Here is a 211,117-nt window from a genome sequence, read left to right as displayed (position 1 = left end):
TCTGCAGGGTTGTTTCTCACATATTTCGTCACTCTTCTCTCCCAGTTGATGTTGCACAGTGTTTTTTTTTTTTTTCCCTTTCTTAAATCTGCTCTCACAGAGGTTCAGCTCTGGCCAGAACAGGTCCATTTTGGAGCCAGTTGGAGCTGGCTCTTTTCTAACATGGGCCAGCTTCTGGTCCCTTCACAGATGCCACCCTTGCAGCCCCCCTGCTACCAAACCCTTACCACATAAATGCAATACACCTGTCAGCATCATGGCCTGCTAGTGTCAGTGCCTCTGGTGCTGGACTGTAGACCAGGAGACTGTTCTAGCTCTCTAGGGTGGGAGACGTGGAGGCGTGTATAGGCAGTTTGGCCTGTACACCCCAGCTAAGGTGTCACAGGGATTTCCTTGTCCCCTCTGAGGAGCTGGGGCAAGTCCCTTCACCTGGGCCCGAAGGAGCTTGTGGATGTCGCAGAGGTCCGGGGGAAGGAATGAGATGTCTGGTAGGCTAGACAAAGTGTGCTTGTGGCTGTGCAGCCTGCAGAGGGTTTGGTGTGGCTGAAGTGTGGGAATAGGCTTGGGAGTGGGCAGGTGGTTGTATCTTGCTTGGGATGTGGCAGCTGTGTTGAAGGGGAAGCTGAGGGGGGGTGAAGTCATCATCTTGCCAATAAGTGAGTTGCTTGTGTTGCACAAAGCAGGTGAAGTTTGTAAAGTGTGCAAGGTGGTGGCAGAATAAGATGCCAGCAAGAGTAGCGGTGGGAAGACTACTGCTATTCAAAAAAGGAGACTGAGCAGCTGATAGTTACTGTGGCACAGTGGGGTGTGCTTAAAAGCACACAGGAGAAATCCTTTCTCCTATCTATGCTCGTACTACCTTGGAACCGCCTGAGCCCGTCTGATCGCGGAAACTAAGCAGGCTTGGGCTTGGCTAGTACTCGGATGGGAGACCGCGCAGGAATACCTAGCTTTGTAGGCCATTGCATTCTGTTTGGCACTTCTATTTCCGAGGCCGCACGGTGGCTCTGCCCCTTTTCATCCTTCCCCTTTTCCTTTTCGGGCCGGCCAGGCGGCGGCGCGGGGCGGAGCAGGCCCGGCGGGCGGGCGGTCAGCTGACGGCGCCGGCTGCGGGCAAGGCGGGCCGGGTAGGAGCACACCGGCCGCCCTTGCCGCCCGGCATGCTGCGGCTCCTGCTCCCGGTGGCCGGCCTGGCGACGGTCCTCAGGGCCGCGGTGAGTCGAGTCGAGTCCCGTCCCGTCCCGTCCCGTCCCGTCCCCCGGGCCGTTGGGGGCGGCTGTTAGCGGGAGTGGTGTGAGGGTCGTTGGGGATGGGTGGGTAGAAAATGGCGTTTCTAGGGGCTTCCCCTACAGGAGGAGGGTGCTGCCAGGTGTGCACAGCCTTCATCACGGCTTTTATTTCCTCCCCATGGCCGCTGGGCCATTCTTAATTCACTTTTGAAGGGCGGGTGGCTATTTCGATTGGTCCCACCAGCAGGGGCTGGATCCTTCCCTCTTTGCGCCCCTGGGGGAGTCACTCTCCTGCAGGGGTGCTGCCTGGGCACCTACATCCCGGTAATACCCGCCCTGTCTGGCCGAAGCGGTTCTGCTGGGTGCACCCCATCCCTCGTTTAGACCTGCTTTTGAAAGAATTAATATATCCTGAGGCCTAATTAAGAAAGCCTGGGAGGGGAAGGGGGGTGGAAGTCGAACTGCTGTTACATGCTAGGGACACCGTGTTAGCTGGTCCCATGGGGCAGCTGGCTCTTCTTGTGGGGTGCCACCACAGGGAGCTGTGTGTTCCCATTTCTGCCCTTCCTTAGCTTTGACTCCCTTGTTGTAGCTTGCTGGAGCTGCACCACTGCCTAACTGGAGGCCTAGATAAACTCTGAGGCTTGCCACATGTTGTGGGAGCTGTGCTTTGTCACTTAGGCCTTGAGCTCAAAGCAAAGTCTTGCTTTTTTCTTGATATTTGTTAATTGAGAAATGCACAGAAGGCTAAAGCTGTGTGAAAAGCAGCATGACCTCATGGGATATATTTATCTAAAGGAATTCAGTGATAGTAATTGTGGTTGCTGGGAGGGGTAGGGTTATGACTGAGCCTTGGGGGACTGTGAAGGTAATGATAAGAAAGGGGAACTGATTCCAACTTCAGTGGTGTGAGGAGTGCTTGGCAAATGTAGTTTAACAGTTGAATCTAGCAGATTGGTTTAAAGCAGGTAAGATACTTGAAAAAATATACAGTGCATTTTAGTAATTAAGTAATTTCCTGCTATAGGAGGTTGTAGAAGCAAACAGGATTCAACAAAAAAGATAAAACAAATTGAAATATATCAGGCTCATAAATAACATGCAAAAAGGACTAGGCAGGGGTGTGCCTTCTAACACCCCTAATGTAACAGTTCTATCACCTGGAGTAGTAGAGGATGAGCAGACCACAGGCAGTGGCCAGGATCGCATTCCTTTAAACAACAATCCTTATTGCTGTTGTCCAGGCAGAATGTAGCCTTGTGTTTAGAGAACCATGGACGTGAACCAGTAGGACACTTCCTATGTTCTTATCTTCCTAGCTTTATTTACTTTCTGCAGAGGCATGCATGTAAAATAGCATTGTTTTTTTAAGAATGGTGTAACAGCTGTGAGGCCTTGAGGAACTGAGACTTGGACACACACTTTCTTTCTTAACCCATTGTTCGTTGACCAAGCAACGAGAGAAGGGGTCTTTCTAAAGGTTGCTCTAGTCCTCAGAAATACAGCAGGGACCTATCATCACAGAGTTGCTAACATCCTTTTAAGTTAGGGAAAGTATGTGCTACAGATAAGCAAATTGGCAAGCTTAGGTTTGTAGGCTTCTGGCCTCAAGCTCACTGCAGAGCCCTATGAGGCTGCTTTCATGACCCAGTTCTGAGATATTTTTGGCTGTACTGATTGCTTATTTTTTCTCTAGCTAAGTACAGACTGAAGCGGTTTGGAAGAAAGCATATATTCCTGCATGGCTTTAAATAAGGTATTTCTGTTATCTCAAACTTGGTCAATATTGTATGTTATGAAAGACTTCCAAATGTTTTTCATCTATGGTTAACGTAAAACAGTAGGTTTATTTTAAATAGAAATACACAAACTGTGCAAAAATAGAAACACTGTACTCTTGGCAAAATACAGAGCAAAACAGGGATTTCCAGTATAATTCAGACGTAACTTGCTTGTTTGTTTTCAATCTGGAAGCGGAGATGCATTAGGTTTACACAGCCCATTGTTTTAATCCCTTTTCAATTTAGTTGCATCCTGTTAGGATGCCAGGATATCCTAAAATAGGTGTCAAGTCTTAGGAACTGTACATGTAGTGGGAGTGAGCAGGAAGTGAGTAGCAAAACACAACGTGGGTTTCACCAGTCCTACCAATTTTGAGGGCTTTGAGGAATTCTTGTTCCCCAAGGGATATTTCCACATACATCACCTGCAGTTTCTAGGACCACAGCTGTATCTGGCTAGCTGTTTCAGTGGGTATTTCCCTGCTGCAGTTGTGTGTGTCTGTAGACCCTCGTGTTCAGTCAGAATGATGCATGGTGATATGTGCTTTTGTGATGGAGCCAGATGCTTGGGAAAAAGAACATAAAACACGTGTGCTAAGTTCAGAGCAGAAGCAGCTTGGTCACAGAATCTGTATAGGGCTTTCAAATACTATAATGACTGTTTGCAAATAGTTTGGTGACTGTTACCAGCAGTTGTTGCATCACTGTTGTGATCTATTGTCAAATGTTTTTAGGAAGACTTAATGAGGAAATAGCAATGAAAAAGAACGGGGAGGAACCATTGAGGCTGGAGGGCAGAGAACTTGGAAACAAACTGTCAGAGCAGAGTATTTTCAGTTGACTATTTATCCCATGTTAGGAAATTTCTTCCCTGTCTTTATTGTAGTAATTCTCTATGACCCAGTATCCTGGGTAGTGCGTGCAGCCTAGCAGACCCCTACTGCAGTCTGGGAAAAAGGGAATGTATGTAATATTTTAAAATGGCTGATACTGGTTCCTGGTTGCAGGCTTCATTAACCCAAGGCATCCCTTCATAATCACATTATTTTCTACTGGAGACTCCTACAGAGCAGAAGGGAACGATCAGGAAGCAAAGATGATCTCTGTCAAGCAACTGCCCCTTGAAGCAAAGGCTGCAGTGGCTGCAGGAGTGGTTTTCTTCTCCATGATGTTATCGCGGAGCTATCTGACAGAACAACTGGAGCTCAAGACGCGGCGTTGGCTTCTAAGGCTGCAGATGGCACTGTTTGCTAATGCTCTCATGTTGATAGGATCTCTTCATGTTTGGAGAAGCACAGTCACCATGTTCTACAGGTCTTCAGCTGCCAGCTGCTTCTGTTTCATGCCATGGAAAATAGCTGTGCTGATGTTTCTAGCTTTGGCTCATTCAAGCTTCTTTACGTTGCTATTTCTTGTTGCGGAAGAGCCATATTTCTTTTCTTTAGCTGCCTACACTTGCCTGGGGGCCTATATCATTCTCATCTTCTTCCTCTTTGCTCTAGGCTCTGTAGAGCAGGCTTATAAGTTCTTGGCTGGGAGAGGCACTAAGGCAGGCAGCAGCAATAAGAACAGCAGAACAGCCGTGAAGCCAGTTTTGGCAGTCACGCTGACTGTTGGGCTGACTGTCATCGGGCTGTTAAATGCTTCCCAGCCTCCTACTGTGAATTCAGTGGAGATTCCAGTTTGCAAGCTGCCCTCAACAATGAACAATCTGAAAGTGGTGTTGCTTTCAGATATCCACCTGGGGCCTACAGTTGGGAAGACCAAGCTTGCAATGATTGTGCAAATGGTTAAGGCTTTGAAACCGGATATCACAGTGATTGTTGGTGACCTGACTGACTCCGAGGTTGAGATCATACGACCAGCTGTTGAGCCTCTTGGAGAACTTAATTCCCCTCTGGGGACTTACTTTGTCACAGGAAACCATGAGTACTACACATCAGATGTTGGCAACTGGTTTGAGCTGTTAAAATCATTTAACATTCGTCCACTCCATAATGAGAATGTGAAGATTGTTTCACCAAAGAGCCCTGATGATTGGTTCTGTCTGGCTGGTGTTGATGATATTGAGGCAGATGTATTGCGCTACTCAGGGCATGGCATGGATTTAAGAAAAGCTCTCAGAGGTTGTAGCAGTGAGCATGCGATTGTGCTGCTAGCTCATCAGCCAGTTGCTGCAAAGTGGGCCCTTCAGGAGAGACCAGACATAAATTTAATCCTCTCAGGCCATACTCATGGAGGGCAAATGTTCCCACTAAATGCTGGGGCTTATTTTCTGAATCCTTTCTTTGTTGGCTTGTACAAAGTTGGGCAGAACACCTTTGTCTACGTCAGCCCAGGGACGATGTACTTTGGAATACCCATGAGGTTGGGCAGCAGAGCTGAAATAACTGAGATAATTCTACGGTCTCCTTGAGGAGTTTCACATTTGACAGACTTCTGCAATCATTTTTGGTCAGTATATTGGCTCTTCTGCTCGGAAAGCAAATCCTTTTTCAGGGAAGTAATAGAAATGTGTCAGGATGGACTACCTCAGGTTCTGTTAAGTCTGAGGAGAAAACTAAATCTATCTTAGGTGTATGAAACAAATGCTAAAATACTGAAGAAATTAACACAAAGTTCGTTATTACGGAGATTCTGCGTTTAAAGATAACACTGCCGTGGAGATGATGCATGTACTGTGCATGTTTAGTAATACCTGTGTCCTGTGGCTAAATCACGTTTCACTGTTTATTACACATGAGGCAGCTGCCTTATCAAATCTCAGACCAGTGAAGGTTCTGATCTCTTGCAGTGAAATCACACCTGCATGTTTTGCAGAAGGGACTACGGAGTGTCCAGAGAGTATCCATTCCAAAAGTCTTACACCAGAAAAGTTACAGGAAAGGAACAGTTATATTTCTTTGATTGAGGCTGGATTTCTTTAGGATGTCTTTACCGCACTGCCTGTGTGCAGCATGCAGTGGGGCTCCAGGTCTGGGCTGCTTACCAATACTGTGAGGTGTTAGGCAGCAGTTCCTGAAAAGCAGTTTTTTCACAATTGAAAAGTTGGGGAAGCTGATAGTAAAGGATCAAAATAGCTGTCTTTCTGCAGGCGTTTTCCTCAGAATAACTGGGCATCTAGTAATTACTGAAAGCAGCTCTAATAAAAGCAAATGAAAAAGAAACTTTTAATTAACATAATTTGTGTTGCTGCTTGAGCATTCAGTACCTCCTTTTGTAAAGCCCAAAGCTGAAATAATCAGCTCAGTTTGTATTTTTTGTTTATGCTTAATTTCTCTTCTGTGATTTATCTTTTATGAGAGTAAGGGGATGTTATTTGAAAGTGATGCAAATGATATTCAGTGGGTTAATGCTTGAACTTTGTTTAATGTTTTGATATTTCAAGTAAGTGATGTCTTCTTTAAGAAAACTAAACACTGCAGCAAGTGACTTTCCTTAATAGCATTTGCATATCAATGTCCTTATTGTATGATAAGCACATAGCAGAATAACTACTACAGGATAATGAGCTATGGGGAATTCATCTCTGCCTTTCCTAGAAGGGCTTAACACAAATTAATAGCACTGGGAAATATGAATTATTAGAAAATCTTAAAAACATGTTTATTTTCATGGCTCATACAGGAAAGGCAGGTTGTAAATTAATATTTGTATGTTGCCGAGGCTGATGAAACAGTTTTCTTCTGCACATCTCCCCCTCCTTCCCTTTCACCTCAATGCAGCTATATGAAATGCCACAAACAACACAAGCCATGGGACAAACGAGTTCCATGCTTGCAGAGACAAAGCTGAGGATGGCAGGACCAGAACTGTGGTGTTCAGTGTTTTCCTGCCTTCCCATGTGATCCTGAGCCAGACACTCTTCTGTTTTACTCTTCAGTGCCTGTTCCTGTTTTCAGTGCCTGTTTTCATTTTGTGGGAGAGGTATGTATGTGGGGGTATTTGAAGAGTACCATGAGCTTTGTAAGGGTGAGAAGTTCTGTAGGTGAAATTTCAAAGTCTCACTTCATCCATTCCCTTGAACCCCCAAGGTGGAGTTTTTAACTACTTAGCTTTTTTGGTATCCTATTCCTCTGTGCGAAGATCTTGCATTTTTACTAGCAGGAATACTGAGAGATACTGTAAGAACATACTAGCAAATGTGTCGTGCACTGGAAGATTGGTGGAAGAGCTAGAGAAGCCAGTCCTCTTAGTCAGAAAACCGAACGCCTGACCCACCAGGCTCTTTACTTGTTGGACTAGATCATTCTGTTTCCCAGTACCTATAACTTTGTAATTTTTTTCTCATGCTTATGCAAAAATATATACTCTTGCTCAAGTATCCTGCAACTTTCACATGTATTTAGCACTTCCCACTGTCCACACAGTGTCCTTTTGGGATTCTTTTCCATCACTTAGTTTAAAATAGCCTTAAGTAGAAAGAATCTCGATAGCTTGTAACCCTCTGTGTTACATCAAAATGCCTTAATTTGAAAGCTGTGTTCTGGATTGGGTAATGTAGGGTATTCCCTCTAGGCCAGTAGTCCTGGGGTTTTGGTGTATTTACAGCCTTTAACTTGTTATTTTGAGAGTTATTGTGTTAAGACAAATTTCTTTGCTAGTTTCCTTATCAGGAGGCTTTTGTGACTGGCTTTAGATGGCATTAATTTCTAGCAACAAGTTGCCAGTCTTTTTATTTATTTTTCCTCCTCCTGCTCTGCTTTTTATTTCTCTCCTCATTCTGTCCAAATGTGTACAGAAACCTGGCTGAAGTGATCCTTCTGTCCCCGGAGTACGCAGATTACTTCTGCATTACTTTGTGTGTATGTGCTCCTCTTTGCATTCTCTCAGGAGCAGATGTGGTTAGACTATCATTTCAAAAATGTATTAAGTTCTCTCAAAGTAATTTAGTTATTTTTTAAAAAACTGCTTCTGAAAGTTTGGTTGTTTGATGATTAGTAACACTTAAAATGTTTATTTCTGTGCCAAAAAACTTCAAAGCCTTTTCCTACTTTTTTTTTTTAATTATATATGGAAAATATCTTATATCAACCATCTTCTTGATAGTAAGAGGAATAAATCTTTTCTAAAAGCTCTCAAAGACAGCAATCCCTAATTGTCCTTTGAGGATTTTTCTATGCTTGTTCCAATTTGACTCATATATGAGTGATTTAGATCTGTGTTCACTATTACAGATGACAAAAGTTGCTTTGCTGCTTATTTTTTATTTTTTTTATTTTTATTTTTTTTTATGTTGAATGTATTTGATCTGGAGAACTTAACTAAAGGAATTTCTTCCTACAGAAGGCCAGTTCATTTGGGGGATTGGCTGGGGCCAGGGTTTATTACCGTCAGGATAATACCAGAATAGTAAAATCACTTTGTGAAAGTTATATTTATTACAGTATATAATCAGTGGAGGTTGGTTTTGGAAATATGTAAATTGTGGTATAACAAATGCTTTAAATGTTGGGATTTAATAAAAACTTTATTACCAAGAAAGAAGCCTCTAATGACCTTTTATTCTGTACTAGTATTTATTGTAGCAGATCACACTGAATAGTTTTAATACCTTAGTTCTATTTATGAGAAAAAAGCTGCTGACTGTAAATCTGACTAGGTTTGGAAAAATCTTACACCCTTGCTGCTAATGAGGTGTGGAGGAAAGTGGTAAAAGTAAGGCTGCTGTTAAATTTGCCCAGTGCCTACTACTATTGGGAAGAAGTGTGGGCTGAAGAGATGAGGACATGGGGCAAAGAAAACCACTTTAAGAGCAGAGAAAGGATACAGAGCTGTTGGTTTTGGATGGGAGGAGAGGGTGCTGGGGAAGGGAGCAGCAGGGTTGTGATTCTCAGTTTTGATGGGGGTGGAGAAAGACGTGTTCTGGCTTTGAATGATCATCATGAGATGCTAGAAACGCAAAGAAGATTTGTATCCACATTTGTGTCCTTTCCAAACAAGGGGAAAAAACTCAATTTTCTAAATTTGAAGAATGAGATTCTAGTGGCTTTTAAATGACTAACAGGTTTATGTGCTGGAACTATGAAATTTCTTTTAATAAAGTTGGGAGAAACACATTAAAAAACATTGAAAGAGCATTAATGCCGCAAAAGTGGCTACCTACTTGATTTAAGAAAGGACAGATTCTCTAGTGCCTCCCTTTTCCATGTGAGTGTATTCTGAATGCAGCATTATATCATTGTCTCTAAGGGCTTAAATCTTTTATCTGACCATTATTATGGTGTGATATGAATGAACTGGCATCCAAAACAGTAGAGAGCATTTGTGCTTGTTGAATGTGCTTACCAAATAAGTAGCTTCGCTACCACATCTTCTAGGGAGGTGCAGGGAATTCATTCCTGCTGTATATTCACAACCATGAGTACACAATATTGGTTGAACCAGACAAATTCACGGCGAGAACTGTTTAGGCATCATTGTGAGCCCTACAGTGTATGCTGTAAGAAATGGCTGAAGTTGTGCATTGACAATAAAACAATGTTGCATAGTTGATCATGAAGGGAAGTTTGTTTACAATGGGAAACAAATGAGGTAAATCAGAATAAGTACTCAGGAAGCCCTCCTCATATCATGAGGTGTATGTGTTAGGATGGTAATTTACAGTTACTTTCACAGCTTTAAATGGTAACTGGTGATACTTCTGGATGAATGTCTTCTTTTCATTGAAGAAATCCCCATTTCTCTGCCAGTGGTGTCTGTCCCCTGAGAGTGGATCTTTGTAAACAGTTGGTTCAGGGTGCAGCATCTCTCAGCAGCAGTCTGCTGTAGATAGGGTGAGTGCCTTTGCCATAGGTTAGTCTGGGGAAGAGGGTTGAACTCTCTTTCAGAGGGGAAGAGGGGAGCAACAGCAGTTGGGCTGTGCTACTTTGTCTCCAGGACTTTTACTAGTTGAATGTGGAAGGTAAAATTAAAAACACTGTATGGAGTCAGGAAATCAAATGCAACCATAATGGTTTTTTAATGTTTTCTTTTTTTTTTTTGGTAATGCTTCTCCCCTTACATTTAGTATTATTGCAAAATTGTGTTGGTGCCACCTGGGTTTGGCGTTTCGTTTAGTCATGATCATTATGGAGTACTTGGCTCTGCAGTAATGCTAGGACTTGTCATGGTACACTAGAGGAATAAATGTCAAAAGAATGTGAAAAGCTTTCTTGCTGTTCTTAAGGGTGAATTGTTTTCTTATGGAATACATACAGTACAATTCCATCTTAGTGCAGCATTCCCAGGAATCAGCATGTAGGTTATAAATCAAAAATCTGCAGTGTCACTTAGGTCTGCATTGAAAGAAAAGTAAGCAGGTGGTACATACCTGTGCGTTTTCTGCAGTGAAGCTTAACAGTGTGAAGTTATGACAACAACGTAATTCCTGAGGAGAATCCCCACATTGGACTCAATGATCCTTATGGGTTCCTTCCAACTTGGGTTATTCAATGATGTGAATTATTCTTGTTCCAGATCAGTTGGTGTTATACTGTTTGTACTTTGCTCTGTAAGGTCCTGATTTCTGCTGAAAACCTGGCATGTCTGTACCTTTGCTTAGACAACAATTATTTAAACATTCAGGGAACTATTTTTGCTAAGGATGTGTTTGTGTCTATCTGTGGGATCAGGGCTTAAAAAGCTTCCATTATGCAATACTTTGCAGTCCCTTCAGTCTCCCAGTCCTTATTGCTCTTTCAGCTCTGGACTACATCTTTTCTGTTATAGGTCCATGACACAAACAATTTTACTTGTTCACTGTTAGCAGAATGTTTTAGATTACTATGTTCAAATAAGATGCTCTCCACAACTTTATTTTAGGTTTTCTGTGGGGACTGTGTGTTTACCACAGTTGTACCACCCCACTGTAGTCACCTCCTCCTTGGAGTCTGTAGTCTTCAAATGTTTGTAGAGTCTTATCTCACTGAGTTGCTCTTTTTAATGATGGTCTAGGGATAGGCATGTTTACTCAGCAATTTCTTCCTCCAGTTTTCTGCAGTGTGTGTGTATGTATTAAAAAAAAAAAAAGGCACTTTGTACTCTATCTGGTAGTTTGTGCTCTTGTTCTTTTGGACTTTGACACATTAGTCTGGCTCCTTTTTGCTGTCGTGCTGCAAAAAGAGTATACTCTTGGTTGATGGTAGTGTCCAGTTGTTGGCCAGGAGTCTCAGTATTGGCAGTATCTGCTACATGCCACTTCTTCCATTCCTTTCACTTTACTCTTCCTGTAGTTGTACACACTATTACAGCAGAATTGTCCAGAAAGAAGTGGTTACAATGTGAAAGTTTTTCAAAACCATATGTGGTCTGTTAGTCCCTACTTACCCTTGGGCAGAAGTCCTTAGATGGTGGATGGCTCTTGTGTAGTTGGGGGTCACCAGGATTTATACAGTAGTCTACATGTCTGTTGTATTTCTTCATCACTTTTATTTCATGGAGACAATTTCCTAAGTGTTAAGCTCTGCTCTTAGTATGAGGCAGGCCAAGGCCCACCTTTTTGAGAATAAAATAGGCCAGTGCCATTCAACAGATTTTAATTTACAGTATTAAAAGATGCACTTCATTTGTAGTAGTGTAATGTCCAGTGAAACGTGGGATTTGTTGGGCTGACTTCTGCATTATTTTCTGATAGGTATGGAGAACTAACTGATTAGCAGTTGCTGACTTGGTGTTTTATTTCATAAATCCCTTCTGATCTTTTATCGAAAGGATTCCTTTTTTTATGTACTCAGCAATGAATCTAATAAAATGCAAATGCCAAGTCATAGAAAGTCATAGAATGTGAAGACAAACTTAACCAACTACTTAGTGCATTGTGGAGGACAAAAGTGGTGCTGTTGATAGGGTTGCCAAAGATATTTGGTGGGATGTAAGATGCAATGTGTTAAAGTTTGAAAAAAATTAAAAAATATTGAAGGTTTTTAAAGGCGTAGGGCCAGGCACTTAACAAAAGATCAATAATAATAATAAAAAAAAGGTCTTGGTGTTTTGCTTGTTTTCCACAAGTTACTGGAAGCAAAAGAAGTTCTGCTGTTGGTCATAGTAGTTCGTGTCATAGTGAATTTAGGCTCACTTGATGAGTAATCCCAGTAATCTTGAAGTTAAGGTACGTTTCTTTTGGGTCAGAGGTGCAGATTCTTGTTAATTTTCATGCTTCAAGTTCATTGTTCATAAATGTTCAAGGTTTGCTTAGCTGGAAAAGTACTGAAAGTAGGACTTTGTCCAAAAATGACAAATTGTTAGTGATTTACATAAAGGTAAGTTTACTAGACTGATGTACCAAACACTTTCTTACTTACTAGAAACTAGGCTTTCAATCCTGCACATACCAGTGCCCTGGAGCGTTTAGAATGTGGTATTTGTTCCTTGAAAGCTCCCAGCTGGCTCTTGTTTCTAGACTTGAGTTTGACATTAAGTTGGAAATCAGGTTGTATTTTCCAGAAGTTTAGTGAGTTGAAGCATCGAGTGAGAAGTGTTGACATTCGTCAAATCAATATACCCCTGTTGAACTCATCAGCACTTCCACTGGTGTAAGCAACTGCGAAATGTGTCACTGTAGAAAGATGGTAGTATATATCCACGTGCTAAAAGTGGAGGATGCATGCAGCATGTTTCAGTGTAGCGGTGAATCCTGTCCATGCAGGCTGCAATCCTGTCTGCATGGCTGACAGATGTGTTGTAGTCCTTTGGTATATGTGTAGCTTGTGGAAAGCCATTCAGTAGCTATTTTAACACCATTGTACCTTCTATTGTGGACAACCCACAGATATTGTATAGACCGTTCTCAGTGTCTCTCATGGCAGAAAAAGCTTATATTGTGTAACTTTTATTTTTAATTTTTATTTGGTACACAGAATATATCCCAGAGGACTTTTGGGATTGATTATGGCTGCAACTGCTTTGTCAAGGATGGACGCCCTTTCCGTTACATCTCCGGTAGCATTCACTACTCACGGATTCCCCGGTATTACTGGAAGGACCGTCTCTTGAAGATGAAGATGGCAGGGCTGGATGCAATTCAAACGTAAGTAGCTGTTGACTTCCAAAATGATTTGTAGTCTTCAGAGACCCACAAAAAGTAGTTAAGGGAAATGCTGCCATTGCTGCTTATTTATTGTTTTTTTTAAAGTAGTAGGTGAGAAGGCTCTGGAAATGAAAGGTGGTACAGGATGACTTCTCACAGCATAGGTTGGGACAACAGCAGCTAACAATCTTGCTTCTTTGCTGATAGGTGATGCTTATTGCTTCAATGCCCAGGATGCAAATGTGACGCGAAACCTGTGAACTTTGGTAACTAAGGAACAGTTTGATCATGTGCTCTTTCTCTGCCAAAGGACACGGTAATCTCTTGTCAACAGGCAGGCTAGATGAGAGGGGACTGTAAAGTTTTAATATGCCCTAAGTTGTATTGCCCTGAAGCCTTGAAAATGTTGGCAAAGGCTTTAGTAATATTTAAAGCTATTTCACCAGAAGTGTTTTAATTTAGGGAAATAGTTGCAAAGTAGGGGTACTTTTTTTTTTTAAAAAAAAGAAACAACAAAAAACCAAACAAACAAAAACAACCCCTCTACCTCCTAAAAATAAGTTTAAATTGCTTTCAGTTGTGTCTACCCAACCTTTAGCCCATCATTCTTGTCTTTTCTTTTGAGGTTTGAGTCCTTATTACAACTGGTGAGAGAAGAAAAAAAAATTAGCCAACTCTTCTTATTTTTGCCAAAGCTTCTGTGGCAAGGGAAGAAGAATGGTAGAAAAGTGTATAGGCACAGTCTTTTCAAGCAATGTTTGCAATTAGCATGCATGGTTTTATTTCTTTTTTAAATCATTGCAGGGCTTGGAGCTTCTTTTTGAAACAGCCTCCTTGCATGCTACAGACTGCTAGACAGTGGCAGACTCTGGCAGTGGTAGACTCTGGCAATGCAGAGCCTGTAGACTGGGGCAGTTTGTTCAGTGGGAGCATTGCACCATCTATGCTTCCCCTCCATCGAAACCTGTGTTTTGTTTATCATGCAAGTTGCAGAGTTACTTTGTATGCTTGGAGGCATGATTAGTATGGGCTGGTATGTGGAGAAGAGATGGAGAGATGTCAGAGAAGGAATTTTTTTTTCAAACTTAGGTTTCTGAGTCGTGTCTTTTTGTTTCCCATAGAACTCTTCCCTGTGTTGTGACAGTGCATTGACTTTTTTTCTTTGTTTTGTTTTGATTAAACCAAACAAGCAAGTTCTCTCTTGCTACATAAAGCCAATAGGATTAAGTAGCACACTTGCTCAGGAATGTTAGGACAGAGTTGCTGGAAATGCCCATGTAAAAATTATTTTGCTGTAATAAAAATAATCAGACAGACCTAAAAATTATATCGTTTGATGTCTGGGTCCTGAGACTGACTCTGACTCCAGTGATCTATAGCATTTTATACTTCACTTTCGTCACTGATTTATGGGAATGACCCCATAAATCACCTGACAACCCCCATATGTCTGACAACCCCCATATGTCTTCAATGCCCTCACTTCATTTCCAGCTTTTTCAAGCAATCTTTGAAATTGCCTGTTCGTTTCTCTGCTGCATGACTAGTCTTTTGATATAGGAATCTTTCTTTTTTCCCTTTCTCTGTAACTCTATTGTCAAATGGCAAAATTGCTGCAGGTTTTTTTTCCTGTTGCTTTTTTCTTCCATTCATAATTCATAATCTGTCACTGAAGTGTATCTTTTTTCCTTCAATTTTTCCCCTATTTTTCTTTTGTTGAAAAAATTCCTATGTCCTACTGCAAGTTTCCTGCAGTGCAGGAAGAAGTGGAGACTGTCTCGTGTTACTGGTGTTGACTGGTCTCTGTTGGTCTTAGGAGAGTTGAGCTGTTTGTGTTCAGGTGCAAAAGGTATGGTCCAGCAGCTAGTGTCTCCTTGAGGTTTTGTGATTTGCTGCTGCAGTCTTAGCTGTTTTTGCTGGTTCATTGATTGCAGATAACAGATTTTTCACAACCTCAATTTGTCCTTGTAGAACAGTTTGGGATTCTTGAACTTTTTCTCCCCACCATTGTTTACTTTTGAATTTTTTTCTGCTGTGGTGAGAGATAGGTCCTAAATGTGTATCTTACAAGCAAAAGGTACCTCTGTGCCTTGCATTTTCTCTCTGCCCCCTTCTTCTTCCCCCTCCCTTAAAAAACAAAACAAAACAAAAAAACCCACTTGCTTTTCTTTAGACTTTGCAGATAATTAAGTTGTACTGCTCTTGATTTTTGACATGAAGCAATGAATTTCCATGTTAACTCAAATAACTCACTGTGATTTTTTTTTGTAAAAATGGCACTGGTCTAGATTATTCTTCAATTTTATTTGTTTTCCTTTCTCTCTTGACTACTGTTTCATGGATCAGTAAAACTGTTAGAAAGGTATTGAGATACCAGTTATGTGAAGTCGTTCTGGAATGGGCAGCAGTGATGCCAGACCTTCTGAGAGATTGTTGCCATAGGACACATGGGCATCCACAGCTTCTCTGGGCAACCTGTCCCAGTGCCTCACCACCCTCACAGTGAAGAATTTCTTACTTATATCTAATCTAAATCTACTTTTTAAAAAAATTACTTTATTTTAAAGCCTTTGTCCTGTCACTACACTCCCTGATAAAGAGTCCCTCTCCATCTTTCTTGTAGGCCCCCCTTTGGGTACTAGAAGGCTGCTGTAAGGTCTCCCCAGAGCCTTGTTTTCTCCAGGCTGAACAACCCCAACTCTCTCAGCTTAATTCATAAGAGAGATGCTCCAGCCCTCTGATCATCCTTGTGGCCATTCTCTGGACTCAAACATCTTAAGCAATAACAGAATATGAGAAAACAGGTAACAGGAAGCTTGAACTTGCATCAAAGCTGAAAGTATCAAGGCCTAAAACTTCCAAATAGCAGGATAAAATGCGATGCTGTGCTTGGTGTGACACTTCAGAAGATGAGGTATTGCACCTAGGAATTCCCTTCCCCATCTCCGCAGGTAGCATGCAGAGGCACCTGGCTACCCAAATGTAATTGTCCTTGTGTTCAGTTCCTGAACTGTGATCTGCCAACTAGAAACAGACACTATCGTAAACATTTGAGTAGGACTGAAAGGTGTCTTTTTTTTTTGTTCTTCATGGAGGAGATCAACAATGAACCACTAGATGGAGCTAAGCATATGCAGGACTGGAAAATGGAGAAGGTTTCTGGAAGAATCGGCAGTTACTTTACAGGCTTATAAAGTTATGGAAGAATTTTGGGCATTTTATTTGTTTTACTGTATTTGTTGACTAACGACCAAGAAACTAAATCTCTAGAAACTCCCTCAAAGAAAGAGCTGCTGTTTAGAGTATTTGCTCATTAAAAAAAAAAAAAGCACAACTTACTCTGTAAAAAATGTTTAGCATATTTAAAGTGCTGCTCTATTACTTATGAAACTAGTACTCAGTATTTAATTTTACACAATGTGGAAAAAAACCCACAGGTATTACAGAGAGAAATATACTATAAACTATGGTAGCAAAAGTGGTATTTTTTGTCTGTTGGCATATCTCTGAAACACAAGAGAAAAACCTGTGACTTTTAAAGAAAAAGGTGGTTATAGGATAAAGCTTAGAAATTGTATGTAAATGGAGAGCAAGTGCTATTACTCAAATGAAAAAATACTGTTTCAGGTATGAAAAAGGAATGCCACATTCCTTTATAAATTCATTATTCTGTGGCTAATGCAGTACATTATTAGGAACTGACGATACATTTGTACAATAGTATATAGGAATTATACATTGCTAAAACTAAAAGTTTTGAAGTAAAATGATTTGAGGTCATAGCTAGCTGTAGAAAATATATCGAGGGATTTAAATTTATTAGTAACAATTTTTAAAGCAGTCTCTGAGATGCTTTCATATCACGGTTCATTCTGTAGCGTTTCACATAAATTTTTCTCCACTTTCTTCTCCACTAAAATTTGCCTTTTTTCTGGCCTTGTGAGACAGCATGGGACATGCATTAAAACTATTTCTGGAAGAATTTTCTGTCTTATTCCATCTTGAGTCTAAGGGAGCTTGAGAAACCCTTCTGTTCCCATCTCAGCCACCATTGGGCATATTTAGACCTTCAGACTTGTTACTAGGATAAATTCTTAAAATTTTCCCATTTTTTCATAAATTACAGTTTAAAAGGTGTAGTTAAAGTGCAGTTAGAATACTTTTGTGTTAACCTGTAATTTACTTACCAGTAATAAATAACTTGTTCAGTAGCCTGAAAAGGAAAGTGTATAAAGAATTACTGTCTTTCTGTAGAAGTCTTTTAGATGGTGCGAAACTTGTAATGAAATTAATACCTACTTGTCTTTATTTAGCTAAAACAGGTGCAGCTCTGCTAGAAGCATTTTTCAGTGAATGAGTTGCTACATAAACAGGCACGTTAATTCAACCCAGATAGAGATTTATCTCTATTGCAGGGTTGTCAAAGATTCATAGTCTGATGGTATTTTATGGTAAAAACTGCAACCCCTTTTTCCTATTAGTGTCACTGCCCTATGTCTTCCTTCTCATTTTATACTTTTGTCTGTGCCTTTTCCTTTGCAAGAGAGAAGTAGAAAGCGATAACTCTGAAGTTCTTGTTGATATCAGGCCTTGTTGCTCATTAATGAATAATAAACATTAGTCATGTTTGCTGATGGACTTGAGATTGCTCTGCCTTTACTTCTTAGCAAAATGCTGTGCGTTATACCAGCCAGATTTCAACAGAAGCTTTGGACATAGTTAAACCTACCAAAGAGACTTGGCATACTCCACAAAATATCCAATAATATCCGCCCCCCCCCCCCCCCCCCCAAATGTCAGTTGTTATTCTGTAGTTATTTTTTATTTGATGCTAATGTTCATACCAACTAGCCTGTTTTCTTCTTGTTTGCTTATAGGAACAGCAGGTACCAAAAGCATTGCTAAGTCAAGATACATCACTCCTTTTCCTTAATCCTTTAGGCCAACTTCCCTTTGAAAGAATAAAACTAGGTTTATCTGTTCTTCACAAGTCCATTTTGTTTACCACATCACTGTTACTTTTTAGATACAAATCATTCAGTAGCTTTTCTGGCATTTTTCGTAGGCATGGAGTTAGGTTGGCCTGTAATTTTTTTGTATATTTTCCCACTATTCTTTTTCTGCTTTGTAAGAAAGATAGTATTTTGAGTCATATATAGGTAATACAGAAGAATTTTGTATTTCGAAGCAATAGTTTTGAAAATAACATAGCTATTAGAGCTGAAGGCAAACCAAAATTATTCCACAGTAATAACCTAGATAATGGTATAATGGAAAGGGAAAGCAAGTATAATATGATACTGGATTTTTTTGAGGTAAGTTGTTTGTTTGTTTGTTTTAAATAGTTATCTACTTTGATTTAAAACATCACCAATCAGCTTGCTCCTCTGCTTGAAATCTAGGTAAATTGCACAAAACCAAATTAATGTTGAATGTATTTTCATGTGGTTTGCATATTCATTAAGTGCACATTTACTTTGTTCTGAAAAAAAAGTGAGTTAATTGAGTACTTTGGAAACAACTAGATTGGCAAAGAAATAAAATATACAGAGTGGAAAATGTGCATTTTGGTGTCTGACCATGTTGCTTAGACTCTATAATAGCATACAAATTTTAAGCTTTGGCTTTTCAAACAGGGGCTTAAGGTTCTGGCATTTGTGAGGAAATATTAACTAATGTTAATGATATATTGAAGCGTTATTTTTTTTTGTATTTGTTCATGTGTATATATTTCTGAGTGTGGTGTTTTCAATATCGTGTTCATGTGAGGGTTCCTGTTTTTCTTGATTGTTGAAAGCAGTGTTTTCTGCACTTTCTTTTCCTCTTGGGTAGTTCTTACAAAATTAACTCTGGAACCTACAAACAAACCCAAACAATAAGAAAAGTGTTGCTCAAGAGGTTCTTTGCTTGACTAACCACAGTTTTGGTTTTAGAAATTTTTCTCAAGTCTGCACTATATGGAGCAGTGGCAGCAGTCCTATTAGAGGGATCACAAACCTGGGTGCAGAAAGTAAATGCATGGAGAATGAGTTTTCCTATTCTCTCGAATCCTTATTTAAGCTGTATCCAACCTTAATTTTAATGTCTGTTCCTGCTATGACTGCCACTTAGCACATTCCTAAGGCAAATCTCTCATCGCCTTTCTGCAAGTGCTATAAGATACAACAGTTCTCCTAATAGTTGTTAGGTAACATGTTTCTTTATTATCTTGCAACTGAGAGTATTTTTATCTTCTGGGAGATATTCTGCATTGAGGTTGTGGTTTCTGGAGTCCTGGAAATAGGAAAGGGGTGTTTTCTCAAATCCTGATCTGCTTATTTGGCAGTTTTATTACTTGGTTGAAATGAGGCTCAACTTTGTCCAGGTTTCCAAGCACCTTAGCATCCTCTTCTGTGACCATTCATCCCATGTTGTTTTTCCAGCACCCGCATTGCTTTGGGTCAGTGAAGACTTTTAGGACCTAGATGTAGTATCATTTGAGGCTTACACATTTTGAAGGTCTATGTAGTGGCAACAGTATGGACCTGTCAGCCAAGCTGGTGTGCCCGTGTAAACTGGGTGGTAAATCTGCTAAGGGCTGCATGATTCTTTCTGTAAGCTTATTTCTGACCACCACTTGTGTGGGTATTCATCTCTGCACAAATCTACTGCCACTATACTACTGGCAGCTGACTCTTAACTACTTAAATTTTGGAATAGATGTTATGATTTCAAAATGGCAGTACCAAAATGTGTTTTTGGATGGATATGGACTCCTTCAGACTTAGTGCAAAGTAATAAGCCTTATTTCGTTACTCATTTTAATACCTTCTGCCACAGGAAGTACTCTAGAATTCTTTCTGTATTTTACTGATCTGAAGACCAGTTTGGACCAGGTTTACAGATCCCTGGGGTGTGTAGTGCAAATAATTATTTGGAGTTCTGGTTTAGTCTTAGTTTCTTAATGGAAAATGACGTTCTCTTTCTATAGGTATGTGCCCTGGAACTACCATGAACCCCAGATGGGTGTGTATGATTTCTCTGGTGACAGAGATCTGGAGTATTTCCTGCAGCTTGCTGATGAAACTGGCTTGCTGGTGATCCTGAGAGCTGGACCTTACATCTGTGCAGAATGGGATATGGTACAGCCTTTTGTTACAACTATGTTGTTACAACTATCTTGTTTCTAGAGTAAATCTAATGCAAGTATTTCTGTCTTAAAGTAGACAAACATACTAATGTCCTAGACAAGACTCTTGGTTTAGCATATTTAAACCCACGTGTCCTAAGTGACTTCTTACAATGCAACTTAGTAGTTGTGCTGTTCCATGGGAAATTATGACTTGCTTATGTAAAACAAATCTTCAGTTTCGGTACATGTTTTGATAACATGTTGAATTCTTCTTATATCCTAAAAACAATCACTGAAACGGTTCTGATTTTTTTCCCAGGGAGGTCTTCCAGCATGGCTGTTGGAGAAAGAATCTATTGTTCTCAGGTCTTCTGATTCAGGTAAGAGCATCAGAAAGGACTGGCAAAAATATAATTCAGCAGCAAACTGACTTGCTCTTTGAGGTTATTTCCAGGTAATTCGTATTTCAAGATTGTGATTAAAAATTGTGTGTTCAATAAATAGGTGGAATAAACAAAACAGGGTTGAAAATCATGCGTCTTCTGTGATTACAGAATTGTAAGACTTAGCCCTTCAGGTTCTTGTAGATGCTTCTTATCCTAGAACCAGTGCTTTCTCAGCAGTTGATTTGCCAAGAAAATGAATGTACAAATTATGCAGTCTGCTTCTTCATTCCTCCCTTTCCAGACCTTTTCTGAGGAACTTCTGAAACAACCATCAGTTTCAACCAAACTTCAAAACTGTTATGTTTCAAACCTATTAACAAGTTTTGTAAAATTGGTAATGTTGGTTTATTGTTACCATTGAAGAAAAGGCAGGTAGCTCTCAGCATTGAGTTTTTCAGCAGTCAGCTGGCTCTTCTTTGTGGGGTTCTTCCTGCCTGCTCAGTGTGCATGTAAGTCCAGAGCTAGTTAGAGCACTCTTATGTGCTACCTGGTCATGGACAGGATGTGTAAAGATAAGATGAGACAGGATATTAATGTGGTTGTTGGGGAGAGAATAAGGGGACAAAGACATAGATCCATACTGTACCTGACTTCTGCTCATTGTGGGAGAAATTATCTGTTTAAAAGAGTAGTCCAGATGTAGCTACATTTGTTGAAATGCATTAGGACAACTTCTGTGATGACATTGAAGTCTTTCTGGTGATTTTCAAAGTTCATCAGTATTTAAATGTTTTATTATTTAGTAAACTGCACTGGAAGCTGACACTTTTAAACAAGTGTAAGAGCACATTAGTTCATTAAATGACGTTCTAAATACATTAAGTGTATCAGAAATTTATATTTATGCATTTTACTTGGTAAAAAGTACCTTTATACAATAAAACAACAACAACAAAAACACGTAAAGAAGTAGAAAAATAATGAACCATTTATACTTTCTGTATTACAGATTACCTGGCAGCAGTAGAGAAATGGATGAGTGTCCTTTTGCCAAAGATGAAGCCTCACCTCTATCAAAACGGAGGTCCAATCATCATGGTGCAGGTAAAAGGGGATTTATGAAAATCAAATAAACCCGAGCAGCACAGATGCTTATATTGTTCTTGTGGATGTTCCATGGGTATTGGGTAGTAATGTACACAGAAGTTCCTTAGCAGCTTCAGGTAGCTGCAAGAATCAGTGGAGTCCCTTATCGTGAAGAACTGAATGCACTGTCTGCAGAATTCAGAGTGCACTTGTCTGCTCTGTCAAAGTTGCTTCCCACAATTACAGAAAGCCGTAGAGGAAACTCGTGGAGTTTTTTAGATGTGATTCTTAATCCAGTTCTCACGTAAGGCCAAAATATATTAGTTACGTGAAACCATCTGACAGGAGGGCTTGCTGCAGATAGAAGCAAAACCAGTATGAAATAAGCCTAAAACTTGTTACAAGAACAGTTTCAAAATTTAGGCTTTTCAGTTCTTAGCACATAACTTGAGCTGTAAATGTTTCAGGACACAGTGCTGTGCATTCGAGGTGGATAGTTTCTTTTAAACTACTAGGTAGGTGGTAGTATTTTTCCATTTTCTTAGCATTTGGCCATAGCAAAAGCTCTGTGATTCTTATTTTAAACTCCCTGTCTTGCTTGAATATGATAGGAGACTCTTCTTAAAAAATTTTCCAAGATGATTGTTCTTTAATAATGTGTTATCTCTATTCAGCGAAAGCACTGAGTTAGAAATAAGATGTTTATAACAGGAGTTTCAGAAATAGCATTCAGGTGTGTGTGGCATTGGATCTGGAGCTTGAAAGGCAATCCCCTTAAGAAAGGGACAGGATATGTACCTCTCATTAGCAGCAGGGTTGTCTCTTTCCCCTCAGTCTTTTGAGTCTGTTGCAGAGCTTTATTCATATATCTCTGCTCTGGAAGTCCAGTTCCACTGCAGTTCTGATCATGTTATATGACCTGTTCTATGCTTTTATTGCTCTCTTTGGGAGGTAGGTCATAGCTCTTCATTTTGAATAGGGACTATGTTTTGATTACTGTTGCGAAGTAGTTAGGGTAGATATTTTATGTGGAGTTGAAGGCTGATTTTGTAGGAAAATTACCCCCACACAGTGACTGCTGCAGTGTAAGATACAGGTGAGATGAATGAGTGCCTACAAGTGGTCCCTTTTGTTATTCTTCAGGTCTGGAATTCAAGTGGCATTTTCAGCATTGCTATCAAAGGAAGAGGAGGGGTAGATTTGGACTTCCCTTTTTCGGAGTTGGATGCAGACTGGAATTGGCTACTGCTTTACTGACTTGCTTTCTCTGTGCAGGTAGAGAATGAGTATGGAAGCTACTTTGCTTGCGACTACGATTATCTGCGTTCTCTTCAGAAACTCTTTCGCCAGCATCTTGGGGATGAGGTGGTACTGTTCACAACTGATGGTGCAAGCCAGCTTTACTTGAGATGTGGAGCTCTTCAGGGTTTTTACGCAACAGTGGACTTTGCCCCAGGTTGGAGAGAGCTGTTTGTTACCAAAAAATTAATTAGAAATGTGCACACTGCGATAATTTGCAGTGATACAGGCCTGAAGAATGGCCAGGCAACCGTAGTGTGTTCAGAAAGTGCCCGTTTGATAGAACAGGAGAGCGAATGCTGTGAACATTCATATACTGCACAGACTTGACAAAATAGGCTTAAGGCACAAGAAACAAACCCCAAGATAGGTTTTTTCTTTTTTTTTTGTCTTGTGGCTTCTAATGTGCATTATTCTCTCTACAGTCAAAGATATATGTCTAGTAGGAATCCATTTTCTTATAAATGGATCGAAATTAAGAACTCCTTCATGTATGTCATTTATGAGATGATGAGCTGCTTATGGAAGTAATTTCCAGTCCCTGTGCTTGAGCCAGTAGGGTTGCTCAGAGGTGAAACTCCTCTTTACAGACTGCCTAGCTTTTGTTCTTCCCCATCATCTTGCTTCCACAAGCCCAGGCCTATAGTTTCCAATGTCTGAGTAGTAATTCTGTCACATCTCAGTTTTATGTTTCCAGGATGTCATTTCTGAGAAGAGCTGGGTTTTCAGAGGATGTGTCTTAAAAGCAGAGATGTGTGTGCGTGCTTGCATATGTCATAGATGATACAATAGAATGGCTGGGTTTGGAAGGGACCTTAAAGTTCCAACCCCCTGTCATGGGCAGGGATGCCACCTGCTAAATCAGGTTGCCCAGGGCCTCATCATGTATGCATTTATGTATATATTTTAACTAAGTTCTGCAACTTGAGCACTAGAATCAAGTGTATAGATTCCTGTATTTTCTGAAGTAAGGTTCTTGTCTCTCTTTTTGCTAGATGTTGGAAGGGAGATGAGAAACCTATTTCAGTAAAATGAGGTCTGCAAAAGTCATGGATGTAGCAACTCAATCTTACTTCCATCTGTTTATAGGTGGCAATGTCACAGCAGCATTCTTAGCTCAAAGGAGCAGTGAACCTACAGGCCCTTTGGTATGTCTTTTCACTTAAATTCTTTTATCATTCCTAGTCTTAGTGGCTAATAATAGAGGAGTTGGCAACAGTGGACAGTTTCTTAAGGACATACTTACAAAGATGTCATTTCCATGTCAGTCAGAAAAACTGAACTGAGGAGCTTATCTGTGTGTAGGTCAAATCCACATTAACTGCTGTTCTGCAAATATTAGTATAGTCTTAGAAGATACTAATTTTCAGTATTTTTCCTTGCTAAGACAAATGTTTACAAAGCAGCGGAAACAGTAAGTATGATTAGATGTGAGTTAGTCAGCTACATGTGTGGGTGGAAGTTAAAAGCCAAATTAAAAGGGCAGGTTAAAAGTTGCTTCCTGTTTTCAGCTACCCTAGAGTTTCTACACAAGCTATAATGGGATGTGAGATCACTGGAAGACATTTTGACAAAGGTAGAAGGCCTTTGAGGGTGCAAGCTTATTTCTGTGCTACGCAATTGTTTAGAACAGAGTTTCAGTGTTTGAAAGATTTATTTTATGTTACATCTGGTCTACATATATTAATCGAAAGAGAATGTATTCCTTCCATCATTTATTTTTGTGCCAAACATCTGAGCTTAGCGTTTAGCATCAACACGTTCAGTTTGATGGGTTCTAAGGAAATGCATACTCTCTGGTACTTAAGCAATCATTTTCGAAGTGTACACATAAAATTATTTAAACAATTCTCTATTATCTTTGAGTTATCTTCTGGAAAGGACTGATTTTAATATATACTCTGCTATATTTATTGTAATTTTAAAATGTCTAAAATGAGTCAAGGTACCTTTTTCCTTCCTTTACAGTTAGTAACCTAAGTCACATTGTGTTCTGTTCTTGTTTCCTCTTCATGTTTTCCCTTCCTTTTTTGCCCTTCCTCCTTTCAGGTTAATTCTGAGTTTTATACTGGATGGTTGGATCACTGGGGGCACCGTCATTCTGTTGTGCCTGCACAAACCATAGCTAAAACACTTAATGAAATCCTGGCATGTGGTGCTAATGTTAACCTGTAAGTGTGTGTTCAGTAGATGATAATTTGGGGGGAGATTTTTTTTCCCAATTCAGCACAACCTGATTTAATTGGATGGCTTTTTTGTTTGTTTTTAGGTACATGTTTATAGGTGGAACTAACTTTGCCTATTGGAATGGTAAGAAATAATTTAAATGATTCTGATGATATAGGGGAACTGCTTATGTGTTAGATAGTAAAAGAATAAGCTATGCCTGCTTTCACATGGCAAAAGATGACTGCATTAGCAGTTCTCTGTCTATTGCCAGTACGTTCTACTAAACTGGCATGGTATTTACCTTTGCAAAGGGTACTTCTGCTTTACTCAATACTGTGAAACTCTTGAAAGGTGGATACATTTGTTTCTCTCCAGAATATTTCTGAAGCCCGTGTAACACAGCAGTGTGAGCTCAGAAGGATGTTGTCTTCCACAGGGAATATATTCTTTATGCTGAATCCCAAGTGCCAAGGTCTACTTTGAATCTAAAAATGTAGTACAGTCCAGTTGTGACTGGAGAGAATTCTGAAAGTTGAACCGCTTGGAGAGAGAAAACAACAACAAAAAAAACCCAACCACAATTCTTTCACCATTTTTATTGCTTTTTTTCCCCACCTCTCTTAGGTGCCAATATGCCTTATATGCCACAGCCCACTAGTTATGACTATGATGCTCCACTGAGTGAAGCAGGGGATCTGACTGAAAAATATTTTGCCTTGAGGGAAGTCATTGGTATGGTGAGTGTCCCTAGGATATGTTTAGAATGGTTCTTTGAAATAGAATGGTTCTTTGAAACATTCTGGGTGTACTGCAAACTCTTGCTCTTGTGTTGTTTTAATTTGCTTCTGGATTTACTGTTCTCTGTAGGTAAAGGAAGTAAATTGGCACAAGGTGGTTAGGCCAACTCAACTGTTTGTTGTTTAAAAAAAAAGTGGGGGGGGAGATCTTGTACCTCTCTGGTTGTACCTCTACTGTCCTAAAGGCTCCCTCCTTTTCAGAGGAAGGGATCCAGTTGCAAGTCTGACACTGAAATGATTCAACTCTGCTTTTTTGCTGGGTTTGCATTCTTTCAATTTGAGATCAGTAAGCTGATTTGCCTTACTTGATCAGATGAGAACCAGTGATGGCAGAAGGGGAGCAGAGGGAGACAGGAAGCATATGTCTGAGAGTAGAGATGGAGGAGAAGTGAGCAGGGCTTTTCCCTTGCAGCATTGATCAGGCACTGAGCTCAGGCTGGTCACTTGGTGTCAGCCTGGTAGTGCTGCAGCTTTGATCTTTGGCTGCCTGTCATATGCTTCACGTTGTGTTTCTGTGTCTCTATAAGAAGGAGCATGCTTATCCAAATGAACACATCTTGCTTTTGTGATGCCACAAATGATAGATCATGGGTGGTACCAACTTTGCTGTAAAAATGCTTTGAAGTGGGTGGTATTTCTACAAACTGGAGTTTGAAGTGAAATATGGAAATTGTATCTGGATTTTGAATAGACTTGCATTGAACACCGTTCAGATAAGGCTTAAAAAAAGTCCCTGGGAATCTCAAGGCTAACTCTTATACTTTTTGCCCTTTTGCAGGTCAAAAACATTCATGTGCACTAGGAGATACTCTTTTGGTGGGAGTAGGTCTCCTGAAATTGTTACCCTGTTTCTAGGGTAAAGCATACCTTTATCTCCCTACCTGTAGAAGGCCTGCGGTGGAGTATTTTCTACCATGTCTCCATTATCCCTAAGCTTTCCATTCATGGGGTAATTTTGAGAGCCTTTCAAGGGGAACATACTGTCTTGACGCAGCTTTTCTCAAGAGAAGAATTCCCAAACTTCCTGTTTTTGAGTTGTTTTCTTCAAGGCAAGATCCCTATCAGAAATTTAAGTAGTGTTCTAGTGCAATGAGATAGCTTTGATAAGATCCGAAGCGTTAAGTGTAAACTAAGGTGTGTTGGGTCATGGTACAGCTTTTTTGGTGTGGTTTCTTTATCTTTTAACCTTCAATATCCATAGGATCTTGGTGAAGCTTTCCTGTCTCTGCTGTGGCTTCTCAACCCATAATAAATAGTCTATCAACTCCGTAGTTTGAGGTGAAGCTGACAGAAGAAAATGAAGTTGCCTGTAACTAATCACTGCATTCAGAATGTTAGCTGTGCTACAAGACTAGCTCACTTTAATCTTCCTTAACTGTTTCTTTCGGGTAATAAATGTAATAAAGAAGAAGGCTTTCAATCTAAAAAAAAAAAAAAAAAAACTATTTCAATTGCTGACAGCATTTTATAATTTTTACCATTTCGGCTGTAATTTTCTACTTTAGATTTCTTGTCTTGGGTGAATATAGTTTTTTTTTTTTTTTTTTTTTAAGAAAACTGTTTTGATTATTTTCAAATAGAGAGAGGAAGAAGTAAACCTGTTACCAGAAATATCAGTCAGGCTTTCATCAGTTCATAGTTGAGATTTGGCATGAGGGCATTGGGAATTATACTGCTGTTATTTGTTTAAAAAAATAAAATAGAACAACTAAACAAAAAGTTGTCTTGGTGCAGAGGCAAGCTTTAGAGCATGAGTTTTGTGCTGGATATAACACGTCTAAGCCCAGCAAATTATACTTTATGAAAAACCTTTTGTTTTAACTTGAAAGTGTCCCTGTAGTAAATACAATAATAGATAGGAAGAGTAGGCATAAAGCAAGGAACAAATAGTGGGAGGAGAGGGAGAAGGGGACAGTATGAGAAGAAGGTAACAAGGGTGTAGGCTCAGAAAGGAGGGGACTGGGGTACATGTCAGAGAGTTCTTGTCTAAATTTGCCTCTGCTTAGAGGTGTCCAAGAAAGCGATGGTCATCCTTTGCCCCTCCTCTCTCTAGAAATGCAGTAAGCTGATCTCAGGTGGTTATTGCTAGAGTTGTAGGGCACGAAGTGAACACAAGTAGCCTGACAGTCAGAGTGCTTCCCTGTCAGGTTTTCAGGTTTCTGTGGGACTGACAGCTAGTTGTCTAGTCCAGGAGCAGAGGGAAGCTGGGGAGGTTTGCTCATGGGTTTGTGGAGCTGTGGGGGAGGCTATGGTTGCCTGCTGCTATAGGGTTTGGAGGCTTCAGGTCTCCTTGGACTTTTTTTTTTTTTTTTTAAATCACTTCCATATTTTTGTTTCTGCAATAGCTTCCTGCTGGTCTAGCATGCTGAAACGGCCTGGCAAATAGGTCTGTTGATGCCTGGTGGTGGGGGAGAATATGTGAATACAGGCCAAGGGAAGGTGGGACCATATCTGCTGTCTAAGCTGATGTGGAGCTCTGCAGCCTGGAAAGCTGGTGGGGGCACCAGAACCTGGGATGAGAGGAGTGCATCAGATGGATACGTATGGGTGGGGTAAGAGGTGGTAAACTCCATAAACTGAGGCTGTCAAATGTATTGCTTGCCAATGCAGGATCCAGTACCAGGAGTATGGCAGCACAGAGGGGGTGTACTGGATGGGGTGAAGGCTGCAGCAGTTCAGTATGTCCCCTGAGGGCCCCTGGCAAGTGAAGCATAACTGAATGAATGGGTCTGTTTGACAAACTGGCTGTGGCTTATGTGGCATGTGAGGAGAGCAACTTGAAGCTGTTAAGACTGTCTTCATCTGAATTTTTCTACAGCCTCCTTTTTCTGTTTTCTGAGCTACTGGGGAGTAGAGGGTGCCCCAGCAGCCTGGTAGCTGCTAGCAAAGTTATTTTCTGCTGGCTGTGAGTTTTTCACAAGCAATTCTAAAAGAAACCAACCCAGGCAGTAATGGGTTAGCAGGCATGTGTGCGCACGCTGTGCATGGAGTATAACACTGAAAAAAAGACATAAAGCTAGTAATTCCCTTATGGAAGTGCCACTAAAGGAAGATGGAAGGGTCAGATGGAAATATTGCCCTGCAGACTTGGAAACGTTAACTCAAGCTCCCATTGACTTGGGGATGACTCGGGAAGGGCTGTAGGAGATGGTAATGCAAGCTGTAGCCACAGGAGGGCTCCAAGAACACTGATTCTTTGCAGCTCCTTAACTATGCTGCTGTTTTTTTCTTTATGGTTACCTCTAGGTGAGTATTTACTAAAAAATTAGGCTTACTACGTGTGAACAAGTAAGGTGGATTTTTTTAAACTTACTTTTGAGGCTAGATGCAGGTGTAATCCACTAGTGAGATTATCTACTTCTAGCTAAAGTTCTACTTCTGTAAGTTGTAAAGTAGAAAGTGAGAATTCATTTAAAACATGTTCATATTTAAGTTTCATGTGCATTTTTTTCTCTTTCCCTTTCTAGTATAACCAGTTACCAGAAGGTCTTATCCCTCCAACAACATCCAAATTTGCATATGGGAAAGTTCACTTGCAAAAGGTAAATTAACATCTGTAATATGCAAAGTATGTCTTTCTGTAATGCTGCATGTTTGCTTATTTGCAAAAATTGTGTTTGAGAGTATCATGGCAGTCTCTAGATACTGTACAAAATAGGAAGGAAAACCTTGAAAACAAACTGTCAGGAAGGAGAGAACAGAGCTTGGGAATTAAAAATCATGCCCTTCCTGGAAAATGAATAGATATGTTATCTGAATATAAAAAGATAATTTTTACTTTATTCTGTATGTACATGAAGTTTTACTGAACTGAAATGAATATATTCGTAACATAAGAAAATCATAGTTGTCTGAAAACTCTTGTATGTAAAGTAGCTGGGGGAACGGTAGCACAAGAGGTATGTTTCTGTAGCTAGAGATGCCTCTAAGGGTGAATAAATGGGTAGGATCTATGTATCTTTTAGGTAAATACTTTGAATTGTATGGAACACTTTCAATACATTTGAAACTCTTGTCAATACAGTTTCTTGCAAGATCTGTGAAAATCTGTAGCTATTGAAAGAAAGTAGTTTCCTGTCAAGGGAAAAGTGTGCAGACCCCAATCTTGTTAATTCCCCCTCTGACAACACAGGTGTAACTGGTCAGCACATGAGTAGCTGGGATTTGTCCGTAGCACCATCAATTAGTGCTGTGAATGGTTCTGTGAAATATAGTTGACAACTAGTGTCCTGCAATGAGTGCAGAATGTGGTTTAGGGGATTGAAGAGACAAACAGGTATTAACTTGGCTTTATTCATTCTGCTGCTTGCAGTCTAGTTGTTTTGAGATGGTGGGTTACTGTGGTTGGTGTACTGGATACTGTATTTCATAACATTTTGATTTATATTTTGTACTGTTAATTTGACAGACACCATTTCAGTCAATGACATATCTGATCTGTTATGCGCTGCAGCTGAAATGTTGCAAAATTTGGTAGTGATAAGGCTTTACAGGCTTTTTCAAGTCATCCTACTCAAGTGGTGGGCAGGAATCATTTTTTTGTAAAAATGATTCACCAGTGAAGCTGACACAGATCTATATCATTTTCAACTACCTCTGAGTATCTTCAGACCTTTTAGGCCAGGGTTGCCGTATGAGGTTTCACTGAACTGGCTTATATTTGGTAGTGACTAATTATATGCTGTTATCTACGCACCCGCCACTTCTGCTGCTGTCGTGGGTTGCAGACACTTGCGAGCCTTGCAATTAGATGTTGACTCTCTGTTTTCTCACGGATTATGACATTCAGATAGGGCTGTCCAATTTCACAGGAAAGACTTTCTCTTTCCTGCCTTCAGGAACAGAAAGCTGCAGGGCAGCTGGGTCAGAAACCTGCCTTAAAAAGGAGAAGCCAGGACAAATGACTTACACAAATATCACTGCTTTGACCTGGCTCTCACACTGGAAACCCTGTCACCTACTACACTTCCTGATTTTTTTGAGGAGAAGTGTGTTACTCTGTACCCACCAGTCCTAGGAAGCAAGATGGCATCTCTAAACTCACAGGTGTGAGGTTCCTATCATTGTCTGTGCATATATTGCCATCTGTACCAAAAGCTTCTAGAATTGTATAATGGGAAGAAAGCTGTTTTCTGCTCTGCAAACCCACTGTTTAACTGCAGCTGCTGTTTACTGCTCTGTTTGGTTAAACTGCAACATGGAACAAACCTCAAATCACAGAGGGTTTGTACTGTCTTGGTCAAAGTTCTCCTCTCAACTCCGTGACGCATTCTCACCGCTGCTGTGACAAGATCCGATATACCTTGTTGTCTGAAGAAGCATGAATGTGTCAGAGGGGGAATATTCAAATATTCATGATGCTTGGGTGTCCCTTCCAAATCAAGATATTCTATGATTCTATAATAGCAATCTTTCCAGCCATATTGTTATAACAGTGCTATAACAGGCACTATGTGAAAGTTTTGTTGTACAGTAAGGGTTCAGCAGTTAGTCTGCTATGCAAAGGGTCAAATCCACTGCTGTGAACCACCTCCTGTGATCCTTTTGCATAAAGGAAGAGGGAATGGAGACTCATGAAACCAGAGGAGGCTGCTCTCTAAATTTTTCCACCAGATATTCTGTGACAATTCAGTACCTGATCACCTGTTTAAGACATGTACTTGAGGAAAAGAGATCTTTGCCCATAGCCATCTAACTGATTTTTAGAGCTTTGCCATTCCCTGATCAGGCAGGTGTTCATCTAGAGCTACTGAATGATTTTAAAGAATTATCTTGGAGGTAATAAAATCCATTAAGAGATGTCTGGGGACGATGGCATTGCTATGGAAGAGGACAGGAAAGCAGGCAATGAGGAAAAAGCTTGTTGTAGAGATGGAAAAGAAGTGTTGAAGGTGAGGAATGAACGCAGGCAAAGGAAGAATGGCAGTAGATGTGCTCAAGAAATGTGAGCAAGAAGATGGGGTTTAAGACCCGGAACGTGGGGAGCATTCTTTCTGTAGGCAAATTGAGTCATAGTTAAGCTGAGGCAGGGGAGGTTTAGGCTGGGCAGCAGGAAGAGGTTCTTCACTGCGAGGGTGGTTGCACACTGGAACAGGCTCCCAGTGAAGTAGTCACTGCACCAAGCCTGTCTGAATTTAAGAAGAGATTGGACTGTGCACTTAGTCACATAGTCTAAGCTTTTGGGTAGACCTATGTGGTGCCAGGAGTTGGACTTGATGATCCTTATGGGTCCCTTCCAACTCGGGATATTCTGTGATTCTATGATTCTATGATCTGCAGTGTGTCTGGTGGCAGTGCAGGCTTGTGAGCAGGTGGTTGCTTCCGGTCACCATTTGGTGGGCACTAAGGAGTGCTTGGTTACAAGGAAATGCCTGCCCCAGCAGTGCAGCCTACTAACTTGTAGATTCTGGAGTTGTACGTGGTTCCTGGACTGTGGGGAGCTCAGGCAATACCAAACACCAGGATAGCAGGCAGCAGAGATGTTTGAGCTGGGGGCAGAGTTGAAGGGTAGAAATGGGTTAAGCAAACAGGATGCTGCTGGTTGGAGCTATTTTTTTGGAGTTTCTTTTTTCATATTTAGTCTTTCACTTTGAAGACCTTCCTCTGGAGGTTCCGAAAGTGTTACTGTCATTTGTTAGTCATCTGTTGGTGGGGTTTTTGTGTTTTGTTTTTGTTTTTACAGGTCATTTTTAAAAATTCTTGACAGTATTTGTAATTTTTTAAATTTACTATTTCTGTTGTGATACGGATTATCCACTAAGTAGCAATCATTAGGAACCTGCAGTAAAACCAGATCTTGCTTTTTTTCTGTACAGAACACTTAAGAGTGATAAAGTGAATAAAAGTAATCCATTAAAGTTGCAAAGAAACGACTTTCTACCAACCCAGTATGTAAATGAATCATATGTGGTCTACCTATGTGAAAAACAGAAGCCCCCTTGGTAGCGGGATCTTAAAAGAAAGTGAGGCAGACACCTTAACAAGCTAATAGTCAGTTCAGCAAGGCAAAAAGCAGCACTTATTGCCAGTTAGTAGGTCATTCAGGTGACCGTGTGCAAGTTAACATCACTTATGTTCATTTTTAATTTCATTGTCTGCCTGGGGTCTAGACTATGAATGTTCATAGGGTTTTTGCTTGGTTCTATCTTATCAGCTCCGTCAGTGTCTCTGCAAAGATAACCATCTCTTTAAAGATGCCATCGATTCCATCTCCTGTGGCCTACTGGGTCCCGCATTACAGTTTAACATTGCAAATGCTGAGCATTTGGGGAATTTTACTCTTTGAAAACTGGTTGTTATTTTAAGTAAAGCGCTTAAGATGAAAACAGAGGAGCAAGCTACTTTTCATCAAAAATTTGGAAGCTATCATTTGTCTGACAGTCTTTTGCCACGGTGAAGGTGCTTAGCTATGGGCTAGCGAAGGAGATCCAACCTCCAGGAATCGATGGCGTTACCCTATTACCCTTTATGTGCTTATGGCTGCCTCCTGCTTTCTTGTTCCTAATTAAAGCTGAGATAAGCTCACTTCAAAAGTCCATTTAGATCTATGTGCATATACTGAAGAAATAATTTCATGTACATGGGTGATTCAGGATGACTTCTGTTGCATATGGAAGGATTTTACACAAAATAGTGTATATTTTAATATTTCACCAGTGCGTATTTTCATATATCCTGTGCAAAAATTTAATAGTTCTGATATTGAAGTAACCTAAGAAGTTTGTAGAATATTCAGTTTTTCATTATTTTAAATGCCTGATTATTTTTTTTTTAATTTTGTTGTTGTTGTTTTATAAGTAATTGAAAGCAAATCTGCATTTGGGAAATGTTTTGAATACTTAATCTGTAATTAACACTGAAAAGTGACAATACTTATGGTGAAACAAACTGAGATCTTGTTTAAAACATGAATACAAATGGCTTTTTGAGTTTGTAAGATACTAGGCATATTGTGTGCATCTTAACTAACATATCAAATGAATAGTGGACTTTGAGAAAGAATTGTAGGTGAGTTGAAAACTTCTATAATCAAAAAAGGAAATTGCAGATGGCAACAAAAGGCAATGTAATTGTACATATGTAAATCCTTATTCAGCAAGGTATTTAAGCATGTGACTAGCCTATACCTTGCTGCCAGTCTCAATAAACTCAATCCATCTACTCATACACTAAATTACAGCCTTAGGGTTTCTAAAATCATTTAAGACTAAATAGAGTAAATTCAGCATGGATAACTATTGATGGAACCAAATTCTATTTCTAATTATCTCAGAATGATTCTAGAGTAACTTGCTGGAAATCAGTGGTACTTTCCTTAGCTTAATGTAAGTATAATGGAGTAAAAAATCAATAATGTAGTTGTTTCTTATTAGTTGTCCAGAGTTATAGTGTTTGCCTATAGAATGTTACTGAGAAACTCACAGGTTAGTTCTCATTAAATAATGAGTCACTTTTACGAATGCATAGAAAATTTAAAGGGCCTGGATTTTTAAAACATTCCTCTGTACATTGTTTTCTTTCAGATTTCATCTGTTCTTTGTACTGTCTTGTATTAGTAATGTGCCTGTAAAGGTGATGTAAGGGCTTAGGATTTCTTTGCTTTCCTATTGGAGAGATGTAGCTATCTGGCAAGGTGTTATATTTAGAATGAATTTCACTGACTTTCATGTATCTGCTTTTTATGTGCTGCAGGTGGGCACTGTGGTGGAGTTTCTTGACAGGTTGTCACCTGCTGGACCAGTGAAAAGCACTTTCCCACTAACCTTTGTTCAGCTAAAGCAGGTAAGGATTCCTTTGGTAGGCAATTTGCAGCCATTTTGTCAAATTTAGCTGAACAACCCTCTGTGGAATGGCTCCTCGTATGTCCAGTGTCTTATGCCTTATCTCAGCACAGGAAGTAATAGTGTTTTAAAGGTGTTCAGGATTTTTGAACAGGAGACCTCTCCATATTTGTCAGTGCTCTTGTTTTGCAACTAAGGTTTTCCTCTTTTCATGAATGTAGATATATATGGTGTCCAGGCTTTCTCCTTTATCTGTCTTCTCTCTGAACTACTCATTTTCATGTTTGTGAGATCTTTTTTTCCCTTGTACTACCTTTTTCTTCAGTATTTTTTCCTTTTTTCCCTCTTTTCCCCTCTCTTCCTCTATCAGAATGAGAACAATGGCTGAAGCACTGCTTTCTTCATGCAGGTCAGGGAGCCTGGAGTTGTCAAATGTAATCCATTTGACACTTCTGTGGGCCCTCTACTTATTTTTAATCTTTTTCTTTTAGTAAAAGTATGGTGGGTCAAGGGAATGTGATAAGGGAACGACCTGTGGAATTGCAAACCCCTGCCAAAGGCATTCACCCCACTAGCTGAGATAGGAAATTTTTTTTTGTATTTTCCTATGGCTTCTGCTGACTCCCGTTCTCTCCTCTGTTCTCTGTCTTGCTGCATCAGTTTCCCTGTCAATTTTGATGACTTCCTCAGAGTAAAAGATGTTTCCCTTGCTGCTGAGTGACTCTGTTTTTCCACTAAGTGTATATGGCTCCCTGATCACTTCTGTACTGAATATAACAGAGAATGGAGTATCGGTGCTGATTGTCTGCAGCTGTAATAAACTACGGAGAGAATGTGATGATGGTAGCTGGGGGAGGGAGAAAAGGGAGAGTATGCAGTTCAGCAGGTGCCTATGACATTTTCTAAGGCATTAGTCAAGTAAGGATTCAAAGCTTGTATTTTTCCCTTCCAAGCCATTAATAGAGAGAAGTGTGAGAGAAGCTGCAGCTAGTAGGACATATTAGCTGGATGTAATTTCTTGTGGGTTCTTCTCTCATCCTCTGCCCTTCCCGCTGTTAGTACCCTGTTTAGGAAAACAGCTGAGATGGCAGCCAGTGGTGCTGCATAGGTTCTCTCCACTTATTTTCTTTTTTCTCATTTTTCTGGGCACCTTGTTACAAATGTAATGTAATTGTAGGAATTGTAGCGGACTGGAAATGGTTTACTCTCTCTTCTTCCTGCCACACTTTAATCCAGATAAATGGTTTTGTGGCTACTGACAATGCGATTGTTTCTTGGTTTTAATTTGTTTCACTTTTGTGCTGAGAAAAAATATCTAACAACTGATACTTTTTTCTTTACTGATGGGAGGAACCTGATGAAAAAATACTCTGAAATGTTCCTGATGTAAAGCAGATAGTTTGTGAAATAAACAATATCGAACTGATGAATATGTCAGTTGACAAGTGCACTTTGAATTTTCTTATACAAAATCAGTTATGAAGGGATTTTCCAAATATTTTAATCAATTTTAATGAAGAAATGATGCTGTCAGTCATTAACTTCTGTTTTTATTGAGGAAATGCCTTTGCAGCCAAGACCCTTGTCTTTTAAAGTTATGTAAATGTACTGATGAAACAAGTTTAAAAAAAAAAAAAAGGAAACTGTGGAATTTACACCCATTGCTTAAAGGTCAAAGTGAACTCTAATCTGAAGCTGCTATCTCTGATAGATGCTATCTGAAGTGAATGAAAGTTGATGTTTCAATCTGAGTGTGTAGGCAGGAATGTGGGATATATCTAATTCTTGACCTGAACTGAAGCTGTATAATAACTTGGTTCATTAATCTGGGGATTTTTTTCTTTTCTTAGTATTTTGGGTTTGTACTGTACAGAACTAAGCTTCCAAAAAACTGTACGGAGCCAACACAACTGTCTTCACCTTTAAATGGAGTCCATGATCGTGCATATGTTTCCGTGGATGGGGTAAACATTGTTTGCTGGTATACATTTTTGCCACGAATGGCCTTCATGAGATAGATGAATACAATCTGCCTTTTTTCTCTTTTCTACGTCTTAACAAAAACAAATTTATTAAATAAAATTATTTAATAAATTGAAAGAAGTATAGAAGTATACTGTAGATTCGTACTAAATGTTCCTAATATTTCAGGAAATATGAGTATTTATCTGTCTCTTCTAAGGAACGTGTAATTGTTTCCACTTTTGAGATGTGAATGTTTATATAAATTCATGACTTCATTGAAAAAATAGCTAGTAGAAGAGGGCTTGCTTGCAGGCTTTTGAACTGCAGTAATGATATATACACTTAATGGCTATCTACAGTGTTTTTATGGATGTTTTACTTCCCCCCCCCCCTTGGAGGGGGGAAGGGAGCTGGGGGGAGTAGAAGCCCTAACATACATCTTATGTTATGAAAATGGCTTCTGATCACAAGTTTTATATAGAAAAAAAAAAATATATTGTACAGGATATAAACTTTGCCTTTCTTTCCTTAAATAGCATTTTGTTCTTGCTTAATAAGAATTAATAGTAATTCATGGACTTTGATAGTCCATTTTTTAATTATTCTTTGATCAGTGCTGATTGTCATCACCATTGTGGCCATGTCAAGTTCTTTGTTCCTAATGTTGTTAGAATGGGAACAAATAAAGTTAAATATTGATGTGAGTTTAAATAGAAGATGAATCATCTTTTTATCTCTGACACTTGCAAAATCTTTTTAGTTACCAGGTTAAATCTGTGAACTTTTTGTGAATCAGGTGCACCAAAAGCTACTAGAATTCTAAAAGTTGATTTAGTTAATTTAACTAAGGAAAGAGATGTCATCAGCTAGATGAATACAGCTGATGTGCCTAGTAGTATATCCAGTAGATGTACTGAAATAGAAATACTGACAAACCTGCTTTTTGTGTGATTGTGTATGTATGTATTTGCATACAAGAGGAGGAAAGGAAAATATATATTTTACTTTTGGTTGTTTGTTTCCTTTCTCTACTTTATCTTCATGTAAGTTGAAGAGACAAATGATGGGGTTTTGTTGGTTCAGTGGCTGTTTTCTTCTTTTGATGTAATTTATATAGGTTCTTCAAGGCATCCTTGAAAGGGATAAATCGCTAATGATAAATATAACTGGGAAGGCTGGAGCAAATATGGATATCTTGGTAGAGAATATGGGCCGAGTCAACTATGGTAGATACAATAATGACTTCAAGGTAAGTAGAATCTATGAAGTAACTAGATAATTTTTTATGGGTTAAAAAACATGGGTTAGAAACAGCAAAAGGATCAGGATTACGCAGCTGTAACTTTACCTTAAAATATAACTCCTCACTAGTTTTCATGTGAGTTTTCTGGTCACAGAAATCAAAGTGGAATAAAAAACTTAGACATCTTTTTTGTTGGTTCACGTGTGTTGTTAGACAAAGTGTCACCCACAAGACTTTCAGGCTGAGTTGAATCTGTAGCTAAAATTTTAAGGTATGCAAAGCTGTTTGGATAAGTTCAAAAATAGGCTGGAGATCAGTCTAGTCTTGGTCATATTTTGGGGCTTTTGACTCCTGAGGTAGTGCTTCTGTGTGTATTTGTGTATATTTACTTTTGTACCTCTTGCCATGTTCTATTCACTTGTCAGTAGTGTATTCTTGCAATATTTTCAGTTTGGCTAAGAGAGGCTGTCTTACAAGCACTTTACCATGCAACATTGCCAATTCAGGTTTGTACTGACCTGGAATTATCAGAAAGCTTATGAACACTTCCATGCTATGCTTTGGAACTATCAGTGCCCTGCCATTAGGGGCAATACCACTAAGGTAACACTAAGAAAGGCAGGAGCAAAAAGGAAGCTTATCTGGTTTTGGAATTAAAGGGGTCCCCAGTGCTGTGTGATGTTTTCTAATGAGGGGGAAGGGAGAGAACTATTACAGAGGCCAGTCTTGTGGTGTGTTTCTGCAGTGGTCAGTGCCATGGCATGCTATCTTTGTTAGTTTTTGATATTACTAGGTTGCAAATACTACCAAGTATGACAGAAAGCTTTCTCATTAAGATGAGAATTGCAGGCCCTTAACTGCAAGAACCTTTTGTGTAGACTCCCCTTGGATTTGACTTGACCTAAATTGATTTGGCAGTGTTCTTTCAGAAAGATGGTCAAATGTTTAATGACTAGAGATTTATTACTGGTGATTATGGTGCCTTTTGGTGCTGCAGTTGACAGCAGGTAAATTAGAAGCTCCTGTTTCCTCTCAGACTTGTCCAAAGTATTACTTGGTTTGTTTGAATGCAGCATCACAGGAATGATGTATGCTGACCTGTACTATTTAGTTATTAGTTAAGGGCACATGTGCTGTGAGGAAGTAGGACTTTTAAAGTTATAAGCAGGGGGAAAAAAGTAAAATCAAGTGTGTATGAATTTTTCTGAGCCTTGCTGATGAGGTCACAAACTCTGGTTGAGTTTGGTCATTTTGCAGAATACAGTTTAGTCACAGAACGTACATTGGTAAGTCTTACAAGATCACCGTTAGGCAGAATTGACTGTTTTCACACTTGTGTTTTGCTGCCATGAGAAGGATGGGCCTGATTGCATTCTTAAAGAAGGTTGTATTGGTTATGATTAAGCAGCAGAGAAGAATTGAAGCTCGGGTTTGGTTTAAAGGGGACTAGTTGACCAGTTATCTTAGTGTGCTGTGATATGGATTTCTAGGTGTATCTCCAGTTATTCTAAGACTCCGGTCAAGGCAAAGCAATATAACTTTTAGGATGTATAAAAGTCTGTGAATTAAAAGTATGAGCAACTGTTTTCTGTGGCATATAAATTCAGTGGGTAGCAGTAGTGCCAACTCTGTTCATACTGTCTTTTCAAGGATCCTCTTTTTATGAGTGGCAAGAGAGGGCAGCTAGTTCCCCAGTGTTCTGCCTTTATATATAGGCAGCAGAAATGTGTTTATTTAATAATCAGGCCAGGTGATAAGGAAATCTATGTGCTTACTGATAAACTATGGTAACAGAATAAAGGGTTAAAGGTTGGAGTAAGGAGGTGCTCAGTGCTGTTGTGATTGAGTTGCAATTTACACAAACCAGGATTTCAACCTTTTAAAGGCTGAGTAAAAAAGACTGAGTAAAAGCAAATTTAGTAGACACATTGTGAGAAGACACAGTGAGAACAATCCTCTAAAAGCTCGAGCCTTTCACACAGAAGAGGGAGACTTTCTCCACATAGCTTTGGAAACTGTACTTTGCTTTTTCCCATAGACTCCCTCACCCTGTTTCTTAAGGCAGGTGTTTTTTGTGTTGATTTTGAAAACGGGGAATAGTTGTGCATAGGTTATTCGTTATTCTGTGACTTCATAAATAACTTCATATATAACATCAGGGAAGAGGTTTCCATTTGAAGCCTTACAGAAGCCTTGCACTTTCAAGAAAATCTGAATTTTGTTCAGCTGCTTTTTCTTACTTTTTTTTTTTTTGAATTTGAAGTGGAACTAGTCATCTAGCTTTTGGGAAAGAATCTTAAGAGGGTTTTGGTTTTAAAACATCCTGCTGATCTAAGTGTCCTTAAAGGAAACAAAGGAAAGAAGAGTGTGTTTTCTGTTTTTCTTCTTTTTTTTTTAATATGCTCACTGCCACCTATATCTTTGTTTTACTTGGCAAATTCATGTCCATATCTGGACTATTGCGTATGCATTTTTACACAGACCAAAGTAAGAGTGCTTGTAGGCACTTCATTTCATTCAAAAATTACACCATACATAACACTTGAAGATGGGTTTAGGGAGGCAGGTTGCAAAGTTTTGGCTAAAGCTATGCTGCAATACTTCAGCTGATTGTCAGACAAAGTAAAGTCTAGGTTGAAGAGAAGTTTTGCTGTTTAACTCTGTGCAGATAATTTATTTTGATATAAGAAAAATAAGTTATGAAGTGGCCATCGAGGTAAAGGAATAGAGAACATATTAGTGTATCTACTGATGTCTAGGCTTGTGGAGTCAGTGTAATGCTTAGTAGATATCAGAACAGATATACTATTTACTATAAGCCCTCCACAGCCATAGAAAATATGGCTTTGCTTGTGACTTTGCTTTTAGAACTTCTTTTTCCTGTTCAACTTGTGGTATTTGCAACAGAACTTAAGTTGCACTTACAAACAGCTTTTATGCAGGGTCTACTCAGGAGATTATATGGATGTAGCGGTGTTGGTTTAAAATCAATTCCTTGCATTGCACTGAAACACAATTTTAGAAACTGTTACTGTAACACAATTAGGAATTGAGTTCAGGAGAAACTTAATGTTCCTTTTACTATTCTTAAATCATGAATCTTACCTTGCCTTTGTACTCACTGTGTGAGTACCTTGGTGTTCTTCAAGGGTGCACATAGTTCCATAGAATTGAAACGGGTCTCTGTGGGCTTGAAGTTGACTGTAAGCTTAAAATATTTCACTGAATTGGGGTCATGAAGCATGCGCCTTGGTTTTGTGATTCTATATGTTAGCTGTAGAAGACCTGTAGGAAGTGAATACTGCTTTCTCTGCTATTGTGCAGGTTAATGTCTTGGGTTAGTGACTCAGTGTTACCAAATCTCTTGATGGTATCTCAAAACTTGAGCAATTTAATGCTTTTTCTGCTATTTATTAAGCCGTATGTTTTTGAATCATGTTCGTGTTAAAGCAAAATAGAAATCTTAAGTTAAATTAAAAAAAAAAAATGAAAAGGAAAATCGGGCATTGATGAAAGCTTAAAACTGTGAAGGAGTGCAACGCTTTCGTAGAGAATAAATAAAATGCTTTATTCTTGAGCAAAGCTTATAACTTGGTGAAAACCAGATGCTTGTTTTTCCACACAGATTGGCAGCTGTTGGAAGTACTTTGATTCAAACATGCTTTTAGTCCTGACTGATTTATGGTTGCAGCTGAGTAACTTCAATAACATGAAGCTAATTATGTTGCATTTTTTTCTTCTTCCTAGGGTCTAGTTTCAAATTTAACTCTTGATCAAGATATACTTGTTGAATGGGAAATCTATCCTCTAGACATAGATGGAGCAGTGAACCATTCCATTCATGGCTACCCTGACCGACCAAAGAGATCTGTTGGCAATCCAGTGAGTTATGAAACACCTACTTTTTACACCGGTACACTTTTAATTCCTGGCGGGATTCCAGACTTGCCACAAGACACCTATGTCAACTTTCCTGGCTGGACAAAGGTACAAATTTTTGCTGTAAAAAGTTGAGGTCCACTCATAGAGAGATACTGAAAGTTCTATGGAAGGTCAAAATCCACCTCTCTTAGGCTGGATAGAAGGAGGTTATAATGGCAGGGTGAGCCAAATACATTTAAATGACTAGGAAATGTATTCCTTGGTAGAAGTAAATCTGGAGATAAACCATTAAGAAGAGTGAAATTTATAATCCAAAGGCACATCGTATTGGTCTAGGAAGGGGAGAATCACATAAAAAACCCTGTAGTTTTTCCTAGAGTGAGAAAGATCAACTGTCAGACTTCACAGAAATGCTGCATTTAGTGGTAGGGTTTTGGATTTTTTTGTCTCAATGTGTTGTATAAACAGTTTTTGGAGGGATAGAATGAATTACATGCCTTGAGGTGAAACAGTTTTTATTCTGGAGAAAGTGAGATGCTACAGGACACTTCCCTGATTACACTGATTAATTAAAAGTAACTAAGAACGTATTTTTGTTGCTGTGTGAGAAATATGGATCCTGTTACAAAGCACAGGGGGAGTTGGACACTGCTAGTAGCATGCCCGTGAGTATGGATCCAGACAGTGTTACAGAATCACAGAATCATCTAGATTGGAAGAGACCTCCAAGATCACCTAGTCCAACCTCTGACCTAACACTAACAAGTCCTCCACTAAACCATATCACTAAGCTCTACATCTAAACGTCTTTTAAAGACCTCCAGGGATGGTGACTCAACCACTTCCCTGGGCAGCCCATTCCAATGCCTAACAACCCTTTCGGTAAAGAAGTTCTTCCTAATATCCAACCTAAACCTCCCCTGGCGCAACTTTAGCCCATTCCCCCTCGTCCTGTCACCAAGCATGTGGGAGAACAGACCAACACCCACCACGCTACAGCCTCCTTTAAAGGTACCTATAGAGAACGATAAGGTTGCCCCTGAGCCTCCTCTTCTCCAGGCTGAACAACCCCAGCTCCCTCAGCCGCTGCTCGTAAGGCTTGTTCTCCAGACCCCTCACCAGCTTCATTGCCCTTCTCTGGGCTCGCTCGAGCACCTTGATGTCCTTCTTGTAGTGAGGGGCCCAAAACTGAACACAGTACTCAAGGTGCAGCCTCACCAGAGCTGAGTAAAGGGGGACAATCACTTCCCTAGTCCTGCTGGCCACACTGTTTCTTATACAAGCCAGGATGCTGTTGGCCTTCTTGGCCACCTGAGCACACTGCTGGCTCACATTCAGCCGACTATCAACCAGTACTCCCAGGTCCTTCTCCGCCAGGCAGCTTTCCAACCACTCATCTCCCAGCCTGTAGTGCTGCTTGGGGTTGTTGTGCCCCAGGTGCAGGACCCGGCACTTGGCCTTGTTGAACTTCACACAGTTGGCCTCAGCCCATCGGTCCAGCCTATCCAGATCCTCCTGCAGAGCCTTCCTTCCCTCGAGCAGATCGACACACGCACCTAACTTGGTTGTCATCTGCAAACTTACTGAGGGTGCACTCGATCCCCTCATCCAGATCATCGATAAAGATATTAAAGAGAATCGGTCCTAGTACTGAGCCCTGGGGGACTCCACTAGTGACTGGCCTCCAGCTGGATTTAACCCCATTCACCACGACTCTTTGGGCCCGACTACCCAGCCAGTTTCTAATCCAACGAAGCATATGCCAGTCCAAGCTAAGAGCAGCCACTTTCTTGAGGAGAATGCTGTGGGAAACAGTGTCAAAAGCCTTACTGAAGTCAAGGTAGATCACATCCACAGCCTTCCCCTCATCCACGAAGCATGTCACTTTGTCATAGAAGGAGATCAGATTCGTCAAGCAGGACCTGCCTTTCATAAACCCATGCTGACTGGGCCTGATCGCCTGGTTGTCCTGCAAGTGCCACATGATGACACTCAAGATAATCTGCTCCATGAGCTTCCTTGGCACTGTGGTCAAACTAACAGGCCTATAGTTTCCCGGGTCTACCTTCTGGCCCTTCTTGTAGATGGGCATCACGTTTGCTAGCCACCAGTCGACTGGGACCTCCCCTGATAGCCAGGACTGCTGATAAATGATGGAAAGTGCCTTGGCCAGTTCTTCCGCCAGTTCTCTCAGTACCCTCGGGTGGATCCCATCCAGCCCCATCGACCTGTGTACATCTAAGTGCTGTAGCAGGTCGCCAACCATTTCCTTGTGGATTGTGAGGGCCACAGTCTGCTCCCCATCCCTTTCCACCAGCTCAGGGTACTGGGTATCTAGAGAACAACTGGTCTTGCTGCTAAAGACTGAGACAAAGAAGGCATTAAGCACCTCAGCCTTTTCCTCATCTCTCGTCACTAAGTTTTCCCCCGCATCCAGTAAAGGATGGAGATTCTCCTTAGTCCTCCTTTTTGTTAATGTATTTATAAAAACATTTTCTATTATCTTTAACGGCAGTAGCCAGATTGAGCTCCAGGTGAGCTTTGACCTTTCTAATTTTGTCCCTACACATCCTTACAACATCCTTATAATCCTTCTGAGTGGCCTGCCCTCTTTTCCAAAGATCATAAACCCTCTTTTTTTCCCTAAGCTCTAGCCACAACTTTCTGTTCAGCCCGGCCGGTCTTCTTCTGCACCAGCTTGTCTTTGGGCACGTGGGGACAGACCACTCCTGAGCCATTAAGATTTCCTTCTTGAGGAGTGCCCAGCCTTCCTGGACTCCTCTGCCCTTCAGAACCGCCTCCCAAGGGACTCTGCCAACCAGTGTCCTGAACAGCTCAAAGTCTGCCCTCTGGAAGTCCAAGACAGCAGTTTTACTGGTCCCCCTCCTGACTTCGCCAAGAATAGAGAATTCTACCATTCTGTGGTCACTCTGCCCAAGACAGCTCCCGACCACCACATCTCCCACCAGTCCTTCTCTGTTTGTGAAGAGAAGGTCTAGTGGGGCACCTCCCCTGGTAGGCTCACTAACCAGCTGCGTCAGGAAACTATCTTCCACGTTCTCCAGAAACCTCCTAGACTGCTTCCTGTGAGCTGTTAATGCCTGTCTTCTGGAGTTTACCTGTAACTGGACTGAGTAGGTCAAATTGTGACTGACCAATCTCATGGCCTTCTATGAAGGAGTGACTGTATCAGTTGACAAGGGAAGACCAACTAATGTCATCTACCTGGACTTCTGTAAGGCCTTTGGCAGGGTCCCATGCAATGTCCTGATCTCCAGATTGGAGAAAGATGGATTTGAAGGGTGGGCCATTCAGTGGCTAAGGAATTGGCTGAAGGGCTGCAGCCAGAGAGTTGCCACCAGTTGCTGCCATGTCGAGGTAGAGCCCAGTGATAAGTGGTGTTCCTCAGGGGTCTGTCTTGGGACTGCTGCTGCTTAATATCATTACCAGTGACATAGACAGTAGGATTGAGTGCATCCTAAGCAAGTTTGCAGATGACACCAAGCTGAGTGGTGCAGTTGATACACCAGAAGGAAGGGATGCCATCCAAAGGGGCCTGGACAAGCTTGAGAAGTGGGCTCATGTGAACCTAATCAGGTTCAACCAGTCCAGGTGCAAGGTGCTGCACCTGGGTCAGGGGAATCCCAGACATGAGGACAGACTGGGAGAAGAGCTTACTGAGAGCAGCCCTGCAGAGAAGGACTTTGGGGTTCTGGTGGATGAAAAAAGCCAGCAGTGCGTGCTTGCGGCCCAGAAGGCCAACTGCGTCCTGGGCTGCATCAACAGAGGGGTGGCCAGCAGGGCAAGGGAGGGGACTGTGCCCTTCTCTGCCCTTGCGATGCCCTACCTGGAGTGCTGTGTCCAGGTCCGGGGCCCCCAGAACAAGAAGGATGTGGAGCTGTTGGGTCCAGAGGAGGGCCACAAAGATGCTCAGAGGGAGCATCGCTTCTACGAAGAAAAGCTGAGAGGGCTACAGTTGTTCAGCCTGGAGAAGAGAAGGCTATGTGGAGACCTCATTGCAGCTTTTTGGTAATATTGAAATGGGTCTTATAAAAAAGATAGTGACTTTTTACCCATGCAGATAGTGATAGGACAAGGGGGAATGGTCTTAAACTAAAAGAGGATAGATTTTGACTAGACATAAGGAGGAAATTCTTCACTCGGGGGTGGTGACGCACCAGAACAGGCTGCCCAGAGAAGCTGTGGATGCCCCATCCCTGGAAGTGTTCAAGGCCAGGTTGGACGGGGCTTTGGGCAGCCTGTTCGAGATCATGGTGGCATCCCTGCCTGTGGCAGGGGAGTTGGAACTGGGTGATCTTTAAGGTCCCTTCCAACCCAAGTCATTTTACGATCAGAGAGCACTGCAATGAGAAGTTTGTGTGCAGACCTGAATGGTAACTTCTGATAGGGCTGGAGAATAGCTAGAACAGAAGAGTATGTTTTCACATTGCCGTGGTTGAAACAGCATACAAGATGAGTATGCAGCTGGAGGGAGGCACAGACAGCAGAACGTGTGCACTGAAGTGCCACTCCTCTTAGAGGCCTAAGCATTCAACTTTAGGCTTCAAGAGTGCTGGTGTTAGGTAGCGAAGTTAATCGTAGCGAAGTTAATCCTTTCTGAAGCAGTTTACTTACTGTTATTAAAACAGAGTAGGAGATGGAGGTGCTGGTGATCTATCTAGAGCTTTGCAGTGGTTAAAGCACTTCGCAATATGCAGAAGACTGATTCATTGCAGACATTTAATGTTGCAGGCACTGAGCTTGGATGAGGAAGTCTCTTAGTCCCTGTTCCTATATATGTACATATCTTACACAATCACAGAATAAAATCCAACAATAGCTATTTGCACAGGAACTGGAATCTGGGACTTTTCCAGTAAATTCTGTGACCCAGTGAATCACAAACCATCTTCCTGTCTTTGAAATGGCAAATGAGTCCATTCTTAAGAATTCTTATGTTTCAGTGGGAATCTTTTTCCCTGACCTATTGGACATAGAAATTTGTTTTATATGGTCTGTATACTATCTGAAGAGGTCAAAGTGAAGAGATCCCAGAGAAACTGTAAATATGGTTATTGGATTGATCCTTCATCTTTGTAGAGATTGGACCAAAGTTTTAAATAAGATACCCAGGAGTAATAAGATTGAGGTGAAACTGGGTGCGGGGAGAAGAAAGGCAGAAACTCAGACTTCTAGATAACTTTACCAATGAGCAATGCCTATAAGGTAGAGGGCTGTAAGAGTCTGAATTCTACTCAAGTCCCATTGGATCTGGGCCTTAATTCCTTGAGGCACAGCTGTATAAATTGCTGATAACAAGGTGTGGAGAGGGACTTCTAATAGGAGCTAAAGGTGTTTGAGTATTTGAAAAACTGTGCAAACAACTCTTAAGAAAACGTGCAGTTTTAATGATTATCTTGCCTTTTCATATTAAGACAGAGAATATGACATGCTGGACAGCCCAGAAGAAGGATGTGGCATTAACAGTCATGTCTGATGGTTGTAGCTCAGTTGCCTGCTGTGGTTTTTAAAAGCTTCGCTATTAATAAAATTTCCCCCACCTTCACTTAATGAAGCATGGTTGCGCTTAAGAGTATGTCCTTCTGGATGTATGGTCAGATTTATTGTGTGTGTTTTTTTTTTGGTTTTTTTTTTAAATTTTGAGTCAGGATTGTTCTTTATTTCTATGGAATCATGGGTTGTAGCTGCTGACCCTAATAAAGGAAATCTTTCTGAAGATAGAGATCTATTCCCTATCTCTTTTTTTTTTTTTTTCAAAGGTATGCTTGTTGGCAGCATGTATGATGCTATGTTTTCCTATTTTGGGATGTACAAACTCCTGAATATGCAGTCTTTAGAAATTGTAGTGTTAATATAATGTTCCAAATGGCAGTTGGGAAGTGAGAAAAGAAATTCATAGTTTTCTTGGAAAACTGAATTATAACCAGAGATTGATTAAGATCAGAAACAGACCTGTGTGATTGTACCTGCTGTGTTGGAACTCTAATGCAGCTGATTCCTACACTATACTCCTACTTCCCAGAGGGTTATAGTCACCCTGTATAGTAGCTAGTCTACTGTGTAGTGGGTACATCTGCAAATGCATCTTGTGGGGGGATAGCTTGCATTAATGCTATATTCTCTTCTAAAAGTAGTATAGAAGCAAAGTAAAGAGCTTGAATAAATAGTTCTTCTCTTGTCCTTTAATACAGCAGAAACACGCCACAAAGTGAGATGAACTTGATTTAAATATTAAAAAAAAGTTTAAAGTCAAAGTTTATTAACATCTTGGCACCGTAAAAGATAGGATCTTACACTGAGATAGTGGATACAGAGACAAAATAACTCATCTGCATTTGCAACTATACAATCTCCTTATAAAACTTCTCTCACAAGTTTCATAAAAATAATTTTCGTAAATGCTTGAAAAAGAAAAAAGAATTACCTCCAAAATACCTTGAACAGTAATATTTTAGTATACTACAATTGTGCTTTTATAAATCTTTTATGAATATTATTTGATTTTTAATTATCCCACACAATGTTAAAAATCACCAAGAGTGCAATGAGTCCTTATTTTCCAGTGACTCTGGAAAATCACTCCAGTGATTTTATTATTTTTATCAATTTACATCTATGCCACAAGTGAGTTTGTTTTTCCTCTACGTTCTGATTAGCAGAGGCCACAGCAAGAGGGAAAACAGATGAAGTTATCTGTTCCCATCCTCTTCCTTGCTTGCCAAACCGTCAATTTTCTGACATGGTGAAAAGGATGCTTAAGAGGAAAAAAAGCAAGTGGTTTGTCCAAATCAGCTTATGTCTTGTTTAATGAATCAAGATTCCATTCAATTCAGGAATCCCTTTATAATTCTGCTGAACATTTGGCAGCTCATCAATTTAAAGACTTTTGGAAACACCTGCACTTGTTTCACTCCAATGTCTCTACTTTCTGGTGTATAAATGACTTCTTTTATTTCCTTTTTACTTGCCTAATTTTTTCTATTTTTAACTTGGGATATTTATAATATTAGAAAAGTATTTTGTTCTGGCCACTTCCATTAAAAAAGTAATTTGAAGAGTTTGTATGACAAATTAACTACAATGTCATTGAATTTACATTAATAATAGCAAAACATCAAAGATTCTCTGTTGTAACTAACTAAAACAAAATACAGCGCTCTTGCAGTATCATTTCACAATTTATTTTGCTGACTAAGCTATTGCAAGTATAATAGACGTCTGAATGTCATGTGTCTAGACAAGCTGTATATATTTTTCTTGAAATCATAGAACAGGAAAGCAGCGTGAAGATAGCATAGTATTACACTTCTGCAGAGAACAATTAACAGAATTAGGATCTGCTTTCTTCTTTTGTGAGTTCTTTCTCTTTTTAACAATCAGCTTCAAGTAAATACAATTTTCAGGGTTTGCTTTGGTCTGAAACTTGGCACAAAATTCAGTGTCAGGAACCTGCAATTCTGTTTTCTAAAGTATTGTCATATTTGGCATGACTGCAGTATCTGACCACTTTGTTTTTAAATATCAACTCATCAAGGAATTTAGATTCTTTTTACTATTTGTAGCAATTTCTTCAACAGATTATCTGTCCTTGTGTTCTATTGAACTGAAATATCGAGAAAATGCAGTTACTATGTGAAATGTGTTATGCTTAATGTTATTTAGATGTTTGATCTCTGTCAAATTAAAACTTCATTATATTTTCTCTTTCTTTTAACAGGGGCAAATTTGGATCAATGGCTTTAATCTTGGTCGCTACTGGCCAGCCCGTGGTCCTCAGTTGACCCTTTTTGTTCCAAGGAATATACTTGTTTCATCAGTGCCAAATAACATAACAGTACTGGAACTGGAACATTCTCACTGTAGCACCCAGGCATGCGAGATAGAATTTGTAGACAAACCGGTTATCAATGCAACTACACAGTACGAAAATGTTCCCCCCCCACTCTTTTTTAGAGACATGTGGCTGAACTATCTATAATGATTTGAGCGTTTCCTTATCTTCCCCCCAGTTTGCTTCTTTTTCCCTTTAAACATACTTCCCTTTTTTAAAGAGTCAGTGTAAATTAGTAAGATGTTTAGCAGAGACAGCTTCTTAAATTCAAATATTTTTTTTCAGGCTGGCCAGAGTTAAATACTGAAATTCTCTTCAAAAAGAAAAGTTGTAGCTTTAGAGTTTGCCTTGAACTGTGAAACTGAACTCATCTAGAAGATTATTTTAGCATCAAAGTATATTGAAAATGCATAGAATCATAGACTATCCCGAGTTGGAAGGGACCCATAAGGATCATCAAGTCCAACTCCTGGCACCGCACAGGTCTACCCAAAAGCTTAGACTATGTGACTAAGTGCACAGTCCAATTGCTTCTTAAACTCCAACAGGCTTGGTGTAGTGACTACTTCACTGGGGAGCCTGTTCCAGTGTGCGACCACCCTCTCACTGAAGAACCTCTTGCTGATGTCCAGCCTAAACATCCCCTGCCTCAGCTTAACACCGTTCCCGTGGGTCCTATCACTGGTGTTTACGGAGAATAGGTCACCTGCCTCTCCACTCCCCCTCATGAGGAAGCTGTAGACCACAATGAGGTCTCCCTCAGCCTCCTCTTCTCCAGGCTGAACAGGCCCAGTGACCTCAGCCTCTCCTCATACGTCTTCCCCTCTAGGCCCTTCACCATCTTCGTAGCCCTCCTCTGGACACTCTCCAAGTTTAATGTCCTTTTTGTACTGTGGTGCCCAGAACTGCACACAGTACTTGAGGTGAGGCCGCACCAGTGCGGAGTAGAGCAGGACAATCACTTCCCTCGACTGACTAGCAATGCCATGCTTGATGCACCCCAGGATACCGTTGGCCCTCCTGGCTGCCAGGGCACACTGCTGGCTTATATTCAACTTGCTGTCAACCACAACTCCCAGATCCCTCTCTGTGGGGCTGCTCTCCAGCATCTCGTCACCCAGTCTGTACATCTAGCCAGGGTTGCCCCATCCCAGGTGCAGGACCCGGCACTTGCTCTTGTTAAACTTCATGTGGTTGGTGATCACCCAGCTCTCCAATCTGTCCAGATCTCTCTGCAAGGCCTTTCCACCCTCATCCGAGTCCACAACTCCTCCAAGTTTGGTGTTGTCGGCAAATTTGCTCAAAACACCTTCTAGTCCTACATCCAAATCGTTTACAAAAACAGTGAAAAGGACTGGCTCTAAAATGGAGCCTTTGGGGACCCCACTAGTGACCATCCACCAGCCAGATGTGTCCCCATTTACCACAACCTTTTGAGCCCTGCCTGTCAGCCAATTGCTCACCCATCATATGATGTTTTTGTTGCTTTTTTGTAGGCTGTTTGCATTACAGGAACCTTCTGCTTTTTTTTTTAACCATCTTTTGCAACTGAAGAGAAGCCTACAAAAGGGCTGCACAGTCCCATGACCCTGCTGGTTACTCATGAATGCTGGTAGGTCCATGCTGCCAATGGACAAGACAACTTTCAGCTGATTTTTGTTACCTGTTTAGTATCAGTATCATTTTATTCTGCACTGACTGCCGACGTTGAATGGACCTGCTTTTTCCACCTCCATGCAAATGACCTCTGAAAAAATCCATTTGGTTTCCTATGGGAGCAGTGACAAATGTGGAAGAGAGCACTCATGCAAGCTGATCCAAACAGCAGTAATGTGGACAGTGGAGAGCAATCTTGTAGTCTGCTTCTATCCTCTCTTTGAAAGCCATTTGACTGCTTCATGTCTACTATCTCCAGAGACTTAAATTAAATTGGCAATTACAAGAACAGTAGTGAAATTTAGGCTGTTTTGGTTGGACCATAGCCTCTGATTAACTTGCCTGCAGAATATAGTCTTAAAATAAGCCATTTTTCCTTTTAACTGATTTTTTTTTAATGGGCCTGTAATGCCTCTTCTCCATAGGCCAGAACCTTCAAAGTAGAAGAGAATTCAAATTCTTTGAATACAAAAAGAGAATTCAAATTTTTTAACTTAAGTCATGCCTTGTGTTTTGTTCCAGTAAACTGATAATCTAATCCAGTAAACTGACAATCTAAGTGCCTGGTATTTGCAAAAATATGCAGTCGTTGTTGGAAAAGCTGACTTTCTACAGCAGGCTGAATCTTCTTTTTGATTCTTAGCATTTTGATGTCAATCATGCAAACTCTTTGGTGAGATGTAAACAAAATATTAAGATGACAAAATCAAATATTTTCATAATCTGTGGTTGTTCCCTTTTGATTTGTCTCATGTTATTAAAATGGTTCTTTAAAGATTAAATCCTTCCTGTGTTTGTTTCGGAGGGAGCAAGTGGAGGAGGAAGAGTGATTAAAATATTAAGTGAGAAATGAGGTTGTAAAGTCTCTATGGACAAGGAGTTCTTGTTGATGTCTCATTTGTTTTGTTCTGAAGACTTGCGGAAAGTGAAGCAAAACAAAATATTTGTAAGAGGCTGCGAGGTCCTCTGAGGTGCCACCCTCTTCTGAGATAGCCAGTGCAAAAACCTGACTCTTTCTTCTCAGTTAATGCAGACTGCTACCCTCACCTGAGGAGAGAGTAGAAAGGATCACCACTACATTATCAAAACCTCTGCTATGTGGTTGATGAGCTGACTGCCACAGGGACTTTCAAACCACTCCTGTGCGGTTCACTTGAGCCACAGAACTCCTAGTCTGAAATTCTTACCTCAAATGCCAAGTCATACAGCTGGGAGCTGCGTGTGCAGTACTTGAAACACTTCATTTTCTGTTCTGACCCTGGTTCTTTTTATTCTTTACATCATCCTTATGCAGACCTTGGAAAATGCTCTGCAGCTAGTTTATTATGAAGTATTAGTTACCTCAGAGCCAGGTCTCGAATGTAAGGAATGGAACAGAATTAGTTTCATACTGGTTGTGGGTTTTGTGGCTTGAAGTGTACAGAATGACAGTACTTATTTAGATGCAATTCCTACAACAGTTCAGTACTTTGACAGCCAGGAGTAATTTTATTTTTGTGTTGATTAGTGCTGTAAAGAGTGGAAAAGATCAATTTGTAGTTCTTATCACTTCATTTGTTTTTCCATTGCATTAGTGAAAAAAATGTAGTATAATCCATTATATTTATTTTTGTCATATCTCCATGTAATATTACAAGCATGAAGGTTTTGTATCAAGGATTGCAAATATTAATCTATATAAATGTAACACTACCAGGAACAACATGATAAAACAAGGTTTTTCAAGTAGGGATCTAGATAGCTTCAATAACACACCTGCCTATTTACTGCTTTCTGTGAAGTGATCTGTTGTCTACAGAAAGGGACTGAAAGTTAGGGCCCTGATTCCTAATCCTGGTGTGCATACAATAAAAAAACAGGTTGCCAAATGGTGTGGCATTTATGTGAGTACACAGAAGGAAGATCTCTCTGAGGAGGAGCATTCAGAATGCATCGCTACCAAGGAGAGCCTGTTGCCTCCTGCTGTTCCTTCACCCATGGGTGTGTCCGTGGGTGCTGCAGGTTTGTCTTCTGCCCTGCCTGTGTCATGCTGTGGGCATCTGCATCTGCACATTTGCTGCTGCTGCATGGCTGGGGCTTATCCTAGATTTCCTAGCTTTGGTGTGCAGTCTTCCTGGGACTAGTTTCCCCATGCTGTCAGAAGTTTGCCTGCAAAGTGCAGCTGTAGGAGGCTCAGTTTAGCAGAGGTATTTTTCCAGAACCAGAGTGGGATTTGTAAGCTTAAACCACATTCCTGCCTACGCACGAATGAAGACCTTTTAAATGTTACTTGGGATGAATGAGCAAGGAGGTGAACATGGACTGGTGAACGGTGTGCACTATGTGGTTGAATTCTTAACGTATTGATAAGACTACCATTTCCCTTATGTTCATAGCATAATAATAAATCTAAATGTTAACCAACACTTCAGTCCCTCAAAACTTCAGTCCCTGAGTCTAACAAGGTTGAGACTTGGCCTTCTCCATGTTCTGTTAGCCTCTCAATGCCCTTTGTTGATCTTTGCAGGCAGCACTCTCACCTTTTTGAGTTCTCCCAACTTTCTGAGTGCTCCACAGTGTCCCTGCTTCCTTTTGTAGTTTTTGGATGATGTTTGCACATTTTGAATGTTAACATCAGTATGAATCTAGAAAATATTCCTGACTGAGCAGCAAATACTATCCACCTGGCCAATATCCATCAGGTGTTCAGAAAAGGCAATTACAGAGAAAGAATCTCGTGTTTAACAGCATGCTCCACAGGAGATGACACACTATTATCCAGGTCAGGAAGATGACCTGTTAACAAAGCACTCAGTTTGGACTGCAAGGGGAAGGAGTCTATCCTCAGGGCTCAAAGGGTTGTGGTAAATGGGGCCACATCAGGCTGGTGGGTGGTCACTAGTGGGGTCCCCAAAGGCTCCATTTTAGAGCCAGTCCTTTTCACTGTTTTTGTAAACGATTTGGATGTAGGACTAGAAGGTGTTTTGAGCAAATTTGCCGACAACACCAAACTTGGAGGAGTTGTGGACTCGGATGAGGGTGGAAAGGCCTTGCAGAGAGATCTGGACAGATTGGAGAGCTGGGTGATCACCAACCACATGAAGTTTAACAAGAGCAAGTGCCGGGTCCTGCACCTGGGATGGGGCAACCCTGGCTAGATGTACAGACTGGGTGACGAGATGCTGGAGAGCAGCCCCACAGAGAGGGATCTGGGAGTTGTGGTTGACAGCAAGTTGAATATAAGCCAGCAGTGTGCCCTGGCAGCCAGGAGGGCCAACCGTATCCTGGGGTGCATCAAGCATGGCATTGCTAGTCAGTCGAGGGAAGTGATTGTCCTGCTCTACTCTGCGCTGGTGCGGCCTCACCTCAAGTACTGTGTGCAGTTCTGAGCACCACAGTACAAAAAGGACATTAAACTTGGAGAGTGTCCAGAGGAGGGCTACGAAGATGGTGAAGGGCCTAGAGGGGAAGACGTATGAGGAGAGGCTGAGGTCACTGGGCCTGTTCAGCCTGGAGAAGAGGAGGCTGAGGTGGGACCTCATTGTGGTCTACAGCTTCCTCGTGAGGGGGAGTGGAGGGGCAGGCACCAATTTATTCTCTTTAGTAACCAGTGATAAGACCCGCGGGAGTAGTGTCAAGCTGAGGCTGGGGATGTTTAGGCTGGACACCAGCAAGAGGTTCTTCAGTGAGAGGGTGGTCGCACACTGGAACAGGCTCCCAGTGAAGTAGTCACTGCACCAAGCCTGTTGGAGTTTAAGAAGCAATTGGACTGTGCACTTAGTCACATAGTCTAAACTTTTGGGTAGACCTGTGCAGTGCCAGGAGTTGGACTAGGTGATCCTTATGGGTCCTTTCCAACTCGGGATAGTCTATGATTTTATGATTCTATTCACTTTGGGGGAAGGAGTCTCTTCTCTTTGGGTGGGCTTGGTCACTTTGCTTTAATTGGATGACTACCATACTATTGCAATCTTCTTGTATTCTAATTTTGGACATGTTCAAATTACTGAGGACAACAACCTCTCAGTATATGTAAAGTTGATATTCTGACACTTCCTGGAAACCCATCCATGTTTGAGCAAATACCTTGCAGTGTTGAAAAATCTTAGCGTGGGCCTCTGACATTGACTTGGTTACTTACTGGGCATTGTTACCTCTACCAGCAGGAAAATACCTGAAAATGTTTGTTACATGGCTTTGCAATTGCTCATCTTCCCTTCTCTGCTTGCCAATGCTCTCACACAACTTCCCAAAGAAATCTGATTGATGTGTAGTCACTGCATTTTCTCTTTAGTTTGTTCTTGTATGCATCTTTACAAGGTTTCAAACAACATTTTAACAGATAATACAAGGTAAAAGTTTTATGAGAGGTGATCTAGCCATGTGCCTCTCTACCCTAAGCCAACATAATTTGTACCTCAAGTATCGCCAGCTCATTTAAACTCTTTTTCATTATTTCCTGAGATGGAGACTCCAGTTTTTCCTAGGGCAAGCTATTCCAGTGTTTACTAGTGTTTATTAGGAAACTTGTCAACAGCTAAATGAAAATCACATTGCTGTATATAAGCCAACTATCACTTTTACCATCTGCAGTTGACATAAAGTATTTCTTTGTGCTGTGAGACTTCTGTGCCATCTCTGTTATCTTACCTCCAGGATGGACTGGATTTACAGAAATATAAAGAGGTGCAGAGCAATGTAGAGAAGTTGGAGCAAGGATGCAAAGGGCGCTAGATTCTCCTCAGTGACACAGTCCAGGTTCTGCAGCAGTTTTTCTGAAAGAAACAAGGGTTGCAAGAAAGCTACGTTGGAAGCCATGACTTAAAAGTATGGTAGCCAACCTCAAGTTCCTGTCAGAAAGACTGCATGACAAAAGGGACTGGATAGTATAGAAGGATGGGGTCTACTTTAATGATTCTCAATGAGAAAGTAAAACTGGGTGGGAGATGATCTTGGGACTCATACAAAGGGCTGAATGGAAAAATGTTGGGAAGATGTCACAGGGATCTTTGTCCTGCTTTTCATAACATACATATGTTTAAATAACATACATATGTTTAAAAATCCCTTTTCAGAAGGGATTTTCTGTTGCTTATTATATTATCAAAGATGGGAGTAGTGAACTGGAGTTCCCAGCTTTGGGGGTAATCTTGAAGGTATGTGTTACCTACAGATGCTTCACAGAACCAGTCCTAGTTTCAGTGCAAGCCCCTTTCAGTAGGATATATGGTCTGTGTGGCTAAGGAATCAGGGATGTATTTAAGAATTCTTGTTGTGAGCCTTAGCACATATACTCGGTTCCCAAGGGGCAGGTGTATATAGCACTCAAAAGTCAGGGTCTTAGGGAGGTCCCACTTTTAATTGTGTTGTGTTGTAATGGGAAGCACCGTCTTGCTCATAAAACTCCCCAGCATGCATTCATACCAAGACGCTTGCAGTCTGCTAAGATCCCTATCTTGCACTTTGGTAATGTGTTTACACCTGCATGTCTGTAACTTAGCCTTTTTAATTTTTTGGCGAGTAGGGAAGGTAAATCCTAAGTGGAGCTGGGAATTGAGTTTGAAATTCTCCAATAATTCTCCAATAGAAGGGGTCTTTGAGTAGATCTGTTGAATACTGGTGCAAATCCTGTAGGAAAAATACAGCCAGTATCTGTTCTTCAAAAGTACTTTTCTGTTAAGTCTCTACAGTCATTCTAAATGTATGCACTATATTTCTTTAAGCTTAGTGCTTGGGTAGGGTTAATACTGCTACACTGATATTGACTGGGCATTTTCAGTATTGTCTGCAGTTGTGGGCCAGAGCACAGCTCTGAGCACAGTGTGGAGAGATGTCTAGCAATTGTGGGTTATCTCTCTAATGCTTTATATAAGGAATGATTCCTTTCTGTTTCCTCTTTCTTTCTTCCTTGTGTCTTATTGGTTCTTCCTTCTTTCTGTTTCCTCTTTCTTTCTTCCTTGTGTCTTATTGGTTCTTCCTTCTGTACCAGGGAACTTTTGAATGTAGAGGAACCCCAATAATTTCCTTCAATGTGTCTTCAGTTGCCTGAAGTGATCCCCACCCCTTGCACCTAGCCATCATTAGTTTGCAAGCTGGATGAAGATGCCTTTTGCAGGTCCTATAAATCTTCATCAGGTACACACAGTGAATGCCCTTTGGATCACTACTCTAGAATTAGCCAAAAGTTGGGAATTCTGCAATAGCGCTCTCAAAAGCACTTGCCTTGCGAAACAGCAAGTGGCTCTGTGTTGTGTGTGGTGATGATGACTGTGCAGGATCTGCAGGTATTCCTGCACTATGGGTGAAGGGGCCTTCTGTAGTGTTGGCAGAATTGTTGAGAATATGAAGGAAAAGAAATTAATAGCTCACTCTTTGCCTTCTTTAGGCCCTGGAAGACTTTAGCCTCTGACATAAAGATAGGCCTGGGCACACACTCTATGTACCTTCTTTCAAGCTTACTTTTTTATTTTTCTGCTCAGTTTTAGGATGTGGTTTACATTAATCATGAATAGGTAGATCCTGTGCTATGAAAAACCTGAGAACTTAGCACTGAACACATAAGTGCTAGGGGTTAGCACGATTTCCTGCAAAACTTTGCTGAAGTAGTGACTTCTGCCACATTGCATTCCTATATTGCTTTTTTGGTTCTTTGACCCAGAGTAAACATCTACATCATAAGCCAACCTTAAAACAATGCGAGTCTTTTGACTACAGCACCTGCAGACATGGCTTTATTTAAGGCATTGAGTCCATCTAGTGCACGTTGAAATTAAAAAATAAAAAATAAAGTGCTGCTGGTTGGTATCTGCTGAAGCAGCTATTTTTTCACTTGTCCACATCTAGCCTCTCTGGTCCATTCGTCTTGACTCAGAGGTGTTGAAGAAAACCTATTGCTTCTACAGATCCTTTCTAATTTCAACTGTCTGACACCAACAGACAGCCAGTGCTTTAGTATTAGCCAAACTTTGGACTCCTCTTCCACCCTTTTTTCAATAAAAGTTAAGATAGCAACCAGAAAAACACCTAAGCTTGATTACCCATCCTAGGAAATGAAAGAAACTTGGGTAGAAGGTGCCAGTAATTGAAATGCACGTGTATAGAAGCTAGTATGCTGAAATAACCCAAAAGACACTTTAAAAAAAATCTGATGAATAGAGTCTGTGCAAAGATAATAAAATGAGATTACTGTAGTAGTGTACCTGACTTATATGCAGCTAGTTCCTAGTTTCTATTTTACATACAGTACCACACAGTGTTGGAGGGGATGTTTAAGCATTACAGAGATGCAAGCAAACAAGAATATTAAGGGTTCCAAAACATCATCTGAATAAGAAACCTTGTGAAGACAAAGGGGAAAGCACAATAGTTTCTCAGAAAAACAGCAGTGGTTTTTAGGGTTACTTTTTCTTTTTTCTTCCCCAAACCCAAGCAAGCTCGGAGGGGAAAGAAAATTTCTTTTTTAGTGCCTCCAACCACCAACAACTAGCTACAGGCTATGGCATTGCATCTCACTGAAATGGAGAAGGTGAATGGTGCTGAGCTCTGTAGTTTTCATAGCCACAAGTGGAAAATTTTACATGAGCTGGGGTGAAGATTCAACCCCCCTGCTTGGATGTGCAGGGTGGGAAAAATATCCAAATCCTAACAAAAAAACCTGCCCAACTGTTAAGGTTGTGAACACTCAGCTCTGATGGTACTTGCTGCCCAGGTACTTATCGCTATCTTGCTTTACATATTACCCTTGGAATTAAAGGCAGAAAACATACTTTTTTTCTGAAAATTCTCAATATGCATCACATATTTTCAGTTCTTCACAAAATAATAAGGCTAGGTGATGCCTGCTTTGGTTTCACTCTAGTTTCTAGTGAGCAAGTGTCTTCTTTGGAATACAACCACGCTGTTGTACTTGTCCTGCAGAGTGGGTGCAAGAACATTCAGGGATTCCCACCATTTCTCTTCTCTCTGTGTTGTGAGTTTGTCAAGGGTCTGCCTCATCAGTGCAGCAGATGAGAATTTGCTCATTTTTGCACAATTTTGTCTCTGAGGCTGAGGCCTTCAGTCTTAAGTTAATCCTAAAATACACAGAGCTCAGCTCTTCTTTTGTTTTCTTTTTCTCATTTAATAGCAACGTGTTTTTTTTTTTCATATAGGTGTAGTGGTACTGGTTTTGACTATTGTCCATCTAGCCCTGTACCCTCTTTTGAATGTGAGCATAGCCAATAATTTCTTTTTAAGTTTCAGCACCTGAAACTTTCAGGTGAAGTCTTTTTTTCTTACTAAATTGAGCTGGCATTTCAGTGGAAGAGACTCAGCTTTGACTGCTGATTCAGCGGCGAGCTGCTCAGTCGCCATGACTTGGTTTGCAAGAAATCCCCCAAACTCTAAAACTTACACTGTGCATGCTGGTGTATAGCAATCAGGATTATTTAAGAACATCATCTATTTTTTTGATCACCTTGGTCTGTGCTCTTTCATTTATTTGATTTTTGGGCTTACTCATTGTCAGCGTGTATGGCTTTTGATGTGAAAATTTGATACTTGTTTGACTTGGAAAGAATGTTCCTATTCTTATGAAGTGCTTATTTTTTTCCTGCTATCTGTTTTAGTGTGTTCATGCAAATTGCTGAAACCCCCTAATGATTACAAATGTCAAAATGTGAAGTAAATCAGGCAGGCACATCTAAAAGGGGTAAGGTTTCTGTTTGCAAACCTTCATGATTCAAGCAGTAATTGGCTATTGACTGAGAAACGTAAGGAAGAAATTGTTCAAAAACAAAGGCTTGTTTTAGAATCATCCCTTATGAAGTTGTTTTCATCTTAAGTGGAAGAAGATGAAATTCTTAAGGCAAGACATCTAATAATGAACACAGATTTTCTTCTGTACAATAACAAATGCTTAGTTTCATGCTAGTACTCTTAATCTGCAAAATGCCTTTGTTTTACAAAGGAGGGCACAGTATTTATTTTATATATTTATATATTTATATACTATATATATTATATATATTTATTTATATTTTACCGATGTAAGAGCTGAGTAGACTGAGAACCTTGGCAAGGCTGAAAACAAACTTAAAAACTTTTTTTGTAGTTGTTGTTGTTGGTGGTTTGTTTGTGTGTTTTTTTGTTTGTTTGCATGTTTGTTTTTTCTCCAGGGAGAAGTATAGGTTAAGGGTGCTATTTTGGGCATACTGGCTGTGTGACAGATAGCAACAGACCTGGTTAGGCAACTTATACAAGGTTTAAGTCTGCACCTTGTTATGATACGGAAGTGGAAACAGTGGAAGCTGTCTAGTAAGCAGCAGGTAATAGTGTTGTTTTTCTTTTTTTCCTAAGCACAACCAGTGTCCGTTCAACACGACTAGCTGATGGGTCTGTGCCAGGTCTCCTCCTGGAGCCTCAGCAGCTGCTTGTGTTGGAGTAAACACATCTAGCTTGTCCCATGCACCAACTAGGGAGATATGGCTTCTGCTGTAAAGGATCTCACAGACCATTTAAAAAAAAATTGTTTTATTTTTGCTAAAGCAGTACCTTTGTGGGATCTTACAGTTGCAGGTCTAGAAAACATGACAGATTTTGCTCGGAGGCTGTGTTAAAATAGACATTGATACAAGCTACTTTTATAATAAATAAATAGTAAATACTATTTACTCAATTATTAGGGACTATCAGCTTTTCTACAACTAATTATGTACAAATACTTGACATTTTGAGAACTCTTTTTACTTTTTTTTTCCCTCCAGGAACCTGAGAGCCCATATATAGCCAATGTTTTATATTGGCATGACACTTAATGTGTTGGGCATAGATATGGTCATGTGTCCTCCTGAAAATCCAAGCCATGTTTAGTCATTCCATATATTATGATTGATTTTTTTTATTGTGAGAACATCTTCAGTGCTATTATATATGAATCAGCATTTTATTATGAATTACCTTACAGAAAAGGTGATCTACTTTTTTTCCATCTGACCCAATTAGTAGTTGCCCTCAATCTGTACATACCAATTCCTGGTATTACAAGAAAAAAAAAAACAACAATACCTGAAGAAAAATTCTGCAGAAGCTTGGATATCTAATGCTGAGCTTGCTTTCTGGGGCCCTGGCTCAAATTGTTAAATAACTGGAATTTAACAATTGACTTTTAAAAATGCTGATTTGAGGTTTGATCAATTTAATTTTATTCACATATTCCTATTTTGATAGTCAATAAGGCTCTGTAGTTTTTTACATGACTTTCATGAGGAACTTTGAAATTATCTCCATCAGAAGGAAATTTTTATAAGAATTTGGAGTAGAAATAATGAAATACTTAAATTCAAATATGATAAAAATAGGCTGCACTTGTTCTAAAATAGTTTGACTTTGAAGCTGAAACAAAATCTAAGCAATAGCATTGGTTTAGGTGTTGCTCTTTCATCGATGCCATCACAAATCCATATTCTCCATTGTTCAGATTTTCGTGAACTTGCCTTTTCTAATGCAAAATGTTTTGCTAGTGTAGTCACAACCCAGACATCCTACTTGTGTGATCACTGTGTGCGGAGAACTTGAGCGTTAGCTGATGAGGAGGTGAATGGATTTACTTTTAACTCTGTGTAACTGTGGGAGAGGAGGGCTGTGGCGCATGTGTTCATGTGAGAAGCAAGAGTGGGAGCAGGTGGAAGCCAACTTCCCGGGGGCGGGAGGTGTTGGCAGTTCCCTGGTATTTCTGATGAAAAGAAGTGAGTACTGACCTGAATTATGCATGGGTAGCTCAGCGAAGCAGAGCTGAGGAGCAAACGGCCTACATCCAAACTTCTTTTTTTCTTTCATTTTCTAAACTTTTCAGCCCCTTCTCTGTAGCAGGGCAAGTCTTTTGTCCAACACTTCATGTGATGAGTTTTACTCTTCTAGAAGTGCCAACAGGAATTTTGAAAGTAAGGGCAGACCTGTGCTCTGCAAACTCTCAGCAGAGCTTGTCTGCAGGACCTGCAGGCAACGTTGTTCCTTGCAGTCAACCAGCCTTGTTTTCTTTTCATTCCTGGTCCTTGTGAATGAGCAACGAGGAGTTGAAGTGCATAAACAACAAGGAAAGCCATCCTCTCTCTTTCTTGTCTGCAAGCTCTTTACACCTTTCCCACATACTTTAGTAGCGGAAAAGGCAAGTCACTCTGTCTGCGGTCATGGTCTTACTTGTGGTCAAATTTCAGTTTACCAGTTATGAGCAAGTATTGAGATCTGTTGTGGTCTTTGTTTGCTTTGATTAAGATGCTTTTGTGCTACTACTAGCTAGTAGAGCTCTTTCTATTTGTGGTTGATGGAGACTGGGTAAGAGTCAGGGAGGAACCTTCTCCTCTCTTACCTGCCCCAAACCATAATACTTCTCTGGGGATATTTAGCATAGTGCAAAGTCACAGTGCAAAAGAGACAAATATGCTTTTTTCTTACAGGGATGTTCAGCTGCCTTTCCAATCAGCTATCCCAAGTATATAAATCTCATCCCGAACTTGTCTGTTCAGAGCTACTTGTAAAATGCTGATGAAATGCCCCGACCTCTTTTGAGTAAGAGTGGATCTGGTAATGTAGGTCTTCATTCAGTCTTTGTTGTCTTACAGTACGCTAGTAACACTGAGACTGCCTTTTATGAGGGTTTTGTATCTGTGGAAACAAATCAGATTCTTGAAGATCAGATTCTTGATTATTTGCTGTAGTTGTTAAAAGCAAAAACAAGGAAACAAAGACCTTCCTGGAATTTCCAAAAATTCTTAGTGTCCTAGTAGTTTTTATTTTGCAGCACCCAGAATGAAAAGCTTGCAGCATTTAGCTCAGCTGCTGCACATACTGAATGTATGCTGTTACTTAGAAACATTAAAACACGGAGAAACTTCAGCCATTCCAAGATGACTCGAAACAAAAACACCAACGCAAAAACTAAAGGTGTATGATACATCGATCAACCATGTACTCGGTCTGTGTTTACACAGAGGGTGCAAATTTTTTTTTCTTTCAGTAATCTGCAAACAGGATCCTTGCTCACTGGTGTTTTAAGACAGACAACACCCTCTACACCAGTGAAGAACATAATGTATTGGCATTACCACATCATCTTCATCCATTTACCTCCAGATACCCTTCATATTAATCCACAGCCCTCCTCACACAACCTGGATGCAGATTGGAACCTTCCTAATTGGGACCTCTCAGATTTGGCTACCAGAAAGGGCACAGTGTGGGCAGCTCTGATCTAGAGTCTTCTTCACTGAGCTGAAATACAAATCCTCCCCAAGGAGAGCTGGGTGTGCCCTGAGAGTCTGTCAAAAACGTGCACCGTGTTCATATGGCTGAGCTCTTGCTCTGTGCCATAATTCCCTTAGCTATAAGATGGCAGCTTCTTTTTTTTTTTTTTTTTAATGGACCCATGTTGTGTAAGAGAAGGAGTTACTGTTTTCAGTGGAGATATCACACATTACTATTTTCAGTGGAGATATCACATGCTACTATTTCTGAGAGTTCAAAGGAGGACCAGAAACTAATGAAGAGAAAACCTTTGATCTGGAACACGGAGCATGGCTTGTGAGCAGCCTTCTTTTGAGCTGAGCATATGAAGGATCTGTGGAGGGTTATGTTCCTCCAAGGGAAAGAGTATAGCAGCATTTGGTAGTTGTGCCTGTGCTCTGTCAAGGAGTTGGGAAAGGAGCTGGATTTTGCCGGTCTGAAACAGATAAAGGGCTTTTCCACTTTTGAGCCTTGTTTTTGCAAGAGATGTCTTTGACTTGATTACTGTCCTGTAAGATTGGATTTTGTTCACTTTATTTTTCTGATGGATGTTGCCTCTGAACGACTGTGAAAAAGAAAATCTTCCTGGAAGCATCTAACTTGGTGTGTACCCACTTGATAGTGCTTGCTCTATCCAGGGTGATTCTCTATGACTGCCAGTGACACTGACATACATCATTGCTGTGTTACAGTAAGATTACTGCAGATGTGATCAGTACTACACCACCTTTGGGTGCTTTTATCAGATATGTGAATGCAAGGAATCTCATTGCAATCATATTGACTACTCATTTCCAGTCTTCTGCTTAAAAACTTATTTCATGGCTGGAGTAGTGCAGTCAACTTTCCTGTTGAGCTCTTTGTAGGCATTGCCCTTAAACATTTCAGTGGTCATTTTGACTGAAAGGCTCTTGATTTCTAACTGTAAATCAAGTCAAATGGAAATATTTGCATAAGGCCTGGGACTTGATGAGGCTGGTCTCAGGCCATGTTAAGAGAGAAATTCTAGATAAAAACAGGAAACTGTTATGAGCTTCTGGAGGAAAATGTGTGAGTGTAGATCACTGGAAGCATCCTGGTAGCAGGGAAGCATTGTAGTTCCTGTTGAGTTGCACTGTCCTTCAGACCAGGTGTCCAGACCTGTTGCTAGAACAGAGGCAAGCAACAGTAGCATAGGAAGGAGAGTAGTGATCTCTCAGTTTCTTTCCAGGGATGGCTTTCAGACCGAGCAGAGCAGCCTTCCATGATGCCTGTTCTGCACAATCAAAAGGTATGAAACCATGCTCAGGAGAAAAAGCTAGTAAGTGTAATTCAGCTGTATGTTTAGGGAATGACTGCACTGACCTATGTGTTGTATGAGAACAAACCTACCAAGATTTTTTTTAACCTTTTCATTGTTATTTATATTTGATGTCATGAAGCTGATTTTTTTTTCTGTCATCTGCACTTTTGTGGCAGCTTTACGTCCTCTCTTCAGTTGCTCTGAGTGGCCTTCTGAGGAACCCTGATGTAAAAATGTGGGTTTAGGAATGAGTCAGCTTTGCTTCACTCAAATATCTATCCATTTTCTTTCATGGTTCAATAGGTCTGTATGTACCATCTTTCATCACTTGGAAACTCTTGTTCAGCTAAAATGACACTTTTGGTCAAATGACATTTTGAAAATCCCTGCTTTATTTTTGTCTGTATTCATACGATTATCTCATCCTTTCTCACTGGCAGATTTCAAAGCCCTCTTTCAAAAGAGGACTGGCATTATCCACAGCAGGTCGGTGCCTGCTGGCAGGGAGGAGGGTTTGTTGCAAGTGATGGAGAGGAGACAACTACCAGTTTTGGTGAGCCTCAGTCCCAGGCTATGGCTTCCTGTGCCCACCACTTAATGGTGAGGTCCCCCTTGTACCTGATTCAGGAAACCTGTCCAGAGCAAAGCTTTCAACTTTGTTGTTCTCACACAGCCGTGAAGTAGCTGTGAGTATTACTGGGAGGACTGGAAGAAGTTCGGTGGGCAGAGAAATGCGAGAGCAATGTTCACCAGGAGGAATCTCTGCCTGCACTGGGCACTCTGTGCACCAAGCACACGTGTACGGGGTGTGGGGCACAAAGCCCGGCAGTGACTAGCTTTTGAGTTTTGTGCGGAAAAAGGGCTTTACGCTAGCACAATTTAAAGTGATGCTGTGCATCTGCTGGGTGCGGCCTGTTAATTCCACACATGAATGGACACAGCATCCTCCCCCACCACAGGGTATGCGCCCAGAGCCAGACCAGCCTGCGAGCTGCTGGCCATCTGGTTGCCATTCCTCAGTGCCAGTCTTAGCTCCAGACCCTTCTTATCTTGTGCTTTCCAAGAGCCTACTATGGGTTGCTTTTTGCTTCCTGACCATTATTTTTGTTGGGCCAGCACAGGCAGCCTTTCACCTAGTCTGGAAAGCCAGGTCTCTCACCAGTTCCAGGTTTATCTGTAAGACCTCTTTGATCTTATTGACCAGAAGGGTCACAGAGTAGGACCAAGAAAAAAACAAACAAACAAAAACAACATCAACAACAACAAAAAAACATGATACGCTCTCTTGCTTCCAATTTAGTCTAGGCACTTGGATGATGAATAGCTCAGCAAATCATGGTGCCCGTGCCAGCAGTGTCACGTCTGTGAGGTCGATATGCCGTGCTGGCTTGGAAGTGATGTGTTGTGGGGTTCAGTGACATCTGTGAGACTTTCCAGCACCTGATACTTGCACTTTGTCTGGCTCTTCCTTCCCAAAATAGGTAATAGAGGGGTTAACCCACCCCTTGAGGCAGTTTTCATATGTGGTTTACTCAGTGACTTGTAAAGTGTTGAATAATAAGAATTAAAATTCTTTTTTGTGGCAAGGAATATACTTTTTTTAGTATTGTAATGCCTTCCACAGCATTATCTGCATTAATGCAAGTCCTTGCTTGGAGCTGTCAGCATCAGTGAGCTGCTGATGGTAACGTATTCCCAAAATGAATTATGAAAGGTATGTGCGTGCATGAGTATTTAAGAGTGCTGTTTTTTATTTTCAGTCTGTCTGTTGTATCATGAGAGAGTTCCCATGAAGGTGAACTTGCATTTATGTTTCTAATTTAGGGTGATCAGGACAGAGGCACTATAATATTTTTACATTTCTACAGCTCTTTGCTCATGTATTTTAATGTTTTGTCTGCTATTTGTAGCCATATCTGAATGCTGGGTGGGCACCTTGTTATTGATGGCCTAACCAAGACAAAAGTCTTTCAGCTGAGTAGTTGTCGTGTAACAAAGAAGATGCATCAGAAATATTTTCCAGTATAGGTTTTTCAACTTTTACTTTTTCTACTACCACAATACTGATTTTTCCTTTTGAAAAAAAAAAAAATTTTGTGCCAAAATCTAAATGCTGTGTGAGTTTCCTTCCTGTTACCAATCTGATTAATATCATGTACATCTGTGAGCAGCTATTGGCGTATCACACTCTTTGCCTTCTGCTCTGTTACCAAATGCTACAGTTCTTTGTGTGGTTAAATTACGTGTGGATAAATTATGGCAGACCTTTCCTACACTGCCTCTCTTTATTTTGTTTTGCCAGATACATACACAGCGAATGAAAATTGTGTCTTGGAGGTAGGTATTTCTGGAATGAAGAACATTCACTTAAAAAGATACTTATAATCAAGATACTTCAAATTTACTCACACATGCTGAAAAACAAATTTAAAAAACACTTTTATTCCAAAAAAGTCTGAACATTTTTAATGTTAATTAAAAAAAATAGAGAATTGCCATCCTGAAGTATGGTGATAAAGTAATTCAAAATACCTATATATATACCTAAATGTAGGTATATATAGAGCTCGGATACCTGAGAGAAAATGTAGCTATATTTATAGCACAGTATAATGCATTGGCTTCCTTTCTTTGTGCACAGAAAGAGTGCATTTTGTGTCCTTTTTTTTTTAAATGACAGAAGGTGTATCCTCTCCCTGAGATGAAATGTATAACAGTGGCCACTAAGAGTCTGAGAAAACAAGTCCTACACAGATCAGCTGTAGAATAAAAAATATGGTAATAACCATCCTTAGCCTTCAAAGATATTTTCCAAGTGCACTTCCTGATGATGAGGAATTCTTTCCTTCACCCCTCCATGCAGGCCAACCTCTGTCTTGATGCTGGTGAAAAACAAGAAGCAGAGCGCAGTACTTGCAGTGAGCCGAGGCTGCTGTGAAATCTGAGCAGTGATTTATAATTGCAGCAGGTAAAACTTGCATGTCCATCTCCTAGGTTTCACATCTAGGACAGCTTCTGTCGTAATATTCAGAAAAATCTAAGAGGCAGAAATCAAAGCTAAAGTAAGTTTATTTTCAGGCGCTAGCTTATTAGATGCTTGTGCATTTGCTTAGCTTTTCAAAGTTCCTGATTTTGTCAGTTTGCTTTCTGGTGAGTTCAACAGTTGGTCTGAAATGCATTACAGTGCATCTTGATCCCCAGTAGATTGTGTGTGGAATGAACTGGTAGACTCGGTGTGGTAACTGATGTGAAGTCCACACCACTTGCAAATATCTCCAGGTAACCACCAGTTCTTAAAGAGCATCTTCAGGTACTTCTTAAATTTTTCCCCCATGAGGAAATAGATGACTGGGTTGAGGCAACAGTGAAAAAGGCCGAAAATTTCCGTTATCTGGAATGCATAGTCTAGATTCCTGCTTGCTTGACAGTCTCTAATGACTCCAATAAGTTCCAGCAATTGTAAGAAAATTACAATATTGTAAGGAGTCCAGAAGAAGAAAAATACGATCATGACAGCAAAGATCATCCTCACAGCCTTATTCTTTTTCTCATTTCTACAGTGGACTAATGTTTTGATGATCATGGAGTAGCAAAATGCCATAACTATAAAAGGGATTAGAAGCCCTAAAACATTGATTTCCAAAGTGGAAAAGAGTTTCCATGTCGTAAAATTTCCTGGATATCTGTGCTTGCAGGTAGTATAATTTTGCTCATGGAAAGATTCTCTAAATACAAGTTCTGGAACTGAGGCTGAAAGAGCCACCAGCCATACAATAACACTGGTAATCAGGCCATGGAAAGTAGTTCTTGCTTTCATGGAAAACACTGCACGAACAATTGCCAGGTATCTGTCTATGCTCATAAGCATAATAAAAAATATCCCACTGTAAAACCCAACCAGATAGATCCATGAAATGATTTTACACCAGGGAGTTCCAAAAACCCATTGGTCTATCGCAAAATAAGACCAGAACGGCAGGGAAAAAACAAAGAGCAAATCTGAGACGGCGAGATTTAGCAGGTACACATCAGTCATGCTCTTCAGTCTCTTGTATTTGAAGAGGACCACTATGACCAGAATGTTTCCCATTAGCCCAACCAGGAATACTAGGGTATATAGAACAGGTAGGAAGGAGGCTGCAAACCTCTTGACAGTTTCCTTACTGCATGGTTTTGGGGCATCGTTATAATTATCGTAATAGTCATATAAGGTTGAGGTGTCAACTTCAAAGGACTCTGTACTTGAAGAACTCATGTTTTTTTCCCAAATTCCTGAGAATGAAAGAATATAAAAATGTCAGTGACCTTGTCTTCATGATGACCATGTGGTTACTCCACAAGCCTGAATCACGTTGAAAAGACTGCAATACACAAAGACTGACTTGCAGTTCCAATGCACTTCTCATTACAGATCATCAAACAATATTCAAGTACTATGGGATGCTTATATGCACACTTGTAAAGTACTGTCCTTGGCATGCGTGTGCTCAGTCCTTCCAACATGGTGCAAATCAGATGTGTCAGACTGAACACTATCCAAACTGCAGAGAGGAAAGCAAATAGGGATGAAAGATAACAGACTATGTACCTCAAATCAGAGAGGGATAATCCTATGTAACGTAAAGTAAAAAGTGAAGCCACTGTTCATAGCAGTTCAGGTTTTTACCCATCTTTTCACTCAGGCAAACATCACTGAAAGAAGACAGTGAAAGGTGACATCAATTTTCAGTAAGTGCTGTCTTCAGTGGTGAAGTGAATAACATGAATTTGTCATCTTATGTATGTTCTTTTCTAATAGATACAGAGTTTTAAGTGATGTTACTTCGAGGTTGACCAGATCACATAATGGATGCAATGCAAATACACCATTGATGTATTACTATGTTTTTCACATCACAGCAGGTGTCATTTCTTAGCCTAACTTACTAGAATTTTTGCAAGCTTGTGTTATGTCTTTCCCCTTTGTCTTTATTTTTATGAATGGGAAGCAGAGGAAAAGTGAGTATCAATGCTCTATTTATCTTCAGACTGCATAGTGCTACTACAGTGCAGCAAGCATTGACTATCATTAACCTGACCCCTACTGCATGTAATCTCAGTCACAACTTTCCTGTCTACAGTTCTGTTCTGTTATACACAGAGAGGAATTTAATCTGAATTACGAGTCACAGGGACAGAACTGTTCAACACCAATGTCCTAGAGATGACAGCTCTGCAACACTAGCACCTAGTCACACCTGAATCTAATCTACATTCTGCATGGCTATTCTACTTGAGCATTTAAAACTGAAAACAAATACTCATATGATGCACACACACTCAATCCTGATTATGCAGAATTTCTGAAAATTGCTGTAAAAATTACCTGAGTGGCAACAAAAGGTAAATGAAAAAGCATTACAGTCACACACGTGATGAGCATATAACATAGACAACTCTTTCTAAAACTAAATTTTGTAAATGTTACCTTTTCTCTCCTTTTCTTCTCAAATGATGCAAGGAAGAGTCTTGGTTCTAGTGGAGTGAATCACTTGCTTTTGGCCAGGTAACTCTGTCAGTGAGGTGCTGCCTACACTGCGATACCCAGCAGCTGCAAAAAGCAGATGTCACAAGGTAGCTGTGTCTGTCAACGGAAACTGTGTACTTCCTTACAGATTGTATCACAAGTGTTTCTCTCCTCAGTGCTCACCAGAGATGGTCCTTTAAATGCAGAAAAGAAATTTAAAGTGTCTTATGGTGTGGAAGGAAATACAAAGTTTCCAGTGAGAGCCGGATCGCTGAGTTAAAGCCCCTTCATCTTACCCAAAATCGTTAAAAGCAGATGTCAATAAGTAGCTCTCATTCAACAGAAACTGCTCTTTTTCATGGGTTGTAAAACGCATCTCAAACTCAGAAAAAAATAATGAAAGGATCATCTGTAGTGAGCAGAGAAGAGGGAGGCACTTGATGGGTGTGTGGGAGGTGTGTTTCTAGTCCCTCTATGTGGGATAACTGATTTTGCCAGTTATACCATGTAACTGTGGTAATAAAGAGCTGTATAGATTTAGTGTAGGGAAGTCTCCTTTTGTTTATTCTTTGATTTTCCTAACCCCTGCTTATCTTGCTAAGAAAAGAAATGAGGGCATGCAAATTCACACTGCCTTTTTGCTTGATGTCTCCCATAGCAGGTTTTATATATGGCAAAACTACTGCTGACCTGATGCAAATGGTGATAATGGTCAAACTCTCACAAACTATCAAATAAGATGTAGGATGTCGCGGGTGTGTGTGGTGTAAGGGCTGGGGGTTTCTCATGGTTTTTATCACAGCATGAAGCCTATCAGTTTCTACAAATTTCTCCTGAGAAGACAGTGAGCCCTGTCTCTCTGGGGATCTGGGGAAGGGGGATGATCACAGGGGACGTGCTGGTCAAATGGGATGGTTTTGAGTCCCTCTGGCAGAACAGCTATGCTTGCAGCTGGCAAATGCTGCTCTCCCCTATGTCCTAAAAGAGGCTGGCCAAGCAGAAGTAAAAACCATTTCTCAACAGGGGAGGCTGCTTGCTTGTTAGCAGGAGAAACTGAAGAGTCACTTTGAGAAGTACAAACAAGAAAACTACAGGAGATGAGTAGGAGGGAGGGAAAATAATAGATCCTAAACAGGAGATATATCTTCTAGATCAATCTCCTGTGTCATTCTGGACACAGATATAGCTTTATGCTCAGTTTTGCTATTTGCTGCTATCCTATATGCCTCTGACATTGTTACTCTGCCCACTAGCTTGTATTTGGCTGAATTGTTTCCTCCAGAAAAGCTTGATGTGAAGACAATGCGAACTGTGGGATCTACTGGTTTCTTGTTCGCCAGAATAAAATACTCATATGGGAAGTAGCTTCTCAGTCGTCTTTCATAAAATGCATCTGTGGAGAGTTTTAAATAGGTCACTGTGAGATCAACAGTGCAGGTTATTACTCTGCAGATCATGTATGTCTTCTCTTCAGTTTGCTGACAGTCTTCTAAAGATGTGGACATCAGCTGAGCAGGCAACACTGTGGTACCAGTTTCATCAGCTCTGTTAACAGAAACTTGAAGCTGTTCCTCTTGCTGCTCTTTTGTCCCTGCAGGGCCTCATTAATCTCTTTGACATATTGTTACACAAGGGGCATAATTTCAGCCCTTTGTCTGCAGTAACAGTGACATGAAACCTTCTTTTAAGCATATGCTTTTCAGGAAAAAACACCTCATTTCTCTGTAGGTATCGCCCTTCCTTAGTTTTAGCTGCAACGCTTTTGCCTCAATAACCACCACTCATCTGTATGCCTGTCTTGTCCCAGTCATTATTTTCTACTCCAACAATCTGGTCATCTCCTTTGAATTTCATCGGTGCTGATTTTCCTTGTGCCCAGATGAAGCAGTGAATAGAACCGAATGGGATGACTTCCCATCACTAGCAACCTTCTGAGGTCTGTCCACTTGTCCTTAGCGTACATGCCACATTTCAGATATGCTTCTGATCTTTCAATTGTAATGTAAGCAAGGACCAAATCTGCAGTCTTATCAATGCAAATTTAGCATAATTCATATAGCACCAGACAGAAGAAAGGACCTATCTGGCATACTACTTTTACCCCGGCCCTCCCTTGGCTGAAAGACTTTCAAGTAGCAAATGCTTCGAACCAGCTGAATGCATCTTTCTGTACCTGTCGTGGATGGAAAGCTGGGACACCACCACCAGAGACATTGGGCAGCAAAGGCTCCTTGTCAGAGCATACTTCTGTTGCTCTGGTGGGGTGGGGAGGAATGGCTGGATCACAGTGTCTTGAAAGCAGCAGTAATGTTACAGAAGCATACCATATCAGTGCACTTCATGTTCCCTCAGCAAATGGGAAGAGCTGTCTTTGTAAGGAGACTTTTAGCAAGTATGACTTCAGAAAAAGGAATGAATAGCCACAAAGAGAAGAGAGATTGTGTCTACTTAGGATTTGTGAACTCTAGGTAATGAAGCTAAAAAAACATCTGCCAGTTCATGAAAATGAAAAGGATGAAAATGAACCCTGAAACACCTGATGGTCTGTTGATGAAAAAAGTTCCTTTGAGAACTTACTAGTAAAACTGCAGAAAAGATGAAGAAAAGGGAAGAAATCTCTGATCAAATGAAATGGTGCAGAAAATGAATGAAATGTGTTTTGAGTGAAGGATCTTCTGTGTCTTGGAGAGAGAAGAGCATAAAGAATCTTAAATATAACTAATCCATAGATGGGGAGCTCTGAGGTTCCCTGCTAACGTGGCAGGGTGTCTTTTTTTCAGAGAAGAGCCTGGCAGAAACTAACAAAAAGGGATGGCAGGAGACCACGAGGTTAAGAGGAAAGGGGGAAGGGATCTTAGTGAGATGCAGAGGATGTTGCTGTAAACTAACAGGTTGGCAGGAAAGGGGGAGAATAAATAAGAGGTCTTACCTCTTTACTAGGTGGTAGCAGGTACGTGGCGCTGGCGAAAAAAATCACAAGAGCGCAGGGATGTGGACCAAATCTGATTAGCCTGACTGAGAGGTGTCTAGTCCTTTGTAAGGGCACAAATCAGAACCAAAAGAGGGGAACTTAATAAAAACTAAAAGCAGAACAACCCAAACAGTGAAAACCCTGCTTCTTGCCAAAAGATGATTTCAGCCACTCCCTGCTTTTATGGAAAATCTTATTTTTAACTTGCCATCTTGCAGGTTGCACACTAGTCTCGCCAAAGGAAGGACTGGAGATAGATCTGTGAGTCTAATCCGTGGGCTAGATGCTGTTACTGTGAGGCACTCACCACTGATACACCAAAGCACCACCTATTCCCTGTGTTATCTGCATTGGCCATGGATAGATGATTCAGAAGTATGTATTAGAGAAGAGGTTGTCCAGAAGAGTTTGTCTCAGGAAAGAGGCAGGTGACAGTGACTAAAGATAAACTAAAGATAGATCAGTCTTTGATCCAGGCTGCCAAAGTGCACAAGCAGGTACCTTTCTCAGCGAACAGTCCTCTCCATCAGGTGGCCAACCTCTTCTTGCCTGGTCAGGCCTTGGGCCATGCCCTTGCAATTCAGGTGAACTTGAATCACAGTTTGCATATCTATAGTGCCAATCCATTCTTGTTAGCAAAAAGCTTGTGTCACCTATTCATTGTGCAGTTATCTGCCTACTAATTTTCAGATTATTCCAAATTTACTGTGCCTGACTAAAACTGAAACAATCTGATAAGAGAACTAGATGCAGAAAATGAAATAATTTCTTAGTTCTAGAGACATCCATCATCTATACTCTTTTCCCAGATGGTTCGTTCATAATTTACCTCAAATGTTTTGAACATATGAATTACCTTTGGCTAAGACAGCTGCTTGTGCTGAAGAAGTTTTAGGAAACAGAAGATTTAGGTCTTAGATGGTCATGCCTATTTTATTTGCTTAATGGTGGTAAGTTGCATTTCCCTACATTATTTTTTTTCCCTGTGGTTTGGTCCTATTTATTCTGCTGTTTGTATCCACTGTTTGGATACAACCAAATTTGTTTTCAACAAATTTGCTTTCAACCTAATTTGCTTTCTTTCTCTGTTCTGTGATAGCAAAGCTGCTATATTCAGAACTGCTCACAAAAAAGAACTGAAACTTTAAACCTTAAGCATTACAGAAACAATCATTGTGTATGCTGAATTTTACTTAAAATAAAAATCACTAATGCAAAACAAGAGTTGTGTTTTTAAAATCGAAATGATACCATAAGGATCTTTCTTTGTCTTGTTCAGTGATCAAGGAAATGTTCCCAAGCTATTTCTACAGGAAGTTGACATATTTGCACTATTTCCAAGTCTGAGGAATAGTTGATACCTGAGATATATGTTTTCTTTTGTTTCTCAGACAACGCCATAATGTTTCAGTTAAAGGCTGCTCCCCACCAAAAAATAAATATGTAGTTAAAGACAAGGCAGCAATGAATAGCAGAGGTTTCCTCAGGCCGGTTTGTTTAATGTTCATTGTGATGAGTTTAGATATGAAGGAATTATGGCATTTTGGCAAAAAGCCTTAGTTTTCTGTTTGCTTTGTAGTAGTGCCTCCAAGACCCAAATACTGTAGTTGTTGGTAGTCTTCAAAAGCTTGTTAACAGACTGCTCTAAACATCTACACAACAGATACCTTCATACTCTTTCCTGGCATGTCCTTGGGCAGTATTTGTAACATAAATGAAGCTAGTTGCAAAATACAAAGTACTTTCATAGGATCAGGACTAAGAAGCAATACTTGCTGTTAACAGTTGCTACAATAATCTTCTTTCTATGTTTGTAAGACCCAGGCACTCTGCATTGCCAGGTGAAAGCTGTTTCGCTGCTAGTTCTCTTCAAGACAAGCTGTATAGACAACCTATGTAATATTCAGTTCACTTTTTAATAACAGGCAAAACCTCTCAGGGTGCAGAAATAAAACTGATAGGAACAAAAAGTAGGGCTGAACAACTCTTATCGGTTTTCACTGGAACTTATCACTCATCTTTGTGATTAACAAGATATTCCGATGCTTTTTGTGAACTTGATGAAACACTTGTAGTTAATTTAACATCCACAGGCTCTTATTTGCTCAATAAGAACACACAAATAAAACAAAAATAAATGGAGAAATTGACATTTCTTCCACCAGCAGGGCATAGTGACTACTTCTTCCTTACTTTTCATAAATATATTTTTCCTGCTCTGTACTTGTTCATCACTGATCTAGTTGCTAGACTGCGGTGTCCTACTTGATCATGAATGGCTTTTAAGTCGATGGAGTTTGATAATGCCACCCTGTGGTGGAAATTAAAAGAATGCATTGATGCTAGAGATGGGCAGAAGAAATAATGGAGCAAGCTCAAGGCAGAGGGTCCTTCCTACAGGGGGAGCAAGAGTGATTACAGGGATAGTGAGAATTTATGGTGACTCTGGAGATACTTCGCTCCTTTAGCCTCGTGTAAAAAAGGTGTATGCCACTGCCTCCAGTTGCCTTTTTTTGGGAATCTGTCTAGATCTGTAAAATCTAGCCTGTGCGTTGATTGTTGTCTTTATTGTAGCTTGTAATTTGTCCTTCTCTTGCATTGTGGCCTCCTGATATGTGAGCTACCACAAGGCTCTGGAAAGCAGCGACTGTCAGTGGGACCAATAAGGAACCAAAACACAGACCAAGTAATGATGATCCTTAATGATTCAAATGAGGGTTCCCTTCAGAAAAATCAGATGACCGCATTCTATTTCCTAACAAAGGATCCCAAGGGGAAGAAGGACTAGAATAAAGCAAAGACTTGCTGGAAAGGGACTCTGGAGCTGCTGGTTGACATGTCCCTGTCAAATTTTAGTCAGTTCTGATACTTCCGTGGTGTATAACATACTAACCCAGCTTTGAGCCTCCTCAAATGCCTTACCACTAGGGCAAAGAAAATGTGTTGGTGAAGGTACTTCATCCATGAGGATGAAGTCCCTAATGAAGTCGTCTAGTGAGATGTCCCTAAATTCCTGCATGTGCTTACCCTAGTCCCCATCCAAGAGTGTTTTAGGCCATCAGCAACACCACTTGAGGCCCTTCCAGTGGGAAATGTTCCCAGTTTCCTAGTGGTCTTCACTCAGGCTATGTTTATGTTGCTCAGAAATTGCCCTGGGCAAAAGGGATGGCAAAGGGATGTGGACAAAGGTGTAGCAATCTGCTCCAGGTGCCATTTACTTCTGGTTTGTTCCTACCTGATTGGAGCCCTGAAAAATAGCTGAAGCTGCATCTCAGGGCTTCAAGCAATTCTTTCATGCAAGGAACTGTTCTTGTAAAGTCACTAGCATAGAGAACTGCACATAGAAATAGCAGCACAACCCTGACTCTTGGGGAAAATCTCATCAGCAGAGCTGTGGCGCCATCTACTGTTCTTCTTCATCAGCTTTGTCCTTGTCCTCCCTGCCAATCATGACCATCTCAAACTGTTTCTTTGTGTTAAGGTGCTGCTGGTTTTAATTTTAATGTAGCATTTATGGGCTAAATGCAAACTTTTTGTAGGGGAACTGCAGCTTCTCTCCGTTGCCTGCATATCCCAGCATGTAGATCTATGGGCCAAATGGTTGGTGACTGAACTATTGGGATGAGTGGTGAGGTAACACCAGTTTCCTGCTGCAGAGGCTTTTCTAGAGAAGTCGTGTCTCTGAATAAAGGCTGCAGTTAACTGAAAGTCCAATGGAGGGACTTAAAGAGACACCAGCGGGCTTTCAGTCAGGCTCAAATGGTGCAAAGAATACGTCCAGGAGCGCAATGTATAAGATGAGCAGAAATCTAGGGAACTAATGTGGTTCATGGAGGCTGGAATGTTTTAAGGGGCAATTGCAACAGAGCTCTTCCTGTGAATGCAAACCAAACAAAAATGAAGATTCTGGTTTATAATGAATTTTCAAATATTTACCACTTCTGCTCTGAGGAGAAATTACAACAGTTCTGTGTTGCAGAGACCAATGTCTGGAAACCCCCTTGATGCTATTAACTTCACACAAATGCTCAAAAATTGAGCAAATAGGCCTTGCACATAAATAGCAAATTCTATATAACAACTTGCAAATACATGGCATAAAAAATTATGATATTATGCTGACAATCCTTGAAAGCCTTGCATTGCACAGTGTCTTAAAGAAGACAGAAAAAGTGCAGGTTGTCAGCAGGAGCTCTGGACTGGTGAGTGAGGGATTTTTGCACATGCAGTTTGCACAGTGTGGATTGCAGAGAGCCCAGGCTTGTCAAAGCAGTTTGACCCACAGTAGCAAGTCTGCACTACTGGGGATGACACATCTTCAAGGTGTGTATGCTGCAATGTACCATGCTGGTGATGTGCAGGATTTTTGTAGAAAGACTGGGGCTTTCCTAGAGAGCTGGCCAAAAGCTCAGGCTTGGGCTTTTCATTCTGGTGGTGGTGCATGGGTCATATTTAAAAACCACCTTTTACTCTTCCCACTCAGTAGCTCACCATTACTTGAAAAATAAAGCAAAGACTGAAAAAAAATGAGATCGCAGTACTCAGTCTAGCAATAAACCCTCTTCAGGCTGATTTCATACAGACAACTTCTTGTTTAGTCTCGAGTACCTTCCTCTTTCTGTCTGCACTTCTTAGCATTTCTTAAAAACACTACAAGGAATCGCTTGGGGGTGGGGGCAGGTGGACTTTCCTTGCCTAGACAGACTGAACTTTGAAAAGAACTTTAATTTCAAGTGATGCTTAAGCTACACTTAATCTTATCCAAGAGGTCCGGAGTCTGGAAATCCACTTACAGCTGAAATTTTAGAAGTTGAGTGTGTATGATATTTTTACACCTAATATATGGCATGTTATGAAAAGGCACTATTATGCCGTAGATTGTGGTAAATATACAGTAGCAAAAAAAAATTGAATAATATTTGTTGAATTGATGTATGTGGAAAATTACTCAGTTGATGAATGGAAAGGCTTTCCTCCAGGCTCTCTTAAAAAACATGGTGTTGTTGAGGTCCAGAAAGACAGGGCCTACTCCTCCCACCAATACTCAGGAAAAACTTTTTCAGTAAGCAAGAGCGTTTCATCACATTTGGTATGTTTGTCAGTTCCATCGATGTATAAACATAGTTCCCATTGGTATGGACTCATTTTGTAAGACTGGTCCTTGATTTTTGCTTGTATGGTGATCTCAGCTTTCCAGGCAGCAACAGTCCTTTTTTCACACACTTAACTCCAGCCCACAGGTCCTAAAAAAAATCCCACTTGTCCTTGTGGCAGATAATGGCAGGAGCTTTCCAGGGAGGCCCAGGTAAAGGACTCTCCATTGACTTGTCTGATTTATGTTTTCCACCCCCAAAGTATTGTCACTGCAAGTAAGAAAAGGATATGTGGGGGCTGTTGAGTGCACATAGTAAATATGTCCTCTGCAACACATTAAATCCGGGTACACATGAAGGTCTCCATGGGAAAATAAACTGTGGTGAGGGAGGCCACAACGGCTGAGGAAGGTTGTGGCAGACAGCATGGATTAGTGGTTATTTTGTCCCCAAAGCTGTTTTTGTGATAATATAGACACAGTTGGTGTTTACAAGGTAGGGCAAGCAGAGCATGGATGTGAAGCATGCACTTACCAAGTACTGCAAACGATGGCCAAACACAATGACACCCCAGCCCATACCTCCAATTCCAGTTGTCCCAGCATGTGCTCGTGTCCATTTGCTAACCTGGCAGGCCCTCGCTCAGCAGAGCACTTGAGGAAGTGCTGAGTGAGGGGTTCTACCAAATTCTGCCCACATATATCAGGAGAGGTGCCTGCTGGCACAGATTAGCTCTGGGTCAGAGCAGTCGTTGCTCTGGTAATTGCATGCTATGAACACTGAGTGTACTGTTGGCATGAAATGCATGTTCAGAAAGAACACTTTTTTTTTTCTTTTTCTTTTCTTAAAATTTATTTTAACAGTAGGATTTTATTAGGTATGAAAGCACAGGTAAAACATTTGTTGTAATCTATAACCCACAAATCACGTCCATATAGATATAACTCAATATACAGTAACAAAAGTATTCCCCTTTGCTAAGTCAGCTACCACTCATTAAAGAAATCTCTCTTTCCTTAAAACAGGAGTTTAGGTCTATGAACATTTGCACTGCAGGTGTATATACACACAAAAGTGTTGATGGCAAAACTGTGTAACAATTTCCCTATCCTTAAATTCTTCTCCATCTCTGTTCTGGGCAGAGGGTGTTGCTTTTGCTTCTACCTATCCTCTTTCTCTCTCTTGATTCAATTCAGTGTTCAGCCTTGACATATGGTACTGCTTTTGTTTTTAAAATATTCACTATTTTAGAATATTTAATCTTTAATCAAAGGCATGTCAGTAGTTCAGTGCTGTCATAGGTCTTTTCCCATGGGTGATGGCAATCTCTCAGGGATGGGTAGCCCTGCAGAAGGCTATTTACATAAATTTACATAAATTTCTTCTTTACAGGAGGCATTCTCACTTCATAGGAAGACAGTTCCATCCTGGTCACTGGTGTTTAGGGTAATGTTGCTGTTCATAGCGCTTTCTGCATAGCTAGCTGAAGAGCTGACCTGGTAGTGACTGCAGGGCCCACAGAAGCACAGGCATGGGCAGTACTTTAAGCAAACACTGTAAAGGTATTTCCTGAATTTTTCCCCAGCAAAGGCATAGATAAGAGGATTGAGGCAGCAATGACTGAAAGCAACGGTTTCAGTCAGGTGCATTGCGTAGTCCAATGATTTAATTTGTTTGCAGTTTACAAATAACTCATAGTGCTTTAAAGTCTCAAGAAAAATCAGCACATTGTAGGGGGACCAAAAGAGAAAAAACACAACCACCACAACCAAGGTCAGTTTTACGGCTCGAGTTTTTTTCTGATTTTTGCAGGACAGCAGGGTTTTGATGATCCCACAGTAACAATAGCAAATGATACAGACTGGGATGAGAAAGCCTATGGTGTTCAGTTCCACATTGCAGAACACTGGCCAGATGTTCTCCAGCTCCTGGGGGAACACAGGAATGCAGTCATTTTCTAACAGCTGGGAAAACACAAAATGTGGCACTGAAACTAAAACTGCTGTTGCCCATACTCCGCAGGTTATCAGAAAGCCCTGCTTCACGGTTCTGGATTTCAGAGAGTATGTTGCCCGGACAATAGCCAAGTATCTGTCAATACTGATCACTGTGATAAAAAACATTCCCCCAAAGAAACCGATATAATACAGTGAAGAAACAGCTGTGCATGGGATAGTCCCAAGAGTCCATCCCCGCACTGTATTGGAAGCCCAGAAGGGGAGGGAGACCACGAAGAGAAGGTCCGAGACAGCCAAGTTCAGAAGATAAATGTCAGTGATGCTTTTTTTACTTCCTGCTTTCAAAATGGCAAAAACCACCATGAGATTCCCCGTGAGGCCAAGAACAAACATGACAATGTAAAATATTGGCAGAAATATTTTCCCAAATTCTTGGATGTCAGTTTTATCGCAGGTAAAAGCATATTCGTCATAAGTGTATTCCGTTGTCACTTCTGGGAATGCTTCTGCCATGATGAATTTTCTGGCTAGAGATGACATGAATGACAAGAGAAAGAAAATTGTTAGAGAGAGATCCAGCATCTGCTATGGTGCAATACTGAGAAACCTCACCAACACACTCGCTTTGGGATTATGTCACAATTTGGGCTAGTAAGAGTTGTATGACTGTGGAGGTGATGGTAGATTACTAAGATAAGACTAGACTCTTCTGCTATATGTACTTCACTGAAAAATAGCTCTTTAGTATAAGAAGAAATAAGTGATAATGTTAAAGGCTGTTGAATAAGACCCTTCTCAGCAGATGAGCAGCAGAGTAGCAGCAGAGTGACATCTGAACAGCTAAGCTCTGCAAGTAGTGCATCGCAGTGTGAGAAGTGTGGGCAGTCTCCAGTTGGCTGGGCAGTGTTCAGCAGGAAGTGATAGTCTAAATGTAGCTGCTAATCAGCATGCGATGCCTGTCAGCATCAACAAGAGCTGAGCATAACCCCAGATGTTAACCCCAGGGTGGAAGTGTGGTAAGATGCCCAGCTTGGCCATGCCTGAGCAGATGCATGCTGATGTGGCAGAAGCAAAGATTGCACTGGGACATCCGCTGGGAGCAAGCATATCTTTGATGAGTTTCTAAAAAAATCCTCTTATATCAAATAAAGAGAAACTGTACTGACGCTTTTCCTCAAGTGCCAAAGCATAATGTGAGTGCTTCTGCCTTGAGTGCGGGGTAGTCAGATTGGAGCCAGGGCTCATTAGCTCAAGGTTAGACTGCACGCAGACAGTGTATGCAGTGAGGATACATGATCTCTGGGCTCGCTTGTTTGCAGATGCAAAAACTTGGGGCACCCACCATTCCTCTGCGCTCCCTTGGGATGTGGCATTAAGTCTCTGTAAAAACTTTTGTTAGCAGGGAATCAAAATTGCTAGAGGAGTGCGTATGTTATTGCATTAGGTCTGCTCCCTGGCTTGCGTAAAGAACTTGTAAGTATCAGTTATCTGTGCTCTCCGTAGGAAATGAAGGGAAATTGAATGTGATGTGCTGTGCAGAAGCCCAGGGCCATGACCGCGTGGCCAAACCACCTGTTAAAGCTGAAACTGAAAGAAAAGGTCAGTGTTAACAAAGCTGCAGCTAATAACTACCCCTTGGTCACAGTGTTGCGAACTTCTTACAGGAACCCCCATTGACTACAAAGGTGGGATTCAGTTTAGTGACCCTAAGCTGTATCTAATAGGGATGCATTACATCTCCTGCTACTGGGAGATATAGTCAGTACAGCCAGTGAAGAGCAGTGCATCTGATTCAATGCAGGTTGGACAAAGTCTCCTTTAAGACAAGACAGACAGACTGCTTTCTGGACTCTCGTGATTGTGTTGATGAAACCCCCTTTGACTGCAAGGAGAGCAGAGGCACAGTGGTAGACACCAATGGTCTGTTTAACTGTTGACCCTTGGAGCAAAGTGTGTGGAATCCCAGCTTACACGTCCGTGTTTCACTGAGCACAATAACTTCCACAGCCTCTGTTTAAATAAGCCTTGCAGTGCTAAGCATGAAGTAAAAATGTCCTGAGGTATGTTAGAGCCCTTGCCCAAGAAGTTTCATATGATGTAGTGGTAACTACAACAAACTCCCCTGTGGATGGCTCTTCTGACTCTACTGACATTTTCTCCTAACGCTTCACTGCTAGAGTGCTGTTGTAGTGTGGGCTGTGAAGTTCTGACCTCTCATTTTGTAGTCATTTCTCAAAGGTTTTTTTTTTTTTGTGTGCCAGTTGACAACACACACTCTCTGTTGTAAGATATCTGGTTCTGAAAGTTCAAAGCATAGTTGTTCTCCCCAAAATTTAAATGAGAAGTGCCCATAGTCATTATAAAATAATCTTTGTGGTTTTGCACAGGAAAAATTGGCTAGAAGACGGGCTGTCTCAGCGTTGGCAGTTTCGGGGCATGGGCATGGTGCTGGGGGGGGGGGGCTGTATGCATCCGGCAGGCACACCCACAGGCTGGGCAGTTCTCGCTGCCTCTTCAGCTGGGAGCTGAGCCTGTCTGCAAGGCCATCCGGCTCCTTGCTTGTAGCCCAATTTAGTTCATCAGCTTCTGGAGATGTGCATGATTATAGGGAAATGAAGAGGAAAGGCCTAGCTAGGTGCTGGAGCAAAAGCTGATGGGAATAGTAAAGCAAGATTTTAATTTTCTACTGGTGAGACAACTAATCAGTGTTGCCTACAGAGATGGGTGAGAGGTTGCCCATCTCGACATTGCTTTATCTACCATGTAGAGGGATACAGAAATGAGCAGGAGACATAGTATAAGATCCAAACAGCCCAGCATTTTCTGCCTTCTCATCCTGACATTTTTGTTCACCTCTTCATAGACTAAATGCCTGCAGCAGGTCCCTTTAAAATGGAAAGAAGTATCAGGGGTGCACCAAAGGCTCTCATGCTGAATATGAGTCACTAAGCCAGCCCACTTTGCTCTCTGCCACTGAGATTTTACTGCACCCATCTGCACAGTGCCAGAGCGTCCTTCCTGCCCCATGGGCTGATGTGCTCCACAGCTGGTTCTTCACTGATGTATTGGGGAGCAGTAGCAAGTGGCTACCAGAATGGTTAGGGGACAGAGCACCTGGCATACTAGAGGAAGTTGAGCGGTGGGTTTGATCAGCCTTAACAAGAGAGGACCCGAGGTCCCAATCTTCTCACTAGGTATTCCTGTCTGCAGCTACCTAGTGAGAAGGTGTAAAGGTAAAGCAGGCAATTTTTCTCAGAGGAGTAGAAGGCGATGGCCATGTTACTTACTAGCTGGAAAATATTTTCACCGTGAGGGTGGTCAAATACGAGAACAGGGCTTCAGGGAGGTTGTGGGATTTCCATTCCTGGAAGTGTCTGAAACTTGGCTGGCCCTGCTCTGGGCAGGGCTTTGGCCCAGAGACCTCCAGAATTCCCTTCCTGATTTGATTCTGCGACAAATCAGGACAGAGGCCACAATGGTGCTGCAAAGTGCCCCAGCATCTCTGCTGTGTGAGCTCCTGTTTCAGACAGAAATTCAGAAATTTCAGAAATTAATCATTTGGAGAGAGGGAGCTTCCACTGTTTCACTGTCTCCTCTCTGAGGTCCTCTAGTTATGCTCATCATTCCCATGCTTGCTCCCTGATTTCATGTCCAGAAAGGTAGCTTGTTCCTCTGGAGGGTTTCTGTATGAGTTCGTACATGCTGGTAAGTTGTGTTGGTATCACAAACCAAATATATAAAAGGTATCACACTTGTAAGGAAATGCAGCTTCTGACACAGGACAGCCCTCAGGGCTGGCAGCCTTCTGCACAGTCTACTTCCGCTGGCATTGCCTGGAGAAAAAACTGAGCCTAGAATGGGCCAATTCTTCACGGGAGAGCACTCACACAGAGGTGCAGGATGAAATCCTGGCCTTACTGATGTAAGGAGGAACTTCACTTGGCCTGGGGTTTTTCATGAAATACTTTTCAGTGAGCTCACTGGTGGAGATAATTTATTTCTACAATAGCAAGTTATTTCCTCTACCTCAATTTCCTCTATGGGTGGTTGCAAAACCCATGGAACCTCTGCTGATGGAAAGGGTAAGATCCCGTGTAGCACATACAGCAGCAGGAGGGGACATTGGCAGCATCCAAATCTGCTGTCACAGTCTGTGTCTTGTTCACTCTCTATCTGATGGATTTGGTATCCATCCAACTGCACATTCATATCCTGCCACTGCCACTCATTCTGCATACGCAATATGGTCAGTTCTTTTTGAAAATTTAGCACCTCTGATACCACTTTCCTGAGTTTAAGCTGATATTACCCAACAGGTGGGCTGCAACCAACCAAAGGTCTCACAAAAACAAACAAACAACATGTCAGATAGGCATCTTGCAATAAAACTTTATTGCACTCTGGAGTGAGGATCTGAACTCTGCCCACCTTCATCCTTCCTGGCCAGGTGTCCTCTGTCAGCCTTGCAGAACCCATCTCATGCATGTGATATCTCACTGTCAGACTAAACCCAATTTTCTCTCTTGTGTTTATGATAAATGTTTAAATAAGAGAAAAAGTTAACTGAAGACTGCAGAGGATACCAAGTAAGGATGGAGTGGCTGCAATGTTTCTCAGCCAGGCATTTTCCTTTGCTGAATACAGGAAATAGTAGATTCACTTCTGCTTCTCATGGAGCTGTACAACCACTTTTCTCTCTCTCCCCATTTCCCCAGCAGCTTTGCACCCTACTCCCAGCAAAGACTTCTGCTTTTAGTAATGCTTATAGCTGCCTAAAAGACAATAGTAGGCAGGATGAAAACCCTGTTTCTCAACACAGCTATTCCCAGACAATCTGTGTCGTGTGCGCTATATGTAACACATAGGGAAGTGAAATTGTGAGAGAGTAGCAAGCTCCCCTAAACAACAGAAGTTGCATTTCAGCCTTCAAACATCCCTGACATCAAGCTGTGTGACACAAGAGCAAAATCCTATCTGCACATCTGATCTTACTCATTATCAGCCTAATGCCATGTTACAAGCTTTTCTGCCAAGAAGCCAGGTCTGCAAGCACTTTGGCTTTCCATGATGCCTCTGCTGCCACTGAATAAAAAGCAGCCAACGAATAAAACAAACCAGATTTCTGCCAGAGGGTCACGCTTCAGATTTGCACAATATGCTGGTAAAGTGTTCAAATCTCAAGAAGATTTTCACACCTTAGTCAGCGCTTCTGGGTGAGGTTGAATTAACTTGCTTTTCTCATGCAAACAGGGCATGTTTTCAGCCCAGCAGGCCCGAGCTGCATACTGGCAATTCAGCCTGATGCTGGCCCAGGGAAACTGGCAGGCTTTGTGGGGACCCCTGCGAAACCCCATGGATGCATTTGCCTTTGTCATCTTTAGATCTGAGCTGCCACCACCCTGCCCAAGTATAAGCACTGTTGCCTGTGTGCAGTCGTGGCTACACCCATCAACCTCCCACCTGCCAGTGATTCTCAGCAAGACCACAGGGATGTCCTTGGCTACCTCCAAATGAAGTGTCATAGCTGTTGGTGGCACTTCTAGCATACACACACATGAAATTTAAGGGAACTAACAAGGTCTAGGTAGAAACAAGCAGGAGGGAAGTGGGCTAAAAGTCTTACTGGCAGTCCTGGTGAAACTCTTAACCAACCCAGTACCACGCATCCACCATGCACTCACCAGGCTGCTGCAGACACCTCTAACTGTGGTTTAGATGACACCCAGAACAAAGCGCAGATGTGTGGGAAATGTGCTAACCAGAGCTGGGGCCTGGTTTCTAGTCTTACACCCAACTGGTTGGTGTAGCTTCAGGGCTGGGCAGCTCTGTCCTTTGGGGATGGTCTCTGAAACTTCTTGGTGTCGTTTTAGCTAGCTAGGGCCCAAATTAGGCCCAATCCAGCGGATGCAGTTCCTTTAAATTGAGCCTTTCATCCAGTCCTGAAATAGGGACACTTTCTACAAGTGATGGAAAGAGCTGTCACAATGCCAATATTCAAAAGCAGGAAGCAAGATAGAACAGGTAGTGCAAGCTAATGCTTATCTTGGGCAAAATAAAATTTAAAGAGTTAAGGGAGTAAAGGGTAAGAGTGTAGCTAATGCTGCTGTGTGGCTTTACAGAAAAAAAAAAAAAGCTTTGGTTTGATGACAAGGTTGATAAAAGTTATGTTGGAGATTTGCAGCTTTGGCTGGCATTGCCTGCTGATGTGAATGACACTGTCTCCAGCCCAAAGCAACATAAACCCCATAAAGCATTACAATGGAATTTGGCCTGATTAGCTGTCAGATCTCAAAAAACAGTTGTCAGTGAGGGAAGCCCTACTGAACTGGATATATTGCTTGTAAAATCTCTGTGGGAACCATGAGTACAGACTCAAAAATGCTTCAGTGGTCTGAAAGCAAACTGGGAATCAGAGCTAGCAGGGTGAAGTGATTAAAATGCTAGAGAATTGCACAGTGATTCAGCCAGCTCTGAGTAATCTGGGGTTTCTCAGATGATTCACCTTGGCTTTTATTGTAGCCAAAAGTTACATGCAGGTGGGCTGAACACCACAGACCATGTCTGGAGCATGGGGGTGCATCCGCCAGGAAACCCTGAAGCAAACATGGGCAGACACTGAAATTGGGTGCCCGGCTAGATGTTTCAGTACAAAAAGCTGATGCAATCTTTGGGTGTTCACAGCTGTACTACATGGGAAGGAGCAAAAGAGGGAAGATTTTACCATTGTAGAGCTCGCTACTAGGGCTGTAGGCATACTTCAGGTGTCCGAACTTATAAGAGGTGAAGAAAGTATAGAAAAGGTATAGCCACCCAGGTGATGAATGGGCTGAGGAAAGTCCTCTCAGTGAAAAATTCACTGCTGTCTGCTGAACTTCTGGAAAGAAAGTGTATTGAAGTGAAAATGTTATCACTTTTTCTCTTGTTAACAGTCTTGCTAATCTAGTGGGATTTGGCATACAATAAACTAACACGGGGCAGTTCACAGCAGAAACACGCAAGCTAGAAATCAGATATGCATATTTAACAGTGAAAGGTACGTGACTGGAACTTCAAGCGGGAAAAGGGGACTGTTGTACATCTGAGGGCTTCCACATCAAGAGAAGCCATCAGTTTGGGAAGCAGGCTTTAGCCAGACACAGTGGAGGAGCACAGCACAGGGGGCCTGGATAAAGTCCTACAGCCTCTGATGGGCAGGGAAGCAGAGCAGACAAGCCATTGGGACACTCTCAGATGCATCCTTCCTCCCTGCTCCCACAGGCCTTCTCTGATGACTTTAAGGTGAGGAAATTCCTTTCTTTGATATTTCTTCATTTTTTTTTAGTGATTTATTCTCAGGTCAGCTGGGCCATTTTTGTGGCCAGGCAGAGTTCTGCAAGCTTGTTAATTGCTTATCAGTTTGGGTGCTTTATGGAGATTCCCCCAAGATTTGAGGCTAAGATTTTTAAAAACAAGTAGTGACCTAGGCCACTTCATTATTAGATTTTCCAACTCAAGGGGAAGAATGCTGACTGTTTTCCAAAAATCAGGGCGTTTTAAGTAAAAAATAAAGGCCTTGGAAATGGAAGCTGATCAAACCACTTCTGATGAAGATAAATGTAAGCCCGAATATTGCAGAAGTTTGTAGTCCCTTAACACAGACATTTAGGTCAAAGAGAGAAAAAAAAAAAAAAAAGCTCCTTCCCTGGATCAGTTCTACAGTTTTTACACCACCATCACAAATTAATTAGAAGCACTAGCTTCTAAAATTTTAAATTAGAACCACTAGCTGCAGATGAGGAGCATGTAAATCTATACATTTAAACCAATAATTCTTGGTAAAAAAAAAAAATAATGTTTGAAAAGGTCAGGTTTGGATTGGACAGGAGGGGATAGTATAGAGTCCAGGATCTCTGCCACCTTCACCTAAGGCTTTGTAGCACTGGAAAGTGCTTTCTCAAATATGCTCTGAGAGTGGTGCTAACCTGTAGATAACTTTAGGGCAGCAAGAATCCAGGGCACAACCCAGCTTAGTCCATTGCATCAGAATGAGATATATTCTGATTAAAAAAAAAAAAAAAAGAAAAAAAAAAAAGCAAAGAACAGAAACGTGGAGCTATTACTGTCTGCCAGTGGTGAAGACTTTACCACCTGTGCTTCAGAGCAACCACAGAGGTATTATTTTGAACAAGAGTTGGAGATGCTTATACTGTGGTCCCACCCAGCTGGTCAGCCCAGAGGCCTCATTTGGGATGTTTGTGTTAATTTCACAACAAACTGGACTGAGCCCTGGTGCCAACGAGGCATCCTGCCCCTAGCCACATCCCCTTGTTAGCTTGTTTTTCTGTTCCATCAGGAAGACTTGCTGCAAGCTGCTCAGGAGGGACAAAAACACTGAGGCTGTGTGTGGTTTGCTGGGGCCATGGCAGCTTGCCCCTGTGGTTATTGCTGTATTTATAATAAAAGCTGTAAGTCTTGTAATGCTTTAAGCTCCTTCTCAGTACCAGGGAGGACAAAGCGCCCCTGAGGCTGTGGCCATGAAAATAGGGTGCCATGGGTCCCACCTGCTCCCTGACATCTTTCTCTTCAAATTTGCTCAAAGCCATTCAGAGAGTCTTTTGGTCCTGCTATATCCTTAGGTTGCTCTACAAAAACTCAGGTGATTTTCTTGAGCATATTTCTTATTGCTGTTATTCTTTAGATAGCAACATAAACGAACATGGCCTTAATGGAGCAGGATATGGGCTCAGCTTTCAGGACATGACCTGTAAATGCTCTCGAGCAAGTGAAGTTGCAGATAAGCATATCAAGGCATTTTCCTGGTACGCCATCGCTGATTCAAATAATTCTTCTCAATGGGAGCTAAGCACTGGGGTGCTTTTGAAAACACCACAAGGCATCAGTCTGAACCTCTGGTAGGACAAGTACCTTTAGAAATCTGGCCCTACAGAGCTCACAGCTCTAAATATCAGTTTCAGAAATGACTTAAGCACTTTTTAAGCACTTAGGAGAATATGGCCTGACAGTATGATCCTGTGTAGACCATGCGTCCTAAAACTGAGGTTCAAAAATCACCAAAAAATGGTTCTGAATTTTTCACCCATGCCTCTCAGGGTCGCGATTTTGTGGTCTTGATGCTAGGACCAGATCCATGGATATGGGCGTTAGGGTTCTATGCTGCACTTCTACAACCTGAGATAGCTTCCAGGCAGTGTCCAGCCCCCAGGGACCTGCCACAGGATGGGAAAGTATGAGAAATGTGTAAGACTCATACTGAATGCACCCAGCTAGCCGTGGTGACTGGAAGAACCACACACATCCTTTCAAAAGCCATGCAGCACTGTGATGGAGGCTGCTAGTGGCTGCCTAAGGTGCCCCCAAAGGGCAGTGGCAGAGCTGAAGAGGGAAGAGGTTCCTCCAAGAGCTGCCCACTGCAGAGGCGGTCTGGGGTGGTCATCTGTCTGGATGGTGGTGGCCAGGATCACCTTTTTCTTGGAAAATTTGCTTCACGAACATTTCCTCTAGCCTGGTAGTTTCCCTGTTTGGCCTTTCCATTTAGACAGTTGCTCATAATGTTATTTCTCTATTTTTTACATGCATACTTGAGCGTTTTGCCTGTGTTTTCCCTTACCTGCTCTCCTTCAGTATTTCTTTTCCCCAGGCCTTCCCTTCATAAGTGGCATTCAAATTTCCTTTGTGTTTTCTGTTGAAGGAACATCAAAAATAGACAATTGTTAATAGCGGTGTGCCCTGTTTATGCTTGTTTGTAGTTAGCACTGGCTCCATCCTCCTGCCGCCTTTATTGCTGCACCTATTTACTTCCTGCCCCTCACTTTTTGTTATTAATAATATCACATTGCCATGGCATCCTTGAGAAACCTGAGAATGCTCTCCAGAAATGGGAGATCTGTTAAATCATCTTCTCCAATCCTCCTTTTAGAGGGCAGTGCACATTATCCCTTGACTGTGTCCAGATGAAATTATCCCTGGCAAGATTGCATTATCCTCTGGCCAGCCTCCCAGTTTACCATTTGTTCTCCTATTCACTTTGTCCAAATTTAGCCTTTTCCTCCTCCTTTTGGACTTTTTTCACTGCCCAAACTTTTGTAATTTGTTTCAGGTGCTCTCTTTCTTTATCCTGTTGCCCAGTTCACTGCCTCCGGCTGCATTGCCTCCACACAGAGCTTGCCCCAGCAGACCAGATTTTGGGAGCTGCTGTTTCTGCATCCATATTTATATCACACAAGTACTTAATAGGCTGCTGCAACTTTATTACCAAAATGTCTCACTAAAATGATCAGACACTTTTGTGCAACATCCTTCCCATGGAAAGAGGCTGAATCACAGAGAAATTAAGTAATGTGGTCATAAAGAAAGTTGGTTTCTCAAGTTTTAGGATTTCTGTTATATCATTACCTTGCCAGTCTGTCCACATTAGACGCTTGCTATCATCTCTACCAAAATACTGTATTGGGTTGTCTTTGATCATCATTGATGTTTGTGGTGGTGGTTTGCTGACCAAAACCAAAAGCAAGCAGTGCTGGCAAGTGCTTGCCAGTGCTGGCAAGTGCAGTGTTTGTGAAATCCCTGCAGACATCCAAAAAATAGCATCTAATGAAGTAGAAGGTCTCTATCCTCTCGGTCCACCCTTTTGTGCTGATGTTACACACTATTCACCTGTCAGGGTTTTGCTTTAACTTTGAGGAATTCTAGTAGGGGTGAATAATCCTCTCACCACAAGATGCCACAAAAAAAACAGCTACCAAGTAAAATGTCTCTGCCCTGGTCTGCTTTGACTAATAAAACTCTTCCCCTTTCTACTTGCACAGTTCGTAAACACTTCCACCATTTCATCTATACCCAAAGTAAGTATCACTTAGATTCCCGGAGTTAAGCAGTGAAAAGCTTCCCAAAGTTCATGACACAACACTTCTTATGATCCTGCTGTGGCAAAGTATAGGTGAAATATACTTGTCTCTTACCTTAATTCGTAGTTGCGTTGAAAACCAATGTTTTCTTCAGGCTGAGCCTGATGGTTTTCAAATGTATATTTCCTCTTCTCTAGTGCTTCTGCCTGCCCTATGAAACCTGAACTATGAAGCAGGGCAGCTTCCTGGGCTGAGCTTCAGGGCTGAGCTGAGAGTATTAATGTACCCACTGTGGTCCTGGTGTCGTGTTGTGAAATAGTGAAGCAGGATACGGCCAGTCAGAGGGGCAGAAGTGCCTACAGAAGGATTGCAGAGGAGAGAAGTAATCTCTTGGGATCTTCTCATCTTCACCCCAACCAGGTGCACGGTGCTGGGGGCATTTCATCCAAATTCTGGTCTTTGTTGTGAGGGTGCAGGTCACCCAGGACTGCACCAGGGGATGGAAGGGACCAAGCCTCAGACCTGAGGATGGTCTCAGATGCAAGGGGCTGGGGGGAGCTTGGGTGGTGACTGGGAGCATAGGCAGCATGGTGGTACCTTTGCTCCACAGTGTTCTCCTGCACACTGGCCCCTGGTAACCACTGTAGCCACAAAATTACCATTGCGAGTCACTGGTCATAAGGTTTGTACTGAGTTTGTACCGAGGCTTGTCAGGCCTACTTGGCCTGAACTTTCAGCTGACCTACTGGCAGCTTTCTTTTACTTGGTTTAGCAGTTGCTGCGCTTCCTCTAATTGACTAGGTGTGTATGGCTAATTTGTTTTACTTTTGTTTATCTGTTTGATACAACTACACTTTACACAGACAGTAATGAGCAGTTATTCTATGCAGAAAGAGGTGGTTTAGAGCTGTCACAGTGGTGTAGTGTAGAGAAATACAGGTCTGGTATGACAAGCAGGGGCTACGAGCTTTGGGGACACGAGGGTGCAGGCATGGGAGGCCTTGAGACTGGCATTACACTCACAATAAATTCTTGACTTTACCTATACATGCTGCTTCTTTGCCCACTAATAAGGTTTTGAGCATAACATCTCCCTGCAGACCACTGGACAGGAGGAGTATGATAGCTTAAAGCTTTAGCAAGTTCATTAATCAAGGAGCATTTCTGTCCCCAGACCTGGGTACACACGATGCTCAGGGCTGTGTTAAGGGTGTGCCTGTGGTCGTGGTTTAGCACACAGTGAGGTGCACCCCAGCTGGGATGAGTGACACATTTCCAGGCACTGTGACAGGAAGCTGTGTGTTGCATTATTGTGGGGATGCAAGGCACCGCCTCCACCTGGGGGGGTGTACTACTGCTAAGGTCCTCCAACACATGCAGGAGGACATGCCTACAAACACCTCCAAGTACTGTCCCTGCCTCAGGTGCCATGGGAGTTTGAAATGCTGGGCCAGTGACATGACTCGGTCTTGACACCTTTCTGCACCCTGTAGCACTGCTGGAGCCTGCATCTCTAACACATGGGAGGAGACACACAGGATGCTCAGCACTTTGGCTGGGGCTATGCAAACTTGGTCCCAGGCACCCCCTGTACTGCCGGAGCTGGATGGGGTTTTGAGGTGGAGAGCATCTTCCAGGTGGTCTGAGCTGTTTGCTCACTGACTGATGCAGCAGGCTACCAGGCAAACACTCTTGTATAAATTTAATCCTCTTATTTCTGCCAACTGCATGAGTTTTTATTGTTGTTGTTGTTCTTGTTTGTCCTTTTTCTTTCTTGACTGCCAAAATTACAAATTTTCAACTTTCAAAAAGATAATTTCTGGTATACAGCATTAAGGAAATGTTCTCATTGTGAGAACTGCCAGATTCAGAAAGGCAAATTATAGCTTCCTCAATGTCAGTGATGGTTTGAAGTTCCCCCTGCAGCACTACTCCATCCATGTACCCTGCAGAAAGTGCACTGGGGTTGAGAGGAAACCAAAATCTAAAGCCGTCTCTAACATCCAAGCACAAACACAGGCTGGGCAGAGAATGGATTGAGAGCAGCCCTGAGGAGAAGGACCTGGGGGTGTTGGTTGACGAGAAACTTGACCTGAGCTGGCCATGTGCGCTTGCAGCCCAGAAAGCCAAATGTATCCTGGGCTGCATCAAAAGAAGCGTGGCCAGCAGGGTGAGGGAGGTGATTCTCCCCCTCTGCTCTGTCCTCATGAGACCCCACCTAGAGCTCTGCATTCAGCTCTGGGGCCTCCAGCACAAGAAGAACATGGAAGTATTAGAACAAGTCCAGTGGAGGGCCATGAGGATGATCAAGAGACTGAGTACCTCTCCTCTGAAAACAAGCTGAGGAATTGGGGGTTGTTCTGCCTGGAGAAGAGAAGGCTCTGAGGAGACCTTATAGTGGCCTTCCAGTACCTAAAGGGGGCCTGCAGGAGAGGGACTCTTTTTCAGGAAGTGTAACCATAGGACAAGGAGTAATGGCTTTGCACTAAAAGAGGGTAGATTTAGATTAGATATTTGGAAAAAACATTTACTCAGAAGGTGGAGAGTCACTAGCACAGGTTGCCCAGAGAAGCTGTGGATGCCCCATGCCTGGCAGTGTTCAACTCCAATCTGGATGGGGCTTTGTGCAACCTGGTCTAGTAGGAGGTGTCCCTGCCCATGGCAGGGGGTGTGGAATTAGATGGTCTTTAAGGTCATTTCCAACCCAAACCATTCTGTGATTCTGTGATTTTCCTCACAGGGATGATGAAGGGCTGCATCCTCCCCAGCCTACACCTCCTGCAGATGAGTCTTACAGAAAAGGCATAGATGATCCAATATCCTGGCTGGTACCGGCTCCCGGGGCTTAGTCAGTGGTACCTGAGACAGCACCTCCGATGTTGCTCTTTGCATTAAAAAATCTTGCAAATAGGGTCAGGACTGCTCACATTACAGCAGGAGAGGTTACCTCCAGCCACTGCTTGCCTCTGGGTGGAAGCAGTTGATAGGGACAGGACCTCCATGTTGATGGGTTTCTCGGAAGGCTGTGGCCAGCCCCTTCCCTCCCACACTGCCCAGCACTGAAGTGGAACCAAGCAAGCCAGGAGTAGGCTACCACCTTCATGAAGAAATGAAGTTTGCTAAATGCGATAATCACTACAAGCTCTAATGGGAGGGCGTCGAATCAGGTTGACTCACACACATCCTCAACAGATCTTCCTTGGAAACAGAAAAGACTTTTGTTGTACTCTGCTGTTAGTGATAGCCGTAGTTAAGAGCATTACTCATTATCATAGTGTGTATTTCTAGTGTAACATGAATATGTGTGGAATGAACACGGCCTGAACGACAATCGCAATGTGAAGAAATATCTCTGCTTTCCATCTTGTACCTCTGTTCACCCTCTAGGCACTCAAGGAACAGCTCAGAGATAAAGTCTGAGAAAACTGCTGGAAAGACTTTTTTTTGGGGCTATACATCAGGGGAAAAAGCTGGGAAGAAACAGACATTGCAGCCCTCATAACTAGAGAGATTTTTCTGGGAAGGGCTAGCAGGAGCACATTGTCTTCCAGCTACAAGGCACAGGAAGGTGCCTGACAGTGGTGGCTTTCTGGAGAAAGGGGCTGTCTCAGCTCTTGAGGGCAGGGCTTCCCTGGGGTGCCCTGGGCAAGTGTAATTGCCTGGGGAAACCAGGGGAACTGCTGCCCTCCTCAATCCTAGTGCCGCAGCACCAGAACAAGGGTTTGGCATTGCAGCAATGGCCCTTGAGGATTTAATTCCTTGTATATAAGAAGAAAAAGGGCTACTGTGGAGAATAGTCTGCATGAACAGTATTTTCTGAACATAATGGAACAAAACTGTCCATACAAACTTGCAAGCATCCAAACCTTGGTGATAAAAGATCATTCTGGTTCAAAGTTTCACAGAAGTGGATACAGCCCTGTTTTGACCTTGGCTGTGAAGAGCACTGCCAGGGATGTTTTGTTCCTCCAACTAAATTTGACTTTAAACCATGACATGTTTGGTTTCCACTTTGAAGACACAGTAAAAGCATCTCTGAATGATTGCATCTCTGAATGATTGCAATGATGAGTGAACTTCACACACACCTCACATACAATCTGATTTCCGTGCCTTGCCTCTGCAGGAGAGCCCAGCAGAGGGAGCCTCGTTCCCTCATGTCGCTACCCTGCAGAGACACAAGGAGACTGCTCGGCCTGGGGGCTTCCCAGCCACCGGTAGGAGACACAGATTTTCTTCTTCATTACAAGGGTGGAGAGGCAGAAATTGCCCTGAAGGGAAGAGCCACAGAAAGCTGACACACTTGCACTCAAAGCTTGCACACTTTCTGCAAGCAGAAGGAGTGTGGCCCAAACAGGCATTGGACATGAAGAGGAACACGTATCCCCACATCAGACACCAAGGGGATAAGAGCATTGAAACAGCTTGATGTGAGACTCTTGCTCATGCCTTGGTGACCGTAGCTGGGCTCCTGAGCTGATCACTAGCCTCTAGCTGCCGGGAGGAGGCAGTGTGCTGCTGCCCTGGGAAGGTGATGGAGGCTCGGCCACGCCTCCTGGAGAGGTGTCCTCATCCCTGGGACAGCTGCTGTGACACACGTGTGACACAAACTTCAGGTTTTACCAGAGTAATACCCATCACTGGAGAGCATTGCCAAGGCTGTGCTGCTTGTGGGTGTTGGCTGCAAAGCTGACAGTTAGACCCAAAAAAAATGATCAGTTAAGCCATCAGCTGGGCAGTCACATCCCTTCCCTGCTGGGCTCACCCGGGGTGGAGGAACAGGCTCACAACTGCAATTCAGCAACTTCGCATTCAGAATACTGCAAAGATAAAATTCCTTTTCTCCCTCTCTCTATTCCTCATGTTGCTCAGGAGACCTGTGAGGCAGAGCTGAAGGCTGATGAGTGCCCTCACACCCAGCACCTCTGGAGACAGGCTCTGGTGTGGACACTGAGGACCAATGGGGCTACACAGAACCTGGAGAAAGCAACTGCTATGAGCAAGGGGAGGATGAATGCAGCTACCTTGGACAGAAACCCAAGGAGGCCTCCCAGCCTTGCTCTCTGCTCTCTCCCTGCTTCCACAGCTGAGTTGCTGGGGCCAAGACCTGTTTCCTCAATCACCTTTCATGCAGGAAAGCGCTGCTTTGTGCCAGCGACTTGGCAAATGCTTACTGATGTCTGCGAGTTGTTGCTTCGCCAGGTGCTGTGCTGAAGGCTGATGCTGAACGAAGCACAGCCTCTACAGATTCCTGTTGGTAGATGCTCAGCTGTGTCCATGTATTTTCCCTCTACCTGTCCCTGTGCTCACCAGCACATGCTGCTCTCTCATCCGCACCCAGAGATCAAGGTTTCTGCTGGAGCTCTTTTCTGAGCCAAGCACTGATTTCCATTGCCCCCTTGCTCCCCTTTGTTCCCCTCCTCCTCGCCCCAGGGACTGTGCACCAGCGAGCCCAGAGAGCAGGCACAAGAGGCATCATTTCAGCAGCTCTGCTCCAAAAGATTTGGGAAACTCTGCCCATAAGCCCTGAACAGGGGGTTATGCATAGACATTTTTGCTAATGCTGCCCAGATCCATGCAGAAAGGATCCCTCTCTTGAAAACTGCCACAACCCTATCTGCTGGTCAACCAAGACCTGCTCAAACATTGACATGGACTGGGTACTGTTTTGGGAGATTGGTACTAAATGGGCATTTCACCTCAGATCATGATTGATCACATTTCTCTGAAACAGCCTCCACAGCAGTCAGTCAGTAAGCTCAGCATCAATGTTCAGCTTCAGGAATGAGTGAGGCTAGGGCTGATCATCCATGGCAGCCACCATGCTTCAGAGAGGACTGTCATGTCTTTGAAATTCAGAGGAGCCTATTCATGTCATGATGGTCTTGGTGCTGGCTTACATAGGGTGCTGTTAGGAAATGGAGAGGTGAGCAGAGATCTGCCCTGCTCCACTCTGTTTCTTAGTTTGCCACCTCCCTTTGGCAAAGCCGGAGCTCGGGCTGTGCTTCACCCCTGCAGTTTGTTTCACATGTGAGTCCCACACTTTGGCACCATGCTCACATTTGCTAGAAAGATCACCTTTATCTTGAAGAATGGGTCAGCAATGATTAGGGCTTTGAGGAATGATTATCCTTGCTGCTCTTCATCAGTTAACAGCCTTTTTTTTTTAGGGGACCATGTGGCCTTGTTCAGAAGCCCTCCTGTACCTGCAGGCTCCTCAAGGACAGGAATGAATAACTGGGCAGCAAATAGTGGCAGGTGTGACGTCAAGACCTCAGCTGGTTGTGGTGCCTGAGTGCCCTTTTCTTTCAAAACTCATGTTTTACCTTCTGCAAACCGAAGCATATGGAGGATTACAGAGACACTGAGCATCCTTGGAGAGTGCCAGCTGAAGAAAAGGTGTGTGAATAAATGTCTTTGTGATGCCCGTGTGCATGATATTGCACATATATTAATGTCAGTGGGAAGTGTGCCTGGATATCAGGGCATGGTGAGGAAAAATAGCATTTAATGAGGTAGCTCAGCAGGCCTTGCTGTTGGCTTGGTATCACTCTTCTTTTGCACATCTCTTGTCCTACATGGGGTCTGATGCATCTGTTCATGCCAGAGTTACAGTAGCACTCTCTGACTGCACCAAAAAGTATGTTGTACCGAGGCAGCAAGTCCTGCCAGCTCTGAGATGAGAGTGGTGTTGGCTAGAGACGACACCCCAGCAGATGCATGAGTCAGCAGAGTCTGTTGAAACCCAAAATACACCACCACTACTCTGAGTGGGGATTTCTATGATGCAGCTCTGTACATTTTGGCATTTTAGCTGAGTGAACAGAAACATAGATTTATGCAAAAATACGCATCCCTGAAGAAGTGAGTCATGCAAAAGTCATGCATCAAAACTGGCATGGTTCATCACAACTTTGCTGTGGCCAGCATTTTTTGGCCAAACTGCAAAGCATATGTGGAGGAATAGCTCTGATATGAATGTTAACAAAAAAATGTGCGCCAGTCTGCATTTCAGAGAGTTACAATGGACATCTTCAGACCAAGGATATAATTCACCTTCTATTTCCCAAACTTTTTTTACATTTGGACAGAATACCTCAAGTCACTTTTTTTCCTTTTTATTTATTTATTAATTTTTCTGTTGTGATCTGTTCTGGATCTCACAGAATCACAGAATCATAGAATATCCCGAGTTGGAAGGGACCCATAAGGATTATCTAGTCCAACTCCTGGCACCGCACAGGTCTACCCAAAAATTCAGACCATGTGACTAAGTGCACAGTCCAAACACTTCTTAAACACTGACAGGCATAGTGCAGTGGCAGTGACTGCTTCCCTGGGGAAGTAGTTCCAGTGTGTGACAACCCTTTCGGTGAAGAACCTCTTTCTGATATCCAGCCTGAACCTCCCCTGCCTCAGCTTGACACCATTCCCGCGGGTCTTATCACTGGTTACTAAAGAGAATAAATCAGTGCCTGCCCCTCCACTCCCCCTCACGAGGAAGCTGTAGACTGCAATGAGGTCTCACCTCAGCCTCCTCTTTTCCAGGCTGAAACAGGCCCAGTGACCTCAGCTGCTCCTCATACGTCTTCCCCTCTAGTCCCTTCACCATCGTCATAGCACTTCTCTGGACACTCTCCAACAGTTTTACATCCTTTTTGTACTGTGGTGCCCAGAACTGCACACAGTACTTGAGGTGAGGCTGCACCAGAGCAGAGCGGGACAATCTCTTCCCTCGACTGACTAGCAGTGCCGTGCTTGATGCACCCCAGGATGCAGTTGGCCCTCCTGGCTGCCAGGGCACACTGCTGGCTCACATTCAGCTTGCTATCAACCAAAACCCCCAGATCCCTCTCTGTGGGGCTGCTCTTCAGCATCTCATCACCCAGCCTGTACGTATAGCCAGGGTTGTCCCCGTCTCAGGTGCAGGACCCGGCACTTGCTCTTGTTAAACTTCATGTGGTTGGTGATCGCCCAGCTCTCCAATCTGTCCAGATCTCTCTGCAAGGCCTTTCCATCCTCATCTGAGTCAACAACTCCTCCAAGTTTGGTGTCATCAGAAAATTTGCTCAAAACATCTTCTACTCCTACATCCAAATCGTTTATAAAAACACTGAAGAGAACTGGCCCTAAAATGGAGCCTTGGGGGACCCCAATGGTGACCAGCCGCCAGCCTGATGTGGCCCCATTTACCACAAGCCTTTGAGCCCTGCCCGTCAGCCAATTGCTTACCCATCGCATGATGTTTTTGTCTAGCTGTATGCTGGACATTTTGTCCAGTAGGATCCCATGGGAAACTATGGCAAAAGCTTTGCTGAAATCCAAAAAGATCATATCAGCTGGTTTCCCCTGATCAACTATATGGGTGATCTTATCACAAAAGGAAATCAAATTTGTTAAACAGGACCTACCCCTTGTGAACCCATGTTGGCTGGGACCAATGACTGCATTGTCCCCCAGGTGTGCTTCAATAACTTCAAGGATAATCTTCTCCATAATTTTACCAGGCACTGATGTGAGACTGACAGACCTGTAGTTGCCAGGGTCTTCTTTCTTGCCCTTCTTGAAAATTGGTACAACATTTGCCAGCTTCCAGTCAACTGGGACCTCTCCAGATTCCCAAGACTGTTGAAAAATAATTGAGAGGTCCCATGATGACTTTAGCCAGCTCTCTGAGCACCCTGGGAAGAATCCCGTCTGGACCCATGGACTTGTATGGATCCAGGTGCAGCAGCAAATACCACACACGTTCAGGGTCGGTTGGGAGTTTATCATTCCCACCGTCACAGTACTCCAGCTCATGGAGCTCGGGGTCCTGAAGCCCATCAGCAGTGTTGAAGACAGAGGCAAAGAAGGCATTAAATGTCTCTGCTTTGGCTATGTCCTTGTTTGGAAGGTGACCATCCCAGAATAGTTAGTAATTTCATGGTGTTTCACTACTGATAGACTAAAGCAGCACTTTCAAGAGGATGAAAATAACACAGGATTATCCTGGACAAGACCCAGTTACTGGGGGATTCTGAGTTTTCTGCATGCTCATGAAGATACATCCCTGTGCAGGAGCATCTTTCAGCCAAGAGAGGTGTGTGACACAAATAAATGCCTCTCACTAAAATTTCTTTTATTTTTCTCATGTTTTTACCAGTTCTGATCTCTGGGCATATGTGGATGTTATCACAGCAGAAAGGAGGCAAGGCAGCACTTCTGGCTGGGAGAATGTGTCCAGAAAGGGGTGTTTCTGAGACTTTCCCATACTGTCTGGGAGCTATTCCACAAGATACGTGTCTCAAGGGGAGATGATGTGACCCCTCAGACTGAACTTTCCTTTGGGGTTGATACCTCCTAAGAAAATTGAAACCATTTGCAATAATAATTGCAAAACACAGGGCTGTACACCTCCTCCACAAATCCAGGAGCAGCAGCATGTCTTCCTCTTTCCTGGTGAGTTGGAGCTACCACTGAGAAAGGGGCACCTGCTGAGAGACACGGGCACCTTGCAGACGTGTGGGGAAAATTGCAGATCTCTTCCAATGACGTTCCTACCTCTGCTGACTAAAGCACTGTTTCAAGCTGAAGCTGAGGTTGCTGGTTTTGTATGAGAATCAGCTAAAGAAACCAACCTCACTGCCTTGTGGTCAGCATGGGTCTTCACTGCAATACACAGGTAAAGAATAAAGGAAGAGGCAATTTTTGACTGTCTGCTGTTAGACTGAAGACCTTGTCAGTGACTTGGCATTGAAACATAAGTGTGTGAAGGTATACTCAAGTCTCAGGTGTCTATAACCTACAGAGGCATTGATTTTGGTATTTCTTCCTACACAGAGACTGTGGATGACAGCCTGGGGAGCCTGATGTCCGGAGGAGATCTGGAGGACTCGCTGGTGAGTTGCTCCCTGGCTGCCGCCCTGCGAGCTGAGCCCAGGGGCACACCTGAGGGGCCCAGGTTTGTGCCTGGGATGTATGGGGCTTTGCTACTGGGTGAGGCCATGCTGGTGGGAACAGTGAGGGTGTGGAAGGAATCACTGTGGTCACAGTTCCCTTAAAGAAGCGTGTGTGAAAGCATCTCCCACTGAGAAGGCTGCATGTGTCAGGGCTGACTGTCCCCTGGGGCAGGACTGGCCCTAGGAGTGTCCAGGGGGGTCCCTGTGCTGGGGATGTGCCCTCACCACTCTTGCTGCACTGGGCTGGCCATGGCAGTTGTGGCTGTGGGGGCTTTGAAGCCATCGGCACCCAGCCATCCCCATTAGCCATGCAAAGGCCTTAACAATATACAGAATTGAGCCCCAAAACCTCTACTGGGGGCTCTCAGCACCCTGGCCATGCCCATTTGGTTGCTGGCTTGGTGATACTCCCTGGGTCTCTCACCTCACCTGCTCAGTGGCATGGGGTGGGCACAGGGCTGGGCATCCCCAAGGAGCTGTGGGGGGATGCTGGTACCCCCCCTGGTTTACTGCAGTATTTCTGCCCTTGTCCCTCTGGTGCAAGAGCCTCATCCCTGCAGGGCAGGACTGGTCACATATGTTCCTTCCTCATTTGCATCCTCTGACCTGGACACAGTATGGAGTGGTTTGTCCTAGCTGCGGGCTGTGGATGTGCACTAGCTCCACATGGGCTTTCAGTCAGGGCAAGCATACAGCCCTAGCTTCCTGCAGCTGCAAAGCATGTGCAGGAGAGAGGAACTTCATTTCCAGAGATTTCCGCATTCCTGCTTTCATGGAAACAGGAAAAGCAATGCTATGATTTTCAGAATAGGAAGTTCATGTGAACGTGAAAGAATGCACAGAAAAGAAATATCCTGAGACTGTCAGCTGTCAGAAAGTTTGGTTGGTTTCCTTCAGTACATGCAGCTCATGATGTAGTCCCCTGTATGGGCTGACAGTATTGCACTGAAAGCAGCCGTGAGCTGCTTTTTCTTGCTGCTATTGTTATACTTTTTTTGCCTGGCCTGACCTCTGTGTATCTAAATTATATCCTCATTAGACAGTTTTTAGGCTTATTTACTGATTAGGTTATTTATTCTGAAGAGGTTCCTCTCACTATGGATTACCTGTCAACAACTCAACTCCTCTCCATTGTATAATATCTACAACTCATTTCACAGGACAACAGATACCATGTCACCAGCACCTAATTCCTCTTCAACTTATTATGAGGACCATTACTATCCTGAAATGGCTTCCACTTGCACCACAGAACATAGTAAATCCTTTACATCTATGGCTTTTCCAGTGCTGTACACTGTGTTGTTTGTGACCGGCCTTGTGGGAAATGCTTTGGTCGTTTGGGTCCTAATGGCCTTCAAAAAAGTCAGGGCCATGACTGATGTCTATCTGCTGAACCTTGCCATCTCTGATCTCCTCTTTGTCTTCTCCCTCCCCTTCTTGGTTCAGTACTCCCTGGCGAGCCAGTGGTCTTTTGGCAATGTCATGTGTAAAATTGTCAGCTCAGCTTACTTCATTGGTTTCTACAGCAGCTCCTTCTTCATAACTATCATGAGCATCGACAGGTACTTGGCCATTGTGCGGTCTGTGTATGCTCTGCGGGTGCGCACGTCCGCCCACGGGGTCATTGCAAGCCTGGCCCTTTGGGCAGTCGCCATTTTAGCATCAGCGCCAGACCTCATTTTCTTCCGGGAAATGGAAGACAGCAACAGGACCGTGTGCCTGCCTCGCTATCCTGGTAGCAGCAACGGCTGGAAGATTTTCAGTAATTTTGAAGTCAATGTCCTGGGGTGGCTGATCCCGGTGGGCATCCTCATTTTCTGCTACCACAACATCTTGAAAAACCTGCAGCGGTGTCACACTCGCAACAAGTACAAAGCAATGAAGCTGGTTTTCGTTGTTGTCATTGTGTTCTTCCTTTTCTGGACCCCTATCAATGTCGTGCTCTTCCTGGACTCCATGAGGAACATGCACATCATCGATGACTGCCAGGCAAGCCAAAGGCTCGACCTAGCCCTGGAGCTGGCTGAGGCGCTCTCCTTCGTCCACTGCTGCCTCAACCCCATCATCTACGCCTTCGTGGGTGAGAAGTTCAAGAAGTATCTCTGCGAGGCTTTTGGCAAATATGCACGTTTTCTCTTGATCTGCAACGACTACAGTGTGTTCCACAGGCACAAACTGGACAGGCACTCCTCTGTGCACATGGCGTCCTCGCAGTCATCTTTTGTTGGTAGTGTCTTGTAGAGCTGCAAGCCAAAAGCTCCCATACTTCATGCATGACCTGAAGTTGAGAAGTCCTCCCAGTGATTCAGTTAATAAGTCTTCTTGTTGCCTTAGTGTAGGAGGTTAAGGTGCAGTGGCCCATTACCAAAGTGTGACTAGGAAATCATGCAATCCTAGAGCAAGCTGCAGTGCACCTTGCTCCATGATATGCTGTAATACCATTCTGAGCAGGTATCTTCATGGATGCAGTTCTTCTGAAATACTTCTCTGTTGTTAGCAAATGTGAATGAGAACTTCAAACACTGAAATTAACATTGGGAAATTTATCAGCCACTCCTCTGCCCACCAGCTGAATCCTTTAACATAGATTCATGCCTCCTTCTCAGAGTAGCATGGAGACGCACTGTTCAGGGAACCTTTTAGGACAGGATGTACCAGAAAAGTGGAAGCATCTGTTTAAGCTTACTTGTACCATGGTTCCCTTTGGAGTTCACTTCCTACTCTACCTTCTTTGTGAAAAGGAGGCCAAAATTACCATCAGACTCTGCACTGCCCTAGCAGTACAGAAAGGTGCACCCAGCACCTCCAGTACAGGACACATGGTCCTCAAATATCTCTAATGAAATCATGAAATTGTGCATCGAAGTACAAGGAGGAGGCAGTCTGTCTTTGCAGACAGGGAGTCAAGGTCACACCTAAATACTCCTGATGTTTATAAAACAAAGGCATAATACTTATTTCTGGATTGCTTATTTAATTCTTCATGCCTCCTCAGTGAGCTGCCCCCCTGGGCGAGGCAGTTAGTCCTGGACTGCTCTCAGAGTTGGCTGCATCATTTGTGTGTAGGGAAGATGCCAGATGTGTCCATTAAAACAACTAACTCCCCTCCAAGGAAAGTGGTTTGCATGCTAATAATGTGAATAGACAAAGGTAACAGCACAGGGAATTAAAGCAGAGTGGATTTGCTCTGTAGGTAGGGACTGGGCTCAACACAGGAGGGGGAACACACTTTTGGGAGGGAAACGGTCCCCACATTTAAAGAATCACTCCAGGGTCTGGCTTCTACCTGATATCTAAACAACGTTCCCAGCCCAGAAAGAGCTTAGTAAACGATCAGTTAGTCAAGCAACAAAGAAATTAACTTTATGCCTGGGTTTTGTTAACATGAAGATGGAAGAATATCTAGGTATGACCCTGCCTCCCTATCTGCCTAAGTTCTTTGCTACCAGGACCTGCAGCTACTGGGCTGGAAGGGTTTAAAAGTCACAGCTGAGAAATGACACTGTGGGATTCTTAAGAAAAAAAAAAATGATGGCAATGAATGAGTGCTCTGGGTATGAGTGAGAAATAGTTACCAGGAAAAAGAGACTGAAGAGTGGAAAACACCGAATGTAAGCTGAGGGAGTGGTAAGGGTCATACGTAAAAACTTCCTGGAGATCTGCTGGAGGTGGCCAAGGAGGTGGTTGCTCTCAGCAGAGCCCTGACCCATGAGCTGAGGGGTGGTTGTTCTGCTGAAAGCCTGCAACAGGATGGAGAGAAGACAAACGGGGAAATACACCAAGAGCCTGTAACTCAGGTGGTATCTAAAGCAGATGGCACAGACTGGTGTGAGTGGCCAGAGACTTCAGAGTTGCCTAAAACCCAGACAGACTTTCTGAACACTTTAAACAAGTGATGCACTAGTATGAGCTTCTTGAGACATTCCTTACTGCTGTTCGAGCTTGGTAACATAGATGATATATATGTGAATGGTTAACCATGCATATACATATATATAATATATGTGTACATATAAAATATAATCATATATATGTATGTATATATATTAAATGTGTGTGTGAATATATATGTGTATACATATATATATATATACACACACACACACACAAATATTGATAGATAAATGCAATGATGTTCTGAAGTTTTTGGCTCTGGTCTATTTCTCCCTACAAGATATGACCCTATTTGAAGTTTTATAATAAAGATACTGTATGCAGTGTAATTGCACAATCCCAGAACCTGAGGAACTTCCTTGTCCTGTCATTGATTCTTTCAGCCTATGCTTTTTTCTTCTGTCCCAGGCAGTTTTACACAACTGATCATCCCTCCAGCTGCCTCTTCTCTACCTCCTCTCTCTCTCTCTCCCTCTTCCCCCTCTCCCTGGGAAAAAGAGGCTGAGAGCAGATTATCTTATTATCTTTTATTCTAGCAATTTAATTCACTGTAAGAGTCTACCCTTGCAGTATCCCCACACATACTGGGGTTAATTCCTAGAGAAGAACCAACAAAACACAAAAGACAATTCTGTTTAGCCACTGATCTTTTTCAGGTAGGGTTTACTATTTTAATATGTGTTAATATTTGCAATCTGCAAGATACATTTTTTTTTTGCAAGAACAGTCTGGTAACACTGCGTGTGCAAGAAACAGATGTTCTTTCATGTGGGCCATGACACATTCCACAAATTATAAAGCAAAGACTGTGAATAAAGGAAAATGTTTAACTGATTCCTTGATGCCAGTCCTGCAATGCTGCTCCTGCCATTCAGGTGCCTCAGCACCCATGGTCAACCAGGCTTTTTTCTTTGTACGTGCAAACACTTAGATGTCCAAGAACAGGATTCACACACATTATGGTTAAAGACAAAGGGTGGTGGGCAGAAGGACAGCATCAACTCTCTCTCTCCCCTGAAACTTTGCAGCATGAGCCCCCTAGATTGCACCTTGCTGGAAGCACAGGAGATGGAAACAAGTTCTGCATCCCCACAGTGGCGTACATGTTGGTGTCTGTACAATACTGTAGGATTTCATGGCTTGGTTCCTCCAGAAGTGACGCAACAGAGGATTCTGCACCACTGACATGCAGGCAAAAATCTTCTTTGCACTGCAGTGGTTACCCCCACAGCTCTTCCCCGAGTAGCTGGCAGTCATTTAATTTCCATCACCAGTTCACTGCAGGAAAATAGGAGTACCCTCAAGACTGCAGAATAACAGGAAATGCAAAATTATTTCATCCCTTCTCACTGCTTATGCTCCCACCCTGCCAACCCTCCAGAGCTGCTCCCCAGCATCACCTCTGTGATACCCAGAGAAGAGTGAGGTCAGGGAATGGGCATCTGCAGGGACTGCAGCATGGATTGGAAAAAAACATCCCTGCAGTCACAGGGGAGCTTCCTGGCTTGTTGAATGCGTGCCCTCCATTTCTACTTTTTCCCTTCCCCTTTTGCACACTGACACAAAGTAAATGCAAAAGTGATCTAAGAATAACATTTTTTGCGTTTTTCCATTTTTCTGCAAAATTTGGTCAATGCACCTTCTTCGCACTGGCATTTCAAGTTTTGCAGTCAGACTGAAATGGCCAGCAAATTTGATAGCATGGAGCAACCCCTTACTCATGCAAATGCAGGATGGAGAATTTCCTTTTAGAAGAAGCCTTTTCAAGATTGGCAAGTTAACCTGTGGCCTAAGGGGGATCCAAGACATTTAGATGAAGAGCAACACACACACACACACACACACATATATATACATTTTTTTTTTTTTTCTGAAGAATGTGTCTCTAAGCTTTACAGAAAATCATCCCTACCTCTCCTGGACCACATCAGGCAGCTGAAGACTTCTCTTCTGAAGCTCAGCAATATTTGTGATCAGTACTTAGGCTGTACTCCCAGAGAGCATTTTCCAGTAATAGTCAAAAATCTGACTGAGGAGTTGTGTTACTCCACACAGTCCTGAAAAGGGTGCGTGAAGGTGTAGGTTAGGCAAGGTCACCAAAATAAGATGTGCACGGCCTACAGTGAGGCTCTGCTGCAGAACAGGATCACATCAGGAGAGGACAACAGGGTCAGGGGTGTGTGTGTGGGGGCGGTGTTCAGATTTTCTTGGTTCTGGGATGTGCTGTAATTGTGGGTTATACTCTGAGGTGACAGTGAACTTTTTGATCTGTGCAGTATTCATTTGGATTACTGTCAGTCATTTGTGTCATCCTGTGACAAAAACGTACCACAGGGACTCAAGAAATCTCTAGTTCCTGTTAGTGCACTAATGGTAAAGGGTGTTAAGAGTAATCTCAAGTGAGACACATGAGCGCTGAAAGCACTCAAGCATCCAAAATACCTTTGTGGTCCTCCTACAACCTGTCCTCATCTGGTTGGGTAAGCTGGTTCACTTTGCTCCTCTTGGAAAGCATCCTCCCTAGCTGTGTGTGTCATGGTCTAGCATAAGTGGGCTCATTTTGCTGCATTTAAAATTTTAATTTCTGATGCCAGTTGAGGTGTAATGCTCCAGGACACCAGCAACTGAGTTGGGAAGATGTTACGCTGTGCGGGGGAGCTGGCTGATGACAAGTATTATAGGATCAGCTCTCACCAGAGAGCTGGTGTTTTGAAAAGGGAATGCTTCGCTGGCTCAGTGTCTCATTGCATGCATACAGCTCCTTATCCTCAGCCCTGGAAGGATGCTTGCTGTGAGGAAACCTCTGGGGATGCAATGGTCTTTCTGCTCCTCTGCTCCCCTCCCCCCGCTCCACACCCCCCCCCCACCATGGCCAGGTCTCCTCAGTTTGTTATACCCAAGACATGACAATTTTTCCAGCTGTTTTCACTGTTCTGCTGTTTTAATAGACATGTTCTTCAGCACAGTCTTACAACAGAAAAGTCCAAGTGCATATTTTCGTATTTTACGCATTTAGAAATAAAGTTGAACATGAGAAAAGGGACTTCTTTTCAAAGCCTTTCACTTCTCTAGTTCTCAGTAGCATTTAAAGGGCATCTTCCCTTTGCTGCTGTCTCAGCCCTATTTTCAAAGCCTTCTCCTGAGGAGGCAGGAGGTGCTTTCTGCAGCATGAAGGATTTCCTGCCTGGGGCTGCTGCCTTCCTCCTCTGCAGCAGCAGCATCAGGAGCCCAAGCTGGACCAACCTCAGCACCTCTTGCAGCCCAGCTGCTTCAAGCTGTTGCTGCTGCCTTGCTGAGAAGGGGGAGGAGGTGAGACCCACATCCGGAGGCTGTGCAGGCAGCAGGACCTGCCCCATGTCACCTACAGGTCTCAGAGCTCCTCTTTTTTTCTGATGGGACAAGCCGTGGAGAGTCTTCTGCCCTGCTGTTGTTTGTGGGGCACTGGGAGCACAGGAGAGCAGGAAGCATCTACCTGCATCTGCTCAGGTTGGAGCCCTAAGTCCAGGCAGCTTGAGGGTGATGCCAAATTGTAGGGTTGTCCCAGCAGCTGCTTGTCCCAAGAAAAGCATTCAACTGCCAGGGGCTGGGCCATTCTCCACAGACTTTATGTATGGTCACACATTCGCTTAAAAGGTGCCCACCATAGTTTTAATATTGGTCCCACTCACGTCTGATGCTTAGCTTTGCATCCCGATCATGACCTTTCTTTTTGCTGAGATGACACAGGTTAAAGGGAAGTCACGATGACGGTAGCACATTAAATAGTCAGGTGTTCTCCCGTTCTGGCTTCAGTGTGTAATCTCAAAACAGACACAAAAGTAATAGTTCCTCATGTTCAGACTTAAACCTAAAATATATATATATTTTCTTTTGATTCACTGGTGGTGTTTGTAAAATGCAGAGTACAAAGGAGTGAAGTGGATAAAAGCTCTGTTCCTGGCGGAAATGTGCATATGCACAATGTTACTCGCTTTACAGGCTTCTGTGCAAGAGGCTGATCTTAACCACCCACTGTGCCTTCCTGTATATTCATGGTATGTCTGTAGTGTTTTCCAAATTAGAGGAACTCAACCTCTCTCTTAGAGGAGTGGCAGGGAAGGCACATGGCGATAAACATGGTGAGAGTATGCTAACCAAATTACCTCTCATCTAGAAGGTGGCTGTGAGTTTGGGTGTGTGCTCTGCGCCCACTTCACCTCCAGCCATGTCACCCTCACTCCTGGAGATACTTTCTTCCTAGAAAGAGGCAGCCAAGCGGTAGAAAGATTTTCTTGAAAAGGAGTATTACATTCTGTTCATAAACAGGGAAAATGGCAGGGAAAATTATACATTACTCGCATGTGCATGGCGCAACTGTCTTTCCATCCATTATGTCTCTCTGCATTTCAGGGACAGACTCTCAGAAGTACAAATATATATATATATACATATATATATAGCTGCATGCATGTGTTGCCTTATCAGCATCCAGCCTCTTACAGGTTAATGGTCTTTGTCAGAAAGGCAGAGTCTTTGTCTAATGCCTCCACCTATGCTCTGCACAGCAAAAATCTGAATAGATGAGGACATTGCTGCTAGATCTAGGAAACTTTTTCAAGAGGGAAATGGCAGATTACTCCATATATTTCAACTTTGAGCTGTAAGACTGCCTGTTTAGCACTGGGAAGACCACAGAATATTTGGGGTTGAAAGGAACCTTAAAGAACACAGAGTTCCAACCCCCTTGCTGTGGGTAGACATCTCACAGATAAGGATGGGTAGACATCTCACAGAGAAGGATGATCTGCCATCCAGTAAGACGTAAAATGGCATCACAGAGCATGAAAACAGTCCATATCTGGCTTTTTCTAGCATTATGCTGAAACCCACTTCCCAAAGCAACATGAAAATCACAAAAACTACACCACTCTCAGAATCTCTTGCTTTCAAGCCACCCCTTCAGGCCATGGCATGCAGTCAGGGCATGAAGTAAGAGAGCTTTTGGCTTGCAGCTCTACAAGACACTACCAACAAAAGATGACTGCGAGGACGCCATGTGCTGGTGGGCAGAGGAGTGGCTGATAAATTTCCCAATGTTAATTTCAGTGTTTGAAGTTCTCATTCACATTTGCTAACAACAGAGAAGTATTTCAGAAGAACTGCATCCATGAAGATACCTGCTCAGAATGGTATTACAGCATATCATGGAGCAAGGTGCACTGCAGCTTGCTCTAGGATTGCATGATTTCCTAGTCACACTTTGGTAATGGGCCACTGCACCTTAACCTCCTACACTAAGGCAACAAGAAGACTTATTAACTGAATCACTGGGAGGACTTCTCAACTTCAGGTCATGCATGAAGTATGGGAGCTTTTGGCTTGCAGCTCTACAAGACACTACCAACAAAAGATGACTGCGAGGACGCCATGTGCACAGAGGAGTGCCTGTCCAGTTTGTGCCTGTGGAACACACTGTAGTCGTTGCAGATCAAGAGAAAACGTGCATATTTGCCAAAAGCCTCGCAGAGATACTTCTTGAACTTCTCACCCACGAAGGCGTAGATGATGGGGTTGAGGCAGCAGTGGACGAAGGAGAGCGCCTCAGCCAGCTCCAGGGCTAGGTCGAGCCTTTGGCTTGCCTGGCAGTCATCGATGATGTGCATGTTCCTCATGGAGTCCAGGAAGAGCACGACATTGATAGGGGTCCAGAAAAGGAAGAACACAATGACAACAACGAAAACCAGCTTCATTGCTTTGTACTTGTTGCGAGTGTGACACCGCTGCAGGTTTTTCAAGATGTTGTGGTAGCAGAAAATGAGGATGCCCACCGGGATCAGCCACCCCAGGACATTGACTTCAAAATTACTGAAAATCTTCCAGCCGTTGCTGCTACCAGGATAGCGAGGCAGGCACACGGTCCTGTTGCTGTCTTCCATTTCCCGGAAGAAAATGAGGTCTGGCGCTGATGCTAAAATGGCGACTGCCCAAAGGGCCAGGCTTGCAATGACCCCGTGGGCGGACGTGCGCACCCGCAGAGCATACACAGACCGCACAATGGCCAAGTACCTGTCGATGCTCATGATAGTTATGAAGAAGGAGCTGCTGTAGAAACCAATGAAGTAAGCTGAGCTGACAATTTTACACATGACATTGCCAAAAGACCACTGGCTCGCCAGGGAGTACTGAACCAAGAAGGGGAGGGAGAAGACAAAGAGGAGATCAGAGATGGCAAGGTTCAGCAGATAGACATCAGTCATGGCCCTGACTTTTTTGAAGGCCATTAGGACCCAAACGACCAAAGCATTTCCCACAAGGCCGGTCACAAACAACACAGTGTACAGCACTGGAAAAAAAATCAGTGCAAATGCTGGAATAGTTTCAAGTTCACAGTCAATGTCCAGTTCAGAGTAGAGGAAGACGTCATCATAGGATGCAGAGGAGTTAACTCTTGATTGATAATCCACCTGTTCAAGGACATTGAAGCTCATGAGGCCCTAGTCCCAAATTATACTCATAGTAAATATACTTGGCAGAGTTCATCTCACACCAAACCCACAAGGAAAAATCAGGTGTGCCTTGGCCAGGTCAGAGGATACAAATGAGGAAGGAACATATGTGACCAGTCCTGCCCTGCAGGGATGAGGCTCTTGCACCAGAGGGACAAGGGCAGAAACACTGCAGTAAACCAGGGGGGGTACCAGCATCCCCCCACAGCTCCTTGGGGATGCCCAGCCCTGTGCCCACCCCATGCCACTGAGCAGGTGAGGTGAGAGACCCAGGGAGTATCACCAAGCCAGCAACCAAATGGGCATGGCCAGGGTGCTGAGAGCCCCCAGTAGAGGTTTTGGGGCTCAATTCTGTATATTGTTAAGGCCTTTGCATGGTTAATGGGGATGGCTGGGTGCCGATGGCTTCAAAGCCCCCACAGCCACAACTGCCATGGCCAGCCCAGTGCAGCAAGAGCGGTGAGGGCACATCCCCAGCACAGGGACCCCCCTGGACACTCCTAGGGCCAGCCCTGCCCCAGGGGACAGTCAGCCCTGACACATGCAGCCTGCTCAGTGGGAGATGCTTTCACACATGCTGCTTTCAGGGAACTGTGATCACACCCTCACTGTCCCCACCAGCATGGCCTCTCCCAGTAGCAAAGCCCCACACATCCCAGGCACAAACCTGGGCCCCTGAGGCATGCCCCTGGGCTCAGCTCACAGGGCGGCAGCCAGTGAGCAACTCACCAGCGAGTCCTCCAGGTCTCCTCCGGACAGCAGACTTCCCAGGCTGTTGTTCATAATCCAACACTGCGTGAAAGAATACCAGGAAAATTTCTTTATATTTAAAATAAATCTGAGAGGTGAATATATCTTCATACATATATAGTGGCAGTACTTTGCTTATGTTTCAATGCCAAGCCACTGGCAAAGTCTACACCCTAACAGCCAGCAGTCTCAAACTGCTTCTTCCTCTGTGTGACAGATGTTACATTAAAGGTGTGTAAAACCACAAGCCAATGAGTTCAATGTCTTTAGTTCACACATACAGAAACGGAAATGTTTAACTTATCTTCTGGATGATCATTCTGTCATTTCACAGGAATAGGAACGTCAATGTAAGAGATCTGCAATTTGTTCCACGCATATGTGAGGTGCCCCATCTCACCAGCAGCTCCTGTGCCACAGCCCCACATCATCATGAGAGGAGAGGAGAAGCAGCACTGCTGCTCCTGCACACCAAGAACTTTTGGTGAAGATGTATATTGGAGATGGCCCAACATGGCTGATAGCCAATGACGGTGAAGGACACCATGTTTGCCTGGATGGTTTTCCTTGGAAGGGCCCTCTGTCCACCCTGCACCCACCACAGAAATAGTCAAGTTGAGATCATCTCACAGTTCCTTCTCAAAACATGCATTCTGCAGGATGCTCTCAGAGACCAGCAATTCAGTAAAGCCCTGAACAAGACTGGATTTCCACCAACTCTGCAAGATATCTGCTGGGGACCCATCCTGACCCAACACGGCTTGTTGGGATGTGCCATGGAAGTCTGATGTGCTTTGCAGCTAATCTAATTGTTCAGATCATGGTTGTCAGTGTAATGTTGGTGTGAACAATTGTCTCACCCACAAGAAACAAAAGTGATAAATCTCTGAGCACAAGCACCTAGAAAATCTGCAAATATTTCACAGCTGCCTTTTGTTAGCGAGGGGGGACAATGTCACATTAGATGAAAGTATTGTTTGTGAGCCAAGCTGTAGGTATATGACAGTCTGCCTGACAGCCAAGGCCTCCTGAGTATTATTACTCTTGTAATAGCTGAAGACAGAACATTTCTCATAGCAGTGACTCGTGTTGAAGTGTTATCTCCATTACTCATTTTCAGGTTTAACACATCCATCAGTGCTGGTGGCACAGAAGGTACCCAAGAATCATGCAATGTATAAAAAGAGGTGACAACCAACTACATGAATTTGGCTGCCCAGTCAGCTCTGTACATCTCACCTCCTAAATGCAGATGGCAGGCTGCCCAACCACAAGAAATAAGCAGCTCCCAGAAGAACTGAGACTTCAGTGGAACTGTGAAGTGCACAGGTGTCTCCCAATGCAGAAGAAAAGAGAAGTTCACAGGCAGGAGCTGGGAGTAAAGGTGACACCTCAGGTACTCACACTATATGTCTTGCTCAGGGGATGCATCTCATTGAGTCTGGGCAACACAGGAGCAGGTTTTCTGTGGTGTTTACACTGAGGCAGGTGCTGGCTGTCCTGCAGGAACCTGTCCCAGTGTGGAAAACAAGCTGCTCAAAGACCCCAGGTCATGCAGACAGGGGGCCTTTGACTGTGAGTTCTCATTTCCTGCCTCAAGCGCCTGAAAAGGCTTTCTTAACTTGTAACCACAACTTTGGCAGCATCAGCAAAAATGTCTGTACATAACCCCCTGCTTGGGGCTTGTGGGCAGAGTTTCCCAAATCTTTTGGAGTAGAGCTGCTGAAATGTTGCCACTCATGCCTGCTCTCTGGTGCACAGGTGGAGTGAGGCAGCGGGGAACGAAGGGGAGCAAGGGGGCAATGGAAATCAGTGCTTGGCTCGGAAAAGAGCTGCAGCAGAAATCTTGATCTCCAGGTGCTTGATCACCAGCAGCATGTGCTGGTGAGCACAGGGACAGGTAGAGGGAAAGGACACGGCCATGGCTGAGCATCTACCAACAGGAATCTGTAGGGGCTGTGGTTTGTTCAGCATCAGCCTGTGTGGCCTCCTCGAGTCTCTGTCCATGCTCACTGTAAGGCAGCCACATTTATTCTTCCCTTCCTCACAGCATCTACTTCCACATCAGTGCTGTGCTTCTCTGAACATTTAACATCCTCAGATGTGGGCACTGGGGTATATCCTTCTCAGCTTCCCTGCTCACTGTGGGGTCACCTGAGTAACCAGCCCCCATGCCTGTGTGCAGCACCCATTTGAGATTTTCCTCCTCTCTACTTTCAAGGAATCCCAGAATCAGGATTTTTGAGTTTGGAAGGGTCCTCCGGAAGTCACCTGGTACAACCCCACTGCTCAAGCAAGGACACCTCATGTGGGTTGCCAAGGACCACATTGAGGAGGCTTTTGAAGATCCCCAAGGAGGAGACTCCATACCCTCTCTCAGCAGCCTGTGCCAGTGCTCAGTTATTCACTAGCCCTCTTCTATAATGGTATTCTTCTCCAAATCCTGTCCATAATACCAAATATTTAGCATTAGGGTGACAGGGGCAAGAGAGATGGGGCAGGGCTCTTTCTGGATCTCAGTAAGAAAGGTCAGACAACAAATGGCTTAATAAAGGAACTGTTTTAATAAGGCAGAATAAAAAGAAGAATATAGGTAGCGAATAAATCTTACTTCCCTTTCAGTTTTGGGAACCCTGCATGTGCTCAGCATTAGATGGACACTAGATGGATTTTTCCACAACACACTGCACAGATCCCATCTGTCATCATTCAAGCTTTACGTGACTTGCTTGCAAGAAAACACCTCTATTCATCATTTCTACCAGCAAACAGAAAGGATTTTCTCATAGAAACTTCTTGCTGCACTTTTTGACAAAGGCAATGCCACATAGTTGGTGTAATCACTGGTACCAAGTGGGAGCTGCCCACAGGCTCCTCTGTTACTATGAGCTGGGGCCACACTGGTCAAGCCTGAGCCCACAAAGGGCCACTGCTGTAGGGGTCACTGGCTCCTTGGTGTGGAGTGGTCTCCTGGTCAGCAGCACTGCAGCCCTCATGGCATGGCATGCACAGGGATCCAAACACGTCATGGTCCATCTCCCTGGCCATGGCCAGACCAACTGCATCTGTGTCACCCCAGGGTGACGCTCATCAAAAAGCCACACAGACCCACCACAGAGGAGAGATGTTGACTCCTCAGTCCCAGACCCGAGGGCTGTGGCAGGAGGTGGTTTTGCAGGCATGCTGGCACTGGAGATGATCTTGGTGGGGGGTCTCCTCTCCCACTTGCCTCAAAGCAGTACCTAGCTCTGCAGGGACACTCCCATCCTGCAGCAGGATCAGCAGCTTCACCTTCCAGTTCCTGTCTAACACTGGAAATTCTGAAACCGGGGAAATCTGGGGCCATGATAGCACTGTGGTGCAAGGCCCTGGGGCAGGAAGGCCCATGGGTGCTGGCAGAGCCATCCTGTAGCTTAAACCAGCGGGGCCCGGGTACCCCCAGCTGCAGACACTCCTGAGCAGGGACCAGTCCAGACCTAGACAATGCAGGTAACTTCTGCTTCTGACCTTTGTAATGAGGAAGGATAAATGTCTCCCACCAGTGGCTGGAAAGCCACCAGGCAGAGTGGTCTTGCATCTCTGCAGGGAAGTGACAGGAAGGAACAAGGCTCCCTCTGCTGGGTTTTTCTTCACAGGCAAGGCACAGAAATCATCACTGCAGAGATGTGTGTGACCAGTGGTGCTGGTTCACCTCCTTGTTCATCATGAAGCTTATTTAAGGGAGCAAAACTCTTCCAGCTCCACAGCAAGCCAGGGACTGGGAGACTGTGGTTACTGCCAGGGATTCAGTCTGGAAAAGCTCTTTCTTGGGATGTGACCCATTTGGCCACTACAACTGCAGTCTCTGGTTTGCGTCAGGAAGCAACACAGATGTCCTTTGTGGCTACATCCATGGACAGGGAGGAAGAGAAGCCAGACACACCACCCTCAGCTCCACACAAAAACATTTCAAATACATCATTTGGGTTTGTCAGCCTTATCAGAGTTGTTAAGCTCTAAGCGATCAGTTAAACATATTGTTTATATTGTTGTTGTATTGCACTGTGTTGTATTGTTGTTGTTGTATTGTTATGTATTGCATATTTATTGTGTCTTCAAAGCAAAAGCCAAGCCAGGTGCAAACTACTGTGGTGAAAGTATGAACTAATTCATAAGAACAAGACATTCCTGTAAGTGCCCTGATGATACAAGCTCAGCACAACAGAAAGACACCAAAGGAAATCACCCAAAGGATCTTTTCAAAACAATGCATATCTCCAAGCCATCCTTCTTATATATCTGTTGATTAATTATGCATGATACGTGTGATCCCATAACAAATTCAGGATGCCATAGGTTAGTAGCTGAATATAGCTTTCTTTCACTCCAGTCTGGTACTCCCCCAAAAAGACCACAATAGGGCAATGTGGAGAAGAGGTTCTCTCTGAATTTCTTTACTATGTAAATTTTGTCCAGCACTAGTCTTCCTGCCACGACCACATTTCCAGCCTGAAACTTTGCACCATATCACTTACAACCCCATGATAAAGAAACATTTCTCATCCGTTCAACACCTCCATTGCTTTTCTGCTTCTTTTCCCCAGGCCACCCACCCATCAACGCTCTAGTGCAGCAGGAAGGGCTGCACCTTGTCGCCAGGCCTTTTGCAGTGGCATGCAGGGGAGAAAAGGAGCCAGGGTGCGTCAAGAGGAAGCCAGGAATTCATAGGATTGGAGAAGTGGAGCTGGAGAGGCCTGGCAGCTGAAGAGGAACGTGAAGGTTGAGCTTTGTACCACCTGCAAGCCACCTGGGGGCATCTCCTGAGCCTTTGAGGGTCTTTGGATGATTCAGGACAGCTGGGAGCCATTTGGAGCCTCCACAGGGTAGACTATGGGCTGCATGTTGGCACGGGACTCCCAGGTTCATCTGAAAGACATTCAGAGCTGCACAGCCTGAACCACCCTGGGGCACACCACCGCAATCAGCTGGCGATACGCAGGGGCTGCAGGCTGAAAGCCAACAGCCTTTGGCCACGTCTCCTTCTGCTTTGTGGAAAAGGAACAGCTGGCTCTGCAGCCACCTTCAGCTCCTCAACTTCTTGAAAGCCTTCGGCTCCCAAGAGCTGAGGCTCATGTTGGTGTCCCGCTGCTTGGGTGCTCCAGTGGTGGGGGATTATAGTGTCTTCAGGTGCCACCAGAACAGGACGTCCAGCGGGAGGGAGTGTGGGGGGGGGAAGAAATGAAAGCAACGCTTCGTAATCGCTCAATTTCCCAGGACCCGTGCCTTGCAGAGCCCGCTGGGCCAAATATTTTGCTGCAGGGGAGGTTTAGGTTGGAAATGGGGAGAAATTTCTTAGGAAGAGTAGTCAGGCATTGGAAAAGGTTGCCCAGGGAGGTGGTGGCGTCACTGTCCCTGGGGGTGTTCAAGGAAAGGTTAGATGTGGTGCTTAGGGACACGGTTCAGTAGGTGATACTGGTGTAGGGGGATAACAATTCTGTGAGTCTGTGTTTGCCACAGCACGTTGGCTGGGTACCAGAAAGCCAGGAAATGGGGACAAAACCAGATCCCAGCCACCGACTTAAACACACGCCCCGTGCTTTTCGCATTTCCACATTTTTGCGCCAAGGCCGGGCCGCAAAGCGCGCAGCCACTCAAGCAGGTCACGTGTCACGACAAGAGCGAACCCAGGCAGGCACATCACGTGTCACAACAAGCGCGCCCCCGCAGCACGGCGCCCCCTCCGCCCGGCACGCCAGAGGTTAATGGCCGCGCAGCCGCACTTGCCCGGCCGCGCGCCCCGCGCCTTGGCTGGGATTGGCCCGCGGCGGGGGTGCGCCTGGTGCGTCACTCTTGCCCGTCGCGCTCACTGGTTGCGGAGTGGCCCTGGGATGCCGGGGCGAGAGGCAGAGGTAATGACGCGCGTCCGGCCCGGCGAGGTCCGGTGTGTTGGGTTCGCTCGCGAAGCTAAGGAGGGGCCCCGCGCGGCTCTCTGTGGATGGGAGACCGGCGGGGACTTCGCGTCGCGACGTGGCCGCTGCTGCAATTCCCTCTTGACAGGAAGTTAACCGGCCGCCTCCCCTCCTCCTCCAGATGCATCCCGTCCTGAAGGCCTTCGTCTGCGGCTCCATCAGCGGGACCTGCTCCACGCTTCTCTTTCAGCCCCTCGACCTGCTGAAGACCCGCCTGCAGATCCTGCAGCCCCCCGCGGGCGGGTAAGGGGCCCGGGGGGGCGGAGGCCGGGAGGTGGGGGCCGTGCCCCAGCCCGGCCGGGGCTTGGTGCTCGGGGGTGTCCTTCAGGGACTGAGGGTCCTTCTGGGATAGGGTGGGGTCTGGAAGGAGTGACCAAGAAGTCTGTAGGTCTGAGGTGCTGCAGTAATGCTTGGAGATACAAGTAGGGTGGTCTGGCGTGCGTCTGCTGGAGGGCAGAAGCAGGTCCTCGCTGCAGTTCTTGTCTTATCTTCCTTTCAGGTCCGGCCGTGTTGGCATGGTAATGCTGCTTTTTAGGGTGGTTCGGACCGAGAGTCTTCTGGGGCTCTGGAAAGGTGTCTCGCCAGTAAGTGGCTGTTTTAACCCTCATCTCAAAAATACATAAATAGACCTACCATTTATTAATAACCAAGGACCGGATTTAAGTGGCTAGCTCTTGTACAATTTAAGTGAAATCATGTAATAGGTAGATAGTTAAATCCCATTTTAAGGAGTTAATGGTTAATGTTGTGAGTTCCACTGGTTTGGTCCTAGCAGCCATTGTTGATTTGCAAGGCTGAGCAGCTGAATGCTTGAATAACTTTGTAAACATGGTGTGGCGAGTGCACTAACCTCATTTTGCTTTAGAATACCTTGTTCCTAGAAAATTGCAGATGAGGAATGTGTTAAATCCTGGCATCAGTTGAATCTCTTACCTCTCAGTGGCATTAATTACTTTTCTTTGTGTTCTTTTCTTAGCTTTAGTGATCTTGTAGTGATTTTTTTTTTCATAAAGCTTCCTATCACATTTAATAGCTCCTGAAATGTTCTGTAGTACATTTTGTCTTACGTGTGCTTTTTCTGTCTTACTTTGCTACTGTTTCTTTGCAGTCTTTTGCAAGATGCATTCCTGGGGTTGGGATTTACTTCAGCACTTTGTACACAATGAAGCAAAATCTTCTAGTGGACCGTTCACCCACAGCCCTGGAGTCTGTCTTTCTGGGTGCCACTGCACGTGCAATATCAGGGATTTGCATGTTGCCAGTAACTATAGTGAAGACCCGGTATGAGGTTAGTATGACTTTCTAATTCATTCCTTGTTAATAATATCACACCCCTTCCTCATGATGACAAAGAAATTCTTGTATCTGGAGAAGGTTGCTGGTCCTCAGATACAGCTAGAGATTTAGTCCCGAGTTCATCCTGGTTCACACATTGTGCCAAGTCATACGACTGGTGTTTAGGCAAGAAGTGTAAGATGAAACAGAATTCACCCTGAGATTTTGAAGTTCTGTTTGCATGCAATGTCTTTGGAATTGTAGGGCCCTTTTCAGGTTACCTTCTTGAAAGACTCTTTTAAAAGCAGGGGCAGGTGGAATGAAGTTTTTGCCTTGGGCTATCCTCTCTACTGCCATCTTAGGTATTACATGAAGCACGTAGCATTGTTGGTTTGAACATGGTTACCTCAGGCTGAGAACAGAGCTCCTCAGCCTGTTCCTGGCATGTGAATGACAAAATTTTATTTGCCTCTGCAGAGTGGAAGATTTGGCTATAGGAGTGTATACGGAGCTCTGAAGAATATTTATCAGACAGAAGGGGCTCGTGGCATGTTCAGTGGGCTCACCGCAACGCTGCTGCGGGATGCACCATTCTCTGGGATTTACCTGATGTTCTACACACAGACCAAAAAACTCACACCTCAGGGTAAGGCTGAACTTTGGAGGTTGTAACAGAAGATACTACTTTTCTTGCATCTTGCCCTATGATTCCCTTCTCTGCCTATTGCACTCAACCTCAGCAGCTAAATTAGTCTCTTGTAGGACTTCAGGTGAGATGTTTGCCTTTTACTTAAAGAGAACTGTAGACCTATAGCTCAGGTCAGTGTAGAAATGGAAATTGACCCCAAATTAATTGATTATGAAGACTGATGCTTAATATAAGTAAATGATGCATAAGTGGGTTAGTGAAGAACTGAGAGGATGTGTTCAGCAGTGTTTTATCCTGTTGGTTGTCTTGTATACTGATTAGTTCCCACTAAACTGGGGTTTCTCTGGTGTTAGAACTGGCTGGGACAAGACTGGCTGGGATAAGACTTACACATCTTTTCCTTATCTGAGCTCCAATTAAATTCAGTTCCTCAGCAGTGAGCTCTTTGTGCAGTGTTATCTTTAACTTGTTGCTACGTTTCCTTCCAAGGTCTTCTCTGCCCTGCGTGGATTTTGTCTTCTCTTGGACTCTGCCATTGATACCATCATTCAGTAGCTTTTCAGTTTGTAATGCAACTTAGCCTGTTTTGTATCTGAGTGAGTTGCCTTTGCTCTGCTGCAGACTATCTGGATCCAGTGCTCATGCCCTTGATGAATTTTGGCTGTGGGATCTTTGCGGGAATCTTGGCTTCACTGGCAACACAGCCTGCTGATGTCATCAAAACACACATGCAGCTGTCCCCTGAAAAGTACTGCAGGACGAGCCAGGCCATTGCCTTCATCTACAAGGTGAGATGAACCCCTTGTAGCTAGTGCAATTGCAGCCTCGCTTCTCACTTACTTGCCTGAAGCACAGCCATGCTAAGAAAGTTGTTGCCTTTTAAAGTAGGTGAACAAATGTGACTACTCATTGAGTTCTTACAATCAGGCTAATTAGCATGAGCATTTTCAGAAGATGAGATAGAACACGCTGCAGGAGACTGAGGCTGAATTTCTTGTCACTGGCTTATGGGCTGCTCAGGAAAGTAACTGGAGAAGTAATGTTTTTGATGGCTTGAAAGCAGTCAAAGGCTTCAGTCCGTTATTCCTTGGTTTCCCTTGTAATTAGTGAGGTATTCAGATATTTTTTTGCTCTTCTTGGATGGATTACAAGGCTGTAAACTTGCTCCCTGATTATTCTTGCCATTCCCTAGTCCATTATCTTTTTTTTCCACAGAATTACAGAAAATGGGGAATTGGAGAGCAAGCTTAGAGCACAAAGGTGGGCGTATTGCAGCAAGCATCTCTCCACACAAACTTGCTTCATGTTTCCAACTAGTGAATGATTTCACTTAAGTTCTGTCTGTTATACCTTGATTCTTACACTGGTAGTGATGGAAAGCACTTGGATTATTTCATTTTAGCTCTGTACGTAAGCTTGGTGGAGCTGTGCTTGCAGCTGCCGTCACCTCTGGCTTATCAGTGCAGGCACATCTGTAGTTACCACAGTGAGACAAAGGGTTTCTTTAGTATGTAGCATGAAATGGCAATATCAGATATAAGCCAGTGAAAAAACAATTCTTTTCCCTTAAAAGAGAAATAAAATATTAAAAGACACTAAAAGAGAAATAAATATTCAGGTCTGTATCCAAGGAATGGGATGGAGATGTACTCAAAATCTACCTTCCCCTTCCTGCCCTCAGAAGGCAGCTTTACTCTGTTTCCATATTGAACTCTAATCCTAAACAGGAATATGTTGGTTTTTTTTTTTGTACATGGTTCCTTTCCTTGTATCAGATTTTTTTTCTTCTTCAGTACTTATAAACTTCAGTTTTAAGTCTTAAATGATTTTTGTGAATATGAATGGTCTCTAAACTAGGACAAGTCACTTTCCTCAAGTGGCTTGAAATTGTTACTCCCTCATCTTCTCTTTTTCAGGCTTGAGTGTGGCTTTCCCTATTGTTTGTCATCCTAACACACCCTTCCCCTTCCTTCTTGATCAGTAGCCCTGCAAGTGCACAGTGTTATGGGTTCTTCCTAAAGGTTGAATGCAATTTAAGCCTGGATCTTTCAGAGGCTGATCTGGATCAGAGCTGAAATACATCCTGGGCTGTTCCATGTAATAAATGATGAGAAGTTAAAATGCTGGAGGCAGATGGTAACGGATTGCTGTTTATCTCCTGTTGCAGGACTTTGGGCTGGTCGGCTTTTTCCGAGGTGGAGTGCCCCGTGCCCTCAGGCGTACTTTGATGGCAGCAATGGCATGGACTGTATACGAACAGATGATGGAAAAAATGGGCTTGAAATCTTGACTGACTTGCACTAAAACTGACCAGCTTCACTCCTTTTCCTGCTTGCTGTGATCAGCTGGCACTGGGAAGTTACCAGTTGCACAGAGGAATAAGCCTTACTCAGCTGGGAGGAAGAAAGTCCTTCTGAGACAGAGGGTTAGGCCTTTTGGCAAGTAGGGGAAAGAAGAGTTGAATCTTTGCTTCATTTGATCAATGCATTCCAGAAGGACTGTACTTGCAGACTTCCTTGGGAAATGGCAGGGTTTCCGCAGCCTGGTGTCTGTGCTGAGAGAAGCCTATTTTAAAGATAACTCTGTGCTCACCACCTTAATGCAACGAGAAATTGCTGAACAGAAGTGTTTGAGGAGAAAACAGCAAGGGCAATGCTGATTGCAGAACCTGCCAGCCTGTTCCTTGCTGATCTGGCCAGTAAGGCCACTGTGATCCACCATCTGCTGTAGATCCACTGTGATCCACCATCTTCCTCGTATGCTTTGTTCTCACAGGGGAACACTGCAAACCCAGTCAGGAGACTGGATGTGTCTCTTGAGGTTTATAATTCAGGAGTGGGTGGAAGAGAATGAAGTGCTGAAGGAAAGCTCTGTCATCATTTTTATACTGTGCTTGATAGCAGAGAAGGTAACTCAAGCCTCCTAGCTGTGTCATATGCCACTGTGTAACTGAGTATCTTAACACTTCAAATGTGCTTCTGCGGCTACAGCAGCATTTGCACTAGAATTAAGAAGCACAAGACACTTCAAAGCAGAAGTAGAGAGCGTACTAGTTGCTACCAAAATTCTACTCGTTCCCTGAAAAACACTTTTCCTGGTGATCTGATTACATCAGGAATACTCAATTTTTTTTATCCAGTTGTACTAGAGACTTATTTGCTTCCTATTATTTGTTTGATCCCTGATCTACATTCTGCGTGAGCTGGTCCTTAGATGTAGCTTTTAGGATCACAGCTCCTAGTGCATAAATGTATAATGGAAGCAGATACAGATACTGACATTTCAGATTTCTCTCAGAAGCCATTACTGATTACATGTGGAATATCTTTAGTTTGGGAGAGAAAAGGCTGTTCTTTTCTGCAAGCTTTCTCCAAAGTTTGAGGTGTCTGAGTGTTGGGTAGGGAACTTCTGTTTATGTTCCACACAAACTCTGGCCGGGTTCTGAGATGATTGTTTTCTCTTAGCAGGTTCATCTATTCATGTTTCAGTATTCCTGAGTTTAAGCTTGGAAATCAAATACGCTTTTTTTCGTCAACTGTGCCTCTTCCCTCATTCCTACTCCAGACCTAATAGCATGTGCTTTCCAATCTTGGGTACAGCCTGCTCCCCTCTTCACTTGTACCTCTGTGGGCTGGCTGAATTGGGACTCTTGCAGCTTTGCTGGTGTTGTCACAAAGCTAAGCATGGAAGTATGTGTCTTGTTCTGTAGCGTACCTTGCAGAAAACATACCATTGGTTTTTATTAAATACCTAGTGGTGTTAAAATTCACTTTAAAAACAGAGTAGGTGTCTCTAAATATGAAGATGTGGCACACTTTAGCTGTATGAACTGGTTTGACCTATCGTTCTTAATACTTAAAATGCAACTTGCATAATCAGCACCGGCTCTGGCAGTCTCCTGACCACAAGAACAGAAGGGATGTGGGTTGTAAAAGATGTTCTTCAACAGATTCCAGCTGCAGGAAGCTTTGATTGACGTGAAAGTGAAGTCGTAGAAAAGTTTAGGGGACAAGCTGGCAGATTGTCAGGTGAGTGGCTGGATCACTTGCCAAATCCTGAATAAGAGCAGTTCCCCTTTTTGCAGTCCCTCTTACCCTCTTACTTGAACTCACAAATGCACGTGAAACAGTGGTAACTGCACACGTTGCTGTTTGTTACCCTGAGTACTGCTGACAGAGCTGGAGAACCAAGTCTAGATTACTGACCTGGCAGAGTGTTTTATTCTGCTATGCATGGGGTCAAAGCCTGAATTTATTTGGGGTTTCTCAGTCTGGTGCATGAGGTAGATCTGTTGTTCACCTTGGGTTGTGGCAGTCAAGGGCTGCACATGGTGTTGCCTGCAAGATGCTTCACAAATATTTTAGTTGCTGATTAAGCAATTGCAAAGTAGTATGCAGCTTGTGCAGATAGAAGCTTAATGAGGCATGTGAGCAAAGAGTGCCAGATGATAAATCTTGTATTAAGTAATGTCCTCATCAGAAATCTGAAATGCAGGACGGCTTTGGTGGCTTTCATGCCCTCTATTCCTGCCTGGTCAAGTAACAAAGGAAGAACTAAAGAATCTATTCAGACCTGCTGGTGTCTTAAAATCTACTGCCCTAAAGCAGTATTAGCTTCTTCTTTTGGAAGGCTCTTCTATTCCCTTCACTTCATAGAGAATGAGGAGGCTCTTAGTTGTTGCAGTAGAGTGAAAAGGTGTATGTCTTTCACTTGTGGACTAGTTGGGGCTCCTTGGACTTTCACAAATAGAGAATCTAAACTGCACTGTGCTTCATCAACCCTTAGTGCTGCAAATCAAAGACTTCTCTCACACAAGCTGGGAATAGTGAGTTTTGTGGTACAGCTTTGTTTGTTTTTATTTCTTTTGTCACTTCCCTTACATATAGGGGAAGGGAAAGCTTGAAGTTCTTTCTACTTCACAATCTGAAAGCTGTATCAGGCAGATACAAGACTTTCTCAGCTCACTTTATCATCTTTCACCGTTTTCCTTTTTCAAAAAAAAACAACATTGTTTCTAAACTGATTAGTTGAAGTTACTTTTCAATAGTTATGGTGAGTGTTTAGCTATGTTGCTGGTGAGACTGTATGCTTCTAATAAACAACAAATGGTCACTGTACAACCTAAACACAAAAACCAGAGACAGTCCCAGAGGCAGGTACTGAATCACCTACCTCCATCACCCCAACAATTCAGCACTAACAATCCCATTAGATAATCATTTTCAAAATCTAAGCTAAGATGGCTTTGGAGAAGGTGGTGTGATAAAGTGTGAGCCTTTTTCTATTATGGCAGGATCACAGTCAGATCCCTCTCTGGGTGACCTCAGTTGCTGGCAATGCACTCTTAGTGAGTGTGCATTGGCTCTGTTTGTCCCTGCAACTGTGGTATAAGAATGCAACTGGCTAACACGTTGAGGCAGTCAGTATTTAACTGACTTGTAAAGACAGAAGAGAAATAGCCTGGTTATTTATTTGTTTCATGTTATTGCTGTTCTGCCTGTGGTGGTCTTATTTTTTTTTTCCTCTTGCACTGTTTAAAATAGAACTGGAGCTTTTGAACATTTTATAGGTTTGAGTGTTTTGAGTGTATGTCTACATAAAATGTTTGTGATAAAGTATATATTTCTATTAAAAGCTGTGGTTGCCAGAATTATCAATTTCATCCCCTCTATTTCTTCAAAAAAAAAACAACCCACTAACAACAACAAAACAAAACAAAAACAACAACAACAAAAACGTAAAAAGCAAAGGGATGGGATGGAGGAAAAAGCCTAATAAAGCAAAAGAAGTTTCCCAAGAGAACAGAATTGTTGGGTGAGTTCAGATTAATATGAGGCCATGTGTATTCCCTTTCTCTAGGGCACAATAAACAGACTGTGCTAATGCAAGCTGAATTTGCATTACTTAAATGGAAAAAAATACACAGCAGTGGGGACTCTTGTCTTCCTCACAGCTTCCTCTGCCTGCCTGTTGTGTGTTAAGGCTGATAGGAAGTGAATATCACTAGCAGATGTTGAAATATCAGCCTTTAGGACAGTGGTGTTTTGAGTACTCTGAGTAGAAACTAACTTTTTAATCTCCTGCAAACCAGCTCTTTGCTAATCAGCAGTCTGATCTCAACGGAGGACCAAAAACTGTGCTTGTGACTTCATTTTCACTGTGAGGCATAGTGCAAGGGCATACTTGATTGCTGATCTCTTACCAAAGCATGGCCCTGGGATGCAGTAGCGGGCAGGCTGCACTAACTCTTGCATGCAGGGCTCCCCAGAGCTTCTGCTGCCTTGGAGACCTACATCCAGTGTAGAGGCATTTCTGTTCACTCTGCTGTCAGCTGCCGCAGCTGTGAGGAGAGATAAGGGACAAGCTCCCTAACCCTGTGGAGGGTGGGAAAGATAGAAGAGGAACCGTTAAAGTCACTATTCTTGTAATAGAACATTGACCTATGGTTCTGCCTTCTGCTTAAGAAACAGGTAAAAAAAGGTTAACAAGGAGACCTCTGGAACTTTTGTAGAACTGGAAATAAGGATTTGCTGAAGTCTGTTTCCCCAAACCATTAAAGAAATAACAAACCTTTGAAATACAAGCGAAGATGGAATTTACAAAGATGATACTGCTCTGGATTTAGTAGATGCCAGTTGTAACTTCAGTAAAGATCATTCAACTGTGAAACCATTTTTCTCTCCTGAAACTGCAAACTTCAAGGGAAAACTGCATCTTTAGAAAAATAACCCTACCTCCACTATTGAGTGGGCCAAGTACTAAACTCAGAGCTCCCCGGAGCTTTCAGCACGTGAAGAAACTGTAGCTGCTTCCAGAGGCAGTTTCCATACGAGTAGTAGCACTATGTGCAGTGACAAACAGCCTTACAAAAGATGAACATTTTTTGAATAAAGGCAAATGTGGGACCGCCTCTGGCAAAGGTGAACAAAAGAAAGCCACGCAGTCACAGTAGAACTGTTCTTTCCTAGGGATCGGGCCTGCAGGAGATGCAGCAGACTGCACAGGGCTCTGCCTCCAACATAAGGGATCACCAACAAGGACGTACATCATCTTATCCAAACTTTTAAAAGAAAAAAAAGCCACATACTAAGGAGTAACTTTTAAGTGTTACATTCCATGTTGTTTGGAAAACCAGACTGCTGTCTCCAGTATTAGATACTGTGGTTATCAACTGTATTCCTGAGAAATGTGCATAGTGTGCATGCCTATAAAGTTGCAAATTAACCAACAGGCTATGCTGTATCTCTGGCTGAGGGCCACCATGCTGCAGCAAAGCTAGCAGACAGGATCATGTAGCAGATTCTCACCCACTGTGGTGTCATGTCCCATTTGCTTGACTAAACTTGTACCTGGGGCGACCTGTAGTTCACCTGCTGGGCTGTACACTGGACAGGCTGCTAAACCGGCACGTATTAATGTCTGCTAAGCCTGCTACTGCATGGTTTTGTGCACCTTTGCTAGAGGAGGATAAGCAAAACCAAGAAGTAGTAATAAGGTGTGGTCACAGAAACAAATCTGAAGTGAGAGTAACGAAGATAATATATTGTTTCAAATAAGAACAACTTTTAGAAACACTTCCAGAGCCACCCTGACCTTGGTGGCCTTCCACCAGCTGCTTCCGCTCCCTGCTGCAACAGCACAAGGGAAGCAAGGGCCTCCCCTTCCTTCTCCCTAGGGGCTCAGTACAGAAAACATGCTCCGAGGACAGGGGGAACAACATGAGATGGAAAAGGTCTCACACAACATCTGAAAGATATCATATCCTTTATTGACCATGGGAAGACTGTAAGCTGGCGAACCTGCAGGATTTCCCTCTTCCTCACCCTGCCTCAGCTGCAGGGTGCTGATGGGGCAGGGCTGAAGCACTGTAAAGCCACATCCTCGTGGCACACTGTTCATGCCTCTTTGCCAGGGGGATCCCAGGCACAGTGTTGCAAAACTCTATCCTCTTCACTGAAGGTTAATCGGTTCCAGTTATCGATTTGATGATGACCGGGACAGTGTGGGACAGGGAAGATGGGCTCACACAACACCTGTAACTCAGGAACTCTGTTACAGGTTGCAGGGAAGCCTTGCATGGGCCAGGTAAGTTAATGCCTTCACTTCACATTTCCTAACCCTGCCTCAGCTGCCTTCTGGCAGGGGACTGGAGCCCTTTCAAGGCACAGGGCCAAGGCTGAGACACCAGAGAAGCCCTAGTCCTCTTGGTAGTGCTCCTACTTCTCTTTGTTGGGGGAATCCCAAACACAACATTGACGCATACAGCTTCGCAGGAGGTGGCTGTGTATCTGTGTTCTCCTTTTTGTCTTCTGGAGGATCCAACTCCATGGACTCCACACCATTCCCTGCATGACACCCACAGGCATGTCCCATGGCAAAGATACTGCCCAAAGGTCTTTCTTACTGAGCCTCTCTCATGTTCTGTCCAGATGCAGCAGTCGATTCACTCTTCACAGGACCTCTTTGGGCAGCAGATGTCTGCACGGCAGCTCAGTGGCTTTCCCACCACTGGGGGGCCTATTACAGCCCCCTTGCTCACAGACCTCTCCTGGCAAGGGCTGCTGCTTTCTTTCACAGCCTGGGCTGGCTGTCGGGGAGACAGTCTTTCTGCGGCTTTGTAGCCACCCCAGGAACCTCCTTGAAGTTCTTGATGCACCACTCAAAGGTTGGTAGTAACTCTGTGATGCTTCCCTACACCTGCCTACTCCAAGACTCCTTGCTGCTGCAGGATGACCGTAGGCTGAAAGCCACTTTCTGTGGGTTCAGTCCCACATGCCATTTTGCTTGCTAGACAGAAAGGCTGCTCCTTGTGCCCAGGGACCACTCTGTGTTCCTTCATGCATCCTGGACTCCGTAACAGGGGTCCTACAAAGGGCTTTCTCCAAGATGTCACTGCCTTGCTGTTACTGACTGGATGATCCAAAACAGCCTCAGACGCAGAACCGTAGAGTGATTCTGTGAATTGCATGGGACCCACATGGATCATCGAGTCCAACACCTGGCTCAGCACAGGATTACCTAAAAATCAAACCATATGTCTGAGAACATTGTCTAAACTGTTCTTGAACTCTGGCGGGCTTGGTGCCATGACCACTTACTTTCCTGGGGAACCTGTTCCAGTGCTTGAACACCCTCTTAGTGAAGAGCCTTCTCCTAATATCTTGTCTGAATTTCCCCTGACACAGCTTTGTGCCATTCCCTCAGGTCCTATCTCTTGCCCTCTAGACACTTCAACAACTTTGTTTCCCTCCTTTGTTTTGGAAAGGAATTCACAGGTGGCTTCGTGCTATTTCACACGTCCCTGAGTTAGAGATAATGAGGAAAACAGCGGTAGAACCAAAAACTTGAGCAAGGACGAGATAAAGTAAATTGGCTACAGTGGTAAAGATGAGCTTTGGGCAGTGGCCAATTGCTGGCTGGCTCAAGGCGCGTGTCTGAGGGTCTCTAACCAACTGTAAGACAGATTCGGGCGCATGGACAGCATGTGGGGCTATGGGGAAAGTATTTGTAGTGGTGAAAAATGGCAATAAAGGTCCTGGTGTTGAAGAGCCATCAGGAGTCCGTGTCGTGTGTGCCTTCAAATGGTGACCCCGACATGATCAGGGCGGAGCAGCGCTGCGCGAGAGTCTGAATGGAACCCAGCCAAACGAATCAAGTACGCAGCTGGACTGCAGCCGCAACCCTCGGACATCACCTGAAGGACAGGTGAGCAGCTGGGCATTAATCATGGGAGCTAGCCTTTTGGCAGAAGAAGAGGCTATAGTGAAATTACTAAAGCAACTCCTAATAGAAAGGGAAGTAAAATATGATCCATTTAAGATAAAGCTATGATTGAAAATTTTGCAAAAACAAGGATTCTCCTCAATGGCTTCTACAGTATTTGATGTAAAAACTTGGGACCAAGCGGGGGAAAAAATATGGGAAGCAGCATCCAGTGGGAATACTAATGCTGCTGAGGTGATGACTACGTGGCGGCTGGTGACAGAGACTTTAAGAGCGTGGCAGGCAGAAAAGAAAGTACAGAACGCCACTGCCCAGGCAATAAAAGCAGCCGAACTGAGATCAGAGCCTGCAAGGTCACCAGAGCGGTGCAATTTGATAGACCTGGGGGATGACAAGGAAGAGGGCCGCGGACCGCCGCCGCAGAGCCCCTCCCCACTGACCCCCTCGGCTCCCGCCTTGCCTGCCCCCGATAATGCCTCCCTGGGGGCCCGAGCTTTTGACCCGTGGGAACGATGGGAGCTGGTGTGCCAGGAAGCACCAAAGGACAGGGACCCGGTGGGAATGGCTTTCCCGGTGCCGGTGCGGCCCAACAGTCCAAATGAATATAATGCCTTCCAATGGGACCTAATTAAAGAATTAAGAAAGACTGTGACTGCATATAGATTACACGCACCATTTACTCAGTCATTGTTAGAAAATGTTATGACTGGTCAATTGTTGGTGCCATACGATTGTCATCAGATAGCCGCGATGATTTTAACGCCAACACAAAAATTACTGTGGGAGCAAAAATGGAAAGAAGGGTGCGAATTAGCCGCCCTGGGTAACATGGACCGGCAGCCTGGCGATCCCATCCTGGGAGCCGGGATCCCACAGTTGGTGGGGACTGAGCCGCTACTTGATCCGAGATTGCAGGCTAGGCTCGACGATGCCTTCTTGCGGCAGTCCGCATCTCTGGCCTTCGAGGTTATGTTGAAGTTGCCTGAAGTTGGAAAAGTCGAGCCATCATTTACCAGCATTAGGCAACAAGTTACCGAGCCTTATATGCAATTCATTGATAGATTGTGAGCCGCTTTGGACAATCAAATTGACAACCGCGAGGCCAAAGAGGCCCTTATACTAAAACTGGCAGTGGAAAATGCAAACATAGACTGTAAGAAAATACTCCAAGCCCTGCCTGCTAATACTACACTAGTACAAATGACAGAGGCTTGCAATCGAGTCGGATCCACAGAACATCACACTGCCGCTTTGGCCGGAGCTTTTGCTACTGCGCTAAAAACCGGGTGTAAACGGTGTTTTCGCTGTCGAGCCACGGGGCATTTTGCCACCGAATGCCCTCAGCGAGGATCGGGGGGGGAACGCGGTAACCCTGCTCCTCCCACTATTTGCCCACGGTGCGGCACGGGATGGCACTGGGCTAGCCAGTGCCGTTCGACGCATAATGGAGAAGGACGACCTTTACAACCGCGGCAGGGAAACGGGAAGCGAAGCGCGGGGCGGGGCCGCGCGACGACACAAGTGCCCCGGCCTTCCGTCGTGGGCGGGCCGTCCTCGCGGAAGTCACCGCCCTGGGCGATGATGACTACCGGGCTGCGACCGCAGCCGCCCACTGCTCCAGCGATCCCACCCACTACGTCACCGTGGATTCCCTCACAGCCAAAACCCGAGGAAGCGCCGGATTGGATGTCTCCACAGTAACGAGCTGCACCCTCTGGGACACTCGGGTCCGCAAAATACCTCTAAACGTAAAGGGTCCAATAGGGAAGGGATGCAGCGCCCTCTTGCTAGGGCGGTCTAGCACCACGCTAACGGGTTTTTTTGTACTGCTTGAAGTCATTGACGTTGATCATGAAGGCATAATACAAGCAATGGCATGGACTCCCTCCCCACCGGTGCTCATTCCCAAGGGGACTACAGTTGCACAGTTAATACTATTTAAAGCCATAGTTCCACAAGCAGAGACGTGTGACCAACACGACGCGGAGTTTGGATCAAAGGGACCTCCATCAGCTTTTTGGGCCTCGGCCATTACCATCAAGAGACCTATGCTGACCCTAACACTTCATCACCCAAAGGCCGACCCCTTGAGTGTGCAAATAACCGTATTAATGGATACCGGGGCAGATGTTACATTAATGTTAATTAAGATGTTAATTGCTCTTCACGATTGGCCCAAAGGTTGGCCTTTAGATCCCACCACAAAAGGCCTTGTGGGAGTCGGTGGTGTCTCCGGTACTTTTCAGAGCCGGTATATGCTTACCATTAAGACTCACGAAGGCTCGCTGTATAACGTCCGGCCGTATGCTGCCCTCATACCTGTCAGTCTCCTGGGGAGGGATGTGATGGGGCAGGGCGAGTTCACTCTGAGCTTTCTGGAAAATTTTCGATAGCGGCCATTGACAGGCGACCGCGCATGAGACTCACCTGGAAAACTGATAATCCTGTGTGGGTGAATCAATGGCCGCTTCCTGCGGAAAAGGTCGCTGCTCTCCACGAGCTTGTCCAAGAACAGTTACATTTGGGACACATTACCCCCACAACCAGCCCCTGGAATTCACCCGTGTTTCTTATTAGAAAGAAAAGCGGGAAATGGCGATTACTTCACGATTTACGTCAAATAAACAATGCAATGGAGGACATGGGAGCTCCCCAGCCCGGATTACCTTCTCCTGCTATGGTCTCTCAAAATTGAAATATCGTGATTATCGATTTAAAGGACTGCTTCTTTACTATTCCGCTTCACCCTGCTGATGCTCCTTGATTTGCGTTCTCGGTCCCAAAAATCAATAAGACCGAACCAATGGATAGGTGTCATTGGACTGTGCTGCCCCCAGGGATGAAAAATCTCCCAACAATTTCCAAACGTACGTAGCAGGAGCGCTACGCCCCGTACGCAAACGATTCCTGCACGTATACATCTATCATTATATGGACAACATATTGCTCTCCAGCCCGACAGAAAACTTAATGCAAGATGTACTGCCTGTTCTACGGCAGGAGTTACAGAAATGGGGATTAAAAATCGCGCCGGAAAAAATTCAAATGGAGGCGCCTTGGAAATATTTAGGCTGGAAGATACTGCAGCAAAGTATTCAACCCCAAAATGTAGCCATTACAACGTAAATTCGCACGCTCAGTGATGTGCAGAAGCTTATAGGCAATATAAATTGGATAAGGACGCAATGCGGAATTGACAACCATACACTAGCACCCCTGTTCGAGTTGATAAAAGGGGACACTGATATTAATGCGCCCCGCCGGCTGACTAATGAAGCCAGGGCGGCACTAAACTGTATAGAGGAGAAGATCTCTGCCCAACAATGCCAGCGGCGAGCAGAAAATTTACCCATTCAGCTCTACATATGCAACCAGAATCCACACCCTTTAGCTGTTATTGCACAATGGGACTCCAACGCAACAGACCCGTTGCTGCTATCAGAATGGGTGTTTCTACCCCACCAAGCGACAAAGACACTTGCCACCCACATTGAAATGTTTTCAGATTTGATTAGGAAGGTTAGAGAACAAACTATAGAAATGGCCGGAGAAGAGCCAAAATCCATTATCATTCCGGTAGTTAAAAACTATCTTGATTGGTGCCTCCAGAATAGCTTAGAGCTACAATCAGCCCTTTCGGGTTTCAATGGTCAACTTGATATACATCTCCCGTCTCACAAAATGCTTACCTTTTATAATAATGTACATGTTGAGGACAAGCCGCTATATCGATGGCACCCAGTCCAAGGACAAACAGTATTCACAGACGGGTCAGGGAGAACGGGAAAAGCTGTAGTCATGTGGGAACAAGGAGGCCACTGGCAACATGTGGTAGAAACAGTACAGGGCTCCCCTCAGATAGTAGAATTACACGCGGTAGTAATGGTGTTCAAGCAGTGGGACCAGGCTCCACTAAATATTGTCTCTGATTCACATTATGCAGTAGGAGTAGCACAACGAATTGAAAGATCTCAGATCAAACACATCCAGAACGAGGCGCTATTCTTAAAATTTAAAGAGTTATTATTTCTTGTAGAGCACCGTACCCACCCATATTGCGTGATCCACATTAGAAGTCATATGACACTCCCGGGATTCTTTGCAGAAGGAAATGCCCGGGCCGATCAATTGACTAACATTGCATTGCAAGGCCCAGTGCCAAATACATTGTCCCAGGCTCGTTTATCACATCAATTCTTCCACCAGGCAGCAAAAGCATTGTCCAAACAGTTTGCCATCCCCATAGGAGGTGCTAAGCTCATAGTACAGACCTGCCCAGATTGTCAACAACGACCAGGCCCACCAACTACGGTTAATCCTAGGGGGCCTCTCTTCTCTTCAGCTTTGGCAAACTGATGTTACTCATGTTCCCAAGTTCGGGAGGCTAAAATATGTTCACATGTCCGTAGATTCTTTTCCGCACATGCTCTGGGCCTCTGCGATGACGGGCGAAACAAGCCGTCACGTACAGTTGCATTTCCGTGCGGCCTTCGCCACCCTCGGAATCCCTAAAGAAATAAAAACTGATAACGGCCCGGCTTATGCAAGCCGCTCTATGCGACTTTTTTTCCATACCTGGGGTATCACTCACAAGACAGGCATCCCACACTCACCTACAGGACAAGCAATAGTAGAACGTGTTCACCGCACATTAAAGGACTTACTGGCAAAACAAAAAGGGGGAGACACAGGAGACCCCGCAGAATAGATTGAACAAAGTGGTATATGTCATAAATCATTGGACACTACCTTTTCAATACGAAGAAATACCACCTATAATTAAGCATTTTAAATCAATGGAATCAGGCCTAACGTCCGTTCCAACAGGAAAAGCGATGGTTATGATGAGAAATCTGGATACTGGGGGGTGGGAAGGACCGTATCCCTTAATAACCTGGGGCGAGGGTACGCTTGTGTTTACACAGGGCAAGGACCATGATGGATGCTGGCTCATGGTGTGCGACCATGGTTGGGACCATCATCCTCATCCGCCTCTGCAGCTTTGGCGCCTCCTGGGTCTCAGTCCAGCCCAGACGAAACATCTGGGTCACCCTCGCCAACACGACCGGACAAAACCATATGTGTCTTTCTATGGCCTGCGCGAGAAATCCGTTCACAACCTGCCTGGTCGGGATTCCGCTAGAAGACAAGGATCTGACAAATTTGGTTAGCAGCACATCAACAGGGCCACACCTTGTTGGGGGGTGGAACCTCTCAGATACAGGAAATGCCTCCAGAGAGGCAATGAGCAACTGGGATGGTTGGGTGGTCCAATTACCGATAGCCCCGTTGGAGTCTCTCTTGGGAAGTGTTAATGCACTTGCCTGCTTAAAGTTCAATTATACTGGGAAAAATATCACTGCGGTTAACATCACGGCCAGCCTATCTGTGTACCGGAATGAATCTAAATGGTGCAATTATACCACCCCTAACATATCTAGGTCCTCGAACGCACCACTGGCCTTGCCAGCCGGGGTGTTCCTTACTTGCGGTGACCAGGCCCGGCAGGGTGTCCCCTCGCATATTGCGGGAGGACTTTGCACCTTGGGGCGTTTAACTTTGTTGACGCCTAATATGTCTATGATCTTGAATATCACGAAGCTCCATAGGCGGACGAGACAAGCGGTCAATCACTACCAGAAAGACTGCAAGGACAATCTTGATTTCTGGAAGGCTGATAAAGTTATCATAGCCTCCTTCCTTACACCCAGTGTTGTGGCCGCCCAAGCACTGACAACACTCAATAAATTAGGGTGCTGGCTTGCCAAACAAAACAACGCTACGTCTGCTGCGCTAAGTGCGCTCTTGGCAGATACTGATTCTATTTGACACGCTACTTTGCAAAACAGGGCCACTGTCGACTTTTTGCTACTAGCCCAACACCATGGGTGTGAGGAATTTGAGGGTGTCTGTTGTATGAACCTGAGCGATAACTCCCAGACAGTGTTTCAACAGCTGAAAAAGCTGAATGAACTATCCGACAAGCTAACAACAAGCTCACTGGGATTAGATTCGTGGTTAAAGGGGTTAGGAATAACTGGGTGGTTGACGGAGCTGATAAAAGGAGCATTTATCCTGCTTATCGCATTTGTCGCAATCCTAGCAGTCGTGCCATGCCTGTTGCAATGCCTGCAAAAAATGATTAGTCACTCAATAAGCACAGTATGGCTAGTGGGAACAAAAAAAGGGGGAATTGTGGGTGACCAGTTCGGTGATAATCTGGAGCTGATTAATACAGCAGTGCACTAAAGGTCAGATGGGAGGAGGTTCCTGGATCTGGTGGAGCCAATGAAACTACCCATCTACGACATGTCTGGTGAGGAACCCGGCGGATAACAAAGACTGGACTGTGTACTTATCGCAAGCGCCCCTAGAGCCACAGGAATTAGATATCCTGAGATGTGTAACAGCAACAGCATGTGTAAGGTTTAATTGCTTGGACAAAAAAAGAAACAAACGGTCAACGCCACACTTGTTCCTTATTGCAACGCATCTCTTTGCTGTCATTATACAAAACTATAATAGCATCCTTCCTTGCGCCAGGAGCCGCTCTGCTCGGCTGTGGGATCAACTGTGGAATGGACACCCCTAGGTGCACCCCGAGCATTTTTCCTCGGAGAGGTCTCCACTCTCAGCCGCTCACCACGGGAGTAGACATGGACCTCCTGAAGCCGCGGACAAATTATTTTAAGTGATATTTTCTTCTGGTATGAATGAGAAGTGCAAGAGGCCTCTTTGCGTGATTGTGCTGTGTGAGTGAGAAGCAGCATCGCTGCGAAGCAACATCCCTAGTGCTTAGTGGCTTGTCGACTGACGTAGATTCTAGTAGGCACGCTACTTTACAATTGTAATTCTGCATGTGATTTTCACCCTGTTGCTTATTGTACCTTGCTTATTGCAGTGTCTGCGGCGATTGATAGAAAAATGTATAGAAAGCGTTTGGTTGACTGAAAATAAAAAAAAGGGGGAATCGTGGGAAAGGAATTCGCAGGGAGCTTTGTGCTGTTTCACACGTCCCTGAGTTAGAGATAATGAGGAAAACAGCTGTAGAACCAAAAACCTGAGCAAGGACGAGATAAAGTAAATTGGCTACAGTGGTAAAGATGAGCTTTGGGCAGTGGCCAATTGCTGGCTGGCTCAAGGCGCGTGTCTGAGGGTCTCTAACCAATTGTAAGACAGATTCGGGCGCATGGACAGCATGTGGGGCTATGGGGAAAGTATTTGTAGTGGTGAAAAATGGCAATAAAGGTCCTGGTGTTGAAGAGCCATCAGGAGTCCGTGTCGTGTATGCCTTCAGATGAGGGGATCGAGTGCACCCTCATTAAGTTTGCAGATGACACCAAGTTAGGTGCGTGTGTCGATCTGCTTGAGGGTAGGAAGGCTCTGCAGGATGACCTGGAGAGGCTGGACCGATGGGCTGAGGCCAACTGTATGAAGTTCAACAAGGCCAAGTGCCAGGTCCTGCACCTGGAGCACAACAACCCCAAGCAGAGCTACAGGATGGATGATGAGTGGTTGGAAAGCTGCCTGGCAGAGAAGGACCTGGGAGTACTGGTTGACAGTCAGCTGAATATGAGCCAGCAGTGTGCTCAGGTGGCCAAGAAGGCCAACAGCATCCTGGCTTGTATAAGAAACAGTGTGGCCAGCAGGACTAGGGAAGTGATTGTCCCCCTGTACTCGGCTCTGGTGAGGCCGCACCTCGAGTACTGTGTTCAGTTTTGGACCCCTCACTACAAGAAGGACTTGGAGGTGCTCGAGAGAGTCCAGAGAAGGGCAATGAAGCTGGTGAGGGGTCTGGAGAACAAGCCTTACGAGCAGCAGCTGAGGGAGCTGGGCTTGTTCAGCCTGGAGAAGAGGAGGCTCAGGGGCAACCTTATCACTCTCTATAGGTACCTTAAAGGAGGCTGTAGCGAGGTGGGGGTTTGGTCTATTCTCCCACGTGCCTGGTGACAGGACTAGGGAGAATGGGCTAAAGTTGTGCCAGGGGAGGTTTAGGTTGGATATTAGGAAGAACTTCTTTACTGAAAGGGTTGTTAGGCATTAGAATAGGCTGCCCAGGGAAGTGGTTGAGTCACCATCCCTGGAGATCTTTAAAAGACATTTAAATGTAGCACTTAGTGATATGGTTTAGTGGAGGACTTGTTGGTGTTAGGTCAGAGGTTGGACTATGTGATCTTGGAGGTCTCTTCCAACCCAGATGATTCTGTAGGTCTTAGCCAGCACAATGGTATGTCAATGACCCCAAAGATAAGGGGGTAAAAGACTGTATGCATAGATAAGGGAACCAGGAAGAACTGGCTTGACTGCAAGAAAGGAAGGGTCAGGAATATAGCAGCAAGGAAGACTCCTGGCCTTCATCAGAAGACCACCAGAGTATGCCAAACGACCACCCATGGACTCCAGTACGTGTGCAAATAGGGGCGGGAACCTTTGTTAATGATTCTTTGGAGACTTGATGAATATGCTAGAGACTTACAGGAAATGAAATGAATATGTATTTGTCCCACTAATACAAGCACCCTGCCAGTGACCCTTAGTGTGTGTGTGTTAGGCAGAGAGATCCCCCGCACACCTGGCGCTGTAATAAAGAATACTTGCTTAATAACTTTGGTTATTGAGTTTTCACTGCATCACACAGGAAAAAGAAACACACACAAACACACCAAAAATAAAACAAAATAAAAGCCAACCAAAAATAGTAAAAAAATCCACAAAACCACTGCTAAAAAACTCCAATACCAAATCACCAAAAGCCAACACAAAGTAAAAACACAGCAAAGAAAAACACAGCAAAGCCCCAGAAACCCCCAAGAAAAAAAAACACTTCCCCCCAAAAGACCATCCTACCCAACCCCCCAAAAACTATCCCATCAAATTCTCCCAGCCCCTCCTCCAAAACACCCCCATAAAATCACCCCAACATCCCCTCTCTAAATCCCTTCCCAAAATACTCCTCCCCAAGAAACAACCCCCAGCTTCCCCTCAGTTGTAGCATTAATAGGTTTGCTTTATGTAGTGGTGTTTCTGTCTTAGGTTAGATTTGTAACTGTGACAGTATAGTTGTCTATAAAGTAATGGTGCAAGAAAACAACACACCCCTTAAAAAACAACACTCCCTTTAAAAAAAATAAAAATTGAAACAGAAAAACAAAAGAAAACACAGACACCCTCATAAAAACACACACCCTACAAAAAACAAAACATACAAAAAAAAAACAAACACATAACCCAAACCCTGGCATCCAACATGACAAAAAAAAAACAAAAAAAAAGAACAAAAAACAAGTAAAAAGAACACCACTCTAAAACCAACCCCCCAAAAACAAAGGCAATTTTGCAAACCAGGTGGCTAAAGGAAAGCCTTGGAAAGGAAGCCAGTATTCACCCTTCTCTTAGAGCCAATATAGAATTTCAGCCATGTCTTTCATACTGTGCTTGGCCGTGCTGCCAGACAAAATTCTTTCTGTGTTTGCAGTCAACAGCAAAAGAAAAAAAAAAAAGATACCACCAAACAGGTTTGCTCATAAAGCCAACAGAGTGCTCCAAATAGCTCATGTACATAAGAAGAATACGCCTTTTTTTTTTTCTTTCAGTTAGTGCCAGAACACTGGGGCCTTGACATCTCCAATGCGGAAACATCAGCTTTTCCCTGAAGAAGGAGAATAAGTTCCTTCTAGTTCATCTTTTGCATTCCTGCTGCTGCCGTTTCACGTGGGCACCAATGATGCAGCCAGGAGCAGTCTGAGGAGCATCATTACAGAGCCCTGGCAGCAGCAATAAAGGACTCAGGAGAGCAGGTGGCACTACAGAGATGTGGTAGGATAGTTCCCATGACTGTAGTGTTGGAATGGAAGGATGCAGCCTCTTTAGGGGGGAGAGGTTGGGGAGATAAGGAGGATGCATTGCCCTGTATGTTACTGAGAAGCTGGAGTGCATAGAGCTTTGCCTGGGGACAGACAAGGAGCTGACAGAGAGCTTGTGGGTCTGGATTTAAGGCAGTGCAGAGACAGGTGACGTTATAGTGTGAGTCTGCTACAGGCCACCTGATCAGGAAGACCAAACAGATGAGGCCCTGTATAGACAGACAGAACCAGCCTCATGTTCACAAGCCCTGGTCCTCATGGGGGATTTCAATCACTGTGATATCTGTTGGAGGGACAGCATAACTGGGCACAGGCAATCCAGAAAGTTCCTGGAATGCATTGATGATAAATTCCTTCTCCAAGTGATAGAGGAGCCAACAAAGAGAGGTGCTATGCTGGACCTTGTTCTCACCAACAAGGAGAGGCTGGTGGGGAATGTGAAACTCAGGGATGATGGGTCAGTTTAGAGACAGATGATAAATATTCTGGGAAAATAAGACTACCAATAGTCATGAAGATACATGCACCAAGTAGAATGTGCTGATGGCAAGTACATGGATAAGAAAGTGGCTTTTCAGACTACCTTGTCCCATTGTAAACTGTTGTCCTTTGGATAGCCTGTGCTCACCTACAGCACAAACCCCACTGCAGAGGTGGGGAAGAATGGGCTGGTGACGGATAACAGAATTGCACCCAGCAGCTTACCAAGAAATGCTACCTCTCGCCCCATGATCCCTCCCATAAGGAAACTGGGCCTGTGTTTCAGCTCACTGTCAAAACAGCACACGTTGCACCCAGGCACTGAGCACCACAGCAGACATGAAACAAAGATGGGTATTACTAGAGGTTCCAGGTATCTTCCCCACCCAATATGCAATTTATTACCATTTTAATATCCATTTCAGCACCAATACAACCCTGCTGTGTACTGCAGTGTTGTCAACAAGCACTACCTACTCCTGCCAACGCCTACAATAATTTAAGTAACACATTGGAAAATTAAAGAGTCCAGCATATGCATATATTTTCCAGCCCTGTTACTGTTTTAATTAGTCACTGTCATGCAAGGCACTGCAAACAGTGCCCATGCTGTGCACATACGTTACAGCACCTGCATGAGGGAGCAGAGTTTGGCTTGCAGGAACAGAGACTCAGGATCAGGAGCATTTCCTTCACAGGCAAGGGGTGGAATAGCTTAGGTGAGTTAACCCTGAAAGGCATCCCAAAGCAATGTGCCGCACAGGGTTGCTCGCTGGCTGTGTCGGTAGCATACCGTCGCTGTGTGGTGACAGAGTCCTGCCACAGCAGCAGAGAACTGGCATCAGGAAAACCTTCGCCTTTGCACCATCCTCAACATTGACCCACGGACAGACAGTCACCTTGTGCAAAAGTGGTGGAAATCATCTGTAAACCATCTCTGGGAAAGCCAAACATCTAGCACATTTTTTTCATCCACTTACGTCCTCACCAACAACAGTAACAGGGAGGACCAGTAGCTTTAGAGCCCTTTTGCTGGCTGGGAAGAAAGTATTTCATTGTCAGGGAACAAGGTAAGTCATTATGTGGCTATGCAATTTCACCATCACACCACTGATGCTAAAGCCAAGGAGCTTAGCTGAATCTGTTACCTGCCAAATGGCCAAAACAATCACTTCGCCAGGGGATGCACCAGATGTACATCACCCACAGCACTATTCCAATCCAAAGTTCAGGAAGAAATTCAAATAGCCACCTGAAAATAGAGGAAGGTTGCATGTAGCAGGGAGAGCTTTGGGCCTTAGACAAAGCTCGTGTCTCGTTGTTGTGGCTCAAACCAAAAAACACAGCAAGACCTCGCAGCCACAGCCTGGTTTCCCTTGCTCCTGCCTGGGCATGGGCAGTGCCGATTTTCCCTCCTGTCCAGTTCCCTGCAGCCACTGGGTCCCAAGTACCCCTGCCAGGACAACATCCTGTCCAGCATGGGGCCAATTCACCTCTTCATCATGGTTCACCTGCTGAACAGGTTCCCAGTTAACCTCCTTGGGTTAACCGGAAATTCCACAGAAAAGCCACCACCAAACCCCAAATACACAATGCAAAATACAACAGAAAAGTTTAGAGAAAACACTACAGAAAAACCACCAGCAAACCCCTGAAAAGTCCAATGAAAAAATCCCCATTAATAACTTACGGAAAACCCAACAGAAAAGCCACCACCAAACACCCCACCCCCCAAAAAAAAAATCCAATGCAAAATCCAAAGGAAGAATTTAGGGAATTCCCTGCAGAAAAACTACCACCAAACCCTAAGAATCCAATGTAAAATCCAAGTGAATAACTTAGACAAAAGCCTACAGAAAAGCCACCACAAGTCCCCCAAATTCCACTGCAAAATCCAACAGAAAACCTTGGAAAAACCTGAACAGAAATGGCATCAATCTCCCCCAAATCTGTGTCAAAATCTACAGGAATAATTTAGGGAAAAACCTACAAAGAAGCCATGACCAAACCTCAAAATGTACAATGCCTATACCAAAAGAAATACTTAAAGAAAATGCTACAGGAAAGCCACCACCAACCTCCCCAAAAATCCAATGTAAAATCCCAGGGAAGAATTTAGGGAAAACACTACAGAAAAGCCATCACCAAAACCCACAGTTCCATAGCCAAACCCAAGGGAAAATCTTGGAGAAAACCCTAGAGTAAAGCCACCACCAAACCCCAAAAATCCAATTTAAAGTCCACAGGAATAATTGAGGAAAAATCCTACAAAAATGTTATCACCAAAACCCACAATGTCCAAAGCCAAATTCCAAGGGAAAATCTTGGAGAAAACACTACACAAAATCCACTACCAAGCATCCAAAGTCCACTGCAAAAATCCAAAACTAAATCTGAGAGAAAACCCTACAGAAAAGCTACCACCAAACACCAAAATTCCAATGCAAAATCCATGGGAAAATCATAGGGGATAACCTAAAGAAAAAAAAAAAGCCAGTACCAAACCCCTCAAATGAACTGCAAAATCCAACAGAAAAAATCTTAGGAAAAAAAACTAGTGAAAAGCCACTACAAAAGCCCCAAAATCCAAAGCAGGATCCAAGGGAAAAACTTTGTAAAATCCAAGGGAAAAACCTGAACAGAAAAGGCACCACCAATCCCCCACCAATCCATATCAAAATCCACAGGAATAATTTAGGGAAAAACCTACAAGGCCACCACCAAACCCCAAAATGTACAAAGCCAAAACCAAAAGAAATACAGTCTTCTTTAGGTACTGGAAGGCTGCTGTCATGTCTCCTCTGAACTTTCTCTTCTCTGGGCTGAACAACCCCAATTCCCGCAGCCTGTCCCCATAGGAGAGATGCTCCAGCCCCTTGATCACCTTCACGGCCCTTCTCTAGACTCGTTCCAATACATCCACATCCTTTTTGTGCTGGGGGCCCCAGAGCTGAATGCAGTCCTCCAGATGGGGTCTCACAAGAGCAGAGCAGAGGGGAACAATCACCTTCCTCACCCTGCTGGCCACGCTTCTTTTGATGTAGCCCAGGACACAGTTGGCTTTCTGGGCTGCAAGCGCACAGTTCTTCTTCTCATCAGCAAACACCCCCAGGTCCTTCTCCTCAGGCCACTCTCAATACATTCTCTTCCCAGCTTGTGTTTGTGCTTGGAATTGTCCCAACCCAGATGCAGGACATTGCACTTGGCCTTATTGAACTTCATGAGGTTCACACAGGCCAACCTCTCAAGCTTGTCCAGGTCCCTCTGGATGGCATCCCTTCCCTCCACTGTGTCGACCACACCACACAGCTTGATGTCATAGCAGACTTGCTGAGGGAGCACTTGATCCCACCATCCATGTCACCAACAAAGAATTTAACAGTGTCGGTCCCAGTACTAACCCCTGAGGAACACCAATCATTACTGATCTCCACTTGGACATTGAGCCATTGACTGTAACTCTTTAAGTGAGAAGAACTGTAGGACAGGTGCCATAGCTCCTAACCATAGCTACTGTGTGGAATGTGGGAAGTGCAGCCCTCTCTGCCTCCTGTCCCAAGAGTCTAACTGGGCAGCACTGAGCTTTGTTCTAGCTGAGTGCAGAGCACAGCACTGTATGGGACTGCTGCAGGGAAAGTTAACTCCATCCCAGCCAGATCCAGTACACTGACAAGTTCAGCTCAGGCTGCTCAGAAAGCATAAAGCTACAGTTTACAGAATACACAGGTCAACACTGCTATCAAAAGTTATTCACCAAATGTGCTTGTAGCTATACCCTGTGAGCAAAACAAATAGGGTGAACTAAGGAGATTCACATCAAATACAAAAGGACTGTTTCCAACAAACTGATGACACTACACAGGTAAGTTCACATTTTTTCCAATGTCCTCGGTACATGTTCAAGTGCATTTTCTGGAAAATACATTCTAAAGTGAAGTGCAGCTAGGTACCTAAGAACCAGAGACTTCCTGAAGATGCCAGCAACAAGGGCAAAAGCAAGGAAGTATAACAGCGACCGACTGTCTGAAAAGGAGAAATTAGTCTGGGAAAGGCACAATTTTGAGAGACTAGGAAATACCATTCTCTATTTGTTGTCTCAGGCGAAACACAGAAATTAACATCATCTTTTGGTTGCTCTAAAGAGGTGGTATCCTATGCTCTCTTGTGTCTCTTTTGATAGGAAAAAGCCTACTAGTCTACTTAAAATGGAGCACTTCAGTCTCTCAGAACTTCCTGTGTTGCACAACTTTTTCTTTCCTTCAGGATTTCCTAAACCAGTTGAACCCTTGCTGCAGATGCCTGGCTGTCTCCAAATTCTGTGATGTGGATCATCTAAGCTAGATTTTGTTCTTTATTCATTTGGGCCCCCTCATGGGGTTTGGTCTCTTCTGAGATTGTTTTTTTTTAATTAGACCCTTTGACATCAGTTTGGCAGCCTATTTCTGGGATTGGTAACAGTAATTTCATGAAGTATATATATAGTATATGTCCATAATCTGCCATAAGTATAGTCTTGATAAGTATAACATATCATAAGCATATTAACCATTACAGTATTGATATCTGCAATCCATAGGTATATTTACTGCTATAATGATATAGAGAAGTTTGTTGAACCTAGAGTACTAATGTAAATTTGCTGCTAGAATAGTGATTTTTTTTCCCTACATCTAGTTGCCTTCCTACTTCTGCTAATCGCTGCTACTATTGATTAGTGCTATTCCCTCAATTTCCATATTATATATACATATATTTACTTATGAATAGGACTGGGGCGGGTTGGACAGGGTGCAGGTGCCACTGCTCAGGTTCTGGCTGAGCATCCATCAGTAGGTGGTGAGCAATTGCATTGCGCATCACTTGCTGTCTTCCCCATTCCATTTGTTCAAAGGCTTGCCACTGCTCAGGACCCCATTTGAAATCCTTCTTCTGGGTCACTTGATAGAGACAGCTTACAATCAGACTGACTCAAAATAAGCATTCTTCAAAAACCCACACACCTGAGAAAGATTGTTTCCTTTTTGCTATCCAGCAGAGACATAGCTGTTAGCTTGTTCATCACATCCATTGGGATCTAAAGATGCCCATATTTTTTATTCCCCAAAACTGGATTTCCTGTCCAGATCCCCTGGTCTCACTCCGCTTAATGGCAAAACCAGCTTTTGGGAGAACTTAAGACTATTTTCTTCCCTTCCTCAAAAACTTCTGATGCGTTGCCCCACAGTGATGTCAACATAGTGCATGTGTTATGGCGCTTCACCCTGTTCCAGAACAGTCTGCATCAAATGGTAGGGCTGTGTTTCAGGTGGACTGGACACCCCTCCAAGGGAAAGCAAATTATGGCCTGCACTCTACTGCCAAAGGGATCAAGAAAATACACAGTAGCAGTATCAGTTAGGGTACACCACTTGGTTTCGTTTGGCTCCAGTTCTTAATGAAGTTCTGGCATGTCTGACACAGCAGCACTCAGCAGTGGTATGACTTAATTCAGGCCACAATAGTTCACTTTTAGTCTCCACTCAGCTGTTTGCTCACACCCCCACCACAGTGGGATGGGGGACAAAACTGAGAAGTGTAAGAACTCCTAGGTTGAGATAAGGACAGTTTAATAAGAGGGAAGAAAGAAAATAACAAAGAGTAAACAAAGCAAGTGATACACAATACAATTGTTCATCACCTACTGACCAATGCCTAGTCAGTCCCCAAGCAAAAGCACACACACACACCAACTCTACCAGTTCTATTGTTCAGCACAACACTATACCATGGGACATCCTTCTGGCCAGTTTGGGTCATCTGTCCTGATAATGTCCCCTCCCAGCTCCTGGTACACCCTCACTGGCAGCGCAGCATAAGAATTTGAAACATCCTTGACTTAGCATAAGCCCTGCTCGATATTATTAACTTTTTCATTCTAAATCCAAAACACCATACCAGCTACTATAAAGATAATTAACTCCATCCCAGCCAAAACCAGGACAGAAGGACAATAGTGGCAGTGGTATGTAGCTGAACAGATCATTGTCACCTTCTTGAAGGTGGGTTTGATTCCTACTTTTTGAGAGTCATCATGAACTTTCCTGGATTACCATGACCTTTCAAAAATGATGTAGAACAGCTTTGCAGTCACACCAGCCATCTTTGCTCTCACATGCCTCCTGTTTAGTCCTGGGGACTTGAGCTAAACACCCGTCTCCACCCCCCAAACTACATTCCTTTACCTTCCTGCCCCTCTGACAGGATCAAGGAGACCTGGGTCCTCAGGCTCTTCATCTTTGCTTCTTGAGTGCAGTAGTCCATCTTAGCACAAGAGACCTCCCCTGGCCACATCCCTGCTGACCACAGGGTGTCAGGTCAGGTTGACAGATAGATGCCTCCTCCCCTTCACCCCCCCCCCCCCCCCCCCCCCCGAAGGAGTCCCCAGTGCCTACCTTTTTCTTTTGCCTTCCTGCTGGAGACTCTTGGTTAAGGCTCAGGCATTTCCAGTTGTCTCCCTCAAGAGAGCAACTTCCTCTTCTCCTGTTACCAGGGCACAATACCTGTTCTGCAATTGCAGATGCGCAGGCACAAGCTTCTAGCTTTCCCCTTCACAGGAATCTCTACTCACCATTCCTCCATGTGCATTCTCTGGCCACCACTGCTTCTTTGTAGCATGGAGCTTGGGCTTTCTTGCCTTTGCAAGGTCTTTGAGATGACCATATTGCTCTCCTGTCATGTCGGATGCACCAGATTCTTGCCCCTTCTCACTGCCTGCACAGAGCCCTGACTTCATGAGAGTTGCACCCCACTATCCTCTCACTCCCCAGCCTCTCTGCACCAACTCCCTACCAGCCTCCAGTAACCACCCAGCACACACAGCCCAACAGCAGCCCTCATCCTGTGAATCCAAGCTCCTTGATCTCTGCTCCCTCAGCTGCTTGACCAGGTCATTGCAGACATCTCTGCAGACATCTTTGTGCATGCACATCCTTGGCATGGAAGCATTTGACCAGCAGCCTGGCCAGCTCACAGCTGTTAATAACACCTTCCAAATAAGTCTTGGGACACTAAATTAATAGTGCAGATAGAATTTGCACTCCTCCGGCTCCTCTGTTGAGGCTTCATCCAGCATTTGAAGATATATTCCAAAGAACACACCTTGACCACGGACTATGACCCACACCACTCAGTATAGTATTCTACATTTCACACGCCAACAGGGAGTAGAGGAAAAAGATGCACCAAGCAGCACTCACACAAAGCAGGATGTGTAGTAAACCAAACTTTATTCTCACAGTTCAGTGGTTCTATAGTTAAGACCACTCCGTGGCAGTACCAACCCACTCCGTTGCCTGGGCAGTGGGAGCTGCTGACCAGTCCTCAGTGGCAGGCTGGGCACTCCAGTCCTCTGCAAATGAAAGTGCAACAAAATTCTCAGTGCACCCCTGCTTTTTCCACCCACTAAAACACATTACAGACTCTACCACTCTTTGCGCATGCAGGTGGAAGTACACATGGAAACTACCCAGTGCTCTTCTCATGACCCCAGAATAGTTTATCGTGGATTTCCAGGAACACTGAGCCAAGGCAGGCACCTGCATCAAGTCTGCCTTAAAAATGTATACATTTAATGTCTAGAGACAGTGCTGGAAAACACTTGCATAGAGCCATCTGATGAGTACCAAGTTTTCACTACAAAATACTGGAAGTGAGACTTGCTTAAGACAGGCAAATCAGCACACCACCACTGTGAACACCCCTGCAGCTAATCACAGTGAAGACTCATTTCTTCTCCCTAGACCCATGGACATCCCCACCCCCCGAACTGACCTGTGGGGAACTGCTGGATCGGCACAGATGGGACCTGCACTCCCTCAGACCAATCTGCAACCTCAGGCTGAGGAGGAGCAGTGAATTCAGGAGCTGGGGCCGTCCACTCAGTTTGGAACTCCTCCTTCGTAACAGCTTTCTCAGCAGCAGCCTGCTCCTCCTTCTCAATCTGCAACAGAAGGGCATAGCTGACATCTCCCAGAAACATCTCACCACCCACACTACCACTCAGCAGTCAGTAAGTACCAACTGACAACAGACAATTAACTACCACCTGAAGTGTCTAGTCCATTATATTGGCAAAGTCTGTCCTCAATGGCACAGGACCACAGGCATGAGCACAAGCAGCACACCTCATACTGGCACAATGCCTTCCACAGCTCTCCTACCTCCTCAGGATCCCTGTAGAAGTACAAGTCAGGCATGACTTCCCATGGGTGTTCACGGGAGATGGTGCCACGCATGCGCAGGACCTCCCGAGCCAGCATCCACCACATCAGACCCACTGAATGGGCTCCCTGAACAGGGTAAGAAAGTTACATTAAGATCTGCTTCAAAGCTAAGCCTTTACAAGAAGAAAAGACTAGTTTGCAACCAAGACTCTTCCTGGCAAGAGAAAGGCATTGTTTGCTAATGCCTGACAGACCTGCTATGTGCTTGGACTCAGGACATGGCAACTTTTCAAATTCACAGCACCATTTCCAGGTCTCTATGGCATTATCACAGCACTGCAGTTACCAACATCTGAATTAGCCTGATAATCAATTCTCCTGCCCAATGTCACAGAAATGTTATCCAAAAGACAGGGATTATGCTCATCATTTACACTAGTACAAAGAAGTGAAGAAACTTAAATGAATCTTACACATATAATCAGATTTGGCTTACATTAGCTTTGGTTAATAACAATGTTTAAATAGGGATCAAAAAGTTTCCTAATTCCCTAAACTTTACCTTTCAGGTGGTTTCTGGCATGACAAAATTTCACATCAGTTTCATCATGAATTGACATGACTTTTCTTTCATATCAATGAACTGTGGCAAGAACGACTACCAAACTCTTCATTGGGCCAAAAAGACCCTCCAGCTGTCAGTAAGTCCTGCCAGGTTACTGTAGCACACGTCCTAGACTTGAGAGCTCCTTGGCCAGAAGTTAGCCTCAGCTCCAAGCTCCAAATGTGTGCCGTTCACCTCCTCCCCCCGACCCACCCGCTGACTTACCAGAAACCTTAATTAGCTAATCACTTTGTGAACATTCCAGATACAACCCCAACCTTCCCCTGCAAAAATGCATTCATCTTGCATCCCAGTGCATGTTTAGAGAAAGCAGCTTTCAATGCTTCAAATCAGTAACCTTATTGTTGCAGGGGATGGCAATATCCACATAGCGCAGTGGGGAGTCAGTGTTGCACAGCGCAATGGTGGGGATGTTGACGTAAGACGCCTCTGTCAGTGGCTGATGATCAGCCCGAGGGTCTGTAACAACCAGGAGTCGTGGCTCACGGAAAGCTGCCTGGATCTGATTTGTGAAGGTACCAGGGGTAAAGCGTCCAGCGATAGGAGTAGCCCCAGTGGCAGCAGCAAACTTCAGCACAGCACGCTGCAAAACAGACCACAAATGTGAAGCAGGATATTCAACTTCAAACAACTTGTCCTGGTGTGCTGTCAGTTAACACAAATTAACTTCTTTCAGTTCTTGTGCAACCAAGGCTCATGCACCAATTTAAAAGCAATAAAAGCACGTAAAAATACCTACAACACCACAAGAAGGAGTTAAGATCATATCCACCAGCAATGCATGAAGTCAATATACAGAACAAAAGCTTCCCCACCCTAATTTAGTTGCATGCTCTACTCCAAAATTAAGAGTCTCAAAATCAAATCATGGAAAGGGCAGATGTAAAATGGCTTTATAAAACCATCTATACTAGAAAAGACCTTCAAGATCACGTAGTCCAGCCATCAGTCTGACCTACAAAGTTCCATAACTAGACCATGCCCCTGGTCGCATTGTATTGTTCTTAATCCATAAGAAAAATCATTTTACATCCACTATTCCTACATCCATCTATTATCGAGTAGTGTAACTTCACTGACTACAGGAGAAGCTTGCTAATGAATATATGCAGACTAACCACATCTACTAAGACTACAGTTGCAGTCACCTGCAACAGCTTTCAATTTCCCAGGCATCAACCAGCAGGACATGTGGCAGGGCCTACTATTAAATCCCAATCATAGAGGGAGCTCCTCTCCTGGCATTAGCAAAAACCCTGCCATCTGGTTTGCTGTAGCACACTTCCGACACTTGAGAGCTCATTGGCCAGAAGCTGACCTGAGCATCAAGCTTTAACAGTGTGCAGGTCAAGTAAATAGGAACTCGTCCTTTGCTTCTGTAGATCTGTTCATCATCTTCCCCTACATTTGTAGCACCACATGGATTACTCCAAAGAAAATGAGCTCACAGGTAAATTTCAGCACCAATTAGATTTAGTCGAAGGGTGCAACACATCCCCTGCTATGAAAACAGTTTTTCTGCTAAAAATCTAAAACGAGAAATTAAAAAATATGTTACTATTTCCTGTTCAACAACAGAATTATTTCTTCTTTGAAAACCTTTCTATCACATGCTTTTTGTCCCCAAAAAGCCATGCTGATGACTCAAGGAATGAATGGGTGACTGGGGGTGCAGAGGACTGACTACTAATACACTGGAAATCCAACAGGATATAATCAAAGGAAGATTAAAAAAACAAGTAAAACTCCTCACATCCTCCCCAAAACCTATGGGAATTGGGGACAGGGGGGAACCCTCCATGGAACTGTTCTACACTTCAAGCATAACACATGAAGAATGCTTCTGAAACAGTGTTACTAGTGCCAAAGTTTGAATTTTCAACTTTTATCATCAAGCTGCCACTGGCATGCCATGATGCATGGCAATAGAGTCCTGCTCCCAGGACTGAAGGCCTTATCACCAGCAAAGAATGCCCATACCTGTCCAGTATTCCTGGAAGAGATGACGCTCACATCAGCTGGGTTCTCAATAGCAACAATGGCACGGGCTGCCAGGAGAAGTTTTTCCCAGGTCCTCTTCAGATTGATGATGTAAATACCTATGTGTGACAAAAGGATTTAGAGTAACCATCAAACAAGTTTCTAAATCAAGATAGCGCTCTTCTGCTAATAAATTTGTCATGTGACTGTATTTACTTTAAAACTCTAGATAGTGGAAAGCTGTGCAAAGAAAAATCTTACCATATATGTTTAAGGTTGCACACTCCAGCACCTACCGGTACAGACCAGGACCTGGCAAGAGTTGCAGCATTTTAACACGCTGCAGCTCAGCTTGCAACTGAGTCTTGTTAGCTCAGTGCTAACAAGAAGCAAAGATTACTACTGCAACACTAAAATCATTTTGCTACCATAGTAAATATCTAGCAGAAATGACCATAATTGAGTACTGAATCATTTACTGAGTTCTAAAATCAGTGCTTTGTTCTACTTCTTTGAGTAACATGACTTAACTACTAAGGATTACCATACTTTTAAGCCCATCAACTACCGGGAAGCTCAAGCACTGGCACTTGCCATGTTTTCCCAGCTCTGCCCACCAAATCCCTGCAGCCACCCAGACCAGCTGCAGCTAAAGCCTGCCTCCCACCCCAGGGCTCTACCATCGCTTTTCCTCTTGTAGATGTACTGCTCCATCTGGAAGTCAAGGTTAGTGCCTCCCAGGTGGGTTCCGGCAGCGAGGAATTTGAGGACATCCTCCTCCTTCATCTGCAAGACATCGAGACCTCCGGACATTGTGGGGTTTCCCTCGGGAAGCAACGACGGGGAACCTGCGGGCACAAGAACCCCGTTTCACGCACCGCACGCGCCCAGGCCGCCATCTTGGCCGTCTACCCTCGGCCCCTCCCGGCGTGCCTCGACCTCTCCCGAGGGCCAGGCCCAGCGGGGGGGGGGGGGGGGGGGGGAAGGCACACAGAGAACCGCTGGGCCTCACTGCCCCCCGGCCGTCCCCGACCCCAAGAACCGGGACTCACGCGGCCAACGCCGTGTAGAGGCCTCGGCGGGTGCCGAAAGAAAGGGAGAGGCCCACCCCCGTGACGCCTATATATGGTCCCTGCGCCGGCCAATGGGGAGCGCCGCGCCCTCAGGAAGGGCGGGGCTCCACTGGTTGCTAGGGAAGTAGGCGCCTAGCGACCGGGGGAGGCCTATTGATTGCATGGCGGGCGGGCTGCTTATGCTACGCGGAAACTGTGGGAGGAGGAGAGGGTCAGGGCAGTTAGCACTGCCCTTGAGAGCGCTTTTGCTGCTGCTTCCGCAGGGTTTTCATCGCTAAAGCAGGCTGGTCAAAATCCTCACTCCAGAAAGGAGCAATGGGCCTTCTGATTTTACGAGCTACCTTTTTTTTTTTTTTTTCTGGGGCAAAAGTATTCAGATAAATCACATGGTGTTGGCTTCATTGTATCAAGCTCCTTGGGTTTTCAATTTTGTCTTTAAGCATTTCCTTCCCTTTGATAAGCACTTGAGATTGTATTTGTCGTCATGTTACTTACCATGTCTGTTATCTTTATTTGGGACAGAAACTAAAAAGGAGTTGGTTCAATAGGCAGGGGAGAATTCTCAGTCAGGTTTTGCTTTAGCACGTCAGCTGGGTGCAGCTGGCTCTTCCTGCAGCACATTCCTCTGCCTCCCTTAGAGATGGACTGAACAGCACAGGGGACGAATGGCACCTTTGTTTCTAATGGAAGTAATGCCTTGCCTGTCGTTCTGTGCAACAATTCCCCTTCCCTCATTAAAATCAGCTTGTGTTTTTCTGTTCAAAGGACAGTTCGTGTAAGATAGGGTTGGCCTTTGCCCCGTTGAGACTCATATTGATTTGCCAAGCAGTGCTCTTCCTGGTATTGCAGATGGTTTGCTGCTTGCTGAGCTCCTCTTTGCAGGTTGCCCTCAGTGATTGCTTTAGGAATACTACAAAGCTCCACCAAATATATCAGCAACCAGCAGATGTTTCCATCACTGTACCAGCATCTATTGATCAGCTGAATCAAAAGATTTGCATTATTCTACTACTGCAGTTGGAAAGTGTTTATAAACTCCAAAAATGGTTCTCCTCGCTTGTGCAACAAAATTGCAGATTGCTACAGCAAAAGAATACTTTGTCCACTGTGTGAGGCTGCACAATTTGTCACTGCTGGACCTGCCCTCCTGTGACAGATACCTTATTGTACAGTGCCATGCTCATGGCTAGCAAACACTTTAGTGACACACTGCAGCTAAAACAGGGGGCGTGAAACATGAATTGCCTGACTGCTGTGCACGAAGCATATTGTAATATGGTCACTGCAGTGCTACAATGCGTAACATCATAGGAAATTGCCGTTCCTTCCTCAGCACAGAATAGCTTCTCATGTTATCCTGTGCAGTTTTTTTTTTCCACCACCACTGTAAATGTTTCCTGAGAAGTGGTATGTAGCAAGTCTGTGCACATAGCAACCACATTTTTGAGCTGAACTTCATCTTTATGAACTTTTGAATGAGAATGATGACATTTATCACCCATTAATTTATGCTTGCTGTTGTTACAACATTATGTTACATAAGTACGTATTTTAGGATCACAGTGTGAATACTATGTTTCTAACGTGAGTGTTTGAAGGGGAGAAGTATATTTAAAAAATTGTAAAATTGTAAGTTGGGTGCATCCTCTTCAAAGTATGCTGTGTGTTTTTTGTTTGTTTGTTTGTTTCTAGGAGAAAATTTAAGGTTTCTTTTGAACTCTTGAAATGATGAGAAATCAAAGATTTACTTTAACACTTCAGAATTCTGCTTTCCTGTTGAAAGTAAAATTCAAGGTTTTATGGTTATTTGATAAATTCTATTTAGCTTCTAAATTGCGTGCAGTGGGAGGCAGTCTCTAAGAGGCTACAGCATCTTTTCTACTTTCCCCTTCCTTCTCTCCTCATTAGCACTGTCTAACACGGTGTTGCATGCTGTGAGAGAGTTTACTCAGCCATGTTCTACTTTTTAAAGTACCAAGGTTGTCTCTGTCTTTTAGAGAAATTACAATAAAAGTAGGTTAAACTGAAACTTGACTTACACATTCTGTTCTGCAGTGGACATTAACATGATAATTTCACATTTGAAGTTTATTGGTTTTGGGTTTTGTTTGTTTGCTTTTAAGAAGGAGCAGAAAGTGATCAGACTTCACATGCTTCATCATCTTTCTCCTCGTTGTTCTTTTCAGGGAGCATACAAAAGCCTGATATTGGCATTTCTTAGAAAAAATAAAAGAAGTGATATTTACTTTGTTATGCTTGTGTAAATCATTGTCATTGTCCAGACCTAGCTACATTTCTGGATTATGCTGGCACTATTGCCAGTGTCTTCTGCAAGCCATAGTCAATGTTTGTGCCTTTCTAATAAGAATGCACCTTTAGTTTTCTCTCATCTACTTCAACCTAATACAACTATAGCAGCATGACTGGGCACTGAAGCTCCTGATAACCCTTTTGCAATGACTGCACACTGAGTCATTCTGGAGGAGATTATCTAAATTGCAGGTTCGAACGCCATTTCCCATATGTTCTTCAATTTTTGTAAAATGAAAACTTCATGTTTTAGTGAGCAGCAATTTGTTTATTTATTGTCAATCATTTCATCATGCACAGCTCCAATCTGCAGGTCAGGAGCTGGCACTCATGCTGTACTTTCTCCTTTCTATATGCTTATTAGATGATCATAATTAGCAAAATTACCAGATTATACTATTTTTAGGAGAATAATTCACACATTTGCCACATGGTGGTGACAAAGTTAAGTAAAACAAAACTCAAAAGACAGTTAAATGAGCCCTCCCTAAGTAAGAATATGAACCTTTACACAGGTGCTTTACAGATAACAGACTTTTATCAAACTTTTACAAATGAAAAGTGACCTTTTGAGGCTATGTACATGTATCTCCTAACATGAATGATATTGGCTGGGAGGGAGGGAGGTGTTACTGTGGTGTGTGCAATCCATTTACTTCGGAGAAATCTTTGGGTCAATAATACTATTATTAATAATTAATAAATGTATTAAATTAAGTGTAGTTGAACATAATGATTGGAAGTTTAATAACAAATATTACAGTAAATGTGATGTTATCAAAGGAATAATGCCAGTAAGCATCCCAGACTTCTCTGCAATCTCTAACACAGCATTTTCATGTAGTTATACCTTGCACCTTTTTTGGTGGACAAGCTCTTCTGTCTGGAAGAGTTCATGCTCCATAGCCTATGAGAGGCCTTGGAAAGGTCATACTAAAGCTTGACAGTGAAGTATTTTTAATTATCATCTTAAGCAACCTGAAAGTTTATTTTTAGCTGCATGCCTAGATTCTTTAAAATAAGTCTCCATCACTAATGGACATGTCCCTCAAGTGTACCTGTCTTAGCCTGTATTTTATATCATGTCTCTCCTGTCACCATTCACACTAAACTTTGTTACATAATTATATGCAGAGCATGACAGATATTGCTTTTTAAAAATTGAGTTAGCTTCAAAATATTCCTTTTGAGAGTGAAACTTCCCACAGTCTAGTCACCTGATCTGATTACAAAGATATTGAAGCTGATATTAAACATAATCAGTTTGACCATAAAGGATAAAGATGTTCCTATTTCTGTTACACAAACTTAATTTTAAAAGCAACCTTTTCTGAAACTAGGCCCTGAGCTAGTTCAACCACAGTTGTTTATGTGCAGTTGTTGAACACTGTGGCTTGGTGGTATACAAGGTGGGCTTGCTGTTCATTCTTGCAGAAGGGTGGCACTATAAATATCTTATAATAGTTTTAGTATTAATAGTATTAATAATATTAATACTAATAGTTAATTAATTATATATAATTAATATATAATTTATATATAATATAATTTATATATAATATAATTAATACATATAATATATTATAATAATTATTATATAATTATAATTATATATTTATATGTAATATATATAATTATATAATAATGTATAATATATAATATATAATTAATTGTATTAATTATATATCAATATATTAATGTATATTGTATTTTATATATCATATATTAATATAATAATAATTATTAATTATATATTATATTAATTTATTATATAATACATTAATTATACAATTAATGCTATTAATTATAATAGTATTAATTAATTTATTATTAATTAATAATAATTAATTAGTAATATTAATTAATATCATTAACTTATTGAATTAATTAATATTAATACTAATTATTAATTAATAATTAATATATTAATAATTAATTGATAATTAATATAATTAATTTATTATTAATTAATTTAGTTTTTAATAGTATAATATATTATAATAGTTGTGCCAACCTATAAAAATGTACTTGCTGTAGTTGTGAAGTATTCTCAGCCTTCCAAAAAGCTGTTACCTTGGAGTTTCTGGGACTTACAGATTGATCCCTGTACATACGTTCCTCAGAGCACGTGTACCTGGTCAGGTCTGTCTGCAGGGTGTGAACTCAGGACTCCTATAGGAAGAATTTAAAACAGATCTAATGGGTAAATGGATGTCAGAAATGCAGAAAAAAGCATTAAAATGGCAGTAGGAAATAAGTAACAGTAGCACAGAGTTCATTGAGGAAGAATTTGTAAATTTTTTTAGAATAAAACTGTGAATAAATTAAAAGATTTCAAATACGGTAGGAAATAGTAGCCCACTGGTCAGTTTATATTAGATAAAACTGCATTAAAAGCTTTCACAGAGTGTTGTGAGCATGAATCTCTAGATATAATTTCGTAAGAAATTGTCCTTACCACGCTTATGTGCACCAGAGCTTTCCCCCAGTTCTGCTTTCGTGTGTTTGAGAATAGGTTATATTCATTTTGCTCTTCTCCCAGCCACGTTCTCTTCCTCCAACCACCCATTTCTCTCTCGACCCTTATTTTTTACGTGACGGTCATAATCCCGTGCCAGTGTCACGTGGATTAGAGCAATCTCCCATCTCCCTGATTCCTCCCTTTCACCTCCCCTCCCTCACGGCACCTGCCAGCACCACGCTTTCCCCCCCCCCCGGGGCTGGGGGTGAGCGGGCAGGGCTGTGACCAGGCTCCAGGGCCTGGCTGGGACCGGCTGGAACTGCCATAACCCCCATAATTGCCATAACCGCCACCCAGAGTCCGGCAGAAGCTGTAGGGCCTGATGTCAGCACTGTCAGTTGGGCTGTTGGGGGCGTCGCTCAGCTCCTTTCTTCAGCATCTATTCATGAAACCAGACTACAGTGGGGGCGAAAAGCTTGAGGCCTCGTCAGGGCTACGTGTAAAGTTGTAAGGGGCGTGATGGCTAATAGAAAATAATATGGCAACTGATGCAGTCAAAATGGCTTTTTTTTTTTTTTTTCTGTGGCTTTCAGAAATACATGGGAGATTGCACGTGAAACGTTCCTGAAATGAACTGTGTCATTTTCATCTGCTGAGAACAACTCTAACCTGGTCTGTTAATGTTCTACTAAAAAAAAAAAAAAAAAAAAAAGTATTAAAAAGTATTTCTTTTATATATACATATTTATAGGGTATAAAATATATTAACAACTGCTGTTTTTTTTGAGAACTGGTCCCAAGAGAGTTTAAAATAGTTCTAGTCAGTTTTGGTTACGTGTGAAGCCTGAGCAGCGCAGTGCAGTAAGATCTGTTGGAGGCTTTTGCAGTGTGACTGTTTCAGAAACACAGAGGTATACGCAGTATAGAGAGTCTGCAGAACTTCAGCTCTTACTCTTCGTATGTCAATTTTTGTTTATAGAAATTACATACCTTCTGCATAAGTCCCTTGTAGTAAAACCACTGCTTGTGCATTCAAAGGTTTAGCAATTATGATTTAACACACAGTAAAATCTGTGAAAACCAGGAAAGTAAGAGGTACAGAGAAACATCAAATACCATATCTGGAAATGGGGTATGCCTCCAGCAGCAACTTTAATACTCCTTCAACAGTTCTGTAATAGGGGAGAAACACAACAATTATTATAGCTCTATGAGCTATAATGCACTCAACCACCTAACCTCTCTATCTAGTAACAACTAAAATATGAACAGTAAGTCTGCAGTATATGAAAGCTCTCTAGAATACAGTGATTTTAAATGATGCTACAAAATATATTACTGGGAGAAACCTTTTTAACCTAATGAAACTTGATTTAAAAAACAAAAATGCAAAGCTGTACTTCAGGCTAAATATTAAATGTAAAACTTGCTCATAGTGTTGGTAATAGAAATGAAATATACAATATTGCTTAATATGTGTTACATTTGTGATGTACTGTTCCGGGGCTGCGCTTGGAAGATACAAAATATATGTGCAAGGATAGCATGAGAGAATGCACCGATTCATGATGAGGAGTAAGGAGGAGGACTAAAAGAATGCCCAATTTGCAAGACATCTAGATAACTGGGGCCTCTCGGACCCCGAGAACTGGATCAAACCAACTTTGAGGTTTGGACTGAGACCAAGGGCTCAGAGAGCATGCGTAAGAAGAAAAGGTTAAAAAGTTCAACTTTGATGAAGACATCTTACTTCATCCCGATGACCACCCAGACGACGACCAGAGAGTAATACGCAAGCGCAGAAGGACTGATAAGATAATTAGCATACGAAGCGGGGCTAGGCGGAGCTAGGAAATTAATATGCATAGATGTGTTGTGAAACCTAATGCATATGTAATATTTTAGGAGATAAAAGAGAACTGAGTCCGAACAAATTGGACGAAGTTAGATTTGGGCAAGCATGCCCCTAACTTTCGGTGCCTAATAAAGCACCTTCATATAATCACGTTGTGGATTATGTGTCTTCATGAACGCTAACAATAGTGTATTTGGAGGTGACTGAAATGCTTCGAAATTCTGATGCACAATATTTCTGAAGGGTTACACAAACAGAAAAGCATCATTGTTTGGTCAGGTAAACAAAGGCATCAGTTTTGGCTTCCAAATACTTGCTTGTTTATGAAGGGCTGTCTGTTTCAAATGTGTCATTGACTCAAGATGCAGAAATTTGAAGTAGAGAAAATATGCCCTGTATTCACATGTGCTGATGTGCTGAAAACCCAGACAACAAACACAGCAGTTTTCACAGAATGGTGCAAAGAAGGAGGCCTCAGCTAAATTCTTTCTAGTATAAGCAGTTTTGTTAAAGCAGGTAAAGAACAGCTTTTCTAGTCCACGTAAGTGTTGTGTTTGTTGCTGTTTAAACTGATCTCCAGCTCTTGTTCATAACCTGCTTTAAGTCAGCTCTGCATGTTTCTCATGTGACAGAGAATGAAACTCAGCTTGGTTGCTGCAGTTAATTTTCTCCTTCACCAGCTGGTGCATTCTCTCATAAGGGTAATGTCTTCATAAGCTAGTATGGGCTGTTCTAATAAAATCCAGTGGAGCTGTTCTTCACTTTGATTTTCTTGAGTGTCAGGATGAGCAGACAACTTACGTACAGTTGTATGTTGTTTTTTGTGCAGAGCTACAATGCAGGAAGGATCTGTAGCCAGATGCCAGTGGGAGGAAGATGACACACCAGCTGGATGGTGAGTTCTGAAACTAAGTCATGAAATACTGCAGTGGTTTAGGAGAAGTGGCAGACTCTACCAAAGGGAAAGCAAACTATGCTTACAGCATTACAGAGCACACCGAAACCTAATTGTGGTTTTAAGATGTATTTATACTCAGTTACTCCAGATTGTGAGAGTTTGTAACAGAATGCCACTGGTGCTGGATTATTTCCCGTTAAACCTAGGCCTAATTCAGGTCTTTTTTACAATCTCAAAATGAATGTTATCAATGTGCTGATCAGATGTGCTAATGTGATGATTTTTCTCTCTCTCGATAGATTGGTTTATCAGGCAAGGCTGAAATGGCACATCTGGGAAGATGGAATATGGGCCATAATAAGCATGTTTGCAGGTGATGCTAAATTAGGAGAAGCTGTTGACTCCTCTGAGGGCAGAGAAGCCTTGCAGAGAGGTCTTGATAGGTTATAGTACTGGACACTTGCCAGTTGTATGAGATTTACCAAGAGCAAGTGCCAAATTCTGCACCTGGGATGGGATGATCCTGGATATATGCACAGACTGGAGGATGAGAGGCTGGAGAGCAACCCTGCAGAGAGGAATCTGTGGGCTCTGGTCAACAGCAAAATTAGTATGAGTCAACAGTGTGCTCTGCAAGCCAAATGGCCAACAGTATCCTGGAATGCATCAGGCACAGCATTGCTAGCTGGTTGAGGGAAGTGATTGTCCCACTCTGCTCTGCACTGGTGCAGCCTCACCTTTAGTACTGTGTGTAGTTTGGGGCGCCACAATATAAGAAGGATGTAAAACTACTATATTCCAAAGGTGAAGGGATGCACAACACGGACTCATGATGGCTCTTGAACAGGAGACATTTATTGCCAATTTTCACCACTACATATACTTTCCCCATAGCCCCACGCACTGTCCACATGCCCAAATCTGTCTTACAGTTGGTTAGAGACCCTCAGACACGCGCCTTGAGCCAGCCAGCAATTGGCCACTGCCCAAAGCTCATCTTTACCACTGTAGCCAATTTACTTTATCTCGTCCTTGCTCAAGTTTTTGGTTCTACCGCTGTTTTCCTCATTATCTCTAACTCAGGGACGTGTGAAACAGCACAAAGCTCCCTGCGAATTCCTTTCCCACGATTCCCCCTTTTTTTTTATTTTCAATCAACCAAACGCTTTCTATACATTTTTCTATCAATCGCCGCAGACACTGCAATAAGCAAGGTACAATAAGCAACAGGGTGAAAATCACATGCAGAATTACGATTGTAAAGTAGCGTGCCTACTAGAATCTACGTCAGTCGACAAGCCACTAAGCACTAGGGATGTTGCTTCGCAGCGATGCTGCTTCTCACTCACACAGCACAATCACACAATCACGCAAAGAGGCCTCTTGCACTTCTCATTCATACCAGAAGAAAATATCACTTAAAATAATTTGTCCGCGGCTTCAGGAGGTCCATGTCTACTCCCGTGGTGAGCGGCTGAGAGTGGAGACCTCTCCGAGGAAAAATGCTCGGGGTGCACCTAGGGGTGTCCATTCCACAGTTGATCCCACAGCCGAGCAGAGCGGCTCCTGGCGCAAGGAAGGATGCTATTATAGTTTTGTATAATGACAGCAAAGAGATGCGTTGCAATAAGGAACAAGTGTGGCGTTGACCGTTTGTTTCTTTTTTTGTCCAAGCAATTAAACCTTACACATGCTGTTGCTGTTACACATCTCAGGATATCTAATTCCTGTGGCTCTAGGGGCGCTTGCGATAAGTACACAGTCCAGTCTTTGTTATCTGCCGGGTTCCTCACCAGACATGTCGTAGATGGGTAGTTTCATTGGCTCCACCAGATCCAGGAACCTCCTCCCATCTGACCTTTAGTGCACTGCTGTATTAATCAGCTCCAGATTATCACCGAACTGGTCACCCACAATTCCCCCTTTTTTTGTTCCCACTAGCCATACTGTGCTTATTGAGTGACTAATCATTTTTTGCAGGCATTGCAACAGGCATGGCACGACTGCTAGGATTGCGACAAATGCGATAAGCAGGATAAATGCTCCTTTTATCAGCTCCGTCAACCACCCAGTTATTCCTAACCCCTTTAACCACGAATCTAATCCCAGTGAGCTTGTTGTTAGCTTGTCGGATAGTTCATTCAGCTTTTTCAGCTGTTGAAACACTGTCTGGGAGTTATCGCTCAGGTTCATACAACAGACACCCTCAAATTCCTCACACCCATGGTGTTGGGCTAGTAGCAAAAAGTCGACAGCGGCCCTGTTTTGCAAAGTAGCGTGTCAAATAGAATCAGTATCTGCCAAGAGCGCACTTAGCGCAGCAGACGTAGCGTTGTTTTGTTTGGCAAGCCAGCACCCTAATTTATTGAGTGTTGTCAGTGCTTGGGCGGCCACAACACTGGGTGTAAGGAAGGAGGCTATGATAACTTTATCAGCCTTCCAGAAATCAAGATTGTCCTTGCAGTCTTTCTGGTAGTGATTGACCGCTTGTCTCGTCCGCCTATGGAGCTTCGTGATATTCAAGATCATAGACATATTAGGCGTCAACAAAGTTAAACGCCCCAAGGTGCAAAGTCCTCCTGCAATATGCGAGGGGACACCCTGCCGGGCCTGGTCACCGCAAGTAAGGAACACCCCGGCTGGCAAGGCCAGTGGTGCGTTCGAGGACCTAGATATGTTAGGGGTGGTATAATTGCACCATTTAGATTCATTCCGGTACACAGATAGGCTGGCCGTGATGTTAACCGCAGTGATATTTTTCCCAGTATAATTGAACTTTAAGCAGGCAAGTGCATTAACACTTCCCAAGAGAGACTCCAACGGGGCTATCGGTAATTGGACCACCCAACCATCCCAGTTGCTCATTGCCTCTCTGGAGGCATTTCCTGTATCTGAGAGGTTCCACCCCCCAACAAGGTGTGGCCCTGTTGATGTGCTGCTAACCAAATTTGTCAGATCCTTGTCTTCTAGCGGAATCCCGACCAGGCAGGTTGTGAACGGATTTCTCGCGCAGGCCATAGAAAGACACATATGGTTTTGTCCGGTCGTGTTGGCGAGGGTGACCCAGATGTTTCGTCTGGGCTGGACTGAGACCCAGGAGGCGCCAAAGCTGCAGAGGCGGACGAGGATGATGGTCCCAACCATGGTCGCACACCATGAGCCAGCATCCATCATGGTCCTTGCCCTGTGTAAACACAAGCGTACCCTCGCCCCAGGTTATTAAGGGATACGGTCCTTCCCACCCCCCAGTATCCAGATTTCTCATCATAACCATCGCTTTTCCTGTTGGAACGGACATTAGGCCTGATTCCATTGATTTAAAATGCTTAATTATAGGTGGTATTTCTTCGTATTGAAAAGGTAGTGTCCAATGATTTATGACATATACCACTTTGTTCAATCTATTCTGCGGGGTCTCCTGTGTCTCCCCCTTTTTGTTTTGCCAGTAAGTCCTTTAATGTGCGGTGAACACGTTCTACTATTGCTTGTCCTGTAGGTGAGTGTGGGATGCCTGTCTTGTGAGTGATACCCCAGGTATGGAAAAAAAGTCGCATAGAGCGGCTTGCATAAGCCGGGCCGTTATCAGTTTTTATTTCTTTAGGGATTCCGAGGGTGGCGAAGGCCGCACGGAAATGCAACTGTACGTGACGGCTTGTTTCGCCCGTCATCGCAGAGGCCCAGAGCATGTGCGGAAAAGAATCTACGGACATGTGAACATATTTTAGCCTCCCGAACTTGGGAACATGAGTAACATCAGTTTGCCAAAGCTGAAGAGAAGAGAGGCCCCCTAGGATTAACCGTAGTTGGTGGGCCTGGTCGTTGTTGACAATCTGGGCAGGTCTGTACTATGAGCTTAGCACCTCCTATGGGGATGGCAAACTGTTTGGACAATGCTTTTGCTGCCTGGTGGAAGAATTGATGTGATAAACGAGCCTGGGACAATGTATTTGGCACTGGGCCTTGCAATGCAATGTTAGTCAATTGATCGGCCCGGGCATTTCCTTCTGCAAAGAATCCCGGGAGTGTCATATGACTTCTAATGTGGATCACACAATATGGGTGGGTACGGTGCTCTACAAGAAATAATAACTCTTTAAATTTTAAGAATAGCGCCTCGTTCTGGATGTGTTTGATCTGAGATCTTTCAATTCGTTGTGCTACTCCTACTGCATAATGTGAATCAGAGACAATATTTAGTGGAGCCTGGTCCCACTGCTTGAACACCATTACTACCGCATGTAATTCTACTATCTGAGGGGAGCCCTGTACTGTTTCTACCACATGTTGCCAGTGGCCTCCTTGTTCCCACATGACTACAGCTTTTCCCGTTCTCCCTGACCCGTCTGTGAATACTGTTTGTCCTTGGACTGGGTGCCATCGATATAGCGGCTTGTCCTCAACATGTACATTATTATAAAAGGTAAGCATTTTGTGAGACGGGAGATGTATATCAAGTTGACCATTGAAACCCGAAAGGGCTGATTGTAGCTCTAAGCTATTCTGGAGGCACCAATCAAGATAGTTTTTAACTACCGGAATGATAATGGATTTTGGCTCTTCTCCGGCCATTTCTATAGTTTGTTCTCTAACCTTCCTAATCAAATCTGAAAACATTTCAATGTGGGTGGCAAGTGTCTTTGTCGCTTGGTGGGGTAGAAACACCCATTCTGATAGCAGCAACGGGTCTGTTGCGTTGGAGTCCCATTGTGCAATAACAGCTAAAGGGTGTGGATTCTGGTTGCATATGTAGAGCTGAATGGGTAAATTTTCTGCTCGCCGCTGGCATTGTTGGGCAGAGATCTTCTCCTCTATACAGTTTAGTGCCGCCCTGGCTTCATTAGTCAGCCGGCGGGGCGCATTAATATCAGTGTCCCCTTTTATCAACTCGAACAGGGGTGCTAGTGTATGGTTGTCAATTCCGCATTGCGTCCTTATCCAATTTATATTGCCTATAAGCTTCTGCACATCACTGAGCGTGCGAATTTACGTTGTAATGGCTACATTTTGGGGTTGAATACTTTGCTGCAGTATCTTCCAGCCTAAATATTTCCAAGGCGCCTCCATTTGAATTTTTTCCGGCGCGATTTTTAATCCCCATTTCTGTAACTCCTGCCGTAGAACAGGCAGTACTTCTTGCATTAAGTTTTCTGTCGGGCTGGAGAGCAATATGTTGTCCATATAATGATAGATGTATACGTGCAGGAATCGTTTGCGTACGGGGCGTAGCGCTCCTGCTACGTACGTTTGGAAATTGTTGGGAGATTTTTCATCCCTGGGGGCAGCACAGTCCAATGACACCTATCCATTGGTTCGGTCTTATTGATTTTTGGGACCGAGAACGCAAATCAAGGAGCATCAGCAGGGTGAAGCGGAATAGTAAAGAAGCAGTCCTTTAAATCGATAATCACGATATTTCAATTTTGAGAGACCATAGCAGGAGAAGGTAATCCGGGCTGGGGAGCTCCCATGTCCTCCACTGCATTGTTTATTTGACGTAAATCGTGAAGTAATCGCCATTTCCCGCTTTTCTTTCTAATAAGAAACACGGGTGAATTCCAGGGGCTGGTTGTGGGGGTAATGTGTCCCAAATGTAACTGTTCTTGGACAAGCTCGTGGAGAGCAGCGACCTTTTCCGCAGGAAGCGGCCATTGATTCACCCACACAGGATTATCAGTTTTCCAGGTGAGTCTCATGCGCGGTCGCCTGTCAATGGCCGCTATCGAAAATTTTCCAGAAAGCTCAGAGTGAACTCGCCCTGCCCCATCACATCCCTCCCCAGGAGACTGACAGGTATGAGGGCAGCATACGGCCGGACGTTATACAGCGAGCCTTCGTGAGTCTTAATGGTAAGCATATACCGGCTCTGAAAAGTACCGGAGACACCACCGACTCCCACAAGGCCTTTTGTGGTGGGATCTAAAGGCCAACCTTTGGGCCAATCGTGAAGAGCAATTAACATCTTAATTAACATTAATGTAACATCTGCCCCGGTATCCATTAATACGGTTATTTGCACACTCAAGGGGTCGGCCTTTGGGTGATGAAGTGTTAGGGTCAGCATAGGTCTCTTGATGGTAATGGCCGAGGCCCAAAAAGCTGATGGAGGTCCCTTTGATCCAAACTCCGCGTCGTGTTGGTCACACGTCTCTGCTTGTGGAACTATGGCTTTAAATAGTATTAACTGTGCAACTGTAGTCCCCTTGGGAATGAGCACCGGTGGGGAGGGAGTCCATGCCATTGCTTGTATTATGCCTTCATGATCAACGTCAATGACTTCAAGCAGTACAAAAAAACCCGTTAGCGTGGTGCTAGACCGCCCTAGCAAGAGGGCGCTGCATCCCTTCCCTATTGGACCCTTTACGTTTAGAGGTATTTTGCGGACCCGAGTGTCCCAGAGGGTGCAGCTCGTTACTGTGGAGACATCCAATCCGGCGCTTCCTCGGGTTTTGGCTGTGAGGGAATCCACGGTGACGTAGTGGGTGGGATCGCTGGAGCAGTGGGCGGCTGCGGTCGCAGCCCGGTAGTCATCATCGCCCAGGGCGGTGACTTCCGCGAGGACGGCCCGCCCACGACGGAAGGCCGGGGCACTTGTGTCGTCGCGCGGCCCCGCCCCGCGCTTCGCTTCCCGTTTCCCTGCCGCGGTTGTAAAGGTCGTCCTTCTCCATTATGCGTCGAACGGCACTGGCTAGCCCAGTGCCATCCCGTGCCGCACCGTGGGCAAATAGTGGGAGGAGCAGGGTTACCGCGTTCCCCCCCCGATCCTCGCTGAGGGCATTCGGTGGCAAAATGCCCCGTGGCTCGACAGCGAAAACACCGTTTACACCCGGTTTTTAGCGCAGTAGCAAAAGCTCCGGCCAAAGCGGCAGTGTGATGTTCTGTGGATCCGACTCGATTGCAAGCCTCTGTCATTTGTACTAGTGTAGTATTAGCAGGCAGGGCTTGGAGTATTTTCTTACAGTCTATGTTTGCATTTTCCACTGCCAGTTTTAGTATAAGGGCCTCTTTGGCCTCGCGGTTGTCAATTTGATTGTCCAAAGCGGCTCACAATCTATCAATGAATTGCATATAAGGCTCGGTAACTTGTTGCCTAATGCTGGTAAATGATGGCTCGACTTTTCCAACTTCAGGCAACTTCAACATAACCTCGAAGGCCAGAGATGCGGACTGCCGCAAGAAGGCATCGTCGAGCCTAGCCTGCAATCTCGGATCAAGTAGCGGCTCAGTCCCCACCAACTGTGGGATCCCGGCTCCCAGGATGGGATCGCCAGGCTGCCGGTCCATGTTACCCAGGGCGGCTAATTCGCACCCTTCTTTCCATTTTTGCTCCCACAGTAATTTTTGTGTTGGCGTTAAAATCATCGCGGCTATCTGATGACAATCGTATGGCACCAACAATTGACCAGTCATAACATTTTCTAACAATGACTGAGTAAATGGTGCGTGTAATCTATATGCAGTCACAGTCTTTCTTAATTCTTTAATTAGGTCCCATTGGAAGGCATTATATTCATTTGGACTGTTGGGCCGCACCGGCACCGGGAAAGCCATTCCCACCGGGTCCCTGTCCTTTGGTGCTTCCTGGCACACCAGCTCCCATCGTTCCCACGGGTCAAAAGCTCGGGCCCCCAGGGAGGCATTATCGGGGGCAGGCAAGGCGGGAGCCGAGGGGGTCAGTGGGGAGGGGCTCTGCGGCGGCGGTCCGCGGCCCTCTTCCTTGTCATCCCCCAGGTCTATCAAATTGCACCGCTCTGGTGACCTTGCAGGCTCTGATCTCAGTTCGGCTGCTTTTATTGCCTGGGCAGTGGCGTTCTGTACTTTCTTTTCTGCCTGCCACGCTCTTAAAGTCTCTGTCACCAGCCGCCACGTAGTCATCACCTCAGCAGCATTAGTATTCCCACTGGATGCTGCTTCCCATATTTTTTCCCCCGCTTGGTCCCAAGTTTTTACATCAAATACTGTAGAAGCCATTGAGGAGAATCCTTGTTTTTGCAAAATTTTCAATCATAGCTTTATCTTAAACGGATCATATTTTACTCCCCTTTCTATTAGGAGTTGCTTTAGTAATTTCACTATAGCCTCTTCTTCTGCCAAAAGGCTAGCTCCCATGATTAATGCCCAGCTGCTCACCTGTCCTTCAGGTGATGTCCCAGGGTTGCGGCTGCAGTCCAGCTGCGTACTTGATTCGTTTGGCTGGGTTCCATTCAGACTCTCGCGCAGTGCTGCTCCGCCCTGATCACGTCGGGGTCACCATTTGAAGGCACACACGACACGGACTCCTGATGGCTCTTCAACACCAGGACCTTTATTGCCATTTTTCACCACTACAAATACTTTCCCCATAGCCCCACATGCTGTCCATGCGCCCGAATCTGTCTTACAGTTGGTTAGAGACCCTCAGACACGCGCCTTGAGCCAGCCAGCAATTGGCCACTGCCCAAAGCTCATCTTTACCACTGTAGCCAATTTACTTTATCTCGTCCTTGCTCAAGTTTTTGGTTCTACCGCTGTTTTCCTCATTATCTCTAACTCAGGGACGTGTGAAATAGCACGAAGCCACCTGTGAATTCCTTTCCCACAAAACAGCACAAAGCTTCCTGTGAATTCTTCTCCCACACTCATCCCGATCATCGATAAAGATATTGAAGAGAATTGGTCCTAGTACTGAGCCCTAGGGGACTCCATTAGTCACCGGCCTCCAACTGGATTTAACTCCATTCACCATGACTCTTTGGTCCCGGCTACCCAGCCAGTTTCTAACCCAACAAAGCGTACGCCAGTCCAAGCCAGGAGCAGCCAGTTTCTTGAGGAGAATGTTGTGGGAAACGGTGTCAAAAGCCTTACTGAAGTCAAGGTAGACCACATCCACAGCCTTTCCCTCATCCATTAAGCACGTCATTTTGTCATAGAAGGAGATAAGGTTTGTGAAGCAGGACCTGCCTTTCATAAGCCCATGCTGACTGGGCCTGATCACCTGGTTGCCGTGCAAGTGCCGCGTGATGACACTCAAGATAATCTGCCCCATGAGCTTCCCTGGCACTGTGGTCAAACTAACAGGCCTATAGTTTCCCAGGTCTACCTTCCGGCCCTTCTTGTAGATGGGCATCACGTTTGCTAGCCGCCAGTCGACTGGGACCTCCCCTGATAGCCAGGACTGCCGATAAATGATGGAAAGCAGCTTGGCCAGTTCTTTCGCCAGTTCTCTCAGCACCCTCGGGTGGATCCCATCCGGCCCCATCGACTTGCGTACATCTAAGTGCTGTAGCAGGTCGCCAACCATTTCCTTGTGGATTGTGAGGGCCACATCCTGCTCCCCATCCCCTTCCACCAGCTTAGGGTACTGGGTATCTAAAGAACAACTGGTCTTGCCACTAAAGACTGAGGCAAAAAAGGCATTAAGCACCTCACCCTTTTCCTCATCTCTCGTCACTAAGTTTCACCCCACATCCAGTAAAGGATGGAGATTCTCCTTAGTCCTCCTTTTTGTGTTAATGTATTTATAAAAACATTTTCTGTTGTCTTTAACAGCAGTAGCCAGATTGAACTCCAGATGAGCTTTGGCCTTTCTAATTTTGTCCCTACACATCCTTACAACATCCTTATAATCCTTCTGAGTGGCCTGCCCTCTTTTCCAAAGATCATAAACCCTCTTTTTTTCCCTAAGCTCTAGCCACAACTCTCTGCTCAGCCAGGCCGGTCTTCTTCCACGCTGGCTCATCTTTGGGCACGTGGGGACAGACCACTCCTGAGCCATTAAGATTTCCTTCTTGAGGAGTGCCCAGCCTTCCTGGACTCCTCTGCCCTTCAGAACCGCCTCCCAAGGGACTCTGCCAACCAGTGTCCTGAACAGCTCAAAGTCTGCCCTCTGGAAGTCCAAGACAGCGGTTTTACTGGTCCCCTTCCTGGCTTCGCCAAGAATAGAGAATTCTACCATTTCGTGGTCACTCTGCCCAAGACAGATTCCGACCACCACATCTCCCACCAGTCCTTCTCTGTGAAGAGAAGGTCTAGCGGGGCACCTCCCCTGGTAGGCTCACTAACCAGCTGCATCAGAAAACTATCATCCATGCTCTCCTTCATCTTGTTCCCTGTCTCATGTGGTTTGTTTCATTCTTGTTTTTTATTGTTGTGGAGGGGCTTGGGGTTGGTGTTTTGGGGGGGTTGGTGTGTTTTTTTTTAATTTTTTTTTCTCATTTTTTTATTCATTTGTGTTGATGGTGTGAAGGTGGTGATGTGGGGGGTTATTGGGGTTTATTGAGTTTTTTGTTGTTTTTGCATCTTTTTTTTTTTCTTGTGGGGCAGAGGGTGCAGTGGTTTTTTTTTGTTTTGGTTTGTTTTGGTTTTTTTGTGCGTGTGTGTGGTTTCAGGTTTTTTCTTTAGTTTATATTAATCAATTCCAGTTCCTCAATAACATTGAGCAGATGGTCAATCTTTTGACACTCTGGCTGGTCGCTGTAGTGTGTTTACGTGTCAAGGTTTTGGTAGCTGGGGGCCATATGGGTGGCTTCTTGTGAGAAGAATCCAGAAGCTACCCCATGTTAGATAAGAGCCCTGCTGCTGGACAGATCTGAGCCAGTAAGTGATGTTGTTTGTGCCCCCATGAGAGCATATTTAAGAAAGGAAAAAAAAAACTGCTGACACCCAGCAGCTGGGAGAGTGAAAGGAGTGAGAAACTGCCTTGCAGGCGCCAAGGTCAGTGAAGAAGGAGGGGGAGGAGGTTGCTCCAGGCACTGGGGCAGAAGTTTCCCCGTGGCCTGTGGAGAGGACCATGGTGAAGCAGGTTGTCCCCCTGCAGCCTGTGGCGAAATGACCACATGGACACCAGGGTATCTTTAGGGATTAATATCTTCAACAATTTTATTGAGGACAGGCTCCCTTCTTATACCATTATCTTTATAAGCAGTACTTTCCCACTAGCTATTCGTTGGTTAACAACTTTGCCCAGCAACAGCAAACATTTAGCAACTTCCACGTCTTAAGGGTTGGAGAACAAGCAGTTTGAGAGAGCAAGGGGTCTCCTGAATCACCATTCTTTGTTACTTCTAACTTGTTTACATTCCTCATGGCTTCCTCCTTGAGTCCAATGTTATCACCAACCACAGAGCTTGTCGACCCCTATGGCAATGCTCCCACAGCAGCCCATGGGTCCCATGGCAGAGCAGATCTCCATGCTGTAGGCCATGGAGGAGCCCCTGGTGGAGCAGGTGGATGTGGCCTGGAGGAGGCCCAAGGAGAGCTCCCGCAGGAGCAGGCCCTGGGCCGGTGCTGCAGCCCGTGGAGAGGAGCTCATGCAGGAGCAGGGGGTCTGAGGTGAGCTGCCACCCGTGGGGAACCCATGCTGGAGCAGTTTGCTCCTGACAGATGGACCCCGTGGTACAGACCCATGTGGGAGCAGTTCTTGAAGAACTGCTGCCTGTGGGCAGCCCACATAGGCTCAGTTTGGGAAGGACGTCATCCCGTGGGAGGGACCCCACGTGGAGCAAGGGCAGAGAGTGACCTAGAGGAAGCGACCTTGAGGGAGCAGCAGAGACCAAGTGCCCATGCTCCAGAGACAAAGAAGGGCTTTGTCGTGTAATCAGGCAATTTTAGTCTCTCAACTGTGCTGGGTAATCTTACTAAATCAGAAGTCATATCTAGGAATTGAAATAATGAAACTACTGTGAGCAGACTGTAAAGAGGAGCAGAGTGAGAATCCAGAGAAAATGGCGGAGAAAGTGGTGCACAACAGAGCTGAAACAAAAGGATGAAAGTTTGGAGTGCATAGACAGGAGGAAAGCTATCAAGAAGGACAAAATACAGTTGACAGCCTCCTTCTGTGCTGGTCTATTAGGAGACCTTTATTCCCAGTACTGGCTGCCACGCAGCTGGAAAGGGATACTCACTTTTATAGACTACTTAATTCCTCAGGTAGGGACAGCAAAAAATCTTGATTGAACTGACAGGTAAACTCATATTGTTTTTATTAACTGAAGAAGTATTTAAACGGTCTGACATGCTCACTCCACCAAGTGTGTTCACCATGCAGCTGTTAGTGGCCACAAGGTCATTTTCTACATAGTAATTTAGCAATGCTATGACTAAGTTCCAGTCCAACCCTCTCCCATTCCCTTTATGATCAAAACAAGCAATAAAGGGTTGCAATTTCTAAGATTTAACAACAAAAAACAAAAACAAAACAAAACAAAAAAAACTTTTTTAGATAGAATCAGTGTTGGGTAGATACAGATCATCATGAATGGACCAACATACAGTAGTCATTTCTTGCAAAAACTACTCTTGTTCATGCAACGCTTCCATTTTAATGTCAAATAGGAGCAATGTTGCTGAACTTATTAAGCAGCATGTGAGTTGCATGGATGTCCTCTGCCCCTTCCAGGGACCAGTCCCAGTGAGTGTCCCCCTGGCCAGGGCTTGTCAGGATAAGAGTAAGGTGCCCAGATGCCTGGTGTTGGTGGCTGTGTCACAAGCAAGTGTGGTGGTGGGATGAGCACTGCTCTTCTCCCGGTAGTCATGGGGCTGCCATTCAGGACTTCTGCTTTTCCTTGTTTCCCAAAAGGGACGGCTTGATCAGGAGACTCTATTTTCTTGCCTAGAGTAAAGATTATGAATGTTATTTTCCTGAAAGCAAACAGTGCTTTTCTTTCTTTTCCCCAGTGGATGCTGTTTCTTCTACATGCAATAACCCAAGTGTCTTGGGGTTTACACTTGAGCATCTGAGTGAGGAAACCATTAATAAGATAGTTAGTCCCCGGCTAAGAGCCAGTAAGTCCTCTTTGCTGGTTCTCACTGATGAATTTAAAAGACGTTAAGTCCTACTAACCCTGCTGGTACATGTGGCCCATGTGGTGGTCACAGACAATTGCTGATTATAGTCTTTATTTTCAATGCACCCACAATGCTGCGAAAATTATTTCAATTTAAATGAATGCTGTGGATCTGCTTCCAGGAGGAATCTGTACTGGCTTGGTCCAAAATTTCCAGTTCATTTTGGCCTCTCTAAGAAACAGCTATCCATCTAAATGCAAGACGGTTATGATGGTACTAATTTACTTTTCTCATCTGCATTGATATAAATACAACATCTTTTGCATGTGCTGCACTGTTTTTTACAAATGAGAGCAGAAGGCTTTGGCAGTCAGGAAAGGTCTGGTCCAAGACAGAGAATGGAGTATTTGTCTTCACTCTTTCTCAAGACTGCCCTGACTCTGGTACCAGTGCTGTATCCTGCACATTTCTGACTAGCCAGGGACTCCCTCATCAGAACTTACCACATATGTTTATTTGCCCTAAGACCAAAGCAGTCATATAAAAAGCTTCCATCTCATTCATAACAAGTTTTTCAATGAAAACCTCAATTTGTAAAAGAGGAAAAAAAGTCACACCTGGCTTAATTCACCAGTCCAGAAACAATGCTGAAACTTAATTCCTTAAATGGGTTCTTGGTTTCATGACTGGCATGACTAATAGCTGGGATTTGAATAAAAAATTTTGTTTGCAACCCCCATGCCTTGATAAACCTGTGTGACACACAGTCTAGTCTAAAAACATGCCTTTCCTGGGTGGCCATTGGATTATGGACTTCTGTAATTGGACAAAAACTGTGCAGTTATAGTTATCTGATTCCTTTCAGCTTTGTATTATCCCATTTTCTCAATCCTTCCCAGTCACCATTGGATGACAAAGGGGATCTTATCAGGAAGGTTGTAGGAGTTGTTTAATTTTTACCTTCTGCTTGTTTGGGATAGATTTCACTCTTTGTACTTGGTGCAAGTAAATCCTCCAGATCTTGCATCATGGAATTATTGTTGATTTTGTTGTTTCTCTTGTTTTTATCCTCTTCACGTTGCTGCATAAATGAAAATCATTGAGTTTAGTTTGAAACTGAAGATCTAATCTGTGAAATGGTGGCCTGATGTCATGCTTGGCCTGGCTATGTGGCTTTGTTGTTAGGAAAGTAATGTATATGCCAAGTTCAAAGTGTTGCTGAACCTTGATCCAGTGACCTAGGGTTAAAACCTTTTTATGGAAAGAAAGTGCACCCCAGGCAGAACCAAGAACCTTATAAGAGATGGCTCTGCTCCTGTTAGGGCAAAGGACTTTGTGATAATGTGGTTTATGTCTACCAGACCTGTGGGTTTCTGCAGCTGTCTATTTGTCCCCATGGGAGTTTTGTTTTGTTTCAAATTTGCATTTTAGGGGGTAGGTAGGAGTACCAGTGATTAAAAAACAAACAAAAAAAAAAGTGGATGAGGAGGAAGTGAGGAAGGCACAATAGCATGGTGATGAAGAGTAGTATAAGGCTATCTTTGTTGTTTGTTTGTTTGTTTGTGTGTGTGTATTTTTAGGTCTTAAAAAGATTCCCATATGGATGACAGAGAGAGAGGAATAACAGGGAGCTGTTAGGAAGCATAGGCTTCCCTCTCTTATGCAAAGAGAAAACCCACATGGATGCTACTCCAGCTCCACCCCTCGTCCCAAGAGTTCGATCCCCAATGGAAGGTATTGCATGCTGGAGCTATGGTGTCCAAAGTGACTCATGGCCTAGTTACAGCTGAGAGATTCCAACCCACAGGGAGGCCTCTGTCTCCTTGGACAAACCTGGCAGACATTTGGACAACCACAGCAAATCTTGCTGAGCTCAGTGGGTTGTCATACAAGGGTCTCTGGCAGGGTCCAGCAACTCTGAGGGAAACTGCTACTACCAGACCAGCACAGCCCTGGTAGCAGCCTTGGTCATAGCTCTGCTGTTTCTCATTGAGGCTAATTATCTGAGCAGAGCTAGCTCCACTTCTGCAGATGTTCTGCTTCCAGACCTAATTCATGTTAGTTCAGGCATCTTTGCATCATAGTCTTCTGCATGTTGCAATCTCCCTCAATTCTGGGTAACACAAGGTCCAAATCCTACCCTGCAAATTCTAGTCACTTCATCTGTCTCCATCTTGGTTTTCCCATCTATATAACAAAGACAGATACCAGCCTCCTTTGTAAAGTGCTTTGATAATTATTGGTGTGAAACATTATTGCCATGTTGTTATTTAGGGCTCTTTGCTCTTCAACTTGTATGAAATCAGGCTGCTGTTTTGATACACTTATCATTGTCCCTGGGAAATCTCAGGCTCCAAAACATTACTTGAACTTTGAGGTAACTTATTTTTGTAGGTGGAAATTGCAGTTTACGGGAACACTTATTGTAGTTTTGATGTATAAAATTGTCTGTTGTGGGATGTGACCACCCTTTGCCATTAGCCATTCAATGTTATCAGAGTGGAATGAACAACCATTAAATGCATCCTCCCCTTGTGTCACTAATGTGGTCTGAATAAAAAGCAATTTAAAAGCATATGTGTACATCAAACTTGAAGTACATGGTATTTCAAACATGGCTTTGCAGGGCAAGTACTTACCATTTGCATTTTCTTCTTCAGCTCTGCGTTGGCGCGCTGGTATGCTTCAGACACAGCATTTAGGTAATATATAGCAAGGCTACAAAAACAAATACGTTGCTGTAATGTTAGGATTGGGGAGAGAGAAAGTTTCATAGACAGGAAGCATAAAATTCATGGAGGTGCTGCCTTCCTGAAAGCACCAAGTGAAGCCTAAAAATCCAAACTGACTTCCTTTAGGACCCATTGCAACCCATATAGTGGGCCTGTGTGCACCCAAACATCCCAGGGAGGACTACCTATGGGACTTAATTAGACTTGATTCCTGAGCCTGGACTACACTGCCACTTACAGAATCACAGAATGGTTTGGGTTGGAAGGGACCTTAAAGATCACTTAGTTCCACCCCCCCTGCTATGGGCAGGGACACCTTCCACTAGACCAGGTTGCTCAAAGCCCAATCCGACGTGGCCTTGAACACTTCCAGAGATGGGGACATCTGCTGCTTCTCTGGGCAACCTGTTCCAGTGCTTCACCACCATCAGTAAAATTTTCTTTCTTATATCTAAGTCTAAATCTCCTCACTTTTAATTTAAAACCATTATCCCTTGTCCTCTCACTACACTCCCTGATAGAGTGTCTCCCTCTCCAGCTTTCTTGTAGGCCCCTTTTAAGTACTAGAATCCTGCTATACGGTCCCCCAGAGCATTCTTTTCTCCAGGCTGAGCAACCCCAACTCTCTCAGCCTGTCTTCATAGGAGAGGTGCTCCAGCCCTCTGATCAATCATCCTTGTGGTCCTCCTCTAGACTTGCTCCAGCAGGTCCATGTCCCTCTTATGCTGGGGGCTCCAGAGCTGAATTCAGTATTCCATGTGGGATCTCACAAGAGTAGAGTGGTAGAATCACCTCCCTCAACCTGCTGATCGCACTTCTTTGGATGCAGCCCAGGATATGGTTGGCTTTGAGGGCTTCTGCCCATTGCCAGCTCATATTGAACTTCTTATCAACCCAACACCCCCTAGTCACTATACCTTAGGGCTGCTCTCAGTCCATTCTCCACTCAGCCTGTGTTTGTGCTTAGGATTGCCCTGGCCCTGGTGCAGGACCTTGTGCTTGGCCTCATTGAACTTCATGAGGTTCGCACAGGCCCACCTCTCAAGCCTGCCCAGGTCCCTCTGGATGGCATCCCTTCCCTCCAGGATGTCAACTGTATCACACACCTTGGTGTCATCAGTAAACTTGCTGAGGGTGCGCTCAATCCTACTGTCCGTGTCACCAACAAAGATGTTAAATATTTCCAGTCCCTGTACAGACCCCTGAGAGACACTACTCATCACTGGTCTCCACCTGGATGTAGTTGTTGACTGCAGCTCTTTGCGTGCAACCATTCAACTAATTCCTTATCCACTGAGTGGTCCGTCTCTCAAATCCATGTGTCTCCAACTTAGAAACAAGGATGTTGTGCAGGCCAGTGTCAAATTCACTTGGTGGGGATAAGGACTCAAGTTCACCATTTAAGTTTTACCTACTTCCTCATATCTACTTTTCTCACTGGCTGTCTCCAAGCTACCTTTAGAGATTCAAGACTTAGGAAAAACTCAGGCTGCCTTGTGGCAAAGTCAGTTAAGGTGGGCTGAACCAGTCTAACAGCTCAGCTCTGCTTAAATAAAAGAAAAACGGCCTGCCTGCCTCTGCCTTGTCTGTCTTCCTCTACATCAGCGATGGCCCTTAGGTCCTTTCTTGATGGTGAGCTCATACAGCTTGTTCTCTGGAGGAAAATCAATACAGCTGATAAAACATGTGGCTTTCTGCTATGTGTTACAGGAGACAAAACAGATTAGTCAAGGAGCTTAGAAAAACAAATAGGAAACCAGGAAAACCATGACAGAACAAAGACCTGAACCGTCTCCTGAAAGGTGCATTGCTCAACTCACAGTCCACCAGTTGCAAGTGAGCAGAGATGGGAACAGAGGACAAGTAGGAACCAAGTGGGAGCAGAGCCACTGGCTTTTGTTTTGATTTCTTCTTCTGCAAAAAGGACATGCCAAAGCAGAGGAAGAAACCAGCCAAGCTTGAGGGCACTGAAAGGCAAGTGGGTTCTGAGAGGGCATGCTGGCAGCCGGTCTTTGGTGTGCAGAGAGGCACATGCTTCAGAAGAAGCCCAAGTGTCTGGGGCTGTCTCACTACCACCTGATAATATTTAGGTTGTCAAAAATGTCTTCTGCTTTTGTAGAGAGCTTTTATTCTCCTTAATTACAAACATCATCTGCTTAGTGACTCTGGACCATTCCTGGGAAAAGCCTAATCCATTTAGTTCACTGCTATTGTGCTTTGTTTTTTTAAAAAAAAATCTAATATTAAAAAAAAAAAAGAGAAAAGGGCAGACAAAAAAAAACAACAAAAACTTTTGTCAAAAAAAATATTTTCCTGATAGTTCACAAACACAACATATGACTCTGGCCCAAGCTCAGCATCGTCAAATGAGGCTAGAGGATTTTAGTACAGTGTCTGACTCTAACCACAACAAGGCACCATTTACAGTCATATTGGTTTCCAGGTGAGAGATTGGAAAGGGATACTCTGGATGGCCTTTCTGGAGACTTTTTTCAGGGGTCTGTCTGGAGGAAATACATTTATTTCCTTTTGCCTAGAATTAAACTAAAACTCAGTCTTGGTGATCTTGGTGATTTAGGCTCTTTGTCCCAACAAAGCCTTTTAGAGTTTTTATTTTTGTTCTTCTGTAAGGATGTGATTTTTTTTCTTCTACACTATGAAACTGACTGCTTAGGAAATATAACACCACCATAATCCTTTGAGGCTACTTGTACCATAGCAGAAGCTGAAGACTTTAGAGAGAAGGCAAGAAATCAGGGTCTTGCATATGACTTACAGTCCAGAGAAAATGGTGAAAGAGATATAAACCTAAATTTCTGTCTCTCTGTATATTGCCTCTCTTCTAGCTAGGGGTGTATGGCTTTTGTAGGTGGACAAAGATCGTGCATTAAATGGGATTCTCTCAACTGAAAAGTTTCCAAGATGAGAAAAATCCTTAGAAAAAGTACGTGTATGGTGGCTATAATTCTGTCCGGAACTTTCTCAAGAAAAGTTTACATGCACATGGTAAGCAGTACTTACACCATGCATCTGATGCTGTAAGGACATGCAGGAGCTACTGGCAGCAGGCTGTAGGTCTGATTTATCTGGGCACAGTGGAAGCATCAGCTTTTTATTTATTTATTTTTTTAAATGGCTGTGACCCTCTCAGTAGCCGCACAACTGGAAGTCACCAATATCTAATACCCCCAAAAGCTGCACAGACAGTGTATCTGGGTGGGAAGCAAGGTTGTTTTAGGTAATGTGGACACAGAGTGGTATCTCTCTTTTTGCACAGGGAGTCAGGGCAGAGACCAAATGGTGTTTTAAGGAGAGATGGATCCATGGAAGACTGTGGTGTGGGAGTGAGGAGCAGCCCTCCTCCTGGAAAAGGGATGATGAAAGGAATGTCTTCAGCAGGTAAATGGGATTCATGCTGTTTGCTATCCCAGCTGTCAGTGGAGTAAAGGGCAGGAGATTGTCACTGACCAAAATGTTATTTTCAACATTCTACCACTCTCATGCCACCTTTTTGGAGGGTTTGCATCAAAGCCTCAAAAACTGATTTGCAGCTCTTGTAAAGGTTATTCATTTGGGCTGGATTAGTTTTGCAGTTATATCTGCACTTCATATCAGCAGTAGCATCTGTGAAGCCTACAGGACTAGAGCTAATAATTCAACAATATGCTTGGCCATACTGGGGATGTGACATGAGACTGCCTTCTGCGTGCATCAGATCTGATTTTTCCAAGTATTCTTTTGTCTGCACCAGTTACAGTAACTGATCATTTTTATTTAGGTTAACATGAGTAAGGAGTTTGAGGCAAGTAGAGGGATGCTGGTTGATTTTCAGTTTAATTGGGATTTTTCTCAGGCTGTTCCTATAAGAAATTCCATAACACATAAACTTGTATTTGATTTAATTCAATAGTATTATCTTCAGTGTAACCTAGTAAAAACAAAGGATCACAGTGCCCAAGAGAAGTGGACCAGATCAGAGGCCCATCTCCAACGTGCACATACGCCAAAGGAAGTGTAAGAGAGGCAAGCCTGTGTAATATGCTCCCTGACCCTCTCCCCATCTCAATCTGTTTAGCCTAGCATGTTCAAAGCTGTCTGTAAACTTTGGCTATGGCTTTCCCACTCATTTTGATAGCCCTGAAAGCCTCAAGAGTAATGCCAAAAATCTCTTTTAAAAATACAAGTAAATGAGAACTGCCCTGGTCAGGCTGCTGAAGGAACTAAGGATTAAGCATGGTTTCAGATGTGGCTTCAAAGCTGAAATGGTCTGATGCTATTGAAACAAATTTCAGATATATTACTTGGAAGAAAAAAGAAAAAAAAAACATATTTTTGGAACATGTAATTTTTGAATGCCATGCCTTGGCAGTGCTGTAAATACCACCAGCTGTGACAGAAATTGCTTCTCCACAAGGTACCAGGCTGAGACTGTCCATTTAGTTCCTACGAGCTACTGAAAATTTTAGAGATGGAAGCTGTGACAACCACGACGTCTGTGTCAGCAATGTGTTTCATCTACATGGTTATGTTTAATTGGGTTAGGAAATTAATTTTTGGGAAATTGGGTCAGGCAAGGGTTGGGGGGGGCGGAAGGGAGGGATGCAACAAGGAGTGTGTCTGCTTTCATCCAGGCCATTATCTCAGCAGATGTACCTTGCTAAAATTACAGCATTTTTTTCAACCTCTTTCCATCCCTGCAAGATTGGGCATGTAATATTGCAAGGAAAACTTACACCATGAGTAGAATTGCAGGAATGATCAGTCCTGGGTTTGCCATGTAGCTGAAGATCTTGGCAATAAAAAGTGGGAAATCAAGCTCAATCGTCTCTTGAATGACTTCATACATCCTTTTCTTTCCACTGGAAAGAGAAATAGTCAGTTAAGGAGTGTACAGAACTCCTGGAGGGATACAGAAGCTCTCAACTTAATGATGATAAGTAGCATGTTTCCGCTCTGCCAGTGAGCATGATCTTGCTGTTGGCCAGCAAGGATTTTTAAGTAAAAATTCTACTGAAATTACTTCATTTCAAATTTTATTTTAGTCCTCTCCCCTCTCTCCCTCCTTTAGTTATACAAATAATCTCTGTTAAACCAACTTGCTCCAAAAGATAGTATGTTTATTTCAATGTGCAGATCCTTTATGAATTCTGCCTATTTACCATCCTGAAATGTATAAAAACCTACAGATTGCAGTAACTATACATTTCTGATCAATTTCTTATTAAATGCAGCCTTCTCATGGTAGAGGTAATTTTCCATATGCAAATCCCAGCTTTCTGAAATAATGAATCAACTTGAAGAGCTGTTAAGTAAGGACAAAAATAGCAAGCTGTGATTATGGCTTAATAGGAAACTCAGTGAAAGAGTCATTTCAAATTGGATTGGTAAAACAGATGAGAATGTTCTGTGTGAAAGTAGCACAAATCTGTAAAAATTGGTGGTTGGGCTGGTTTGCATAATTGACCTTCTTCTCTCCCCACTATCTATGAATTCAGCCCCATGAGTGCCATTCCTCATCTTTAAGCTTGCTTCCTTGTGAGATCTTGCAGTCCCTTTAGATTCTGCTCAGGAAGGCATTGGATTCCTTCCTTATAACAAAAGTCAATAAAGTCCAAGTGGCTAAGTGGGACTCCAACTTCATTGGCTGCCTTAAACCTAGGAGAGTTTTCAGTCAAGTTATGGGTGGAAAGTTATGCTGAGGGGAGTGAACCAGGCTAAGTAGATTTTGAAGGTGTGATTGGGAGTTAAAATAGTGCTCTCATTTCAGGTTAGTCATATCTAAAGGATAGCATGCAGGCAACAAGTTTCCTGACAGATCTTCGGATATTGCATGTTGACACCTATCCTTGTTACAGAACAGACGGAATTCTGGTCTATTGCCTTCTCCCCAAGTCATTTAGCTTTCTGATGTTGTTCTCAATTAGCAGAACAATTTGTTCCAATCTGGTTCTTTGCTGTGTCAGACTCAGTGGGCCTAGGAAATGGTGTTACTCAATCAGATCAGACATTATTGGCATGTTAATCCAGTCCACTGAATGCTCTGAACAGTGCTAATTTAGGAGAGAAGGGGAGGAAAAAGAAGGCTTTTTTTTTTAAAAGCAACAACTCCTCAGGCTCAGACCTATCCATTTCCTATTTTCCATCAAAAATTCAACACAGTTCATGCTGTGGGATTTCTTGGCTCTATGCAAGGTCTTGGGAGGCTTTAGACTCTAGTTTTGCTACCATAATGTTGATGAGAGCCTTAGGGCTGCTCCTGTTGCTTTTTTCCTGGGGGCTGCACCTCGCTGTCCCACCCCTGCTGTCCTCTGATGCTTCTCCATCACTGTGTGTTGGGGAAAGCACCATCAATCAGGTAGCAGAGGAGGAAGCAAAAAAGCTGGGTTTGCAGAGCCTTCCAGAGAAAAGCAGACATGCTCAGAGGAGGCGCAGCACCCATAGCAGACTGGGCGGGTCCTGTGGCTTCACATCACTAGGGATTTAACAAGGAAGGAAATGGAAGTATTATACCATCTTTGCTGGAGACCAGGCCTTCAAACTTCGTGAAATTAATCCCTTGTAGCAGAGCAAAAACCTTGCATTATTGGTGTTTTGCTAGTACCTGAATGGTCCACAGTCAAAGGAAGGAGGCAAGGACATGATGGTGTAGGCCACAGGCAGGAGGCTGAGGAACAGGATTAACAGTAAAAGTCCCATGTAAAAGTTGTTAGACTTGGATGCTTTGAATACTCGTTCATGAGGGACATTGCTACTCATAACAGCCCAACATTGAAAATACATGGAGGTTAATAAGCGCAGCACATTTATACCCACGAGCCCTGGTGCATAAAAGGATCCCATCCTGAAAAGGAAAGGAGAGGAAAAGATGTTTTTTTTTTTCTTTTTGACAGATTGGAAGGGTTTTTATTTTCAATAGAAGAAAAAATGTTGCTAATGTTGTGGAAAGCTTACCCACAACTAAAGTCCGAGTGGGAAAGCTTGTGCTATCTATCTTGTGTTTCTGGAGGAGAAGTTGCCTGCATCCGTGTTAATGTACAGTGACCATAAATTGAGGACCAGACAGATCTTAGACCTCAGTGGTTGCAAGGAAAGACTTGCAGTTTGTGACAAAAATTGTTTGGGGATAGCTTGGAATATGTCAAGTAGAAGAACCCAGCAGGGAGAGACATTCTTGAGTCTACAGAGGTGTTGTAGTAGAGGATCATTAAATCCTGGCAAAAGAAACCTTGCTCCCAGAGGAGGTGTGGGATTTTGTGTGGTTGCCTGTTGACTCTCATTCTGTCATATGAGCAGCTTTTGTTTGCCCTCCCTTGGGGCAATTTTGGGATATACTGTCTTGCCTGACATGTTCAGCTGACTCCAGGGCCAGCCTTGTGCTCACAAGTAAGCTCACAGCACCTTGCTCCCAAGCCTCTTCTGATCTCTTCCCCCAGCACGTGAGCCATCTTGAAAGGATGAAGTACATTTTTGTGAAAAAATGATTTTATAAAAGTGAGAATAGGGCCGGGTTTGCAAGACTGTTCTCTGTTTCAGTTGATAGTTCTTTGACAACTAAGCTGGCATTTTTAATTTTCTACTTTTTTATACAAGAACAGAAAGTCAAACAATCAGAGAAACCAAAACCCAAAGGCTATTCTATCTGGCTTGGAAGTCTTCTGACTACACTGTAGGTCTTTTTTTCAATAATGCAAAAACAAAGAAGGGAAATATCTTACCAAATCATTCCTTGGTTGAAGACCAAACCCAAAACATTGCCACTGATGTCAAACTCTGCATAGGAGGGCTGCATGGGAAGAGAAAGAGTTTGTTTTTGCTAGAGGTACCTGCTATTGCTTGCTGTAGCTGCTGGGTATAAGGATACTTATTTAAATTTGATATAGAGTAATTTCTGGGAGGGCTCCCACTGTGTGTGCACTGCTTGAATAACCAGCACCTGGGCTGTGGGCTGCCTTTCTCTTGGCTTGCTTAAAATTGGACAAATGTACGGAGGTGCTTAGAGTTGCACAATGTTTATATGTTCTCTCAGCTAGCAAAGTCAATTGTGAACAAAGGAGCCATGGCACAGGACTCGACTTTATACTCCAGCTGGTGTATCTGGCTGCTGATTTGCAGTTTTATTCTGGTAAAATATTGAATGTTAAAACAGTCATAATGATGATCTGGAGGGCAAATGCTACACCAGATATATCCATGTCCCTAGGTCTTGCAGCAGCAGGCTGCTGCAGAACAGAAGTGGAGAGCCTAGGGGAGAGGAATGTGAAGGAATATATTACCTGGTCAGTAAGAAGTGGCATTTTGCCCTGTTCTAGATAATAGTTAAAATATTGTTTTCTGTGGATCGGCCCTTCTAATGTGGGTGCTAAAGGTGGTAAGTCCAGAACAGGCAGGTCTAATCTATTGACAGTATTTGTCACTTTATAAGTTATTATTCTGGTAGATTTGCCTATGATGACACTACTGTTCTATGAGTATATGCATAAAAACTCAGGTCCAATTTAGCAGCTTATACTATGTAAAGTTTTTTCTGTTTTCTCAAAAAAATATTTTTTTATTTCAATACAGAACACAATTCTGAAAAATGATGGGTGATGCCCTCATATGTTTGAAATATCCTGTGTGGTATGTCTGCTTTCGACCCAATTTGATATCTGATTCTGTCTGAATCCATCTGTTTTTATCACTTAAATGAAAAAAATGAACCTTTTTTTCACAGTTTCGCTCTGTATTTGTGCAGCTCCAGTGCTGGCCGCTTTGTAATGTTACCTTTATGAATACCAAAGAGTTCAGCACTCCTGTGTGTTATGCATACATGAGAAGGGAAAGAAGAGCTCTTTACTCCTCTGCAGCAAAAGTAACACCAACCTCCAGAATAGATCAGAAGACTGTGCTATGAGTAAAGCATCCTACTGCCTGCAGGGCAGGCAATGAACAAGAAGGGCTTTAAGAAGAGATGAGTGTAGAAGGGCCCAAAGGTTTGAGGTTATAACAACTGAATGAACATCAGGTCAATTTTTTTCAACTCAACTTCATCTTTTAAATTCCTGAGGTGCGAAAGATAACTGTGTTTTTGTAGGGTACTTTCTGGGGTGAAACTGATTGATCCAGAGTAGTGATGCAGAGACTGCCTTCACAGCTTAAATTATCAAACAAGACCAGAAAATGGATGGAATCATTCAAAATCAATCTGTGTCATATTTGAACAAATGGCCCTGTATTACCTCTAGCTTCTCAGCTATAAGACATTGACTTACAAATCCAGCCTCTAGGTCCCAGCACCAACAGTAATTCACAAATCTGACAAAGCAAGCTCGGATAAAATCTCCCACCAGGATGGTTACATAGGTCACCAGGATATCAGACACTGTGAGCCTTACAAACTCCTGCAATTTAAAGCACAAACAAAATATTTAGCTCCTATAATTTCAGTAGCTCATTCAGGGAGTGCATTTTATTTATTAATCTATCTCCCTCTATATGACAGTAACCTTCAGAACTGCATGATGTGAGTAATCTCCCTACCTGTTTTCAGCCACTTGGCAGTGCCAAACCTTCACTTTTGTGCTTGGGAATAACAAACTCCCTTACAGCTATTAGCCCTGATAGCTGTTATTAGTATTATTGACTGCGCTATATGTTGTGGCAACACATAAAATGGAAGCAGAATGCTAACGCTGCAATAAAGCTGTAAAACATGCAGACAAAGAAGGTAATTTTGATGGTGCTGTCACAGAAATCTGTGCTACTGTGGTTTACATTTGTGAGCTGTTTTTGCAGGTATTTCACTGTTCTGAAGAACTACAAAACTTTGGTGCATGATGAAAGCTGCCCAAAGCAAGAGAGTTGAAGGGTAGGTTTGTGGGGTGAAAGTTGTGGTGCTGAGGACTTAAAGGCCACCTTCCATGCATCTCAGGGTGGGTTATCTTCACCTAGCTCTGCCCTCATCCCCTGGCCTCATGGTGCATTAGTGGTTGGGATGTGTCAGGAATTCCCTTGGGAACACATCCTCTGGGTCAGGCTTCATCTGTGTGCTCCAAAACCTCTCTGCAATGCAAATCAAGTGCAACAACAAGTGGAGAAGACAGGTTTGCTTTGAAGGTGCTGTCATGATCTGAACCAAGGTATGATGTAGGCATGACCATAGGCTACCTGGACTTTTTTTACTCTTTTGAAGGAAGTGTTGGAGGTCTGTGTGTGTTGAGGGTTTCACGGCCATAGCTTGAGAACAGTGGTGAAGGATTTATATTGCCTTGGTACTGCTATGTGAGAGCTGGGAAAGGAGATGTCTTTTGCAAGGAAAACTTAAATCCTGGAAATGCTAAAAACATCAACCATAAAAACAAAAACACAAAAACAACACCGAAATCATCCCAGAGACTTACTGCATAACAAATTTCTTACAATGCCGACAGTTGTCTCCCAGCAGGGTCCCCTGGGCACGTCTGCAGGATCGAGGGGAGGTGGGGTGTCAGCACTGCTGTTCCCCATGGATGAGTTGTGGTGGCCAAGCAGCATCCAGCGTGTGATGTTCTTCACAACATCTTCTTCAGCCAGCTGCAACAGAGAGATACCTCAGCCAAAAAATGTAAGGATATGGTGACCACAGAGGGTGCCAATGTGTTCCCCTCTCTACCAGCTACCATTCCTAATACAAGAAACTACTTAAAACGGATTTGAAGTGACAGCACTGGAAAGAAGACTAGCACAGAACCTTGCTCCCTTTCCCCAGGTGTCAGGGAGCAGCCCCTCCAGATCAAAAGAAGCTTGGGGGCACCATGAGTTTTGGGGGATCAGCAGCCAGCTCCCTGCACATGGAGGAGCCAGACCTCCAGCAAGATGAGACATGGTTTGAGGGCCAGGGAGAGCAAGGAGCAGGGCTGCTGCTAGTATGCATGGAAGAGGAGCCTCTGTGCAGTTCTCCTTCCTTGCTTTGTTCTTCATTGTCAGGGCTGAACAAACCTCCCTGATTCCTCTTACTCTTCTCAGCTTAAGTAAGGGTCATTTTTTTCTATAGATCAGTTAGACATTTATCCTTTCCTGCTGTTATCTGCCTGCTGCATACTACCAGGATAATGCTAAAGTGGGGAGGGCAGGGGAAAAGGAATATAAATCACATCCTTGGGGTCTGCATTAATAGAAATTGCAAATAGTGTCAGATGGAAAAAAAAATACCCTAATATTCTGTGATTTTAGATGACAATAATAGACAGATCTAGGAGTTCTTTCTTGAGTCCCTGACCTCTGCTCAGCAGCAGGGAGCTCTGTTCCCAAAATCCATCTCAACCTCACTCTGGGACAGCTTGATGCTTAAAATGCTTGAGAGCACTGGGGAGGGGTGGGGGGCACTTGCTGCAAAGTGTGGGATTGCCCCTGGTAGCCATGGAGATGTGCTGCACTCACCCTTGGCTCCAAAAAATGCTAGTGCACTTAGCTTTTCAACTCAGCCCTTACTTTTTCATTGACGTCATCCATCAAGGCCAACAGGAATGTGTAGAGGTTCCCCAAGAAGAGGGCAAAGATGCGTCCCAGCTGCCACTTCAGCCCGATACGCGGATGGTAATTTTCGAGTGCAGCGATGGTTTCAAACAAGGGGGGGCAAAACATGCCCAGCAAGGACATCACAATTTCAACCTGCCAAACAAGGAAAAGGCTACTGCTAACAGCAACAACAGAGACTACCTTACTGTGAGTTGTGACCAAAATTAAGTGTGCACGATGACCCCTTTCAACGGGGGGCAAGCTAACAAATCTCTTTAATATCAGCAAATGACTTTCCACTAGAGCAGGGCAGCAGAAGTGGAAGCAGCACATAATGGAGAGAAAGTTGTGTTATGTAATAGTGTGCCACCAAATTAGTTTCTGCTCCTCCCTGCTAACAGAGGCCAATTACAGTAATAAGGTTTGGACCAAGGGACATGTGGAGTAGAGCACGAGCTGCCAGCAACCTGTCGGCAACTGGCTGGAGATTCTTGAAGGTTTTATGATTAGGAGGGAGCCAAAATGAGCTCAGCTCCTTGGCTTAGTGTGCTGGCAGCACAGCAACAGGCTGCAGGGCTGGACTGCAGGGCTTGCTCCTGCAAGAGGACTTTTGTTATTATCTCAAAGGGATGAGCTCTGCAGAGTGTATTCCCTGTCAGTCCAAGCTCATGCATATTTAGTTTCTTCAAGTCACTCATACTATTGCCTGCATCAGCTCCTCATTTGTTATTTTAGTTTTAGAGGAAGCAAAAGACTTGTCTTAAAAAGTAATTAGTCAATGCTAACGTTTATTTGCCATATTTGGCATGTCCTTTTGCAATAGGCAATTATGGATGTGAATGGAAACGCATCAAGGACTCAGTGTTGCAGCCCAAGAAAATATGTCCCCATCTCATATTTATTCTTCTGTATGGGGCAAAGTATTGGGTTGCTGTGGTCAATGAGATCATTGATGTGTCAGCATTAGGTCAGGCATGGTTTGCAAACACTATCTTCTTTTTACAGCCATCTAGTGCCTGTTGGCCTGCAGAGGACTGTGTCTGGACAGCCACCGGCAGGTTCTGACTCATGGGTCTCTTGTTTCTTACTTTTGTTTCCAGAAAGAGGAACAGTACCCAGAATTGTGTATATGCAGATCTTAAGTTATTACCAGGAAAGTCTCAGTTGCGAGACTTTTTTTTTGTTTGTTTGTTTGTTTGTTTTCCCTTTGGGAAAAGTTAACTAAATAAATCAAAGCATTTTGTGAGCTGTTTTGCTGATGTTTTCTGATGGAATTACGAAAATGCATAAGTTTGAATTTGAGTTGCCTTTGATATTTAGATACATGGTAATGGAGTATACATTGAAATTAAGCCTTTCAATAGATAGAAACAATTTTGTGTGAGCGTGGGGAGAGCTTCGAGTTTGAACAGTTCATTCCAAAATAAGACAAATATTTTTGACAACTGACATTTTTCTGCTGATTGTGAAATCTTATTCCCATTACTCAGAAGGAATGAAAAAGATCTGAGTTTAACTTCGTGTCTTACAATGGACATTTTCAACACTCAGCTTTCTAGTACAACATAATATTTGAGCATTAATATATAACTTGAAGTTGATGCTTTAAAAAATGGTGATGTAAGTACTGAAGGCCCATTGACTCTTAATGCAATTTATTGTGAGAGCATTTTCCCCTGCCTACAGGAGCTGTTAATTTGCCCTGAAAACTCTCAGTGAGACCAGTGTGATTCCTGGCTAACACAAGTACAAAGTTACAGAGGGACTTTTGAACATGGTGGGGAATCCCTCTTCTTTGGATGCCATCTTCAGGCTGTGGCAATGATTATGCTGATGTGCAAGGAAAGTTATTACATCAGAAAACTGGAAGGAAAGTTTCCATACCTCATTTCTTTCATACCACCCAACATTTTGCATTTTGGAAAATGTCTGGGAGCGTTTCACCACAAAGTAAATGAGGTAGCCACTCCCACACAAGCAGCATATGATGAGGACATTGGCCAGGACCCGCAGGAACCTCCTCAGGTGGATGTTCTCATCTTTGTTGCTTTCTTGCTCATCCACGATAGATTCCTGAAAAAACAGAGATACTCACAGAATTGGAGCAAGTAAGTTGTAGCACTGAGCCTAAGGCAACATCGGATAGTTTTCTACGTTATAAAATGTAATTCTGAGCTATGATGGCTATATTGAACATGGTACTTTGCGTTAAGCTCAAACAAAACTCCATGAAGACATCTCATTTTGCCTGGAAGGCACAAAGTGGCAGACAGCCTGCCACATCCCACGGGAATAAGGTGGGGGAATGAGGCTCTAAAATAAAATATCTCCCAGCCAAGTCTGCAGCTGGGTTGCAAGGCTTTTTGGATGTCACTGCTAGCTGCTGGACAGGTGGTTGCACACCGTCATCAGGTCACCTATTGCAACTCATCTTCACAAAAAAGAAAACTGATCAAGCCTTTGAAATCCGCAGCTGTTAGGCTTTTTCTTTACTCCATGTGTAATTTTTTCCTGTGGCTAATTCCTGCTCAGTATCCCAAGCCTTAGCTCTTTTACAGTCCAAAAATTGGTTTGTGCATTTTAGCAAAGATCCTTCTGGTTTTATCTGTGTGCAATACTGCTATTAAGTCCCCTTTCTCTGGGATTTTACATGAAGTGTTAGCTCTGAACAAGGTTAAACTGGATGAAGTTACTTTTCAGATCGAGCAGCTACATGCTGAGTGGCGGCTCTTTTATGTATTGCTTTTTCCTTACCCAATCTGGTATGAATATGTAAAAAAAAGTGTGGGGCGAGCTATTGTTGGAAAAGTTCTTCCCTCCTTCAGCAGATGCTCAATATATTTGGCCTTGCTTTATATGTGTTTTATAATCACAAAACTCAGTCCAATTTGTTGAGTATTTTCTTTATTTTTTATTTGTAATTTTTTAATTTTTGAAACAGTTTTTGGTTAATGGAGCTCCTAGTAACCCAGAGGCAGAACATTACATAGAAATTTCTGTTAACCAAAAATAGTTTTGGATCTTTTTTTTTTTTCAGTTTCAGATAAAACTGTTTTGTTTTTTACAAACTTTGTTAATTAAAAAAAAAATAAAGCCCTTTGAAAGTAGGCTTTAAGAGCAAATTTTTTGACAGAAAAATATTTTACATATTTTTTTTGTCTGCTTTTGGTTTCTGGTTTTCATTGGAGATATCCTCACTGTCCTCCACATTTTGTTTCTACTTGGCTTCCAAAAGAAAGAAAAAAATCTATTAAATTGTCTTAGAGTTGTTTTCTTTGATCTTCTCTGAGGTTAGGTTAGTCCAGAATTTCTGATTAAATAAGTACAAATCTGTTATTATCCACTGATATTAGTGGAATCATTTTGTATTCTTCCAGCATGCTGGAGATAGGATTTCTCATAGTATGCAACATAACTTTAATAGCGGGTAAGCTTTGTCTGTTTCTGTAGGTATGTATTGCCCCCATACTTACATGTGTGTAATCAGCTAAGCAGTGAAATTATCTTGGAAGAACAAACTTTTCGGTAGTGCGGACAGCAGCTGTGGTGGGTCACAGAAAGCTTGTGGACATTGAAATGGAAATGAAGAAATTCCTCAACTTCTTTGCTGAAATTTTAAGATAGGCTCCAAATGGGAAGCTTAAACCTACTGTGTTCAGAGAGACTGAGGTGTGGGCTTTGTGGTGTGGACAACAGGCTCTGTGACACAGCCCTGGGATCTGGGATGTTACAAGAAATTCAGGACAGTTTTACTGAGTCTTCAAGAGGGCTTTAGCTTTTGTGGATGAGATGTGGTCATGACTGGGACAAAGGAACAGAAGAGACAAGATATTTTGGAGGGGAAAGCTGTAGAAATTGCCAGCCTGTGAAGCTGTTGCCTTCTCTTGTGCTTCGAGTCACAGAGAAAACAGTGCCCCAGGAGGAGGATGGCTCTGGGCAGAAACTTGCCCTGAACTCAGGGGTGATGGGAGAAGAGGAATGAGGACATGGTGGCCCCCTGTGCATATGGCCTTGGCTTCATGCTGCAGGGTGGCTTGTATCCCGCCTGTCCCCTCTGCTGCTCCTGCTGCCCCAAACATTGGGCGTGCAATGGCATTGGGTTCCCACAGTTTCTATTCTGCCTGGTGCCGAGGAGAAACATATGATGGCGAAGTGATGGAGATGGTTAGGTTCTCACATGACCACAGCAGCTGTTTTTTCCCACTTAGTGCTCCAGAGGAAAACAATACTCATCTGGTTTTCCAAATCCTAAAAAGGGGCTTGGGGTGACCCAGGGTATTGGAGCTAGAACTGCTGTGATTCAGTGTCATACCCTGTTCATTCTGAGAGATCTTGTACAGATACCCAGATGTCCTGTTAACCCTATGCCATGGAAGGTGCTGGGAGCATCCCCAGAAGCAGAGAAATGCCAGTTAGGGGTTACCTTGAAGCCGGTGGTGATGGATGCGAACTTGTTGTCTGCAGTCTCTGGGTTGCCAATGAGGTAGTCCCAGCTTGTGAACATTTTCCAGCTGAAAATGAAGTTGTCATCGTCCCCATCTGCTGTACTCTGATTGGCATTGCGTGCCATCCTGTGTAAGGGCATGCACAGTGACAAGGTCAGGCCAAGTGTTTCACAGAGCCACCACACATCCTGTTTCACAGAGCCACCGCACTTGAGCTTTGCTGGGGCAGCTGGTGGGTGAGGAAGGAAAGCAGGGTGGTCTTTCATGGGGCTTGGGTGTGACTGTCAGGGCTATACAGGCCTTGTAATAAAACCCATAATGTATAGAAAAACTAGAATAGATGATGAAAGCAGGCAAGGGATTGCTTCCACTACCTTGTGCATGATGAAAGACTATTTACAGTGTTTCTGGGCCCTAGGGTAGAGTAAATGATAATGGCTAACTTTAGGTAGTTAAATTTAGTCAAAAAGCACTGGTGCTGTCCAGTACAGTCATTGCAACACAACATTTTAGTGATATTTTTGGTAGCTGCACAATGTTGGAGTGAAAGAGCTTGCAGCAAATCATGCAAGGAGAGGAAAAGGATTATTCTTGTTAATCAGCACAGGAGCAGATACGGCTTCTGTTGTTTCCTCTCTGTTATTTGATCCCTGAAATCCTTGTATGAGACAACAGATGCTGCCTTTTCGTGGTAAAAACACAGTAAATCCCCATGCCCTACTCCAGTCAAAGACTCAAGAGGTTCTTTCTGCTGCATAGCAATAGTCTGTTTCGATAGCAATACAAATACATTGGCTTATCCTTTCTTGTAAGGGAAGGATAACCTCTGCATGGTGTGGCCTCCAGAGTGAGACAGGGAGTTTTATTTTTGGCTTTGCAGACTGTCTTCACAGTGTGACATGATAGCTGTGGGGCTCACACTGGCTTTCCACAACTTTTTTTTTTTCAGTGAAAGCATGTGAAAAGGAAGCTTTGAAACCTACTGCGGGTAAAATCCTCCTTCATGTTCACATGAAGGAGGGAACCCAGATTTGGGAACCCAGCTAGGAGACACTGGCCTTACTTACGATCTTATAACAACCATCAGACTGTAGCCAAACACACTGATCCCAACCATGAAATATGCCATTGGTAGCCTATATTTCAACCAGCCAATGGTCCGCTGGTTGTTGTAGTAGCCATAGAAGAGTGCTGAGTACTTGATGTACCCCTAGAGGAAAAGCAAACACAAACCTTTGTGTAAGCCATTTGGCTGTTCCTCTGTAGGAAAAAGGTTTCTGGTGAAAACTGAAAATTTTAAACAAGGAAAATCATCTTGGCAATTATTTTAGCGTCTCACTCTGAGCCATTTGCTGCCTTGTCATTTTTGAAAGCCATCAATGCACTTATCCTTTTACAAGAGGGAAGAAGGGGATTGTGTCAGAAGATACTGGCTCAAAACTAAAATGCAATTTTTTGTCTATCACTGTTTCATCCTTACCAGAAAAAACCTCTTATTGTTCTTTGTGACTTAGCCCACCTACTTCTCTAAGTCAGTATCAAACACTCATGATAGGAATGCTGTAGTAAAGGGGCTTCCCACCATGATATGAAACTTTTCCAATCAGCTAAGATGCAGTTGATGCTTGGTACCCTGTGGATTTAGCTCCTTTTACTGGCTACTACCTGCAGAGCAAATATAACTAAAGACTAAAATCAAAGTATTCACAAAGTATTTTCACATTTCTGTGAAAAACAGAGCTCAGACAACAACAGCTACGTTGTCTCAAGTAGACCTATTTTTTACTTGCAAACTGTGGGGCATTCAGCAAGCATGCAGTTCTCCTAACCTGATCTCTCTATTTTTCTCTTACCTCATCCAGGTTGATGTGTATCATTGTATATTGTGCCTTTCAGCTCATAAGTTAAGTGTAGTTAATCAGTCTGCCCATGATAGTTGAGTGAGCTCCCTTCCAATCAAGGTTTTGGAAAAAGACAAAGTTGAGACATCACTTGAAAACCATATCAAAGGCTGTGCACTGGGTCTAGTTTAGGGACATCCTAGGGTGCAACATCAGCTGCACATCTGTCCTGCACAAAGCACAGTGCCACAGGTACAGGATAGTTTTGCGTGTTTTTCTTCCGGTGCTGCAGGCTGCAACTTGGGGAAATGCAGCAAGCCTGTGGCTTGCAGACCCAGAACGCATTGGCTTGGGGTTTGGAGCATGTTATTTGTAGCACGTACTGGGTAACCGCAATGAAAAAAAAGCCTCATAAAACATAAAGATTATGTTTCTGGAGGGCACTAGTGACATTTTTTTCTCAGATTGGAATCCCAAACTTTCATCTTTTTGATTCATCAAATTGTGGGGACTGAAAAATTAGTTTTTCTCTGCACATCAAAAAATTAGTTTTTCTCTGCACATCATCCAGTATACTCTTTAAACTCCATTTGTGAAGCATGGTGTCTGGTATCCAAGTGAGATTTATTCCTTTCTGCTCCTCTAGGAATCTGTGATGTGACCTCCTTTCTGTCAAAGCATGCTTTTCCCCTGACTCCTCTCTCTTAAAATGTATTTTTCAGGCTCACAGTATTGCCTCATTGTTTTACCCCTGCTCTGAAATATGTTCCCCACTGCACCTCTCCTGTGGAGCACACTGGACATCCATTCATTTTCAAAGGACAAGCCTCTGTGAAGGGCTTTATTCAACATCTTCTGGCTGCAGAAGGCAGTTTTAAGTTGTTGCCCCATAGCTGGATATTGTTTCACAAGCTTGCCAGGTGGGCGGCTGGCATTGTTTGGCAGAGAGACCCACAGGATCAAGCTCTTGATGAAGAAAGGGTGATGTAGGTTTATTTACCAAGCCAAAGGAAGGAGACTGGCAGGTGCTGGTAGCTAGTCTTTGATATGATGGCACAGCCTCAGCAAAAAGAAAACTTCTTTACTGATGTGAATGTGATGTGCGTGGTTTATTTTCTACTAGAGAAAACCTACAGCTGTGGTTCAGCAAAACACCTGTTTGGTTTTTGTTGTTGTTGGTTGCTGTTTTGCTTGTTTTTTAGGTAGGGAGGTGTTAATTAAAATGATGCTTCATGTATTCTTCCATCATGTTGGTCAGATGAAGTTTTTGTTCGCTACAAACTTATTTGAAGTGTTGCTAGTTGACCCCTGACTCTGGTGAATTTGGATTCTGACAAGCAGGTGAAAAGGCTGGGAGAAGGAAACATAATGGAGCAGATTATCTTGAGTGTCATCACGCGGCACTTGCACGGCAACCAGGTGATCAGGCCCAGTCAGCATGGGTTTGAAAGGCAGGTCCTGCTTCACAAACCTTATCTCCTTATATGACAAAATGACGCGCTTAGTGGATGAGGGAAAGGCTGTGGATGTGGTTTACCTTGACTTCAGTAAGGCTTTTGACACCGTTTCCCACAACATTCTCCTCAAGAAACTGGCTGCTCTTGGCTTGGACTGGCATATGCTTTGTTGGGTTAGAAACTGGCTGGGTAGTCGGGCCCAAAGAGTCATGGTGAATGGAGTTAAATCCAGTTGGAGGCTGGTCACTAGTGGAGTCCCCCAGGGCTCAGTACTAGGACTAATTCTCTTTAATATCTTTATCGATGATCTGGATGAGGGGATCGAGTGCACCCTCCGTAAGTTTGCAGATGACACCAAGTTAGGTGCGTGTGTCAATCTGCTCGAGGGTAGGAAGGCTCTGCAGGAGGATCTGGAGAGGCTGGACGAATGGGCTGAGGCCAACTGTATGAAGTTCAACAAGTGCCGGGTCCTGCACCTGGGGCACAACAACCCCAAGCAGTGCTACAGGATGGATGATGAGAGGTTAGAAAGCTGCCTGGCAGAGAAGGACCTGGGAGTACTGGTTGATAGTCAGCTGAATATGAGCCAGCAGTGTGCTCAGGTGGCCAAGAAGGCCAACAGCATCCTGGCTTGTATAAGAAAGTGTGGCCAGCAGGACTAGGGAAGTGATTGTCCCCCTTTACTCGGCTCTGGTGAGCCCACACCTCGAGTACTGTGTTCAGTTTTGGGCCCCTCACTACAAGAAGGACTTGGAGGTGCTCGAGTGAGTCCAGAGAAGGGCAAGAAAGCTGGTGAGGGGTCTGGAGAACAAGCCTTACGAGCAGCGGCTGAGGGAGCTGGGATTGTTCAGCCTGGAGAAGAGGAGGCTCAGGGGCGACCTTGTCGCTCTCTATAGGTACCTTAAAGGAGGCTGTAGCGAGGTGGGGTTTGATCTATTCTCCCACGTGCCTGGTGACAGGATGAGGGGGAATGGGCTAAAGTTGCGCCAGGGGAGGTTTAGGTTGGATATTAAGAAGAACTTCTTTACTGAAAGGGTTGTTAGACATTGGAATGGGCTGCCCAGGGAAGTGGTTGAGTCACCGTCCCTGGAGGTCTTTAAAAGACGTTTAGATGTAGCACTTAGTGATATGATTTAGTGGAGGACTTGTTGGTGTTAGGTTAGAGGTTGGACTATGTGATCTTGGAGGTCTCTTCCAACCTAGATGATTCTGTGATTCTGTGATAATGGGTTCCTCATCAGAAAATGGTGGTGAACATAAGTCTGTCCCTGTCAGCTTTCTTGGTGCATCAGTACTTGAAGCTTTGCTAATAAACTAGTTTAAATTGTCTGGTTTACATTAGCTCGTTAATTTGTTTGTTTTAACAAACGAAGTTGTGATGGTTTTTATTACAGAAGGACTGGGTCCCATACATGCAATGTGTGGGCCAGCACCAACAACCATTTCATAGTTGTTTCTATTAGCAGCAGCTTTGAAACTCAGATCCCAAGATATTGCCTGCAGCAGCATCCCTTCATGCCTGGCCCATGGGGATGGTAGGAGTGAGAGGATAATTCTCTTCCCAAGGCTGTGAGCAAACTCTGTGGTATGGGAAGATGTTCCCTGCCTACCAACCAGGAGTGCTGCTTGCATTTCCTTTCTGGCTTGCTGGGTTGGAGCAGCTCTTGTTTTTCTTCTTCATTGTGGTTGCCTTTTCAGTTGAAAGTCAAATGGCTCTTGTTTGTACTAAAGACTTTGGTTTTTCAGGATAAAATTCTACATTTATGAAAGTGAGTTGATACAGATGCAATATTTGTTCTATGCAAGCTAAAGATAAAGTAGAAATATGTTTTTTGGGCACTTTTTCCTTGGAAAAAGATATTTTTTTTGCCTGACTTCACAGGGCAACTCTGTGAAAGTGGTGTAAGTAAGTTGCACCAAGCTCACAACTGGGCAATTTACATTGTCACTGGCTTCTATTAATGCTCATGCAAAAATGTAACATCAACTCTGGTGTTTCATTAGTAAAATTATTGTGTAGATAAAAGGGCATGGGGTTCCTAAATCTGCTTTGACTTCCCTCAGCATGGAGCTGTGCAACTCCACTGGCCTTAGTGGATTTTATTTTGCCCCATTGCACCTCATTAACCCCAGAAAGCACATTTTTGGGTGGTGTTAGCCAGCTCTGTGTTGGGATGTGACACATCCCATTTAGACTAAAAGTGCATTTGTTTTGTTCCTGATAAAGCAAGAAATATACACGTTGTGTATACAAACACATATGAGATATGCCAGGAAGCACATTTGTAGATGGAAGGATTCAAATCCATATGCATGTGTCTTAATACACATATGCTATTTTGGCCAGGAATCTCTGGGGATCTGCACTATGGCATCTGCACTGTGGCACTCATGGGTGCGGGCATCTCTTCATCTTCTAGAAGAAAAAGGTTCATTGTTGGTTTACCTCAGGACAAATTCATCCCTGTAGCTTCACTAAATTCTGAAGGGTTTTATCATGTATTAAACTGATCTACTAATCTCTTATGATTAACACCCCTGTACTTACTTCAAAATCCCAAAGAACAGAAAAATCCATAGCTGTTGCTTGTTCAGCCCGGGGTACAGTTTTTCTTGGCATGCTCCCATATGGCATTCCCATCAGGATCTGGTGAGCATTAATAAGAGAGATGTATGTGTAGTATAACACACTGTAGTTTTTGTTTGTTTGTTTGTTGTTTTTCTTCCTTAGTGAGTTGCTTTTGGTTGATTTTTAATATGCATTTTATTTCTTAGTACCTGAACAGCAGTGTAAAATATTGAGAATTAATTTCACCTGAATAACTAGAGGAGTTCCCTTTCCTTGGTAACATCCATTAAACAGGAAATATTTTGCTAATGAATTAGATCCCTCCATGAACAGCTCCAGTTTAAATGTCCTTGGTTTAGCAAGAGGCTTCTTTGTCTGAATTTCATGGGTCTAATGCAATAAAGGGATTAGTTTTATCTATTTATTCAGGACTCTTTGAGAGAAGTCAAGAGCACTGGGTTAAGCTTGCAGTAGATTCTGTATTATACAGTCTTGAATTGAAAAATGGTCTCAAGGTGAGGTGAAGGGCAGTTAGGTTTGGGTAAGAAGCATATGACATAGTGACATAAAGAATAGTTTTCATAGCACAGACTCTCCTGATGACACCATGCACAGCAGTCCTTGCAGCAAGTCCCACAGCTACTGAAGTCCACACAGAGAATGTCAAGGGCTATGGAGAGTTAATAACATATTTACCAGCAGACTCTGGTGTCCATACCAAAATATGTCAGCATTCCTAGCCTAGAAAGGTCCTAGCATATCATCTATCACTTATTTTTAGGGCTATCCCATTAATTTCAAAATCATTTGTGACTAAATGTTTATTGCCTAGCTACTCTCCATATTGTAACAGCTCAGTAGCAATGAGTAACATTATGCATACATTAAAAACAAATTATATAAAGCTTCTTAGTCCTCTACCATACACATAGTTCGCAAAAACAAAACAAAACAAAACAAAAAACAATACACAAACCCCATTTGTATTTTTCAGTGCTAATGGCTACATCTCTTCATTCTGGGAGGAAACAGAGCTTTTGCTTTTGGTAGTGTGAACAACCCCATCAAGGAGAACAAAAGCATGGTCCTCAGGAGAGACTCTATGCTGCATTTTTGCTCCATAAAAATCTGTGTTGAACAGAACAGATGCCACTGTCTGTGTATTACACAGCCTTTAAAGACTGTACAGAGTAATTTAGCCAGAGGTATAATGGCTACATTAAAAAAATATTCAATAAATGACCATATAAAGTTAGCTATTAAATCCTTTTCCTTCTCCAAGTACAGCGAGAAATGCAAAAACTAAAAATACAACTCATCCTTGTGAATCATCTGAACTAGAAATACAGAAAAGGGATGCTTCCCAAAAAAACATTATTTGGCAAAGTGCTTGGGACACCATTTGTTACTTCTCTGGATGGTTCCTTTTCAAGAATCTCCTATGCTCATTGATCTGAGGCCATGGCCCTTGTAGGGCCCAAATGGGCTCCTGAGCCCAAGGTGGGATGTTGGCATTGGTACTATCCATCAGAAACCTTGGCAGTTTTTCCAGTGTGACCTTATCCTTGAGCCTGTGAAAGCTCATGCAATGACATGTTTGTCAAAGCTGGACTCGTCAAATCTGGTGAGGATTGCATTGCAGCTGATGGCTCTGGTCCTTCATAATTATGTAGGAAGTTATATATGAGCCTACTTCATTATCTTCACTGTGATTCATAAAATGCAGAGAGGTGAATAAAACATTTGGAAATGTCCCATAATGTCATTGGGGTTTTCTTAATCTGTTTAAGAGCACAGTCCATTTCTTATGGCACTTACGGACATGAACCTGTACCTAGGTTGTGTTTTTCACTTTAGTTGAAACAGGAAAATAGCTTCATGCTAAGGTCTCTGAGTTCCTATGTGAGCTGTTGGATGGGCAGGATCTTCAGCAGCCTTTTAGGTCTACTGATTTCAATGCAACTTTTGCTCCTGTCTCAGTAACATCCTTGTAAGTTGTTCTTTGTAAGCAATCATCCCTACACATTTCATTTTTCTAAAGCACTGCCAGTTACAAATTCTTATTTGAGCCAACAGTCTCACATTCATGTTAAGCAGTGGGTATGATATTACAGAGAGGATTAAGCACTTACCTCTGGAATTATAACCAGTCCAAATATTAAACCAAAAAGGACAAGATTTACACCGTACATCCATCGCAGAAATATGAAGTAGGAAGCAACTGAGGAGCCAAAGTGACCTTAAAGCAGAAGATACTTAATGGTTAGGAGTTTGGGGGGGGCTAAGCTGTCCTCAGCAAGACCTAGACCCATATACCCCATAGATCTTCCCTCATATATTGCTGAAGACCCTCCCAACTGTCCCCACTGCTGGTGGAGATGCCAAAGACTGGTGTATGTGCTTCTTGTGTGTCACTGGTGCCTGGGGTGAACAGGGACCGGGGGAACTGGAGCACGGTTTGAATGAATGCAAAACTGCCTTAAAAAATGTCTCACTGCTGTCACATGGCATGGAGAAACTTCCACTTACTTTCCACTTCTTTTATCTTCATCTCCCAGGGTATGCACTGGGTTTTAAAATTGTCAAAGTCTCTCTTAAATTTCACCCATTTCTGAAACAAGACAACATGGCTGTGAGTACAGAGGTGCGAAGCGCGAGGCTGCTTTTTCTGTAGGGCTTCCTCATGCCAAGGTTTGGCAGCACTGCTAGAAGTGGGTGGAAAGCCCTGAAGACCAAATCAAAATCTCTGGTCTAGATCTGGGTCTGATCTTTTGGACTGTTTCAGAAACTACCTTCATCTCCAAAGCCCCTCATCCCCCAGGCGTTCACATTCATTATCTGAATTTATCCCTTCCCAGGCTTTTAGAAAACTACAGTTGTCCTATGATTTTACCATGTTATAGAAGGGTGGAAAATTCAGCCTAGCTCTGGACTGAAAGAATTGATGCAGAAATAACTCTTTAAAACAAAATTTAATATGATAAAGTACAGAGCTTGGATCCTTCCTTATCAGACCAGCATCTAAATTCCCATTGATTGCATCAGCTCAGGTCTGGCTCTGGTTTTCACTTCTCAATATAACCTCCATGACAACATGCAACTTGGTAACCAACCTCAGTCTTAAAACACCATCAATGCCCCCCCCCGTCATCTCATCATTAACTGGGAGGATGATATTTTACAGGAGTCCATAGGGCAGTGCAAGAGGCATGGCCTCTCGTGTCTTTAGGGGTACGTTGTCTCACACTTCAAGGTTTCTGGAGATCACAACCAGAAAGCTGTGCTTTTTGCTGTTCAACCAAATCCCTCCTTACTCCAGGGAAGGTGACAATGAGATTAAGATAGGGGGAAATTTCCCTCTGCTCTTTCAATAATCATCATAGAATTGAAGCTGGCTAGTATTTTTTTGAACATGGACAGCAAGTTTTATCCTGACATCCTAGTATTCCTTTTGCCTCCTATGAGTTAATAATCTACCAAAAGTATGCTGAATAAATAAACAGTTTCCATGCTTTTCTCTGCTGTCATTTCTGTACTTACTTTTGCCATCATCATCTTATATGCATACAGCTTTTTGCCTTTCCCTTTTCCCAGGGCTCCTTCAAACTTCTCAACAAAAGCTTGTGCCTCCCTAGTTGGAAAATAAACAAGCATGGATTACTGAAAAAACGAAGGGGCTCTTTAGCTTTACACCTCTGCTTCTTTGAACCCAGCATGACTATGATAATTTCTCTCCCCTCATGCATTGGTCAAGAAGAAAATGATACTTTCTAGCGAAACAAACTCCAAGAAGATGCAGAATTTCCTTCCAACAAACAACTCCATAGAAACAATTTCATTTAGGTTCCTTAGAAGGTAGTAATGATTGCAGTGGTCCAGGGATAACAAGAAAGGACAGAGGTACGTGATACTAGGTAGAATTTTCACCCTGGTCCTACCCCAAAGGGAAAATATGTCAGAAATAATATTGCTTTGCTCTTTTTCCTTTTATTGCAGAACTCCAGAATCTGAGGGTCATAAAATTTTATTTGTAATGATCTCAGGCTCATAGTGTACCTGTGAGACAGAAATGCTGCTTTAATGCAGTTTTCCTGTACAGAGCTACAATCAGATTTTTAGAAATACGTTGGGGTGTTCAAGGCTCCTGATGCTAAGGGAAGATAGAGCAGGTATTGGTCTTCAGGGTGTAAAAGAGTAGCAGAGGCACACAGGGACTGTCCACCTTCACAGTCCTATTATGGCACCTCTGAGCAGCCATTTGGCAAAAGCAGAGTGGGGACATCACCCACATCCATAGGGGGCTGTATGCACCTTACAATGCTATTTTTGAAGTTGAAATTGTTCTTGGGATAAAGGAGGTTTCATATGGTTTTTAACCAAAGATCTGGGATTTGCCTTGAATGGTTTGTGATGAGCCCTTCCCTGTTGGCCTGTGAGCAGCAAAGTTATCTTTGATCCACAAACCTTTGCAAATAATACACTATTTTTTTCCAAGCAACACCTTCTCAGGAAGTCTGAAGTAATACGGCACCTTGCTGCTTTGATTTCCGTCTAGCAATGGGTATGAATAAGCAAAGCAGGGCACAGAGTTTGCTTTAACAAGTAGACTGACAGAAGTGAGTCACTTGGTTTTAAATACAAGTGTAGAATGACATGGTAGTGGATATCAGTTGAACAGATTTGCACCTTGTCTGTTCTCTGGTTACAGAGACTGAAAATCAAATTCCACATTTTAACTCTGATCCTCTGAGCCCAAACAGGCTGTCCAGGTTCAGCTGGTCACTTTTTCTGAGGCTGAGGTGTTACGGTAACAGCAGCAAAAAATGTAGTTTCTAGGAAAGGCAAAGTGCAGCTACAGCTGGTGAAGACTCCAGGAGTGAAGGTTCCTGGTACCTGAGCACTGAGAGCTTCTTCACCATTCGCCAGGGCTTGTTCCTCATGGTGGAAATCAGTTTTTTCCTTTGCTCTACCTGCTCCATCAGCATCGCAAGCTCTTCCTCTGACAGCGATTCCTCATCAAATGAGTTGGAAGACTCAGAGGAAGTACTGTGAGAGACATAAAATTAACAGCACAAAATTGAAAAACTCACAGGAGTTATAGGGAAGTTCTCATGGGTGGGGTGGTCATGTTTACTCTGGCTCCCATGCGTCCTGGGGCAATGTGCAGAACCATCAGCTGGCCTGCAAGTGACAGTCTGTATCCCATGGGGACCACTGTCTGGAGGAAAGAGTGGCCAGCTTCATGGGAAGGCCTTTGGGTGTTTGTATACTGAAATCTCCAGATCTCATGGAGCAGGATAAACTGAGGGGCAGTGCCCCCTGAGCATGCAGCACCCACCAGCATGGTTGATCAAGAGCTGATTGCATTCCACCATAACTCAACTGACATAGTGCTTTGGACCATGTTACAGATATAGAAGCGCTGCCTAGTGCAACAACTGGCTCTGGAGAAATGTTTTTCATGCCTGGGACAAGATTTAACAAGGATGAGGCTTGAAAACGTGACAGATTCCTTTTAACTTTAACATTTCTATAGACCAACCTGGAGAACGTGCCTGGATCTGAAGCATTTGGGCTGAGAAACAGTAATGAAAGAAAACTTTGGAAAGAGTTCGATTGCATGGCAATTTAAGTTAATGTTTTTTGCCCTTGTATTTTTTTGGAAGAGCAGTAATATATTTGTAGGCTACTAGTTTTGTAGTTCTGACCCATACACCACAAACTCATGGCGTGTCCATACAGCTGCACGTCTGTCATCTAGCACACTAAAAGGATCATCAAATTACCTGTTTTTCCTGTCTTTCTTCTGTTTGTTCTCCCCCTCCTTTTGTTTTTTATTTGTTTTCTTTTCTTTATTTTCTGAATTCTTCTGATCTTTAGTAGAAGCCTTTTTGTCTCTCTCTTTTACTTCTGCGTTTTTTCCATCACCATTTTTCTTTTGATGTTTTTTTCTCCTAGAAGCTCTGTTTTGTCGGGGACAATTTTCTTCCTCTTTGCTTTCATCTTCTTTGTCTCTCTGTGGCTTTTTTCTTTCAAGTCTACCTGCTCTGACAGTTTCCCTGCGGGGCTGTTTCTTAGATATCTTCTCCTTTCCTTCATCTTCTGCAAGGGATTAAAAACAAAAAACCAAAACGAACAAACAAACAAAAACACTTTGGAAAACACTTAGCTTTCCATATTGGATTGGCACAATAAGGATTCATTAGAAAAGTGCCAGCAGGATGCCTGCTGCAAACCTGAGGGAAGTCAATGAGCAGATTCCTGTTGACCTCAGCGGGTTTTGCATTATGCCCTGCCCAAGAGCCAAATACAGCACTTTGGTATGCAACTATTTAAGACAGCAAGGCCCATTTTATCACATCAGCAGCTGATGTGTAACTATGAGAAAATCGGAGCTTAGTTACAAAAGCAAAAGCCCATCCAGCAGAGAGCATAAACAGGTATCTTCCTGACCTGTAAACACTCCAGAGCAGCAGAAACAGAAACTGCAGTCAGTTAAACAGCATGCAATGTGCTGCTTGTTGCAATGTCCTTGAAAGCTCTTTACTTCTTTAAACTTGCTACGGAGGTCTTCTATTTATATATAGAAAAGGTAGTGCTTAGGCAGCACCAGGTTTTGCTTCTCTATTTTGCCTTCTATAAGAAGGTCTATATCCACACAAGGAAAAGAAAAACGGGTAATCTTTGATACACATTTTATTCTCACTGGCATTGCAAATAAGAAACTCATTTGTCCAGGTTAAGAAGCGTCTCCAGCTTAAAGGATTGAAATACAACATGCTTTTTATTGCAGAATATCATGGAAAAGGGGAAAATAACATTCTAAAAACTCCAAGCCCCTCCATCCCTTTTGCCACCAAGTACATTAAAAATAATAGTAAAGTTTTTCAGGTTCTCTTCACTTCTAATTGTCCAAAATTTGACTGATGAATATAGGGTTCTCATGAAAAATGAAGTTTGTAGTTTTGGCATGGATTTTTTTTCCTAGGGTTGAAGAAATTACAATGGAAGAAGGAAATTGTGCTGGAGTAGGATTCATAGGCAAAGATGAACAGCCTAAGAGTAGAAGAAAATGGAAGCAAAGAGGATTTTAGTATTTGTATTTTTCTTTTCATTAAAAGATAGAAGTTAATAACAAGCAAATAGTTTTTGCTTGCTAGTCAGGAAAAATAGAAGGAGATGGTAATCATACTTGTCTTTGGGAATGAGAAAGAACTTTTCAACTCATTTCTTGAGATCCATTAGGTAGGTTTCACTTACTATGTAATGTTCCATCTCAGCTGAATTTCAGATAGTGATCTAGATCAAAGGACCAACTACACTCTTTGAGAAAATGTTCATTTTGTGCAGCCAGCCATAACAGTTTTAATTTGCAACCTATCAAATACTAGGGTAAATGTGGAGCATTCATCTATTACTTTTATCTTATTTTCTTCTTTTCCTGTATGGGAAAGGTGGATATATTTAAAAAAAAATCATAGTCATTTTGCTAATTACTTTCTCACATTTTATGGATAGTATAGACCGTACAGACATGGTTGTGAACCATTTTTTCAGTTGTCTAGACACTCGTATCATCTACCCAGTGTTGTTACAATCATAAGTCTTAGCTATCTCTATTTAGTGGTATAATCCTACCCCTTAGCTATTTCTCCTTATTAGGCTGTCCTCAATCCATTTTCATTTTTATCTTCTTGTGGTCAGGGTTAATCAAGACACCAGTGCATTATAGCAGCATGCATTGCAGGGAAAGCAAACAGGACCTCGGCACAATACAAAGCATTCACAGGGTGATGCTTTACTGGAATACCTGTTATACTTGGGGTGGCTGTAGAGGGACAAGGGCTACAGCAGCCTCCCACGCTAGGAGCATGGATGAAGAGGGGCAGGCTGCTTAAGCTTGGTGTTTTACATATCGCTATCATAAATCAAACCTCAAGGGAAAAATCTGTGTGCTTACAAGTAGCTCACAAAATGGTTCCCATTGTAGAGCATGTCAAAACCCAGAGAGAAAAAGGAAAGACATCACCTCCTGGATTTAAAACAAGACCATATTGTTTAATCTCTACATTACCTTCACTCTGTGTGTCACTCTCGACTTGTCCATCAATCTCTATTCCAGCTGCAAGACAAAGAATGAAGAGTAATTGCACTTGTTGCTGGGATTTACACATGATGCTTTACACAGCGGATCCTTAAGCGCAAGCTGAGCTTGGCAGAACATCCCTTATTGATTACACATTATATTCTTTTCCTACAGTGATGCTCTTAATATTCCTTTTAGTTTAGCAAATAGACAAAAATTCCTTGCATGAGCAAACAGAAATTGCACAGTCTTTGAAAGATGAAACATGGTGCGCTTGGGAAGTCCTGAGACATTTTGCTAAGTGTGTGGCAGCATCTGAACTGAAATGACCTCACAGTGATACCAACCATCTTCCATGATGACCTGTAACGTGCATTTCTTTTTCTTCCCCATGACAGCCTCTGTCTTTTGCATGGATACCAAAGCTGCTGTGCACCTTGATCATAAGCAGGTTACTCTCTCTTACAGCATCCACGTGCTCCTTCTCTCAGCATTGTGGGCAGACAGGCACGTCCAGCTGTGGCTGGGCTCCTGCATGTAAGCCATGCGGGCAGGGAAGGCAGAGAGGAACACAGCTCTGCCTCAGCCCACCCAAATGCTTTCCCTTCTTCTTCCCTCTCCCTGTGAAAGGCAGCTGTCGGCGTTATGTTGCATTTCATGATTTAAACATGAAGGAAAGCCCCATGGTGGATGCTTGGCAGTATCGTATGAAACACAGACACAAGTCACGTCTGGTTCTGACATAAGCATAGGGCTGCAGACTTCAGCTGTCTTAATGCCATATTCTTTACTGACCTGCCTCAATCTCTGTAGCCGTGTTAGTCCCTCTCTTGCACCTCAGTAAACATCTTAGTGTGGTGCCTCTTGGCAGTCTTGTTGTCCTCCACCCGTGTCCTCTGTAGGGGTCTCAGGAACAAATAGAGGCAGTAAGGAGCCAGCACTCAGGATGCTGGCCTCTCTTTTTCTTTCCCTCCTTCTGCTCTGTGTGACCTCTGCAGACTCATTGTGCTTGCTGGTAAAATGGGATAGATTTTCCTTCTAGGTGCTCCGAGGCTTAATTAATTAATGCGAGACCCTCATTTGGAAGGTCCTTTTGTACCGCAAAGTATTGTGTTGCATCCTGCAGCTTGTGTCTTTCGATGGGCTGAGCCTCCAGTGGTGATAGGTTTGTCTGAATTATCTCTGGTTTAAAATCCACAGTGTCTGCCCCAGCGGCTGGCCTCAGGAGAAGGATTCAGCAACAGCTTTAGCTTTCACTCAAATCGATGCATCCCCAACACTGGGTTTCTGGCAGGTGCCAGCCTAGATGGGGGATCCTTTTTTTGCTGAATTTTGGTCCACAGACACCTTCTGAGTATTTTAAGCCTGATCCCATGGATTGCTTGATCTACCTTTGACTTCAGCTCAGTTTAGCCTGAGCTAAATACATAATGCATTATAATTTTAATTATATATATATTATTTATAATTTATAATGTATGTGTCCATACATTATTAACTGCCCTGACCCTACAAGTTCATTACACAGGGCATTTCCACTATGCTTCCCCACACCTATGAGTCTGACTGGGGCTGAAGTGTTTGAAGGTCTTCCCAGTGAACAAGTTTCACCTGTAACCCTACCTGTTGTTGCAGTAGGCTGAAAAGTGTTTGCAGATGTGATCACTGGACCATTGAATTAATACTGCTCCAGGCCAACTTGCAGCTGCTGGAGGCTACTGCACCAGGTATTCTGCAAACCACTTCAAATGCCTCAGGGCTCAGACCTAATCATCTGTTTTCTAAAGGGAACTTCATTTCCCTTGTTAACTGAAAATCACGTTTCTGGAGAACCAACTGCTCCGTTCAGATTAAGAGATGAAAGGGGTGCAGGTGCACATCACAATCCTGCAGGACTGCTCTGGTGCTGGTGCTGCTTCTGTTTTAGGGCACCCTACTTCTTCAGCAAGGTGCACCTAGCTGCTGCTTACATTCTCAAGGTATGTTCATGTGGGCATCTCATTGCTGGAGGTATTCAAAATGCTTCAGGAAGGAGTGACTTGAGTGTCCTGGTTTCTACCCTGCCATGTGGGCAGTTATTCATCATTCATCTGAAATGGGGCAACCATGGGCTACAGGAGTACTTCTGTGACTTTGCATCCCCACAGATACTGGTTACATGATTTTTGGAAGGTGTTACAGACTGCAGAAACATTTTACTGTGGTTCACTGTGTCTTTGAGATCTGCATAGCCATTCCTGTGAAACACGGTGCCCCCCAGAACAGCTGCTAACACATGCAAATACATGGCCAGGTAATACTGCTGCCTCCTGTGCTGAGCCAAAATGCCTGCCCTCTGATGTTATAATCTGTACTCCAGCTCACAGATGTGATGGCAAGGTTGCAATGTTTTCATGGCAGTTATAGGCGTATTGGGCACAACAAACCCAGAGGAAATCTGTGGCCCCCACATTGTGCCCCTCACTGCACAGAGGATGAGATCCCACCACACCATAGAGGTGTGTTAGATAGAGGGTGTTAATGAGGGATCCCAGAGTACAGGAAAGAGCACAAATATTAGCTGTATTTAATGTGAGGAAATGCATGAACATGGCTGTTTAGTTGCTCAATTTATTTGCAATAAGCTCTCTGTTGATGTTGCTTTCCGTTCACTGCACCTACAATGTCAAACATAGCAAAGTTGACCATAACCAAACAGCACTCTTAGAGTTTTGGTGTCAGCATTCTCCCTTTTTTATAAGGAAGGATCATTATCTTTCACACTGCCAACTTCATCGGGCTTGCTCATGTGAAGAAGAGGGAGGTGCATAATGGTGGGTAATTATGTCCTAATAAAAAGGATTATTAAGATGTCTGACTGAATGTTTGCCGGTAAGGTGAGATCCCAACATTGTTTTTCAGATTTGGTGTATTATATTATACATCAGTCTCCTTTGCCTGAGAGTCTCACATCAGTGTAAACAAAATAACCACTCCAGCTGGTGTTGCCTTCCTCCTCCAGAAGCAGCGGTCCACCTACACCTGATCTACAGCCACATGAGAATGATAAAAAAACCTCAAGGTCTTTGACCCTCATGACACATATCCTTGGGAGGAGAGGCAGAGGAAGACCAGGCAGTGCCAGATAGTGGGATGCAGAAGACAGGCTGGGCAGGTGAGCCTGGGGAACCTTGAAAGGGTAAGGTTTGATGTGGTTTTTGATATGTGCTTAGAGATCTGTAGTTTTACCCCAGAATCAAGCTGAAGGAGATCTTCCTGTACCTCTGTGCTACTTTCCATGTGTGGCATTTGTAGTGCATTTCAGGTAGGCTGGACAGCAAAGAATGTTGGTCAAAAACAGGAAGAGTGAAAAAAAAATACTGTTTATGTATAAAGCTGAACTACTCATAAAAAAAAAAGCTGAGATAGTCTACAAAAATGCTGTATGTGAAGTTGGAAAAATACACTTTGTTTCATGCCCTTTTGGTGCTCCTCTTTCTTTGAAGGTTGCTTCATTAAAGGAAATATATACAAAAACATTGCAACAAACACCCATCATGGCAGGCCTGAGAGAGCAACAAGACATCTGTGTTCTGAGAGAGGTCGCACAGGAGGACCTTCCATGCATCAAACAGATCCTGAAACAGCTCTGCTTAGGACTGACCTGGGCTCACGTACCTGTACAGTGGGGAAACAGTGCCAGACTTCAGCATCAAATATTATCATCCTCAGCTATGAGTTTGATTTTCCTAAGAGGGTAAAGTGTCTTGCAGGTTTTATGATTTCTTAGGATTACAGATGAAGTGGGATTAATGGATTAGTCTGTTACCTCAGAGTTATTCCACACAAGGTATGAATAAGTAATGCACAATCATGAATCCAGCTATTACTTATGTAAATTTCAGCATTTTATGCGTAGCATGAGCAATTTATGGAGTTCTAGCACTAATTTTCTGGTCCTATACTATTTAGTTTGTTTCTCCTCACATCGGTGACTAATGCTACATAATTTGGCAGTTTCAAGCATACAAGGACGTTAGACTTCTCACACACCTCCAAGTGTTAAATAAAAAGCAGTTGTGTTATGGAGAGAGGGTAACTGAATCCAGGAGGCACATACAACATGCTCCTAAATGCTTAATGAGATAGTGTTTCTTGCTTGCTTGCTTTCTTATTAATATAGGGCTTTAGCTAATTAATCCATGGATTACATGTATTTAATATTCATCTCATCTATAAATAATCTTGACTTGAGAAGGTTTTTCAGTAATAACAGTAATACCTGAGCTGTGTGTGGATATTTTGATCAGAGCCTAAAAGTTGAGAATTGTCAGAGCCAACTCTAATGTTATATCTGAGACAGACATTTAAACTTAGAGATCACTTCCCAGAACTGACTCACTTCTGTGGGACTGATGGTTAAAGAAAGCTACATACTTTTGGGAAGGAAAATAATCGTGTTTTCCAGGGTCTCTCAGACATGCTCGATAAAATTGGATCGGGCACAGTTGTGATCCAATTTGTTGACCAAAATATGCATTTTATTTTGCAAAACAAATTCAGACTGAAGCATGGAAATGCAGCCTAGGCTACATGTTAAACCTGAGCTGTGCAGAGGTCATCCTCGCTCTCACACAATCCCTGCAATGCTGCAATGTTGCTCTGGACTTTGGTATAGGAGTCTGGAGTGACCTCAGTTAAGGCATCAGGGAAATGCTCAGAATGTAAGGAGTCATCAGCAGCATTTGCTGTAAATATGTGGGTAACAGTTTCATTAATTTAACATAATCTGGCAAAGAAATTTCTCAGCTTTTTGCAGTCTCTGAAAATTTAAAGAAGTCGTCTGTCTCCCAAGCAGAATGGTTGGCCTGGACTGTGGCTGGAGGTGCCAAACATACATCCTATGCTGTTTATGCACCATGGGCATTAGCTACTTTCAGGGACCATTTGGTCGCACTGAAAGAACATGTGTGAGACTAATCTTATGGTGTTTGGGATGTTCAGCTCAGTGTCTTGCCACCTCGTGCTTTTACCCATGGAAATAACCTTTATCTGAATAATCTCAAGCCAAGGTGGGGAGCACAAGGTCCTCAGAGCCATCAACTTTCAACAGAGCCATAAACCATCAACATCAACTTGAGAGCCTCAAAGCCATCACTTTTTCAATTTCTTTCTTGTTATTATTTCACAGTGTTCTATTTTTGGCTTTTCCTCACCTCATGCCTGAAGGCATAACTGAGATTTTCCTGGGAAGGATCACAGCAAGCTCTGAACATGCAGTTGGTCTGTATTTTAGCTAAAGAACAATTACTGCCAGAGGGCTGCTAATTCAGGTGGCCTGTCATGGAGAATTGAAGCAATAATAAAAAAAAAAAAGGTGAGGATGTGCACTGGTAGGTCCTGGAGCTGTGTCATGCTGGACAGATATCTTCAAGCTTCAGATCAATCACAGGATACAGCCCTCAATCTTCTACTTCTTACTGTGTAGAAGCCAGCAATAAATTATTGTTCTTGGTTTCTTGAAATGATGCTTATATTGCCCAGCTGTGTGAAGACAGAGCACTACTTTACCAGCAGCTTCATGGGAAACACCACAGTTATTAACGCCCCAGCCTAGGGCAAAACACAAGCCCGTGTCTGACCACTCACAGTTGTCATCACCAACTCCATGTCTCAGGTTAAGCCTGTGCTTGAAATTGTCCTGAATCCACAAGAGCACATGCCTTTAAGTGCTCTCCAAACACAGCATGTAGGTTTTTGGTAGCGGTGGTGCTGGACAACCGCTTTGATTTCTACCTGAGACAGAAAGCCCTACCCATCTCCCACACTTTTTCTGCACAAAGGTTTTTCCATTTTCTTTCAGAAGCATTAATGAAGTCCAAAAGTGAATATTGTCATGAAGTTTTCAAGGACAAGAAAACAGTGGAATTATTAAAATAACAGAAATTTCTTGCCTGTCTCCTAAAGCATGAAACTAAGGTCAACATACTCATGCAAGATTTAAGTGGAGAATGATTTCATCATAAAGGATTTCTATAAGGAAAATTCTTGTTTAGAGAACATATGTGAAAAACTGGAAAGAAAGCAATTTTATTCCATGAATTCTGGAGTAAGAGGTTTCTTGGGGAGGAACATTTATCTTGGGCTTCCTTCCTACCTTATACATCTGCTCGTCTCTGTTCTGGAGGAGAAATTCCAGTATGGCCCCTCCGCTTTGCAGGAGG

General features: G+C 43.4%; 9 protein-coding genes, 2 long non-coding RNA genes, 2 other non-coding genes and 1 pseudogene across 28 annotated transcripts; 6 read left to right on the top strand and 8 right to left on the bottom strand.

The window, feature by feature from the left end:
* Window positions 1-1,080: 1,080 nt before the first annotated feature.
* GLB1 (galactosidase beta 1) lies at window positions 1,081-97,428 on the top strand. Of its 9 annotated transcripts, none has more exons than XM_066992325.1 (17): window positions 1,081-1,214; window positions 12,847-13,016; window positions 19,987-20,137; window positions 20,447-20,507; window positions 21,523-21,617; window positions 22,875-23,055; window positions 23,988-24,046; window positions 24,948-25,069; window positions 25,168-25,208; window positions 25,692-25,804; window positions 29,332-29,406; window positions 34,556-34,645; window positions 36,495-36,608; window positions 37,727-37,858; window positions 41,600-41,839; window positions 95,260-95,350; window positions 97,304-97,428. In XM_066992325.1, exons 1-17 carry the CDS (start codon window positions 1,161-1,163, stop codon window positions 97,426-97,428), a joined length of 1,914 nt encoding a protein of 637 aa, XP_066848426.1. In that variant the 5' UTR covers window positions 1,081-1,160. The 9 variants fall into 9 exon arrangements, with proteins under 9 accessions (XP_066848426.1, XP_047911681.1, XP_066848423.1 ...); XM_048055724.2 differs by lacking the exon at window positions 97,304-97,428 and adding an exon at window positions 96,006-96,138; XM_066992323.1 differs by lacking the exons at window positions 95,260-95,350; window positions 97,304-97,428 and adding exons at window positions 2,926-2,985; window positions 96,006-96,347 and having other exon boundaries at window positions 1,090-1,214.
* On the top strand, window positions 1,089-12,984 carry TMPPE (transmembrane protein with metallophosphoesterase domain). 3 transcript variants are annotated; one of them, XM_048055729.2, is made up of 4 exons: window positions 1,139-1,214; window positions 2,926-2,985; window positions 4,018-5,464; window positions 12,847-12,984. In XM_048055729.2, the coding sequence occupies exon 3, from the start codon at window positions 4,107-4,109 to the stop codon at window positions 5,424-5,426; it is 1,320 nt and encodes a 439-aa protein (XP_047911686.2). In that variant the 5' UTR covers window positions 1,139-1,214; window positions 2,926-2,985; window positions 4,018-4,106; the 3' UTR covers window positions 5,427-5,464; window positions 12,847-12,984. The 3 variants fall into 3 exon arrangements, with proteins under 3 accessions (XP_047911687.2, XP_047911686.2, XP_066848428.1); XM_066992327.1 differs by lacking the exon at window positions 1,139-1,214 and adding an exon at window positions 1,662-2,197; XM_048055730.2 differs by lacking the exon at window positions 2,926-2,985 and having other exon boundaries at window positions 1,089-1,214; window positions 12,847-12,974.
* On the bottom strand, window positions 67,940-69,016 carry CCR4 (C-C motif chemokine receptor 4). Its single transcript, XM_013190412.3, has one exon. It carries the CDS (start codon window positions 69,014-69,016, stop codon window positions 67,940-67,942), a length of 1,077 nt encoding a protein of 358 aa, XP_013045866.2.
* CX3CR1 (C-X3-C motif chemokine receptor 1) lies at window positions 79,738-91,390 on the bottom strand. The gene is made up of 3 exons (XM_013190415.3): window positions 91,248-91,390; window positions 89,897-89,968; window positions 79,738-80,816 (listed from the first exon to the last, which is right to left on the bottom strand). Exon 3 carries the CDS (start codon window positions 80,800-80,802, stop codon window positions 79,738-79,740), a length of 1,065 nt encoding a protein of 354 aa, XP_013045869.3. The 5' UTR covers window positions 80,803-80,816; window positions 89,897-89,968; window positions 91,248-91,390.
* A 35-nt stretch (window positions 97,429-97,463) lies between the features above and the next one.
* On the top strand, window positions 97,464-108,672 carry LOC125181299 (C-C chemokine receptor type 8-like). 3 transcript variants are annotated; one of them, XM_066992330.1, is made up of 3 exons: window positions 97,464-97,532; window positions 100,956-101,014; window positions 102,235-108,672. In XM_066992330.1, the coding sequence occupies exon 3, from the start codon at window positions 102,248-102,250 to the stop codon at window positions 103,316-103,318; it is 1,071 nt and encodes a 356-aa protein (XP_066848431.1). In that variant the 5' UTR covers window positions 97,464-97,532; window positions 100,956-101,014; window positions 102,235-102,247; the 3' UTR covers window positions 103,319-108,672. The 3 variants fall into 3 exon arrangements, with proteins under 3 accessions (XP_066848431.1, XP_066848432.1, XP_047911691.2); XM_066992331.1 differs by lacking the exon at window positions 97,464-97,532 and adding an exon at window positions 100,283-100,574; XM_048055734.2 differs by lacking the exon at window positions 97,464-97,532 and adding an exon at window positions 100,283-100,797.
* Window positions 108,673-108,812: 140 nt separating this feature from the next.
* On the bottom strand, window positions 108,813-112,387 carry LOC106029696 (C-C chemokine receptor type 4-like). The gene is made up of 2 exons (XM_066992328.1): window positions 112,186-112,387; window positions 108,813-111,414 (listed from the first exon to the last, which is right to left on the bottom strand). Exons 1-2 carry the CDS (start codon window positions 112,315-112,317, stop codon window positions 110,338-110,340), a joined length of 1,209 nt encoding a protein of 402 aa, XP_066848429.1. The 5' UTR covers window positions 112,318-112,387; the 3' UTR covers window positions 108,813-110,337.
* Window positions 112,388-116,928: 4,541 nt separating this feature from the next.
* On the top strand, window positions 116,929-125,731 carry SLC25A38 (solute carrier family 25 member 38). 4 transcript variants are annotated; one of them, XM_048055737.2, is made up of 8 exons: window positions 117,800-118,094; window positions 118,243-118,397; window positions 118,654-118,738; window positions 119,263-119,442; window positions 119,907-120,075; window positions 120,700-120,866; window positions 121,294-121,338; window positions 122,246-125,731. In XM_048055737.2, the coding sequence occupies exons 1-7, from the start codon at window positions 117,948-117,950 to the stop codon at window positions 121,327-121,329; spliced, it is 939 nt and encodes a 312-aa protein (XP_047911694.2). In that variant the 5' UTR covers window positions 117,800-117,947; the 3' UTR covers window positions 121,330-121,338; window positions 122,246-125,731. The 4 variants fall into 4 exon arrangements, with proteins under 4 accessions (XP_047911695.1, XP_047911694.2, XP_047911693.2 ...); XM_048055738.2 differs by lacking the exons at window positions 117,800-118,094; window positions 121,294-121,338 and adding an exon at window positions 116,929-117,068 and having other exon boundaries at window positions 118,276-118,397; XM_048055736.2 differs by lacking the exon at window positions 121,294-121,338 and having other exon boundaries at window positions 118,276-118,397.
* A 21,661-nt stretch (window positions 125,732-147,392) lies between these two features.
* On the bottom strand, window positions 147,393-152,129 carry RPSA (ribosomal protein SA). The gene is made up of 7 exons (XM_013190417.3): window positions 152,003-152,129; window positions 151,631-151,798; window positions 150,951-151,069; window positions 149,308-149,553; window positions 148,343-148,471; window positions 147,954-148,122; window positions 147,393-147,531 (listed from the first exon to the last, which is right to left on the bottom strand). The coding sequence occupies exons 2-7, from the start codon at window positions 151,761-151,763 to the stop codon at window positions 147,437-147,439; spliced, it is 891 nt and encodes a 296-aa protein (XP_013045871.1). The 5' UTR covers window positions 151,764-151,798; window positions 152,003-152,129; the 3' UTR covers window positions 147,393-147,436.
* LOC125181723 (small nucleolar RNA SNORA62/SNORA6 family) lies at window positions 148,987-149,140 on the bottom strand. Its single transcript, XR_007160519.2, has one exon. It is a non-coding gene; the product is annotated as a small nucleolar RNA SNORA62/SNORA6 family (small nucleolar RNA).
* LOC125181722 (small nucleolar RNA SNORA62/SNORA6 family) lies at window positions 150,158-150,317 on the bottom strand. The gene has a single exon (XR_007160518.1). It is a non-coding gene; the product is annotated as a small nucleolar RNA SNORA62/SNORA6 family (small nucleolar RNA).
* Window positions 152,130-153,613: 1,484 nt separating the features above from the next.
* LOC125181721 (uncharacterized) lies at window positions 153,614-157,172 on the bottom strand. The gene is made up of 3 exons (XR_007160517.2): window positions 156,792-157,172; window positions 156,407-156,505; window positions 153,614-154,239 (listed from the first exon to the last, which is right to left on the bottom strand). It is a non-coding gene; the product is annotated as an uncharacterized lncRNA (long non-coding RNA).
* A 14,704-nt stretch (window positions 157,173-171,876) lies between these two features.
* On the bottom strand, window positions 171,877-205,307 carry TMC2 (transmembrane channel like 2). Its single transcript, XM_048053392.2, has 20 exons — window positions 205,262-205,307; window positions 204,903-204,950; window positions 202,615-202,930; window positions 201,722-201,874; window positions 200,369-200,459; window positions 199,358-199,439; window positions 198,961-199,067; window positions 196,808-196,906; window positions 192,029-192,171; window positions 190,940-191,087; window positions 188,401-188,589; window positions 186,490-186,669; window positions 185,440-185,592; window positions 184,293-184,421; window positions 182,757-182,824; window positions 181,643-181,882; window positions 179,775-179,900; window positions 174,949-175,027; window positions 173,270-173,390; window positions 171,877-172,133 (listed from the first exon to the last, which is right to left on the bottom strand). Exons 1-20 carry the CDS (start codon window positions 205,305-205,307, stop codon window positions 171,877-171,879), a joined length of 2,775 nt encoding a protein of 924 aa, XP_047909349.1.
* Window positions 194,660-195,430, top strand: LOC136790111 (uncharacterized; annotated as a pseudogene).
* A 1,004-nt stretch (window positions 205,308-206,311) lies between the features above and the next one.
* On the top strand, window positions 206,312-209,344 carry LOC136790112 (uncharacterized). The gene is made up of 3 exons (XR_010829396.1): window positions 206,312-206,893; window positions 207,916-208,068; window positions 208,400-209,344. It is a non-coding gene; the product is annotated as an uncharacterized lncRNA (long non-coding RNA).
* The last annotated feature ends 1,773 nt before the right edge of the window (window positions 209,345-211,117 follow it).

Source organism: Anser cygnoides, chromosome 2 (genome assembly GCF_040182565.1).
Source record: "Anser cygnoides isolate HZ-2024a breed goose chromosome 2, Taihu_goose_T2T_genome, whole genome shotgun sequence".
Classification (NCBI taxonomy): domain Eukaryota; kingdom Metazoa; phylum Chordata; class Aves; order Anseriformes; family Anatidae; genus Anser; species Anser cygnoides.
Note: the sequence above shows the minus strand (reverse complement) of the source record. Positions and strands in the feature narration are given on the sequence as shown.

Bases quoted from the DNA above. Each gene is read 5' to 3' on its own strand.
- GLB1 (XM_066992322.1), top strand. From the start codon at position 1,161: ATGCTGCGGCTCCTGCTCCCGGTGGCCGGCCTGGCGACGGTCCTCAGG. The intron at 20,138-20,446 runs GTACAGCCTTTT...TTTTTTTCCCAG, and splicing joins TCTGTGCAGAATGGGATATG to GGAGGTCTTCCAGCATGGCT. The intron at 41,840-96,005 runs GTACAAATTTTT...CATGTTGCTCAG, and splicing joins ACTTTCCTGGCTGGACAAAG to GAGACCTGTGAGGCAGAGCT.
- TMPPE (XM_048055729.2), top strand. From the start codon at position 4,107: ATGATCTCTGTCAAGCAACTGCCCCTTGAAGCAAAGGCTGCAGTGGCT.
- CCR4 (XM_013190412.3), bottom strand. From the start codon at position 69,016: ATGAGTTCTTCAAGTACAGAGTCCTTTGAAGTTGACACCTCAACCTTA.
- CX3CR1 (XM_013190415.3), bottom strand. From the start codon at position 80,802: ATGGCAGAAGCATTCCCAGAAGTGACAACGGAATACACTTATGACGAA.
- LOC125181299 (XM_066992330.1), top strand. From the start codon at position 102,248: ATGTCACCAGCACCTAATTCCTCTTCAACTTATTATGAGGACCATTAC.
- LOC106029696 (XM_066992328.1), bottom strand. From the start codon at position 112,317: ATGAAGATATATTCACCTCTCAGATTTATTTTAAATATAAAGAAATTT. The intron at 111,415-112,185 runs GTGAGTTGCTCA...GTCCTTGAACAG, and splicing joins GAGACCTGGAGGACTCGCTG to GTGGATTATCAATCAAGAGT.
- SLC25A38 (XM_048055735.2), top strand. From the start codon at position 117,948: ATGGCCGCGCAGCCGCACTTGCCCGGCCGCGCGCCCCGCGCCTTGGCT. The intron at 119,443-119,906 runs GTTAGTATGACT...TTGCCTCTGCAG, and splicing joins TAGTGAAGACCCGGTATGAG to AGTGGAAGATTTGGCTATAG. The intron at 120,076-120,699 runs GTAAGGCTGAAC...GCTCTGCTGCAG, and splicing joins CAAAAAACTCACACCTCAGG to ACTATCTGGATCCAGTGCTC.
- RPSA (XM_013190417.3), bottom strand. From the start codon at position 151,763: ATGTCCGGAGGTCTCGATGTCTTGCAGATGAAGGAGGAGGATGTCCTC. The intron at 149,554-150,950 runs GTATGGGCATTC...TCTGTTTTGCAG, and splicing joins CTTCCAGGAATACTGGACAG to CGTGCTGTGCTGAAGTTTGC. The intron at 147,532-147,953 runs GTCAGTTCGGGG...TTTCATTTGCAG, and splicing joins GATCCAGCAGTTCCCCACAG to AGGACTGGAGTGCCCAGCCT.
- TMC2 (XM_048053392.2), bottom strand. From the start codon at position 205,307: ATGGGGAAGAAAAAGAAATGCACGTTACAGGTCATCATGGAAGATG. The intron at 204,951-205,261 runs GTTGGTATCACT...TTTGTCTTGCAG, and splicing joins ACAGGTCATCATGGAAGATG to CTGGAATAGAGATTGATGGA. The intron at 201,875-202,614 runs GTAATTTGATGA...TGTCTCTCACAG, and splicing joins AAGAAAGACAGGAAAAACAG to TACTTCCTCTGAGTCTTCCA.